This window comes from Sander lucioperca, chromosome 9 (assembly GCF_008315115.2).
Source record: "Sander lucioperca isolate FBNREF2018 chromosome 9, SLUC_FBN_1.2, whole genome shotgun sequence".
In the NCBI taxonomy this organism is placed as follows: Eukaryota; Metazoa; Chordata; class Actinopteri; order Perciformes; family Percidae; genus Sander; species Sander lucioperca.
Window position 1 is genome coordinate 16639673 of NC_050181.1, and position 288358 is coordinate 16928030.

Sequence of the window (288358 nt, forward strand, 5' to 3'; positions counted from 1 at the left end):
AAACCATACATAAATACAAGGAAAAAATATTACCTTGTTTTACACAACATTTCCATGAATCATGGATGTGTTGATGACATAAATGAAGAAATATTAGAGGACTTAAGGAGATGTGATGTTGAACTGCATGTGCCGATGCCACTTAACCCAAATGCCCCAGCAGCAGCAGTACAGGAGAGGAGAGACAGAAGAGCTGCATCGTCTATAGTGAGGTCATCTCATTGCAAAAATATCACCATGCATTAATAACCTTGTGATTCAGTGAGCCCAAAACATCGGAAAGTATGTTTTTTGTGACATTTCTTTATTTACATTTTGTCAAAAAGAAAAATCAATAGCAAACGTCGGTCTCCTCGGCTGTGAACAGCTCCTGGCGTGCGCCCATGGATGTATTAAGAGCGTGCGCCTAGCAAATCCGCCATTATAATAGCAATCCACCATGGAACAAGCACGCCTGCTTTTAAAGGGAATGTGAGATAATGCTCTGATTGGTTTATTGCACATAACGCCCAAACCACACCTATGAGTAATGTAGCTACCTCAGACCAACCCATTTTAGATTTGCGTCAGGCGCAAGAGTCATTTATCCCGCCAGTATAATAGCAACAGCGCCCGAGATCTGCCCACAAAGCTACTTGCGTTTGGCGTTTGATACTTGCATTTCAGATCGTTAAAATAGGGCCCTAAAAGTTTGTTGTTCAGTGAAAATAATAGGAACATAATCAGTGAGCAGAAAATAAGATATCAAGATAAAATGAGACTAAAACTGTTAGGTAATTACTTTTCTTCTACAGCATGCTATATATATTCTGCAGAGATGGGAATACTTTCTGAAACCCTCATTTCAACAAGGCCAAATCTGCTCGGTGGGGAAATTAAACTGTAGCTGTCAGCGCCACCTCAGCCATGCTGCTCTCTGTGTGAACACACAAATGAGCAGAGAAAACCTCAGCTTAAATGGACCCATTTGCAAATGCATTATTCATGTTTCCTCGGTAAGCACTAATATATATTTTACCTGCTGCTATGTTTAATTCATTACTTGGAGAGATTTGTCTTGCCTCCAAACTGGGTGAATAAACTGTGCGATGTGTGATATTTCTCAGAGGTTGTTGTGTCCACTTGGACTTAAAGCTTAGATCGGGCACAAAAAATGAAGCCCGACCCTACCCGAGCCAGTGCACGTTGTGTCCGAGCCCGGCCCGGCCCGACACATTAACTGTAATTATGAGCCCGAGCCCGATTTAAACCAGACAATTTTTTAATACGTTGGCCGTTATAACTGACGTTCTCAACTACAATTCTGAGTTGTTTGAACTGCAGAAATTTGTTTAGAAGGGGTATGCTTGGAGAAGTAACAAAAGAGGACATTGAAGGCTGACTATCATCTTTTCTGCCATGGCAAGCCTGCTTCATGTGTCTGTTCATCGTCCCCGTTTTTTTGCTGTCATAGGCGAGCAGCGTGCCGCACTTAATGCACTCGACAAAGCCAACACATATGTTGTCACTGCCCACGACTTGTTTAAAATGGTTCCATACCTCCGACTTTCCTCCAAACTTGCTCAAAGTTAATTCTCCTGTTTTTTTCTTTACATCTTCAAGCTACATGTTGCACTTAAGCTACACAATACAGCACAGCAGGCCCGATGTGATGCATGTGAGTGGAGGAGACGCTGCGAATGATTATGGCATAGCTTTCTCCCCACCCAATTAGGCTAATAAAGTGATGATTAAAAAAACACAAATGCTTGATCAAGGGCCCGGCCTGAGGATAGTGGCGGGAAATATCGGCCAAGTTCGGGCTCGGGCTCAGGCTCGGGCAGAGAATTTAAACTCTACTTGGACTGCATGCCCCTGATAGCACTAATGATTCCTCCAGCATCAAAATCGACCTTACTTTAGCAGTAAATATTTCTCTAGGGGTTACCAAATTGGTGCTAGTGTCAGTTTGTGGTAAACCTTCCCCTGACAGAATGGCATTAGCAGTAATGAACAACCAACATCACCCTGTCATGCCTTCTACAGCAAATTTTTGTCCAATTTTCTGAAATGTGGGCCAGAAAGTAACTTTTCTTTCTTTTACTTTTCTGTCCAAACAATGACACTTTTTTACAGGATTCACAAGGAAGAAAAGTTTCCATTCTGTTGAGATGGTTGCCAGGTTATAAGTTTATAACCTGGCAGGTAAAATGTTGTCAGTAAACAACACACACCTCATCTTCCAACCTAGTCTATATCCACGATGTTCCACTTCTGGGATTGCTCTATTGGCGCCAGAAATTCCACCGGAGGACACTCTTTTCAGCCGGATGTCCATCATCTTCCGCTTTCTTTGTGTATGAATTTTAAACTCCAGTAGATTTATAAGAGTATGGTTAACTGCTCCTCAGATCTCTGCAGGGTAAATCCAGACAGCTAGCTAGACTATCTGTCCAATCTGAGTTTTCTCAACAAACAACTTTTAAACGTACACATGTTCCACCAGAACAAGTTCATTCCCGAGGCTATTTTGCAGCGGCACCATGGCTCCGTCCGGTGCTTAGCGCCGCCCGTGACGATTGTGATTGGTTTACAGAAATGGCAATAAACCAGAGCAGGTTTTTCTCCCATCAAGGAATGCTATGTGGGCTAGCCAGATCTTCCTCCGCAGCACTGTGGAGGGAGGTCTGGCAAAGCAAGACTACTGCCAACCTGGATTTTTATAATTACACTTGTCCACGCAAACAGAGAAAAACAAATGTACTAGTCCAAACAGGAAAAGGATTAGTACAGCGGACTAAATCTATGCTCAAATTTACAGAGCAGCTTATTAAAAATGTCTTAACTGCCACCAAAATACAAACAGAACAGATATGATGTTAATTTATTGAGTTAATAATATTACACCACATGCAACTGTCAAAGCATGCGTTTGCAAAATATCAATTCAGAGCAAAGTCTCCATGTGTTTCATCTGGACTAAACAGACAACATACAGTACACTGATCAATATTCAGTCAGTGTAGGACATTATGCTGCAAACTGGAATATTAAAAAAGCAGAAACAAAATAAAAGGCAGACAATAAGACAAGGCTCAAAACAAGCTGGAAAAAGTAAGGGGGTGAAATAAATTGCAGATGGAAAGGCAGAGAGAATGGGAAGAAGGAGCCTGCTGAGCTGAAAATAGCTTTATTGTCTCCGTGTGTGAGGTGACAACAAAATAGGACTCCAGTGTTAATGACAGAATGCAGGTGTGTGTGTGTAATGGGAGAGGAGCAGTGGGGTAAATTAAAGACACTTTAGCTAATGCCTCATGGTATTGGTGACAGTGGAGTAGCTTGGGAATATAACAGTTCAAATTGTATAATTAAACAGGGAGATGAGTTTCATTTATCTAAAATCACATTGCTCTTACTAATGCAGCAGCAAGCATCTGCACAGGGAGCACAGGGTGTTGTCTTGTTAGCTTAATAAACAAATTCACTTAAAATACAAAAAAACAATTCATTTATCTAACATGTTTTGTCTTGATACAACATATACTGTACCTCTGTGCGCTCTTGCTGCAGAACTTCACAGTATTAATCAAAACTGACTTTTGGTGCATGGGGTTATAGTTGAGAAGTGAGAATTGGAGTGTCCATTGCTGATGACCCCTTTAAAACTATAGACTTTAAACGTTTAGATAATGTTATAGCTGTAGCTTTGTAGCCTAAATGGCAGAGTACATACATATGAAAATAAAAAAAGATATTATAAACAACATTGCTTATTTGGGATAATCACGTAGCGACAGTTATCGCCTCTGCGTGCGTCGGGGTTACTGGCGGACACCGCTCCTTGCGACTGTGCATTTGCGCGGCACTCAGACACTGCAAATCGTCACCAAGGGGGCGTAGGGGGCGGGTCAAACCATCACCAATGAAGAAGGAACTCTCTGCTGAGTTCAATGACACCTCACACAAGACTCTACCTTAAACGGTTCAAATGTTATGAAAGGGGGCATGGCCTGAGTAAGTGGGCGTGTTTAAAGTATAGGGTGCGGCTCAGTATCACATGTAGACCACACATTATAAGTTTCATGTAAATCGGATGATGTTTGTCATATAAGGCTGATTTCCTGTTGCCAGCGGGGGGGCGCTATGACCAAAAGTCAATAATGGTGTGTATACATCCTCAGGCCTGGACTCTTGTTGATTGTGGGAAATTTCAAGCAGATATAACAATGTACACTGTAGTTACAGCCACTTTCTCATTCATCGCTAAATGCTCAAAATGGCCGCTACGCCACGTCCACACCGTCTGACAAAAAGTTTTTCTTTTCAGAACTTTTCATCTTTACGGTGTTGAGATGGTACAGACCAATTTTGAAGTCCATCAGATGAAATTTCTAGGAGGAGTTTGTGAACGTATAGCACCTTGACCTTTAGGCCAACTTTGAGTCAGTTTTGTCTGGTAAATGTCCTCAGAGTTAGAGTCTTATGAATCATGAAAAGTTTCAAGCCAATTGGATAATGTACACTTGATTTACACCCACTTCCTGTTTCGATGGCGAAATGCACAAAATGGCCGCCCCGCCACGGCCATGCCCTATGACGAAAAGTTTTTCTTTTAATAACTTTTCATGTTTAAGGTCTTAAAATGGCACAGACCAAATTTGAAGTTGATTGGATGAAATCTCTAGGAGGAGTTTGTTAAAGTACGACATGTGGAAATGGCCAAAATCGCACTAATTTCGAACTTTCAATTTTCAATTCGAATTCGAATTCAAAATGGCGGACTTCCTGTTGGGTTTAGGGTATGGCTCCAATGGCATTTTTTGTACGTCTTGACCATAGACTGTATCCACCTTATTCCTAGCTCCCATGATACCTTGCGTGAATTATGGGCACGACTTCCGGAGCCGGCGATTGCCATGGTAACGGTCATAAACATTGCGGTCAACGGTCATTGCGGTACGCTTTCAGCGTTTGGGAAATAAAACATGTGGGAACACAGCCTGTTACACCTCAAACGGGACAATGTGATTATACCTCTGCCTTCTACTATTGAGGGATGGGAGGACGACTAACTAAATTAATATAAAACAAGTGTAGTGTATGTTTTTTGTTAAAATGTAATATACTTTTCTAATGCCTCATGTTTTTTTGATAATATACAGATGTCTTTTGATATAGCTTAATGTATGACTTATTCTTTTCAAACTGCCTTCGTATGCATTGAATGAACCTGGTGTGATTGAGGTCTCCCTCCCCATATTGGAGCAGACCTGTGTGTTACAGTAGATTGTATTTATTGATTGAGTTGTTGTATACTGCAGTGCCCTAAATAAAACTTCCACGTTCTTACTTTACTTTTTAGTTTCTACTACTGCTTTTCTACAGCGCTCTTGGTGTTTTTTGTGTGTACAAGACATAACACCTGTTATGTGCTTACTGTATTTCCAACAGATTCAGGTATTTGGGGCAGAGCTTCAGCTTTTTTGCAACAAAATCTTCTACTAATCTTGGAAGCATGTGTGAAAAATAAAACTTCTGGAGGTGTTTAATGTGTGCATCTGCATAGTCTGTCAAATGAAATGTCCAACTCCAGGTGCTCAGTTGATGTCCAGATAACGAGTTTGCAGCTCTGTAGCCCCAGGCACATCATTGTCAGCTGGATCTGGAAGAATAAATGAAAAAAAGGCTCATTAATGTTTTAATGAAGGTTCACAAATATCTGTTGCATTAGTTCACACATAAATAACACTATTTGTGTACCCACCTGGAGGTAGTATCCACTTTGATATTGTCCATCACTTAAGCATCTGATGTCACTATTTGGCCGACCAAGAAACTGCAAGTGACACAGGACTCTTTTGGGGACACTTTATCTCAAGGAGCTGTGCTGAGTCCAAAATTCCATCTGTTGGCTCCAAACCAGGGATGGTCAGGACAAACTACCAGGCCTTTCCTCTCCACAGTGTGCCCTTGAGCCTCCATGAGCTGTATGGCTATGTGCTCATTTTCTTTTCCATATTTAGTTGCAGTATTGCCAGTAAAGGTGGGATGCAAGTGTTCATTTAGGAATTTTTGTGGGTTAGTAGTGCCCCTTTTGGGGACTCTTTACTGTCCTCGCAGTCAGTCGCAGCTTCCTTGCATCATGCCACAGTTGTGATGCACTCTGTACCTGGGTCTCTTCGGTCAACTTGTCCACCTGAGCAGGACTTAGTTGTACATAGATCTCATAACAAGTAAGACATTTCTTACAGGTTAGTGTTGTGCCATGTTCTGTATGTGGTATCTGTAGATCACACAGGCTCTGAGTAGACTCATTATTCTCTATATCTAATCTGTAACAGCGCTGAAGGAGACCATCTGTCTGTGGCTGGAATAGTGGGGCCATCACAGAGGAACTGACATAACTTTTAAATTCTGAGTGATCCTTGAAAAGTTTGGGGCAGCCTCCTGTAGATGACACACTTGCTACTGATGTTGATGAGCCTGGATGAATGTGGTCTGGTTTGTGACGTTTAAAATGTATTTTTGTTTTTCTGCTCTACATTCTTCCTTGTGCCTGCATTCCACTTCCTCTGCACATCAGTGCATGATATCTCTGTCTTTCCCTGTCTGACTGCATTCTCAACCTACATTAGAAAATTGTCCATTATAAAATAGTTGTTAGTTGCAAACTAATATTACAAAATACTTTGAAAAAAATAAAACTATCAAAAGAATCAACACTTTACCTTCCAAAGTATTGCACCTGCATGGCTGCAAGCGTTTTCTGCTTTATTTCTAGAGTAAAGGAGTTTGCAGCACTGTACCTGCTATGTATAGTGTTATGTAGTATAGGTGTGATGACTGTAGCTGTACCCAATTACAGTTTTTGAAATGTTAAATTAATGAAATGTGTGTGTGTGTGTGTGTGTGTGTGTGTTTGTGTGTGTGTGTGTTGAAGTGCAATATATTAAATGTCTTCTTACTTTTCACTTGAAATAAGCTCACCTCTTAAATTCACTAGACCCGCACAGATCTTGATTATTTTATAAATTTTTGGGACCAAGTTGATTGGCACTGTTTGAGAAAGAATCCTGTACACCTTAAGACGCCTAATTGCACGTTCAACATGCGAATGTTGCGGTGGGAATGAATGCGGTCGTGAACAATGCGCCGTGTATGAGTGACCTCCTCATTGGTCAGCTGGCAACCTTTGCGTGTAAATGCTGGAAAGATTAAGTTCACTCTACGCTCCTCCAGCAAGTCCTTAACTATGAAACCACGATCACCCATCACCTCATCTCCAGCACGCAAATAGTCCAGAAACCCAGAGTTCTGTGTTATGCAGTGCTTAATTTGTAAAGTGGGAGGTCCCGGAGCGCAGAGGGGGGGTGGATCCGGCGACTCAAAACGGGGCTTGGAGGTAACGGAACCAAAACAAAAATTACACCTGCCTACGTAGCTTCTCTGACTCTGACTAAAAAAGCCTAAACAACGCTGTGTGTACATCAGGGCAATGTTTATTTTTATTTCAGAACGTGCACTGCATCGGTGCGAAATGTAAAAAAAATTAAAAATACACTGCAACGATCGTTTTCAAAAGCAGCAACTATCCATCGGACAATTAAAACATAAAACCCACCGTGGTCTCCACATTCTTGATCGGCAGAAACGATTTTTGCTTGTTTGGGATCCGACTGGCCAGCGTATTTGAAAAAGTTAAGCAAACTTTGTTATCTTTTTGACATTTTTATCCTCAACAAGCACAAGCGCTTGTGTCACTTGAAGTGCAGCGCCGCGCTGTTGAAGTGCCGATCCCCTCCCTCCGTCCCTCTCCCCCCTCTGTCTTACCCTGAAAATTCACCTCAAAACGCATTGAAAATGCAAACACAAGACTTTTGTGGAACTCCAATGGGGAATCAAGACTAACAAGACAGATAACAACATTGAACACTACACAAACAGTAGTTTATTTTTTTCATTTAGGCGACTAATTTTTCATAGTGACACAGGAACCTTTTTTCCAATAAAAAAGGTTCCGGATCCAACGTCGGAGGTGCCGGAACATGTTCCGGCGTGTTCCAGCTCAAATTAAGCCCTGGTGTTATGTACCTGTCACTGCATTTGCCACCATAAGCATCTGAAATGAACATGATTATTCCAGAGGGAGAAATTGCCACTAAATATTTTACAGTGTTGCTGGCATAGTAGTGACTGTATGATTCACTTCTACTGTTCAGGTTTTTGGCTTTCTGTAAGACAGTCTCTGTGCAATCAATTACACAGGTTATGTTTGAAAAAAGTCAAAATCAAGTTTATTTCATCCATAGAAATGGAAATTACAGTGCTCATACCCGCCTAATACAATACGATAAATACAATATAATACAATACAATACATAAATACAATACAAAATTTATAAAAATGTACGTTTAAAGTGCTTGTTGTGCTGAAAAGTGTTCTTTAAAAGCTTGGGGCAACATTGCTCTGATTGTTTCACGAGGCAACCACATAACAAGATCATTGGTGTGTTCAGACATTATGTCTATCCAAATTCCAACAGTCTTGCTGACCTGACCTTGTGATGTTTTAAATCATGCTAAATCAGCCATGACAAAATGTTGTCTTAGCTTCATTAAGGTCATTAGGATTTGGTCCACAACAGGCATGGATGAAGAAGTCGGGGCAAATGGTTGTAGGCAGGATACAAGGGTGTGAAACTCAGTAAGTGGACTCCCTGTATACAAGAGGGAGTCTGCATCACTCTCCAAAATCAAATCTGCAACAGGACAAGGTAATTTTGGGGGTGATGTAGTACTCATTCTGCACGTGATGGTAGGCCTTTTTGAATAGGTGTGGTCCTCCATCTCTGGGTCTGACCACTGTGTTTGGGCATCACAGGAGGGCTTTGATGTAGAGCATGGTTCCTCATCCCGATCCATCCCGTCAGGCTCATCTGAGGGGAACCATACAGTTCACAAGTATTTGGGTATGAGACATTAGCACTACCATTATTGGATTGTGCTACTAATACTATTTAGTTTTGATGACATGTAGCCTATTTTAGCTTTAGTTTCTGAGGATAGGCTATATATATATATATATATATATATATATATATATATATATATATATATATACACACACAGATAATCATAATAAACTATTTTTAGTTTAAGGCTGCCCTGCACTTCGTACCATGAACTAACTGAATTAACTGGTTGTCATTAACGTTACCAAACATACACTACAATACTGTGTCATCTGTACACCTCCAATCATAGCCTACCTGATGTTCTCCTGGCACTGCTGTCAATCCTTCTGCGGAGGTCTTTTGTAGTCCAACCACAAAGTAGGAAGCGGGTTTTCCTCCGTCGGCTTTTTGTCCACAAAATGAAATGAGCACACATAAAGGGTTTTGGGTGGTCTCTTCAAGGCTAGGTTTTTCAGCCACATTCTTTTGTATTCCTCATCTGTTGACAAGCGATGGAAACTGTACTGGTATGTCACAACAACAATCCCTTTTTGTTGCGGGTGTGTGGTCAACACACTGTTGTTGAAGCCACAGATTTAGCTTAGTCTGGTTGTTAGTACAGCCGTGAACAGCGCAACAGGTACCAGAGCTCCGCAATGACATTTTATAACAATAATAATAACAACATATGTTTAAACACAAACCAGTTTCAGTTACATTATAGTTGAAATTACTTTAGAAAGAAACACTGACGGCTGGCCCAGAGCCATGTCTTTCTCTATCACTCTGGCTGGGGCTAACATTAACGTTACTAGGAAACGGCTCATTCCGCTATCTCACCGGAAGTTGCAAACATAATCATTTCTACAGTAGCCCCCCCGAGAATAAGGTGGATAGAAACTGGACCAACAGATCCCGTTGCTCTGGACGGAGACCAGTGAAGGATATGAGCGTTACTGCGCAGCCTGCAACTGAGAGAGACGACATAAATGTGACGTGAGCAACCTGTCTGAAAGTTGGAAGTCTTCTGGTAGCTGTGCCAAGAGAAATCTCAATCATTCCCAATCTTGCAGAGACGGAGAGCGTATGTTTATGTAAGGAGATAACATGGACACAGGCTAATTATTGATCACTAAAATGCTAGTTAACATTAGTAATTAAACTTAAACAGTTAATGTAAGTCTGTAACTACCTGTGAGCTTCTCCTGTACTATACAGTAATTCCTCTACTTCCTCTACTAACCTAAGTCGCGTGATTATGACACAATCGTTAGACTATTTTTATAAAAATGTCTGCTACGGAGCCATAACGTGAGATACAAGGTAATGGAGCCTTTTATACATTGTCGTGTTTCTTTAGAAATAAACAATGGAAAAATAAAGTCTTTAAACGCTTCAGACGCAAAGTTATTCGCTGTCAAAGTGATGTCAAAATGAATGGCAGTCAATGGAATGCTAATGTCAGGTGATCGTTTGGTAGCATCAAAATGGCGCCATAGGAGGTTCTGAAGCGAAGCTTACCCCCTTGGTCTTGACATGCTACATATGTGCACCAAGTTTCGTGAGTCTACGTTAAACGTACTGCAGGGGCTCAATTTTTTTAATTTTGTAGGGGGCGCTAGCGAGCCAATTTTGTGTGCCTATTCCCGAAAACCTTAGAATATTTTCACCAGACTTGATGCAACCGCCAATTTTGGTGAGTTTTTGACCCTCAAAAAGGCAATTCATTTGCCGGGAAAAAGAATAATAATTAAAGCTGCAAGCAGCGATGGACGGGCCCTCGCGCCTCTGCGTCCGTCGAGGTTACTGGCGGACCCCGCTCCTTTCGACCATGCATTTGCATTTCAACGTTTCGTGAGTCTACGTTAAACGTCCTGCAGGGGCTCAATTTGTTTAACTTTTTAGGGGGCGCTAGCGAGCCATTTCTGTGCGCCTATTCCCGAAACCCTTAAAATACGTAAATTTTCACCAGACTTGATGCGACCGCCAATTTTAGTGAATTTTTTTATATGGTAAGCCCCTCAAAAAGCCAATTAATTTGCCGTAATAACAATTCCTTCAGTTTCAATAGGGCCTTCGCCGCTGTCGGCGCTCGGGCCCTAATTAGCAAGGAACCATGTTTCACTTCTCAAACATACAAGAATTTTCCTCCTCCGGCTCCATTTGTCAACAACGCACTCACTTCCGTTGTCGCTTATGTCTGTGTGTTGTAGCTTTTGTATTTGTATTGTAGCTTTTGTATTTGTGTTGTAACTTTTGCGTTTGTGTTGTGGCTTTTGTATTTGTGTTGTAGCTTTTGCGTTTGTGTTGTAGCTTTTGTATTTATGTTGTAGCTTTTGCATTTATGTTGTGGCTTTTGTATTTGTGCTGTGGCTTTTGTATTTGTGTTGTAGCTTTTGTATTTGTGTTGTAGCTTTTGTATTTGTGTTGTAGCTTTTGTATTTATGTTGTAGCTTTTGTATTTGTGTTGTAGCTTTTGTATTTGTGTTGTAGCTTTTGTGTTTGTGTTGTGGCTTTTGCATTTGTGTTGAACCGTCTCGGCCACCGTAGATAAAGACTGAAAGAAACACCTCAGAGGAACCATACACTGTTTAGACACAAGACCACAGTGACCATAACAAGAAGAGCTAAATGATGCTGATACAACGAACTGTTTTTACATTGAACATCAGTGTCATCAACATGAGGTGTGTTCACTTCATTTATGGAGCCTCCTCTACATAAAACTGAAGATTTAATCAACAGAGCATGAGCTCCAAATGATCAACGTCTTTACTCTCTATCAGATTGAAGTCTTCACCTGCTTATCTGAGGGATTTAAAGCCGGCAGAGTTTTTTAGAGACAAAAGATTGTAATTAATGTCTGAGGTCATCTGGATTCTGCCGTGTCAGAGGCCTGCAGCCACTTCCTCACAGCTCTCCCGCAGCCCAATAAGAGCGTGTAGAGGTGAAACATTTTTAGAATATCTATTTATTATTGGCTAGCGAAGCATGCGAGGTGGCTCGGCCATGATAACTGATAAGTATTAGGACAAACACTGACTCCTATGTGTGGAGGCAGACAGGGAGGAAAACCTGGAAATGTTTTGGAGTGAGAAGGAGACGAGTGCGAGGATAATCCTTTTTTACATTACATGTCATTTAGCTGACACTTTTATCCAAAGTGACTTACAATTGCTATACATCAGAGGTTGCACGCCTCTAGAGCAACTAGGAGTTAAGTGTCTTACTCAGGGACACATTGGTTGATGTATCGAAGTGGGAATCGAACCCAGATCTCCCACAACAAAGGCATGTGTCATATCCACTGCGCCATCACCACTTTTTAAAACGTACACCTTGTCTGTCGGCACCCATGTTTAAATAGTTGTCTTCCACTGCCGTTATTTCTCTGTCACAGATAAGCATTGTTTCTCCACGGACTGTTATTATTCCATTAGAGAAGACACTGTTATCTTCTATTAAAAAGGAGAGGTGGGAAGAGTCAAGGTGCTCTTTAACCACAGCTGTGCGTAGAGCAATCTAATATTCTCTGCAGGCATCAGCCTGTTCTCATGAACCATACGTTCAAAAAGCTACGAAAAGTTAAGCACTGTAATTCGTAAGCATTCCATGTTTTTTTTTTGCTGTGTGCATCACAGTGACTGCTGCTGTATAGGAACGCGGCTGGCCACGTAGGAAGGAGGTCGGGGTGGATGGGTGGGTCATAAAACAGGGATTTCAAGTCGGGGAGTGGAGTTAACTTCCGGGAGAAATATGTGTTCCTTAAGAGTGTCTTAATCCAAACCACAATCTTTTTACCAAGTTGTGTTGGTGCCTACACTTTACTTTCATCGCCAACCACCAACTAACGCTGATACGACGGAGCACCACGCGGAGCTGTCATGTCTCGGCCCTGTGTCAAGTTTCTGGTTTTAGTTCATTTCATGTTTTCTGTTAGTTTTCCCATTTCCTGTTTTATTTTGTAGATTCTCTGTTCTCCCATGTGTTGTCTTGTTTTACTTCCTGTCTTATATTTTCCTGCCTGTGTGATTACCTGTCCCCGCCCTAATGTGTTGCACCTGTGTCTCATTGTCTCCCGTCTTGTGTATTTAAGTTCAGTCTTCCCCTTACCCCAGTGCGAGATGGTCTGCTTCCATGTGTTCAGCCTTCGAGCGGTTTTCCCTGTGTCCTGAGTTCCTGTTTTCCCTTGGATTTTGACCATTGCCTGTTTCCTAGATTTTCCCTTTGCCTGCCGTTTTCTGGACACTGTTGCCTTGCTTTATTAGCTTGCTAATAAATCATTGTATTTTACGTACCTGAGTCGTGCATTTGTGGTTCCATTCTCTGTGTGCGTGATAGGAGCACCATGCGGAGCACTGTAGATAACATCGCAGAGCTCTGTAGCGGCTTAAACAGCTAGCAACTATCACTGGGCATCACAGAGCTTGTATCTGGCCACTGTAGACTTGACCTGTAGGTGGTCTCATAGTTTCGTAGGTATCATACATTTTCGTACGACATTATACGGACCCGTCAATGAGAATGCGTTGCATGTAGTGTGAATAATACTACAATATGTATTAAATTTGGACAACAATTTCAGGAATTATCATTTTTAGCCTATATGGGTGGTTAATTTATTCATATTTAATGTATCATAGAATATCTGCCCTCAGTTATCAACGATAATTTGTTTAAGATTGAGAAAGAATAAGTCCGGGGCACCACTCTCCCTGGGAGAGAAGCTGATAAACCATGCCTTAATTTAGTCTTCTAATCTTAAGGTTTGCAACTTAATGTAGGTTCATAACTTGGTGGACAGTGGCGTAATATACTTCAAACACACAAGTCACATAATAAGGTTCTTTATAAATGAAGAATATATTATTAACTAATAAGAATACACACAACCACATTAAAATAGCATAAATGAATGAAAACTGGAATGGATGAAAAGTAACAAATGATTAACACATTATAGCACATTGAATTAACACAGTGAATGAAGAAACCTATTTGGCACTATCAGACAAATCGACAGAGTAGCAGAGATCTAAGAGAGATTATACCACAAAAGGCCCTGATATCCCTAAATCTTCTCAAAAAAAAAAAAAATAAATAAATAAAACTCGACCCTAGCTCCCTCAGCCGAATAGTGTGGGGAACAGATCAAGGCAGCAACATAATCAAAGCCCTGGAACCATATAGGAGACTTTCTTGTCTCGATCACCTAATTAATACTGTCCTTCACCACGGTCTGCATGCCAACGCAGTGGCCGACAACCCGCCGGATATAGGAGAGACCATATCTGCTGCTAAAGGACTCGTGAGATATCTGAAACAATCTGGCCTGGTTGCGCAATTATCGAAGACAGTGCTACAGATGGGGGAGACACAATTTAGCACAGTTTATCTCACACTCAAGTCAGTGCAGGACATACAGTGTACCCAGAGCTACGGGAGAAGCTGGAGAGGCATAGCTTTCTCCCCACCCAATTAGGCTAATAAAGTAATGATTAAAAAAACACAAATGCTTGTTCAAGGGCCTGGCCCGGCCTGAGGATAGTGGTGGGAAATATCAGCCCGACCCGCGGTCAAGTTCGGGCTCGGGCAGAGAATCTAAACTCTAAGTTTTTGTGAACTCTAAGTTCACAAAACCTAGATAGTGGATTAAGCTTTATTCTGTGCAGCTAGCCTGCTCCCGACCAGGCTAACTGCCAGGATTTATTAATCCTGGTACCTTTTCTGTTCACTCAGCAGTCACTCTGATCAACGAAACAAATGTGTTCTTTAAAGTTATTCCATGTTTTTATAGCTGATACGGACATCAGACGCCAAGTTTTACTACTTTATTGTCACTTTTCAAATACGTTAATTTCACTGTTTACCACAAGTTTGTTTGTCTCATTATTATTTTCGATACCTTTTGAGTTAAACAGGAATTGTAGAATCATTTCTGTCAACATATTACCCCTTTTTTGGACTACAGCCTAAATTATTAGTTTCAGCAATCATCACCATGTCAGATTGACAGATCTATATTACATTTGGCGAATAAAGCGATTTCGATCCTGAGATTTATAAATCTTGCCGTTATTATTTCAGCAACCATTATTACATTTTATAGGCATTGATATTCATTACTGTTAAACTATATTGTATTTATGAAGACATCTGCACTTATTGTTTTTAGAGGTTTGGTGAATATATAAAGTTGAAATGGCGGATGAAGTTACAAGGCTGTTTTCAATAAAGTAATTAATATATGAATAATACATAAAGCTCCATGTGTTTCTTTGTTTACTATGGCGTGCCCGTTCATAGATGACGTGCTCGGGACAGGTCGGATCCTTTGGCTTTCCACAACGACCATCTGTATGAGCGATACAGATTTTCTGCAGATGGCATACGCTCTCTGTGCAGACTGCTGGGTCCCAAGATTCAGCACCGCACATCTCGGAGCCATTCCCTCACCATCCCACAGATGGTATGTATAGTGCTACGGTTCTTTGCAAGTGGCATGTTTTTATATGCAGTTGGAGATGCAGAAAATCTGAAAAAAGGCTCAATTTGCTGTTCAATTAAAAAAGTGTATTTAGCACTAAAAGGAATCATGAACATCTTCATTACCTTTCCCGGACACAAAAGAACATGCTACATTAAGGAGGAATTCTACAAAATTGCAGGTGGGCTTAACATGAATTACAGTTTACAGAATTGTGTTACTGTCACAGTAGGCCATTACTCATTATTTTGTGTTACAGGTTTCCCTAATTTATAGGTGCACTGGACTGCACTCATATTAGAATAAAACCCCCCTCAGGTGTTCATGAAGGGGATTTTGTGAATAGAAAATCCTTCCACAGTATCAATGTTCAGGTGTTCAGGACGTATGGTTGTCTGTCAACTGCATAGGCCTAAATGAATTCTGTGCGTTAAATTACCTTAACACAACTTATTGTTTCAGATGATCTGTGATGCTGACTGCATTTTCAGCAATGTAGAGGCGAAGTGGCCTGGCTCGGTCCATGACTCCAGAGTCTTTAGGGCCTCTACAATTTCCCAGCGACTTTCACAAGACAAGCCACAGGCATTTTATTGATAAGCACCTTGAACATGATAGTGTCAACAGTTTAACTATACTATTCCTGTTCTAACTATTATATTTTGTGTTCTCACTGGAATTCTCTGGTGTTTTGCTTGGAGACAAGGACTATGCACGTCAGCCGTTTCTTCTGACTCCATTTGCAGACCCCCAGACAGCAGCACAGCACTCTTATAATCTTGCCCATGCAAGATCAAGGGCCTGAATCGAGATGGCATTTGGCCTTTTCAAGTTCCGTTTTCAGTGCCTTCACCACCCAAGACTCACCCCAGACTCACAGTCTCAGAAAGGAAAGGGCTCTCAGAGTAGCCTTGGACATGGACTGGGACAATGCAGCAATATTTCCAGACAATGTCACCGGCAGGCTAGTCAAAGCCCAATACGTTGCCAGTTACTTTTGATTCATGAATTATGTACGTTTTATTTGGCTTTGGAAGCAAATGTTTGTTTTGGGTTTCTTAATTGTATGGAGTAGGCCTATATATCAAAGAAAAGACACCACAATGTTTTTTGACCTTTTATTTTGTGGGAGATGTCTCACTTGTCTGCTGCGAGCTTGGGAGAAGAAAAAAAAAATTAATGCATTGTGTTACTGTCATTCTTACAGTATGCATTTAAAGGATTATTTACTTCTCTCTCCAGTTTCTTTATTTCCAAATCCAGTTTCTGCAAGGTTTTTCGTTTGATTTGCAGATCAAGATCCATCTCCTGCCTTTTGCGTTTGTTTACTTTAATTTTGCCAAATCTATTTGGTTCTTGAGGTGTGTGGTGTATAGGGACCTGGCTGTTTGGGAACTCTGTAAAACACATATCAGTTATGACTTGTCAGACTGGTCATAGACAAATATTTTCTTAAATACACAGGAATTGTGCATGGTGTGAATTTGTTCTTCAGGGTACTATATTGGCAGGCTGGGTGTCAGGCTGCACAGCGTCTGGGTTCTATTAAAAATATATTTGCTATGAGCACCACATCACTATTATCCATTATGTACTAAATATATATTTCCACAAGACTGACATGATACTGTACATCCTGCCTTCTTGAGTCCACTGAAATGGTTTCCTCATGTGTAGCAGATGTGCCTTCACCCTATACCAGATTCAATAGAATTGTATTGACAGGTTTGACAGGGGCCAGGCCTTGGGCCATTAAGAATTAATACTCACCGGATCTAGGTCATCATAAAGGGCCTCCAGAAGACTGATTGTGTTGCCAGACAATGCAAGACAATGTCAGACAGTCCACATGGTATCATATAGGCTAAATGGTTTATTGTGTTTCATATTCAGGCTACTACAGCATAGGAATAATGTAGCCTACCTTGTATGAAGTAGGCGCTTTCTGTGGGTGAGTCAGTGGAGGTCGCACCCTGGATCCCTTCAATAACAGGCCTCCCTGTATTCAGGTCAAGGGCCAACTCCTCTGCTGGGGTTAATTCTGGGGTAGCAGGGCCCCCCCCCCCCCCCCCCCCCCATACCAGACGTATGTGCCTTTTTTTTAACTGCTAAAATCAGTAAAAAAAATATTAAAAAAAGGTGCTGTAGGTAAGACTTATAAAACTAACTTTCTGTCATATTTGCTGAAACTGACCCTATGTTCCAGTAGAACTACATGAAGCAGGTCATTAAAAAGAAATCTGGCTCCTCTGGCACCACCTACAGCCTTTAATGCGATTTTCAAAAAAAAAAAATGTGACTTTGAAGTTGTCGATGTTCATATTTTTTGGCTAAGTCCTGGATCTTCACAATCCTACCTACAGCACTTTTAAATATGAGCAGGCACCTTCTGAGTAATTTATACACCTCATTTGTAATACATTGTTTCACTAACAATTTATCTAAAACATTTACCAGTCTGCAAAATGTTCTTGTACTTGATTATGACTTGCTGCCAGGTCCTTTTTTGGCCAGTCATGTTTGCTCTATGAACATGAGTAACAGAAATTACATTAAAACCGCCAGACTATCAAATAGAGCAAATAAAGAGTAACTCATTGCATTGTGTTAGCCTAACTGTTTCAGTGCAGTAAATGTATATGTTTAGGGTAGTACTTACGCATTCAGTCGGTCCGCGATGCTTTGCCGCGCTTTTTGTCGCCGTTTTATGACAGCGGCCGTGTTTCCTTTTCCGTTTCCTTTTAGTAATTATTTCTTTAACTTCTTCATATGTCTCCATGAGAATCTGCTGCTCAGTCTGAGTGAAGTATGCACAACGTGTCTTCTCCATTTTGACATCAGTAAATCTGTGATCGACCTCGCAGTCTTTTAAGGAAAACCGTGGACGTGCATCTATCAGAATTACTTCAGCCTGGCTCGATCTAGTCGCTCCTCCTCAGCCTGGCTTGGCCTTCGTGAAACGCACCAAGCCAGGATGCACAGATTAGACTAGGTCAAGCCTCGCTTTATCGGTTATCCCGGATTTATAAATTCTGCTTTTGTGAAACAGCCCCCAGGTGAAAAAAACTGCTGTGTTCTTTAACAGAACAACAAAAAAAAAACATTCTCAAACAACGGGAACAAAACAAACCCAGACATACCATGAGGTGTAGATAAAATAGTTATTGCTGACATTTCTAGTTATATATATGTGAACCCACAACAACAAGCACCACACATGCACTGCAAAACTATTTTACCCATTATGGTACACCTTAGGAGTGCCCAGCTCCTCTCTACTGAAGGGACATAATCACGCAAACCTGCATGCACTCTTCTCACTGGTAGCAGCTGATTACCTCACAGGCAGAACCATAGCAACATTATTTTGTCCCCATAAACCAAACAGGCCTATGTCATTTTACACAGATCAAATGATAATTTATTAAAGGTCCCATGACATGGTGCTCTTTGGATGCTTTTATATAGACCTTAGTGGTCCTCTAATACTGTATCTGAAGTCTCTTTTATATAGACCTTAGTGGTCCTCTAATACTGTATCTGAAGTCTCTTTTATATAGACCTTAGTGGTCCCCTAATACTGTATCTGAAGTCTCTTTTATATAGACCTTAGTGGTCCCCTAATACTGTATCTGAAGTCTCTTTTATATAGACCAGAGTGGTCCCCTAATACTGTATCTGAAGTCTCTTTTATATAGACCTTGGTGGTCCTCTAATACTGTATCTGAAGTCTCTTTTATATAGACCTTAATTCAATTCAATTCAATTCAATTTTATTTATAGTATCAAATCATAACAAGAGTTATCTCGAGACACTTTACAGATAGAGTAGGTCTAGACCAAACTCTGTAGTTTACGAAGCCCCAACTGTTACAGTGGTTGCCTCAAGAGCAAGCATTAGCAGTAGCCATTGCGACAGTGGCAAGGAAAAACTCCCTTTTTTGTTAGGAAGAAACCTCGGACAGACCCAGACTCTTGGTAGGCGGTGTCTGACGGCACCAGTTGGGGGAGTGGTGAATGGTGGCAATAATAGTCATAATAAAGATAGTGAAACAGTGATCACAATGGTAGTCGTAGTAGTTCATGTCATAGTAGGGTACAGCAGGGCGTTACGGGGTGTAGTGTGGCACAGCAGCCTGGGTGGACGCGGCAGGACGCAGTCGGACACTGCGGGGAATCGCAGAGCGTAGCAGGGTGTAGTAAGTCCATAGCGTCAGCTGCACCCAGGACCCCGGTGTAGGTGCCACCCAATTCCAAGGCGATGTTCTGGGTGAAGAAGAAGCAAAGGGACTCCGGGGAGAAAACTCCCCAGAGCTAGGTTAGTAACAGGCATTTCTGGGACTAAGATGCACACAAAAGGAGACAAGTGAAAAGAGAGAAGAGGGAGCGGCTCATTGTGTCCTTGGAAGGAGCTTCCCACAGCAGTCTAGAGTTATAATAGCATAACTAGGGCTTGTACTTCCTGCCTCCCTCTACTCTACTATGCTGAAACGCCTCACTCCCTAACTATAAGCTTTATCAAAGATGATGGTTTTCAGTTTATTCTTAAATGTGGCGACGGTGTCAGCCCCCCGAACCCAAGTTGGGAGCTGGTTCCACAGGAGAGGAGCCTGGTAGCTGAAGGCTCTGGCTCCCATTCTACTTTTAGAGACTCTAGGAACCACAAGTAGCTCTGAGTTCTGGGAGCGCAGTGCTCTAGTGGGACAATAAGGTACTAAGAGCTCTTCTATGTATGATGGTGCTTGACCATTTAGTGCTTTGTAGGTCAGGAGAAGGATTTTAAATTCAATCCTGGATTTTACAGGAAGCCAATGCAGAGAAGCTAATACAGGAGAAATATGATCTCTTTTGTTAGTTCTTGTCAGAACACGTGCTGCAGCATTCTGGATCAGCTGGAGGGTCTTGAGGGACTTATTTGAGCAGCCTGATAGTAAAGAATTACAGTAGTCCAGCCGGGAAGTAACGAATGCATGGACTAGTTTTTCAGCATCGTTTTGCGAGAGGATGTTCCTGATTTTGGCAATGTTACGAAGATGGAAAAAGGCTGTTCTTGAGGTTTGTTTTAAGTGGGCGTTAAAGGATAGATCCTGGTCAAAAATGATTCCTAGATTTCTGACAGTAGTGCTGGAGGCCAGGGCAATACCATCTAGGGTAGCTATATCTTTAGATAATGAAGTTCGGTGGTGCTTGGGTCCCAGCACAATAACTTCCGTTTTGTTTGAGTTTAACATCAGAAAATTGTGGGTCATCCAGGATTTAATATCTTTAATGCACGCTTGAAGTTTAGCTAACTGACCGCTTTCGTCTGGCTTAATTGACAGATATAATTGGGTGTCGTCTGCGTAACAGTGAAAGTTAATTGAGTGTTTCCTAATAATATTGCCTAGAGGAAGCATATATAAAGAGAATAGAATTGGTCCAAGCACTGAGCCTTGAGGAACGCCATGGCTAACTTTAGCGTATTTGGATGGTTTATCGTTAATATTAACAAATTGGGATTGCTCAGAAAAATAGGACTTAAACCAGCTTAGTGCGATTCCTTTAATGCCAACTAAATGTTCCAGTCTCTGTAAGAGGATGGTATGGTCAATAGTGTCGAATGCAGCACTAAGATCTAATAAGACAAGTATGGAGACAAGTCCTTTGTCAGCAGCAGTTAGAAGGTCGTTCTGATTTTCACCAGTGCCGTCTCTGTGCTATGATGCATTCTAAATCCTGACTGAAAGTCTTCAAATAGACTATTTCTATGCAGAAAGTCACACAATTGATTAGCGACTACCTTCTCAAGGATTTTGGAGAGAAACGGGAGGTTAGATATAGGTCTATAGTTGGCTAAGACCTCAGGGTCGAGGGTGGGTTTTTTCAGAATAGGTTTTATCACAGCTACTTTAAAAGACTGCGGTACGTGGCCCGTTAATAAGGACATATTGATCGTATCTAGTAATGTGGTATTGACCACGGGTAGTGCTTCTTTAAGTAACCTCGTTGGAAGAGACAGGTAGTTGGCTTAGCTGAAGAGACCCTTTAACATTAATTGTTGGAGGTCTAAAGGATAAAAGCCGTCTAAATAAGTATCAGGTCTTATCGTTCTCTCTAGCCCTCCTGCGCCCAATGGTGAGTCGTTAGAAGCTGTGGGCAGAAGGTGATGAATTTTTTCTCTAATTGTTATAATTGTATCATTAAAAAAGGTCATGAAGTCATCACTGCTCAGAGCTATAGGAATAGATGGCTCAACAGAGCTATGACTCTTTGTCAGCCTGGCTACAGTGCTGAAAAGAAACCTTGGGTTGTTCTTATTTTCTTCTATTAGTATTGAGTAGTAGTCTGATCTGGCATTTCTGAGGGCCCTCCTATAATTTTTTAGACTATCTTGCCAATCCACACGAGATTCTTCCAGTTTGGTGGAACGCCATTTACTTTCAAGTTTTCGTGAGATTTGTTTTAATTTGCGAGTTTGGGAGTTATACCAAGGTGCTAGTTTCCTTTCCTTCATCATCTTCTTTTTGATAGGAGTAACCAAGTCTAAAGTAGTCCGTAGGCAGGCCGTAGCAGCGTCTACAAAGTTATCAAGTTGGGAGGGACTAAAGTTAACATAACGGTCCTCTGTTATATTAAGGCATGACATTGAGTTAAGTGCTGTTGGAATATCTTCCTTAAATTTAGCTATAGCACTGTCAGATAAGCATCTAGTGTAGAAACTTTTATTTAATTTCGTACAGTCTGGTAGTAGGAATTCGAAAGTTATTAAAAAATGGTCTGATAATAAAGGATTCTGCGGAAATACTATTAAATCGTCAATTTTGATGCCATATTCTAGCACAAGGTCGAGGGTGTGGTTAAAACAGTGCGTGGCCTTATGCACCCTCTGACTGAAACCAATAGAATCTAGCAGTGAATTGAAAGCAGTACTAAGGCTATTGCTGTCAACGTCCACATGGATATTAAAATCACCTACAATAAGTACTTTGTCTGATTGAAGGACTACACATGATAAAAACTCTGAGAATTCAGATAAAAACTCAGAATATGGACCTGGTGCTCGGTAAAAAACAACGAATATAATTGGCTGTACTGTTTTCCATGTTGGGTGTTGAAGATTAAGAACAAGGCTTTCAAACGAGTTATAAGGCCTGAGCCTCATGGAATTTGGGTACTATTATGACTGGGAGGAGTGGCTTCGTTTAAACTAACATATTCGTCATGGCCCAGCCAGGTTTCGGTGAGGCAGAATAAATCAATGTGGTTATCTGATATCAATTTGTTTACCAATAATGCTTTCGATGACAGAGATCTAATATTTAATAGTCCACATTTGATTTTCCTATTCTGTTCTATCGTTGCAGTGGTTGTTTTAATTCCAATTAGGTTGTTTAGTATAGCACCTCTTTTGTTAGTGTTTTGTTTAAACGGTCTCAGTCGGGGGACAGACACGGTGGTTATGGGATTATGAATGGGTGATTGCTCTGAAGGGAGCACAGAGGGGCGTGTAGCGCTGTATCTCTGATTATTGACTTTGGGAGAGTGTGTCTGGTCAGTGTGCTTGTGGGAGTGTTTACGGGATGTAAACAGTCAATCAGAGGTCTGGGTATGCAGGGCGTGGTGCAAATTCCCACGTAGCATCTGGCTTCCGCGTGTATTGGGATGAATCCCATCCCTGCTGAACAGGGAGCCACGTTCCCAAAACAGATTGAAGTTGTCAATAAAACCTATCTTGTGAATGCTGCATGTGAGCTGGAGCCAGGTGTTAAGGGAGAGTAGTCTACTAAAGAGGCATGATCCGCGACCTAGAGATGGAAGTGGGCCCGAAATAAAAAACGACTTCCCAGTGCTTTTTAAAGCCTCAATGAGAGTGGTAAAGTCTCGCCTTGTGCGATCACACTCCTGAATCCGAGTGGACATGTTGTTATGTCCACAATGGACCACGATGCGTTTGATAGAGGTCGGAAATGAGGGTATCAGGTCCATAACTTTAGCCAGGATGTCTGCAACTTTGGCTCCAGGAAAACAGTGTGTGACAGCATTATGAAACCGTAGGTCTCTAGTGATGGAGTCTCCAATAATTACTGTTGTTAGGGGGAAGAGCGGACGAGGAGTGGGGGGGTGTGGATAGCCGGGGACGGGAGCAAAACAGTCAGTGTCGGTTTCAGATGGGCAGGGAAAAGAAGAGGAAGATTGCTTACCGTTCGGTTGTGGGGATTGTTTTTGAGGAACGTTGTCATTTGGCCGATCCATGCAGTGTAGGCCACCGGACCGTCTGACTACCGCATCCCTGAGAAGCTTTCGCCGCGCGGTAGCAATCGTCTTCCGTGACGACGGCTGGTCAGTCTGCTTTGAAGCGGGGCGAGCCCGGTGAGCCGCATTGGCCGCCACCGGTTCCGACTCCGACAAGGCATTGAAGCGGTTGGAGAGGCTGAGGGCAGGAGGCGATGGAGCCCTACCCGAGGCTCTCTTTCGGCCGCAAACCACCTCAGTCCAGGGTGGCTTGATAACCGGTGTCGAGCAGGACGATGGGCGTGGGCAGGCAGCTGGGTCCCATGGCACGGTATCCTGGAAGGCCGCCGAGAGAGATGAGATCCGGAGCGACTGATTATGAGCCACGTCCAAGCAGGCGGTTAACAAAGCATCTTTGGTTTTTAAGTCCTCGGAAAGCCGACGAACATCTTCCCTGAGGTCAGCAATTTCTTTGTTTGTATTATTAAACGAGGAAATCCTGAGGGGGAGTGGGGACTCGCCAGGTGTAGAGGTTGCCATGAAGCTAGCGTTAGTTTAGCCGGTAGGCCTAGTCTTGATAAATTAGCGTGAGGCTAATACTTACTTACACGTAAAAATGTATCTTTGTTTTTTTTTAAAAAACACTTTATTAGTATAATAAAAACTAGGCGATAGAGCCGACTGTTAGGTAGGAGGTTGAAGGCAGCTGCCGGCTGCCTCGTCCCCGCCGACTGCTGTCGCTTGTGGATGACGTGGTCCCCTAATACTGTATCTGAAGTCTCTTTTATATAGACCTTAGTGGTCCCCTAATACTGTATCTGAAGTCTCTTTTATATAGACCTTAGTGGTCCCCTAATACTGTATCTGAAGTCTCTTTTATATAGGCCTTAGTGGTCCCCTAATACTGTATCTGAAGTCTCTTTTATATAGGCCTTAGTGGTCCCCTAATACTGTATCTGAAGTCTCTTTTATATAGGCCTTAGTGGTCCCCTAATACTGTATCTGAAGTCTCTTTACATAGGCCTTAGTGGTCCCCTAATACTGTATCTGAAGTCTCTTTACATAGGCCTTAGTGGTCCCCTAATACTGTATCTGAAGTCTCTTTTATATAGACCTTAGTTGTCCCCTAATACTGTATTCAGCCTTGGTGCAGAATTACAGCCACTAGAGCCAGTCCCACAATGAGCTTTCCTTAAGCCATGATATCTCTCTCTTTCTCATGGGTGGACCATATTCTCTGGGCGGGCAAAGGGGAGGTAACCTTTCACCTTATGACCTCATAAGGAGAAGATTCCAGATCGGCCCATCTGAGCTTTCATTTTCTCAAAGGCAGAGCAGGATACCCAGGGCTCGGTTTACATCTATCACCATTTCTAGCCACTGGGGGACCATAGGCAGGCTTGGGGAATGCATATTAATGTAAAAAAAAAACTCATAAAGTGAAATTTTCATGCCATGGGACCTTTAATAAAAATAAAGAAAAAAAAAACAGTGTTAATTTTGGGAACAGGGCCTAGTGAAAAGGGAGAAAGGCAGACTTCTCACAATGGTCTTATTGAACACGAGCAGTTTCTCAAAGTCTTTACAAGCTTCTTCAGCGCTTCGTTTGAACTCAATGGATCCGTTTTGAGTTTGTGCGCACATGCCCATACGGGCTTTTAGTGTAATTAATTGTTTACCACATATGTTAAATTTGGAAATTAATCTCAAAAATGTATCTTATCAACCTGGAAATCAGTATATTTGCTTTCATACAATGGGCACCATTCCCTTTTTAGCGGAAGAAACTCTAAACTTGTAAATGGATTATCTACAACCACACTTTATATTTCATATTTCAAACAGTCTCATTAAAATAAAACACTGCGAGATCTTGACATTAGCAAATTGATCCAGTTTCTAATTAGAAGGAAAATAAAGACAAACTTAGCAATATATGAAAGATTTAACCAAATAATCAGAATTGTGAATCAAATATGACAATATACTAATGTTGCTAATGTCCCCTGTAGCAGGGTGAGGTTGCAGTGGAAAGATACAATGAATGCGACCTGCGTGAGTTTTTTTTTTAATCTGTTTGCGCACATATATATAAGGTGCATTGCCTTGTCCTACTTGTTTTTCTCTTGTCAAGTTGACAAGTCATGGACGTGTGAAATAATTCACATTTAAAGCCTCTGAACACCCACACAGGTGTTTTTCAGTTATTCTGGATGATTAGACTGTTTTCAGGTTGAAGGTGGGCCGGAGCTTTGATGGGAAACAATTAGGTCACAAATTCTTTCTACTTATAAGGATGACAAAGGTGTCATTTGTCCCGCCCTAACAGGTGCAACAACACTAACAGTGGACTCAGGAAGATGTCAATCACTCAGTCTAACCACACCCACACAGTCCTGGGAAAGGTCCAATCAGCCACATTAACTATAAACACCTGTGTGGGTGTCCAGGGCCTTTAACAGCTACCTTCTGTAGATATGAAGGGCTTATTCAAAGCTAACGGAAACAAGATTTTTAGTTTCAGGTGATTGTATGCTAATGTAATCACCATGACGATCATATTCCATTTCTGCCAATAGATCCCCCTCAATCCTAACCTACCTTTATGAGGGATCTCTCCCTCTTCAAACAGTGTAGGAGGCCCACAATTAACACATCGTGACATGTGCATTTGCTTTAGCTGTTTTCTTATAATTTCTGTGTCAAGGGATACATTTTTGGATATCTATGGACATCTAAACATAAATGCAATAAAGGGTCATAGGAAATGCAGCCTTTTTTCCCGAACTGATTGCACTTTCTCATCCACTTCAGATCATCAAAAGATGATTGTGTGTGCTCTCTCACATTACTATTAGTACTTGACTAATATTGTCACGGTCACAGACATCACATTCAATGTTAATAGATTTTAAAGGTCCTATGACATGCTGCTTTTTGGATGCTTTTATATAGGCCGACTATAGTGTATCTGAAGTCTCTTCTCTCTCTTCAAATGCCCTGGGCGGGCAAAGCAGAAAAAGTGGAGGTAACTTTTCCCCTTATGACGTCATAAGGGTAAGATTCCAGATTGGCCCATCTAACCTTTCATTTTCACAAAGACAGAACAGGATACCCAGGGCTTGGTTTACACCCATCGCCATTTCTAGCCACTGGGGGACCATAGGCAGGCTGGGGGAACTCATATTCATTTTAAAAACCTCATAAAGTGACATTCTCATGCGATGGGACCTTTAATGAGCCGTTTGGTCAAGGCAGGTACCAAATCTAGCAGATGTTCTGAATTAACAAGCCCACACAAGTGAAATAAATTGAATGTTAGATCATTTATGAGATAAGAGAAGCTATAGTGAAGGGGAGTGCTAGTGGACTGACTCCTACATGCTGCAGGTGGGCGGAATTAGCAGGACAATCTCTGCCATCTAATTACTTATCTGATTGATGAATTCAAACTCTGCAGAGAGAAACATCTCCACAGCCACTCAGATTATAAACTGTAGGTGGGCTGGGCAATTACCAACAGCCTGATGTGAGAGAAGAGATCTTTTCACTCCAGCATGGCGTCATGACAAAACACAGAGGGCTTCAAGTCCAAGCAGAAAGTCCACTTACTCAACTGTCCCATCTCCATCAACAACCATTATAAAGCAGTCCAATTCAAATTCCTCAAGTTGTTGCTGTGGAGGTTTTTGGGATCATTTTGACAGAATATAACTTGAGGTTAATTTACTAGCTTTTCCTGGAACTGTCAACTGTTTTATGGTTTTCATCAGTCAATGTTTGCTTTGGAAAAAGCTAATAAGTGGACCATTATTCATAACCCTTGCAACAAGTCCTTCCCATTTGATCTCATTGGTCATACCACCATCTGTCTGGTTGGTTTTATGTTTGTTTGTTTGTTTAGTTTTTTTGTAACGGAATTTCCTAAAAAAAAGAATGGAGGACCTCCACACAATTTTTTTTTTAAAGAAAGGTTTCATCACTCCACTAGTCTACGCTGACTTTACAAAATATAAGTTGAACTTTCTACACATCGAGCTATTAATCATCTGAAAGCCTAAAACTCATTTTCCAAGGCTGCTTCTGTTGACATATTCTCCTTTGTGATGGGCTTGGATTTGATAGGAGAAATCAATACAAGCTCAGGCTTTTACTCAATATTGGTCTTATCTTTTTATATCATAAAAAGACGTGTCCTAGAATTGTGTACATGCAGTGTACATCTTCCTAGCTCATCTCTCAGAAGCCTGATAGGTGGTGGTACATTTTTTGATGTCTATACAAGAAGCGGTCGCTCTAAAGAAGTCTTTTGAGCTTTGGTCAATGTCACCTTAGCCTTCTTGATGACTAAAATAGATCCATAGATAAAGTTGTGTGGAGTCGGTGAGTTTATAAAAGAATTTTGACAAACATCAGTTTGTAACGATACAGCCCAATTACAGCATGCAGGACAACACACTATGACTTAATAATGCAGTTAAATCAGCTCTTCACTGGATGTTTTAATACTTAAAATGTTTGAGGAGTTGTTTATTCATGAAGCTTTACTCCTGTTTGACTCTGCAGCAGATTCAATTCATCCATCTATCCATCCATCCATCTTCTTCCGCTTATCCGGAGTCGGGTCGCGGGGGCAGCAGCTCCAGCAGGGGACCCCAAACTTCCCTTTCCCGAGCCACATTAACCAGCTCTGACTGGGGGATCCCGAGGCGTTCCCAGGCCAGGTTGGAGACATAACTCCTCCACCTAGTCCTGGGTCTTCCCCGAGGCCTCCTCCCAGCTGGACGTGCCTGGAACACCTCCCTAGGGATTTAATTCAATTAGTATTAAATGGTATTATTATGGAGTGGACTATTAGATGCACACAATGTCCCCACCTGTATATCAGAATGATACTAGACAACCGTGTACCTGCAGCAATTATCCTGAAATGGTAATGGGGAGTGCTGGTAATAGATGTAGAAAAGATTTGTGAGCCCATTACAGCCTCAACTACTTGTCAGTGTCTCTTTTTCAATCTCACTGACAGTGACATCTGTCATCTTTGTTAATAATTACATATGTACCCTGTTTATGCGACAGGTGGAAATGCTACAAGCAGTAATCCTCTCAAAGCAGGATGGCGAGTTACACAAAGACACGTTTGTGCTCTCCAAGGTAAAGAGAAGTTGCTGTGGATGGATTGTAAAAATAAAGGGTGATATTTGCATTTGAACTGAAAGAAAATGAAACCCATTTCAAACGATCATAATTGATTAAATCAAACACTGGCGCAGAGCTTTGGCTTTTGTTGGAATATCAACAAAAGCTCTCCGCCAGCGTTGGAATTAATCATTCATTCTGTTCATTTTCCTTCCAACAAATATTAGAAAGCTGATCTTAATCTTTAAATTACATTTTAAAAGGGGAATGTGTGATACAGCACATTCATCAGAATTATTTCAGCACCAGCAGTACATTGTGGCTATTTAAAATGGCTTCAGTGTCACTGTGCTGAGTTATTCTTCTATATTCACATATTTTCCTTCTAAATTAATAATGACAACTAAATCATCTTTATGGTAACTGAGCAAACTCCATCCATTATAGGCCATGCACTTGTGGCCAAAATCCCTGTAAGACATCTACGAGTGTGGACCTTGAGCTAAGAATGTTTTGTCAAAAAATACAAAACAAAAAGGCAGCAACATGACATTCCATTCACTTGTACAGTGAATGTGTTGATCCTTATGATGTTTGGCATCATCAGTGACATCGAAGAATTGAAGGCAACTCGGTTATTAGCTTCGCATCTTGTCTCTGATCAAAACCAATATGAGGAGATTTAAATGAGTTAAGCAGGGATCACTGATCTGAGGCAGTTGAATAATCTCATGTGTCATGAGTGTTTTGAACAGGCTGACTCACAGAAAATCACTTTGATATTCTCTGCTGCTGGATGCTTCACAGCTTTACATATTTATTTCATCTTTGGCCTGCTGAATGTTAAAGGAACACACCACCGTTTTTTGAAATAGGGGTTATTCACCGTCTCTCCTAGATTTAGATAGGTGGGCAAACAAATTTTTGTCTCAGTGCATACATTTTCTTAGTCCGGCTGCTAGTTTTGCTTAGAATAGTGAATGGAATCCTTTGTTGCAAGATAGCATGTCGTTAGTAAAAGTGAGCCAAAAAAAAACAACAAAAAACATATTACGAATTGTGGCTTGCGTATTCACAACGAGTACAAATAGCAATACAGATTAAGACTAGGCGATTTCCTAGGCAGATATTGATTTGGGACTCTATTGGGGCAAAGCACAGGCGAAGCACTGCTACTTGGGCGCAAGTTATCACGTCAACATACCAACGTGAATATTAGCTGGCTATTTTTCCTACAGTAGACATAGTGAATGGCGATGAACAAGCAGAGTTTTCAGAAGAGGAGCTGCATGCTTTGGAAATAGAATGACAGGAAGAGAAGGTTGCGATCGCTCAACAGCCTGAGGACGTGAGGATGAGAGCCGACACGAACTGGTGGTGTGAGTGTGGGGGAATATGCCAGCCTATGCCGACTGAAATAGAGTGTCAGTGCTGTGGCGAGTGGGACAAGACCAGACTCAACGTGTCAGATCAAGATGAGTGTGCCCGCAGTTGTGTCACAGCTACAGAGGATTTCTCTTCTTTTTTTTTTCGGTGCGATAAAGTCAACTGGAAAAAATGCCCCACGCCGAATGGACCCAATGGACAGCTGTCCACAGAGTAAGTGATTATTGTAAACATGACTCATGGTTACTTTATGGGATAGATCGACCCATATTAGACCAGGGGCCTGTTGCACAAAAGTAGAATAAAGAAATCCAGGATAACTGAAAAAGGGCTGCTTGACTTAGTGTGGTCCGCTCATCGCGGCTTAATCGGTTGCACGTTTGCCGAGACAGGATGAGAAGGTGAAGCTATGTCAAGCCAGGTGTACATAGTTGGGATAAGTGCACGGCTTTCTTAAATAGACCACGGTATCGATCACAGATTTACTGATGCTAAAATGGAGAATACGCATTGTGTATTCTTTACACAGAGTGAGCAGCAGCTTCATATGGAATTATGACAACGTGAAACACATTTGTAAAAAAGAAACACGGCCGCTGTAATAAAACAGCGAGAAAAAGCGAGGCAGACGATCACGGACCGACTGAATGCGTAAGTAGCCTACACATATACATTAACTGACCACTGCTCTGAAATGAAACTGCCATACCATTCAAGAAGTTAAACTAATTATTTGCACAAATGAGCAGTTGTACTCTTTGCCTTAAAAGTGAGCAGAAGATAATGTTACGCAGGAAATGGAAGATCAATTACAACCACTAATCTACAATGCTGTGAAGCGTACATATCCCTCTCTCTGTCTCTCACCTCTGTCTCTCGTATGGGCTAAATATAAATTACCTAAGGAATATATTTACTCCCACTGCTCGCTTTTCAGGCAAGGTGTACAACAGTCTTTTTTGTGGAAATAATTAGCCTAACACCTTAAATGGTTTCATTTAAGAGCAGTAGTTTGTAAATGTATATTTTTAGATATCATTCAGTCGGTCCGCTTCTGCCACGTCTTTTCTCACTTTTGTTTGTTTTTTACAGAGGCAGTTTCCTTCTTTATTTATTGTATGCTTTGCTTCCTAGTAGGCCTATATGGACATAGAAAAGAAAGACTCTGAAAAATGTGGACTCTAACATCTAGAAACTATAAGGATAATTAAGTGATACATTTAATGCACACTTTAAACATGACTGTAACACAGTGTATTCCTCAGTTATTTCCCCCCAGCAAAATATAAGGTCAAAAAGCATTGGGGTGCCCTCTCCCTGTTGTTTCATGAATGCCTCAACTATATAGTTACTGGTCCAGTGAACTAAGACTATAATTAGGGAGGATTGTACTAGGGAGGATTGTACAGTTATAAAAACCTATAATAATTGTTCAATCCTCCCAAATTATAGTCCCAGTTCACCGGAGAGAATACACATTGTGTGCTAAGAATGCCAAATACAGTGCACATGGAAGAGGAACATACATGGTCCTTTGTTAAAGAATACTATAAGAAATAAATCAACTAAAATAGTCAAAGGTGTATTTGTCCCTGACCAGTCTGCCATTGTTGGAACCACTAACATGTGTATAGCACTTTATATATTATCCTTCATCACTGACTTCACTTAAAACACATTTACAACTGTATCAGCCTTTTCTAATTATCTCAACAACTGCCATTCATCAAACTTCTAACAACAATATGAATAGCAGTTTTCATACAGGAATATAACAGTAACAATGACTGTCACATGAATAATTATTAAAAATAATGGTCACAACTTTATATAACAGTGCTTTACTGAACAGCAATATGCACCTGTTGTATTTTAATGCAGGCTGATAATAATAATAATAACAATAATAATAATAATAATAATAATAATAATAATAATAATAATAATAATAATAATTAAAGCTGCAAGCAGCGATGGACGGGCCCTCGCTCCTCTGTGCGTGTCGGGGTCACCGGCGGTCGCCGCTCCTTGCGACCGTGCATTTGCGCGGCACTCAGACACCGCAAATCGTCACCAATGAAAAGGGAACTCCCTGCTGCGTTCAATGATACCTCACACAAGACTCTACATTAGATGGGTCAGAATTTATGAAAGGGGGCGTAGCTTGAACATAGGGGGCGGGCCAAACCATCACCAATGAAGAAGCAACTCTCTGCTGAGTTCAATGACACCTCACACAAGACCCTACCTTAAACGGTTCAAATGTTATGAAAGGGGGCGTGGCTTAAGGATAGGGGGCGGGCCAAACCATCACCAATGAAGAAGGAACTCTGCTGAGTTCAATGACACCTCACACAAGACTCTTCCTTAAATGGGTCACCAGTTATAATAAGGGGCGTGGCTAAATTATAGGGGCTGGGTCAAGCCATCACCAATTAAAAAGGAAGTCTCTGCTGAGTTCAATGATACCTCACACAAGGGTCTACCTTAATCGGTTCAAATGTTATGAACGGGGGCGTGGCTTAAGCATAGGGGGCGGGCCTAACCATCACCAATGAAGAAGCAACTCTCTGCTGAGTTCACTGATACCTCACACAATGGTCAACTTTAAATCGTTCAAATGTTATGAAAGGGGGCGTGGCTTAAGCATAGTGGGCGGGCCAAACCATCACCAATGAAGAAGCAACTCTCTGCTGAGTTCAATGACACCTCACACAAGACCCTACCTTAAACGGTTCAAATGTTATGAAAGGGGGCGTGGCTTAAGCATAGGGGGCGGGCCAAAAGATCACCAATGAAGAAGGAACTCTCTGCTGAGTTCAATGACACCTCACACAAGACTCTACCTTAGATGGATCAGCATTCATGAAAGGGGGCGTGGCTTAAGCATAGGGGGCGGGCCAAACCATCACCAATGAAGAAGCAACTCTCTGCTGAGTTCACTGATACCTCACACAATGGTCAACTTTAAATCGTTCAAATGTTATGAAAGGGGGCGTGGCTTAAGCATAGGGGGCGGGCCAAACCATCACCAATGAAGAAGCAACTCTCTGCTGAGTTCAATGACACCTCACACAAGACCCTACCTTAAACGGTTCAAATGTTATGAAAGGGGGCGTGGCTTAAGCATAGGGGGCGGGCCAAACCATCACCAATGAAGAAGCAACTCTCTGCTGAGTTCAATGACACCTCACACAAGACTTCCTTAAATGGGTCACCAGTTATAAAAAGGGGCGTGGCTAAATGATAGGGGCTGGGTCAACCCATCACCAATTAAAAAGGAAGTCTCTGCTGAGTTCAATGATACCTCACACAAGGGTCTACCTTAAACGGTTCAAATGTTATGAAAGGGGGCGTGGCTTAAGCATAGGGGGCGGGCCAAAAGATCACCAATGAAGAAGGAACTCTCTGCTGAGTTCAATGACACCTCACACAAGACTCTACCTTAGATGGATCAGCATTCATGAAAGGGGGCGTGGCTTAAGCATAGGGGGCGGGCCAAACCATCACCAATGAAGAAGCAACTCTCTGCTGAGTTCAATGATACCTCACACAAGACTCTACCTTAAACGGTACAAATGTTATGAAAGGGGGCGTGGTCTGAGTAAGTGGGCGTGGTTATATTATAGGGGCCGGCTCATTATCACATGTAGACCACACATTCTAAGTTTCATGTAAATCGGATGATGTTTGTCATATAAGGCGCATTTCCTGTTGCCAGCGGGGGGCGCTATGACCAAAAGTCAAATATGGCCTGTAGGTGTCCTCAGGGCTGGACCCTTGTCAATCGTGAGAATTTTCGGGCAGATACGACAACGTACACTCAAGTTACAACAATTTATTTGTTCATCGCTCAACACTCAAAATGGCCGCCACGCCACGCCCACACCGTCAGACGAAAAGTTTTTCTTTTAATAACTTTTCATCTGTAAGGTGTTGGGATGATAGAGACCAAGTTTGAAGTACATCGGATGAAATCTCTAGGAGGAGTTCGTTAAAGTATAGCACCTTGACTTTTAGGCCAACTTCCTGTTGCCACTAGGGGGCGCTATGACTTTAAGTAAATATCGGCCTTTATTTGTCCTCAGGGTTGGACTCTTATGAATCCTGAAAAGTTTCGAGCCAATCGGACAATGTACACTCGAGTTACACCCACTTCCTGTTTCGGTGGCGAAACGCACAAAATGGCCGCCCCGCCACGGCCATGCCCTATGACGAAAAGTTTTTCTTTTAACAACTTTTCATCTTTAATGTCTTAAGATGGCACAGACCGAATTTGAAGTTGATCGGATGAAATCTCTAGGAGGAGTTCGTTAAAGTACGACATGTGGAAATGGCCAAAATCGCACTAATTTCGAACTTTGAAATCAAAATGGCGGACTTCCTGTTGGGCTTAGGGTATGGCTTCAATGACGTTTTTTGTACATCTTGACATGATACATGTGTGTACCAAGTTTCGTGAGTCTACGTTAAACGCACTGCAGGGGCTCAATTTTTTTAACTTTGTAGGGGGCGCTAGCGAGCCATTTTTGTGCGCCTATTCCCGAAACCCTTAAAATACGTAAATTTTCACCAGACTTGATGCGACCGCAAAATTTGGTGAGTTTTTGAATATGTTAAACCCCTCAAAAAGCCAATTCATTTGCCGGGAAAAAGAATAATAATAATTCCTTCAGTTTCAATAGGGCCTTCGCCGCTGTCGGCGCTCGGGCCCTAATTAAAGCTGCAAGCAGCGATGGACGGGCCCTCGCTCCTCTGCGCGCGTCGAGGTCACCGGCGGTCGCCGCTCCTTGCGACTGTGCATTTGCGCGGCACTCAGACACCACAAATCGTCACCAATGAAAAGGGAACTCTCTGCTGAGTTCAATGACACCTCACACAAGACCCTACCTTAAACGGTTCAAATGTTATGAAAGGGGGCGTGGCTTAAGCATAGGGGGCGGGCCAAACCATCACCAATGAAGAAGCAACTCTCTGCTGAGTTCAATGACACCTCACACAAGACTCTTCCTTAAATGGGTCACCAGTTATAAAAAGGGGCGTGGCTAAATTATAGGGGCCGGGTCAACCCATCACCAATTAAAAAGGAAGTCTCTGCTGAGTTCAATGATACCTCACACAAGGGTCTACCTTAATCGGTTCAAATGTTATGAAAGGAGGCGTGGCTTAAGCATAGGGGGCGGGCCAAAACATCACCAATGAAGAAGGAACTCTGCTTAGTTCATTGATACCTCACACAATGGTCAACCTTAAATCGTTCAAATGTTATGAAAGGGGGCGTGGATTAGCCATAGGGGGCGGGCCTAACCATCACCAATGAAGAAGCAACTCTCTGCTGAGTTCACTGATACCTCACACAATGGTCAACTTTAAATCGTTCAAATGTTATGAAAGGGGGCGTGGCTTAAGCATAGGGGGCGGGCCAAAACATCACCAATGAAGAAGGAACTCTCTGCTGAGTTCACTGATACCTCACACAATGGTCAACCTTAAATCGTTCAAATGTTATGAAAGGGGGCGTGGCTTAGCCATAGGGGGCGGGCCTAACCATCACCAATGAAGAAGCAACTCTCTGCTGAGTTCACTGATACCTCACACAATGGTCAACCTTAAATCGTTCAAATGTTATGAAAGGGGGCGTGGCTTAGCCATAGGGGGCGGGCCTAACCATCACCAATGAAGAAGCAACTCTCTGCTGAGTTCACTGATACCTCACACAATGGTCAACCTTAAATCATTCAAATGTTATGAAAGGGGGCGTGGCTTAAGCATAGGGGGCGGGCCAAACCATCACCAATGAAGAAGCAACTCTCTGCTGAGTTCAATGACACCTCACACAAGACTCTACCTTAAACGGTTCAAATGTTATGAAAGGGGGCGTGGCCTGAGTAAGTGGGCGTGGTTATATTATAGGGGCCAGCTCAGTATCACATATAGACCACACATTCTAAGTTTCATGTAAATCGGATGATGTTTGTCATATAAGGCGCATTTCCTGTTTCCTGGGGGGCGCTATGACCAAATGTCAAATATGGCCTGTAGGTGTCCTCAGGCCTGGACCCTTGTCAATCAAGAGAATTTTCGGGCAGATACGACAACGTACACTCAAGTTACAACAACTTCTTTGTTCATCGCTAAACACTCAAAATGGCCACCACGCCACGCCCACACCGTCAGACAAAAAGTTTTTCTTTTAATAACTTTTCATCTTTAAGGTGTTGGGATGATACAGACCAAGTTTGAAGTCCATCGGATGAAATCTCTAGGAGGAGTTCGTTAAAGTATAGCACCTTGACTTTAAGGCTTACTTCCTGTTGCCACTAGGGGGCGCTATGACTTTAAGTAAATATCGGCCTTTATTTGTCCTCCGGGTTGGACTCTTATGAATCCTGAAAAGTTTTGCGCCAGTCGGACAATGTACATTCGAGTTACACCCACTTCCTGTTTCGGCGGCGAAACGCACAAAATTGCCGCCCCGCCACGGCCGGCTGAGTGAACAGAAAAGGCTCCAGGATTAATAAATCCTGGCTGTTAGCCTGGTCAGGAGCAGGCTAGCTGCACAGAATAAATCTCCATGGTAACTTAGGTGCCTCTGCTTTTGTGGAACCAAGTCAAGGCTAAATTCATCCAGGATAACTGGAATATCCCGGCACTGAATTATTGAATAAAGATTTGCTTTCATGGACAAAGTCCTTGTGAAACCTTGCATCTGTTTACTTGATCTAACAAACTCTGGTAATGTATTACCAAAGTGATAAAACAGCTTTTACTATAGAAGTACCACATCTAAATCTATGTGCATGCTGATTAACCGAAACAGAAGAGAAAACTGAGAAATACTGTTATTTATTATTATGAATAAACATATGACAATAAAATGACACAATTATGATTGGGAGAAGGCATTGAAGGTCTACAACTAAGTTTTGACGTCCTCCTTGCTGGGTTTTGGAAGGAGGCCAATATTTGCTGCCAGACACGGGACTTGAATGTGAGATGATGAGTCTTTATATTTGATGGAGGGGTCCAGTCTTCTTTTAATAACTTCCTCCATAAGGTCATCTCTGAAAGTTTGGGTTGTATTTGTGTAAATAGGTCTTGGAATGTTTTGAATCCAACATCTCTATTGCTGAAATGTGAAACGTGGTTCAGGTTCTAGTTTATCAGAGTGTGAACCGCATTTACCTTCACCTTTTGAGATGTGAAAAGTAACAGACATCTTCTATTGAGAATGAGGAGATGTCAAGACACAGCGCCCCGCCCCCAGAGATCACGGCATCCTCCCCCTTCCGCCATTTTGAGAGGCTACCCGCCAGCACCGTTCATTGTTTGTGTTGGTAGCAGAGGAGTTTGTTGCCATACTATTTTTCACTATTCTAGATTCTAGATAATTCAATATTTTAGAATGCCTGGAAAAACTGCTCCAGTGCCTCACACGATGGGTAGGAACCACGTGTTACAGTTTTTTCATATCGCTACATGGAAAAAGGGTTAATTGATGATGTTGGGCTATTTTAATTCCAAAGGCCAAGGGAACTTTATCAGGATGCATCAGTTGAAATAAATTCTTGAAACAACTTTATATGACTGAACAGTATTTATTGAGAACTCACAATGAACACTGTATTAATGTAATGTTTTCACCATGTGCTCTAAAGAAATCACAATGAACAGTGCATTAAGGTTATGTGCATGGATGTACAATCATCAAACACTAATCACCACAAGAAGGGCAAGAAGAAGAAGGTGTCAGCAGAAGGGGTGTCCACAAGCCCCACACAATGGAAGTGATTCCACTGTACTGTACAGTTCTGGTTGTCACATGCCACCATTTGACCTTTCTCTGGTCCAGCACAGAGACACCTTCCAAAAAAAAAGTGTCTGGAGTTATGCGTAGAATCACACAGTCCTTCAGTGTCCACACTACAAAGTCACAGTACGCACTGTCTGTTACAAAAAGTTGGGTCTGGATCTGGCTGTAGTACTGGTGGTTCTTCTTGAGGTGCACCTGACCATCAACCACATGCAGGCAGTAGTTGTGGTCATCTGATGAACATGCCTGAAGGACTGTGCAGTTCTTGTACTTTGCAGGGCATTTAACTTCAATGCAGCCTTTCCCACAACAGGTGCAACTCACAATGGCATCTGGTGATGCTCCTACTTGTGGGAAGGCTGGGTTGACAAAAAACCCACAAGTTTGCACTTGTTGATTTCTGTGCTGTTCTTTTGTTTGGGCGGTGTATGCCTGTCTCCTCCTGTTTGATACCCCAACTGGTGTCTGCCTGGCTGCACTGCCTGTTCCTCTGACACATCAGCGATGATTCCTATGGCCTGGCAGTACTTCTGCAGCGCTAACAGCTATCAAGGCTAGTGCCACGAACATTTGCCAGAGACCGTAAGCTTCCGATGGGCAGAATAGGGTCTCTAAATTCCTCACAGTATTCTGGTAGCACACTCAAAATGGCTGATCTTGTGCCTATGTTATTGAGATCCCTGTAGAATGTTTCCAGCTCTTCCAGTGTTGGTGTGGGTGTTTTTTGTTGTTTTGTCCGCATGTGTTCTCAATGCAGGACTGGTGTGGGTCTCACCATCAATGCGTCTGTTTAGAGACCTGCATGTGGCAGCAGCAGATGTGAAGTCGATGCTGTGGCCAACCTCTGGATGGAATTTGTCGATGCTGCTTGGCAGCATCCAGTATGCCGGTTCATCAGTGACTGTGGCCTTTTCCTTCTACCGGACACAGGCATCAACCATAAAGAGCAGGGCTCCAACATGGGTGCATGACACCAACCATGCACGTGCAGTGGGCTGAACACACTTGTCCCGATGGTCTAAGGATGACCCATGGTGTGAGAGGAGGCTTGCTGAGCCGCAGTGAATGCAAGACCTGTTAAATACAAGAGGTAAATAAATTAGAGAAACAGTAAAGAGCCTATATGACAAAGGTCACATTTTATTTCAAGTTATACACTTCAAATTTCCATTTGTCTGCAGCCTTGCCTGGATCACATTTACACCATGCACTCTCGCCCTTAATGACCCTCTGCACTCACACCGTTTATGACCTTAGCCTAACCAGAACTGGTCTGTCCACTTCGAAGTCCCCAACACCCAACACACAAACCTACAACTTTACACCCCCCACATTAAAACTCATTAACCAAAAAGGTGAAGCAACTTACCTTTGCTAGTACAACGGTGTTTTCACAGATTGGGGGCTTGTAGATGACCAAGTCTTGCACCCAGCCGCAGCAGAATGTCTCGTAGTTTTCCAAGAATTTCAGTCTTTTGAATTCTTGCATAGTGTAATAACTGATGCCAAAAACCAAGTAATTAACCATTTCCATATAGGTACAAGATGGTAAAGAGTCTAGGTCTCTGTTCCATTTTGCTGCAGGCAGTTCGTATGGGTCAACGTTGTTGATATCAGCCAGCTTCTCTAAATACCTTGGCGCTGGTAGTAAGTTTTTCCCTGTAAGGGCCATTTTCTTTTGCCGCCTTCTTCTCCATTTCTTCTTAATTTTCTTGTAATTTCTCCGTTTAAACGCCGTGATGATAATTCCTCGAGCTTTCCTGCTCCGTCTCTGTGTTGCTCTTACACTGTTGCCCCTGGCAACCGATAGTGTAGTATCCCAAAATGGTGGACTCCGACACCTCCCAAATCTCCACGTGACAGCAAGCTACCATGACGCATGTCCTCATTCTCAATAGGTCATAGGAGAACTTATAATTGGCATATTTTTGGTACTTACCAGCTGCTGTTGCTTCCTGATCTGTATGTAACCCACATGACTTTGGGCTAATGGAATTTATGTATGTGTGTATGTGTATATATATATATATATATATATATATATATATATATATATATATATATATATATATATATATATGTGTGTAAGTTCCACTGAGGCCCCGCGGATGCAAAGACCCGACTAACTGTCAACTATCTCCGCAAGATCTAACACCAATATATTTAACTTCTCAAGCTCTTGACAATAAAACGGCAGGATTTCTCAGTAAACTTCTGTTATCTCTCATCACACTAGTCTCTCTCCCGCAGTTTTTTTAGCTCAGACCGGTAGGCCGTGCCATTATTCCTACTTGCGCCTGATTGGCTTAAACGGACATGTCAGTCACTCAGTTTGCTCACTGTGATTGGACAACGCCTCAAACCCACATACCTACATGCATTCTCTCAGAATCAGAATCAGAATCAGAAAGGGCTTTATTGCCAAGTACGTTGCACATACAAGGAATTTGTCATGGTGTTGTTGGAGCATGTCACACATTCAAATATAAGAAGGATAAAAAGAATATAAACAATATAAGTATAAACATATACACGCAGTATGTATTAATAACGACAAAATAAATTTAAATAAATAGTAAAATAAGTTAAACAGTAGTAAAAAGGAACGCTACAGCAGAGTAGGTACAGTGGCATGAGGAGCCAGAGGTGTAGTTTGGAGAGAGTCAGGGGGGGTTCCGGGCCTTGTTAATAAGGCTAGTGGCAGAGGGGAAAAAACTGTTTATGTGGCGTGAGGTTTTGGTCCTGATGGACCTCATCCTCCTGCCAGAGGGGAGTGACTCAAAGAGCTTGTGTCCGGGGTGGGAGGGGTCAGCCACAATCTTTCCAGCACGCTTCAGAGTCCTGGTGGCGTAAAGGTCCTGGAGCGGCGGCAGATTGCAGCCAATCACCTTCTCAGCTGACCGAATGACACGCTGCAGCCTGCCCTTGTCCTTGGCAGTGGCAGCAGCGTACCAGATGGTGATGGACGATGTGAGGATGGACTCAATGATGGCTGTGTAGAAGTGCACCATCATTGTCTTTGGCAGGTTGAATTTCTTCAGCTGCCGCAGGAAGTACATCCTCTGTTGTGCTTTCTTCACGAGGGAGCTGATGTTCAGCTCCCACTTGAGGTCCTGAGAGATGGTAGTTCCCAGGAAGCAGAAAGACTCCACAGTGTCAATTGTGGAGCCAGAGAGGGTGATGGGGGCAGGTGGGGCTGGGTTCTTTCTGAAGTCCACAACCATCTCCACTGTCTTTAGAGCGTTGAGCTCTAGGTTGTTTTGGTTGCACCACTTCACCAGGTGGTCAGCCTCCCACCTGTAGGCAGACTCGTCTCCATCAGAGATGAGACCGATGAGGGAGGTGTCGTCCGCAAACTTCAGAAGCTTGACGGACTGGTGACTGGAGGTGCAGCTGTTGGTGTACAGGGAGAAGAGCAGAGGAGAAAGAATGCAGCCCTGGGGCGATCCGGTGCTGATGGTCTGTGAGTCGGAGACGTGTTTCCCCAGCTTCACATGCTGCTTCCTGTCAGACAGGAAGTCAGTGATCCACCTGCAGGTGGAGTCAGGCACACCTAGCTGGGAGAGCTTCTCCTGAAGCAGAGCCGGGATGATGGTGTTGAAGGCAGAGCTGAAGTCCACAAACAGGATCCTGGCGTAGGTTCCTGCGGAGTCCAGGTCCCGGAGGATGTAGTGGAGGGCCAAATTGACTGCATCATCTACAGACGTATTGGCTCTGTAGGCAAACTGCAGGGGGTCCAGGAGGGGGTCGGTGATGGCTTTGAGGTGTGAAAGCACAAGGCGCTCAAAGGACTTCATAACCACAGAGGTCAGGGCGACGGGTCTGAAGTCATTAAGTCCTGTGGTCCTTGGCTTCTTGGGGACAGGGATTATGGTTGAGGTCTTGAAGCAGGCTGGCACGTGGCATGTCTCCAGTGAGGTGTTAAAAATGTCTGTGAACACTGGAGACAGATGATCTAGCAACTTGTCTACATGCATGCATCTAGTGATTTAATTCACCCATTCATTACCACAATATATATATATATATATACATACATACGTACGTACGTACGTACGTACGTACATACATACATACATACATACATACATAAATTCCATTAGCCCAAAGTCATGTGGGTTACATTCAGTCGGTCACATTCATACAGTCAAGTTTGGACTAGGGTATAATGTAGGCACTGGGAAAGTTTCAGGGCATGCCCCCTCACACCTCTCAGCCGTCATGTCTACATTGCAGAGTAGTGCCGCGTTCTATTTGTCTTGTAATCGCGACTTGCAGCTCGAGAGTGACGTCACATCCGTGTTGAAAAACAAATAACCCCGGGTTGTTGCATTCAGTTTGGCACACAACACGATGAGTCAGAGAAAAGATGGACGCCTCCAGGAAAATCGCTCTTGCGCTAGCTCTTAAAGAGTACAGAGAGCTACAATCCAAGTGTGTGGTTCATAATCTGGAAGAAGATGATAGAAAGCGGAGAATGTAAGTTCATGTTTCAGCTTATTTGATAGTAGTCTATGAAAATGTTTTAACCGCTGTTTAATCGAACATTCCGTTGCTAACGTTACAGCCTGGTAAACAAATGCATTTAACGTTAACGTCACTGTTAAATGTTATTGTTTGCCTAAAAGGCTTATGTGTAACATAGGTTTTTAGATGTACCTAAGATGTTGAAAGAGATTAGTGGAACTTTATTCTGAACGAAGGTTTTCTAAGCAGAAGGCTGTACTAGAATACGTTGTCCTGTAACAAAGAAAGGTGCCCCAGTCTGCTTTCTTTGTTAGATAGACACACTGATTGTGCAGCCTCTACTGGATGATGTATGGAATATCCCTTTTAATTCGATTCTAGCTATAACATGTATGTTTTCTCTTTCATCAGGGCACTGATCTCTATGTTGCGCTCCAAACGACGAATCATCCTCAAGACGGGAAAAGAGTGGGAAATCATGCTCAACTGGAATGATGACATGTTTGCTGGTCATTTGAGGATCTCAAAACACCAGTTTTAGTACCTCTTGACAAAGTTGGAGAACGGCCTACACAGCGAGCACACACAAGGAAGGACTCCGGTGCCTGATAACAATAAGTTGCTAATGTTGTATGTATGTAACTCTGTGGTCATAATCATTATGGCTGCTTGTTTTTTACACAACATGTGTATTGCTGCTTCAGACGTATGTGCAGAACACCCACGTGGCTGCCCAAGGCAGGAAGATGACAATGAGTAGACTCATTTTCAGGGTTGAAAGCTTCTAAATACATTTACTCTATTGTAATTGATGTATCATTTTTATATTCTGTGTGTACTAATAAAAATGGTTTCCCTAAATTGAATGCTTCCCCTTTTTGTAGCCCACAACTATAAAGTTGTAAAGAAATTGAATACAAATATATATATATATATATATATATATAGCACAGAAGACTTCTGTGCTAGTCATGGATTGTCTATAACGAACACCATGTTCGAACATAGGGATGCTCATAAGTGTACTTGGTACCAGAGCACCCTAGGCCAAAGGTCAATGATCGATTTTATAATCGTTTCATCTGATCTGAGGCCGTATGTTTTGGACACTCGGGTGAAGAGAGGGGCAGAGCTGTCAACTGATCACCATCTGGTGGTGAGTTGGGTCAGAGGGTGGGGGAAGACTCTGGACAGACCTGGTAAACCCAAACGGGTAGTGCGGGTGAACTGGGAACGTCTGGAGGAGGCCCCTGTCCGACAGACTTTCAACTCACACCTCCGGCGGAGCTTTTCGTGCACCCCTGTGGAGGCTGGGGGCATTGAACCCGAGTGGACAATGTTCAAAGTTTCCATTGCTGAAGCTGCGGCGGGGAGCTGTGGTCTTAGGGTCTTAGGTGCCTCAAGGGGCGGCAACCCACGAACACCGTGGTGGACACCGGTGGTCAGGGAAGCCGTCCGACTGAAGAAGGAGTCTTTCTGGGATATGTTATCCCAGGGGACTCCGGAGGCAGTTGCAAGGTACCGAAGGGCCCGAAGGGCTGCAGCCTCTGCCGTGAAAGAGGCAAAGCAGCGGGTGTGGGAGAAGTTCGGAGAAGACATGGAGAAGGACTTTCAGTCGGCACCAAGGTGCTTCTGGAAAACCGTTCGCCACCTCAGGAGGGGGAAGCGGGGAACCATCCAAGCTGTGTACAGTAAGGATGGGACGCTGCTGACCTCAACTGAGGAGGTAATAGGGCGGTGGAAGGAGCACTTTGAGGAACTCCTAAATCCGACTAATACGCCCTCTATGGTAGAGGCAGAGCTGGAGGATGATGGGGGATTGTCGTCAATTTCCCTGGTGGAAGTTGCTGAGGTAGTTAAACAACTCCACAGTGGCAAAGCCCCAGGGATTGATGAGATCCGTCCAGAAATGCTTAAAGCTCTGGGTGTGGAGGGGTTGTCTTGGTTGACACGCCTCTTCAACATTGCGTGGAAGTCGGGGACGGTGCCTAAGGAGTGGCAGACCGGGGTGGTGGTTCCCCTTTTCAAAAAGGGGGACCAGAGGGTGTGTGCCAATTACAGGGGTATCACACTTCTCAGCCTCCCCGGTAAAGTCTACTCCAAGGTGCTGGAAAGGAGGGTTCGGTCGATAGTCGAACCTCAGGTTGAAGAGGAACAATGCGGATTCCGTCCTGGTCGTGGAACAATGGACCAGATCTTTACTCTCGCAAGGATCCTGGAGGGAGCCTGGGAGTATGCCCAACCGGTCTACATGTGCTTTGTGGATCTGGAGAAGGCGTATGACCGGGTCCCCCGGGAGACACTGTGGGAGGTGCTGCGGGAGTACGGGGTGAGGGGGTCCCTTCTCAGGGCCATCCAATCTCTGTACGACCAAAGCGAGAGCTGTGTCCGGGTTCTCGGCAGTAAGTCGGACTCGTTTCAGGTGAGAGTTGGCCTCCGCCAGGGCTGCGCTTTGTCACCAATCCTGTTTGTAGTATTTATGGACAGGATATCGAGGCGTAGTCGGGGTGGAGAGGGGTTGCAGTTTGGTGAGCTGGGGATCTCATCGCTGCTTTTTGCAGATGATGTGGTCCTGATGGCATCGTCGGCCTGTGACCTTCAGCACTCACTGGATCGGTTCGCAGCCGAGTGTGAAGCGGCTGGGATGAGGATCAGCACCTCTAAATCTGAGGCCATGGTTCTCAGCAGGAAACCGATGGAGTGCCTTCTCCAGGTAGGGAATGAGTCTTTACCCCAAGTGAAGGAGTTCAAGTACCTTGGAGTCTTGTTCGCGAGTGAGGGAACAATGGAGCGGGAGATTGGTCGGAGAATCGGCGCAGCGGGTGCGGTATTACACTCAATTTATCGCACCGTTGTGACGAAAAGAGAGCTGAGCCAGAAGGCAAAGCTCTCAATCTACCGGTCAGTTTTTGTTCCTACCCTCACCTATGGTCATGAAGGCTGGGTCATGACCGAAAGAACGAGATCCAGGGTACAAGCGGCCGAAATGGGTTTCCTCAGGAGGGTGGCTGGCGTCTCCCTTAGAGATAGGGTGAGAAGCTCAGTCATCCGTGAGGAGCTCGGAGTAGAGCCGCTGCTCCTTCGCGTCGAAAGGAGCCAGTTGAGGTGGTTCGGGCATCTGGTAAGGATGCCCCCTGGGCGCCTCCCTAGGGAGGTTTTCCAGGCACGTCCAGCTGGGAGGAGGCCTCGGGGAAGACCCAGGACTAGGTGGAGGGATTATATCTCCAACCTGGCCTGGGAACGCCTCGGGATCCCCCAGTCGGAGCTGGTTAATGTGGCTCGGGAAAGGGAAGTTTGGGGTCCCCTGCTGGAGCTGCTACCCCCGCGACCCGTTACCGGATAAGCGGAAGAAGATGGATGGATGGATATATATATATATACACAACTTAACTTAACAAACTATAAAGAAATAGAGGGAGGATGACATCCTCTAATTTTGTCCAAATGACACTCAAAATGTCTCCAGCATTCGCGTCATTTAAAAGTAAAAGTACTTGCATAATGATTTATTCTCTTAATGTCTATATTCTAATAATAAAAAAAAACAGTATGGGCTGTAGCATTTTAATTAAGTTAGTTTTAGGTTAATGCAATTGTGCTTACCATCTGTGGCCAGTTTACATTCTGACTTACGATTCTGCTTATCTCTCAGGGTGATCTGCATGAAGCTCGACTTTGCATTATTTCCCACGGGACAGTGAATGCTGCACACATTTATTTAGCGAGAACACACGGGCTTGGACAACAAGTACGTGGCTTCACAGCTGAGGAGGACCGGGAGTGTTTTTAAGATAAATATACGGGTTGTATATTAACCTTATGTGAGCGGTGTGACCAAGCAGAGTATCGGGAGCAGCAGCAGTAACGGGAGCAGCGGTAGTACCGGTAGTATCAATGCTATTGAAGGGCGGGTCTTGGCGTGGCGGTGCAGGAGCCGCTGCTGAAGGCTTTCCTGCGGACTGCAAACGTGTGACGGTCAGGAAGACGTTTTGGGGGGAAAAACTGATCAGAAAATGTAACGAAAATGTAACGGAACGTTGTAGAAATGTAGTGGAGTAGAAAGTATAGATAATTGCTGCAAAATGTAACGAAGTAAAAGTCAAAAGTATGCACTATTGATTGTACTTAAGTAAAGTACAGATACATGAAAAATGTACTTAAGTACAGTAACAAAGTATTTGTACTTCGTTACATTCCACCACTGTCATCTACTACTCAGTCAACTGACTCACCTTCTCTAATAGGACAGGATCTATAATAGAAACTTTACAAAAAACATTTTCTGCTACCTCCTTTGGTCAAACTGCATGTAGCCTTCTCTGTAGTAGATATACTGCAACTCTTGAGTCAACAGAACCAGGCTAACTCAGTGAGACAAATATAGCTAGCCCTCAGTCATTTCATTTCACAGGTAATGATAACAGTGATTTTTTTTGTGATTGTTCATGCTAAACAGGTTGAACTCAACATGAAGTTATACTAGAGGAGGCAATTTGAACCATACTCTATACAGCTTCTCAGCTTCTATCTTTCACCTGAATAAAGACACAGATTCACATAATGAAGACTAATAAAAGACAACTTACAGGTGCACTTTGTTCTGCCTGTGCTTTGAAACTGGATGGGACGGCCGTATCCTTCAGACGTAGTACCATCATTGTGGGCGCATATTGCATTATGCATTTACATGCATTATTGCATTTTTTCAACGTAGTCCTCTGGTGCAAAATGCTCTTCGCAAACACGATACTGGTTAATTTTGTCAAGAGGTGTTGAAGTAGAGACATCCAGAGCAGCTAGCCATTGATTTCTCTGTTCCACATTCGATGGAATTCTGTGAAACATGACATTCGTATATGTCCTTTGCTTGTTCTCACAACCTTTTGCTATGCAGGTAATTACCATGTTTGATGTAACTGTAGCTGTAATTTCTCAAACTCAACACAATCCAAAAGCGAAGATACTTGGTGCAGGTATCGCCGGTATGTTGACAGAAGTTGGGGGTTTTCAGGTGTTGCGTGATATCTCTGTGCCCAAGTAGCAGTGCCTTGGCAGTGCTTCGCCCCGATATAGTCCCAAATCAATATCTGCCTAGAAAATCGCCTAGTCTTAATCTGCATTGCTATTTGTACTCGTGAATACGCAGGCCACAATAAGTAATATGTTTTTTGGGGGGGGTTTTTGGCTCACTTTTACTCACGACATGCTATCCGGAAACAAAGGATTCCATTCACTATGCTAAGCTAAACTAGCGGCGGCTCTGCCGGGCTAATGCCATGTGCCCACAAAATTGACCGGCAGCAACAATAAAAAGTAAATTATACATGCAGAAACAAAATTGTTTGGTAATTTCAATTTTTTAAGATTTTTTTTCAAATAATTATTTTATTGAGCAACAAAACTTGAATGTGTTACCATATCAGTCAAATTTCTGCAGCAAACACGCTCTACCGTAGATGGGGAACATTTAGGTTGTATATTTCGGGGTTAAAATCCAGCAAATGAAATTAAAATCAGACTCTGTCTCTGAAAAACATTTTATTTTGATCAAACAGGTTATCAAACAACCAGCATCATGTTTCAAATCTTCTTGATATATATATCTTTTTTTTTATGGCATGTCACTCAAACTCACTGACATCACGTTATTCACCAATACTAAGTACCATTATATTATTATAGTTACACTGAGAACCATTTAGCTGAATTGCAAACCTTGCCAGAAAAGAAACCAAACCACCATCAGCAAAACCTGACTGCTAAAATGTAATGTCAAACATGATTTTAGGAGTACAGGTGCACATATGCAGGTCCAAATATATGCAGCTGTTTTGATACATGTATACTGATGGTTTGACAAAAAACTGGACTGAGGCTGAAAAATCACAACTAAAGCTCTGTTTGCTGAATGTTCCTCCTACTTTTTCTATTTAGTGTCATGGTAAGATCTGGCAAATTTTTGTACTCAATTTAACTTTGTACTCAACTTTATAACAAAATTGACATGTTTTTTTCTCCACTTTTGCATCAAGCAACCACTTATCAGTAGAGCTCCTGTCATGGTTGTGTATGTTTCAGTTTCCTGTTTTATTTTGTAGTCTGTTTTTCTCCCATGTCATGTCTTGTTTTACTTCCTGCCTTTGTGTTTTCCCGCCTTTGTGATTGTCTGCCCCACCCTGATGTGTTCCACCTGTTCCTGAGCCCTCGTGTCACCTGTCCCTTGTTTCACCCTCATTACCTTGTGTATTTACCTTGTGGTCTTTGTCTGTTGTCAGGTTATTGTACTGTATTGTGGCGTCTACCCCTTTGTCTTGGTGTTCCTGCTTTTGTAATTCCTGTTATTTTGGCTTCGTCGTCGTTTTGCCTGCTGTCTTCAGGACTCCTTCTGTTATATCAATTTTGGTTTTATTAAATCATCAAGCTCACCACTGCCCTGCTGTCTCTGCATTTGGGTCCGCCAATTCTCAAAAGCCTGTTACATCTCCTTTGTAGGCAAACCCACTGCTGCACTGCTATCTGTGTCGACATGGTGACTACTTCAGTTTTACTCCTCATTGAATTACAAGTAAGCGGCGGCTGCAGCAGAAATACACAGCACTGGCAAGGACTTGTGAACACCGGTGACAGAAAAACAACCGAAAAACAATACCTGCCATCAGCTGTTCACTTGTCCCACTTTGAAGTTTTTGGCAACTTTTGTCATTAAATTCCCGTCTGTGTAATGGAGTCTGGCAGAGAGACGGTTGTGTGTGTTTGATAAACAGCTGCTGTTGATCCTCTTTCTGCTTCTCATCCAGCACTCTTTACATACGAGGGGATTTGCTTCATTTTCATGTGTTAATGCCATTGCTGTTTTTTATTAAATCCACGTCTGCTTGACAATAGTCTCGCATTGCCAGACCTTCCTCCACAGCACTGCGGATGAGGGTCTGGCTAGTGCCCACAGCATTCCAGGATGGGAGAAAGAACGTGCTCTGGTTTATTGGCATTTCTTTAAACCAATCACAATCGTCTTGGGCGCTGCAAAATAGTCTCTGGAAGGACCTTGTTTTGGTGGAACATGTGTAAGTTCAAAAGTTGTTTTAGTCGTGCAACAGAAAACTCTGATTGGACAGATAGTCTAGCTACCTGTCTGGATTTACCCTGCAGAGATCTGAGGAGCAGTTAACCATAGTCCTCAGAAAACCACCGGATTACAACGCCAACACAAAGAAAGAGAGGAAGGTAACGGACATCCGGCCAATAATGAGGGACATCCGGCGGATCTTCCGCCTGCACCGGAGAAATCACCTAAATTAATCGTTGTCGATATAGACTAGCTTGACAATGTCTCTCAGATAATCTCTCTGTCTCATTCTGATCGTCTCTCTACTTTCCATCGAGTCAATCCACCTGTCAGACCGAAGCCGATTAGCATTTCAAAAACACGTCAACTGCCTCTGTGTGAAGTACACGAGGTGACAGACAGCCATAGTGTTACAGAGTATATGCTGCTGTCAGTGTTAAAAGCTTTACTCTTCAGAGACATTTACAGAGCTGGGAGAGGAAGCTACCAGCAGGCGGCAAACAGCAGGGAGTATAAAACTTATAAGTAGGGGTAGAAAGAAAAAGAAAAAGTGAACTGGTTGTATGCTTTTGTCTAGAAATGATCAGAAGAGATGGTCACGTTTGTTGGATGGGATTGTTTCCTGCCAATGCCACCTTGTTTAGAAAGAGTGGTAGAGTTTCTGCTGGAGAAACAGCTTGACTTCTTTGTTTAAAAAAGCATCTCACAGACTACATTACATAATGATATGCTTTAGATAAACCTGTTTTAGAAAAACGTTTTGGGTGGATGTGTGTGGGGTAAAGTTAAGTGGTGAACTGATGTCACTGCTTTCTTAATGACGTTCTCTCATTTCTCTGAGCCTCTCCTCGCTAGCTTCAGATTAAATCTTACTTTACTGCGGTGTAAATCCAAAACTGCTTATGTGCTTATATTGTAGGCTATTCCTTAAGATTTGTGATATTTTATGGATGGCATTCTTTTTCTTCAGAAATAGCCTTTCAATGTATTTACATTCTGTAATTACTTTCCATATAGTAGTTTTTATTGTTAGTGGTAGAGTAGGCTAGACTGGGTAAACCCAGCCCGATCTGCCGGTGATTTGATTTCGCCCTGCAGCTCAATCTAGAAACCTGTTTATTTTTCTATCCTGCTTCCGTTACAAATCTGCAGGGACCAATCACAAACTGGCTAATCCACCTGACGCGCTATTGGTGGGTTTAACACGATGACGATAGAGAAGCGACCAAGCTGCTTCTTGTTTACATTCAACATGGCGGCCACCGAAGCGCAGCAACCCGTTGATGCCGCTGTTGCTGCTATGTCACCCAGATCGTTGGTCTGATTGGTTGAAGGACTATCCAATTGCGTCCAGAGTCATTTGAACTATGCCCGTTGATCATGCCTCTTGTGCAGTAGAAAATACAGAGCAGACTCCCCAGACTGATGTTCAATCTTAAAAGATTGAGCTTGGTCTGGTGATGGCTTAGACTAAGAGTTGGCCATGTTCACCCTATATTTAAATTTCCTCCCTACGCTTCCCTACAGCCTTCTTTCTTTTCCCTACAACAACTTTGTTTGGCTGCACTGTAAACGGATACTTCAGATGCACTGTTGTTGACAAAGTGCCTGCCCGAGGTCATATTTCCTGCCACGGATAGGGGGCGCTAATTTATGAAACGCTTCTATTGGTTGTATTTGAGGGTAGGAATAAACAATCTAAATGTTCATACAGTTTGGAGGACTTGTTGGCAGATTTGAGTGAATCATTCTCCATAGTTTTGTCACTACAATTGCCTCCTTTCACATTATCCCAATGTTTTCACTTTGTCATTTGATACATTATTAGAAACACACTGATTATATCCACTTTGAGGATTTAACTTTAAAGCTCAGTAGGTCCATGACTAAGCTCATAAATTTGGAATCATTTTTGTAATATGGTGAGAAAAGAATTCTTCCTCACTGAAGTTCATTTATTTAAATATTTACTAGTTATTTACCCACCAAAGGTCTTACACTGTGAGAGCTTAAACCTTCAAAGAGAGGGATTTAAAATTGTAAGGGGGAGGGATGGTGAAATATCAATTGCTGGCGGTTGAAGGCATCGCAAAATATTCCTGCATAATTAGTAGGTGACCTTGTAAAAAGTGGGCGAATCATCATCACAATCATAATCATAACCAAAGGCATGATGACTTAACTTCCAGGGGATAGAAAACATCCTGCCAATTTCAAGTCCTCTCAAGAACCCATCTCTCTCTAAGGAAAACCACGAGAGGGCATAACTTCACATTTTTCCTACCCACACACCATGAACACACTTATACCTCCATGATTTTCAACACTTCAATATAACAAAGTAACGTTAGCCAGAGATTGTTACAAAGACATTAATTCAACATTTACATTTTTGAATACTTACACTTGAAACAAGGATATCAAACACCTCATAAGTCCAACACTGTTGCCCGTTTGTATTAGTATATTCACAATGTACAGAAAAGCAACGGAAAGACAACACTGTGTGAATTGTTCTTTTTTTTGCCTCGACATGCTGTAGAGCCACTTCTGCCAGCAAAGTCTCTGAGTGCAGTGTATAGTCTGGAGGCGTGGCAGGACTCCCCTGCCTGTTCATCAGCTCATCAGGCCTCCAGTTAAATGAAATACTCTTTTGGGTTTTCAGTAGAGACGCTCTGGGAGTCAGTCTGGTTGTTGAAAGGAAAATCTGGACCGTCTTCCTGTTTGACTTCCTTCACTTCCTGGTTTCGATACGTCTCTTTCTTCCGGTAGAGGAATCTGGCAGTTATCGCCAGGCCGGTCACAATCACAAAGATCACAACTGCTATGACACCTGCAAGGTAGAGGACATTTCAACATGTAGAAGGCTGAGATATCAGATAATTGTCTTTTCAATTTTCAGTACACATTCTCTCTACACTTCAACTACTGCAAATTCAGAACAATATATCTGCCTATTTTTCTCCCATTGTAGTGACATTTCATTTACTAATGGTTCAATTATCTTGCTAATCTAACTTTCAAGTACGTGAACACCATTTTAAATCTTTTGAATCTGACTCTTCTGCTCTGCTGAGCACATTTGGGAATATGAGAGCAGGTTTCATTTAATTGGAATTTCAAAATATGTCTAAAATCAATTTAATACTACATTACATTATAAAGAGTCATTCCTACATAGGCTTAATTGGGTGAACTGCCCTTTGTGCACCGAGACAGACAGGTCGTTTAATGGACAGTTTGAAATGATTTTTCTCTGGGTCTCACCTGTTCTATCTACACGATTATGGATGTAACCTTTTCAGTCTTCTCTTTGAATCAATCTGTGCTGGCAGAGCTACAAAGTTTCAAATTAGTTTTCAATGGAGTCGTACCTAGCACATCACTTTACTCTTTCTTGGAGCTCAACATCTGTCCACAACTTTGTTGGCTCCAGCAAAGGTGATGTGTAACCTTTAAACTTAATCTTTGTCCCTTTGTTGAAAAATGCACCAAACAAATAAATCTAATGATTGTCAAAGGTGTACCAAAAATCAAGGATTCTGCTGTTGTACCAATAAAACAGGTTCCAGTTACAGTGAAAAAGGGTGAAAAAGGTTCAGTACCTCCAATCAGAGCCGAGTCAGTCCTGATAGCATTGACTAAAGGTTGACCTGAACCCACTGAACCCGACTGATCTACAGCAGAGAAAGAAGACAGAGGGGGAAAAGATATTAGAAACCGAAAATGAAAAACCAAAGGGCGCCAAAAAACCCGAAGAAATGTCAAAGAGCAAGAAAGAAATGAAGGGACAAGAAAATAAGTGCAATTAGAGGAAAAATATGAGGGAATAATAGGAAATGAAAGGATGAATGGCAAAAAAATAAACAAATCAGAAAGAGAGAAAGGGACAGAAGAAAAATCCAGAGACAAGATGAGAACATCATCAGTCAGAGTAGACGGGGAATACTAAATCAGCTCTCCAAATGACTAATAAAGCATCAGGAACTGGATGAGAACGAACCCAGAGGAAAGAATCTCACATTAGTCTCGAAAAAAACAAGCAGGATACTGTGTTGGATTAATGAGCCCATTTATGAGCTGTAAAAGCAGCTTTCATGCAGGAAAGACAACAGGACATGCATGTTACTCTATAGTACATATATAGAAAGAGAGAGAGAGAGAAGAAACCCCAAAACATATGCACAGAAAAAGGGTATATGCTGCTATGACTAACTTCTAATGTGATGCTATAGAGAGCCGAAGTCACGCCCTTCTACTTCAGGTCCATGGGACCTATCGTTCCAAAAATATGAACGAGAGTCAATGGAGAGCTAATAATTCCTTTTTATCCCGTTTGAATTGAGCCATGGATTACAAACATGATGTTCGTCAATTTAGAAGATAATTTTTCAACCGAAGAAAGTCTCAGTTTATTGTTAAATTGTTGAAGTATAGGACTGTGAAAATACGTAATTAGAAAGACTACACACTTCAGTGTCGTCATGGATGACGTCTCGCTGAAGCTACGATGTCTGTGTGTATCGTACCGGGGATGTAACGTTACTCTATGCTTATGTTTTTAACTGAAACCTGGTTAGACCATAACAACAGTGATGCTGTTCTCATTGAGTCAGCTCCCCCTAACTTCAGTTTTATGAGTGAGAATAGAGCAAATAAGAAAGGAGGTGGAGTCGCCATTTTGTTTAACGACTCGTTCCAATGTACTCAAATAGCTTATGGAAACTTTGCTTCTTTTGAATATGTGGCTCTTCAGCTAAGGTCCCCCTCTCGACCTTTATTTCTAATTATCTACAGGCCACCTAAATACTGTGCATCCTTCTTTGACGACTTTAGTGGACTGCTGTCTTTAATCTGTATTAACTTTGACTGTGTAGTTATTGCTGGTGATTTCAACATTCATGTTGACAACCCCCAGGATAGAGGGACAAAAGAAATGTGTTGTATTTTTGAGAACTATGGACTGACTCAGCATGTGACGGAGCCCACACACAACAAGGGGCACACTCTGGACTTGATTATCTCGAAGGGTTTGAACATTTCCAAGGTTGTGGTGACTGATGCTGCTCTATCTGATCATTCCTGTGTTTTCTTTAATGGCACTATCTCTGTGCAAAAAAGTGTCCAAACAAAGTTAATACGAAAACGGTATATCACTGACAACACCAGTGAAACATTCATTCAGCTTTTCTCGTCCACACCCACCCTCTCAGGGGTCTCAGTCACTGAGCTTGTAGACAATTTCAATTGTAAAATTACAAATGTTATTGATACCATTGCTCCAATTAAGATACAAACTGTCTCTGATAAGAAAAGATCTCCATGGAGAAATGCCATACTGGTAAGAACAGAAAAAAGAGAGTGTCGAAAAGCAGAACGCAGGTGGCGAAAAACTAATCTCCAGGTCCACTACAACACTTTTAAAGAGAGACTTCGCATTTATAATTTGGAACTGAGGAATGCAAGGCGGTCCTTCTTCTCGGACATTATTGCCAAAAACAATAATAATTCACGTGCTTTGTTTGCTACTGTCGATAGGTTAACAAACCCTCCAGTACCAGTAGCATCTGAACTTTTATCCACAAAGGCCTGCAATGATTTTGCCACCTTCTTCAATGACAAAATTCAGAAAATTAGACAAACAGTCAGTGCTTCCATATCGAGTACAGGGTATGTGTTGTCACAGTGTCCAAGCAAAACAGATTCCAACATGACCCAATTTCGTATGATTAACTATAAAAACCTGGAGGACATTATACAACATCTGAAAACCTCCTCATGTTGCCTTGATATTCTACCAACGGGCCTTTTCAAAAATGTTGCAAATTGTTTGGCTCCAGATCTTCTACAGATTGTAAACACGTCTCTTCTCTCAGGTATCTTCCCACAGGCCCTGAAAACTGCAGTCATTAAGCCACTCTTAAAGAAGAACAATCTAGACACGTCACTAATGACCAACTATAGGCCGATATCAAACCTTCCATTTTTAAGTAAAATCATTGAAAAAACGGTTTCTCAACAATTGACCCTTTTCTTGTCACTAAACAACAGTTTTGATACCTTCCAGTCGGGTTTTCGACCACACCACAGCACTGAGACAGCTCTTGTTAAAGTCTTTAATGACATCCACTTAAACACAGATAGTGGCAAAATTTCAGTCTTGGTACTACTTGATCTCAGTGCTGCATTTGATACGGTCGACCATGACATATTACTAGACCGATTGGAAAATTGGGTTGGCATTTCGGGCTCAGTACTAAAGTGGTTTGAGTCTTATTTAAAGAATAGGGACTACTTTGTGTCGATAGGGAATTATACATCTGAGCATACAAATATGACGTGCGGAGTTCCCCAAGGCTCCGTTCTGGGGCCTCTCCTGTTTAACATCTACATGCTTCCACTGGCTCAAATTATGGAAAACAACAAAATAAGCTACCACAGTTATGCGGATGACACACAACTGTATATAACCTTATCGCCAGGGGACTATAGTCCAATACAACAACTGACTAAGTGCCTTGAGAAAATTAACGACTGGATGTGCCAGAACTTTCTTAAATTAAATGAAGAAAAAACTGAGGTGGTTGTTTTTGGAGCAAAAGAGGAACGATTGAAAGTCAGCACTCAGCTTCAAACGATAATGTTAAAAACAACAGACAAAGCCAGAAATCTTGGTGTAGTCATGGACTCAGACCTGAATTTTAACAGCCACATTAAGACAATTACTAAGTCAGCCTATTACCACCTTAAAAATATATCAAGGGTTAAAGGACTTATGTCTCAGCAGGACTTGGAAAAACTTATCCATGCTTTTATCTTCAGTAGACTAGACTACTGTAACGGAGTCTTTACAGGTCTCCCTAAAAAATCAATCAGACAGCTGCAGCTGATTCAGAACGCTGCTGCTCGAGTCCTCACTAAGACCAAGAAAGTGGATCACATCTCTCCAGTACTGAAGTCTCTACACTGGCTTCCAGTGCCTCAAAGAATTGATTTCAAAATACTTTTGTTGGTTTATAAATCACTAAACGGTTTAGGGCCTAAATACATTTCTGATCTGCTAGTACAGTATGACCCACCCAGACCTCTCAGGTCGTCTGGGACAGGTCTGCTTGTTGTCCCTAGAGTCAGAACTAAACAGGGGGAAGCAGCGTTTAGTTTCTATGCTCCACATATCTGGAACAAACTCCCAGAAAACTGCAGGTCTGCCGCAACTCTCAGTTCTTTTAAAACAAGGCTGAAGACTTATCTATTTGATGTTGCCTTTCTTTCTATATAAGCTTATAAAGAGAAATTCCTATTTTATCTGCTTTTATATATTTAACTGTTTTAATTGCTCTTTAATGTTTCATTTCTTATACTGCACTGTAACTTTTATTCTTGTATTTTAACTGTTTTAAATTTTTTATTCTGTTTTCATGTAAAGCACTTTGAATTGCCCTGTTGCTGAAATGTGCTATACAAATAAAGCTGCCTTGCCTTGCCTTGCCTTGCCTAATGAACAGAGGATCTTGTTTGTTCTTTTGCTTATCTGCTGAAACAACACGTTCTCACATCCATCTCGTAAAATATGGACGCTTAGTCAGGTGCCTTTGTTCTTATTGACGCTAAAAGTCTCCTTTAGCGCTTTAAGTAAACGTGCTTGGTCGGGACTATTGCCGTCCCTTTTGACTCAGTTATGTTAAGGAAAAGGTTGTGGTTGGGCTTACGGTTCCGTGACACGCGGGAACTACGGGACGTTTGGGTTTAGGAAAGGGTCGTGGGTGGGCGTACGGTTCTGTGACATGCGGGAAGAACGGGACAGTTGGGTTTAGGAAAGGTTCGTGGGTGGGCGTACGGTTCCGTGACGCGGGAAGAACGGGTCGGAAAGGAAAAAACGACTATAGCAAGCGTGACAAGCGGGACGCGAACCCCGCTCTCCTGGGTGAAAGTCCTGTGTTTGACCCATCCATCCCCCCAACCAACCTCCTTACATACTACTCTCTAAATCCTATCTAACTGCTGCTCTCCCCAGTGCGTTACACAAACACGCTGAAAGACGTATTTTTCGTTGCATCAGACGCTGACAGCCACTGTCCAAACGTCCTTATTTTACAAGTTCGGAATGAGAACGGGTTGGCTGAAAACACTTCACTGGATAAAACAAATCAGGTAAGATAACGCTACAAGGGTTGTGGAACAGCGCTAAGTTAGCTAGCTAGCTAGCGAGCAAGTTGCGCATCAAGCTACAACACACAATTTACGTCACGTAAATTGTGTGAGACGAGAGACGGTTTCACACAAAACTAAGTTGTCATATGACAAACTTACGGCTAACTGAGACTTTCTTCGGTTGAAAAATTATCTTTTAAATTGACGAACATCATATTTATAATCCATGGCTCAATTCAAACGGGATCAAATACTTTATAATAAATAATTATTATCTCTCCACTGACTCTCGTTCATATTTTTTCCGAATTAAGGTCCCATGAGGTCCGTCGGAAGGGGCGTGACTTCGGCTCTCTATTAGTTAAAATGTCATCAACGTCCTTATTGTATTAGAAAGTGTTGTAGCAGAGCCATTAACCACAGTGGATATTGGTCTTAAGAAATACAGTATATACCTTCTTGTTTTTCTCTTTTTTACTTATTGTGGTATCCAATGACACCTATAAAAGCTGTATTGTTAGCTGCAAACCAATTGCGTGGTAAGATGCACAGATGAACAAAGTGTTAGCAGAGGCAAATGCCATAGCAGTTCTGAATGAGTCGAGCAGTGTAGCTTGTCATGCTACAGTACATAATAAGGGCGTCAGGCCTGACAAATGAGCCCAAAATACTTTTAATGAATCCCAATTTGGCAGACAACACTGCACCATTGCTGTCACTGTCGGATGCACTGACTGTCACTTCCTCTTTAGTACTTAAAGGAAACAGCAGATAATATTCTACATTTTTGGTTGTCAACAAATCCCATGAAAAGACCAAAATTGGACAATTTTTTTAGTCCGACTCTTGTGCCTGTCTGTGGCACTCAGTTCATTCATTCATACTGAAAACATAAATCTTTAAAAACTGCTATCTTAACTTAACTTCCTATAACAGCTGCCCACTGTAGTTTAAAAAAATATATATTACTCAAAATAATAATGCAATTATTGCGGGCTATTTTCAGCAGCGTATTAAACATTTAGTGCATATTTTTGGCAGCAGGACGGTGTACGTGGATTGAGTCAAAATAAACTACAGTGTATGTGTATGTTCATGGTAATGAAGGCACATTTCACCCAGTGCAACACTGTGTTTTTAACTGTTTTTAGACAAAGTTATGGAGCTGTATGGCACAGAGGAATAAGATATATCAGACTTTGGCTACATAAGCAATATTTAGTAGGATCTATTCACTATTGATTTTGGTCTTTTCATGACATGACAAAAATGTAAGAAAATTAGAAAATATCACCAGACTTTTAGCCTTTAGCTGTGTTTTATATTTATATTATTTTATGTATTTTTTTACATCAAGTTTCTGAGCTTCTACATACAGTACAGGGAATGTGATTTACCTTTATACATTTCATTTACCTTGTTTTGTGACTTCTAGGATAGACTAGATATGCAGGACCACAGCTATTAGAAGTTTATATGCTACAAACCTAAATTAGTATCCTAACCGTAACATAGTTAGTATAAAACTTCCCCTCTCCTACCTGACAGGTTGTGTGTGTTCTCTGCTGCGTAGGGATTGGCTGACGCCGAGGAGCCGCAGTTGGACTGGACTAAAGGTCCGGTGATGATGACAGGGCTGGTGTCCGGGTGGAGCAGAGCAGCTTTCAGAGGGCTGATGGAGTTAAAGTGGACCACTGAGAGACAACCGGTGAAACCGAGAGACGCCAACCTGGCCATGTCTGGCTCCAAATCATCAGCCCCTGTGGATAGAAATAGACGAACGAGAGCTGAATATCTATCATTGTTGTAAACTGCATAAAAGAGCTACTGTTACAGAATCTACATTATAAAAATACGGTGCTTAACTTTTTTCTGCTCTTCACTTTAATGAAGTTTATCTCACCATGCTACAGACATTAAACCATCGGTGATGTATAACTGTATACTTTTAATCATATTTATTTTCTCTGTCAAAAACAGTTTGGACCAAGACATACTCACTGCATTTCCACGGTAATAAGTACCTGACAAATGCTTTCCCACACACTGTACTGACATGCATTAGAAATACAGGCTCTTTTCCATTCAGATTGAGGGCACGAAGAGGCACCATTACGTCATTTTTGTCAGCTACAAGTTAACCCTCGTACTGTCTTCCCGTCGACCATGCACTTGTTCTCCGGTTTGGTTTGCCTGTTTATAAAGCATAAAGTAACCTATAAATGATCACCCAATTCTGTGTTACATCTTTTTGGCCAACTGCATACGTTATTACCACTAGTTTTACACTTCTTCATGGAATTGATGGTGAATAAATCTTATTTACATGAAATTACGCCTAATTATTGAGTAAAATAAGCAGCAATTAGGAATTATCTTGACTAATAGTTAAGGTCAGAGAAACATATGTTTATGGATGATCCCAGATTTTCTCCCGGGTAGACTATAAAAGTAGTGATCATCAATTAGCGTATAGAACCATCCATGTTATTTTTAGGAAATTTGGTTGTAAAGAAAGCCATATTTCTGACATAGAAACCTTGAAAACGGGTCAAATTTGACCCGAGGACAACAGGAGGGTTAAATACATAAGGGCCATTGATTAGAGCAAAAATACATGGTTGCTTTTAGAATAAAGCATATTTCTTCCTGGATACAGTTTTGATTTCCTTTTGGTAGGCCTGACTGTGTTGTGTGTCACATAAGCAGAGGAGAATCCCAAACATGTAATATTACATAGCTAGTATATTGGTGCCATTATTATATGCATATATGCATTGGATGTTAGCAGGTTTTTGGATATGCACAAATATCGCAACTCTGACGTTTTCAAGAAGGTGCTTGAAACAATGAAAGAGGGACGCTGTGTTTGCATGCTCCAAGTCCACCACCACTAGAAAACTTGAAAGAATCCTATTTTGCATGGCTGCATGTAATCGGGAATATTAGTGGAATATTCACTTCCATTAACCATGTAAACAGCTTAGTCAGAATATTGTCTTTTTCGGAACAAGGATCAAAAACTGGAATATTATGTGCATGTAAACGCAAGTCAGTGACTTGAACTGATAAGGCACCTGTAAACATGTCATTCTTTCAATATGCTGAGTACATTACTTTTGTTTGTTCATGCCGCTGAGTGCAGCAGCAGCAGCACACAAAATGCCATCAAGTCAGGATCCATAATGCTCATCACCATCCGATCAGAAAAACCAGGCATACTGACACTCACACCCTCAGTTCAGCAGACAATGATTCAGCTTCCAGTCTGCAGCTATCACTCCTTGAGACTGATGTGCGCTCTCCGCTCTATCTGTTCATTTGATTGACTCAAATCTTTCCATCGTTCACCTCCGCTCCTCCACAGCAGTATAAACAGCAGCTGTGAAAGGCGACATTTCCCGTCGTGAGCGGCTGCATCAGTGTCTGCTCACATGACGGAGAAGTGACTGTGTTTTTTACCAGGACACATCTGCATGTTGATGCCCCCCCCCGCCCTCTCTGTGTTCCTTCTGGGTCCATTAGCTAGGCTGATGGATGACAGGGTTGGCAGGAAACGACAGAAAACCCACTTTTCCTACTTGACAGAGGGGAGGACCGGTCACATACTGACATGACGGGGTTAAAACACACTGAGCTGAGTTACAAGATATGGTGTGTGCGTGCATCACATAAAATGACATTTTTTATGATTTTATCATGGCATTTAGTTGCTTCAAACACCATGTTGAATTAAGTTTTGACAGAACCCCAAAACAGTACATTTTGAAATTAACCAATTGATGGCAATTTTGCATGCAGTATCTTTAATCATTCAATTTCATGCAAACATACAAGTAATTACAATGTTCAAGCACTGATACAGTAAAAACAAAAAGCCTCTGAAACATCAATTACAGCCTGAGCCGGTCAAAGTGTCTTTTGAATGTTTTAAAAAGAAAAATAATGCTTGCTTGTGAGGGAGGTTCAAACTTAGAACAACGTAGTGACAATCTGCTGGAATGTTTCTGTCTGAAAATACATCATTTGTAGTACAACATAACACCAAAAACATAAAGAAAAACTGCATGTTTTCTTAAGCTACACTCTGTTACACGTTTCTAGTGAATAAGGCTCTACTAAATGCCAGAAATTAAAGAAGACACCTCATCATGACACATAATTTTCCTATTTGGTGTTACTTGATAGTTTGATAAAAGTCATAAGATAGATAAATAGATAGACTCATGTTTTACCACTACATAGTGAGTGTGTTTGCTTTTAAATTGACAGTGCAGTTGTTGTTGTCTGTCTCATAAGAGAGCTGTGTCTGCAGCCTCTCAGCACCTAATGTTATTAACAGCCTATATCTCAGTCCGTCGCTGATGGAGCCATGACGGAGACATTTACTGTCTCACCCTGACTCTGTCACAGGTCCCTGTCCAGGACTACACAGCTAAATTGATAAAGCAGGGCACTAAAACAACCTGGGTTGGCAACACTTTGCAATAAAGCATCCATTAAATGGACTTGTGTTCACTTCTGTAAGGGGAGTGAGAAGGAGGCGGTATGTAAAGACAGACAGAGATTTGAGCAAACAGTCAGACTTAAATCTAATGTCTTAAATAACAAACATTATGCATCTCTTACAACCTGAACGTACCAACGTTGTTAATATCAAAATTGTCCAAATATAATAGATACCTCTGCAGAAGTTTAAAGAGTAACTAATCAGCAGGCTGGTGAACAGTGTGTCCTTGCCTTCTCTGGTTAAACATGTCAAGCTTGTTTTCACTTCTGACCACAGTCAGCATCACTGATGGGTGTGGTCATGTGTGCTTAGCTGCAACTGTAACCACAGCCAACAGTGAAGTCACAGAGTCGATTTTAAATCAAAATCGACCGGAATTAATTCACAATCTTGAATATCGAATTAAAAAATGGAATCGTCGATACTGCCACGCCCCCATGTCACGTCCGGTCGGCTTGTCAAGCGGAAAAAACACACGTGTTGAAGTGCTGCGAGTCAACCTCCTCTAACTTAGCTACAGCCAGTCAAAAGATAGCATGGCAACTGCAGATGCTGGAGACCCATCGACAGAACTTGAGCCCCCTCCTCTTTCACTGAAGTGTGTGAAAGTGTGGAAGTATTTTGGATTTCCAGTGAGTTATGTTGACAACGTTCGTGTTGTCGACAAAAAAGCCACAGTTTGCAAGCTCTGCTATGTGTGTGTACCATATTCTGTGTGTTTATTGCACATTAGCCTAGCACCTAGCAGATATTCCTTCTGCTTATAGCTTTATCCCAACAAAACCGCACGGTTGATTTTCAGCTTGCATGCACGTTTTGTAGCCTAAACAGAGCAGCTTATATTGGTTATATTAGAGAGAGCAACAAGTTAGCGGACTACCGTCCGCCGAGTCGCCCTCTTTGCTATCAGTCTGCTCAGCTGCTGTGCTGGCTCGATGGTGTTTTAAGCCCCCAACTAAGCCCTCAAGGCAGCGCTGCGACCATGGTCTTCAACCATAACCATTGCCTAATCCTAGTGCCTTCCAGGCATCGCTGCCTGGAAGATGACATTGGGGGCTTCAAACACCAAACTCTGTGTGCTGAGCGTCTGCCCTCAGGATTGTTGGTAAACTTTTTTTTTCTTTTTACTTTATCGACAAATTGTCAAGTTTCCAATTGACTGAAGATATGTTATTGTTATATTATGTTGTTAATAAATGTTTTAAATTTGACAATGTAACGTGGTACATTGCGAACAAAGGTCAGATATTATATTACATACAAGTCTAGTCTAAAAATGGCATAGCAACCTGTGCTTAAAAAAAGCGGCGCTAAGCTCTGGACGCAACCGGTGCCTCTGCAAATTAGGCTGGATCTCACTTCCCTTAAATTGCATCCCTGTTTGCCCCACTCGCCTCCCTTCCTCGCGTCTTAGTCCATCCCACTGAAGACGAAGAAGCATTGGAGATGCGGAGGAAATCATGGGAGGAGAGAGGAAACAAGGAACTGTGTTTAAGAGGGTTAAGACATCCTTTCCTCTGAAGCATCACATGACTTCATCAGCTGTATGGGCAGAGTTAGTTCAGTGGGCTTCCAGGAAGGCTGCTCTTGTGTATCCTCGCTCATAGCTACTCAGAATTCTCGCATCGATGCTCGCTCCTCAATCCTCGGGGCAGGAATAAGAGCTTTGAGATGGCCTTCATGAAGGAGGGGCCAGAACAACTTCCGGTTCAACAGAGGAGTGAGGAGATATCAAATAAGGGAAGTGAGATTCAGCCGTAGTCTCGAGGAAGAACTTGTTTTGGTGGAACATTTGCACCCCGCAAAAGAAAACGCCACATACAATATTAAATGAAGTTAACTGTTGACACAATACAGTAATGTGAACTATTTAAATTAGCTGATACATGGTTAGACCTCATTGGCTCTTACCAGTGTAAGAGCCTTACTCCGTGTGTACTTTGTCCACAGCAATCCCACCAATCGGTCCCAAAACGTCTCAGTTAGAGAGGAAATGCCCTAAACATATTCTTTATAAATGTTTAAAATTATTTCCCGAAAGAACCAAGCAGGCCTGCCTTGTTGCACGATCCAGATTTTCTTCAAACGTCTCTCTCTAAACTTTTACTGCCTCCTCGCTTACCGTGCACTCTGCCCAACACCAGCGACTTGATGGCGTTGAATTCTCCGTCAGATGTCAGGTTGAAGTCTTCTCTGGCGTTTTGGTTGATCTGAAACAAACAACATACAGTATATCTCTTATTAACTGTGGGTTGAACTTTTTTATTGCAACACCAGACTAACTAAAAGAAAGTTACTTTTTGACTTTTGTGCCATTATTTTCTCAGTGTAGAAGTCAAAAACTGTGCATATCTGAATTTGGAAGTTCATTTGTTTATAGTTGCATTTTTAGAACAGCTTTCCCTTTCTTTCATCCATCACCAGCTCAGTGGGGGAAATGAGTGGCAGAGTCCACACTTTCAGGGGAAAACATTCAGTCATCCGCGGTGAAAATCTCCACTGGAGATTAATTTAATGAGGGCCGCTCTACAGAGTCTGGCCATGTGGTCTTAGAGAGAAAAGCTAAACAGAGCCAAACTTGTTTCAAACTCAACTTTAGCATTTAAAGGCCATTTGACACCAAAGATTATTTTTAATATTTTACTTATAGAACCATTTTCATTTGTAAGTAGGAGTTTTAAATACGGATTACTTCAATGAGGTATCACTTGAATCCCTGGTTAAAATAAGAGTTGGAGTCATACACTTAAACTTAATATTATTTTTTTTAACTAATTACAAATGTGATATTTAGTGCTTGGAAACACGTCTTAAGCATTTCTGTCCTTTAACCCCACTTAGTCTGTTGAACTGAATTAAGTGAGACAAAGACAAAAAATTAGTATTTCAATTTATTGGCAGTCCTATTTATTTTATGTCATCTTAATTCTGTAGTTTAACATTGACATGTGCAATGTGGTTTCTCATATAGATGTGCGAAAAATAAACTTAAATCGGGATGAGCTGGACTTGAGTAAATGCGGGATAGCTTCTAGTTGGTGCAGATGACTGCAGACAGTATTTATCTGTTCTCTTTTCACTCAAGTTAAAACCAGACTAAGTGCCAAACATGTTCTCCAAATCTAAACAGGACAAAGGGCCCTATTTTAACGATCTAAGCGCATGGTTCAAAAGGGTTGTACTTAGTGTCTTCATTAATTCATAGGTGTGTTTTGGGCGTAACATGCAATAAACCAATCAGAGATCATCTCCCATTCCCTTTAAAAGTCAGGCGCGTTTGGACCTTGGCGCATTGCTATTATGATGGCGGATTTGCACCTTAATATTTTTATTTGTAATCTTTTGCATGTTTGTGTGCTGCTGCACTTCCCTGTGTGTGTAACAAGCATAGTGTGGGCTGTACTTAGGCTGTACTTAGGCACAGTGATGACTTGAGCTAAAATGCTAACGTCAGCATGTTAACATGTTGATGTTAAGCAGCTATACTGTTTACCATGTTTACCATCTTAGTTTAGCATATTAGCATGCTGGCATTTGCTAAATAGCAAATATTACTAACAAAATGCAGTAAAACTACAGCTGAGGCTGATGGGAATGTCATTTTTGCAGGTATTTGGTCATAAATCAAATGGTTGGTTGCGAGTGGGTTGAGTGCACATTTGTTAGAACCAAATACAGTGTTTCCCTTTTTAAATCTACTATTTCAAAAATAAAACACATACACATATAACTGGTTGCAAGTAAAATTGTTGCAGATAGATAATATTGTGCTCATGAGTAAAAAAAAACAAACAAATGACACAAGATTAGCTCCAGGTCAAGTTTTCTTCGATTTAAATTGATCAGATTTATTTTAGTCTATTTCAGTTTCCACACAGTATGACCTGGAGTGTTGAACAGCTGTCTTAACAGAGTGGGACTAACTGGAGCATGCTTTGAGATCAACAGGAAACCCTGAAAAACCCAGAAAAAAAATGGGCACTGGCCTCTCTGATAACGGAGGACACAGTGTATTGTATTGGGAGCCCCGAGGGATTTAGGCTTCATAGAGTCATTTTTCAGCAGGACATCTGCTCAGGGGATAGGATCTGATACTGTTGTGAAGAGCAGTGTGCAGACTGTAGGCTGCTGGCCATCAGGCCACAGCACACTGAAGTTCCTGTGGAGGTTCACCTGATGTCCCTGGAGTATGTTGCTAACGATATAATGATTCAAGGGGATGGATACTGACAAGATGAGATGCAGCTCATATTTCACTGGAGCTGAGTGAATCAGGAGGGTGCACCCATGCAAGACCAGGTCACCTTGTATTTCATCTCATGTTGATAATTATACAGACATCCAGGCTGCTGGTTAGAGGAAGTTAACCTCATATATCATCTGGGGCTGTTGTTAACAAGATAAGAAGTTCAGTGGATCCAGATACGATAAAGACGCTTCATATTTCATCGGAAGCTCTTCTAATGTGTAGTTTGTCCGTGCTTCCCTGCCGTAGCTCTGTTGCCATCACTGGGGCTTTATTATCACTGATAGGAGCAACACAGCACTGTAGAGAGGGCACTCTGTTTCGTCCCTGCTTTTTACTGGTTCAAAGGATACAAAAACACAAACTATTGTGATCCAACATGTGTCTCTGGTAGATCATTAGTTACAGTATTCTAATATTTTAAAGCTATAGTGCGTAATTTCTGTCGTAATGACAACAAAACTGTCGGCGCGTGCACATGATACAAGCCTTCCGTGACCGCGCACCCCCACCCCCTTCTCCACGCAGTTGCTAGTAGCCAAGGAGGACACAGAGGATTAAAAAAACATGATGGACTCTTCAGAAGAAGTCATTATCTTCACTCGCCACAATCTTCTGAACATAGTCATACTGAGAAATCCAGAGAGAGTTGTGTGGAGCTGATATTCTTAATTAGCTTTGTAGCAACTCATTTGGTAATGGCTTGAATGTAACGGACGTTTATTAATATCAAAAAGTTACGCACTAAAGCTTTAATGTATATTATCTGGAGTGACAGCTGAGGATGTGTCATCTCAAAGTGGGAAAACAAATAATTTGTAATGCCATGTGCCTGTCACTGTTTTGGGAAATTGGTGAAATTTTGACAGAAATAGCACACTGTTTTTTATCTAATAAGAGCTACTGTCCCTGTTTCCCCAGGAGGAGAAGGCAGTAAATGGATGGAGACTATGTTCTGTACAGTAATGTACGTTTAATTGGCTGCAACAGCATTTTAGCACATGCCTTAAGGTACTGGTCATTATAAAGTATGTTAATGTGTTTGCATGGAGATATACCATTACCAGATTCTCTGTTGCTGAACAATCTGTAGGTAAACAGTTATGGCAAGTTAAAAGCATACACCCCACGCTCAGGTAGATACCAATTAACTTATTTTTCATTTTTTTTAAATAATGCAGCCAATATTGCTCCTTGTCTTTTTCTGGTGCTTAAAAAAATGTCACTCTCACATCTTTTATTTTGAAAGTAGAAGGAGGAGTCTAACAGAACAAACCTTCAAACTGAAATTAAGCTCTGCTCAGTTCGAGACTGCCAAAAGTGAGAAAAGCCTCATTAATCGCTAAAATGTAGATACGCTATTCTTTTTGCAGGTTCTAATCGTCTGCTATGCTAACGGTTTTGCGCACAACGGTTTTGTCTTGCAAAATACATTCATGCAATCATTCTACTCTCTGTACCAACAGGTACATGGTAATAAGTACATGCAGTGGTGTAGTCCAGGGTATACGCTGGTATACGGCGTATACCTACTTATTTTTCAGTCAGCATTGCGTATACCCACTTCTAAATCCCTCCTGATGCGCACCATTCAGTAATATCTGTGAGCCAGATTGCCCATTTTTTCCTCAAGGATAGTGAAGCCATGACCCACCCTCCTCTGCCTCTAATTGGCTGGTACTCGCTGCTTTCACTGATTAGATTGGTTAACTTTAGGCATGAGGACTGATGAGCCAATCAGAGGCAGAGTAGGGCGGGTCATGCCGAGGAAAATATCGCTAATACCTCAGGTGCCAGTGAAAAAAAACAAAAAAAAGCCTCAGGTGCCGGTGCCACTTGACTACGATAACGGCAGCAGACCAAACAACAGCTGAAGAAATAACACAAGCGGCGGTGTGCCACCCCAGTTGATGGAAGACATAATTCTGAGGTAAGTTTTAAGGTGGTTTCCAAATCAATCATTATTTTAAACTACTGGCAAATTGCCAGTGGCAATATGACTGCACATTTAGAGGAGAAGAGATAACACCATGTTTGCCTCATGATAAATACATTTTACATTCATCCAGGCTGCTTGTGTGACCAGTAGTAACTACAAACTGCTCCTAATCAAGTCATGATCATTTTATAATAGTGAGCAAGTAGAAATGACAGATTTTTGGGTAAAGAAAAAAAAAAAGGTGAAAACTGAGAGTATACCCACTTCTCCAGGGACCACTACACCACTGAGTACATGGTGTGTCTGTGTCTATGTGTATGTGTGTGTGTGCGTGTGTGTGTGTGTGTGTGTGTGTGTGTGCGCGCGGGCACGTGCACGCGTGTGTGTGTGGTACCTGCACAGACACAGAGTCCGTCAGTCTCCTGATGGTAACAGTGTGTAGTTGTCCGTTGGCCAGGCTCTTCACTCTGCTCCTCAACACTTCAGCGTCTCTGCTGCTGTCCAGCTTGTATCTCACCTCCAGTTTATCTTCACACACACACAAACACACACACACACTAATCTTTACGTGTCTTTTTTCTTAAGTGTGTATTTTTCACTTCGATGATTAATCTGAATGATGAGTATCTGAGTCAATAAAGCTTTCCATATTAAGAGGATTAGAAGTTACTATAATTCCCTACCAATAACACAACTCCAAATCCAATAAATTTTCCGAATATTCTGAGGATTAAAAGCAGATTTAAAGAAAGCCCTGTGATGTCTTTAGGCTTTTAAGATGAATAAGAAGTATAACAAATCATGCGTCATGCTTAAAATGCATACATATTAAAAAGTTTTACACTTTTCAAGTGTAGTAATTAATCCCATTAAGAACATATCATTGTGTTATTGTTTTTATTACAACGTTGTATTTGCCAACAAGGATGAACTGTTTGGTGTCATCCAGTTAGCTGTTGTGTCTGATTATACATGTATGTATTCTTGAAAGCAGGCCTTAAGTGATTGACTTAAGTGATTGACAAGGAATTTCTGTGTTTAAGCGGAGGAGGTTTATCTGCAGCAGAGTGGGAAAAGAAATAAGAATAAAATGAGCTGAACAAGAGAAAGCTCTCAGGGATTTAATTGGACACTTCAGTTTAAGTGCATTTAACTGAAGACTCCACTGTCAGTGTGAAAACCTTTAATGCCCTTGCTGTCCATCAGCTTTCTCTGAGTCATTAACACCAGAAAGATCCCATTTACATCTAATCTGGCAGCAAAGTGCCAATACTGTGACTCCTGGATGATGAAAATGTAAATTTAATTCAAAGTGCCTCCTACTGCTCCTAAAACTCACAGCATAATTATTTTTACACAAAAGTTAATAAAACTCAAGCAAGTTTTCTGCTATTTCCTTCAGCAGAACACTAACCTGCCACCCATTAGCAGCCCACTAAACTTTTATTCCCCCAGCATCACTCATCAGGTCTCAGTGATGAGACCAGTGAACACATTTTCTTCAGCCTGAGACAAAAAAACATAATAGCAGGCCCGGCTGGACGGATTAAAAGGCAGTAGAGGTTGACGGGGTGAATCCAGAGAGAGGAAAGATCTGACACATCCTGATCTGGTAAAGCTGTAGAGCACAGCAGAGGAGGAGGAGGAGAGGTCGATATCAGGAGAAAATGACAGGAGTGAGAGGAGGAGAGGTGAGATGAGTTTCAATCACACGGCTCTCTGAACTTTTCAGAACTCGTGGGTAACATCAGAGAAGAGAAGTACTGCAGGCCATCCAACAACTAAACGTGGGTAAAAGTCCCGGTCCGGACGGTCTGCCCACCGAGGTCAGTGATCAGTAAGGAAGCTCGGCGTAAGTTCATTCAGGAAGACTACTATGCTTCACATTTCTCTCTCTCTCTCCCAACCTAATCATCAACAATCCCTGTAAGCTATCGCGTTGTCGCATCCAAACTTTAAATCTGTTTAAAGTTAAAGTTAAAGTTAAATCTGTTCACCTCCAATTCCCATGATTCCCAGCGCCCAGGGTTCCTAAATCAGAAGCCACGCTTCAAATCACATCCATCCAGATCTTCAGACTTCCTCACCAGTGTCTAGACTCTATCGGGGGGGATATTCCTATATATCCACGGCCTCTATACCCCTTATAATTTAACATTGCGATGGAGTCTAATCGCCAAAGACTCCAACATATCAACCTATCATGCACCATGTTCATTAAAGTTATTTTCACTCTTAAATGAAGTCTCTCCTGATTGAAATATAGTGATGGCATTTTAAACCTCCTTACCTTGGCGTGTAATGAAGGTCCGAACAACGGCTGTATGGGGGAATCTTTTTTTATCAGGGTGTAATGTGTTTATTGTATAAGAAAGGTGATGACAATGCTATTGATAACTACAGACATCTGACTGTTATGAGTAGACCTGTAACAATAATTAAATAATTGTCTAATCGCAACTTTTTTTTAACGTAATCGCCGTTTGTTTGATCATTGCTAACGTTGGCTACGGTCCTAAGGGGTATGACTGTTGATGGTAATTGTTGATTTTGTTTGGATATGCCAAATTGTAATTATATAAGTGATTATTGGTGCATTGTTGTTATTGACGCGGATACATGTTCTACTGTCAATGTAATGTTAATTTAAGAAATGAATATTTTTTAAATGTGACTAAAAGAGAGAATTAATATTCTTAAATGATAATTATTTCTGAGACAATTAATTGTACGGAAAAAAATTGGAAATGTTACAGCTCTAATTATGAATACTGATTATAAGATTCCAGCAAAAGTAATTATGAATAGATTAAATTGTATATTAGATGAAATTATGAAAACATTTCAATAAAAGGGGAAAAAAAATGGAAGTAAGATGAGAGGGTGGTGGGGGGGGATGCGAACAAGAAAAAGTAATTACAAAATGTTGAGGGAGGATGATGAAGAGAGGCAGAAAGAAAATGTCTATGACAAGACTTCATTTTAGGTTTGAAAATGTGAGCGAAACAACAAAGAAGAGGGAGTAGGAATAAAAAATAAATACGGTGTTAAGAGAAGACTGCAGGGGAGAAGGAGTCAAACAGGTGGGAAAAAAAGCTTATGAGAAACTTCTCATAAATGATAGAGGGCATTCAACCTCAGGTCTGAAGGATCTGGAGGAGAGGGGAAAAAAGGATGTGAAAAAGGAATGAGAGAGGAAAGTAGATAGGAGGAGAGGTGTTTAAGAGGCTTATAAAAAGTGATACACCTGATCTCGTAGGAAAGAAAATTCAAGGTAGATAAGACGATTTAAAAAGAAAATGAGACACCTTACTTCAAGCTGCAGCCAAACTCCTTCAAAATAAAAGCCTCCTCACCGTGCTTGTTGATGAGCAGGGCCAGGTACTCTCTGTAGTAGGAGCTGACGTAGAGCAGCAGAGCCGGACTCTGGTTGGTCCTGAAGCTCAGCGTGACGTTCTCTCCTCTCAGCGTCATGTCGGAGTAGATGGAGGACGGCAGAGCGCTGCTGTTCCTGCTCAACTCGTACGGCTCCTTGAAGGTGTAGCTGACGGACGTGTCTGACTTGAAGCTGGCCGACACCTCTGCGGGAAGAGAGACCGCCACAGAGATGTTACAGTACAGGCTTTTATCTGGCAATAATAGAAATGGAAAGATAAAAAAACGAAAGTGGATTTTTGCAAGGTGTATAAAAACACAGTGTTTGCCAGTGTGGCAACGTTGTTTTCAAAGAACAAAACTCAATATAGGCTCAACTCAATGGATATCCCAGGCAACAGCATTATATTGCTTTCATTTTTGACTGCATTTTTGAAGAGAAATCCTGCACACTGCTTTTGCTTCAGCATCATCACCATTTATTAAAGAAAACTAATGTTTCGGTGCCTCTGGACCTTTGTCAAGAGTATTTGCAACCATGAACAAAACACAACAATATTTCAGGGATGGATGTGAAAAACAATTTTTGCACAAATGTCTCATGAGTTTACTGAGAGACACAATTGTCCCACACCTGGGGACACAGAATGGAAGGAGCAGAATGTATTATAGACTATTGTTGTGTTCATGGTTGGAAATACTCTTGATAAAGGTCCAGAGGGACCCAAACATTATTTTTCTTTAATAAATTGGTGATGCTGCAGCAACAGGATGTTCCTTTTTTCCCCAATTACTGTATTACCATTGACTGCAAATTTGACTTAGCGACCATGTACAATTTTTAACATAAATGTTGCCATTTGATGCATTGTACCAGAGTTAGCCTTAGTCAGTGCTTAATTTGTAAAGTGGGAGGTCCCGGAGTGCAGAGGGGGGGTGGATCAACTCAAAACGGGGGTTGGAGGTAACGGAACAAAAAAAAAAATGCCTACGTAGCTTCTCTGACTAAAAATAAACCTAAACAACGCTGTGTGTACATCAGGGCAATGTTTATTTTAATTTCAGAAACTGCACTGCATGGGTACGAAATGTAATGTCTCCACATTCTTGACCGGAGGAAACGATTTTTGCTTGTTTGGGATCCTGGCCAGCGTATTTGAACAAGTTAAGCAGATTTTGTTGTCTTTTTGACATTTTTCCCCTGAGTGAAACGAGGCTATAACAGCAATCTCAACCAGCACAAGCGCATGTGTCACTTGAAGTGCCTCCCCTCCCTCCCTCCGTCCCTCTTACCCTGAAAATTCACCTCAAAACGCATCGAAAATGCAAACACAAGATTTTTGTGGAACTTCAATGGGGAATAAAGACTAACAAGACAGATAACAACATTGAACACTACACAAACAGCAATTTATTTTTTTTCATTTAGGCGATTCATTTTTCATAGTGACACAGGAGATACCGGATCCAATAAAAAAGGTTCCGGATCCAACGTTGGAGGTGCCGGAACATGTTCCGTCGTGTTCCGGCTCAAATTAAGCCCTGGCCTTAGGCTAATTTACATCTGCAGTCCCTAGGCACGGCACAATTTAAATTCAACAGTAAAAACATCAACAACACAACAAGATAGATTACAAAACCTACATCAATATAATGCACATTGTGACACACACACACACACACACACACACACACACACACACACACACACACACCACACACATCTGTTCAGCACCATGTTGAAAAGAAAATAAAGAAAAATAAAAGTAAAAAAAGCAGGATATTAGTGGTTGCAAAGTTGATTGGTTTTTAAAGGTGCCCTGCCACACAAAACCGTTTTTACATGCATTTTATGAAATATGTTAGGTCCATATGTGTTTGTGTTATGTTGTGAATGTGAAAATGAACTGCTACCTCCTCTGTCAGCTCTAGCCACTGAAAAGAAATAAGCGGAGAAATCAGGCCAATTACAAAAGCTGGTCAGTCTGACATCATGTTGCCTGAGCTCATTACTATTCATAATAATAATAATAATAATTATAATAATAATAATAATAATAGATTTTATTTGTAATGCACTTTATATTTGAAGCAAATCTCAAAGTGCTACAGGTAAGATCATAAAAGCATGGTAAGAACATCGATATAAAATACAAATACTGCAATGACTTGCAGGGATAATTAAACCTCATAAGTTCTGCTAAAAAGAATGAGCTCGCCCAGTTGCGCTGGGTAAAGGATGCTGATAGCCCACCCCGGTCTCATGGCAGTTCATGATATGGTCACGTTATTGAATGTATTGATTCGTGGACAGGACACAATAATGTTGTTTTTTTCGTGTGGTGATTACGAATTTGAAAGCAATGTATTTCAATGGGAAGCATATTTCGTGATTACAGAACGATTATGGTAGCGAGTAGTATTGATAAGGCGAAACTCTGCGCAGGGAGGTTGGTCGGGGGGGTGGATGGGTCAAACAACCAGGACTTTCCCCCCCGGAGACCGGGGATCGCGTCCCGTGTGTTGCAGTTACTTTCCGGTGTTGCAGTTCCTTTCCGTGTTCTCCTTTTCCTAACTACAACCATCCCGTTGTTGTGGCATTTCATTTACCCGTTGTTGTGTGCCCCTGCGCCCAGGGATCGCGTCCCGCGAGTGGCAGCCCGTCCTGTTGTTGTGGCCGGCGTGTGGCGCCTCATTTCCCAATAGTTGCGTCCTCCAGAGCAGGTTCGAAAATCGTAACCTGTACACGTTCAAAGATTGTGACGTGTACACGAAATAAACATCAAAATCGTGACCTGTACACGAATCAATAAATCAAAATAACGTGACTATTCACGACCTGGCGTGAAACCGGGTTGGATAGCCAGGCTCTCATTGGCTAGCTGTTAGCCAATCAGAGTCAAGTAGCTTAGCTCGTTGAATATTAATGAGTACTGGCACAAATCGAGCTGAGTCTTCCTACAGGCTTTCTATACCACGCTAGAATGGCTTGAAACAAGGTAACCATGGCATTTTTTCCACAAAAAATGTTACAGAGTCCATGGTAGAACTTCAGACATTACCACAAAGTAATGAAATACGTGTGGCAGGGCACCTTTAAATAATGTTTTAATTGAAATTTGAAGATTCTGATGGAACTACAGGTCTTTATACTGTCTGGAATAGGATTCCATTCAGTGATGGCTTTAACTGAAAATGCTGACTGTCCAAAGGTTGTATAACGGAAGGGTACAGTGCAGTTATGTATGGAGGCTGTTCTGGCGGATCTTACAGAGCTAACAGAGCGGAGATAGACAAAATCATGTAAACAGATGGGAGCCAAGCCATGTAGAATTTTGTACACTGTGCACAGATTTGAAAAAACTCTAAAATTGTCAAAATTAAGGAAATTATGTTTCTCCAGAATCTTACAATAATGGTGCCTGAATGGCTTTTTGTCAAATACTCTTATTCACAACGACGTAGGACCGTTTCACAGCCCAAACACTATCAAAACCAGCTCCAAATGGAACTTAACCACAGCTGCGTCCCAAATTTATTATCAACATGCTCTTTAGTAGCTAAAACAGTATACAAGATTTTTTAGTATGTCCGTAACCTTAGTATAAAACCAGTAGCACGCGAATTGCATACTATTTCCGGTAAAATATTACAGTATGCAATACTGGACACTACGCCTGCATAAATATCCCAAAATGCAATGCAGCAGTAACGACAACATTCATAATAAGCAACCGAGGAGCTCTGTAACGACAACAACGCTTTAACAACGCTTTTGCATTTCAACATATTTAAATGACTGCTGGTCTAGTTATTCACCTTTTTCAGAAATTGAAGTGTTTTCTGGCGATGCCGCTAGAGTGGAGGTCGGCGGAGGTTACCATGGTTACGCGTCTACAATGGCAAAGAGGCTCTCAGGAAGGTTGACGTTGAAAATGACATTTTAGTGTGTCCGAAAAGATCCACACTACTGCTTATTTACACAAGAGTATGTTGAACGATAGTATACATGTTGAGTATGTAGTGCAGAGGATGCGATTTCGGAAGCAACCCAAGACCTTTCCAGGTGGTCATTTAAACCACACCAAAAAGGTGAAGTATGAAAGCACAGAACATCAAGATAAGCAGAAAATCTTGCTCAAGGGTAACTGGACAGGAGGCCAAGCAGTTGATAACCGCGGCTGTTGGAGGGAATGAACCTGTGAATCCCTGCTTACAGTCCAGATATTGCATACGTTGTATTAGTGCTCATAATATAGTGTTCAACTCTTGTATCTCTACATTTTAGGAATATTTTCAGAACAAGATTGGAAATCCAGCAAAATTTTTTTGTTGTTTTTTAATTATTTTTTGGGCATTTTCTGCCTTTAATGGATAGGACAGCTAGATATGAAAGGGGAGATAGAGGGGGGGAAGACATGCAGGAAATTGTCACAGGTCAGACTCGATCCATGGACCTTCTGCGTCGAGGAATAAACCTCTATATGTGTGCCTGCTCTACCAACTGAGCTAACCCGGCCATCTGAAACCCTGCAAGCTTTGAAAGATAGGCTGCTGTGATTCACAGCCCTAATGGCAGCAAAGTCTTACATCACCGTTTATTACTTTAGTTTTATTGATAGATTTCTTGGAAGTGGAATCCATTTGACTTGTCATCCTGCATGAACACCATTTATCTCACTTTGCAGCATCTCTTTTGTTTTTCCTCCAGTAGAATAGTTGATCAATATTACCAGGAAGAGAATAACTGTTTCCCTGGTGAAGCACAATTCATAAATTCACGGTAGATTTTAACGTTTCAATATTGTAATACAAAGTAAATTGGCAGTTGTCAGGGTTATTTTAGCTAATTAATTACAGAAAACAGTGTTTAGCGCCGTTTCCTGACAACTCTAAGCACAGCCATATCCATGCAGTATTTCACACCTATTTTGCCTTCTGTGCCTCAGCCTTCAGACGGAGATCGACGCATTCTCATGAAAAGGTTCATATGATATTGTACGAAAATGTATGCACACCAATTCCAACAATTGACGCCGGCTAAAGAGCTCCGTGAGCTGTCGGTCCTATCAGTGACAGTTGGTAGTTGAATTTAGTCGACAAAAGGTGACTGTGAGTCAGCTTCAGAGCTCCGTGAGCTGTTGGTCCTTTCAGGGGCCGTGACAGTTGAGTTTAGCGACAGCGTCATGTGGCGATGACAATTAAGTTTAGGCACCAAAACGACTAGTTAAAGCACCCATATTATGCTCATTTTCAGATTTTAAGGTTGTACCAGAATATGTTTACATGGTTTAATTTTCTAAAAACACCATATTGTTGTTGTACTGCAGTGCTCTCTCTCACTGCTGCAGCTCCTCTTTTCAGCTGGTCTCTGTTTTAGCTACAGAGTGAGACCTCTTTTCTTCTTCTTCTTCTGTACTATCTTTGATTGCACTCGCACATGTGCAGTAGCTCAGATGTAGATCATGTCAGCTAGCTAGCTCCATAGACAGTAAAAGAAAGGCTGTTTCTACAACTTTGAACAGTCATGACCAGTCGAACGACGAACGACGTGTAACCAGTAACACAGCTCAAGCACGGCGTTCCCCGTGCCCCTGGTCACATTTGATTAGCATGAAAACATATCCCAGAGAACGCTCGACTCGGTGCACATGTGTTATTAACCTCTAGGTTCATTTTGCGCCAGATTTGTCCTTTAAGTTTAGGGAAAAGATTGTGGTTTGGATTAAAACATTCCCGGGGAACAAACGCGTTTCCTGGTTGGAAGTCTTTTGGTTGGTGGCTTTTGGCTTGTAAGCGCTGTGTTTTATGACCCACTGTTCCACCCCGACCTCCACCCTACACGGTCCACAGCATTCGTATATAGCAGCAGTGGTGCTGACAGCAAAAAATATGTGGAACACATACAAATTACAGTGCTTTACCTTTTCACTGTAAGAAAAGATACACCATATCTACTCAATAAAAATGAGGCAACAGATTACAAGCAATACTATTAATTAAATTTCACATGGTTTGGTATTGAGTAAATATGAATTAAATGAGACCCTTAATAGTTATCCATTTAATATGAGTATATTCGAATAGAAAACAGTACAGAATTAATTATAACCTAAACAAAAATATTGAGTTGATTTAAAAAAGATAAACTCCCTAATGTGTAAATAGTACTACTACAAATTAATTTAATTCTACATATCAATGATATATAATTGAGTAATAATTATGTACATTAATCTGCACATCAATTTGAATTTAATCAATGCAATGAATTAAATCTAAATATTCTTTCTTAGGAATAACTAGTCTATGGCCCAGAAAGTACAGAACTTAACAAATACTCAAATAAGAATTTTATTAGCAATTCACTTTTGTGCATTCGACTCATTGTAGTAGTGCTGGGCAGTATACAGATATTAATTTCCCACATGATATGAATTTTTCACATACCGTAATACCGTTGCAATGCCACAGAGAACGCTACGGCCGAATTGATCTGCGAGTGACGCGGGAGCCCTGTTAACTTCGTACCCTTCTCACTCATGGTTGTAAATTCACAACGACAATTAACCCACAACTAACTCTCTTTAATAGGATAAAACACCATAGCACACAACGTTTTGTGACTTTAACAATTTCTAACACTAATAATTTTACATTTAGCCTACAAATTTACACAGCCGAACGGCATGCTGGGTAACATTATAGCTGCTAGCTAGCTAGGTTGACAGGAAGTGCTTTTCAATTAAAATGAGCCTGATTACATTGATTTGAATTAACTCAATATTCTCTCTATTTGGGATTAGATAAATATAATGCTTATGTTTTATTTAACTACAATGGTTGGATTTTATTCCAAACATTTTTATTTGAAATTTAATTAAATATTTGCCTCAAAATCAAAAACACAATCATATTGAATATATTTTACCTAATACATTAATTCAAATCTACATGACCACAGAATCATTTCTTACAGTGTACACTGTATGCACGAATGGTTCAGCCTGTGTAGATGCAGATAAGTACAGATACCAGTATTTGTAGGGAAGAAGATAAAGCAAGTCTTAAAATCGCTGAACTCACTTAAGTTCCTGAACTCAACATAAAGTTCAATATGATGATGCAATATTAGTGCAATTTATTTAACATAAAACAAATGACAGAAATAGACTCCGACACAACAAACAAACAGTTTTTGCATGCAACCTTTGATGTCACATGGTACCTTAGTACTTCGTAAAGAGCGTTCAGTGCATTAAAAGGTTCACCGGAATGAAATATACTCTTAACCTTTAAACAGCTGCAGAAAACCCCTCACACAAGTATCTTCCCTTTTATCTTGTGTTTATCTTTAATTGCATTTCCATCCTGTGTGAGACTACATTATGACAATGTATCCCATTGAAGTCCTATAGAAATAACCATATGCATTAGTTGTCATCTTTTTGTAGGCACAGCCGTTCAGGGCTCATTTTCGCAGAATGCATCTAAAGGAACGTCAAGCTGAAAAAACGACCTTCGCCTTGGATGTTGAGATAAAAGGGATCAGCTGCAGTACATGTTAAGCAAAGAGGAGGGCATGGAGGCATGCCGGGACGCTGTGCAGCATGTTGATAAGTGGTTAGATGGTCTCCTAAAGGGAGGGTAAGGCAGGGGGCGCCATTAATGTTGTGTGGGCTAAAGAGAAATATAGGATAAAATAAACCCTTTTGAGAAATTATGGATGTAAACGATGACTAAGAGCTTTACAAATGTTGGTTACACTTTACTTGAAGGTATCTACATAAGAGTGACATGATACTGTCATGAACGTGTCATAAACATTATAAACAAGTCATAAACGTTTAAACCCTTCTGTCAATAAGTGTCATTCGTTTTTTTTCATGACAAGTTAGGGTTAGGGTTAGGGTTAGAGTTCATGTGTCATGACAGTGTCATGTGTTCATGACAGTGTCATGTCACTCTTATGTAGATACCTTCAAGTAAAGTGTTACCCAAATGTTTTATAAGGAAGGAAATGCAACATTTGTAAGACCTCAAGGGCGCACTCAATGTATTTGTGTTACACAACAATGAACGCAGAAATAACTTTTGTTTCTCTACAAGAAAACCCAACAGAGCACTATATATATATATATATATATCCTTCAACATGTATGGTCTCTTTTAACAGATGTGACATGCCGCTCTGTGATAGGATCTGTGACAAAAGCCAAATAAGGTCAATCGTGTCCATAAAACATTTGATTTGACCCAAAAGAATATTTTGATAATGGCAAAAACGGCAAAGGTGCAAGATTGTGTAGAGAAACTTCAATGGTAGAAGCTCGCTCTAGCTGCTCGTGGGATCAGCGGAGCGGTAAACGTTTCCATGGTATTAGCGAGCTTCGCCAATCAGAGATGTTGCTATGGGTAGTGTAGTACTTCTCCATGACATTGTGAAAAAAAAAACATGTTTTTTTTAACCTATTGTGAAGTCTAACTAACTATAACTACCTAATTTTAATTACCCCAAAATGACATGGATGATCCCATACAACGCAAGTATGTAACAAAAGATCGGATCTCTGCTTTCATTGAATTTTTGGTGTTTTATTAAATTTTTCAGCATTTGAAAAATAAATTGAAATGTTTCGACACAGTAGCCTCACTCAACGTTGACACATAACCTCTCCTTTAATATTTAGTCTGATTAATTCATAATTTCTGATTTTTTAACTTTTTAATTATGTAGAATTTTCAATAAATTAAGTTAGTTGACGATGAATTTTTAAAATAAATGTAAAACTACTGGTAATAAATTGGTGTTCGTGGTGTCTATACTGGACATGGTAGTAAAAGAAACGTTAAACGTAAAAACAAAAGAGCCAAAAACATTCAAATAAGCGCCAAAAGTGTAGAAAAAAAAGAGACAAAAAAACGTCAGAAAAAAGTATTGATTTTCTGACCTGGGAGGACGACAAGTGCATTATCAAATGGAAGACAACACAAGGGTTAAAACAAGGTTGATTTCATACGGACTTATGGCTTGAGCAGAAACTTTCGTTTCATAACTTTGTAGCTGTGTGTGTGTACCTGTATGGCAGAAGACTCCGGTGTATGCTGACAGGCCACAGTCACAGTGGAAGCCGTTGGCTCTCTCCACACAGCGGCCCTGGTTCTGGCAGAGCGAGCCATAGCTGCTGCAGTGACCCGGGCAGCCGGCTCGAACCCCGGGTGTGATCTTGGCCCTCTCCTCCAGGTCCAGGGTGACGCCGTTCAGCTGCAGGGAGCGAATACATCCCCGAAAGCCCTTCTGCCTGGACGCTGTGCCTCCTGAAAACATATAAACAGTTCATTCGTTCACTTCCTTCGTAGCTATAAAATCACAAGCAATCAATATCAACGCATGTAGAAATCAAAGCTAGCACTCCCAGAATAAAAGATCCCAGTGTCTGTCCTCCTTGTCCCAGCCCTTCTCTCTTTTCTCTGTGTGTTGACAAGTCAGTATTTCTTCTTTCTCTCTAGTTTTATATTTCTCCTCCTCCTGTCATGTACAGCAGATTCACATGTCGCCTCTGCTCCCCCAGAGGCTCCAAACTGTCAACACTGTTCACATGAAATGACACAACGATGAAACGGCAACGAGGCAACAAGCTGTAGGTGGAAAACTGAACCGGGGACATAACTTTCATCAGCTGTCTTTTCATCTGTTTGTATAGCATTGTTCTTAGAGCGTCGATAAAAGGACAAAACACAACGACATTTCACAAAACACAAAAACATTTTCACGGTATTTGAAATGTCATTGTGTTTTCTGAAATGCTGTTGTGGTTTTGAAAATGTTGTTGTGTTTTGCCCTTCAGGGCCACTGTACATTCTAGCTCCTGACTGGCTAACTATGTTGTAGGTGGTTGGCTGCTTTGCAGAAATACTGTGCGACTTTGTGGAGCAGAAAGGCCAATTTTCTTCCCTTTCAAACTACTTTTCCTTGCACTCTTTCATCATCTCCAGCACCTCACTTACAATCTGTCAGATTCTTTTCAGAATAGCTACAATCCTGAGGAAAGTGTAACAATAAAAAAAAATGCATACCTATGTGATGGCAGCGACAAGAGTTCAAACCTGACAACATGTAATTTCTGCAAAGCTCACAGGTTGAAATTGTTATCGTCCACAGAGTTCAGACATGCCAGCACATTGCTCTCAGCGTTCAAAGCTGACAACTTCCTATTGTGCAGCAGCAGCAGCTTCTCACACCAATACATCACTGGGCTCTGTTTCACATCAGCAAATCACTGAAATAGGTAGGCATTAGTGAAAGGGTGAATATTGCAAAATCACACAATGGGAAGAGTACTTTAATTAAGTCGGCCAAGAATAATTAAGTGTGGATTTAAAAGTTACCATTACAGAAAAGCTGTGTTGACACTTCTACACTAAACATACTGACTGCTAATGTCAGCAGTGTCAGAGACTACAATCTTTGTAGTTTTGCGTCGTAATGAAACAACATTTTGACTGCATCATGCTAACTTATTTTATGAATTTCATGACAAAATCCGATGTCAGAGTTCAATAAAGGGCAGGGAGATCAGAGGCATTTTTATTGAATTGGATCGGTGATTCCAAAATCCAAATGTTTTCAGAAGTTTTGATTTACACCTATTTGTAGACAATTTTAAAAAACACTGTTAACAGGAAGTAAATATATAGGGATTTGAATAAAAGAATACAACAAGTTGTATCATCAAATATGAGTATATTGAATAAATGTGTGTGTTATGGGGTACTTCCATGCTTTATTATTACAGATGTACACAAACTTTTAACAGCATCGGGAAATGTTCATAACATGCATTGTTGTATAATGTAGGACTTTTCTTTGAATATTAAACTATTCAATTCAGTTACATTTTATTTATAGTATCATCAGAGTTATCTCAAGACACTTTACAGATAGAGTAGGTCTAGACCACACTCTATAATTTACAGAGACCCAATAATTCACATAAGAGCAAGCATTTAGTGTAACAGTGGCGAGGAAAAACTCCCTTTTAGGCAGAAACCTTGTAGCCTGGTCCTACCAGACTCTGGTACATTTCATTTGTACAGAGAGTCTGGCCTCTCTCCATTGACAAGTGTTAACTTCTGCCATAACCAATTGCTAACGTTTGGTCGTGACGTCGGCTTAGCATAGCTAGCGTTACAAGCCGACCATTCGGTCCCTACAACGGACCGAATGGCTTTGCTCGCATCTTTCTCCGCCGCCATTACGGAACTACAACTCAATCAAGCGCACGACCTCAACGTCATCGTTCTCAGCCACTCCCTCTGTTCGCTGATTGGACCGGTAAAGATTTGGCTGGAGAAAACCCGCAAATATACCACAAAGCCAGACGGCGTACTGAAGGACAATGAATATTGAGCGGAAGTACGTAGGAGGGCGGAGCCAGGCTAGAAACCTTGAGTGGTGAGGAAAACTTCCTTTTAGGGTGTAACCTCGAACAGACCCAGGCTCTTGGTGGGCGGTTGTCTGCCGGTGCCGGTTGGGGGTGTGATGAACAGTGGCAATTATAGTCACAATAAAGACGCAGGGCGTAGCAGGGCGTAGCCGGGCGTAGCCGGGCAGTGCAGGGCGTAGCTGGACGTTGCAGGGAGTAGTAGGGCACTGCAGGTCATAGCAGGGTGTAGCAGGGCGTAATTTAAATAAAAAATGTTGTCACATACAGCAAACATCTCCTCACTATCCGTGAGCTGCCTGTCCTCTGAACACACTGTAAAAAAACGCGGTCTCTGTAGACAGCCCAGGCTCCACAAACAGTAACAAAAACAAACTGCGCCAACCTGCACCACCAAACATAACAAACAGTGTTCCAGCCAACAATCGACAAGAAGGATTTGGGGGTGTGGTTTGGGGGGTTAGTGCGCGGAAGGGAGGGGGAGGGGACGGGATGAGGAGGAGGGAGGGGTAAGCTACCCTCCGTTTTGTTTGACAATACTTTGAACGTCAACAAGAAGTGCCGTCACCCAACATCGCTTAGAGCACCTTTAAGTATCTTTCATGAACTCAAGGACACTTTACATACAGAAAACAAGCAAAAAGAAATGGAAATGTTAATGGACATATACTGAGTGTAAAGACACTCTGAATCTGCAGACAGCCATTGACAGTAAGAGCTGTTACACACCAACCAGACGGCCGACCGTTGGCAGTAAAGCCAGTCAGACTGATCAGTCGGGTCCCCGAGGTCCAAAAAAATGCCTCAAAACACACTGAGGGGACGCCGACTTGAGCGTACGCTCTGCGCGTGCGCGACACGTAATATGTCTCCATAACAGCAGGTGGCGCTTCTGTATTGTTTCCCAGAAAATGAAAACCGGCAGCTGATTGGACAAACACGTCACGTGGGTCTTTCTTCGCCGGAAATTCAAAGACAGACTGTCATGGCGGCTTGTTCAGAATACGATCTCATACTGTACTAAAATAGTTCACCGAAACATGTTTCTGAAAACATTTTAAGAGAGAAATAGGCCGTGCAGTTGCTGAATCTGTCTTCATTTCAGATCAACAAAGGTCAGTTTAAAAGATTTTCGTCAGATTTTGAGCGGCTCATCCCGCTCGCCATTTCCGGGTGAGTCCCGACTGCCTTGTCTCCGACTGAGCATGTCAGGTCAGCCAAAATGAAGGCCGACAGCTATTCCAACGGACGACAGCACGGGACACACCGAACAGACTCGAGTCACTGACCTCGCCAGACTGCCCAACGGACGATAATCGGGTTGGTGTGTCAGGGCCATAAAACCTTCAAAGTCTGGAAACTGTGAACCGCTATACAAACTAAATATTTGTATAGTTTTTTTAGTACAAAAATACCATATATGTTTAATTGTACAGCTCTGCCTGCCTAGTGAAGGTTTCAAACATACATTCAGCAGCAAAAACATCAAGTGAAGGCAGCTTACAGGAACTATGTCTCGGAAGGTACGATTTATTTCAGAAGTAAGATTTGTGGAGTAAAGATTAAAGCAAAGATCAAAGAGCACGAAATGCAGATAAACTCTACATCTGACCAGATGAGACTTTCAATATCAAGTAAGAATGTCAACCTCGGCTCTAACAAGACGGCTGCAGCCTCTCTACACGAGCGCGTGCTGGGAGAGAACACTCTGTACATGCAGTATGAGAGCACATGAGAGTGAGGGGAATTAAATGGAAAATCAAAGCAAGCATCAAAGGCAAAGTGGGCGGCTCACAATACAAATAACCTCAACCCGCAGGCCTAGAAAGCAACGTGTGGAAGGAGGGAACGAACTCTGGAGAAACTGGAGAGTTAGCAGATGAACTGTGGAGCAGCTAGGTAAGTAGCACTTACCAGGAATTTGCTTTTGTTTGGTTCACACAAATAAACATATTTAAACATTAATATGAAATTAAAAAAACAATAAATACAGAAACAAACTGTAGGAATTTAATTCCAGTGGTGGAAAGTAACTAAGTACATTTACTCAAGTACTGTACTTAAGAACTATTTTAAAGTACTTGTACTTTATTTGAGTATTTCAATTTTCTGCTACTTTGTACTCCACTAAATCTCAGAGGGAAATATTGTACTCTTTACTGCACTACCTTTATTTAATAACCTTAGTTTCTTTGTAGATTAACATTAATAATAAAGAAATATAATCAACAAATAAATTATGATGTATAATTATAGGTTAAGATAAGATACATATTTATTGATCCTGGGAGGAAGTTGACAAGCTACCAAGCTGTGTATAAAGTATTTAAAATTAGCTCCCCCGTTGCCGGCTGCAACATTAAAGTGCTGTGATAATTATAATCCAATAATAGAACATATATTATTCTGACATGGGCCATTCTGTATAATGAGTACTTTTACTTTTGGTACTTTATATGCTAATCCTCCGTGTCCTCCTTGCCTACTAGCAGCTGTGTGGAGGAGGGGTGGGGGGGCTTGTATCATGTGGATGCGCCGACAATATGTGTTTTGGCTTTGTACTAGAACATGTCTATATGCTTTACTGTTCAAAACACTTAATTTGTCTCAAACTGTCTGTCTGAATATACCTGTATTCCCCCTCTGTCTGAAACGCTCCGTTTTGGTGCCTGTCTCTTTAAGCCCCCCCCCCTCCCTAAAAAGCCCAGTCTGCTCTGAATGGTCAGAGTGTTCGGGTCTTTAGCATCTGCGCTCTCAGCATCATTGCAGCCGGGGAATCAGTGTAACGGCACTATACTATATATATAGTATAGTGCCGTTACACTGATTCCCCGGATGCAATATATATATATATATATATATATATATATATATATATATATATATATATATATATATATATATATATATATATTCATTCATTCTGTGGAGTGAGCATTTTGATACTTTCACAGTATTTATATAGCACCTCGACCTGCTTTATAATAAAAAAAGACATGGTATTTCACTTTTAACAATATGGGACCTTTTAAAAGATTTGAACATGTCTACTGGTTGGAGAGTGACTGGCAGCTGGATGACAGAACAGAAACAGATGTGGTTATCAGCACAAAGTCTTCTTAAAATTGTTTACCAAAATACAAACAACTCTCTTTGTGCTGCATCGTTTGAATGAGCCTCCCAAAAATCAAGGTCAGGAAAATAACCAGACAGAGTTGAAATCAACCATTGCCTCGAAAGCAGTCAAATTACAGCAGGTTTTCTTTTAAACCAAATGGAAATACTGTGTCTTATGACACCACTCGCAGGATGCAGAAAACACACACTCTTAACACACCAGCCAACAGAGCATCAATAAACTACTGCTTATCTATCCAAAGCAGGCCATAGAACAAGCTATGTTAAATGCTGCTTGCAATGAAACTGCTGCGTGTGGATATTTTACACCTAAAAAATATCAGGCAATAAAGAAAGTGGAAAAGCAATCATATGGCTTATAAATCCATGCAAAGCAATAACTCGGATTATTAATCGGAACAATGTAATTTCCTGCTGTCTCAATCCGTACAAGGAATAATTAAGGCTCATTCATACAGTTTAATGAATTATGTAAGAGAACACTGTATCTTAATTTACAAAACTAAGCACTGCATGTAATAACACACAGTAGTTTGTTTATTCAAAATGCACAGAAGGATTAGAAATCCAAACAAAAATAGACATTCTTCCTTATGAATTTGTCGAAGGCAGGATTAGGGCTCATGAATAACATACACATAATCAGTAATGCTGTGGTTTATGATTGCATACAAGCTGAGCTGATATGAATGCTTATTTTTATATATACAGTGCTCAGCATAAGTGAATACACCCATGCTAAATTTGACTAAAAAGAGGGATAAAAAAATCATCTTTTGGAAATTGATCTTAATGCCTTAATTAAAGAAAATGAGGAAAAATCCATCTTTTAAGGACACCAATTTTCTTTGTGAATGAATAATGTATCGTAATTAAATAAATGTTCTTCCTTAAAATAGCCCCACATCATCACATACCCTTCACCATAGCTAGAGAGTGGCATGGGGTACTTTCCATAAAATCATCTCTCAATGCAAATCAAACCAGCTATTAGGCTAACTGAAATAAAACCATGCCAATCTCTAGGTATGGTGAAGGGGATGTGATGATGTGGGGCTATTTTAATTCCAAAGGCCAAGGGAACTTTATCAGGATGCATAGTATCCTGGATCCATGAAATAACTGGCCTTTAAAAATAAAAATATGCCTGCCTCTATGGGAATTTAACATAGGGGTGTACTACTTATGCCCTCTGTATTGTAAGGAACAACATTTATTTATTTACGATACATTAATCATTCACAAAGAAAATTGGTGTTCTCAAAGGTTGCATTTTTCCTCATTTTTTTAATTAAGATCATTTTCCAAAATATGATTTTGTATTCCCCTTTCTTAGTCAACTTTAGCATGGGTGTATTCACTTATGCTGAGCACTGTATATATATATTGTGTATTTTACATTGACATTTCAGGCATACAGTTGATGCTCTAAATATCTTTCTCATGGACATGTTTAACAGAAAATACATTACACTTACTACTGTTTTTACACAAAATTAGAAGGGTGGAAATTCTTTATTCCTGCCCGTAAAATCAAGACCATCAAGTCCAATGTCTTAACTTTTTTTAAATTTTTAAATTTTACATTTTTACTATGTAACTTTTCCCTCTTCGGTCCCCCTACAGGTTGTCTCATTGGAACTACAGCCGCTACAACCGTTGTGGGAAATAACACCACACACATCTGTGAGACTTACTCCAGCGTACTGTACTGATAATTCAGAGGTAAACATATGAAGGTTCAGGCTAATGGTGGTGACATCACAGCGGATTATTCAACCAATCAATATTCACCTGGATTTCCCTGCAGCTGCCTTAAAGGTCCAACGTGTAGGAATTTCTCCCATCTAGTGTTGAGATCATATATCGCAATCAACTCTCTCGCACCACGCAGTTCAAAGTAGGTATTACAGCTACGGTAGCCTTCACGCTTCAAAAAGCCGGTCTCTTGCTCTTTTCAATATCCTTTTTCATTTTCTGGGCGAAGAAGAACAAGACTCTTGTTCCTGAAATTTGGATTTTGAATACGTGTGGTCCTCCATGTTTCTTTCTTCAAACTTGCCGGGGCCCGGGAAGCTACGATACCCATTAGCAGCATTAGCAGCACCTCTGAGTTTATCATGTGACAGTGAAAACGTGAAAGGCGGAGCAGTATGTCCTGTATGTCCCTTACCGGCTAACGTATTTTAAGATGGAGCATGAATATGGAGCGTCTACCCCAGTTCATGCGAATGCAAATGTAAAATTTCAAGCCAATAGGAATACTTGGAATTGATGGTGGTGCTAAATATTCATGAAAAAGGACAAGTTTGTGAACGGGCAACACAGATTTTGATAATGAACAACTAAACACGTTACACACTGGACCTTTAATCCAATCTCATCCCTGTTTGATAGTTTGTTTTCCCTCCACGCTGTGTGTCTGCTGATGTGAAATGACAAACAACAATGTTTGCAGAATGATAACACCTGATAAGTGATGGATTTTCATTATTTCCCCCTATAGCTCTAAGGAGAGGTCACAGAGAGAACTCAAAGTGTGGTATTGAACAGATGTTGACATCAACAGGGCTGCAGTATGGATGGAGTTTGTTTCAGAGATTCTCAGCTCACTGATGGTTGGTTCCATGACTGCCTAATGAATCACTTACACAGGTTCAGCTTCATTTACAGATTATTTAAAGACCCTCACTGCAAGAAATCACATCACACACTACACTAGATATTACTGCTCCCTGATGCATGCTTGATTTATTAAAAAATGATTATTGTTCGTGGTCAGATCAGAAACCATCGACTCAGCACTTTCACATTCAATAGTGCTGAGCAGCATTTAGCCAATAGCAGATTAGCACTTTGAAACATAATATTTCTTTTCCTCTGCGAGTGAGTAGGACTCTGTAGGAGGACAGAGCTGCTACAGTCTTAAGGCTTGTTGAATCTCAGTCTATGCAGAGTTTTAGCCTGTTCTCATGAACCATTCGTTCAAAAAACTACCAAAAGTTAAGCACTGTAATTCGTTAGCATTCCACGTTTTTTCTGTATTCACCACATTGACGGCCGCTGTATAAGAACGCGGCTGGCAGCGTAGGGAGGATGGGTGGGTGTTAACTTACAGGACGTTCAAGCCAGAGAGCGAGTTCACTTCCTGGTGAAAACTATAGACTTTCAGCCAGGAAATGCGTGTTTCTTAGGAGTGTTTTAATACAAACCAAGATCTTTTTCCTCTTCTTAAAGTGCTCATATTATACTCATTTTCAGGTTCATAACTGTATTTAGAGGTTGTACCTATATAGGTTTATGTGGTTTAATTTTCAAAAAACACCATATTTTTGTTGTACTGCACATTGCTGCAGCTCCTCTTTTCACCCTGTGTGTTGAGCTCTCTGTTTTAGCTACAGAGTAAGACATCTCACTGCTGTAACATCTTTGTTAGGAGTCACACATGCTCAGTTCCTAGGTAAGGACTACTAGCCAGTCAGAAGCAGAGTATGAGGGCATGCCCTGACAGTACCTAGGTAAGGACTACTAGCCAGTCAGAAGCAGAGTATGAGGGCGTGCCCTGACAGTAGCTAGGTAAGGACTACTAGCCAGTCAGAAGCAGAGTATGAGAGCGTGCCCTGACAGTACCTAGGTAAGGACTACAAGCCAGTCAGAAGCAGAGTATGAGGGCGTGCCCTGACAGTACCTAGGTAAGGACTACTAGCCAGTCAGAAGCAGAGTATGAGGGCGTGCCCTGACAGTACCTAGGTAAGGACTACTAGCCAGTCAGAAGCAGAGTATGAGAGCGTGCCACGCTAGCAGCTAGGTGAGCATTATAACATGTGTTCCAAAGTGACCATGTTTGTCTCTGAAGTAAAGGCTGGACTACAATAGAGCTGTTTGGAGCAGTTTGTGAACAGTGTTTTCTGTTGGAGATGGTAAGTCCCTTTGGGGTGGACTTTGGGCTTTTTCACTTTGTAAACCTATAACGTGCACAAAAAGATATATAACACAATAAAGGAAAGGGAAAAAGCCAAAAAGCAGAATACGAGCACTTTAATACAAACCAGGATCTTTTTATCTAATCTGAACTAGTCGTTTTGGTGCCTAATAACTTTCTTTTCGTCGCGGGAAAATGCTCATATTTTTTTGACTAAATTGGCATCGCGTGACCACCTGGCGTCACGTGACCAGAGTCTGCAAAGCCAAATACCAGAGGCTGCACACATAATTAAATTGAAAAAGAAAATGATTATTTTAGTTAATCTTTTGTCAAGGGATTGCAGATGAAAATGAGCCTGTATGGCTAAATCTGGCACATTTAGATGGTGGACTCTGTACTCATGTTGATTAATGTGCGTTGTCCCTTTTAAATAAATAAATAAATCTAAATACTAACCAGAAATATGACTATAAATTTCAGAATTTTGATTAATGTTGTGGGTTGTATATTTTTTAGTATGTTGTTTAACTCTGTAACGTGTCTTTCAGTATTGTTAAAAGCACTGTATACTGTATGAAAATGTAATTTTTATTTTATTTTATCACTGTTATAAACCCGTTAGCAGTCTTTACAGTTTTAATTATCATCCGTGTTAAATCTTAACCCAATTTATGTCCTTTAACTGATAAAAAACACAAATGATTGACTTCGTTCTAAGATTTTCTATTTTGCTGTTATGCCTTTGGATACCGATAATTTATTGCAATTCACATCTACTGTATGTGGTGATTGGGTGTTGATTATTTAGATCTCTAGTACTGAATTTGGTGTTTGGTGTTTTAAGCCCCCAACGTCGTCTTCCAGGCAGCACTGCCTGGAAGGCACTTGGATTCATTAGGCAAAAGTTAGGATTAGGGTTAGGTGCCTTGAAGTCAACGGTCGCAGCGCTGCCTTGAAGTCGACGTTGGGGGCTTAAAACACCATTGAACGCTCAATTTCTTGTGTATTTTATTTGTTTAAGATAGCACAACAATGTTTTTAAGAGTGGGTTCCCATTTAGTCAGTATCTCTTATACTCAAGTGATGAGTTACATAGTCCTATACTTTGTTTCCAAAAAATAAAATAGACAGGGTACCTTGTATTGTTATGTCTGTCTCTGTCTGTGTAAAGTCTTCTGAGACTTCCCTGTATTATAAATACAGTTGACTAGGAAACTATATACTCCGTGGCAAAGATGACTAAATGCAATGGCTTGCTGTGCAAATGACTTGTCATGTTTCACAGAGTACTGCCGGATGTGAACATTCGACAAAAACAATTTTTCTGCCGGCAGAGATTCAAAAAGTATTTGACTAAAAGTTCTGTTATCAAGCTGCAGACTTCAGGAGGAGCTGCAGAGACAGAAAACGATGCACTACTGGCTTTGGAGAGCGACAAGAGAAACGCGATAAGAGAATCCAGTATGTGTAGAAGCTAGTGCCTGAGAGATACGGAGAGACAGAAAGAGACTCCAGTTCCAGAAGACAAGAAAAAGGGCCTTGAAGCCTCCAACAGTGAAACTAATGAGGCCAAACTTCACACGCAGACTCTCACACACACACATTTGTGCTACAAGAATCTGTTTTGTGACCGTACACAGTCCCTTAAAGAAGAGTGAAGCAACAAAATAATCAGACTATGGGGAATAAGGAGGATGTAAGTCTCCTTACCTATGAACAGCTGGCTGTTGAGCTGCAGGTGGAGGTGTCCGTCAGCAGGAGCCTCCTGTGTGGCAACGGGAAGTTCATCCAATCGGAGCGACGCCTCTTTGACGTTCCGCTCGGCTCGGACTCTATGCCACCGGTTGTCATTCAGCGGCACTTTCGACTCCATGCGAACCTCAAGCGGCCCGTTACCCACATCGAAGGAGAAAAGAACCTGAGTGGAGGCTGTCAGAGGGGAGGAGATGGGGGGAGACAGGGAAGAACGGGGGATAACAAGGAGGGGGATTGACGTAGATAATGGAGATGAGAAAGGAAGGAGACATAGGGATGTATCAAAACATGAGTCATATCTAAAGGCGTATTGGATTGTCATACCAATCAATTTCACCGCACATTGTTTGCCAAAAAAAAACCTATACACTGTCAAATCTGTTGAAGCAGATAGTCTAAAGGATATTTTTTAATTCTTCTTCCACGACATCAAATTGTCACAACAAACCGCACAACCAGACTTAATCAATGAGGTAAATTTAGGGCTGTCAATCAACCAAAATAATCTATAAAAAGTTTTTTTTTTTTTCTTGGATTAAGCAATGCCACATCTAAAAAGTGACGGTCGTATCTTTGTGGAATGTTAAACTTTACAAAAAGAAAATGGAGATCTGATATTGATGAGTCCTGCTTTTGTTTTCACCCGTCTCTTGAGACGAGAAAGAGGAGAACGCAGACACCCACACCAGCATTTCACTTGTACAAACAGGACACGTCTGCAGCCTCTGAGTTAGTGAGAATGACAGACTACTGAAACCTCACTTTGTGATTTAGGTTGAAGGAGGCAGGTGTATTTTTTTTTTTTAACATAAAAAGCTGGCATGGATCTTTACTTTTAGTTGCATATTTTCACCGTTTTTACAGTCCACAGACCTGCCAATGCTACAAATTAAAATGAAGGCAGAAGCTTTTACAAGCAGGTAGGTTGGAGACCAAACAAGAAGACTGGGGGAATGTAGGGCTCCCTGGAACATAGTTTAATTACTCCTTCACAACAAAACAACAAACACAAAAACCAATAGAGCTTCTACCTAGACACACTGCGTACAGTTCTCAGGGGATAACAACAAACAAAAGACTAGAGAGTCTGGCAAGAAGTAAGGTACTGATGAGGTGGAAGAACTAGACTGTGCCGTGCTTCTCTCCAGAATGCTAGACCGTTCTTTATTTCAGATCGCTGACCCTTGATGTGTGAAAGCAAAAATGACTCTGTTCTGGGCCTCCTGGCCTCAGCCAGTAATGTAGTACACATTGTGCAGTTTTAAGGTAGATTGTAGATAGATATTTTACATATAAAATACATTGTCTTAATAGTGATTAAAGGTATGAAAAGGTGAACAATGATGACACATTTTACGGATAATTTCACTGATAATATTTTAAAAAGTGGATGATGATCTGAACTCAACTTCTCAGTGGAAAGTGTCCGTGATGTATGTATTATAACGTAACTGTCGTGACGTATTGACCTCACATCGGCACAAAAAATGCATTATACATGATAAAACATGTATTAGGCTCATTTATAACCTAGTCGTAAAGCACACAAAGTAGATATAGTGTTCACATATAGCTTCAACTACAACACTTAAACACTACAGAGTTAAAAGGCTACTCAATTTTGAATGACCCGATACTCTGAAAGAGGCAATTGTGCACAATGAGGAATGAATTTTAAAATACCTTATTCCTCCTTTATTGAGTTTTTTCAGACTTTTAATTTTGTGAAATTTTCGCTTATAATGGACTACTTTTTAGTTGCATTTGTGCTTTATTTTGGAGTATCGCTTAACCCAAAGGTTCTGAATAATTCTTCCAGCACTGCCCTTATATTAGCCAGCCCCAGGATCAGGACCACGGGCAGCGCCTTGGCCCGGTTGGTGCTGCTCTGTTTCAGCACCACGGACAGCACCTCTGTGCTGCATGTCTGGATTTACTTCCCTTCTGCTCAGCTCGCTCTGTTCTCCCCCATCACCAGCAACAGATTTAGGAGAGTGCAGGCGAAGCAAACCATCGTCCGTCATGTTGTGCTGGCGGAAGGTGAGGATGTATTACTATGGGAGTACAGAATCAAATCAAACACTGTCCCGGCATCCTACAGTAACTTCATTTAGAAATAGTTCTCAGCCACAGTGTTATAAAGCCATCTGAGGAAGCCGGCAACCGAGCAGCAGTATTCAGAGCTGGAACAACCACACTGACAATGATTTCCCCGAGGAGAGAGGGTGCTGCTGCAGCAGTGTCCCTGTATTAGATTCTGTGTGTGTTCCTTTTAATCCCATTTCTAAAACAAATTCCTCTGAAATGCAATGCAAAAACCCCCCACAAAACGGCAAACAGAACCAAACTAAGAAGGTAAAGTAACGTGAAAAAGTCTCAAAAGGCAACTAGAAATGACTGTAATAATTGATTCAAGGCATCTACACAAGCCGTTCTGATTGGCCACACCACCGCTGCCCATAAATGTGTAGCTCATACCATCCGCAATACTGCCATAACCATATAAACACAAGGACACCTTGTTGGGTAATACAGCTATATTTCAAATGACACAATTTATGGCAGGTTATAAACAAAAACCTTACACCCCGGCCACATTTCCATAGCACCCATAAACTAAGTTACACCCTGATGGTAATTACTGTCATAATGTAAATGACACACTATGGGGCCTCGTAAATGTGCGCATTACACAAGAATCAATCAACAGAGATTAATGGAGGGTCGCGGCTGAAATGCCCCTGAGAGTTCATAAAACAACTGCCAACATAAAACACACCCTGCAATGATTATGATGAGTTCCTTTTATATGGATTTCACCTTGGTTCCATTTTATTTTCTTGTGTTGTGAATGCAATGTTGTCCCATGTGGGCCAGCATACGTTATCCACAGAGAGGTATGCAACGCATTTGACTGTGTTCTGCGGGGGTGTGGCGTTATATACTGTATGTGCCTCATTCCTGAGCGAGTAACTTGTACGCTTTGAGCACAGATAACTATATTTTGCAAGCACATTACATTACATGTTGAACAGAAATTAACACTCGCAAAAAATTATTTTGTTTGAGCAAACAAAAACCTATTCCGTTTGCGTGAGAGGGGTTATTATTGCACGTTAATATGGATAATAGCAAACATGCAAATACATGTATTGAGCAGGGTTTAGGTTTTTGTTTGTGCAAATGAAATAATTTTTTGCAAGTGTTAATTTCTGTTCAAAATGTAATGTAATGTGCTTGCAAAATATAGTTATCTGTGCTCAGTAACAGAGTTACTCACTCAGGAATGAGGCACACGTATAATGCCATACGGGGGAAGGAAACAACGGAAAACAACAAACAATGCAACCTAGAGCAGATTCAAATGTTGGAAACACGCAAGCAGTCAACAACCTGTCAATAACAAAAACTAGATTTCAACCAACCTCATATATTAAGGATAAACCGATGGGTAAATATTACCAACCTCTACTGTAACACAATTTTAATCCCAGCACTGGGAAACTAATTATAAGGATATGAGTATGTTTTATGAAGTATGAGTGTACTTCTGCGACTTGGGCGGAGTGATTTGCTAGCAGCACCTGAAGCCCTGTGGTGAGGAGCAGAGAGTTCGCCTGGAGTTCGCTCAGAGTTGGAGTAATAATCACTCCGCCCAAGTAGCAGAAGTAGCAGTGCTTCACCTTCTGAGAATATAGTTCCCAGTTTGTATACGGTTAGAAGATGGCTGTGTCTCATGTGACCTTGTTATTTGTACACGTTGTGACTATACAAATCACAACATGTAAATATGAACATGTTGCCGTTATTTTGTCACTTATTGGGAGCAGTAGGCTAGATGGAGCCGGTTACCTCCAGGATCTGTGCTAAGCTAGGCTAGCGGTGGGTGCGTCAGACAGAGTTACAACACGCACGGAGATGAGAAGGGTATGTATGGACTTATCTAACTCTGGGGGATACGGTGAATAAGACAAAGTCCCAATAAGTCGGCGTGTTCCTTTAAAGACACACACACATATCCTCTTTAACTGTGTTTTCTTTGGATTCAGTCTCCACCCTCCAGCTCCTACTCACAGCTCAGTTCGATCCGGATGAAGTCTTTGATGCCCAGGTTTTCCAAGAACACGCCAGACGAGGCCGTGGTTTTAAACAGGAAGGAGATATCTGCGCTCAGCTCTCCGTGGAAGGTGGGGAAGTGGAGGTACGATGTCTCCTTATCGAAAAACGCAGCGTTCCAGAAGTTCTCTGAGAAACAAAATGAAAACCTTCTTTAAATAGAAATCAAATCAGAAAAAAGGAAAAAAAAGTTCAGCTAATTAGTTGAAAACGACGGTGTACGGTAATCTGACTATGTTTTGACTTTTGTGTCTTGAGCTTTAAGCAGGAAATTAAAAACGATAATTACAAAACAATTGAAGAGAGAAAAAAGTTAGTTTTAATGATTGTGACTGTACTTAATCTGCTGTACTGCTCTTTTTATCTTAATTCTTACTCTTATTTTTAATATATTCTGTGTGTGTATATATATATATATATATATATATATATATATATATATATATATATATATATATATATATATATATATATATATATTTATACTTATATTGTTTGTTCTGTTTAACCTATTTGTTTAACTTATTTTAGAGAATGTGTGACATGCACCTACAACACCAAAACAAATTCCTTGTATGTGTAAAAAAAGTACTTGGCAAACAAGCTTTTCTGATTCTGATTCTGATTCTGAAAAGGTTCTGAATAAATCTTCCAGCACTGCCCTTATGTTAGCCAAGTTTCTCTCTGAGCCCCAGGATCAGGACCACGGCCAGCGCCTTGGCCCGGTTGGCGCTGCTCTGTTTCAGCACCACGGACAGCACCTTCAGTGCTGCGTGTCTGGATTTATTTATTTATTTATTTGTTTATTTAAAAGGGACAATGCACATCAATTGACATTTTTTTGTTTACACTCAAAATGTAAATGTGCCAGAGTTAGCAAAAAAGCTAATTTTCATCTGTAGTGCATTGGCAGGTCAACACATCATCATATCACATTAATAAAAAAGAATGCAAGAAAGATAGAAAGCAAATTAAGAAAGTAAAAAGAAGAGAAAAGAGAAAGGGACAAATAAAATAAATAAAAAATAAGTACAATACAAAGAAGGGCAGTACCTAGGATGAGGTAAACTGCAATTTTGATTGTTTTTCATCCATCTCTTGAGTGTGGTTATAAATGATAATAGCTGGTGCTTTCTCTGAGTTCAATAGGAAGGCAGTTCCAATATTTTGAGGCCTGTACTGAGAAGACTGTTTGGCCAAACTTACTACGTCTATATTGTACAACACAGTCTCCCTTCTGCTCTGCCCGCTCTGTTCTCTCAACACCATCGCCAGCGAAAGATTTAGGAGAGTGCAGGCGAAGCAAACCATCATCCGTCAACTTGAGAACTGGGTTGGACTTACTGTCTCCATGACAACGGAGCGGGCCCACCCTGTAGGAGGCATCTGACCCGGGCCTCTGGATGTCACCCAGCACCAGAGACCTGACAGGGAGGCTCTCCTTATGGGCGAGCAGGCCTGAGTCTTCGGCCCTGCAGGAGAAGAGACAAAGGGGAAGAAGCAGAAACAGTCGTGTGATGACGGAGAGGTTTAACAGAAAGAAGCAGGAGGAGGAGAGGGGAAGAACAAAAGGAGGAGAGGGACAATACTAATATGTATGTGTATGTAAATCTTACATACACATGTATGTGTATGTAAGATGAAAAAAGATGGATGGGGAGAATCAGCAAACACACTCTGCTCACATAGCCCAAAATATGATCATTTGCTTGCAAAGATGTGTGCTTGTTTTTAATGTTACATCACTCTTGTGACAATGTTACATGTTGTAACTAGCTGATGTAACCATTGCAGTGTGTAGGTGCAATCTCACGGGGACCTATTTATTCCAAAACTGGATTATAGCCATCCTGACAGTCAACATCCATTCCTGGCAGTTTCTGGAATAGCTACTCTCAACACAAGACACCTCCTGTCCATTTACACCCACACACAGCTTCACACACTTAAGATAATCCTGCTGTTAGCCTGGCTGCTGAGGAAAGTTTTGTATAAAACTACATCCAGGACGGGAAGCGAGCAGGGTATACAGCACTTATATAGAGTTTGATGAAATATTGAAGAGCAGCACCTCCGGTCTGTAAAAATAGAGCTGGCGTTGCACAAACAGTTTGTACTGGGAAATGATATACTGTAAGTGAAGAAAATTCAGGGAAAAGTACTGGCCCGAAGGCCAGAGGAAGATCTGACTCCAAATTATCTATACACTCTAATTCCCGTGCGTTGGTTAATGAGACTAATGACACCAGAACTCAGGGATCAAAACTGAGACGATAGATTAAAGTCAAGAAAGTTTACTGAAATCCAGCAGTTAAGCTTACAAAACACAATTGTGGGTTCACAAAAATGACACTAAGGCTATGTTTAGATGGAAACGATCTGAAGAGAAAACGCAAAAGTGGGGTTGCGTTCTCACTTTTTATTCCGCTTTTAAACAAGCGTTTTCGGGGGGAAATCTGCGTGTGTATGGTGACGCAAAAGTGTGTGAAATGCGATCCAACAAAGTCCGCGCGCCTGTGTAGAAGCTTCCTTCTAGTTCTCTCCCTCTCCTCCTCCTCTCTCCTTCTCCTCTCCCTAGTTGTGCGAAGCGAACAACAAAAGCTGACAATTTTGTCTGGACAGACAAGGAGGTGGAGTTATTGCTCCAAACAATGCACACACACACACACACACACACACACACACAGACACAGACACACACACACACACACACACACACACACACACACACACACACACACACATTGACCCCACCCCCTCCCGTTCCACTTCACCCTCTGGTACAGAAAAACATACACTCACATTCCTGGGCTATGAGGTAATCAAAGCTTAAGCTAACTATCTGTGTGTCCCGAGTCTATACATTATACAGGGAATACAACTTTAATACTGAGAATAACACATCTAGATTATAGAAATATTTCTACATAAGGCAGAAAGTGAGGCAAAGGTAAGGTACATTGTTTTCTGCTTCCCACATTAGCTAAGTCGATTTGTTGTTTGCTTCACTGCCAAGTCGGTTTCCTAAAGGTTTCTGCAGGTATACAGTCTTCACTCATGTGTGGTATTCTAGAAAAATAAATTACGAGCAAATTAAACTACTCCTCATTCATCACGTAGATTTTTTTAAATTTTATTTTTTAATATTATTTTTTGGGGCTTTTCCGCCTTCAATTAGGACAGGACAGCTAGGTGAGAAAGGGGAGAGAGAGGGGGAAGACATCCAGGAAACCGTCACAGGTCGGACCCGAACCCTGGACCTCTGCGCCGAGACATAAACCCCTCAGCACATGGGCGCCTGCTCCACCACTGAGCCAACCCGGCCACCTTCATGTACATTTTGCTCTGTATTCAGTAAAAGACGACCTCTGTTTACCATCAGGGTAAAGTCTAATCTGGAGTTATGAGATTGCGACTGCATGAGGGCAATACATTCACACTTAGGTCTAATTATCAAATGTGTCTGTCTGTGCATCTTCAGCAGGTGTTTATGTATCATATAACAAATCAAATAATTTCAATAGAAAGAAAATGTCTTTCCTCACTTTTCTTTAAGTTAGTCACTCTTAATTAAAAATACTATCCTCTTTAATAACATTACTATAAAATGTGTTTTAAAGTCTCTTATCTATCTTAGTTTTTATACAAAGACCACAACAAGAGATGAAATATCTAATGATTTATGTACATTTCACATTAAACTAAACTGATACTCTTGACAAGATTACGTTTTTTCTAATTTGTAGAATTTTTAGTGCTGGAAAGCACAGCTTTTCCAGGAAATGGTCATCATGTTGTACCAGTTATTAAATAGAAATGCAAAGAAACAATACCACCACAGCATATATACAGATTACTGATTCAATTGTCCTCCATGTTCAAAATGACATACAACATTGTTCAACAGAGTATGTTGTCCTTCTACTACTTGCTTGTGCAAGTCACCCCGAAAGAGCCTTTATCTTGTGACTATAAATGTGGAGAAAAATGAAATATACATAAAATACAAATAGGTGTTAATTGATAATTTCAGTACCAGTCCATGCGGTCGGCGTCACAGTTGCAGTAGTGTTGTGGGTCCACACAGTCACCCTGCAGGCCGCAGACACACTGCTGGCTGCCTGGATGAGCTCCGCCCCAATAAGTCTGCACACGACCGGGACCGGGACCACCGAGCCACCAGCTGAACGGAGAGCCCTCTGAAACACACACACACACACACACACACACACACACACACACACACACACTGATACATATGTCATGTATGAGAAAATATTTGGTTCACTTAGAGTCTTACTCTTCTCAGTGGTGGAATGTAACTAAGTACATTTACTGTACTCAAGTACTCAAGCACAAATGTTGAGGTACTTGTACTTTACTTGAGTCTTTTCTTTTCGTGCCACTTTCTACTTCTACTCCGCTACATTTCAGAGAGAAATATTCTACTTTTTACTCCACTACATTCATCTGTTACAGCTTTAGTTACTAGTTACTTTACACATTAAGATTTCTTCACACAAAACACAAAATCTGATGTTTTATTCTAAAGTAAACTAGCCAATAATATAACAGTCTACAAGTCCAGCTGAACTGATGAGACCATTAAACACACAACTGTTTGGATCCTTTACACTTTCTACAATGGGAGGATCTTTCTCCATTGAGTACTTTTACTTTTAATACTTTAAGTATATTTTCCTGATGATACTTACAGACTTCTATTTAACCCTCATGTTGTCCTTGGATCAAAATTTGAGCCGTTTTCAAAATGTCTATATCAGAAATATGAGTTTCTTTTTAAACCAAATTACCCAAAAATAACATGTATGGTACCCTACGACGCGTCTTCGCTAGTACAATTAATGATTGAATTGTGTTGAGTGTTTTATTCAATTTTATAGCATTTGAAAAAATAACTGACTAAACTTTGACATACACCAGTCACTGATTATACATCAACGTGCTCTTCTCTGATATTGGTCAAAATAATTCATAAATTCCGCTTTTTTAATTGAAAAATTTCAATTTCATAAACACAAGGTTTATTGACCACGTCAAATGTTGAAAAAAGTGACCCGAGAGGACATGGTCGGTGGGAAGACAACACAAGGGTTAAGTAACATTTTCAAAGCAGGACTTTTACTGTAACAGAGTATTTTTTACAGTGTGGTATTAGTACTTTTACTTAAGTAAAAGATCTGAATGCTTCTTCCACCGCTGACTATTCTGTTCAATAGTGTGTTTTTACTCTTAATGTCCACACAAATGCAGGAAACAAACAAAGATATGTATGCTGAGAGAACAACCTGGTCTCAAGCCAGTTCGTAAATAGTCACGTTATTTAGATTTATTGATTTGCGTACAGGTCGCGATTTTCTCATTTATTTCGTGTACAGGTCACGATTTTCGAACGTGACCATTTCACGAACTGCCATGACACTGGGCTGCTCTGGGGGACGCAACAACGGGGAAATTAAACGCCACAACGGGGAAATTCAACGCAACAACGGGGAAATTCAACGCCACACGCCAGCGACAACAACGGGACGGACCGCCACACGGGGACGCGATCCCTGGGCGCAGGGACACGATCCGCGGTCTCTGTGGCACGCAACAACGGGGACATGAAAACGCCACAACAACGGGACGGTTGAGGTTAGGAAAAGAAAAACTGGGAAAGGAACCGTCACACGCAGGACACGCCAACAACAACGGGACGGTTGTGGTTAGGAAGAGAATAACGCTGAAAGGAAGGACGCGATCCCTGGTCTCCGGGGTGAAAGTCCTGTATTGTTTGACCCATCCACCCCCCCGACCAACCTCCCTACGTAGATTTTCTGCTTTTCATACTACTCCCTACCGTTGTCGTGCTGTGATCACGAAATATGCTTCCCATTTAAATACATTAAATTAAAATTCGTAATCACCACACGAAAAAAACGACATAATCGTGTCCTGTTCACAAATCAATAGATTCAATAACGTAACCATTTCACGAACTGCCATGAGACTGGGCTGGAGATAAAACAGCTAACTGCTTTACTGTTTAAAAGCAAGGTGATCAAAATATTTACTTCTTCCACACATTTCACCAAAAAAGGAACATATTTAATTTAGTGAATAAGCATTGGACCAGGTCTGCCATGTCATGTATTTACAGTAGTTTTTATGGGCATCATAGGCTCTCATTCTGAAATAGTACCGATACAATCTAAGCATTTGAAGATGATACACAGTGGGACTGTTGCGTTCTCTTCACTCCCACTGAGAAAGCTGCAGAGTATCTTGGCAATAAAACTGAAAGCTTTTTGGACAAATGAAAAAGATATATCTGCTATTGTGTGTTGCTAGCATCATTGATAAGGGAAAAATGAGTTAGGGTTGTGAAAGGTCCATCCATTCATCATTCCAAAAAATCTGGGAAACCCCTTTACATTGCTTTTATTTTACTGAAACTTTTTTTCCTGCACAACACCACTAAATATGTCCATAAATACTGTCTGGACATTGTTGCCCTCAACACGTACTGCTTATTTCTTGTGATTTCCTTGTACAGACTGCAGTTTGTTAACTAATTAGCCTACACTTTATTGTAAGCCACTCTAAGGGCCCTATCTTGCACCCGGCGCAGCGCTGCACGAAGCCCGACACAAGTGTCTTTGCTAGTTTAAGACTGATGCAGTTGTCAATTTCCCGTCCAGCGTAAGTAGCATATATACCTGCGCCCATCTGTGCGCCCATGGGTGTGCTGGTCTTACAGGGAGGTGTGTTCAGGAGCATTCTTGGTGTATTGCTATCTTGAGGCAGCGGGAAGTGAACGCACCATTGACCAACAACAACCTGGTCTAAAGTCAATAACGCAGCATTTCATTTTTATTTTAACAGCGCATTAGTGAAATGCGCGAGCACACTATTCTTGTTACACACACAGGGACGTGCAGCAGCACACAAACATGCAAAAGATTAAAAATAAAAATATTAGAACGCAATTAATTGGGAGACAGTTTGGGACAACATTTTCCACTGTGCCAAGAACCCAAATCACCAGTATATCCACTTCAACATATGTCATAGGACATACTGGACTCCTCAGAAGAGATACATCTCTAAAGTCATTCCTACTCCCTATTGCACGTTCTGTCAACCTGAACAAACTGGAACTTTCCTACATATGGTCTGGGAGTGTGAACAGGTGCAGGAGTTCTGGCATAAAACAACATCAATATTATCTGATGTGATAGGATGTCTATCCCTACTGACCCGATTGTTTTGCTACTTAATGATGACTCTAAATTACACCTGCTTGAGAGACAGAGGAAGATTTAGAAAATGATAGCTCAACGCTGCCCACGGCACGTATTATGGAATTTGTTCTGTATGTCTGTATGATAAATGGTGCTAAAAAGTAAATAAAATTTGATCTAAAAAATAAAATAAAAATAGTACAATGTGAAATAGTATTACGATATGATCTGCTTGCACGCTTTCACTTTACGCACCAGCAGATCAGTTTCTTCTCCTGAAAATCTCTCCTTCCTGCTCAGCAACTCCTCCATCATAATAGCAATACGCCAAGGTCCAAACGCGCCTGGCTTTTAAAGGGAATGAGAGATGACACTCTGATTGGTTTATTACATGTTACGCCCAAAACACACCTATGAATTAATGAAGACACTAAGTACAACCCTTTTGAACCATGCGTTGAACCCTTTTTTCTTCCGTCAAACTAGCAAAAGTGGATTTGTACACGCGCATCTGCGCCATGCGCTTCATGCCATGTGTTTACATCGTTAAAATAGGGCCCTCAGAGTATCAACTAAATGCAAAGAAAGTAAAACACCTCCCTTCCGTCCATCCATCCATTGTCCCTCCTCTTTCCTCATCTACTGTTTGCCACAAACTGTTCCCGTCCTGTTTTTCTGCCAACTGTCTGTGCTGCAGCCAGAGAGAAGATTGGCAGAGGATTAGAATGCATACGATAAATGCTGAATTTAATCAAAATTATAATCATGAAAAGTTTCCTGTCTACTCTGTCAAAGGCTGTGTTTGCTACAAGTCAACATGGTTCTCCGCAGCATCATGGTCCATTAATGACTTGATGGAGTTAAAGAGACAGCATCAGAAAATGTTTGAAAAAAACTGACCAACTTAATTACACTCAATCTTAAAGAAGGAGACATTCAAACAAATTGTACACAATCTATTAGTCTGGCTCACTGGTAGAAAGCAAGAAAATCCTTGGAACCTGATTAAGTTTGTAGCAATGAGTGGTTACAGGGTGAGTGAATCAAGACGGAAAAGAAAAACACTAACATGTTTTTGAACTACCTTTTGAAGGTAATCATTAGTTTTGCGCTTTTAAGTCTGAGTTAAACCTTAGCAGAGTGGATCTGTCACCTCAAATGCAGAGCCAGCCCACGTCAACAGACTCCAAGTTAGAAAAGAAAAGCTTCTTTATTTTCTAGTTTGAATCCCTGTGAGGAAAGTCTGGGCCAGGATGGTAAAAGAGCAAAACAGGAACCTCCGGCTGCATTCTATTTTTGCTTAGAATAGGTTCCAAACTGAGTAAAATGACCCGGAAGTATCAAAGTGGCAGCCAGCATGGTCGAATTCTCTACATGCTTGCTTTCTTATCTCCTTTAGACTTCCCTTTGGACCATCCTTTAGCAAGGGGAAGGAGATAATGCTGTCCCACAAATCCTTGCGGCAGCAACATTTAAAGGGGAACTATGCAGTTTTTTTAGCTTAATTTACCTTAGCTGAACAGCTTTGGAGTCATTGGAATGGTTATATGACTTTTTTCGGATTGAATAGTGGTCGTCTAACTTCCCCCGAGCGCCTGTGAGCAGAAAAACCACCCTTGCAACTTTGGGCTGGCGGGCCGGTGGCCTCAGCGTCAGGAAGTATGGCGTGATATCAGGTCTCGCGATGTAACGAATTGCTTCACGGCACTGCACACATACGCCCATCCAGGAACCGGCTAGCTATAAGAACAAGGTAGCGATGGAGTTTTTCACACTGTCGTCATGGCTGAGCCGCCAAAAAAGAAGCAGAAAGCTAGGAAAGCATTGTCGAAGGAACAGAGAAAGAGGAAACGGCAGAGAGCGAGGAGTCAGACACGAGTAAACATCGGACCTGCGTTTTCAGAGTGGCGAGAACCGAGACAAACAGAAGCCTGCAAATCCAATGCTGCCCTGGCGTTCTTGCTGTTGCACTTGTAAGTATCTTTGGGATAAACTCTGTTTAATCTTTGTATTTCTTGTTATTGTGACCTCAGGATGTTTGCTATTGTCTGTAAAGGTTTTTATCATGATTGCTGTCTGTTACGAGCTTACTAGCTAGCTAGCTAGCGGAGATGTTAGCATAGTCGTTAGCAAACACCTCAGTGGACATGGCTCCGTGTGCTTGCCGGCTTCTTTGAAAACAAATGCACATGACCAGAGGGAGAAAATGGGAGAGGGGGGGAGTCGCCAACGAGGTTTTACGACAGTGTTGCCAAATATCTATTCTGAAGCTGTAGGGGGGGCTCTATAGAGAAACATGTGAGCAAAAAGCGAGAAAAAAGCGAAGAAATTGCCAAAATTGCACAGCGCCGCTTTAAGGCAACACACAATTGGTCCGTTCACAAAAACAAACGATATGCCTATGTTGCATACATTTTACAATTATTTTCAGATGATCCAACTACTTGGGAATTATGAGTGGACAGTACGTTGAGCGGGAGCAAATTTACTCAATGTGACGACCATTTCTTTTCACTTTTGTGACTGGTAGCCTATATTTCAATTCAATTCCAACCTCGGTAATGAAGTAATATTTTCCACCAGTTTGTCCACGTTTATAGAGCCTGCATGAAACAGCGTGGGAAGAAGACACGGGGCAAAGTATCTAAGATGTGCATGTAGTAGTCCGTCCTCAGAACATTGTTGTTTCACCACGGCAGATAATACATACATCCATAACATTGGGCGTCGCAGGATAACAGAGCCTAGTGTAAGTGCAATTGGATTCTCTGAGCACCATGGAAGTCCTGCTTCACATCTTTCCTTTTCTTCGTTTCACTTTTCCTATGTTTTTTTTGTCTGACAACAATCTTTGAAATCGGTCTAGTATTAAGCAAGACCGATGCAGTCAGCAGTCAGCAAAACAAGCTGCAATGTAACGATAATGGGCAATTGCACACCTTCCGTTTGTGTCCACTCAAAGTCCTGTTTTTGCCAATGATGTTTTCTATCGAGGTCAAGGAATAGTGTTTAGGAAAAGACATAGGATGCAATTTCTTTGACTTTTCGACTGCAGCCCTAGATAAACCAACAGGCTTTACCTGGAGTGTTGAGGAGGCGGGACTTCCTGCAGTGGTAGGACAGTTCCTGTTCGCAGTGCTCTGACTGGCTGATGGCGGCCAATAGCTGCTCCTCTTCAGTCGAGTAGTCAAACTGGACTGAATGCTGGTTTACACCTGGAGACGGTCGGACTCTAGTCAGCTCGGTGTTGTTGTGCTGGATCACCATCCATGTGTTCTCCTCTGTAGACAGACACACACAAGGAAACACAGCAGTTACTATGATGCAAATTACACTAAATAGTCAGAAGTACTTAGTAACTTAAAGGGCTTAAGATCAGTTGGGAAGTTATTCTTCCCATCTGTGTTTTAACTTCATAGAGTAACTTTTCTCCATTTTTAATTAAATTTTTTGTCTTAAAGTGAAAAACTGCTGCACAGTGTCTCGCTTACTGCTGGTATACTTATCCATTTACAACGTTTTGTCGTGCTCAACCTTCATTTGGTATCTGGTAAGCATCGCAAAAGTTCAATACTGTATATGCGTGTTGTGTGTGTGTGTGTGTGTGTGTGTGTGTGTGTGTGTGTGTGTGTGTGTGTGTGTGTGTGTGTGTGTGTGTGTCACCTGTCATGTTGCAGTAGACCAGCTGCGGTTTGATTGGTCCGCTGCCGTCCACGTCGATATAAAAATGTCCTGATGTGTTGCCGTTGTGCTTGTACGCCTCGCAGGACTGTTGGTACACAGCTGGGAGGAAAAATAATGAGATCAGCTCAACATGAATCACATCCACACCAACACAGGAGCTGTGAGGTGGGGGAGAGACTACACACTGTGGAGGATCAAGTCTGCTGTCACCACTGCAATGCCGTCTCACCAGCAGAGTCAAGACAATCATCTGTAGTTTTATTTTTCTGCAGCAGCATCCCATAGTGTGAAGATGAATCCAACTGGAGAGGACAGTAATGACTGATGGGACACACGCATGCCCACACACACACACACACACACACACACACACACACACACACACACACACACGCACACCAGTGCATCCTCTGCAATCAAAGAATCAAGCCTTTTAAGTCAAATCCATATCTCAAGGTTCCCACACTGTTGTTGCTCACTGTTTATCTCTCTTCTTCTCCACAGCCAAACACCTTTTATCCATCACATTCTCTCAGTGTGGTTCGAAAAAGATTGTCACAGAAACATCAGCAATAAACATGAGACCAGAGGTGAACCGTGTGAAAACTCTCCTCCTTTGCTTCCAGGATTTTGACTCGAGGGAATCGCTACAGAACCATTAGATCTTACCAAAGCTCACCTCACTGCTGCTTTCACTTATTCAGTCAGTATTTGGCAGTTTAGTCACGGCTAAACTCTCACTAACCTCCGTCATATCACTCACATACAAACAGGTTTTATAAAGCGGAATACTGGGGCAGGCATCACTTTAAGCTCACAAAAGGGTTGTTTAATTTGAAAAAACCCACCACTGTAATTAATGAACATGGTGGTAAATGCCGCTGTGATTGGCAGATTGAAATTCAAACTGTAAAACTGAGCTGCTTTGCCATTTGAAGCAACTTGAAAAGTCTCTTAAATACCCCTGACATGAATGACTTGTACATAAAAGCAGCAACACAGAACTACGAGCATTCTCCAAGCTGTTCCATTCATTCATTTTACTTCCCTGTAGTGTTTTGCTGTAAGTCATATTTTTTATTTTCATTCCAATTGCCTTTTTGTTGGAAATAGTACATGTAAAAGTAACTCTATGTAAAAGGAAATTATTTATCTGCCTTTCCTGCACTATTTCTCTCAGATTTGGCCTCTCACTCAATTCTAATTTCTAATCTGTCACAGCTCTCTAACTCTTTCTCCAGCCATGTCTCTTAGAAATCACATTTATATAGGACAAAGCTGCAGCAGCAAATACATTTTCAAAGCAAAATAATGCTGACTGAATTGGGTTTTACATCAATAAGTCAGGAAACATTTGACTGACAACACATGGCATTTATCCACTCTTGCATTACAGTATCCACTAGTAGCAGCTAAAGCATGATACAGAACCCCATTCTCATCTTCATCAACATGCTTTTGTCGAGAGAAAATAAAAACCTGGTGCACAGATTCAGGTGTGTAAGAAAATACTCAGCCCTTCTCCACATTTGGATCCTGTTTGGACCAATTTGTTAATCTGGCTATCACCAGACCAAGCTCAATCTTTTAAGATTGAACATTAGTCTGGGGAGTCTGCTCTGTATTTTCTACTGCACAAGAGGCGTGATCAACGGTTATAGTTCAAATGACTCTGTACGCAATTGGATAGTCCTTCAACCAATCAGACCAACGATCCGGGTGACGTAGCAGCGACAGCGGGTTGCTGCCATGGAGTGCTGCGCTTCGGTGGCCGGCTTGTTGAATGTAAACAAGAAGCTGCTTAGTTGCTTCTCTATCGTCATCGTGTTAAACCCGCCAATAGTGCGCCAGGTGGATAAGCCAGTTTGTGATTGGTTCCCGCAAATTTGTAACAGAAGCAGGATAGATAAACGTACAGGTTTCCAGCCTGAGCTGCAGGGAGGAATCAAATTGCCGCCAGATCGGGCTGGGTTTACCCAGTCTACCAATTTGTTGTAAGTGTTAACATTTTTCTAAAATGACCTAAAAGCAGGCAGGTTTCTAAACATTCACATGACCAGAGAAGTGGTAAAACATGGGTAAATATTGGAGATGCATTTGAAAGATGGAGACCGCTAAGAGCCCAAAATGACTTTAAGAAGGATGCCAAATTTCCATTTATATAGCACAAATCTGCAACAGCAAAAACATTTTGGTGGCAACATAATGCTGCTCGAACTATGTTTCATATCAATAAATCAGGAAACATTTGACTGATAATGTATTTCATGTATCCACTCCTGCATTACAGTATGCACTCGTAGCAGCTAAAGCATGATACATTCATGTTTCATGATTCATGTTTTTATGGTTGTGTTTAGCACCTGATTAAAGTTAGGAAATGATTGTGGCCTTAGTTGCATGCAAAAAGATAGTTTATAAAGACAGTACCGTTCACGTATACAGGCAGGCGCCATCTTGGGAAAACAATCACAACCAGTCAAACGACGAACGCCGTGCAATGTGAGCTGAACTGTCACTTGAAATCTCCCATGATCCGTGGTTTCCCAGTGGGTCGATAGGAATTACGTTTGTGAAATGTAACTACATGAAATATATATATATATATATATATATATATATATATATATATATATATATATATATATATATATATATATATATGTGGCACTGTGTTCGTCGTTCGACTGGTTGGACTGTTTTCCCAAGATAGCGCCCGCCTGTATACGCAAACAGTACTGTCTTTATAAACTATCTTTTTAATAAACTGTCTGTACACTTACAAAGTTCTCAATGCTTCGGTTTACATGTAGGGACCCTCATTACGCTACCGTTGAAGTGAGGTGTTATTTTGAGCCTTGTTAGTGGTATGTGCCCTGACAACTAGCGTCATAAGCTAATTAGCAGTTTGCGATAAAACTGGTCACATTCGATTAGCATGAAAACATATCCCAGAGAACAGTCGACTTGGTACCCATGTGTTATTAACCCCTAGGTTCATTTTGCGCCGTAATTGTCCTTTAAAGGCAACAGGTCACAATGCAGAGAGAGTGGGAGGAACTGGTGGCTCATTGGTTGGCTGACAGCGCTCAAATGGTTTATTCTGGCCCTACTGTCCATTAGTTACTGCATGTGCAGATGTTTGACTTACAGCTGTGACAGGTGGCTCCGCTGTAGCCGCTCTCAGAGCAGTTACAGTGGAAGCCGGTCCAGGACTGACTGCAGAGGCCGCCATGTTCACAACGACTGGGAGAACACCTGACAGAGAGACAGAGGGAGACAGAGAGACAATTTATAATTAATATAACTCATCCTAATATTGTGCTAATGTTCATATTACTGTTTATTGTGTTTTTGTTGATGAATATTCCGAATATTTGGTCAAATTCTATGTTGAAGCTTTGGCAACATTGTTATTGAGACTTTCATGCCAATAAAGCCCCTTTGACAGAGACAGAGAGACAGAGAGAGAGAGAGAGAGAGAGAGAGAGAGACAGAGAGAGAGCGAGAGAGAGAGAGAGAGAGAGAGAGAGAGAGAGAGAGAGAGAGAGAGACAGAGAGAGAGAGAGAGAGAGAGAGAGAGAGAGAGAGAGAGAGAGAGAGAGACAGAGAGAGAGAGAGAGAGACAGAGAGATAGACAGAGAGACAGAGATAGAGAGACAGAGAGACAGAGAGAGACAGAGGGAGACAGAGACAGACAGCGAGAGAGAGAGAGACAGACAGCAAGAGACAGAGAAACACAGAAAGACAGAGAGAGACAGAGAGAGAGAGAGAGAGAGAGAGAGAGAGAGAGAGAGAGAGAGAGAGAGAGACAGAGAGAGAGCGAGAGAGAGAGAGACAGAGAGAGACAGAGAGAGAGAGAGAGAGACAGAGAGATAGACAGAGAGACAGAGATAGAGAGACAGAGGGAGACAGAGACAGACAGCAAGAGAGAGAGAGACAGACAGCGAGAGACAGAGAAACACAGAAAGACAGAGAGAGACAGAGAGAGAGAGAGAGAGAGAGAGAGAGAGAGAGAGAGAGAGAGAGAGAGAGAGAGAGTGAGAGAGAGAGACAGAGAGACAGAGGGAGACAGAGAGAGAAGAAGTATATTTAATATAAATCATCCTAATATTGTGTTTATGTTCATATTACTGTTTATTGTGTTTTGTCCAAATATTTGGTCAAATTCTATGTTGAATGCTTTGGCAACATTGTTATTGAAACTTTCCTGCCAATAAAGCCCCTTTGAATTGAAGTGAATTGAGAAGAAGTCGCCAAAGTTAATCACAAACTTGTTTTCAGTCCCCAACAATATCTTGATAGGCACGTGTGGGTGGAACTTGCAGGATTTCTTTTTCTTGTCAAGACAAACAACTTATTGTCATGTATTCTCTCACTGCATATATACTGAGACGGCAGATTTAAAAATTCAATTGCCTGTTTTTAGGAGCTTCAACATTTGGAAACAGATTTTACTACCAAAAAGAGGACAAAAGCAGTCTATGCCAAAAAAAAAAACAACAACCTTTCATCCATTATTGTCAAGAACTTTTTGAACAAAACTTTTTTTGTTTGAAAGGGCAGCTGAAGCATTTTGGATGTTTTTGCTGAGTCATTTATCTTGCTTTGAGAGAGCAGGCTCTGTGTGTTTGTGGACACAAAACCATAGACAGTACATAAGAATGGACCAACAGATCCCGTTGCTCTGGACGGAGACCAGTGAAGGATATTAGAAGCACTTTTCCGGTGATGGCTGAGCGTTACTGTGCAGCCTCCAACTGAGAGAGCATTTAGTCTGACGTATATTAATGTGACGTGAGCAACCTGTCTGAAAGTTGGAAGTCTTCTGGTAGCTGTGCCAAGAGAAATCTCAATCATTCCCAATCTAGCAGAGACGGAGAGCGTAGGTATATGTAGAGATAACATAGGCACAGGCTAATTATTGCTAACTAAAATGCTAGTTAACATCAGTAATTAAACAAACACCTAATGTATGTCGAAACTCCCTGCGAGCTTCTCCTGTACGATACAGTAATTAATCTACTATGCGACAGTAAGTTATGTGGTTATGACACAATCGTTAGCCTATTTTTACAAAAACGCCTGCTACGGAGCCATAACGTGAGGTACAAGGTAATGGAGCCTTTTATACATTGTCGTGTTTCTTTAGAAATAAATAATGGACAAACAAAGTCTTTAAAAGCTTCAGATGTAGAGTTATTCGCTGTCAAAGTGACGTCAAAATGAATGGCAGTCAATGCAATGCTAATGGCGGGTGAGTGCTTGTTAGCATCAAAATGGTGCCATAGGAGCTACGGGTTGTTGACAGACGCTTACCCCCTTGCACAAAACTGGCTGTTAGGATCAAACCGTTGACCTTTTGGGCTTGTTATTCGATAGTGATGTTGCACTGAAACATGTTTTCTCAACATCCTCACAAAAACAAAGTGTAAGTCTGTTACATAAAGCTTTTTAATAAATCAATAGAAACCATTTTAAGTAATGACTACTCAAAAGTATTTTGTTTTTCATGGGTAAATGAGTGCAGGAGGGTCAGGAATAATGTAATTAGTGGAAAGAAGTGGAAACTATTTCATATGTAATATTTGGAGAAGGTCATGTTTTCCATTTAGGTTTTAAAAAAACTGTCTAAAACATTTTGTTTCTGTTTACTGGAAAGACAATTCAGCTGAGCCACAACATTAAAATTCTTTTCACTTCCTCACAGCTTTCTTTCCCTCGATGTCATTAACGGGAAAACTTTTCTTTCTGACAGATAACATCAATAAATACATTGGGGTTTGTAGGTGGAATTTGTCCAAATGAGGCCCTAAGGCCTGTCAAATCCGACTCCTATTAATTAATTCCTGTGCCTTCTTTAATTGGACTTACGTTTACCAGAAGACAAGGATCAATCTGAGACGAAGAGTTCAGTTAAGCAAATTTACTGAGTCCAGCATAAGAGTAGATAAGAGTCACAAACAGCATCTAAGTTTCCCTGTCAACAGACATTAAGTCAGAGCTGGTCCACCAAGATCTCGTCCGAAGTGAACTCTGATCTGTTCTCTCCCTGTGTCCCTGTTTTATTCTCTTCTCACAGGGGGGTGTCGTCTTGTGTCTAGGCAGAAACTGTTATCTGACAAACACACAGCCAAGGTCCAGGCCTCTGTGTGTTGCAACTTCCTCTTCTATCCTTTTAACTTTAACTGTCTTTTCCTGTTCTTCTGCTTATCTGTCTGGTAGACAATGCATTATTATGCCATAAAAGGCTTAAACTATAGTTAAAGGTTAAGCTTAACCTTGAACCAGTTCCTCAATGACTGCACACAGCTCTATTATGAGCACAAATATTCTACATGTTCTTGGAATTTCTAGTGCGCAGCCAGAACTCCATTATCAAGCTCACGTTTGGGGGAAATCTTATTAGGTTGATCAAGATAACTCTATAAGAGTGACTGTAATTCTCTCACGTTGGATACAACTTCTCCGGGGTACATCAGTCCATTGTTATCCTGCCTTTTTTAACACAATTGACGCGACAGACCTATGCATGACCACACACTTGATCTGACGCAGTTGGTTCTAGGGATGTCCTGATCGGTGATCGCCACTTTAATCACACACGCCCTGCACCACATAAGCACCACCAGACAGCCTGGATGCCGGCACTTTCAAACCAAGATGGCGTGCGGCCACTCACCAGTGTGCGTCTAGAGTGTCTCGTAGCTTGCCAGCCCTTGGCAACAAGTAAAAAAGTCTTTCTTAGTCACCTGTTTTTTTACAGAAGCGGATTACTCCAATTCTCCACCCTTCTTCCGTGATTCCACCAGGAAACCAGCTTACAGGTCGTTATTCCCTGGAGCCGACATCGGTAAACACAGAAGAAAATCAAAGATTGACAGCGCAAGATGTGTCAATAAGTTAAGTTTTCGTTGTCCAGCGGGGAACTTGAGACTTTTGGTTGGGGATTTGATGACATCCTAAAGAGAACTGTTTTAGTGTTTAGATAAAAGACTTATTTGCTGCACTAAGTTAAATGTATTAAGCTTAAGACATATTTTAGTTACTTTGTTAACTGAGTTATTTTTGTAAACAATAAAAGGATGTGCAGCTCTATTATCTGAGCAACTATAAGTATCGGATCGGGATTTGGTATCGGCAGATATTCAATATTTAAATAGCTCACGTTAGGAGGGGTCAAAAAAGCTGATCGCAACATCCGGTTCCATTGACAGCAAGTCTTTACATTGTCTGAACATGTAAAAAAACATTTCAGGATCTGTTTTTACACTTAGGCCAGACATGCTCATGACATGTTACAATTACATTGTACAGTATATACAGCTTTTTAGTTCTAATATTATTATTTGACGTGTATTATATTATTGTCTTGTTCCAAAAAAAGATGCAAAAATCAATTGATATATAAATAAATAAACAAAACATTTTGTAACAGATTCTGGCAAAAGATTGTTCTATTCATACATTTCTGCTCAACTCATTTTAAATCATTCACATCAACAATTTTGTGTCTGATAATGAATACTATTTACATCCTGTGACACCTGAGCCAGTTCCACTCACTAAAGTAAAAACACAAGATGTGTTTAAATGCTCAGAAAAGATCTTTGACATTGTTCCCAAGAACAAAATTACAGGCACAAATTAACTAATGGTGACAGTTACACATTATTTTCTACAAACACTCCCAACATCACAGCTTTATTTTGGAAAAATTTACCAAAACTCTTGAACTGGGAAAGAGAAAAGAAACATACAGACAGAATGTAAAAAAGATGAGCTGTGTGGAGCTTTCAATCTGTCTTTATATTGATCCTGTCTCTTTTGAACCCCCTTTTCCTTGATGCATCTGACTAAAATAACAGTACTTTTATCCACATGAATTGCTTTCATGGCCGACTCCTTTGGCAAAGTTTGATTCACAGACACACACACACACACAGATAGAAAAGCATAATAATAACCACTTTACTCCAATCCAATGTCATTATTTTGTACTTCTGTATTTGTGAGTGTGTACAGTGTGAGTGTTTTTTTTTTTGTACAGGGCTGGTAGTTTGCATGATTCTGTTTATATTGTTGACTTTGAATGTAAATGAATATGACAGTGTTAGAGTGTGTTTTTTCCCAAACCCTGACAGGAATATTGAGCAGAAGATAGATGACTGTACAGAATCTGCAACCTCCCCTTTATTTCAATAAAAGCTCTGACTCAGCAGTGTGTCAGCCTGCTACAATGAGATTTTTACCTCCATTTATTTCCACAACGCTGTGATCTAAAGTGTGCTTTTTAGCATTCCCATTAAATTCACATTACATTGAACCTAAACTACCACTGTCTTTGTCTTTATGTTGTGTTTTATTGTCCAAGTAGTGACAATTATCTGTTAGAAACATTAACATGATGATGAACATCACAATGATGGTGACAGAGATGTAGAAGATGCATTTTTAGGATAAAAAGAAACAGGAAAATTAAATGAGGGAGACTTGAAAAAGAAGAATAGAAGAAAAGTATAAAAGAAATGAAGATCCAACCCCATCCACTCCTTCCTCCAATGCACACACAGAGTTGAGGCAGAAGGGATGATGATTGTCACCAGGATGGCTGAGTGGTTAAGGAGTTGGACTTAAGGTCAAATGGTCAAAATCCCTCGTTGGTTCAACCCCCACTCCTGGTATTCGGATTTGCCCTGCTTTACATTCAAATACTCTTCTTTGTGTGGTAGTCTTTCATTGCCAGCTCTATCACACACCGCACGTACATTCTGGGACAGGAGAGAAAAACACTCTCGGCTGTTTGCATTTCACAATCATCAAAAAAGTCTCAGGAAGGAGCTTGTTTTGGTGGAACATTTGCACCCAGCAAAAGAAAACGCCACATACAATATTAAATGAAGTTAACTGTTGACACAATACAGTAACGTGAGCTATTTAAATTAGCTGGATACATGGTTAAACCTAATTCGTTCTTACCAGTGTATCCCCATTTGTACTTCGTCCACAGCAATCCCATCAATCGCTCCCAAACGTCCCAGTTAGAGAGGAAATGCCCTAAACATATTCTTTGTAAATCTTTACAATCATTCCCCGAAAGAACCAAGCAGGCCTGCCTTGTTGTACCATCCAAATGTTCTTCGAAATTTGCCATTTTTTGCGTGTAGCTTGCTAGCTCAAAGTTTGTTGTTGTTTGCCAAATTGAAAAGAGTTTAAACTCAACAATATACCAGGATGGCAGAGCAGTTAAGACATAGGACTTAAGATCCGATGGGCAAAATCCCTTGTGGGTTCAAACCCAACTCATGGTATTCTGATAAGAGCTGCTTTACATTCAATTACTCTTCTTTGTGTGGTAGTCTTGCATGGTCAGCTCCATCACACACTGCACATACTTCCTAGGACAGGAGAGAAAAACTCTGGGTTGTTTGCATTTCTTTTAACCAATCACAATTGTCTTGGGAAATATATCCCATGGGCCTAAAATGCAATCAGCAGGATTACAGTGAAAGAAGGGTAATTCGTTTTCTCTCTTTCCTGGAAAACAGGATTGTTGTAGGTTTGTTTCAGGGATCAGTGAGATCTGTGCAGGGACTGTATTCTACTGAATAATAATCAAATTCATGCAGAAACAGGGAGGGATTTCATTAAAACCACTCGAGCAGATTCTCCTTATCTGGCAAGGATATGTTAGTTTAATATTTGTGTTTATGTTGGTGTTTACATGTGGTATGTGTGTTTCTTTGTGTGTGTGAGTACGTGTGTGCTATGCCCTAGTTTATAAATGGTTGTAATTGTTTCATTAACTGTGCTGCTATTTGGCGTGAACCCAAAACAGGAAAAAGATTTGTTCTGCGCTCCCACATCTCTTTCATTTCATGAGGTTGAAATTATTGCTCTGATCCCACATTATCATTAATGATGTATACATGTAAATCTTCATCATCTTATCATCAATGACTCACATTGAACATATTTATCATAAGGCCCATGAGGTTCAATTCATTTCAATTTAACTTCAGATGCTTTACTGACGGGATATGGATGTTGTACAAACATCAGTGCCAACATAAGTTGCATTAGATTGTATCTAAAACCTAATCAAAAGTCTAAAATCAATGTGTTTTTATTAACAGATAGCAAGTAGTATGTTACTTCGATTGGAGCTTTTAGATCATCACCCATGACACCTATCCAAACATTAAAGATGCTGTGAATTTTCATCTTTAAAATGTCATTGATAAATCAATGTCTACATTGTTTCTACGATTGGAGGAGTGTATCAATGCTTCTGTCTCCGATGCCAGACAATAAACTCATTACCTCTCTTTTTGAGTCTTGTCTTTTTGTGCCTTCCTTTCCATAGTCAGTTAATGGGCTTTGCCATCCAACCCCCCGCCTCCCCCGAGCCCCTACACACACACACACACACACACACACACACACACACACACACACACACACACACCTTCCCATGTCTCTCTATGTGGAGATAACTCCATTAGAAATAAGATTTATATAATGTAACTTGACATTTTTACCCACACATTACTATAATTGCATGTATTACTGATGGATGGGTCTAGATGACAATCAAAAACACAAAAGAACTAAAAATGAAAAAGACAATTTCAAGCAGAGCAGCTGAGTGACAGATATCGCCACTAAAGAAATTGTGACTTGTACAAGGGAGATACTGTGTGTGTGTGTGTGTGTGTGTGTGTGTGTGTGTGTGTGTGTGTGTGTGTGTGTGTGTGTGTGTGTGTGTGTGTGTGCTGGCTTATGAATGTTTGTGTGTGTTAGTGGTTGCACAGACTAGCTGACTAGCTCTTGGTGTTAAGACACGCAGGAGCTATGTGCTAATGCGACTGTTACAGACTGTCAATCACTGGAATACAGCATGGAGGCCAACGTAGGAGGTATGAGTCGCGCTACACTTAATGGCCATTTAAAGTGTGTGCACCTATAACTAGGCATAACCCCAATGCATTGGTTGACAATGAGGACGGACAATAGAGTTTTCACTGACTGTTTGTTATTGGGAACTTTTGATTGACTGGCAGAGATGCGCGATGCGGCTTCGGACATAAATACCGGGATTGGTGTTCGTATAGTTACCGCTGGTAAACCAAATAGTGTGAGTAGCAGTGTTGAACCACAAACTGAAATACGGGTAATGTTAATTAAGTTCACTGCACAAGTGCTTGCTGATAAATTGGACAGTTTGCAAAATGCTAGTAAGGCTAGACCAAGTGTCTAAGAAAATCAATACAAGGGTTGATATTAAAGGGTGATAAAATACAGGTATATAGAATGCAAAGCATTCCATTCTCCTGTGATTTTATGTAAGTAATGACTGGAAAGAATGACGCCATCAGTGTCTTGTTAACGTCGACTTGACTTCCATCACATTAGAATCGACTTTAAATAGCTTAATTCATGCAACCCCTAGTGCAGTGGTTCTCAAACTTTTTTCAATAATGTACCCCTTTTGAATTGTTTCTTTAAGCCAAGTACCCCCTGACCAGCGCTAATCATCAAAAAAAAGTCTCTATAAAGAGGAACAGTACAGCGCTGTCAGCGATAGATTTACTAAACAACAGCCTTGTAACTGAAAAAAAACATTTAAATGCTGATGAGAAAAGGAGACAAATACTGTAAAAAAGACAAAAACTTGGAAAAAGATGATAGAAAGAAAGAAGGAAGGAAGGCAAGAATAGGTCAAAATAGTATCAAAAACTTCAAAAACAGTGACATAAGAAGAAAAAAGCGAGAAACTTGTAAAAAGTAGGACAGTAGAAGGAAGGAAGGCAAGAATAGGTCCAAAGAAGGCAACAAAAAAAAAATTCTACATAAAGAGGAACAATGTTCTGGACAACAGCCTTGTAACTATTAAACATTTTGTTAAATATCTCACGTACCCCCTGCAGTCCTCCAAAGTACCCCTAGGGGTACATGTACCCCCATTTAAGAAACACTGCCCCTAGTGTGTATGTGTGTTTCCTTGATGGTACAGTCTCTCTCTAACATGCTGCCTCACCTCACAAAACGTATTACTCTGCCAGCAAAGGAAAGAAAATTGACGTTACAAAATAACAAAAAGTTGCTTCTCAAAAAATTCTGCACAACAATACAATCAAGGAGAGAAGAAATATTTCTGCTTAAGCACCAACACACTGTTTGACAGAACAATGCTGCTGTTGCTCTCTGTCAAATCACCTCTTTGTGTTCTTTTCGTCTCGACAGCACTGTTTACATAATTCAGTAGACAGAATTTCCCCCCGGTTTTCTGTCTAAATGAGATTGTCAAACAGGTAAAGGGCAAAACAATATACATGGAAGTAATTCTACCATGTGCAATGCAAAGTGCTAATCAAAGTTTCAAGAGACGAATGTTAGTTTGTGTCATGTTACCGTAACGCATACAGTACGCTCTGTTCAGACACCTCTTACAACTGTTGGGTTTCAGTGCTCTTGAGCTCTGTTAAAAGTCGTAGAGTAGAGAGAGAGAGAGAGAGAGAGAGAGAGAGAGAGAGAGAGAGAGAGAGAGAGAGAGAAAGTAGAGTGACATTAGTGAGGTTAAATGCCCTCGCTAATGTGAGGTGGTTAAGACGTTGAGTGTGCAAAAGTCCTCGGTTCAAACCCCACGCCTGGTATGATCAATACGACACAATGAAAGATGCCTAGTGGTGTTTTTGAATTCAAATACTGCTCCTTGTAGGTAATATGACATGACTACTACTGCAATGAAAGCTAGGTAGCTCACTGCTCCTTGAAAATGAGTATTTTTTATGCAGCGCTTTACGGAGAAGTCATTAACTAGTGTCAGGTAACCAGCGTTTAGAGGTACTAAATGTCTTCACCAGGATGGCCAAGCGGTTAAGGTGTTGCACTCAAGATGCAGTGGACAGTTGTTCTCGTGGGTTCAAGTCCCCCTCTCCGTATTTTAAGTTAACTTCTATATTGGGAATAGTTATAGAAGCAGCAGCAGGTCATAAAGTTTCAAAAGACCAATATCAGTTACTGTAACAACACTGACTGAAGTTATAATAGATAGTCCTGAGTGACCAGTTTTGCTCGGTGTACATGGCCATTCACAGCACAATAGTACCACCCAATCACAGCACATTAGGGCCAGACTTGGCACAAAGCGGGTGGAAAAAATATTTCGCCTGAGTGACACAAAGCTGTAAATAGACTAGAGCTTTTTTATCATGAGTTGGTATGTTAAACCTTAAGATCCAACAGGCATTTTATGGTTCAAATCCCACTCCTGGTATTATTGTGTTGCTTTTTTGCATTAGAAGTTTCAAAGAATAATGTATGAAGTTCAAACTAAATGTGACATGTTGCGCATTTAATGTTCATATTGATCACAAGCTGAAGGCACCAGGATGGCCGAGTGGTTAAGGCGTTGCACTTAAGATGCAATGGACATTTGTCCTCGTGGGTTCAAGTCGCACTCCTGGTATTCTAAGTTTACGTCTGTATTGGGAATAGTTATAGAAGCAGCAGCAGGTCTTAAAGTTTCAAAAGACTAATATCATTGTCATATTGCTACAGGTTTCAAAGAACAATGACTGAACTTATAACAGATAGTCCTGGGCCCTATTTCAGGTAGAAGGTTTCACAAACTCTGAGTCTAACCCTGATGTCTGAGTTGATTTACCCTGAGATGTTCGGTTTCAGAACAGCTGATATGAGTTGGTCCAATCAACTCAGAGTAGGTTCATGTGCGTGCACCACCACAATAAAAAGGCAGCATGAATGGAGCCATGATACTACGATTTACCATGGTAACAACCACAAACAAACGGGTCGTCGGAAATACTCATGCGCACATACAGCGAGTTAAAAAAACAACAACAACACAGCGGCTGCTGCAAAAGAGAGAGAATTTGTGTGGGAGAAAATCGCTGCTAGAGTAAATGTGTATATTCCAATATAATGTATATCATATTTAATCATAAGTATAGCCGAATATTACTGGTGAAATGGTATTGAACCTATAATCTATTTCATTTAGGTGCAACACTGCGTACGAAAAAATTCTAGGCCTACGCCTACGCTGCTATTCTGAGGCGGCAGTACCATCATTAACAGAATTGCAATCCAAAATCTTTTATTTCAAAGGGTTTACATCATTCTCCTGCAATACTGTGGAACTCCTTTTAAAAACGTTTAAAACACGTTTCAGAGCGAGTCACACTCTTCTGACGGCGCTTTGCTGCAGTGGCTTTACTAAAATGCTCCGCATCACCAATGTTGTAAAGATAAATACCGTTTGCAAAAAAACGTAATGCGACACAAATAATCTGCTGGGATGTAAGAGTGTCACGTCTAGTCTTTGTCACTAGAGGGTGACGTTAGTGATATGAGGACGGATAAGGTTAAGTAGCCTAGGCAACATAACTGATCGACTGGGAAGAAAAACGATACCGCTCAAATAGGGAGTTAGATAAAAATTAAGATGTCGGGGTTTCAATATCATCTCCCGACATATAACACCCTGCGAAATAAAGCAGCTTCTGCATCAACGGGATCGTCGACAAAAGGAAATGCCATGTTTTGAGAAATAAAACGTTTTATAGTCTGACTAAACATTTTTTTAATTCATGCCGATAACAAACTGCGCTATAATGTGCCTGATACAGACTGAATGAATGAATGAGGAAATGAGAGAGCGCTGTGTCAGAGGGAGGAGACTGAGAGAAACTCGAGGTTTCTTGAAGAAAACCTGCTCCCGACCAGGTTAAGTTCACAGGCTCAGTTACCATAGCAACTGACTCTGAGGTTAAGTTTCCCTTATCTCAGGGTTAACAAACTCAGAGTTTTCACTAAACCTGCTTTCTGAAATAGTGCCCTAAGTGACCAGTTACCAGTTATGCGTTGTGTACATGGCCATTCAAAGCACAATAGTACCACCCAATCATTATCATGAGCTCTTCACCACGAGACTGGGAAGGAGGGGCTACAGCTATCACCAATATGGCTGAGTGGTTAAGGTGTTGGACTTAAGATCCAATGGGCAAATGCTCTCGTGAGTTCGAACCCCACTCCTGATAGTAGGACCACTACAAGATCTTGATAGGGATCTAGTTCTGTTTTACATTCCAATTCTGCTCCTTGTGTGGTAGTCTCCCATTGACACACTTTACATTCTAGGATAGGAGAAAAAAAACGTTCTGGTTTGTTTGCATTTCTTTAAAGACATAGCACCAATCATCGTTGCAGCGCTAAGCTCCATCAACAAGTGTGTAAGGTACCAGCAGGGTTGGTCTTCGGCATTCAGGGCAACTATGGCCGAGTGCCTAAGGTGTTGCACTCAAGATGCAATGGGCAGTTTATGGTTCAAATCCCACTCCTGGTATTACTGTGTTGCTTTTTTGCATTACAAGTTTCAAAGAATAATGTATGAAGTTCAAATGATAAATTTGGGACAGCAAACAGCTAAAGATCTTCAGCCTAACATCGCCAGACCAAATGTGGATTAGTCTGGAACCTCTCAATTCATTTCTGATTTCCAAGGGGCATTATCAATGGCGTAGTCCAAAATGCCTCTGCAATTGGTGACCAGTTCTGCCGGATGTAGATGGCCAATGACAGCACATTAGTGCAAGACTTGGCGCAAAGCAGCATCAGCAAAAAATAATGCCTGAGCAACACAAAGATGTGAATAAACTCCAGCGTATGGAGATGAACTTTTATATCATGAGTTGGTATATTAAACCTTTGCCAAATCCTGTCGGACGTATGGTAAACACATTTTTCTTCGCAAGAAAAAGCTTAACTTGCTGTTGATTGTTCTTCTTTTAGAGAAAATATACTGTCTAATTCATTTAATACTGACACGAAAGCCACTTCAGAAAATTCCACATCAGCTGTAGCCATCTTTTTTGCACGGCACTACTCTTTACGGTTGTTGTCTCAAACACGCCTCATATTAGATAAACAGTTGTGATTGGTCCTGCACATCCCAGGCTGCTGGAAATCTATTCAAAGTGGAGAGGGACCAGACACATCTGTCAGAGCAAATAGATTTGCAGATTTGTCTGGTTCCCAGGCAAGAAGATCTTTGTTTTCTCAGTCTTATGGCATTTAAAGAAGCTACTCATTTCAACAAGATAACAATGGACAGATCAATCTCCCACTCGAGATCACACTCCTGGTAAAAGTTCTATATTGTGAAAAATTGTGACGTAAAAAACATTAGCAGCTCTCAAAGTTTTAAAAGACAATTTTTAGTTCTTGTCATAATATTATTGTAATACATACACTCTGCTTACGTGTATTGCTTCATTACAAGTTTAATAATGTATTAAGTTCAAAAGGTTAGTTTGGGATGTTTCTGTTGAGTTTGAAGTTATTAGAGTCAAAACAAGTGCCAAATTGTCCTTGTTGGTTTAAAGCTCACTCCTCAAGCACAGTCAGCAAAGTATGTTTTTTTTATGAGACTTAGAAATATATTCTTGTAAGGACAGAAGAGATAAACACTTACAATAAATGTTCTCAGCTCAGGTTTGGATGTAGATCAAGGCACCTCTAACAACAATTGTGTTATAGTGCTCACATTGTAGCCTTCCTGCTGTTGGAAGTTAACGGCTATAGTCACCAGGATGGCCGAGTGGTTAAGGCGTTGGACTTAAGATCCAATGGGCACTAGCCCTCGTGGGTTCGAACCCCACTCCTGGTAGATCAGGATTATTGTTGAGTTGATGCATGAACTTCAACTGCATTTGATAAGGATTACATCAGAGGTAATAGTAGCAAATCCTCAGGAAATTATGGACAAAATGTAACTTTATTTAGATCATGCAAAGACAGACCTTACTGACATGTTGCACATTTAATCTTCATATTGATCTTCTATCACCTTTGACAGCACAAAGGCAAAAGCACCAGGATGGCCGAGTGGTTAAGGCGTTGCACTCAAGATGCAATGGACGTGAGTCCTCGTGGGTTCAAATCCCACTCCTGGTATTTGCTTTTTTTGACTACAGTGAATGGAAATAATGCAATAACTTCAAAAAAGGGACAAAATATCGATGCCCGCTCTGACCACCAGCAAAATTAATAAATGCATACTCACAAAATGGATCATGCTGGAAGCTTTGTGGCATCATTACTACTTCTTAGTGTACACTTCGGCAGAGTGGAGTTCTATTAAATTGGATGGTGTAACAGTCAATATTGAAAGCTATTCCTCCATGTTGGACTATGAGTCTGCATTCCCTCAAAGGTTAGCACTATCAAGAAGGCTTGCAATAAGTTAGCGTCGCGATTTGTGTGTCAAGGTAAGCCAAGGATACACTCACATATCATGGCAACTGAATTCTGTCCAAAATGCTGGTGTGACAAAGCTCTGGGGGCTGTGCAGAATATTAGGGGAAGGTTACATCAGATGAAACAGCAAAGCAATAGAAATGTGTCTTAACAAAAGCCAACGAAATTTCTTTTAGGAAACTGACCTGTCGATGATTCCACACATGTCGATCTGCAGGTTGCTGTAGACTCCCAGCTGCTTTTGCTGCACCATGATCAGGTTCACGTTTTGGTTGTCCAGAGTTAGGAGACGCATGCAGCCCTGGAAGACATTGAAGGGGTTTCTGCACTCCTGCCTGTCGTCTTCAGTGGGACAGCCTGAAAAGACGAGAGAGGAAACCAATCAAAAAACATAAACTAAAACATGTTTTCATAGACAAGCTGACACATTTTAACATTATTACTCATATATTAAGACATACATATATACATTGCTCATGACTTGTGTCTGTAATTGTTAATTTAGTTGCCAAAGATAATACTGCATTATGGGTAGAGATTCACAGTTATCCTGGTGTTTCCTCAGTGTAAACACAATATCATTCAGACCTTACATCGGTCAACTTGCACATGGCTGTTTGATGCTGGACAGGGTTTAATTGCTTAGAAAGATACAGCTGACCAGCTCGACTCTTACCACCAAAGAAGAGTTGACTTTCTATGGTGACAGGAAATGAGGGGCTGGGTTGTGCGCTGCCTCCTTCTTCTTTATCCACAGCGATGCTCAGACGACCTCGTCTGGAGTTCAGCTCCACCGCATGCCACTGACCGTCATTCAGGGCAGAACCTGGGAACCAAATACTCATTATCACACACTAATTGATAACCCCCCCCTGAGAAAAAACTCAGATATTGTCTGTGATTATACAGTCATAAATTTCTCAGATTAAAAACTCAGAGAAACATATTTTCATGGCTGCACATAGAGCCGCAGCAGATGTTGGCGGTGCAAGAGTTTTTTCCAAGGCTGAAGCCAAGCATGCATGGGCACTCATGTAGTAACGACCAAATTCGATCTCCTTTCACACCACAACCTGTCACATATGCACCAAATTGATTACTTACTTACTTATCTATTTAGAAGAATATTATCAGTCAAGACTTGAAAAGTGATTTGAAAAATGAGTAGAGATTGGTGGTAGACCTGGTACAAATGGATTGCAAAAACCATCAGAGGCAGGAGAGTGCAGACCACACTGACGCCTGACTTCCTGCGTCCTCTGTGTGATTGATCTGCAACAAGTACCAGCAATACTGTGCCTGACTTGTGAATCTGTATGTTGTTAGGAGTTGGGGGAATAAATCAATATCTCATTATCTCCTCTATTTTTTTTTACTGACAATACTTTGCTCAGTCCTCTTACAGTGCCTCCGGCTGCACAGTGTTCTGCCACAGTGATGTGGATGTGTGACCAGAGCTTCTGGTAATAAGGATAATAGATTATTCGATAAACATTGGACTTTTGAACTAAGTATAACTGTTACAGACAAGTGTTTACAGTTCTTATATGGCCTTGTTGGTTAAAGCCTAACCCCCAATCTCCACCAGCTGCAGAACGTCTGTGAAGTCATTAGGTTTCCTTTAAAGTCAATGTGTGTATTTCCACTGACTGCAGAACGGCTGCGTCCCTACTCCGTCCCAGTTCCGGCGATCCGCAGCCGTCTGTAGCAGATACCCAGAGCTTCTATTTTTGCCAGACACTGGAGAGCTCCGCAGCAATTCAGCACACAGCAGATAGTGCGGGGACAGGAAGTCGAGCACAGAAGCAAACTAAAACATCCAGTTAATTTTCTAAATAAAATCCACCGTGCTCACGGCGGATCATATTTCCCTGCACTACACCTTGAAAACACAGCACAGAGTTGTTTCCCCTCTACTCCTCTGGATGGAAACAAACTGTTGTCGGTTTTGTGGTTCTATTCTACCTGAATTTGCGAGATCTCGTGGGTCCTCGTGACTACAGATGTCAGTCATGGCCGCAGCCGTTACGCAACAAATCCGGACCTGGTGGGTATTGACAGACGGCGGAGCACGGAGCCAACACGCAGCGGAGCCGTTCCGCAGCCGTTCCGCAGTTGGTGGAATTTCGGGGTTAGCCCTAATCTATTAGAGAAATGGATAGACTTCACCATTTGCTAAACCCCTCCTCTTGCACGGGGCTGTAGTTAGAGTGATAATTGGTATTTAAAGATGTTTGAGGGTTGTATCTGTTTTTATCGCTTTTCCAAAACCACAAGAGCGAAGGCTTTGAGGAATACTATCATAGGTCAGACTTGAACCATCGACCTTCTGCATTGAGGAATAAACCTTAATATATGAGTGCCTGCTTTACCAATTGAGCTAACTGGCCAACGCTCATCTGCTTTTAACATAAGTCGCAATCATTGCCCATTCATGCCCAGCTAAGCTAAACGTACTACCTAAAGCAGTAACTGAGTGCTTCTTCCAAAGCTAAGAAGCATTATCATTAACCAACTAATATTACATTAGTTTGTGGGGTTAAAGTTCATTAAATAAAAGCCCTGTTCACGATTAGCACATTCAATGTTGGAAAAATCTGATGGCCATTTCATACTTTTTATTCCCCTGATTTATGGTTTATTTTACAAGTTAGGTATTAGGTGGTCATAAAAGTACAGGGGCTAACTACATGTAACTAACTTGTCTCAATCACATATGGGTTGACACAGTAATAGTTTCGCACTGCCAGACCTTCCTCCACAGCGGAGGTCTGGCTAGTCCACACAGCATTCTGGGATAGGAGAAAAACGTGCTCTGGTTTATTGGCATTTCTTTAAACCAATCACAATCTTCTTGGGTGTGGCTATAGACTGGTACAGACTAACACAGTAATGACTCAATATCCATGTAAGAGTAACCACTTAACTTAACTGTTATTTAGAAATGAATCCTATAGGCAGTTAGACTGACCTGCAGTGAGCTCCAGCAGCGCCCTGCCAGCCTTATGGATCTGTAGCCGCAGTCTGGCCTCACTCAGGTACAGCCAGACCACGCCCCCTTCCTGAGGCAGCTCAAAGGTGAGCAGAAGCCCCGCCTTGTTCCACGTCCTGAACTGGAACCCAACGGATACGCCCCCGGACGAGGACGCCCCCGCCTTCCTCGGCAACTGAAGGAAGCTCTGGGGGCCGGGGAACGTCACGGCGACGGAAAGCGACTCAGCACACGAAAAGGTCACATTGCCCTGAGAGAGACAGATGCAGAGTGGAGAGAGAGAGACAGAGAGGAGGCGGCACAGAAACATGATTACTGGAGAGATTAAAAACAACATCAAACATGAATATTAATCAGTTGCAGAGGGCGTGCCGATGTGTGACCTCTGTCCCAATGATCTCATCAGCAAGTCTCCTTAAGAGGACACCGGTATTACCATAATGATAACAGCAAAGCTCGGAATAAGATTAGGAAAGCAGACTGAAAATACCAAAGTCACCTAGAGTGGAGGTAAAAGAGATAAAGAATGAAAATGAAAGAGAGCATACAGTAAGCCCAGTACTGCAATATCTTGACATCTCCGTTGCGGCCCATTGTGACAGCAGGTCCGTTGCTAAGGCTGCAGCAGTAATATATTACAGTCCCAGCTCTCTGCTGGGAATATCACCCCGCTATCTTTATAATGCTCCGGAAACAAAGATGACATCTAAAAGCCCTTTGCAGAGTTGTTAAAGTGTTGTACAATAAGTAATGTTGGGAGTGGGCTGTGCTGCTGCTGCACAACACAAATTAAAAAGTTAACTTGAAAATCCTCAAAATGCCTGAGGACTACGGCACCGACACACCAACCCCCCTTCACCCACACTCTGATGCTCTTTGTGTTAATGAGCCCTCACAGAGCCATATAAAGCACCATTTACTGTCTGTGTTAAATTAGATCATACGTTTGTGGCGAGTACCTTAAGAGCCGCAGCACCAACATAAAATTTGCCTCTATTAGATCGTTAGCCATGCATGTGAAACCTCTGAACCTCTTTACCAAGAATTCATGTTTTACTTGCTGCCTGGGCCTTTCCTGTAATGAGAGGGCATGTATTACTCCCTGCAGGAACGCTTCACAGCCTCTGCCGGAGGAACTTCCAATCATCTTGAATGTAGAAACATCTGAAGGTCCTAATGGCCAAGATGAGGAGGCATTATTGAGAGTCTAATCAGCTGTTTACAGTCATACAGTCAGCAGCTCATTTAGCATCAGCAGTAGCATCCGGAATTTTATTATTTTATTTAATTTATCGCACCGTTGTGACGAAAAGAGAGCTGAGCCAGAAGGCAAAGCTCTCAATCTACCGGTCAGTTTTCGTTCCTACCCTCACCTATGGTCATGAAGGCTGGGTCATGACCGAAAGAACGAGATCCAGGGTACAAGCGGCCAAAATGGGTTTCCTCAGGAGGGGGGCTGGCGTCTCCCTTAGAGATAGGGTGAGAAGCTCAGTCATCCGTGAGGAGCTCGGAGTAGAGCCGCTGCTCCTTTGCGTCGAAAGGAGCCAGTTGAGGTGGTTCGGGCATCTGGTAAGGATGCCCCCTGGGCGCCTCCCTAGGGAGGTGTTCCAGGCACGTCCAGCTGGGAGGAGGCCTCGGGGAAGACCCAGGACTAGGTGGAGGGATTATATCTCCAACCTGGCCTGGGAACGCCTCGGGATCCCCCAGTCGGAGCTGGTTAATGTGGCTCAGGAAAGGGAAGTTTGGGGTCCCCTGCTGGAGCTGCTACCCCCGCGACCCGTTACCGGATAAGCGGAAGAAGATGGATGGATGGATACTTAAAAAAAAACAAAAAAACATAACCCTAAAGATAACACTAAAGATGTACATTCTGTACATTCAAAATGGGTTATGAGTCACATAAAACAACATTCTGACTCCCAGCACGTCATAAAGCGACGCTTGGTCAGGTGCCTTTGGCATTTGTTACTGACGCAAAAAGTCTCCTTCAGCGTCTAGCCCTTTCGCATCATTTTTAGATGCGCTTGGTCGGGACTTTTGGTGTAATTTTTAGACCCAACCCGTTCTCATTCTGAACTCGTAAAATAAAGACGTTTGGACAGTGGCTGTCAGTGGCTGTCAGTGGCTGTCAGTGGCTGTCAGCGTCTGATGCGACGAAAAAGGCGTCTTTCAGCGTGTTTGTGTAACGCACCGGGGAGAGCAGCAGTTATATAGGATTTAGAGAGTAGTATGTAAGCGAAAATTTCCGCATAAGGAGGTTGGTTGGGTGGTGGATGGGTCAAACACAGGACTTTCAACCAGGAGAGCGGGGTTCGAGTCACGCTTGCTATAGTCGCTTTTTTCTTTCCTCCCGCGTGTAGCAGAACCGTACGCCCACCCACGACCTTTTCCTAAACCCAACCATCCGGTAGTTCCCTCGTGTCACGGAACCGTAAGCCCACCCACGACCTTTTCCTTAACATAACTGCGTCTAAAGGAACGGCAATAGTCCCAACCAAGCGCGTTTACTTAAAGCGCTAAAGGGACGGCGCTAAAGGAACGGCAATAGTCCCAACCAAGCGCGTTTACTTAAAGCGCTAAAGGGACGGCGCTAAAGGGACGGCGCTAAAGGGACGGCGCTAAAGGGACGGCAATAGTCCCGACCAAGCACGTTTACTTGGTCTGAACGTACGTTTAACTGACATCACACAAGAACGGGACAGTTAGGTTCAGGAAAAGATTATGTTGTTACAAAATGTACGTTTCAGTGACATACCGGACAAAAACAGGCGACAAACCCCGGTCTCTCGGGTGTTAGTCCTGTTTTGTTTGACCCATCCGCCACCCCAATCCAACCTCGTGACGTAGATTAGTCTTTCCATCTACTCGCTACCGTTGTCACTCTCACGTGATACTACATCGTCTTACCGTGCCATGGTCGAGCTGCTGCTCTGCCCGGTGCGTTCCATACTTACACATATTTTTGCGTCGGTATCTGACGCTGAGAGCCACTGACCAAACGTCAGTATTTTACAAGTTGGGAATGAGAACAGGTTGAAAAAAAAAGTCTCAAAAATCACCAAGCAGAATATTTGAGCCACAATAGGATGCGGTCTTTTGGTTTCAGAGGCACTTGTCCAATGATTGATGCTGTCAGAAGAAACTGACCGAAGTGCAGGTGGTTGTGTTGAGCTAAATTAACTTACCACTACAGTAACGTGGGGTTCTTTGTGTTTAGCTAACTCCATCAGGTTGAGTTCGTTGTACAGCAGGTTTTCAAGGCAGCCATGGAAGTTCCTCTTGGAGACTTCTGGTTTCTGAGAGACCTGGACTGCCCCAACACTCAACTGTATGGGGAAAGAAAGACACATACAGAGGGTTGCATGCACATTAAATTATAAAAATGTAATTTCTACCCTTCCTGTGGGTCCGAGTTCCAGCTTTCTGACTGCATAACAAGTGTGGGAGTATTAGTGTGTATGTGTAATGGTTTTGCTGTGTTTGATCCCACCTGCTGGATGTCCCAGTGGCTGAACTCTGCAGGCATCTGAACCCTCTCTGTGTGTTTGTCCACAGTGAGGTTGAGGTGAGAGCTGCGCCACTCCACCGCTACATGGTGCCAATGCTGATCATCTAACAGGCTGCCGAGGGAAGCCAGGAGCCGGGGTTCAGAGGATGAAGTCCTACCTGGAAGAGAAGCGGTGGAGAGAGAAGTGAAGGAAGTATAAAAATGGGATTTCCAGATCTTAGTATGAAGATAGTTTTCCATGATCTGACCTGGTGCAAAGAGAAGTAAACATTAGGCCAACACAATAGTCTTTATTGTGATGAATATTTAAATTTTCTCAGTTTCCCACAGAGAGGAGCACGCCGATGTCAGCCTCTCTCTCATCTCATTAGGGACTGAGGACAGGGTATCTGCATACATGCATAGTGCCCAATATGGAGAACTGCAGCAGAAACATGGTGAGCCATCATTAATGATAGATGAGCACCAGCAGATCCAAATTAGTGGATCCATTTCTGCATCCCCCAAAGTACTGGAGGAGAAAAAAAATTCTGCTGAGAGACGGAACTATAGAAAGAGCTGAATATACAGTCAGCCATTAAAAATGTATTAACAGTGACAGTTTGGAAGATGATGGACAAATGTATTTGAGATATTTCAGCCTATTTTGTAAAACAAAAAACTTCATCCAGGGAGAGAGAGTTAGGATGTAGACATCCTATTGTTATATGATGTCTACATCCTAACAACCTCCCTGGGAAGTCTGTCCTGTCAACACATTTATTGCGATGAGTTATTTGATTACAGTCTGAACGAGTGGAGAGAGAGACAGAGAGATCAATATGAGAGGAACAATGGCAAGACCTCAACAGAAATCAGATGTTGGAGGTGGAGCAGAGAGGGAGAGGACCTTAGGATTGAGGGTGTCATTAAATGGAGGATTTTTATTACTTGCTACATGACTGAAAAGAGAAAGCAGGAATCCATTCGAGAGGTAAGAGAGAGAAAATGAATCGATATCAATATACAGAGCCCCCTCTTTTCATTTCTTTGTCGCTGTTGGTCTTTGTTTCCTTCTGTGGTTTATCTTTTCTTGAGCAGTATTGAGGTCATCAGGTAGAAAAGATTATTAAACATACCTTCTTTTTGACAGCAATAATTGCACATATAGGTTTATGACAGGGCAATCAGTAGTTTTATTTATTGGACCAATTGGGAAAACCCTTGGAAAACCAATATTGTCTTCTGCGTGCAGCCTACTGTCAGTGAGTCCTTGAGAAAGATTGTTACATGAATTGTAATGCGGGGTCACCAGAAATCAATAGGTTACTTCCTGATTGGGAGCATTGAACGCGCACTGAAAACATTAACAAGCAATGGGTCAGAAGATATGAAAAATTCAGTGCGATGGTAGCACGGAAGAAAGGTCACAGCGTCTCAAAAAGAAAAATAAAAGTTCACCTTTGGTGGATAAGTGTGTCATGTCATGAGGCAAATATTTTGGTCATATTAACTCTTTGCTGAAGTTGGATCTACGAAAACCCAGGAAATCAGACTCAGAGGAAATTATTATTGTACCATAGAAGAGACACAGACTGGAAGTGTTTGCCTCATTCCAGCCTCTGGGCCCTATTTTAACGATCCAACTGCACGGCGTGAAGCGCCTGGCTCAGGTGCGTTAAGGGCTTGTACGAATCCAGGGGCGCATGGTTCAAAAGGGTTGTACTTAGTGTCTTCATTAATTCATAGGTGTGTTTTGGGCGTAACATGCAATAAACCAATCACGAGTGTCATCTCCCATTCCCTTTAAAAGCCAGGCGCGTTTGTACCTTGGTGCATTGCTATTATGATGGAGGATTTGCAAGGGCAGGAAGGATCGATTTTCAGGAGAAGAAACTGATCTGCTTGTGCGTGAAGTGAAAGCGTGCGAGCAGATCATATATGGCACGAGCACTATGCCACCAAAAGTCCACGAGGTGAAGCAGGCGTGGGAGATGGAGTGAAATGCTGCGTTATTGACTTTAGACCAAGTTTTTGTTGGTCAATGGCGCGATCGCTTTCCGCTGCGTCAAGATAGCAATACGCCAAAAATGCTCCTGAACACACCTCCCTGTTAGACCAGCACACCCATGGGCACACAGATGGGCGCAGGTATATTTGCTATTTAAACGACGCGGGCGCTGGATGAGAAATTGACAACTGCGTCGGTCTTAAACTAGCAAAGACACTTGCGTCGGGCTTTTCGCTGCGCTGCACTGCGCCGGGTCCAAGATAGGGCCCTCTGTATCATATCTTGTCTGCATTTTCATTACAGCTGTTCACTGTGGCTCTACATCTGGTCTCGCAGGAAGACAGTGATGGCCATTATCGGGAGCTGTTGTCAGTGTAACCAGCTGCAAACATAATTTTCAAACTGTAAACACTCTTTGGGAAAGACAATATTTCAGCACACTGATAGGTCAGTAAGACTGTGTTGGGTCTGCTCTTTCTAAGGTCTGTATCTCATGAGGAAGGTTGGGTGAGATGACTTGCCGGTTTGTCATTATTAAGCAAAAGCAAAATGCCTGTCTGTCGGTCTTTTACATAAGGCTTTTGTCAATATGCATTTGTTGTATCCCAGCATGCACTTGGCATTGGCAGAGGACAGCAGCAAGGCTCATACAAACTTTGTTCTACATCTTTTATCATATCAGTTTTTGATATTTGTCCGTTTAGATTTTGACTGATTTTGATTTTTGAGATTTTTTGTGCTTGAATAATCAAAATGATGTCATGCACTGGAGCAGGACCCATCAACCCTCAGCATGTTTTTTTGCGTTGGTTTTGCGTAGCAGATATAAATCCTATTGTGGATGTTTATTCCAGCTGTCTGGACAACCAGCAGACTGAGTGGAGCAAAATGTCTGGTATTAGAAATGTTTGTAATATAGTTACTGAACTGCAATCCCTCAAATATTACCAAACAAAAATCACCAAGATGATTTCATTTTGATTTAATGTACAGAACATGATGATAACGCCAACAGAAAAGAGAGAAAATGACCCAGATGGTTTTAAAGCAAAGCATCTCACTCTAAAAGAGATGTTGGAAAAATAGCAAAATGACAGTGACACAAATCAAAACTCCAAAGGAGAAGCAAAGTACAAAATGATGAAAAATATAGCAGTGGTTCCCAAAATGGGTGCCTTGAAGAGCTCGATGGTGTTTTTTGCCTCCAATGTCGCCTTCCAGGCAGCTAACCCTAAACATAACCATTGCCGCGCTGCCTGGAAGGCGACGTTGGGGGCAAAAAAACACCAAACACCCCTTGAAGATGGGCCAAAGATGCAGCAAAATGTATCATTTCATTGTCATTTCTATATGCAGTTATGCCGCAGCTGAGAACTCACATGTATTTCTGTATGTTTGAACTTGTACTGTCAACCCGTTCTCATTGTGTGCTTCATTGTGTGTACATTGTGTAACGCACCGGGAAGAGCAGCAGTTAGATAGGATTTAGAGAGTAGTATGTAAGGGGCGAATTTCTGCGTAAGGAGGTTGGTTCGGGTGGTGGATGGGTCAAACAAACACAGGACTTTCACCCAGGAGAGAGGGGTTTGCGTCTCGCTTGTCATGCTTGCTATAGTCGTTTTTTTCTTTCCGACCCGTTCTTCCCGCGTGTCACAGAACCGTACGCCCACCCACAACCCTTTCCTAAACCCAACCGTCCCGTAGGTCCCGTGTGTCACCGAACCGTAAGCCCAACCACGACCTTTTCCTTAACATAACTGCGTCAAAAGGGACGGCAATAGTCCCGACCAAGCGCGTTTACTTAAAGTGCTTGGAGGAGACTTACTTAAAGGAGACTTTTAGCATCAATAAGAACGACAAAGGCACCTGACCAAGCGTTTGTATTTTACGAGATGGGTGTGAGAACCTGTTGATACTATACACCTTAAATATAAGCCAATTCTAATTTAGAAGAAACTTAAAGAAACACATTTAACATATTAGCATATTTAATTGTATTTGTGGTTTATTTCAAATTAAAAAAAATTTAAATCTGCAGCGCACCTGTTGGATTTTATTCTGAGTGCAGTGCAATGATTTGCAGGATGGAACTCAATCTGACAGAATTGAATTTAAACTCACATACCATTTTACATTACACGAAAAAAAGGAAACTAGTAAACCACCAATTTTCTAAAAATTAGTGTTGTTTCCTCGGTTATCCAGGTCAGAGTGGCTATTACTCAGTGTTGCCTTATAAAGTGAAGTGCATCTGCTCCGGGGGGGTTCAGACCTGGAGGTGTGATAGTGTTAACAGAGCAGAGCAGACCATAATGAGCCCAGGGTCAACACACACACAGCAGATGACCTAATTTACACAATCGGTAACCTAAGCCTATGTAGAGAGAGGGAGAGAGGGATATAAAAGAAATAGAGGGGAAGAAAGGCAGAGACAGAAATAATGAGAGGCAGAATGATGAAGTGCATCCAGCGAAGGAGAAAGGGCTAGAAAAGGGCTGAGAGCTGCGGTAGCAAACTGTCAAGAGAAAGCAGAAAACATGGTGAGATAGATGAAGCGTGTACAGCTGAAAAAGGCAAAGGGCCTCTTGTGATACTGAAACAATAGAAGAATGGGAGCTCTGTCTATAAACAACAGTGATTAGAACAGAAATGAGCAGTAAAAGGGACACAGAGTGAGGAAGAAGAGGAAAGAAAGAAGAAAGCCTGAATTTCTTTTCAGTGTAAGTTCCGAGCTCTCTTCTATCATTTCAACAAACGGCTTCAAATGTCCTCTCACTGAGCTGTGGCCTCTCTTTACAATGACACAGACGCTAAGGTGGAACCGTCTTCCTATAACATCTTATAAAACCTTCCTTTAAGATGGATTAGCCTTTCTGTAAAGCGACAAGTTCTATAAGAATGACCCTGACTCTGTTTAAGGTGTCCTAGCCTTTAAAGTCACGGTGAACTGGCAGTTAGAGCGTCTTTAGCTTTTGTAATGGAAAATACTGAGCGTTGTTAGATGAGGACGAGGAGAACCGGGCAATATGACAATGAATAAATTAGACGTCAACCACAATCGAAAACTGTAAACAAAAAATTTGGACAACTAAAATCCAAATGAACACCTCAGTATTCATTAGTGTCTGCTCTGTTTCCCCTGCCACCGTGCAAACTCTCCCGTTCCCACCCTTTTTTCACCTTCTTCCCCTTTCCAAATTACCCTGTCAGTCCATATACCAGTAATGTGTCTCAATTTGGATACTTCCGTGAGTGCACTTATACGTGGTGCACTGTGCACACTTGTGCAGTGCGTGCATTACGACAGGGTAGTGTTGTCCCAAATCGTGCACGGTCGTTACGCCATCCATCCATCTTCGTCCACTTATCCGGGGTCGGGTCGCGGGGGCAGCAGCTCCAGCCGGGGACCCCAAACTTCCCTTTCCCGAGCCACATTAACCAGCTCCGACTGGGGGATCCAGAGGCGTTCCCAGGCCAGGTTGGATATATAATCCCTCCACCTAGTCCTGGGTCTTCCCCGAGGCCTCCTCCCAACTAGACGTGCCTGGAACACCTCCCTAGGGAGGCGCCCAGGGGGCATCTTTACCAGATGCCCAAACCACCTCAACTGGCTCCTTCCGACGCAAAGGAGCAGCAGCTCTACTCTGAGTTCCTCTCGGATGACTGAGCTTCTCACCCTATCTCTAAGGGAGACGCCAGCCACCCTCCTGAGGAAACCCATTTTAGCCGCTTGTACCCTGGATCCCGTTCTTTTGGTCATGACCCAGCCTTCATGACCATAGGTGAGGGTAGGAACGAAAACTGACCGGTAGATGGAGAGCTTTGCCTTCTGACCGGAAATTACTCTTCTTGTTCTTTAATTCAATGGTAAATTGCTGCCCCCCGGCTTGTTTTCTCACTGACTGGCGACAGTATAGTGATACGTATCGAAAAAAATGTGTATATTACATTTGTATCGTCCGCTTTTCAGGCGTTTCAATAGTAGTAGTACCGCTACAGCTTATAAGCAAATACGTTGGTGGTCCCATAGCTTTCGCTCTGTAGCAAAGATGGCGACTGTTGAAGGAGAGTAGGGTCCAGCAATCCACACTCGACATTTTTGTCGCTTTGAGGGCAGCATCTGGGTTCTTGCAGGGCACTGCAGACACACTGACCAGACGGCCGACCCTCGGCAGAAAAGGCAGTTGGACTGATCAGTCTCCCCGAGTTGATCAAAAAATGTGCCTCGGAACACACCAAAGAGACAAGACGTAATATGTCTCCATAACAGCAGGTTGTGCTAATCTGTATTGTCGCCCAAAAATGAAAACTGCTGATTGGACTAATGCGTCACGTGGGTCTGGTTTCTCCGGAAATTCAAAGACAGACAGTCAGTCTGATCTCATATTGTACTAAAATAGTTCACCGAAACGTGTTTCTGAAAACATTTTAAGAGAGAAATAGGCCGTGCAGTTGCTGAATCTGTCTTCATTTCAGATCAACAAAGGTCAGTTTAACAGATTTTCGTCAGATATTGAGAGACTCTAGTCACGCTCATCCCGCTCCCCGTTTCCGGGTTAGCACTCCACCAATCAGATGGGTCATTTGAGTCTGACTGCTGGCAGTGCCCGCCCCGCCGATTATACATGTCAAATCGGCCAAAATGAAGGCCGACGGCACGGAACACACCGAACAGCCGCGAGTCACTGACCTTGCCAGACTTTCCAACGGCCGATTATCGGCTCGGTGTGTCCGGGCCTTTAAACCTCTGAACCAAGATGTTGGTTTTGCTATCTACTGCAAATCACATTTGCTGGCATACGTTTTTACATGTATTTGGCATATAACCAGAGATAACTATGCACAAGGATTAGAAAATGTAATTTCTTTTGCACCGGGTCTTTAATGTGACAGTGTTTCTTTGTGAGACATTTCTCCTTAATGTGTTTTGCCCTCTGCCTTTGAGACTTGGTCTTTTCACGAGAGTTAAAGAGAATTTGGTGACAAAAGGATGTATGAAAGATGGATGGAAGGAAGATAAGGGTGTAGGGATGAGAGACTTTAGCAGATGGCAGAGTGGTAGACAGAGGGAAAGATGAAGAGAAAGACGAGGGGATGGTGGAAGGAGTGTTTTTAAAGAGAGGCAAAGAGAAAGAAAGGTTGGAGGGAGTTGGAGAGAAACGTCTGGTTTAACCCCAATCACACACACACACACACACACACACACACACACACACACACACACACACACACACACACACACACACACACACACACCGTGCATCAAGTGTGGCAAAGTCCAGCCCTAACACATGCTACAGTGAACGGAGACCATCCATCATGGCTGCAACTAGACAGAGATGCAGCTGCAGAGGGTGAGCCAAGATTTAAACCAATCAGGCGCCAGCGTGTGTGCCATCCATCTCACCCAACCACAAGCAATCTCAAGTTAGCTCAGAGGGGTTTATATTGCCCTGCACCTTATGCAGATGGTCTGTGCCAATAAGTCCACAAAGTGACTCACAAGAGACAAAATTTGATTTTGCTGATCAGATTGTTTCAGCTACATTTATATTTCTACAGGAGATGTCAACAATATAACCTTCTTGTTTGTGCTATCCTTCTGCAGATGCTGTTGTGTTATACTCTAATGCAGTAGATGCCAGTATCTGTGAATAGATCTCAGATTCTGTCAGTAGAAATCAGTGTATCATGTGTTGTACCTTGTCTGAGCAGCAGCAGTAGCTTCCCTCGCTCTAACTCCAGACTGAGGCCGAGTCCTCCCTCTCCCTCTGCTTGCAGCAGTGTCCCATAATTCCTCAGGGTTTTAAACTTCAGAGAGACGGCCTCTCTGGACGCGCGCCTCGGCCCGGGACTCAACCTGTACACCAGACCGCTGCTGCCGTCCAGGCTCACCACGTCAGAGGCTGGAAGACAATAAGGAGTGAGGACTTTATGGTCATATCTGTATTTGACATTGTGCTGTAAAAAAAGCATTCAAACCAATACTAATTATGGGTCCCTTAAACAAAAATAAAGAAACAGACACACCTGGATGAATTGTTAACAGATTAAAGTACCTTTGTTCCAGTTGGGGATTTGGGCAACTGTGGTGATGCAAAGGTGTGGCTGAGAGAGTTGTCATATGCATGTACTGTACGTTATGCAGAGTTTGTTTTTCCATAGATGCAAAAAGAGCTCTCGGCAGAATGAGTACAGAACTTTAGAGAGGCCCTTTTCTAACAAATAAAACCATATGTTGTGGGATGGGATGAAGAGGAGTAAATCACTGAGGATTCAATATGTGTGAGATGTGCTCATCTGGCATTTTTGTAGGAAGACATTTTAGACCAAAGGCTGTTTTACATACAGTACAGTAGAGAGCAGTTTTTAGACCAATTTGCATGTTATTGAAAATATATATCACTGAATGTAATAATTGTTACGTTTGAAAGCAAAGTGTGTTCTTTGTACACTCTGGCCCTCAGCACTTGGACCAAGTTACCAATGAAATGAGAACACGTATTCCTGCTTACAAGACCACAGAGGTGCACATGGGCAGGCACTGGTGTGCATTACGCCTCAGTAAAATATGATTTGACAATGTATTGAAATTGTTGTCACCGGTTGGATGAAATGTGAAAAATACATACCAGTTAGACAATATGTGATAATTGATGTGTTGACAGTGTGAATACTGTGAAACGAGAAAACATAAGGTGCTATTGTATAAATTATTATAAAGTATTCAGCCTAACAGCACAACAATTACTTTACTTAGAGCACCGGCGAAAACAGTGTGAAATCCAATAAAAGTTCACACACGCACACACACGCAGACACACACACACACACACACACACACACACACACAAACACACACACACAACACACACCGTTTGTTTCACTATCTTTGTGGGGACCCGTCATTGACATAATGCATTCCCTAGCCCCTTACCCTAACGTTAACCATCACAACTAAATGCCTAACCTTAACCCTTAACCCTCACCCTAACCATAACCTAATTCTAACCCTAATCCTAAAACCAAGTCTTAACCCTCAAACAGCCCTTTAACCTTGTGGGGTCCAGCATTTTGGGCCCCACAAGGCTGTGCAGACCCCACAAGTATACTGTATTCCCCGGTTTTTGGACCCCACGAATATAGTAAAACAAGCACACACACACACACACACACACACACACACACACACATAATCATCATTGTATTTTTGGATTAGTAGCCTTTATACAAAAAAAACAACCTTGTTATTCTTGGCAAAATGAGGAGTAATGAAGCTGTCCTGAATTTTGTGAAACAACACTCAACATATTCACATGCCTGCTCCAGAGCAGGTTAGGTAAGCCTAGGTGTGATACAGTAAGTGTGCCAGCAAATGTCCATTCTTATAAAAAAAGCCTGAAGAGTCTTGTCATGCCGGTTGAAATGAAAAGGCTTACTATAAGGACATCCGTAGGTCTCCAGCCGGAGTCCGATCCTCCCGCTGGGGTTCCAGTCCAGAGGAATGAGGCGGAGGAAGCGAGCGATCGCCGGCTGCTGCAGTTTGTACTGAACCACGCTGTCTGCATTACTGTTCCCTGGAAAAGACTGAAAACACAAAAAACATAAAGTTTGTTTATTTGTGATTTGTAAATTCACATTGAGCACAGTAGTCAGGTTTCGATCCAAACATAACGTAAATTTGAAATGAGTTTCCAAAAAAAAATCAGCATAAGAAAATGTGAAATTACTGTGTGTTTCCATCTATTACTGTAATGTGAAGATTAGGAGCTTAAGGGCATAAAGATAAACAGTTGGTGCTAATTCTCAAGCCGGTGCCAAAAAACCATCACACAGAGAGGTGACGTAATTAAAAGAGCTCCATTCAAACCTCAGATGGTGGAGAAACAATGTGGAAAACTTGATGGAAATGTGACATTTAAGTTTGTTTCTTGTGTGAAAATGATCTTTTCGGCCGGATTTCCGTCACCTTCCTCTTTCTTTGTGTTGGCGTTCTAAACACCGATGGATTCATGAGGACTATGGTTAACTGCTCCTCAGATCTCTGCAGGGTAAATCCAGACAGCTAGCTAGACTATCTGTCCAATCTGAGTTTTCTGTTGCACGACTAAAACTACTTTTGAACGTACACGTTCCACCAAAACAAGTTCCTTCCCGAGGCTATTTTGCAGAGGCACAGTGGCTCCGTCCGGCGCTTAGCCCCGCTAAGACCATTGTGATTGGTTTAAAGAAATGCCAATAAACCAGAGCACGTTTTTCTCCCATCCCGGAATGCTGTGTGGACTAGCCAGACCTTCCTCTGCAGCGCTGTGGAGGAAGGTCTGGCAATGCGAGGCTAGCGGTACACCGACTTTTCCACTTTAGCCAAGTCTTTTGAGATGTCTTTTGTGACATCTTTCCATTTTTTTCCCCTCAAATTTCCAGCTCCCACTCCGTTATTTTAATTTTATTATTTTATCATTTTCATTCATCATTTTATTCTCTTCAGATACACTTACCATTTTTTCAGATACAAATTGGTAGAACGACTCACTGATTAGTCAAATATACAAAAATTAATCAGCAACTATTTTGATCATTGATTAATCGGGTCACTCATTCCAACCCAGTCTCACGGCAGTTCGTGAAATGGTCACGTAATTTATAATCTATTGATTCGTGTACACAGACACGTTTATCTCGTTTTTTTCGTGATGGTCAGTACGTTTTTTAAACTAATGTATTTCAATCGGAAGCATCTTTCGTAATCACAGCACGATTCTTTCTGTCAGCTGGCCGTGAAATAAACACGATCGCCGAAAATTCCGTGACGTGGGTGTGACGGTTGGGTTTAGTAAAAGAAGAACGGGGCGGTTGGGTTTAGGAAACGTGACACGCGGGACACGATCCCCAGTAGAAGAACGGGACGGTTGGGTTTAGGAAAAGAAGACGGGACAGTTGGGTTTAGGAAACGTGACACGAGGGACACGATCCCCGGTAGAAGAACGGGACGGTAGGGTTTAGGAAATGTGACACATGGGACACAATCCCCGGTCTCTGGGGTGAAAGTCCTGAAAGTCCTGCATTGTTTGACCTACCCACCACCCCAACCAACCTCCCTACGCAGATTTTCGGCCTTTCATACTACTCGCTACCGTAGTCGCTCTTAATACATTAGTTTAAAAAACGTGCTGACCATCACGAAAAAAACGAGATAAACATGTCCCTGTCCACGAATCAATAGATTAAATTACGTGACCATTTCACGATTTGTCGTGAGATTGGGTTGCTCATTTTTCACACAAAATATGCCTAAAATGTCTCCCAGTCATTAAAACGATGAAAGAATAACAACGCGGCTCTTCCGACCAAAATGAACCGATAAAGTTAGGTTCCCCATCTTTTCTGAATCTGTCCAAGCGTCACGTGTTATTCGGCAAACACATAATCCACCAAAGAGCACGTTTTAAAGTATTTTGAACCCACACCTCTTCTCAGCCGACACCACTGTTTCTCATGAATGTGAAATGGATAGAAAGGAAGTGCAGAGACTGACGTTCTCTTCACAAACACCATTTTGACACAACACAGTGCGTTACATTGTGGTGTCTTTACACAGCTTTTCCCTTGATCAACAGCCAACAACCATCAGTTTTGATTTGGAATTCCTCTGGGTGTCTCCCTAGCCTGGCTCCGCCCTCCTACGTACTTCCGCTCAATTTTCATTTTCCTTCAGTACACCGTCTGGGTTTGCGGTATATTTGCGGGTTTTCTCTGGCCAAATCTTTACTGGTTCTAATCAGCGAACAGAGGGAGTGCCTGAGAACGATGACGTTGAGGTTGTGCGCTAGTTTGAGTTGTAGTTCCGTAATGGCGGTGGAGAAAGATGCGAGCGAAGCTATTCGGTCCGTTGTGGCAACACTCCAAGAACAATCTTTGCTGAGTTTTGTTGGTGGCCATGATGTTGTGGCCCTCCTCCCCACCAGGTTCGGGAAAAGTTAGATTTTCCAGCTCGCTCCGTTAGTGGTGATGGAGTTGGCTAAGGCTAACGCTAGCGATGCTAGGCCGACGTCACAACCAAACGTTAGCGATCTATCAGTTATGGCAAATCCAGAGTGGCTCTAGGCAGATCAATAGTTTTAAACTTCAACAGAGTACCCGCCTTCAAGGAAGTTAACACTTGTCAATGGAGAGAGGCCAGACTCTCTGTACAAATTAAATGTACCAGAGTCTGGTAGGACCAGGCTAATGTACCAGAGTCTGGTAGGACCAGGCTAATGGACCAGAGTCTGGTAGGACCAGGCTAATGGACCAGAGTTTGGTAGGACCAGGCTAGTGTCTCCCATGCTGCAGTACCACTGTCGGCCTGAACTGTTACTGATACGCTGGCCAAGTGCGCTGTTTTACCAAAACATAGATATCATCAAACCAATGTACCGTCGCTGTCGGACAGAAACCTTCAATCTCCATATTTTGTAATTTTTTCATAAATCAATGCCATTGGTCACGCTTTACGTCTGTGTGTGGGTTTTACAAATAGTTAACCAGTGACGAGGCACTTTTGTTTGATTTCGTCTGAGGTAAATAGCTGAATAAAACATTTTCAAATGGCATTTTTTTTATTTTCTGAAAAACAACAGTTTAGGACATACAAGGTTTTCGCCCGACAGCAGCGATATACTATATATATAGAATACGAAAATCATAATTTTTGCGTTGTGGGTGGGAGCTCTCGAGCCAGCATGGCCATTTGGCACGGTCTGCGCTCTCTGAGTTCTCTTCTAGTTTTCATATATTCTTCTGCATTAAAAATGAACAATTGTTCTGCAAAATCTGGAATATAAAGTGTAAACTGATGGGCTGAATGCTTAATGCCTGATTAATCGCTCTTTCCATCGCTCACATCTGGCTATCAATCCTAATTACAGTCCTCCCGAGAAGTTGACATGCAGGTTAACTGGCTCTCCCACCGCTCAAAAAAAGCTTAGACACAAAATGAAGTTATTAACTACCCGGTAATCATGAGAGAGGGGAGTCTTTATATGATGAAGAGAGATGTTGTGTTGTGTCACTTATAATAGTCTTATAATAGTGTATATTTTGTGCCTGGACCCCAAGTTTTAGTTGTCAGGCATCTCATCCTTCACTCTAGGGGGCCAACGGCTCCTTTATTTAAAGTTTGTCCAATTTACAAGCATTATTTTATACAAAGAAACATGAAAAAGTGACATGTATCTTCCCCTCAAAGTAAAAAAAAGAAGAAGAGAGAAGTGGGGAAAAAGTTCTTCAGGCCTCTACACTGAAAGCAGAAGAAGAGTAGAAAATGTGTTGTGGTTGATCCAGCAGCTCTGCCTTCAACTTTCTCCTCTGACAGACTCGGTAAGCTCGGCCGATGAATGCACAGAAGTTGGGGAACACTTTGAAATGTGACTGGGATCGTGCTCAGTTTAATGTAGAGTGTCAGATCAACATGTTTTTAAGCTGTGAGAAGTCGTTCTCTGCTCTCCGTCGGAGACGATCCCCGGTGCTCAGATTAGCTGGATTCCCTCCATGTGGGGAAATTGCCTCGGCGCTACTTCTAATCAAAAGTTTCTCTCTGCACCGCTGTAACAAATGTGGCTTTACGCTGGATAAATGTCCATGCTCACAGTGTGTAATACCCAGGGTTGGGATTTGTGAAAAAAGCAGAGGGGGGGGGGGGGGGTGTTTGTTGATCATGCACAACAAAACAAAACATGCAAGAATGAAATCCCCCTTGCAATACCATGGATTCTAAACAAACATAAAATTTTAAGTTTTGCTAATTTTAACTCCCTGCATTTTGTTAAATTGGTCTTCAAATGCATAAATAACGCTGCTCCCCCACCCCTTTGCAAAACAATAACAAGACAGAAAGTGGTACCAGATCCACCACCCGAGCAGCGTTAAAAGGCAATTTGCCCAAACTGCCTTTTCAGTAAAAGGGGCAAAATTATGGATCTCTCTGCCAGACCACTTGAAATGTATCCCAACATCAGCCACCTTAAAAGAAAATACCAAATTGTGGCTAATTCAGGAACAATATTGCTCTCATATTTGTTTTTTTTACACTGTTTCTCTCTGTATACATGCTTTCATTTCATTTTTATTTCATCTCTATCTTATTTTTAATAATGTTAATCTGTATTTTTATTTTTTAACCAAAAGCCCTACTAGGGACAAGGGTCGTGAATTAGCTTCAGCTAAAAACACTATGATACATCAGTACATCAGATGACTGTTTAAGCTTATCAATGTTTCTTGTATCTGTCCCTATCTAAATAAACTTTAATATAGTGCCACTCGGCCAGGCATGCCAAACACTTACATGCAATTCAATATTCAATGGAAAATACATTGTTTTCAAGCCGGAGAGCAGAGTTCACTCTGCTGCAACAACAAAATACTTTCACCCAGGAAACGCTTGTTCGTTCCTCGGGAATGTCTTAATCCAAACCACAACCTTTTTCCTAAACTTTTTTTAAAGTGGCCATATTATGCTCATTTTCAGGTTCATAATTGTAATTTGAGATTGTATCAGAATAGGTTTACATGGTTTAATTTTCAAAAAAACACCATATTGTTATTGTACTGCACATTGCTGCAGCTCCTCTTTTCACCCTGTGTTCAGGTCTCTGTTTTAGCTACAGAGTGAGACCTCTCACTGCTGGAACATCTTTGTTGTCTGTCGCACATGCTCAGTAGCTAGGTAAGGATTACATGAGCTAGCTAGCTGTTTCTCCAACTTCGGCCTCTAAAAGGCAGGATTAGCTGGGAGACTTCTTCTAAACGAGGGCACACTTGCAACTTTGTGCGGAATACACAGTACATTTTGTCCCCACCGGGGATACAAATAATTCAGCACAGGCAGGGATACTTAGACCAGCAAGGGGGAAATATAATGCTCACTGGGAACGTGCAGGTGGACTGGCTCTCTGTGCTGACAGGAATCTTCACTGGGTTTGCTTTCTACACAAACACAACTACGTAGTGACAAAAAATAGCCGGTGCAACACAGATGTCTTCTTACTTGATAGTTTTATTGCTTAAGGTGCAAAACAGTGACTAACGTTTCGATGTAGAGTTACATCTTCATCAGAGTCCTAGGCTATCAAGTAAGAAGACATCTGTGTTGCACCAGCTATTTTTTGTCTGTTTGTCTGTTTTTGTCCAGCCTTGGTTGCACCGGATTGTTGTGGTCTACAGAAGCACAGAGAACTTTCTCTTTTTTATAACTACTTAGTATTCCTATGTCTGCATACTGAACCATATAGCATCACCACAGTGGGACAAATACAAGTCCAACACGACACTTGTGCGACGGGAGAACACTGAAGAAGAGTGCTGTGTACCAGGAGGTGGGAAGTGATGCCTCACTGCCTCTGCTGTCCGTCTCACTGACAGTTTAAAGTTGCAGCACATCCTTCTAACATGATGTATGCCTGCAACTCTGGACAATATTTAATTCATGACGTGTGGTTTAGGTAATTGTCACACTGCTATATTTTCTTTTTATTTAACCCAAAGACTGCAGCAGATCACATCATTATTAGCTGTTTAGCTACAGTAGCTGAATGAAAATGTCCCTGACTTGAATTTGACACTAAATTAGCGCAAAATGACAAAATAAATTAATTTTGTGTTATATATTTTGCTTTCTTGGTTAGAGTGAGATGAGAGGGTCGATACCGCTCTCGTGTCTGTACGCTGAGTGTGAAGCTACTGCCAGCAGCTGGCTAACTTAGCTTAGCATAAAGACTGGAAACAGGGGGAAACAGTCCGACTTTATCTAAAGGTAAAAAAGTCAGACTGCCAGCACCTCTGAAGCTCACAAATTATGGTATGGTGATGGCTCTGTCTCATGTGACCTTGTTATTTGTACACGCTGTGACTATACAAATCGCAACATGTAAATAGGAACATGTTGCCGTTATTTTGTCACTTATTGGGAGCAGTAGGCTAGATGGAACCGGTTACCTCCAGGATCTGTGCTAAGCTAGGCTAGCGGTGGGGGCGTCAGACAGAGTTACAACACGCACGGAGATGAGAAGGGTATGTATCGACTTATCTAACTCTGGGGGATATGGTGAATAAGCTAAAGTCCCAATAATTCGGCGTGTTCCTTTAACACTACTATGACGTCATCTGTTCACCTGCCTTTATTGTCACTCTGCACTCAATACTATATAAAAGGACAAATAATTAAAAGTGTTTGTGGAGAAGAAAACAGGTGAGATTGACCACGTGCATGGTTACAGTGGATTTTTCCCTCATTGATTTCAGTATGTGGCTGTGCTCAAGGCTGCACCGCTCGGCTGCCTCTCTCTGTCCCGCTCTGTGTCCATCAACAGCAGCGTAAGTGTTTTGACAAAAGGTCGGCACAGTCAGCAGAGCTCTTTCATTGGTTCATCCATTATTCATAAGGAGTCACAGGCTCCTGATGTCTGTGATTATCTCCTCAGGATGGGCTGATCCCTGCAGACAATTACTGCTAAACACCACACCCACACGTAGCATGGCTGTGGTAGTGCAGAACAATAAGCTCCAATGAACATTTATTGCCTGTTATCTATCATCTGTTTTACATCTATTACATGATACTTAGTCTCGCTTTGCCAGACCATCCACGCACTGCGGTGCGGAGGAAGGTCTGGCTAGTCCACACAGCATTCTGGGATGCGAGAAAAAACTTGCTCTGGTTTATTGGCATTTCTTTAAACCAATCACAATCGTCTTGGGCGGTGCTAAGCTCTGCACGGAGCCGCTGTAAAATAGCGGTGCGAGAGAAAAGATTGGACAGATAGTCTAGCTAGCTGTCTGGATTTACCCTGCAGAGATCTGAGTAGCAGTTAACCATAGTCCTCAGAAATCCACCGGAGTTTAGAACGCCAACGCAAAGAAAGCGGAAGGAAACGGACATCGGCGAAAAGACATGCATCCGGTGGAATTTCTAGCAGCACCAGAGCAATCCCGGAAGTGGAACGTCAAGGATAAAGACTACATGATACTCTACCTATAGTACAGTACTGTTTGTACACTCGCGTAACAGTACAAAAGGTGGTACTGTCTCACACTATTTAAAAATAAATATACTTTTACTGTCCTGCAGTGGTGTAGTCTACGTGATACGCATGTATACGCAGTATACCTTCTAAAGGCCCAGACAGCTGACCGTTGGCAGAAAAAGCAGTTGGACTGATCAGTCTACCCGAGTTGGTCAAAAAAGTGCCTCAGAACACACCAAAGCGACGAGACGTAATACGTCTCCATAACAGCAGGCGGCGCTAATCTCTATTGTCGCTGAAAAATGAAAACCGGCAGCTGATTGGACGAACGCGTCACGTGGGTCTGGTTTCTCCAGAAATTCAAAGCCAGACTGTCATGGCGGCTCGTTCAGAATACGATCTCATATTGTACTAAAATAGTTCACCGAAACGTGTTTCTGAAAACATTTTAAGAGAGAAATAGGCCGTGCAGTTGCTGAATCTGTCTTCATTTCAAATCGACAAAGGTCAGTTTAAAAGATTTTCGTCAGATTTTGAGAGACTCTAGTCACGCTTATCCCGCTCCCCGTTTCCGGGTTAGCACTCCACCAATCAGATGGGTCATTTGAGTCAGACTGCCGGCAGTGTCCGCCCGCCAATTATACATATCAAATCGGCCAAAATGACGGCCTTCATTTTGGCCCCTCGGACGGACGACGGCACGGAACACACCGAACAGACTCGAGTCACTGACCTCACCAGACTGTCCAACGGACGATTATCGGCTCTGTGTGTAGTAGGCTTAAGAAAGCTCCAGGATTTCCATATACCCTCTTAAAAAGGCCCAGTGACATGCAACAACATACTTTCCATTATATTTTTGATATATTTTGAATTGTCATCTGTGTTTTTCTTCTTGGCATAGGCTAAATAAAGTATTTCCACCGTAAATTGGTGCATAAAAGTGTGTCCGAATGCAGGAAATGAAGTCTTCGACACACAAAATAACCCTGGGGGAGGACACTTGACAAACAAGAAAAAGAAAAAACAAAAAAAAGAAAAGAAAAACAAGAAAAGAAATAATATACTTTAAGAACAATATATAACAGGGAATAAGTTATAAGATGTAGATGTTATGACCACAGTCCAGATTGTGTAGGAGGGCTAAATGTAGCCTATAAGACAGCCAGGTGTACAGCAGACAAAGTGATATAATGGTAGGGGCTGAGAGAGACAGGCTCAAGCTGAAAAGTCCATTCCTCCCCTCCCCCTTTGTGTGGTATTGAAGAGTTGGATGGCCCTGGGGACAAAGGACATCCTCAGCCTGTCGGTTGAGCATGACAGTGACACTGAACATGCTCCTCCAGAGGAAGTTATTTTCTATATTATTTAGTTTATTTGAAATTGTTCACATGCTCGTTAGAGACGTTCGTGATAAACATGCATGAGGAAATGACTCACCCCTATGCTATCCTCCTGTCTGTACTGCTTCCAGTTGTGTCCCGTGTCGCTGAACATCAGCAGGTACAACGACAGCCAATCAGAGCTGCCGTAGCGGCCCTGCGTAGCGACAGCGGTGATGGTGGTCTGCTGGCCCAGGTCCACCTCCAGCCACTGGTACCTGTCTGAGGTGTGAGGAGACCAGCCTCCAGCGCCTGCAGGGCCAGAGACATTCATATGTCACATTTCAGTCTGCGAGCTTTAAGTATACAGTACATGCATGACCTTTAACCCTTGTGTTGTCTTCACGTCGACAATGCAACGTTTGGGTCGCTTTTCCCGTCGCTTTTTTCTATGCTTTATTATTTTTTGCATTTTTATTGGCGTTTTTTTCCAACAGTTTTGAAGCATTTTTTTTCAACTTTCTTTTACCAATTTGTTTTCAAATGCTATAAAATTTTGCCTAGAAATCTAGACGCACCCTAGTGGCAGCAAATGTAATTTGCAGCCAGGGTCGTCTAGCAACTCTCCATTGGCTTGCAAGCTGGAAAAACCAAACTCTGGTCAGGCCAATCACATCGTGTATAGAGTCGGTGGGCGGGCTTAACATAAGGACGGCAGCGTTGCGAAGGTTCCGCGTGAATTCCCTGCTACTTGAAAACAAAGATGGCTGCTGCTGCTGGCGAACAGAATTGGCTTTGGCTGCGACTCTGGAAGACTTGGAGTTAAGCACTGAAGTCATTCTTAAAAAAGGAAGATGTGTTCAGAGTTTTACCGACCGGATACAGCAAAAGATTAATCTATCAACTAGCGTTGCTCTGGTTTGTAGCGCTATCCTATTGCGTGCAGAGCGAATTTGAAAGACAACCGTTTATCCCGCCCCCTCGGATTGAGTCCCGCCCCTCGGATTGAGCCCCGCCAACGGTGAGTTCAGTGAACTGATTTATTTGTGAAGAGCGGTGTATGGAACCATCCACGTTATTTATTTTTTACAATTTGGTTGAACGAAACCCAAATTTCTGATATATAAACTTTAAAATACAACTGGAGGGTTTAGCTTACACAGCCAATATAATTCACATTTTTTTGTGAAACACATACTACAGTTTAAAACCCATTGCAGTGCTATAATTGAACACAGTGTTGTGCGGGAAAAGATGATTGGTTTTATTCCAAGACACTGCAGGAGTTTTTTAATGTAGAAAATTTAATTTCAACAATGTAATGGACTCAGATTGCTGCTATGTATTACACTGAATGTTTTCATTTTAGACACAGTACGTGTTGAAATACCATTACTCCATATGTCTTCATACAAACTGTGCATCTAAAGAAGACATCATCATCAGAATGAAAACCTCTGCCAATTCTGAGCAATTTTTCCAATTTAAAAACCTGCAGCCCCCACAGCCTTTCATGCTGGTTAGACATTTGGTAAATTGTCTTTGTATAAGACAATGCAATGCTGTTTAGCAGGCTTTCTGGATGACAGACTCCCCTCACTTTCTCAGCACACAAATGCACCATTATCCTGTACATGACCCGTAACCTGAAAATCTTCACTGTCATTACATAATTGAGAATTTCACACGGAAATGTGTTGCTACCCATACAGAAAATCTGTATGAATAAGACAAAGATGATACATCATAATAGAACAGTTTTAAAAAAATGTAATTAAAAAAAACAATAACTACTTTTTTGCAGTTTAATAAGCTCGTATATAAGACGTCATAAAGCACACAAATGGCTTCGATAGGAACAAGACAACAGACTACACAGTCACTCTGACTCTGTGAGGCTGTACTTAGGTGCAGCAATACTTTAAGCCACTTGCTAACATCCTTATAAGCACAATGCTCATACGCTGATGTGTAGTAGGTATAAGGCTTATCATGTTCACCATCTTATGTTAGCGCAACACGTAAAATCCCATCTCGTAAAATATGGATGCATGTGCCTTTGTCGTTCTCATTGACGCTAAAACTCTCCTTTAGCGCTTTAAGTAAACGCGCTTGGTCAGGACTATTGCCGTCCCTTTTGACGCAGTTATGTTAAGGAAAAGGTTGTGGATGGGCTTACGGTTCCGTGACACGCGGGAACTACGGGACGGTTGGGTTTAGGAAAGGGTCGTGGGTGGGCGTACGGTTCCGTGACACGCGGGAGGAAAGAAAAAAACGACTATAGCAAGCGTGACAAGCGGGACGCAAACCCCGCTCTCCTGGGTGAAAGTCCTGTGTTTGACCCATCCACCCCCCCAACCAACCTCCTTACATACTACTCTCTAAATCCTATCTAACTGCTGCTCTCCCCGGTGCGTTACACAAACACGCTGAAAGACGCCTTTTTCGTCACATCAGACGCTGACAGCCACTGTCCAAACGTTAGAGTGGTTAGCATGCTAACTTGAACTAATTAGCGCTAAACGCAAAGTACAGCTGAGGCTAAAGTCATTAGTTTTGCCGCTAATTGGTCATTAACCAAAGTACAAGACAAAGAAAATGTGTGACCTGATGGTGGAGCTAGAGGAAAAGTCAAAGGGTAACAGGTCTCACAGTCTATATTGACGACGTGTCATGTCCGGTACTGTTCCTCCGGATGTCTGTTTCCTTCCTTTTTCTTTGTGTTGGCATTCTAAACTCCGGTGGATTTATGAGGACTATGGTTAAAGGTGCAGTAGGTAAGGCTTATAAAACTTTTATAAGACATAATTTTATATGTCATATTTGCTGAAACTGACCCTATGTTGTAGTAAAACTACATGAAGCAAGTAATAAAAAAAAATAATCCAGCTCCTCTGGCACCACCTACAGCCTGTAGTGGGATTTGCAAAAATCCACCGCTCCCTGTTCAGATGCACCAATCAGGGCCAGGGGGGGTGTCTAACTGCATGTCAATCACTGCTCATACACACGCATTCATTCTCACTTATGGGGGGAGGGGCTTAGGAGACAGTTTGGGGCTTTAGCGGAAAGGGGGGGAGGGACTGAGAAGTTGTTGAATTTTTTGGCTAAGTCCTGGATCTTCGCAATCCTACCTACGGCACCTTTAACTGCTCCTCAGATCTCTGCAGGGTAACTCCAGACAGCTAGCGTGAATGTCTGTACAAAATGTCATGGCAATCCATCCAATAGTTGGTTAGATACTTCATTCTGGAAAAAAAAAGTGTTAGGCCAAGAAGCATGTGGTGTTTTTTGATGTTAGGAAACATTTTGTACTCTCAAATGTCCTGACATGAGATCTTACACTTGCATCTCCTTTGACCTCATTGTTGAGATGTTCTACCGAATTTAGTTCCTGACAAACACGTTTACTCCACACATTTTCAACAACATCATCAATAAGAGTTTGCGATGCCATGCATTGATTTGTGGTAAAATAGGTCCGTGTACTTGGTGGCCAACGGATTTTCGCTTTGAAAGGAAAAAAACAAAAACGAAAAACGGCCAGTTTCCCAATTACCATTAGTAAATAGGAAAACAAAAAACGGAAAACAACCCATTATTCGTTTTTTGTTTTGATATTAAAAAACGGAAAACGAAAAACAATCTCGTTATCCGATTGTCTTTGATGTATTTGTAGATGGAACTCGGAAATTAAAATACGTGTGTATAAGTCGTATTCCTTAATTTTGCATTGGTATTTTTTTCGTGACCCGGAAGTTACTCCCGCCACGCCAAGACCCGCCCTTCAATAGCATTTATTGGCCAGTACCGCCTGTAAGATCCGTTCTGTGCATGCGCATAATTACGTAGTAGAAAACTAACAATGTCCATGTGCGATTTGTAACCATAGACTGTATATAAGTAACATGTGTCAACACTTTACGACCAAACATTACAACTTTTTTATTAAATCTTTATTATACAATAGTCATAGCTACAAACATTCGAAACTTGTCACTGATCCAAAACCATGTAGCGACATGTTTTTTACCCAATACTTCGTCTTGACTAATAACCATAGACTGTCTATTATTAATGTGATGAAGTGTAAACGTACATAAGTGTCCTTTTGAAGATGGGATGACAGCTCTCCCAGCCACCACTGCTGTATACCACTATAGTAGCTACATGCTAACGGCAGTAAACACTATAGTAGCTACATGCTAACGGTCATCTTAGCTGGCAATGTTGTTAAATTCTCCCCAATTCCGGGTCACATTCCTGCTACAACATGTCCGATTGTGTAGTGTTTGGTCTGCGATTTTTGATGTTAGAAAGTGCTGCTTCGTTCCACTACAATCTAACGTTAGCATACTCATAGCTAACTATTGTAGCTGCGTGCTAACGCGACATAGCGGAGCATATAGCTAGCTATGTACGTATGTAGCAGGACTTTGTACCGTAAAAAATCACCAATAAGGACTTCTAAACCAAATACTAAACAAATACAAATACAGTAAAGTGACCGGAATTAAGGGTGAAATGTCCAGCATTGAGCTACATAATAGTTTGCTAGGAGTCAGCTGGTCTCTCACAGAGATCTCATTTGTAGCCCTGTTTTTACCTGATACTTTCATAAAAGTACAAAAACATGAAGTGAGAGGTATACACATGCTTAAACTTTATTTAAAACATGGTTAACCTGAAGCAGGACGGAGTCATGACTTACAACACCAAAGCAAGGCTTCTAGCTCAGGCTAGCTAGCGTTAGCAAATTACCTTCAAAGTTGCAAAGAAATGACGAAACGTAAAATTTGAAGCCTTTATTTAATTTGCTACATGGTGTTCTACTGGATGGCCAGACGACCCTCCGTATATCATTAACAGATAGTTTAGGCAACTCCAGCAAACACCTTGTAAACTTCATCTTTGCCATCATAACGGTCTACTGTCACTGTCTAATGTTTTCTTCCGGTAACCGGGAATGTCCAAACATCCTTACGCCAATGCGTGCATAGAGCTATGAAGTTTGCCGGTGTTCGCGCAAGCGTAGAACTGATCAGGCAGTGCACAGAACGGATTTTACAGGCGGTACGGATCGGGTACTGACAAAGGAATAAGATTTATACACACATTTTAATTTCCGAGTTCCATCTACAAATACATCAAAGAAAATCGGATAACGAGATTGTTTTTCGTTTTCCGTTTTTTAATATCAAAACAAAAAACGAGTAATGGGTTGTTTTCCGTTTTTTGTTTTCCTATTTACTAATGGTAATTGGGAAACTGGCCGTTTTTCGTTTTTGTTTTTTTCTTTTCAAAACGAAAATCCGTTGGCCACCAAGTATCCATCCATCTTCTTCCGCTTATCCGGTAACGGGTCGCGGGGGTAGCAGCTCCAGCAGGGGACCCCAAACTTCCCTTTCCCGAGCCACATTAACCAGCTCCGACTGGGGGATCCCGAGGCGTTCCCAGGCCAGGTTGGAGATATAATCCCTCCACCTAGTCCTGGGTCTTCCCCAAGGCCTCCTCCCAGCTGGACGTGCCTGGAAAACCTCCCTAGGGAGGCGCCCAGGGGGCATCCTTACCAGATGCCCGAACCACCTCAACTGGCTCCTTTCGACCACCAAGTACACGGACCAAAATACCACACCATTAGCGTCCTTTCCCAAATATAGCATAGCTAAGAGGCTGCTGAGTGATCTATTGATTAGTTGTACAGTTTGCTTGCAAGTCTGGATCCTTGGCTGTATAGAACATCATCAATAGGAGATTGTGGTGCCAACCATTGATTAGTTTTACAGTAGCCCTGCAGGTCTGCCTCCTTTCCCATATTAGGTATCACTTATAAAGAGCAGTGTTGCAACATATTGATCGGTTGTATTCTAGGTTAATCGTTTAAAAAATGAAAAAATGCATTTTTTTTCAATAGGCTTGTAGCATTTCTAATGTAAGGTAAAGTACTGCCTAGTTGCATATCATGCTAGAAACAATGTGTCTTATCCCAATACACTTTCAATAAAGACTGTGGTCTTATTGATTGGCTGTATACGTACAAGCTCATTGTCATGCAATTTGTCTGTGTTTTCAGACACAGCGACAACTGTTTCAAGAGAAAGAAGACAGAATGTGTGTGTGCGCATTAAGGCATGGAAACCCGAACCGAGCCCGACGGGTCCCGATGGCCGGGTTCGGACAGATATTTAGAAATTATGGTCGGGTTCGGGTCGGGCTCGGTCACATGATCTACATGAGCTCCTTTAAGAGAGCTCAGTGTGTGTGTAAAGTGGGCAGAAGAGAGATAGAAAAAGAGGAAGCAGACGTGTAGATGTGCCCGGAGCAGAGTTGGTGGAATAAGGAATAATGTTTTGTACACAGTGTGTGGGGTGTCCGAGATAAACTCCAGACTGAAAGCCAAGTTCATTCATTTGCTCACCAGGAACGGGATTTTGTCGGACGCGGGCCGGGCTCGTACAGAAAAATACGGCCCGATCCAGACTCTAGTGCGCATGTATGTGCGTGTGTGTGTGCATTGAAAAAGTGCTTTGTCAGGCCAAAGCCACGCCTCAGAGCTCAAACGCCAGATGGACAATTCTGAAGGAGGCTGCTGACCAGTGTCCCACCGAGTGAAGACACACAACACACACACACACACACAAAGAAAGCACTGCATACGCAGCAATAACACAGGGAAAGAGCGAGAGGAGAGACTGCACACATTAAAGGAACAAACAGACACTAAATGTCACTTGTCCTCATGTCACAATGCTGTTGTCTGCTTTTTGTTGCAGCAGCATGAAGCTAACATTTTGAAACAAAGAAACAAACATTCATCCTAAGCCTCCAGGGGACAGTACTGAGCTGTTCCATTTTGGTAAAGGAGCTGAGGGCAATGTGATGCCCGTAGGACTAGAAAGCCTTTCTGCCCCACAAATCCATCACAAAGGAACCGGCTGTAAGACATTTCTGTGTTAGGTGTGGGTCCAGCAGTCGGCCAAACGGCTTATGTCATGTGGACCAACCAAACAGCAGGGAACCACCAAGAGGTGTTTTTAGAGTATACACTGAACATATATCAAGTGATGAATTTAGTTTTTACCTTCAAGCTTTATTACTTTATTCATTTATTACATGTAGCAGCTACTCTTCCTGGGGTCCACATACAACAATCATAACATAAAAATGCCAAAACATGCACATCTGTACATACATTTTAAACAAGACATAGTGCAAGTAAAAGAATGTCAGTGTGTATGTTCATGTTTTGTAAATTAGTGTCAACTAAGATAATGTCATAGCCCAGCAATTACAGTCCATCATAGTTATAACACTTAGATTAAATAATGGTTGGTTATTGTCGTAAGTTATAAGTGTTTAATAAATAGTCTTTTAAAACTGGCCTTATACTGGGTGCCTCCACTATGATAGTTTGCAAGCTATCCCTCATTGTGATGGCTCTAAACATTATAGACCGGCTGTATTGATACTGCACAAAACTGCCTGTTAATCTCACGCTCAATTTTACCTTACTAAAGTATGATTTATGCTTCTGCATTAAATCTACACCACGGCTACGTACGTAGGTACGTGGAGGCACGGAACCTACGCCATAGCCTGACGTGCACCTCTCGAAAAATGTAACTACACATTACGGCAACGCACGCCGTTTGGTATTTTGATAACGGTTAAATTCATCTTAGCTAGTAGTTTATGTGTTGAAGTTATACTAGTTTCTGCCCACTTTGAGGGTGGCCAGTGGGATTGTAAAACAAACAGTGTCTGTATTCCCTGGCTCTGAATAATGTGTGCTGGCAGGCGAAGGAGAAAAGCTCAGCAGTGAAAAAGAATCGGTTCTGGCCTGGGGGCTGTTGGAGCCTGATATTTAAAGAGCTAAATGGCAAAGCTAATAAGCACTTGACTAACAGACGTGTCCAGTGACAGGAGAACAGAAAAAGAGCAGACACTCTGACCTTTACTCACGCAGATTAAACTAGGAAAGAAAAGCGCAAGAGAAAGTGAAGTGATGGCTGATGGTCTGAACTCTTTCTGTCACGGCTCTCACTTTAAATCAAAGAGACGTCCCTACTTTCTTTCTGTCCCTAGTGTCTGTCAAGGCTCTCGCCAGCCACATGGTGTTACAGTTATTATTAATGACGGTCAGGAGCGTGACATCACTGCTCTGCCAGCCAATAAGAACAACAAACTCTCCTATGTGATTGGCTTTACCCTAATCAGGGAGCAGTGAGAGTTGTTAGTGGCAACGTAAAGCTAATTATCATTTCTCGCCTATGAAGTGAATCAATTCAATTCAATTCAATGTTATTTATAGTATCAAATCATAACAACAGTTATCTCAAGACACTTTACAGATAGAGTAGGTCTAGACCACCCTCTATAATTTACAGAGACCCAACAATTCCAGTAATTCCCCCAAGAGCAACCATTTAGTGCAACAGTGGCGAGGAAAAACTCCTTTTAGGGAGAAACCTGGGACAGACCCAGACTCTTGGTGGGTGGTGTCTGACGGTGCCGGTTGGGGGTGTGATGAACAGTGGCAATAATAGTCACAATAAAGATAATGGAACAATGACTAGAAATAGTTGTAGTAGTTCATGGCGTAGCAGGGCACTGCACGGCACTGCACGGCATTACAGGACGTAGCAGGATGTAGCAGGATGTAGCAGGGCGTAGCAGGGCACTGCAGAGCGTAGCAGGGTGTAGCAGGGCACAGCCGGGCGTGGAGCAGGACCACGGCGACAGCTGCCACCATGATTTAGGTGCCACCCTAATACAGGAAAACTGCTGGGTGAAAAAAAGGACTCCGGGGAATAAGCTCCAACAGAATGGGAACTTAGTCCCACAGGCTACTGTTGTGTTGGATTTTACCAACAATAATGTCATATGTGACAGAACTGGCTGTGGCTCAGGTGCTTGAGCGGTCGCCTACCTATCGGAAGGTTGGTGGTTCGATCCCTGGCCCTGCAATCCCATGTGGAAGTGTCCTTGGGCAAGACACTGAACCCCAAATTGCTCCTGAGTCGGAGTCAGAATGCGTCTAAATGTTTATCTGATGCGCAGGTGGCACCTTGTACGGCATCCTCGGCCACAGTGTATGAATGTGTGTGAATGGTGAATGGCTCCTGTGCTATGTTAACGCGCTTGAGTAGTCGTTAGGACTAGAAAAGCGCTATATAAATGCAGTCCATTTACACTACTATATGACTGATGCCATGCTAAACTAGCAAATGGAAACTCCCTCTCTATCACTGAATGAAAGAATGTAGACATGATTACTTTTGGGGTGTATAGCTAAAGCATGATGTGGCATGATAATGTACAACTAATCCAGCTAGTGTTGCAGTGGTGAAACCAGAACTCACTTCCTACGCTGAGAAGACCAACACACAAGCTGCTGAGATAAAATTGCTGCTTTTCTGTAGAAAATGATTGTGCAATTATGGACCAATAAAATAAAGTGTTATTTATGAATGTATCCTGTTTTCCCTTAAAAGTCCCATCAATGGTAGGATGACAACATATAGTATGGTATACAATAGGATGTTCCTTTTTTCAAAAATTTAAATATGTCTGAAAATATACATTTATACGAATCCATCAAAAATAATCGCAAAGTTAAATTGGCCTATGTGTGAAAACAATCCATTTCATTTAAACATTGAAGATAAGCTAACTAAGGTAGCCACTATGGTAGCCATACAGTTAAACCTGGGGATTCACTGTGCCTTCCACATGCATGTTTAACATTGAAACATCATGTGTCAATAATATATTAAAATACATTCATTTTCATCCATCCAGCCCAGTTAGATATGCAACTCAATTGTATACAATACAGTTTATGTAGTAGTAGGCTTTTAGCTTATGGGTCCCTGGCCTAAAAAAACGTTAAAGACCCCTGCAATAGGGTATACTTCAATTTTTTTCTTGGAAGAGGAAGGAAGGGGAAGGGCCAATTCTTTCTTTCCAAAAACAAAAAACTAAGTGTAACCTTGAAACTTGAAATGGATTTACTGCTCTCTCCCTGATCCACTTCACATGTAAGGGCTCTGACACCTGAAACCATCTCAATTTGTCTCCCGCTTGTTATTAGAGCAGCACAGCCAGCAGGTGAGGATAAGGCCGCACAGATCTCCCTCCGCTTCACTGTTGAAGGGAAACCAAGCTTGACGTGAGTCCGCTCTGGACAGCAGCTTCACTATAAGGAGCAGATGGATGGATAAAGTGAAGAAAGGAGTCATTAATAATGCACCGATATTCCACCTGACAGGTACAGAGGGCAGACTGGAACACACAAAGCGAGAGACATGAGTGAAATTAGGAGTCAAGCGGAATGGAAAAGGCAGAGGAAGAGGTGAGCCGTTACAGGGGGAGACAGGGAGGAAAGTGAAAAGGAAGACAGGTAGCTAAAAAAGGAATATAAGAGAGTGTTTTCTATACTGTAGGCCTGAGTGAGACATCATCATTTGCATGAGAATACAAAGCCTGGATGGTAATTTCAGCAGTCTGATAACACACAGTGTCAGACAGACAGAGAGCAGTAATGGGCCCACAGTGCAGCAGGATGCTGGGAAACATCCGAAGACATCCTGAAGACAAAGTACAACACATTTCCACTCGAGTTTCAACTGTAACAATTGGAACTTTGCAATTAAGTGCACACTGAACACACACATGTAAATCAATACTTGATTAGTTGGCAAGCACGCAACCAGAACAGGTTCCAATTAGTTTTAATTCCACTTTTAAATCTAATTCAGTTACAAAGTGATTACTGGGGCAAAATAATTGCTTTTAAATTCTATTCCAGCATAATTGTCATTGCTGCCTGACAAAAAAAATAAATAAAAATAAGACTGCTATTAACATTTGGCAGGAAGAAAGAGCTGACTAAATTAGTTCTTACGGATGAAAATGTGACTGCAGAGGAACAGAACCCAGTCTATACAGAAGAACAAAAGACAATTTGAAAGATGATAATTTAAAGCAGGGAAGAAGAAGGAGAAGAGAAAGTAAAAAGAAATAGAGAATAAAAAGAAAAATACTGGGGGAGGAATTAAAGATATGAAGTGAACAAAATGGGAAATCAAAACAGAGCAATGGGAAGCCCAAAATAGGGAGAAATTCATTCCGTAGGTTCTTGGTGAAAGAGACATTCATTCTGCAATCAGCTACCTGCCAGAGCTTTTCACACAATTCCGGGCCCAGATGTAACAATGATGTGTGTGCACAAAATATTGAGTTTCCCACCTGTCCAACGAAACTACGACGTATAAAACAACCCAATCTCACGACAGTTCGTGAAATGGTCACGTTATTTAATCTATTGATTCGTGTTCACGGGGACGTTTTTTTCGTGGTGGCCAGCACGAAAATGTAAAGTAATGTATTTGAATGGGAAGCATATTTCGTAATCACAGCACGAATATGGTAGGGAGGTTGGTTGGGGAGGTGGATGGGTCAAACAATACAGGACTTTCACCCGGGAGACCGGGGATCGTGTCCCGCCTGTGACGTTTTGTTTCCCCATTGTCTTCCTAATAACAACTGTCCCATTATTGTTGTGCGTCCCCCGCGGCCGTCTCCCGGCGTGTGAGGCATCCTTTCCCCGTTGTGTTTTTCCTAAGCCCAACCTCTGAATAGATGGTTCCCATTTTGTGCTGGCCACCACGAAAAAAACGAGATAAACGTGTTGTTGTACACGAATCAATAGATTGCCCCCCTCTCTCCTCCTCAATAGCTACAGACACAGAAATGGCACATCCTAAGGAAATCTCATTGTGGGACTGGCTCTAGTGGCTGTAATTCTGCACCAAGGCAGAATTTTGGGAAAGAGACTTCAGATACAGTATTAGGGGACCACTAAGGTCTATATAAAAGAGACTTCAGATACAGTATTAGGGGACCAGTAAGGCCTATATAAAAGAGACTTCAGATACAGTATTAGGGGACCACTAAGGTCTATATAAAAGAGACTTCAGATACAGTATTAGGGGACCACTAAGGTCTATATAAAAGAGACTTCAGATACAGTATTAGGGGACCAGTAAGGCCTATATAAAAGAGACTTCAGATACAGTATTAGGGGACCACTAAGGTCTATATAAAAGAGACTTCAGATACAGTATTTGGGACCAGTAAGGCCTATATAAAAGAGACTTCAGATAGAGTATTAGGGGACCAGTAAGGCCTATATAAAAGCATCCAAAGAGCACCATGTCATGGGACCTTTCAGCTCACAATACTGTCTCAGTAAAGACTGTATCAACTGGCTGCACTAACAAAAAGGCCGGTGGCACACAAAGGAAACAACAACACTGATCATGTTGAGCAAGATTAAGTAAAGCGAGTTAACATCTATCAGAAAGAAACAAGTCTTCATGTGCATGAATGCAGGCCGGAGGTGGTGATCTCCATATGTATATTTTTGGTGTCCTTAAAGGAGAAATCCGGCGCAAAATGAACTTAGGGGTTAATAACACATTTGTACCGAGTCGACCGTTTTCTGGGATATGTTTTCATGCTAATCGAATGTGCTCGAGCTGTGTTACTGGTTACTGGTTGCACGGCATTCGTCCTTCGTCTGGTCATGACTGTTTTCCCAAGATGGCGCATGTATACATGAACGTCTTTCTAAACTATTGTTTTAATAAACTGTCTGTACACTTACAAAGTTCTCAATGCTTCGGTTTATATGTAGGGATCCTCATTACGCTACCGTGGAAGTGTGGTGCTATTTTGAGCCTTGTTAGTGGTATAGAAATACTGATTTCTTGTTACTTTACCTCTGCCCTGATGACTAGCGTCATAAGCTAGTTAGCGGTTTGCGATAAAACTAGTCACATTCAATTAGCATGAAAACATATCCCAGAGAACGGTCGACTCGGTACAAATGTGTTATTAACCCCTAGGTTCATTTTGTGCCTGATTTCTCCTTTAAGCAGGGGCTTTAGCACTAGATTCTGGGCCCTGTAGAATGGCCTTCTCTATGGGCCCCTCCCCACATCCACAGCTATTCATTCTAGCATCTTTTTGGGCCCTCCTCACATTAGGTCCCTGGGTACTCAGTCCCCTTTTCACTCCCAGTCCGACAGCCCTGTCTTAAAGTTTGAGGGAAGTAAATTAGGACAATGAATACAAAGTGATTTTACCACTGCAAACAATCAGTTTTGTCCTTTTTTGAGTCGCTGTCTTATTTTGTGTGTAAGTGCCTGAAAGTCAAAAGGCAACTTTAGATCAACCAATCAAGATTAAGCAGATGCCTTCCTGACTTAGTGCGGTTGGGGATTTACCTCCTCTGTGTCCCCTCTTTTGGGACAATGTGTCTGACTCCAATAAAAGACCTATATATCCTCGCACATTCGTTAAATTGGTATTACACTGATCCTAAGCAAGAGCCAAATAAGACGATAACATGAAGTCAAATACATTCGTTTAATCAGTCAAGTATCGGAGTTTCAGTACACAGATCTGTGGGATCACAAAGCACGCAGAGACTAGGTTTCCCTAGCAACAGACAAAAAGCCGGAGCCGGTCCCCGTATCTCTAGACTGTCTGATCTTGTGAGCCCCGTTCTATCCTTTCCCTAAACTCTTATACTTTCTTTCTTGGGCCCCTGTTATCTTCACACAACAGACGCCAGGGTGGGGGCCACTGTATTATGTCTCGTCCTCATTTGCTCTCATGCAAAGCGGTACATTCTGTTCCTGTTTCATTTGTTATTATTACTAAATGTACTTTGCTCATGACCTTTAACTACTCTATAGTTATGGCTTGAGCTAAACCTTCTGTACAATAAGCATACACCAAAACACACGGTCTCTTATGGAAACCTTTTAAATTCTTATTATATTTATCTGCAAATAGTAAGAACATTATTCTACAGTGCAGTTAGAATAATTCAACCTGTTATCAACGCAAATCAAGTGTTCTCTACAATCAAGTCTTTTCTGACTTCTCTTTCCTGTTGTTACTGCAACCTGAATCACTGTGTTCTTGTTTCAACATCCAGACTCTTATTTTGAAAAAAGAAACTCTTAAAACTAAAGAAGTTGAACTATTGTGCAGTGGCATTTTTATTGTTTTGTTGTTTTTTGCATTGTCTTTGGTTAGGGCCAGGACTCCTACTGTAAGTGCACACTTCCATTGCTGTTGGTGTTCCCAACGTGAGCGTGTTATGTTACACTGACAGTGCACATTTGACTGCATGCATCACTGCCAGCCACCATCGCCTTCAACACACAATATGTTACTCTACTGTACATGTAATATACAATATGCAGGGCCATACAGAATCTGCGGACCCAGAATTTTTCCCAGGTATCATTTAAAAAAAAAATTAAACTCAAATTAGATAAAACACATCTCCATCACAAGCAGAACAGTCCGCTTAATTTCCGCCAATTATTGGATTTTTGTATTGTATTTGGATTACCACTGAAAACTGTAAAAAAAATCTGCAGATTCCGTTTGGGCCTGATGATGTAACAACACAGTACCATACTTTTTAGTCTATTAGCACCAGCTGCACTGTCCTGCTGATTCATATCACACCTGTAAAATACACTTTGGTGCTGCAGATAAAAAGTTTAGCCAAATAATATAATTCGAGGTCTTAGTTCAGATAGTATTATGCATTGTCTTGGTTTTATAATGTGTGTGGGAAGAAAAAACTGAAACTGTAAAAAACTAAATCAGTCACAAAGAGATCCATTCCCTGGTTGCACACAAACTCTCGATAGTGGAGTCAATGATTAAAAGTTAATTACATTGTTATGAAAGAAAATCTATGATGATCCCATATGAGCCCATGTATAAAATGCCTGTGTTTATAATGTAGGTGGCATTGCAAGGCTCTGATAAACTGTTCATTTAGTTAGCAAATGAACTGAGAGCAAAGCTGCTCCTCTGAGAGCGACTAGGGGAGGCAGAGAGTTAGCGGCAGCAGCAAGAGATGGAAATGAGATGGAGACGTTTATTTTATTCATCGATTTCCTCAGCAAACAGCTGGAACCGTGTGGGCTTTGCACCGTTAATACAGCTGGGGAGGAAATGGGGCACAAACAGCTCTCCTAATCTAGCAACAATATGTGAAAGCTGCAGTGATGGCTGAACATGTGTTATGATGCAATCAGCAGTAGTTTGGTCAGTCATTACACTCCCACTTCTAATCCCTGCATTTTCTCATATTGACATGATTATTATTAATGAGAGAAAGCCTGGTCTTTGCACTGGCAGTATAAGGCATGAAATGAGACGAAAATAAATGAAAAATGAGCTGAGAGATGCTAAAATGTTCCAAACCACAACTCATGGGCGCTATTAGACCCTTTTTATGAAATATAGGGGGGCTCAAGCCCCCCTATATTTAATCTCAGCACCCCTAAAAATTATAATAATAAAAACTGTCTAAATAAAATCCATTTTAGAGCTTAAGTGAGAGTTTTGAACGTGTCTGTTAGTGACAGAGGACAAACAATTACCATTAACAGAAACCTAGTGTTGGCCAATCGGAGGAGGTTGTGCCAGACTCCCGCCTTTGGCTGAGTCTCTTATCTAATCTGTGAGACGGAGAGCAGGAGACGGTTGTGAAGTTCAACGTTGGTAGTCCCCAGAGAAGAAGTTGGTCATTTCATGGTGCAGATTAGAACCCAAATGAAACGTAAACAACTAAAATTGCTGAATATTAGAACATTGTGTCAAATTGGTCGTTATTACTGAGACTTATAAAGTGTCAGGTTTAGTTCCATTATAGTTTTAACTGTGTCAAAAAACGTTAGCTGACGTTGTTGTTCAGTAGCTAGCTCAGAGATGATCAGATAATTAAATTATTGATTTAGCAGGGGGGGGGGAGGGATGTGAAAGTTATCACGATGATTCCCCCTGCTTCGTCCGATGACTGGGCAGTTGAAATGGGGAATCAAAGGCAAGCGTGCGGGCCAGCACACGTATTGCTGCATTTCCCGTGTCACATTCTCATTACGGGCTAAGCCCCCCTAAAGGTCTGATACTAGAATCGCTCCTGCCACAACTAGGTCACTACTTTTTACATTACATGTGAATAATAATAAAAGTACAGATTAGTGCAGCTTTAAGCATCATAACACACTGAAAATATGTCCAGTTAAAGTAAATAAACTTAGCGACACATTTGTGCTGTTTTACAGTAACTCTAGTATAACTCTGGAATCCTCACCCACATCAGTAAATCATGACGGGAAGAGCGATGCTTTTAAAGAGGATGGCAGAAGTCCAAAAGGTTGACCAACTGTTGCTAACAATGAATTCCCCCTAAACCCTGTGTGCACCATGTACCTCCAACCACATACTCTCCCAAACCAAAAATTCTCCTTAAATTGCACTTTTCCCCCTCAGCGCTTGATTCACAAAGCAGTCAAAAGGCAGTGATGACACTACGTCACCATGTTTAGATCAGCGAATAAAAACAGCAGACAAGGCTGCCCAATTTGGGGTCCATGGCTTTTGACATGCTCATGCCTTTTTTCCTCTTATTTTGAACGTGCTGTAAAATGTTAACTGTAATGATCACGAAACGTACATTTTGTGCAGCTAACAAGTACATAATCTGAGTTTTACGGCAATGTAAAGCACAGTGCTGTTAAACGTGCGTAAGTTTTATGTATGAAGAATTACAAGAATGATGGTGTTCTTCAAAATCAACATTTATTTTTGGCCCGTGGCCTTCCGTCCAGATCGATTTTGGCACTTCATATGAAAGAATTTGGGCACCTCTGGTCTCGACCATCAAACAAACCGAGGCCTGAGCAGTGTTCTGCAGGCGCAGCTTCTTTTAGTTTCCCAGGTGGTGAAAATCATTCAGATCCAGATTAAACCCATCTCACCCTCCCAGCTGATTCTGGGCTTTAATGTGAAGCCCGTTCCCTGCAGAAAGCTCCATCTTCATTTTATCAAAGCCTCACATCCGCATCCAGCACAGGACTCCCTGCTGGGTTCTATGTTGGGCGAAAAAAAAACATTCATGTGTATCCTTCTAGCATCTATGGAGAATAAAGCTGGGACAAAGCAGCTATTGCTTGTTCTTTTTTTATTCTGTATTGTCTCTTAGAAATGACTCTGATCCTCTGCCTCCCTTTACACTAGTCGCTGGTGAGCTGCTTGTTCTTTGAGTCCAGAAGAAACTTTCCTGTTTATTAGGTTTGGTGCTTTGCGTCCTGAGTTTAAACAAAATCTCTCCTGCACTGAGCTCCACTGCTGCAGAGTAGCTCCTCAGTAACACAGAAGTGCTGTTCTCCACTTTTAAAGCTTCACATACAGACAGAATCATCCAAGATGTAGTTTAAAAAACACTTATTTTCATGCAAAAGTCTCTGAAGCAGTAGCAAGAAGTCCTGGCCATTTCCAAGACGGGCTGGCCGTTTTCAGCCTGTTCTCATGAACCATACGTTCGAAAAGCTACGAAAGGTTAAACACTGTAATTCATATGGTTTACACGTTTTTTTTTTTTGCTGTGTGCACCACATTGATACCCTGGAAATCCAGAGTTCTCGCGAGAGCACAATTTGAATTTGCTCAGCGAGTTACTTTGGCATTCAGTAATGATGCTCATTAACTATGCCCTTGTAGCCGAGCTGCACCAATCACATTGGTGTATGTGATATAGGCGGGCCAGAGGCCAGCTAAACAGATGACGACAGCACTGCGACGTCATTAGTAAACATTGCAAGATGGCTACAGATGAACACCAGTTGTTTGAAAGTGACCACAATGTTGCCAAGTAACGTTAAATCAAAATCTGGTCTTCAAAAAAGGAAAGAGAGAAAAGAGAGAGAGGAAAGACAAAGGAAAGGGTGTCAAACTGTAACCCAGTTTTTCACCAAGAAAGGTGGGTAGCCTATAGTCTGTAAGTGGTATTAACCTGTTGGCTTAAGGTCCATAGTGAAATAAGCTAGCTAGCTACAGACTACTGTTAGCCTACATTTAATCACCATTTAATCAGTGCAGGGAAACGTTTAGCAAGATATTCATATTAAATCATTGTCCCTGCCCCTTTTAACAGACTTAACAACAGATGAGTCAGCAGCACCCCAGTCTCCCCCTAACTGTGCCCCTCCCTGTCCCAGTGAAGAAGGTGAGCAGCATTGTGGTCAATGACATGCCAGTTAGCATCATTGCAGGGAGTCTGTAGGGATTTCTCTGTCTTTCATTAATAATTATAATAATAATAATAATTTTGCTAAGAGAAGTTTCCATTTTGTCAAATTTTACAATAAAAATACATTGAGACTGTAAAAGATGGCCTTCAGCACATTGTTTATGGTTGCTTTAAACTTGCATCAAATAGTGAACTGCATACTAGACTTGCATGCATGTACAAATCACCAGCAGTAAATTTTGTGCTAGTAATAGTATTGAACTACAAGAAGCAAGACAGTTGCAAGCCTTTAATTAGAGTTATGTAAAGCTTTTGATGGGACAGTTAGGTCCTAGAGCTGTGGTGACAACAGCTGCGATTTTTTGTCATGGGGCCCAAAATTCCTGGCGGCGCCCCTGGGCGTGATTAGTGGGCGTTAACAAACAGGACTTTGAAGCCGGGGAGCGGAGTTCGCTTCCTGGGGAAAACAAAAGACTTTCACCCAGGAAATGAGTGTTCCTTGGTAGTGTTTCATTAAAAACCACGATCTATTCCTAAACTTAACTGGTCGTTTTGGTGCCAGAACTCAACTATAACGCTCACTTTTTCTTGCCTAAACTTAATCATAATTTCCACCAAAATGCTCTGTACCCGGTCTCCTAGTTTTCGTATAATGTCATGCGTTTTACTGTAGTGCACATACCTTTTCGTACAATATCATACGAACCCGTTCATGAGAATACATTGCTGTTTTACACACACTCACACGCACGCACACACACACACACACACACACACACACACACACACACACACACACACACGTGTCCTGTCTGTCTCTTCACTGTCAGCTATTTAATAAAGCAATATGCATTGAAAAATGGATTGGAAGTGATAAAACAAATACCATACTTTTGGTGACACTGATAATGGCCACTTCAGGCCCCTTTGACTGGTAATATATCACCAGATATAACAAATATATGTCACCTTATATTGACATATTTTCAACAGAATTCAGTCTTGTAATGCAAGGTACACTATGTCAGCCGTATCATATTCAGCCAAATCATGCAGTAAATTCCAGTCAAATCCAGTGTTTAGTTCCCACTCATCGCACCCCGTCCTGTCTATAAGTCATTCAGTCACTCTCAGCTGCAGAAACTCTTCCTCACCGTCTCTCCTGTTGAGTTTGGCGAAGCCCGGTGCGTGACTGCTGGACAGCTGGGACGAGCTCCTGAAGGACGATGGCGGCAGGTTGGACACCAGCGCGCTGTCACACACCTCTGTCAACCAATCACAAAGCAGAAAAAAAGCATACACGGTTAGGGCTTCACACTTATACTCTATAATGCATACAATGTTTTGAAAATCCGAAACTCTGTGGCTCAAAGTTGATCCAAGCAAGCAAGATGGAAATGAAGAAACCGTGGTTTGGCTGTTCATGATAATCAATACATTTCCTATAATATATGCTGCGTTTTAGGGCTAAGGATCCCTTGTTACATGGCACTGTAACGAAACTGTGGCTCTGACCTTTGCCCTCTTCATCATTGGCTCCTTAGGCAAGGCAAGGCAGCTTTATTTGTATAGCACATTTCAGCAACAGGGCAATTCAAAGTGCTTAACATGACAACAGATTAAAACATTTAAAACAGATAAAATACTAGAATAAAAGTTACAGTGCAGTATAAGAAAGTAAACATTGAAGAGCAGTTAAAACAGTTAAATACATAAAAGCAGATAAAATAGGAATTTCTCTTTATATGCTTATATAGATTGTCATACAGTGTCAACAATGCAACTTCAGTATAAGAAATTAACAGTTATTTAAAGAAAGGCAACATCAAATAGAAAGGTCTTCAGCCTTGATTTAAAAGAACTGAGAGTTGCAGCAGACCTGCAGTTTTCTGGGAGTTTGTTCCAGATATGTGGAGCATAAAAACTGAACGCTGCTTCCCCCTGTTTAGTTCTGACTCTGGGGACAACAAGCAGACCTGTCCCAGACGACCTGAGAGGTCTGGGTGGGTCATAGTGTAGTAGCAGATCAGAAATGTATTTTGGTCCTAAACCGTTTAGTGATTTATAAACCAGCAAAAGTATTTTGAAATCAATTCTTTGAGGCACTGGAAGCCAGTGTAAAGACTTCAGAACTGGAGTGATGTGATCCACTTTCTTGGTCTTAGTTAGGACTCAAGCAGCAGCGTTCTGAATCAGCTGCAGCTGTCTGATTGATTTTTTAGGGAGACCTGTAAAGACACCGTTACAGTAGTCAAGTCTACTGAAGATAAAAGCATGGACAAGTTTTTCCAAGTCCTGCTGAGACATAAGTCCTTTAACCCTTGATATATTTTTAAGGTGGTAATAGGCTGACTTTGTAATTGTCTTAATGTGGCTGTTAAAATTCAGGTCTGAGTCTATGACTACACCAAGATTTCTGGCTTTGTCTGTTGCTTTTAACATTATCGTTTGAAGCTGAGTGCTGACTTTTAATCGTTCCTCTTTTGCTCCAAAAACAACCACCTCAGTTTTTTCTTCATTTAATTTAAGAAAGTTCTGGCACATCCAGTCGTTAATTTGTTCAATGCACTTAGTCAGTTGTTGTGGAAGCATGTAGATGTTAAACAGGAGAGGCTCCAGAACGGAGCCTTGGGGAACTCCGCACGTCATATTTGTATGCTCAGATGTATAATTCCCTATAGACACAAAGTAGTCCCTATTCTTTAAATAAGACTCAAACCACTTTAGTACTGAGCCAGAAATGCCAACCCAGTTTTCCAATCGGTCTAGTAATATGTCGTGGTCGACCATATCAAATGCAGCACTGAGATCAAGTAATACTAAGACTGAAATTTTGCCACTATCTGTGTTTAAGTGGATGTCATTAAAGACTTTAACAAGAGCTGTCTCAGTGCTGTGGTGTGGTCGAAAACCCGACTGGAAGGCATCAAAACTGTTGTTTAGTGACAAGAAAAGGTTGAGTTGGTGAGAAACTGTTTTTTCAATGATTTTACTTAAAAATGGAAGGTTTGATATCGGCCTATAGTTGCTCATTAGTGACGTGTCTAGATTGTTTTTTTTTAAGAGTGGCTTAATGACTGCAGTTTTCAGGGCCTGTGGGAAGATACCTGAGAGAAGAGACGTGTTTATAATCTGTAGAAGATCTGTAGCCAAACAATTCAAAACATTTTTGAAAAGGCCCGTTGGTAGAATATCAAGGCAGCAGGAGGAGGTTTTCAGATGTTGTATAATGTCCTCCAGGTTTTTACGGTTAATCATATGAAATTGGGTCATATTGGAATCTGTTTTGCCTGGACACTGTGACAACACATACCCTGTACTCGATATGGAAGCACTGACTGTTTGTCTAATTTTCAGAATTTTGTCTTTAAGGAAGGTGGCAAAATCATTGCATGCCTTGGTGGATAAAAGTTCCGATGCTACTGGTACTGGAGGGTTTGTTAACCTATCGACAGTAGCAAACAAAGCACGTGAATTATTATTGTTTTTGGCAATAATGTCCGAGAAGAAGGACCGCCTTGCATTCCTCAGTTCCAAATTATAAGTGCGAAGTCTCTCTTTATAGGTGTTGTAGTGGACCTGGAGATTAGTTTTTCGCCACCTGCGTTCTGCTTTTCGACACTCTCTTTTTTCTGTTCTTACCAGTATGGCATTTCTCCATGGAGATCTTTTCTTATCAGAGACAGTTTTTACCTTAATGGGAGCAATGGCATCAATAACATTTGTAATTTTACAATTGAAATTGTCTACAAGCTCAGTGACTGAGACCCCTGAGAGGGCGGGTGTGGACGAGAAAAGCTGAATGAATGTTTCACTGGTGTTGTCAGTGATATACCGTTTTCTTATTAACTTTGTTTGGACACTTTTGTGCACAGAGATAGTGCCATTAAAGAAAACACAGGAATGATCAGAGAGAGCAGCATCAGTCACCACAACCTTGGAAATGTTCAGACCCTTCGAGATAATCAAGTCCAGAGTGTGCCCCTTGTTGTGTGTGGGCTCCGTCACATGCTGAGTCAGTCCATAGTTCTCAAAAATACAACACAGTTCTTTTGTCCCTCTATCCTGGGGGTTGTCAACATGAATGTTGAAGTCACCAGCAATAACTACACAGTCAAAGTTAATACAGATTAAAGACAGCAGTCCACTAAAGTCGTCAAAGAAGAATGCACAGTATTTAGGTGGCCTGTAGATAATTAGAAATATAGGTCGAGAGGAGGACCTTAGCTGAAGAGCCACATATTCAAAAGAAGCAAAGTTTCCATAAGCTATTTGAGTACATTGGAACGAGTCGTTAAACAAAATGGTGACTCCACCTCCTTTCTTATTCGCTCTATTCTCACTCATAAAACTGAAGTTAGGGGGAGCTGACTCAATGAGAACAGCATCACTGTTATTATGGTCTAACCAGGTTTCAGTTAAAAACATGAGGTCAAGATTGTGCTTAATAATAAAATCATTGATTAAAAATGATTTACCCGCCAAAGACCTGACGTTTAGTAAGGCTAATGTTAGTGTGTTAAAATAATTATCTAGGCTGTGGCTGATGAGGAATGGATGCTAAATTTGCTAAGTTGGCAGTTAAGTGCTTCTTTTTCTTACTTAGCGGATTCACCATTCTTTTTCTATTACCTATCACAACATAGATTGAAGAAGAATTGAATACACAGGGCCCAGGCTTGTCCTGGAAAGAGTCCTGAGTGCCACTAGGCATGCAGCCTGGACCCAGCACATATCAGTTAAAGCTTGTTTCATTCTGTACACAAGCATACTTATCAGTCTGGGGAGAAGGAGTTAGCTGCCGTCCTTGAGGGGGCCACCTTCAGTGGTCCAGTCAAAACAGGGTCAGTTTGATTCTGGGGGCGAATGATGGGAGAAGGTAGTGGGGCAAACTTGGTTCCAGCATCTACCAGCTGCTCCATCCGGTCAGTGAACCCCAACATGTGGCAAGGGGAAACAGGGGAAAGGGTGAATGGGGAGAACGATGGATCCTCAAAGGCGTCGGTGTTGGTAAGGGGGTTTGAGGAGTGTTGGACGGGTGAAAAGGGGGGTTGAGATTTCTCGTCTCCGTTCTGTGGTCCTCGATGGTCAAATCTTTGCTCAGGTGGGGGCTGTGGTGGATCACTGCTGCACTTTGTTGTGTCTTCCTCTTGTTTGTTTGTGTTGATTTATCTTGTCTCATGTCCTTGGCCGAGGGAGCAGATGTGTGGTGCAGAAAGTAGGCTAGAGGTGAACAGCTTTACTCCTGGCTTGTTAAGGAAAAGTCCATCTGCTTTAAAAAGATGTCTGCGGTCCCAGAAAATGTTAAAATTGTCAATGAACCGCAGAGAGTGGACGGTACATGCAGTTGAAAGCCATTTCTTCAGTGCCAACAGTCTGCTGAATCTCTCAGCTCCTATTCTGACTGGTGGTATAGGGCCACTGATAAACACCTTCAAGTTTAGAGAGCTAACTGTGTTCAGCAGATTCATAAAGTCACGATTCAGCACTTCAGACTCTTGCTTTACAACATCATGTGACCCTATATGCAGTATAATGTTTTTCACAGTTGGGTGTGCTGCCATGATATCCGGGATTCTTTGGGCTAAGTCAGACACCATGTCTTTGGGAAAACAGAGAATTTTGGTGTTTTTACTGCTTTTTATGTCTTTTACAGCAGAGTCACCCACAATCAGAGTTTGGTGCCCAGTCGTTAGCTTTCCCTGTAGCTTTTTACTTTTTGAATTGCTCTCAGTCCTTACCCTGCTGTGTGACGATGAGACGCAATCCAGGTCATGTCAAGGGTCCTGCAGCAGAGGAGCAAATCTGTTATCCAGTTGCACACTCAGTTGTTGGGGAGGCATTTTGTTGCTAATTCTCCTTTTTGCAGCTGTCCACGGCTGTGTCCTACTGAGTACAGGGGTAGAAGAGGCGCTCTGCCTGGATGGTAAATGCAGGCCAGCCGTTCATATCACAAATCTCAGGGTGCTGTGTCCTGCCCGTTAGTCGTCCTTCCCAGGAAAAGGATTTACTCTTAGGCTTTGCACCAAAAGAGTTCCAGGGAGGACTACCACTTGTTGATTTATTACCTATTCCACAGCCCTCCTGTTTGTCTTGCTGGTGCTAGTTAGCCGTGTGTTGGCATGCTTCTGTCCATTGTTTTGGGTCAATGGTAAAGTGGTGTCATTTCCACATGATCCGTTCACTTCCAGGTTTACTTCTAACCGGCAAATTTTGGTTTCCAGAACTACAATCTTCTGAAGGAGTTTGTAGTAGTCCTCCATGGAGAAGGGAGGCATCTTGCTGCTAATTCGTTTTAGCTACAGTCACTTTAGGACAGGCTTGAGCTATTGGTAGGCCACGCTCACGTACAAAAAATGTATATCCCAGTGATTTATAAGTATCCAAGAGCCGCTGCTCATAGTTTCTCTCACAGGAAAAGTCCTTACAGTGTTGCTGCATAATGAATCGAATATTGTATTGCAGCTGATGTGGAGGTGGATGTAAATCACATACAAATTTCCATAACATGATTATTAAATTGCCTGGTGATATGTTTTTGCCAAAGAAATCAACAGCATACACATGATGGGATGAAAAAATATGTCTATTAAATATCATCTATTCAGTTTTCCAGATGCTCAGAACATTGCAGATGGTTGAACAGAAGTACCAAAATACATATGAGTTACAGAACACTTACAGGATCAGAGAAGCAAAACACCAGAAGTAACGGGGGCGGGAGCATCACATTGTTTAGCCTCTATTAAGACCATTTACCAGCTGAAGAGGAGTGGGGTTTTAAGTGTCCGGTATACCCCCCGCAGCCGACCTGTCATGCGCCAATGTGACGTCATGCGAGCGCCGTAACTATTTATACTCGCGCGTGGTGGACACTAGTTGCAGTCTTCTCCTGATCAGAGGTGGTGCTAATGAGGAAAGGCTACCGACTTTGCTATTTATACGGACTAGAAGAAGAAGAAAAAGGTAAACAACGGCAGAACTGGCAGCAGTGTTGACGTCAATGTTTCGATTTGATTCGATGACCTTCTTCGTCGGATCAAGCCTTTCATTCACCATAAAAGAACTCATCTCAAAGGAACACGCCGACTTATTGGGACTTTAGCTTATTCACCGTAACCCCCAGAGTTAGACAAGTCGATACATACCCTTCTCATCTCTGTGCGTGTTGTAACTCTGTCTGACGCCCCCACCACTAGCCTAGCTTAGCACAGATCCTGGAGGTAACCGGTTCCAACAAGCCTACTGCTCCCAATAAGTGACAAAATAACGCCAACATTTACATGTTGTGATTTGTATAGTCACAGGGTGTACAAATAACAAGGTCACATGAGACACAGCCATTTTCTAACCGTATATAAACTGGGAACTATATTCTCAGAAAGCCAAAGCACTGCTACTTCTGCTACTTGGGCGGAGTGATTTGCTAGCAGCACCTGAAACCCTGTGATGAGGAGCAGAGAGTTCGCCTGGAGTTCACTCAGAGTTGGAGCAATAGAGTCAACAATTACTAGATAGTAAAAGCATAGTGACCTTGTTTTTTGTACACGCTGTGACTATACAAATCACAATATGTAAATAGGAAAATGTTGGCGTTATTTTGTCACTTATTGGGAGCAGTAGGCTAGTTGGAACTGGTTACTTCCAGGATCTGTGCTAGGCTAAGCTAGCGGTGGGGGCGTCAGACAGAGTTACGACTCGCACAGAGATGAGAAGAGTATGTATGGACTTATCTAACTCTGGAGGATACGGTGAAAGTCTCAATAAGTCGGCGTGTTCCTTTAACCCAGTAAGTTAACAAGAGAGACTTGCAGTCACTCTGAGAGTCCTGGCATCCGGTTACCCTCGAACTCGTCCATGCTTCCTGTTTCCGCTTTGTTGCGCGCCGCTGAAAAAAATACAGTGGTGCATGACCTCTGGTCTCGCACTCAGAATCCTGGCGCGCCAGCGAGATCTACGTCAATTTGACATCACATTGACGTAAGGTCGGCGGCGACTGTAAAAATGCTATTAGATTAGCATTGAGCTGCAGGTTTAAAGTGAAAACAGGTCTTTGACATTACGCTGCAGTCTCTCAGTAGTTCACAACAGCAGGATGATACAGCAATGTCTCCTGTCTTAGCATGAGGATAAACATTTGTATGGGTCAAATTCATAAAAGTAGATGAAAAGATCTTCTCCAGAGTGAAATCCACAGCTGAGTGGTTCAGATCAACAGTAGAAACAGGCTGAGGACATTCCATTATCAGACTGTAGATGATTACTCTCCATCTCTTAGCCTGAGAGAATTGTTAAAAACAGTGAAAATGATCTGTGCTAAATAACCACAGCGCAGCTTTCAACTTGACCATCATGCTTTTCAGCTTTTACCCACTGTCATTTTAAAAGATAATGTAATACGCAAAGATAAAGATGCCTTTAGATCAAAATCTTTTCTACCTTTTCATAGTCGTTCCTATTGAATCTGTGGATACGAGACCGTGAGTGTCAGAGCGGAGTCTAACCATTGAGAAGCAGGTTCCATGTTCCCCAGGTGGAAACAGGGCTGTCAGCTGTTAATAGCACCATATCAGATGAATGAACAGGGTAATAAAGTGGATGAATGACTGATGTAATCACTTGTTGTGGAGATGAATGGCGTCCTGACTGGCTCATTACAGGCTGGATCCTGACAGCGACCGATCACTGTTGTCAGGAGAAACCCCCACATTACACACTTTAATGCTTTACGGATGTTCGGCTGCAATAAAAACATCAAATGTTTTAACCAATGTGCAATAATTATCCTTTTAATTGGCTTCTCTCTTGCATACAAACCCATAAACATAGTGTACAAGTACTAAATTGTACCAATTCAAAAGTGTTATGATATTGTGGGGGGGCCTACTGTATCTCCACAGCTCTGGCTACACCATAAATACATTGCAAGATAGAAGAAAAAAACGCTCTGGGTTGTTTGCATTTCTTTAAACCAATCACAATCGTCTTGGGCGGCGCTAAGCTGCGGACGCAGCGATGGTGGCTCTGCTAAATAGTCTCAGGAAGGAACTTGTTTTGGTGGAACATTTGCAGCCCACAAAGAAAACGCCACATACAATATTAAGATTAACTGTTGACACAATACAGTAACATGAGCTACTTAAATTAGCTGATACATGGTTAATCCTCATTGGCTCTTACCAGTGTATCTCCGTGTGTACTTCGTCCACAACAAATCCCACCAATCGGTCCCAAAATGTCCCAGTTAGAGAGGAAATGACCTAAACATATTCTTTGTAGATCTTTACAATCATTCCCTGAAATAACCAAGCAGGCCTGCCTTGTTGCACCATCCAAATTTTCTTCAAAACTTGACATTTTCAGCATGTAGTTTGCTAGCTCGGAGTTTGTTGTTTCCCGAAGAGAACAGAATTTGAGAACGGCAACACACAGAGAGCAGAAGTGACACGCGCTGGATTGCAGGCAATTATCCTGGAAATATACTTCCGTCGAGCCAGACTATGGGGAGGGTGATGCAATTTTAACTTAGCTATGTTCAGCCCCCTTCCCCACCCCCAATGGTGTTCGTACAGTCTCTTATTCTCTTTACATAAAAATAAATTTAAATAAAACGAATTAAGGCAAGAATGTGTAGTATATGACCATTCTATAACTTTCTATAAACTTTGCTTAAATGTTTGTTATAAGGGAGTCCTATGAACTTTGCTTTACACTTACTGAGAACATCTGGAAACTGTTAACATGAGCAGAGTTTCCCCCAAGACAGAAGATACCTTTTTTGGAGTTGTGCCAGATAACAGGCTACGATTGGCCAGTTGATATACTAACACATACACCCTCCCACGTTAGGTCATACAATGCATAAGATATATACGTTGCTCACACAAAGGAAAGGCAGAACGACTTTTGGAAGAATTTGAGTTGGTTGTTCTCCAAGCTTCCTGCAGGAGCTTGTAAAATTGATGCTGAATCTTTGCTTGTAATAAACCTTTTTATAATCAAGATCAGTGTCGGCGGATTCCTCTTCATAGAGCATCACAGCACTACTATTTAAGACACCACAATTTTGGCGACGAGGATGGGATCGGTTGCATCTCCCAGGTCATCGTTTCATCATGGGCACTCAGGGACTGACTCCCGCTTCACTAGTCGACTATGAGGTGAGCTTTCTCACTATTTGGGCGCTGGTCAGTTCATGTGTGGCTCTGTGTGTGCGATGAGGGATTGCACCGTGTCGAATCTGTGTGTGTTTGGTGTAGTGATTGCTGTGTGATGGGGTTCCGTTTTAAATTATTTGTGTTAAAATCAACGCAGACAGAGGGAAGTGTGAGTTAACATATGAGAAATAAGAAGAAAACAAAGCAAATGCTTTAAGGAAGCTAGAGAAACAGAGGAAAAGGAATATGAGACAAATGAAGCAAAGGCTTAAGGAAGTTAGAGAAACAGAGGAAAGGAAATTCAAATGAAGAAATAGAGAAAAGGGAGAAAAAGTAAGGGATTAAGGAATATTCACATAGACGATGTGAAAAGATTTTAAGGAATAGGCAAATTGGATTAAAGAAAACAGTTTAACCCTGGCCAGGGCAATTTGGCTTAAACAAAAGAAAGAAAAAGGAAACAAGAGAAAATAAAAACAAGAAGTAATAAGGAGAAGAAAAAGGAAATAAGAGAAAATAAAAGAATACAGAAAAGAACAGGAACGATAAAGAGAAACCAACAGAAACAAGAAAAATAAAGGAAAACGCCGTTAATCTGACATAAAAAGCCCTTTGAAAAAAGGCGATCACAGGATGGGCCGTAGTCTTAAATTTTTATTAGATGAAAAGTTTGAGCCAGTTCGGAGAACTGAGGTGTAGACTAACAGTTCAATGGTAGATTTGCCAATCGGTTCATTGTTGACGAATAATGTTCGAGGTAGACTTGCTATTGGATGTCTATATCTAAGGTAGCAAAATAACAAAAAAAAAAAAAAAGACAAAAAAAAAAATAAAACGGCGGAAAGCAAACTCTTTTTAGGAATTACATGCATGAATGATGTCGACTTTTGTGTGTATGAGAGAGAGTGTGTGTGAACAGCGGTGTGTGTGTGTGAACAGTGGTGTTTCTGCTGTATGTGATAGGCTGTGTATGCGTGATAAGGATATCCTATATTATATATATATGTTTAGTTTAATAAGGAAAGATATTCTGTTTATTATGGTTAAAATATGAGTCTCTTTTTCAAGAGAACGTTTTCAAATGTGTTAAAATGTATGAGTCTTTTTTGGGTGGACTTTGTTAAATAGGTAAAAGACATAAATTGATATGAGCCCCTAGGAGGACTTTTGTGTAAACGATCTAGCCTATGAGTCTTCTTCGAAGGAGAACGTTTTCAAAAATTGCTAAAACTTATGAGCCCCTTTGGAGGACGTGAAAATAGATTAGGCTAACCTATAGTAAAAATAAGAAGCTTCAAAATTAGTATTTGTGTTTTATGTTTTGTGTTGGTTTGTTTTGTCCTGTGTCATTGTTGTTTTAATGTGGTCTGTTGAAGGGAAAAATGGAGAGACAATAGGTCTGTCTGTTGAGAGAATTTGTAGGAATCATTAAGTTTTCTCTGATTTCTTTGAGATTGTTTAAACTGCTTTATGATAGCATATTGCTATTTGCATTATCTGCTGCTTTGAAACTACTAAGATTAAGAAATTCTGTGTTAAAGTACGCTGAGTGATTTTTAGTTATTCTTTTGGTTGAGTGTGAGCCTAGGTTCCTTAACTCCAGTGGAGTTCCACTCACTGTGGAATCACACTGCTGACTGAACTGCGCATGTCTAGGAATTTTAGGAATTCAAGTTTTCACAGAAAGTTTAGGCCACTCCTTACTGCACTAAAGGCAGAGACAGAGTGGCTAAAGGAGAAGGGGGGTTAAATGTAGCTTGGTAAAACATTAAAGTGGCTGTTGCTTGACTATGAAACTATGCGATTAAGATCCATTAAATTTATGAATGAGAGTTATGTTGATAAAAAAGAGAGAGAAAATGTCATAAACACCTAGAGAAATGGCATTAGAATTTGAAATGTCCTAATTAGGAAGCCTTAATTATGCTTGCTTCTGTAGCATGAAAAGAAAATTTGGGAGAAAGATTTGAGGATAAAAGTGGGATAAATAAGGCTCAGGCCTGAAAGAAAAAGGAAAAAAGAGAGATTAATAGCTGGCATAGGTGATTTGCTGGAACTCATATCAGTGATTGATCACCCTGGATTAAGAAAAGTCCAGCCTCTATACCTCTATTGAAAGTAAGAGATGAGAGGACTGATTGATGGGCTTCAGGATTGTCACCTCTGCCATTTTAAAATGTTGGACCACTTGTTTTGAGTGGCGAGGCATCTAAAATGATTTTACTTTGAATAAAACAATTCAAAATTTGATAATTCTATAAGGTTTTTGACTTTGCTAAAGTTCTCCACTGTTACCTGTGGTTATGTCATTGCACCAAGGAAATGAGTGACATTTGTGAAGGTGGAAAACAGAATGAATGAATCTGATTCCTGTGAAGAAACAGCGAGTAATTCAATCCTAATAAAACAGACTGAGTTAATAATGGGTAACTATTGTTACAAAAGATGGTCAGGAAAGCTGAGAGAAGAAGTGTATGCTGTAGAAAGGGAAAAGAAAGTTTATGGGATAATGGAAAAAGGCATGACTTTAAGAGAAAGTTAAGTGTACAATAAGGTACTAAGGTGGTTAAAGACAGAAAGAGAGTGTTGTGAAAGTGACAGAAAGACAAAGAAAGAGATAAATGTACTTTTGAATTAGGATACTGGAGTTCATACTAATATTGTTGTTACAGAGACAACTGTAGCATTGGGGTTACAATCTACAGGAGGGTAAATGTTTTGATGAAAATAGTAAAAACTGCTATACCACAAGCACAAAACTTAGGGAAAAAGAGATAAATTATGTAATTTTCAGGAATGACTAATGGCAATTTCCAAGACAAATTGCTTTTGGATTTTATTGTAATCTGACATATCATAAGAAATGAATAGAACAAACATATGTTTATGGAATATGATGTTTTATTGTTGTTAGACTGTTCAACAAATATATAGGCCTATAAGTCCAGTTGAACTGATTAGCTGTTTAAATGCTTAGTTAGTTGACAGGACGGTTGGGATCATTTCTAGCTTCAGAAATGTGAGGATTTTCTACATTGTTACTTTTAGTATTTTAAGTACATATTTTATGATACTTTTCTTACTTAGGTAATATTTTTGTAGCAACATTTTGAATCAATGATGTCATAGGTTAGAAGCAAGAAAACTAAAATTAGTATGATTAAAAGTACAAGTAATGCTTCTCGGAGGTGTTGTGTTTTGTGTTTATTCAGTGTGCCTCGATGGATGTCAGAGCAGACCTGTCTCACTCCTCTACAAGCTGATTTGGTAGTCAACTTTGGTCCCATCCCCCACCACTTGCACCAGAAACTGCATCTGGAGCTGGAGCAGCAGAGAAGGAGGGGCGACAGATTTACAACTGTCCATGGTTAAGTGACTGAATTGGACACCCAGATGGCTCTCAGGGCATGACCAGAGACTGACATTAAAGAAGTAACGTCACACATGCCTACAAAGTACTTTGGTGAAACATTCACAGATAACTAATAATTGAGAAGCTGAAACAACCATAAAGATGAATCCAAGCTCCAAAAGTAAGAAGAAAATGAAACATCTGGAAACTAAGGGCAGACTGAGGTTTAGCAAGACAAAGGATGATGATGATGATCAGAGTGATTCAGAAGAGTGTGATGAAAGTGAAGATGGAGACAGTAATGAAGATTTGGAGAGCAGAGGAGCTACAGGACTTCATCCTGCAGCGATTAGCATAGAAGAGATTGAAAGAGACATGGAGCAATTGGAAGAGCACTTGGAGAAGCTGAAGATACAGAGGGAGAAATTGCTGAAAAAAGGGTCCCAAAAAGTGAAAGAACAAGACCGAGAAACTCTTAGAAAATTCAATCAAATGCAGCTGGTGGAGAATAAGAAGGACAAGAAGCAGGTTTTGGTTGTGCAGAATCAATGCCCACCAAATCAACATTCGCCGCCACAACTTCAGCCGAGCAACGTCCAACCGCAGTTGCCCCAACCACCATTCGTGGTTCCAGTTGTTTTATATCCACAGCCAGTTTTTGGACAGATACAGAACTGGAGAGGAAGAGGACGAGGAAGCTTAGGCAGAGGAAGAGGAAGAAGATTTGATTCATACTCTATGCAATCACCACAAGCGTGTTTTAATTGTGGACAGGATGGACACTTTGCCCGTGAGTGTAATAGACCAGGAAGAAACTCCAGAGGAAATTACAGAGGAGGACCGGTGAACCCTTATAGGAGTCTGGAACCAAGATTCTAGAGATGCCCAGAAGATCTGAAAGGGGGGTGTCAGCTGGTGTCATCAGGACCAGAAAGAGATCCAACAATTGAGGACAAGGACAGTCACAAGTTGGTACAGATCTGCACAGATGAGCGTTGACATCAGCAGACTGACCAGAGAAAGAGGGAGGAGTGAGAGAGATCGGATTTGCTCTGACGCATCGATGCATCGACGCATTGACGCACCAACACATAAAAAGGAGGTAATGCACCGACAAACACACAATTTGAAAATACAATTACTCTAAAGAAGTAATTAATAGTAGTAAAGTATTTTTGCTTTTAAAACAGAGTTACTCCTATGTGAACACACCTATGTGAAGGGTTAAGACATCTAAATTAAGCAACTTGGTATGAAAACCTTCCATTTTGTCAGTATCTGGTGAAATCTATTTTGTTAAAGTTGTAATGATTTTCCTGTGACAGCTTCTAACAAGACTAGTGACAAATATGCTACTTTGGTTGGTGTGTCAGGAAATGTTAAAAGAACATTTCACTGTTTTATTTTTGTGCTCTAATGACATTTAGTTTACAACTTTTGAAGATGTTTCTATTATTTGAGTGTTGCCCAGATAATTTATTGGGAAGTAATCTCATGTATGAATTTGGATTGGATTGATGTAAAGTTGTTACAAACAGCAGATTGAGAGTGCTGTTCTCAGAATTTGGTTAAAAGTAAGCTTAGAACAATTGTGTAACTATAAGTAAAATAGGGATGCATAGAGAATGCATAAAAACATTAGCAGTGATAATGTGAGAAAAGATAAGACAACTCCCAATCATAGATATAGTCTACTCAAATTAAAAGTTGTTTGCATTGGTTAATTTGTTGTTTATAGTGTACCAGTCGTTTGTTCATGATTTCTCTCTAAGTATAGATTCGCGAACGGAAATCAGTTATTATAGCCCAATGATGGATCAGCATCTTTTGTTATTGATACAGAGGTTTAGAAATCTGATTTGAATTTCACTATTCTGCATGAGTTGCAGTGGTGTTACTTAGGCTGTAGAGTTAAAGGGTAAAAACCAAATAATAATAACTCACAAAAACTCCAGAGTGAAGCTCTGTAGTTTATTGAATTTTGATAGTGATTACAATTAATGGAGAGGAACGATTGTTCTGCATATTACATTAGCAACTAGACTTGGTTTGTCTTGTGTCTAATTTAAACAGGAATGTCACATAGATGAGGTTGACAGAGTTGGACATGAGGAGATTTATTACACCCACCATCTGGTAACCAAACAGTGAAGTCTGGTACTTTGTAAAAAGCGAGTAATTACATGCTATAAAATGATTGGCTCTTAAAATAAATTTGGTCTTCTCTAATCCCCAATTGACTACACCAAGACGTGTTAAAAAGGGATGTTTATGATTTGTTTGATTTAATTTGTTGAAGGTGTGATTGATGCATCAGGATAAGAGTTATTTTTTAGAAATGATAACTTTTGTTGCTGACTATCAATGGTCGGCGAAGAGGGAATTAGACATTTTGTTTAAAATGAGGGTTTGGTTTAATTTTTTAGTTTTTTACTGTATGTTTTTTTTTCACATTTCTTTGGATTTTGTTATTAATCAAAGGGGGGAAATGGAAATGGAATGTGATTCATATTATCATATATTATTCATATTATCATATATTATTTTTGATATTATTATTTTTTATTCTTATTTGATGTTTTTAATTTTCATGTGTTGTTTTGCAAAAAGATACTGGTTGGTGTTTTCTTTTCTTCCAGAGCATATGGGGTAATGTGCAGAGGGAGATTCAGATACAAATATGGACAATATGAAGGAACTAGGAGAACTCTGAACCAGGATGGTGTGGATCTGTTTAGATTTCACCACATCAACATTGCTGAGAAGCTGCAATGTAGTGGACTGCATTCCTGTGTTTGTCTGATATATATACATGTTTGCAGAGTAATACATACTTTATATAATATTCTTGCATTAATTGTTTGAAGAATGATGTTTTCTGTCATGAAGTGAATATATGGAGACCTCAGATGTCTTTCTTTTTTTTCCTTGACGCTTAGGGAAATGGGGTCCAGGCAGGGAAAGGTCCTTTTTTCAGATCCGAAGGGTCGACTTGCCTGAATTTGGACATTGTTTTGATTTTATTTCATTTTCTGAGGTTTTCACATGTATTTGCTTAAACCATAATTCTACATAAATTGATAAAGATTTATTTTCTATATGATCTGGAGTACTAAGGTGGTCGCCTAGGCAGAGGGACCGTGAGAGAATTTTCCTATCTTGATTGATTGATGGTTACTTGAAAAGACAGCTGCCAGATGGGTTTTTCGCTCTCACACTCCAATGATTTCATTTTGTTACATTCTATAAATTTGTTTACACTCCGAAAGTTATATTATAAGGAACATGTTATAATGAGAAATGTTATTCCTACTCTTCTTGTTTTTCGAGACTTTATTAAGTCTCGAAGGGGGGAAATATGTAGTATATGACCATTCTATAACTTTCTATAAACTTTGCTTAAATGTTTGTTATAAGGGAGTCCTATGAACTTTGCTTTACACTTACTGAGAACATCTGGAAACTGTTAACATGAGCAGGGTTTCCCCCAAGACAGAAGATACCTTTTTTGGAGTTGTGCCAGATAGCAGGCTACGATTGGCCAGTTGATATACTAACACATACACCCTCCCACGTTAGGTCATACAATGCATAAGATATATACGTTGCTCACACAAAGGAAAGGCAGAACGACTTTTGGAAGAATTTGAGTTGGTCGTTCTCCAAGCTTCCTGCAGGAGTTTGTAAAATTGATGCTGAATCTTTGCTTGTAATAAACCTTTTTATAATCAAGATCAGTGTCGGCGGATTCCTCTTCATACAGCATCACAGCACTACTATTTAAGACACCACAAATGTATTGTAAAAGGATGCAATGCAGCTGTACACAACTATAGCATGTCATTTGGAGAAACAGTAAATAGACAGTAGAAAATCTACCATGCAGTTGAATTGTACACACACACACACACACACACACACACACACACACACACACACACACACACACACACGGGTTTGTGGCACTATCTTTGTGGGGACCCGTCACTGACATAATGCATTCCCTAGCCCCTTACCCTAACATTAACCATCACAACTAAATGCCTAACCTTAACCCTTACCCTCACCCTCACCCTAACCTAAGTCTTAACCCTCAAACAGCCCTTTAAACTTGTGGGGTCCAGCATTTTGGCCCCACAAAGCTGTCGGGACCCCACAAGTATACTGAACTCCCGGTTTTTGGACCCCACGAATAAAGTTTAACAAGCCCACACACACACACACACACACACACACACACACACACACACAAACACACACATACACAAACACACACACACACACACACACACACACACACATTTTCATGAACATCATCATCTCAATAAATATTCACAGCTCTCCTCTCGAGCTCCAAACTGTAAGCTAAAGCCAAACTAACGCTGCCTCCATCTGAAGCCTCTCTGTTACTGGCTGTTGTTCTCCAGCGCTGAGATAAGAGCCAATTACTCTGAGTCACACCGCGGTCCGATCACGGCCCACAACTCCGACAACAAGGCTTTAGCTTCGATTACCCTGTCAACATTAGGGTACTTCATCTCAACAGCACACGGTCTTCATCTGCCTCTCCATATCCACCACGGCCTGATGATTTCACTTTTTAAAAGAGCAATAACACTCCATTTGGAGAGATTCAGCGTCACAGCACTGCTGGATTATATATCCTGAGTATCCTCAAGATGAACTGTAACATGAAAGTTAATGACTGAGCTCCCTCAGTGGCATAGCTACTGCAAGTATTTCTGATTCTGACAAAAAAAGTTGGTACACCCCCAAAAAACACCTTACAGGTCAAAGATGTAATTGTGTGGAACCAGCTGCCTTTAGATATCAGATGTGCTCCCTCCATTTCTGTATTTAAATCTAGGCTCAAGACCCATTTGAACTCTCTGGCCTTTTTAACACATTAAGCGCTTGTCTATAATTCTTTAGTTCTAAATTGCTGCCGGTCATTGTTGTTGTTGGGATGCTTTTTTATATGTGTGTTTTGTTTCTACTTCCTATATCTACTTAATTACTACTGCTGCTAGAGGGCTTTGTCACTTTTTTGGGGGGACACAACATTTGCTTTCCTCCAACGAAGTGCCTTTGATTATTCGGGACGAGACAACTCTTTTTTTTGAGGAAAAAAGAATGCAAACAAGCCCGATTAGAAATCATGAAGGATCCGCCTGCATATTGGAAGAGAGAACCCAACAGCACCTGAAGCCATTTGAGCACACATCATGCTTGGACTTTTTAACAATGACATCAGTACCAAGGTCGGTTGGTTTTTGTTGTAATTTTCCACCCCCTCATTTGAATCCCTTTGCGTGTGTGTTTTTTTAAAGACTAGTTGGTCAAGTCAAGTCAAGTCATCTTTATTTGTCAATTTCTTCACATATACTAGATATGCAGAGGAATCGAAACTTTGTTTCTCACCATCCCACGGTGAAGGACAAAAAATGTACAACAGATAAGACAAGACATTCCTACCCAGCCCGGTCTCAGGGCAGTTCGTGAAATGGTTACGTTATTTTGATCTATTGATTCGTGTACAGGGAAACAATTTTCTACTTTATTTCGTGGTGGTCACCACGAAATTGGAACGTTAGCATTTCACGAACTGCCATGCAACTGCTCTGGGTGAGATGGTGACAACATGATCCGCGGTCTCTGGGGGACACAACAACGTGGAAATTAAACGCCACATGACGCCGACAACTGCCATGACTCTGGCCTGCTCTGGGGGATGCAAAAACGGGGACGCCACACGCAGTAGACGGTGACAACAACGGCCGCCGGGACACGATCCGCGGTCTCTGGGGGATGCAACAGCGGGGAAATTAAACGGCGCACGCCGGTGACAACAATGGCGACAACAACGGGGGATGCGCTAGAACAACGGGACGGTTGTGGTTAGGAAAAGAGAGACGGGGTAAGGTTGTGGTTAGGAGAACAAGAATGGAACGGAAGAACGGAAGCAGTCACGCTGCCTTCACTCCGATTGGCAGTCGCTTTGTCGCATCGCTTAGCATTTGCATAAAATAGACTTCTTGTTTATTTTGGCCCCGCCTTGCTCGTGGCAGCGGCAAGCTCGTCGCTTATCGCTAGCAAACGGCCACTCCCATTGAACATGAATGGTAGCCTGTCACTTTGTCTCTGTCTCTTGTAGCTAATGTGACTGTAGGGTGAGAAGACTGTATGCGGGGTGGCTGTCGTCGCTCACAATCATGGTCGCTTTTCGGGTGAGGTGGGTGTTGTATATATCTTGCAGGGAGGGGAGTGGGAGTGGTAGTCATTACACAACTATAATTTAAACATAAATCATATTAAATGAAATTCCCAACCCCTATTAATTATATTACGTCCCAGGGGACACAAGTGATGGTAATGCTTTATTGATGTTAATGCGCCCTTTCACGTTTCATACATGCATATGGAGAGTTTTTAAATCTATGAATATTCAGTCCGGCTTCTCCAAAGCATCAGAACAGAGTAGTTTCTCGTTGAGGATGAAATGATCTGGTATTGACTGATTCTGAAGTCTTAACACATTCTCACTCCCATTGTGTAAAATACGGATGCTTGGTCAGGTGCCTTTGGCGTTGTTATTGACGCTAAAAGTCTCCTTTAGTGTCAGATCTGAACGCGTTTTATCTAAACGTGCTGGGTCGGGACTATTGGAGTCACTTTTGAGGCAGTTAGGTTAAGGAAAAGGTCGTGGGTGGTAGGACTGCACGATGTGAGGAAAATATCTAATTGCGATTATTTTGACTGATATTACAATTGCGATATGATCCACGATATTGGAAGGAATTTTATTTTTGTATCATTATTCTTATTTTCCTAGAAAAATATTATATGTGATTTTTTTCAAGGATCTGTACAAAACAAAGATTTTTTTCTTCAGTGAAGAAAACCCTGAAAAATTCCCTTTGGTCTTACAGCCCACCAGTCCGAAGTCCCTTTGTTTCGAAAAAAATAAGCCCTCTGCTCCGACATCCCATTGTTCCGACTATATAGGAACAATGGTTAAGCTTTATTATGGAACAAACTCAACTTCGAGGCAAGGCCCGCCCTTCAATAGCATTCACACACTACTATGGCCAGGCGTCCTTGCTTACGCAAGGTAACGTAACCTGATCAGTTCAGATCCTATCCCCTGATCAATTGGTTATCTTAATCTTAACCACTCAAGGTCAATGCCTAACCCCAACCAATCGAGCTGCTTCGTAGGGTGCGTCTTGCCTAGAAGTAACGTGGGATCCACAATAGCCTATATGGTCGGAACAATGGAATGTCGGAGCAGAGGGTTAATTTTTTCGAAACAAAGGGACGTCGGACTAGTGGGCCATAGTACTAAAGGGAATTTTTTGGGTTATTGAGAGGTCGGTACAATGGAGCATCGGAGAAATGCGCAGTCCCTGATGGAGCAGGTGAATTACAGTAGTCTGATGAGGTGAAATTAGAGGGCGAGTGCTGTAATCCCTGAGGAGAATATGTGTGGTGAGATCGCTGAGCTTTGGCATTTCACATCCCTGAACACAATGGACCAGTGGAGCACAAACACTGGCGGCTTAGAGGAAAATGGAGCTAAATGTTTAATACCTGCTGGACTATGCAGCCGCTGAACCTCCACACTGACCCTGGCTGTGTTGGACAGAGAGCCTTTCTGCATGTTAAACCACTGCAGCTTCATCCTCCGCACAAACTCCAAAACAATGTTGTGTTTTTTTTTTTTTAAGAGGAAAAAAGGTCTGGAGGGCTCAGATATTCAAATGCATTATGAAGCTGCTCCTTGAAAGGAAAACACAAAAGTTCAAAAAGACAGGTATAAGACGCTCTTCTTGCAAAAAGGCAAACAAGCCTGTTTTTGGATGGCTATTTCATATTGAAAAGGTTAGTACCTTAAAAAGCTGGGTTACAACCCACGTGTAGTGGCACAAACAGCCTTCCTCAGGGTGTGAGTTTTGTTTTCTTCGTGTCAGCCTCAACGTCTAATCGAAGGTGTTTTCTCCTGGCATTTACATTCTAGGCATCCAGGTTATTAGAAGAAAAGGGTTGGCCTTTCGGAATAAGCCGCATTCCTTGAAACCAACAGTACGGGGTTCAAGATGTCAGAGCTATAATACACTTACAGCAGAAAATGCAAGACATTTTTTCATGACACGAGAAAGCCTATTATGGAGAATAAAGCTAGTCAAATGAGAGCTGTTTTGCTTCAAGATGAGAGCACTTCAGACGCAGTTACAGGAGGAAAACGGAGGAGAAGAGGTGATGGAGGACACGGAGGAAAGTGAGGTATTTGTTGATAAGATGACTTCTCAGCTTATAACAGAAAACAGGACGTGATTCTGGTGTCTTAAATCTGCTGTGGTAGAAAACAACAGTGTTAACTGATCTAATACTCAGCCGAAATGCGATGCTGTACACAAATAAAAGAAGTGTAATGCAGAACGTCACAGACAAGAGCAGCACGCCATTCAGCGATGGAAGAAGTATTCAGATCCTTTATTTAAGTAAAAGTACAAATACCACACTGTAAAAATACTCTGCGACGAGTAAAAGTCCTGCATTGAAAATGTTACTTAAAGGGATACTTCACCGATTTAGCAGTAGTAGGAGCTACTTCCGCATGTTTTCAACCCGCTGTTGAAAACTGTCATCTTTACCCGAAGATATCTGAAGCAAAACGAGTGTCAGCCATCTTGAAGTGTCGCTAACAGGCTCCATCTTTTCAACAGAAAACCTTTACAACAATTATGTGCATTCAAACTACCGCACATGTACCACCGGGATACATTGGTACAGATCGGAGAATATGCAGGACACTTTATTACAGACGGAAAACTCGACACACTATGCGAGGTTCGCCTGCTATGGACCAGCACCTCAGCCTGCGGTGTCGCCTGATGCCGCTAGCCGGGAAAAGGGACCTCAACAGCGGTGTGCAGGAGTGGAAAGCAGCTAGGTGGAAAGCTAACGCTAGCCGGCCACCTGTTCCATCAATCCTGCTTGCAAGTGTCCGCTCATTAGACAACAAACTGGACTACATCCAACTTCAACGAAACTCCCAACGCGAGTTCAGAGACTGCTGTGTTTTTGTTGTTGTGGAAACATGGCTGAACAACAGTGTACCGGACTATCCAGCTACCAGGCCGGCTGCTCTGTCGCCAGGTAAGACTAGTGGAGATGGGCTGTGTTAACACGGACAGGTGCAGAAATGGGGTGATTGTATCCAACTAACTGCTGGTGGAGTTTGTGACTGTTAAATGCCGACCAGTCTACATTCCACGCAAATTTATGGCTGTGTCTATACTCTGTGTTTACAGCCCACCAAGCGATTATGCTACGAATGCGTTAGCTGAACATTACGGAGCCTATAATGTGTGTGCACAATGCATAAGTGCATAATGTCGTTTTTATATATTTTAAATGTGTAACACCATTTGAGCCACGGTGAAACGTTGTTTCGGGTATATGGTTGAAATGACAATAAAACACACTTGAGTTGAGTTGACTGCCTCACTGTCTGTCTGTCTGTAGTAACGTAACGTATCTGTAACGGTAGGCGTGGCTTGGGAGTGGACTCTAAAGCAGCGAAGCAAGTGCATTCTGGGATTTGGTGTCTTTCATCCACATGAGCCAAAAGCCACCAATTTCAAAAAGAAATTCACATTCCTACTACATAAGTGACCCAATTTAAAGATATATTCATCTTTCCAACGGTGAAATATCCCTTTAAGTAAAAGTATGTAATTATCATCAGGAAAATGAACTTAAAGTACTGAAAGTAAAAGTAGTCAATGCAGAACAATCCTCCCATTTTAGAAAGTGTAAAGGATCAAACAGTTGTGTGTTTAATGTGTGTTAAATAATTTCAGCTGGACTTGTAGGCCATTATATTGTTGACTATTTTCATTCATAATAAAACATCAGATTTTATAAACTACTTGTGTTTCGTGTGCAGGAATCTTAATTTGTAAAGTAACTAGTAACTAAAGCTGTCAGAGTCATGTAGTGGAGTCAAAAGTACAATATTTCTTTCTTTTTTTTATGGCTACTGTCATTTTCTTTTTTTTTTTCAAAGATATATTTATTGAAGCCTTTTTTATATGTATAATTTCACAAACAAGGCAAACAAAGGAACAGACATACAGAACCAGAACCCCTTACCCACCCCTCACCCTCAACCTGGTACGGTAAAAAAAAAAAAAGAAAATAGATAAACAATTGCATGAGTTCACCTTTGGTTACATCTGAAAAGCAAAATAACACACAATTAAGTACTGTATGAGGTCCCAAATAATCATAAAATCATAGAAGTATGGTAGACAAAATATTAAAGGGGAGCAAGTTACATACAGATGTACTAGTTAAACTTATGTAAAGATGGTAGTAAGGCCAAGAAAGAACACCATATATTTTCGTATTTCTCTGGGTTCCTCCTCACGCCGAATAAGATTTTTTCAGGTGTGCTGTAGGATGTTAATTCACTTAACCAATGTCTCTGCGATGGAGGAGATTCTGCTTCCATATCCTTGGGTCAGAGGGAATCTTGACATTTGTAGTTTTTGAAGCTATATTAATGATGTATTTCCAATATGTTTCCAAGCTAGGACATTTCCAGAGCATGTGAAGCAAGTCCCCCTCACAGGTTCTACATCTCTGACAATTTGGAGAGGAGTTGTGGTGCATTTTATGCAGTCTATGTGGAGCATAATAGGTTCTATTAAATATATTAAAGTCTGAACAGTTATTGCGAATCCAGTGTCTAATTTGAAAATATTTAAATAAATTGTGTTTGGGGAGTTTGAATTTCTCCGTCAGTTGTTGAAAGTTTGAAAATGTATCTAGGATATATAGATCTTCAACTGTTTTTACGCCCTTACTAGCCCAATTGCTCATTATTCCATCTGTAATCTGATGTGAAATGTTGGGATTATCACACAGAGGAGTTTTACGAAACAGGGAGATGTTTAAACCGATGACAGCATGAGCTTCACGCCATGCAGAGAAAGAGTTCAAAATGATAGGGTTCTTAGTAATGTTTAAGAGTGTTTTCTTAGAGGTTAGGAAAGGAAGAGACTTCAGCGGAACATGTTTTAATTGGTGTTGTTCAATAGGAAGCCATCTTGCCACACATTTGTCCCCGTGTAGCCAGCACCATACTGAGCGAAACTGAGCTGCAAGGTAATAGCCTCTAAAGTTGGGAAGATTTAACCCTCCTTTAGAATATGTTTGACTCTGGGGGGTTTACCTTTCCAAAGAAAGCTACGTAAAGATTTATTTAGGTCATCAAAGAAAGGTTTGGGTATTTTAAATGGGATGCATTGGAAAAGATATAAGAATTTGGGGAGGATACACATCTTAATTAAATTAACTCTGCCAATTAATGATAGTGGAAGGTCCCTCCAGTTTTGTAAATCTATTTTAACTTGGTTTTCTTTAAAGGTTTTATCTACAGAAGTTCGAATTTCTATGCCCAAGTATTTAAATCCATTAGGGCGCCAATGCAAAGGTCTGGTTAAGTTTTTAATATAGTTGTCCTGTATATTTAAGGGCAGGACCTCACTTTTTGTAAGGTTTAGTTTATAGCCAGAAGCTGCACTATACTGTTGGAGACATTGTAAGGGGGGGGGGGGGTTAGCAGGGTCAGTCACAAAGGCTAATAGGTCATCTGCATACAAAGCCAATTTATGTTCATTCGTTCCATATCTGATACCAGTAATTGTGTTGTTAGAGCGAATAGTAATAGCCAGGGGCTCTATGGCTATCAAAATCAACAACGGAGAGCAGGGGCAGCCCTGACGGACCCCCCTGGATAGTTAGAAGATATCTGATACGACCCCATTTGTCAAAATTTGTGCTTTGGGGCCGTTAAACAATGTTTTAATGAAGCGAATAAATTTAGTTCCAAAATTCATCACTTCAAGAGTTTGAAAGAGAAAGCTGGGTTCGATCCTGTCGAATGCCTTTTCCGCGTCCATTGACAGTATTAGCATGGGGTCCTTATGTGAGCGGGCTGTTTCAATTATATGAAAAAGTCTACGCACATTGTCCGATCCATATCGATTTTTAACAAAGCCTGTCTGATCAGCATTAACGATTTTTGGGATTATAGATTCCATTCTTGATGCAATTAACTTTGATATAATTTTGTAGTCTGAGTTCAGAAGGCTGAGAGGACGATAAGAAGTATATTTTTGACGATCCTTTCCCGATTTTGGTAGCAAAATTATCGTAGCCAATTCCAAAGAGCTAGGGAGAGTCTTATTAGTCAGTTCTTCGTTGAGCATGTTTGTTAAAGGGGTTATAAGCTTATCGGAAAAGGTTTTAAAAAATTCAATTGGAAAGCCATCTGGCCCAGGGGCTTTATTATTCTGTAGGGATTTCATAGCTTCAAGAACCTCTCTTTCGGATATATTAGCATCCAGGCAGTTTTTATCATCAGGGTCTAACTTAGGCAAGGATAATGAGCTTAAAAATGTTTTTGCTTTAGTGTTCTCAATCCCATGCTCTGTCTTATATAGTGTCTCATAGAACAATTGAAATTCATGATTGATATCATGCGGATTAAAAAGGGATCTTCTACCGTCTATGATAATGGAATGTATAGTTTTTTCACTTTCTTCCCTTTTAATTTGCCAAGCTAGTAGCTTGCTGGTTTTATCGCCAAATTCATAGTAATGATAGTTGGTCCTGGCTAGATCAGCCTCAGCTTTATTAGTACATAAGTTATCATATTGAATCCGTTTTAGAGACAAGGTATTGAGCACCATTTCACTTTTAGTGTGGGTGTGTTCACGTTCCAGGTCTCTAATTTCATTTTCCAAATTCGCAAGAGTTTTCTTTTTTTCTCTGATCTTGTGAGAACTATACGATAGAATCTGGCCTCTCATATATGCTTTTAAGGCCTCCCATATAAAAACATGAGATGAGGAATTAGTATTCGTTTCCATAAATACATCAATATGACCTCTCATAAATCTAATGAATTCAGGGTCTTTCAGCATATAGGATTTAAACCTCCAAGTAATAAAGGGTTTCGATTGTGCAGCATCAATCTCCCAGGTCATTTTCATAGGATTATGATCGGACAATGTAGCTGATAGATAAGAGCAATCAATGATCTTGGCAGCCATATTGTGAGGTATTAAAAACATGTCAATTCTGGAATACGACTTTAAATGTCTTTAGCTTTTGGATTAAGCTTACGTCAAATATCGCACAGTCCCAAATCCCTCATCCCCCTGAGCAGAACTGAGGCAGCCTTAGAGCGATTAAGAGATCTTGGCATGGATCGATCTAAATTAGGGTCCAATACCAAATTGAAGTCACCCCCAACCAAACAGTGCCCCTCAGCAGTTGCAAGTTTTAATACAAGGTCATTAAAAAAAGTAGGGTCGTCGTGGTTGGAGCCATATATGTTAGCAAGTGTCTTCCTGTAACCTAATGGAATTCAATTCGCCCTTAACTAAGATAAATCTTCCATTACCATCTTTTTCTATTGATATTAATTTGAAGTTCAGTTTTTTATTGATAAGGATAGCAACCCCCCTAGCTTTTGTGTTGAATTATGAGCGGTAGACGTGTCCCACCCAGTCTCTCCTTAGTTTGACATGTTCTGCATCGGAAAGGTGAGTGAATAAATGAAACATCGGTGGACTGTCTCTTTAAGTACGTCAAGATTTTTCTCCTCTAAATTGGAGAGTTGATTCCCCTAACATTCCAAGAAATTAAGTTTAGTTGGCTAGTCATACCTTAATAACAGATGCAACTTAAGTATGTTGGGAGCCTCAATGCTTACATATAAAATAAAAGTTAGGTGAGGTAAAAACTGTACCAAACTCCCGTATGAAACCCGCCCATTGGAACCCTTAACACTGAACACCCCCATTGGGTAGTTAACTCTCTACTCTCACAACACGACCTCTAAACAGTTAGAAAAAATATATAGTAAGCATCAAACCATAGAGCAAATTCCAAGAACCAGTTACTTATCGGAAAAGAAAAATAAATAAAATTAAATAAAATTAAATAAAATTAAATAAAATTAAATAAAATTAAATTAAATTAAATTAAATTAAATTAAAATCATTAGAATTTAAGGCATGAACACGAGATTTGTATCCAAGGTGATGTAAACCATCTGATGTTGTCCTCATGCGTAATCCGTAGTTTAGCTGGATGGTGCAGGGAATAGGAGATTCCTCTTTCCCGAAGGCTCTTTTTGACATCCTTAAAGGCATCTTTAAGGCGTTGCAGACTGGGGCTGCAGTCTGGGAAGATGTAAACCCTGCTGTTTTCGTAGTGAATCTCTCCCTTTTGTCTGGCAAGGCGCATTATTTTCTCCTTGTTCGCAGGTAATGGAGGTAAGAAAGTTTTCGATACCGAGGATTTCCGGTATGACTCGCTCCAAAAATCCTGCAGCATCACGGCCTTCAGCCTCCTCAGGGAGGCTGATTATGCGGATGTTGTTACGCCGGCTCCTATTCTCTAAATCGTCCACTTTATCTTTGAGGGACTCTACCTCCTTCTCCAGTGACCCAATGTGCGTGGTGGCATCTTTGATGTTATCTTCATTTGCTGATATGCGTCCCTCCATTTCTTCAACTGGGTCAGCTAGAGTCGATATCGCCGTTTCAATTTTAGAAAGTGAGGACTGGATGGAAGTTGTTTTAGCATCTAACTGTCTTGATATATCCTCCTTGCTTTCTTGAATAGCTGCCATAACTGCATCAAGAGTAGGGCTTCCACCTTTAGGAGATCCGGTCGCCATTTTGGATGTGTGTGCGGGCCTGGCTGTTCGTTTAGACAGCGGTGTAATATCCTTAAGACCCCTTAGATTATACTGTGCCATGCGCCACTACAAATAGTCAATTCTTTTCTAGTATTTTAGTACCATGGTTATCACGGAAAATAGAAGTAACGAGTGTCGAGGTACGCCTGTGGACATCACGCTTGCATGTCCTCCCTCGCTGGCTGCAAACTGGAAGTCCCAAAAGTATAATATTTCTCTCTGAAATGTAGCGGAGTAGAAGTAGAAAGTGGCATGAAAAGAAAAGACTCAAGTAAAGTACAAGTACCTCAACATTTGGATTTAAGTACGGTACTGGAGTGAATGTACTCATTTACATTCCACCACTGAAACCATTATATTTTCATGTGAGGGATGGGAAATGTCTTTTCATCTCAATTAAATATCATCCCATCAAATGAATTGTTAATGGTTTCTGCTGCTTGAGGAGGATTTGGAGGGAGTCCCGTCCATCCATCCACAGTGTCACTTTTATCACTGAACTGAATAAACTGTGGAATCGAAAGGCAGTAAAAAGTCTCAAAAGATAAAAAAAAAAAAAAAAACTCCAGAGTGCCGAGGCCTTGGCACTGTCGAGCACAATTAATCACCACTGACATGATAGGCAGACCGATACTTGGCTCGTTCACCTGCGTTCTCCCCTTCTTTACTGTTTCGCTGAATAACAAAGCTTCTGCCCACAGAGTCCAGGACGGAGCCGGAGACCCTGAATACCGATGAGCTCCATCCATCAGCTCGACAAACAGTAGTGAACAGAAGGTGCTGCACTTCAGAGCTCTATAAGCCCCACACACCCAGAGTTCGGTGCTCTCAGTGTGAGCCCCGTCTGTTAAGGAAAAACTCAGGAGCAGCACAACTCATTCCATACGTGAAGAAGGTTCGGGAGACTTTGATTAATTACACAAGAGCATTTAATGGAATCTCAATTGTGGAGGAAACTAAGCAGGCAGTACCGTTTAACCACGATGTGTTATCGTGCCGTGCCATCCCAACTCTCTGAAGTTCCTGTATTGACCTCATGCTGGAGGCATTACGTTTGGCTGAACCTTCAATGTAAACAAAGATATTGCAGGCGCCGTAAACACAGATGCTGAAGCCTAGTTCAGCTAGCCTGGTTGACACCAGACCCTTCTCAGTTGTAACTGAGAGTGAGTCTGGGAAAGGTTCATTAACAGCTCATTTCCAAAGGGGTGTCACCAACGGACGTCGCTCAAATGCCTCTGGGCGCAATTGACCTATGGCTAAGCCACGCCCCCAAACGCGATGAGCCAATCACAGTGCACATAGCTAACCCAATACACTCGGACATTCTTTGCTTCCACGTCCATTGAAATGCATTGCAGTTAGTCCGTTTTCATTCGTTTTTATATGTATTTTCGTGACATTTTAAGTTTAAAATGGTCAAACGGTGTGCATGGGGTACATGCAACTCCGATACTAGGTATCCCGAGAGGCTGGGCGACGGTGTCTATTTTTTACCCTTTCCAAAGCCACATCTCAACCCAGATAAGTGTCTGCTCTGGATTAAGTTATGCGGTAGACCACAACACCAACTAAACGTGAATAAAATCAACAAGGACGTCTACATCTGTTCTAAGGTAAGTCAACAACGTATTTGAACGTTATCTTTAACATCTCTAGCTAACGTAACGTTAGGCTAACGTTAGCATAACATTAGAAAACATTAGCCTAACGTTAGCTTCTAGCTGCGTTGTACATCATGTCACTTTGTTTCCTGGGAGATCATTGGCCTGTTATGTAGTTTTTGTACTTTGGCAATCGTACATGATTGTTAGCTGTTGTCCAAAGGGCTCTAGTTATACTAACGTTAACTTTTGGAGCTTAACTTCATTAACGTATCTGTAAATAACCGAGATAACAAATGTTAGCAATGTTGTGCTGAATGATTCATGTAAATACTGCAGCACCAAACTAACGGAGAGGTACTCTTGGTAAAGATGGTAAAAAGGCTTGTCCTGGAAACGTATGCAACTTAGACCTGTACATGTTTAATTTGATCATGAACCATTGATTTGTGCTGATTTAGTGTGAGTAATAACTCCTAATAAAATGCTATACGTTTTGTTTAAGCATTTTGTCAATGGAGGGCCCAGCACTGAGTTTCCCCATCCGCACCAAGCTACAAGGACTGGATCTACTGTAGGACAGAGGTGTCGTCCATCTCCAAAAAAGAGGTACCTCAAACGTGTGTTGGGTGCACATATACATGAACACACAGGTTCAAGTCACACTTGATCATTGATGACATAATATGAAGCTGAAGGCAAAAATCAGAAAAAGGATCTGCACACTGTTAAAAAAAAATCCCAGCAGCTTTAATAGCAGAAAACATTGGGTTTTGAGAAACAGGAAGAAACATTTTATGACATATTATGAATCCACTTAATATCGATTAATCCATAAAATAATCAAAACACATTGATAATGAAAATAATTGTTTTTTGCAGCCCTAATGATGTTATTTTTCTTTCATTTACAGGTGTGAATCAGCTCCCAGAAGGACCAAGAAGGACAGAAAAATCAGGAGAGGAGGTGAGATCTATTTCTTGGGACAAAAGTTATTTACATGAAATCCATGAAGCTTTGCAATCATTGAATTGATGAACAGGACATCTTTGTGAACTCTCTCAATGTACAGATCTGCTCTTGTGTAAAGGACAAAATCACAGAAATCAAGTCCACTTAAAAGCAGCTGCCCTTGGATTTGATAGTAGCAGTTGTGGCTTTTTGATACTTTGATGTCTTGTCCATTGTTGATGACATAGAAGTCTTTGATAGTTGAGGCAGCTTCTTCTATGGTCATGTCTCTTGATCCAAAGGGGCACTTAATTTCGAGCAGTCCAGTTTCCCCATCATCACATACAATAGCATCTGGGGTTGCACCAAGAAACAGCAGCTCTGGCTGTAGCATTAGGCCAGCATTGTGTACATGTCTAGATGGCTATTTCTCTTGGTAGAGCTCCTTTGTCTTTGGCTCACTGGCAGTGCCATAGCTCGTTGCCTTTGAGGTGAAGGGTTTGGGGTAGTACATCGACTGGATGAATTCCTCTGTAACTTTTTTTCTTTTCAATATTTTTCCAAAGTTAGAGGCTGTCAGCCTTCCCTCACGATCTTTGTGCCATTTCTCACAGGCAGCCTGTGCCTTTGTCGCCACTTGAATTTTCCTTCCTTCTTCAAGTTTGAAACTCTGATTGACTTGTTCAGTAGGTGTTGGTAGAGAGATGTTTGGGGAGAGGGGCCTGGGGATGTTGTCGGCACAGGAACAGGATACGGGCAGGGATGATGCCGGCTTGTTTAACACTGGAAGCTACAGGAAAAGGAAATTGAAGTTATGACAAATACAGAAACAGCAGAAATTACAATATAACTAATAATAACAACATATGAGAGGGAGTGCTCTGTTGTGGTTATTGGCACTGGTGTGCTGCGGTCTTAAGGTATGCTATTTAGTCAATTCATAGTAAATCATTAATTTTTCCTTTTTTTCTTCCATATTTTAAAGGCATTTATGTTCCATGGCTACACAGTTGTCATTGTTTTATTTGTTTCAAATATTATGTGCTCTATCAAGTGTACACTTTAGTTTGAATAATTTTACTGATATGTTGGTTGGTTTGTGACATTTGGCTTGTACCAGAACATCTTTATGTTTTCCTTCATTCATTTTAAACCATAAATTTATATTTGCAGTGCCGCTAGAGGATGAGCAACCACCCGTGCAACAGCAGCCAGAGGAAGTGCCAGAACATCTGGACCAGCATCCGCCACTGGAGCTGCCCTCAAGGGAAGTGGAGCAAGAGCTGCTGACATTAAGGACTATGCTGGCCCAGAAGGATGCTGAAATTGAAGATTTAAAAAAAAATCAGACTCTAACAACACTGACACCAGAACTCCTGCACCGCAGCAATATTTCAGACTATTTCTGGTACTGCACTGGCTTCAGTTACGATCAGTTTAACAACTTGTGCACTGTGTTTGCTGTGCCAAATACTTATACAGCTCCACAAACCTTTGTCCCATTAACATATAAGAGGGTTGATCGAGAAATAAATGAAATGCCACTACGTCACCAACTTTAGCTGGTTCTCATGAAGTTGCGCCAAAATTTAGACTTAAAGGATCTGGCTTACAGATTTCAGATACAAGAACGAAGCGCAGGCACTCTTTTCAACTCATGGGTCGATTACATGTTTGATGTACTTGGTGAATTACCTGTATGGCCACATAGAGACACCATCATCTCCCAAATGCCAGATAAATATAAGATCAACTTTGGAACAACTCTAGCAATACTTGACTGCACAGAAGTAAAGATTGAGAGGCCAAGTTCGTTAGTACTGCAAAGTCAAAGTTTCTCAAACTACAAGTCAACCAACACTCTGAAATCACTGATTGCACGTGATCCACGTGGCGCTATCATGTTTACATCGACTCTTTTTACTGGATCATTGTCTGACAAGGAAATTGTTCAGAAAAGCAACTTCCTAGAGTTGCTGAAAACACTCATGTCTCATAGCTACCTGAACAAAGGTGACGGTGTAATGGTTGACAAAGGATTTCTCATTGAGAAAGACTTGGAAGAAATTGGACTGAGAGTAAATATCCCCCCTTTTGCTCAGTCAAACAAACAGATGTCTGCCGTTGACGTACACAAAACAAAAAAGATAGCTGCTCACAGAGTTCATGTGGAGAGAGCTATTGCCAAAATAAAGAAATTCAAAATTGTATCGGGGAGAATACCCAACATCAGGTTGGGCAACATAAATCAAATTTGGTATGTTGTAAGCATGCTCTCATTTTCAGCCTCACATATTATAGGCTAGTTATCCTGTATTTCTCTGTGTTGAGCAAGGGATTTAAAATGTCAAAAAGATGGCTCATCTGAAATAATTTTATTGTATGTGTATATATGTGTAAAGATTTTTTTTGTGACTGGAATAGTTGTATTTGTTGATAATCTACTGTGATTAGCTGTAAGTGTTGCACATTTTGACCTCTGGGGGTCCCGCATACATCATTATGAGAAATAATGTAGAGGAATGCACATTGCTTGAATGTTTTCAAATGTAAATAAAAATAAATTGATCAACTGTTAGCTGTCATAGTCTACTTATGTAGATAGATGAATATGAATATTTGAACCATCTTTCCTCCAGATACTGTGCAGTGTGCAGACTGTTAGTGTATTATTTACCTGGTAACTCAAACCACATCCGATCGGAAGTTCCTTTCCCTGTACTGTCACCCTAGCAGCTGTCTGATTGACCAGGTAACTTATTGGGGCCCCGGTCATGTTTTTTATGACATCATATACGTCTGCTCTCATACCTGACTCTTTCCTAAAAAAGGCAGCAAGGTTGTTTTAGGTAATGTATTGCAAGACATGAGCTTCATAGTCACCTCACAATGTTACAGTCATACTTGGATATTGTACAGTACATGCAGCATCACAAAGATGAAAACATGCTGTTTCTCTGAGTTCATGAAGAGAATATGAATGAATGGAAATAAAACACATAGTAAATAAATATATATTATATATAAGTATATATTATATATATAATATATATATATATATATATATATATATATATATATATATATATATATATATATATAATAAGTACTTTGCCCACCACTGTGTAGGCTACTGTACATGACATCAACCTATGATTACCTGTTTGGGTTGTAGGAGCAGATGACCGGCTTCTTTTTCCGTTTAGCCTTTGCTTTGGCAACCACCACAGACGTGATAGGTTGGCCGCTTGTGATCCGCTTGCCTCTCGGCCGATGCCACTGCTGGGCCTGACTTGTACAGGACAGCTGATCTCTCCCCCGCAGCCGGTCAACATAGTGGAATAGACCAATAATATGGGAGCAGTAACCCGGTTCCCTATGGATTCAATCCCAATGATGTGTCAGATCAATGACATGGAACTTGTTACTGTTAACAGATGTTTAGCAAAGCCTAGTATATTACAAAACGCTGCTTTAGCAGAAGAAAAATCTAGCTATGCTAATACGGAGCTTTAAGCTAGGTTTAGATGAAAAATAAGCTAGTAGCAATTACCATAGCATATTTTACAAGTCACGTCAAGTTAGATTAATAAATTGAAAGTAATAATAAATTAATAAATTGAAAGTAAATCACACTTCTTACCCTGCAGTGCATGAACAATGCTGATCCTCTATCTTGTTGTCTGAGATGGTGATGGCAACGAGATGCGGTTTATCACGTTTACACTGTGACCTGTACATTTTTGCCTGGAGCTGAAGCTTTTTATCGACCTTCTCAACAATAAAATCATTAATATAACCCTCCAATGCATAGTTAAGGCCCTTTTGGTGACTTCGAGATGATATATAATCTTTCTGTCTCCAAAAATCATCAATTGCTTCCTGAGAAATGTCTCCTACTGTGACAGTTGCCATAGCGCCTGTCACCGAATGTTGATTGTTTGTCCGAGTGAGTAGAGGGGGCGTGGCTTAGCCATAGGTCAATTGGATAGTCCTTCAACCAATCAGACCAACGATCCGGGTGACGTAGCAGCGACAGCAGCATCAACGGGTTGCTGCGCTTCGGTGGCCATCATGTTGAATGTAAACAAAAAGTTGCTTGCCGTCGCTGTGCTATCGTCATCGTATTAAAGCCCGCCTCAACGGTTGTGATTGGTGCCTCAATTTGGAAAAATTGGCTTGAATGGGCTCTTGGCCAGACTGACTTGCAGGAAGTTCGTCAGGGTTTTCCCCAGGCTAGTTCCGCCTAACTCTCTCTCTCTGGGAAGTATGCAAAAGTATGGCAGGCCCACCAACCTCCAAAAAGTAGACAGTCCTGGAACTAAACATTCCCTAAGGCACAAAGTTGAAGTACTCCTCTCTCTGGAAAGGTTATGAGGTTATGTGGGACACTGACCTGAATGAGATCAGGTGTACCACTGTCTCTACTTACATTCAAATTCCACCACACAGCCCACTTGTTCAGCCATTCAGAGCATGTAGCAGTCAGTGGGATAATGAGGCTCCAGCGGTGGCTGTTTGTGCTCCAGAGCACTAACAATCATCCTCGAGCACAAAACGTCAATGTTCATCTTTCTAATCCGCACAACTTCTACCTCCAGTTCGACCCGAAGAGATCCGGCAAGGAAGTGGTGAAGAGGTTTAAAAAATAGTGCTGTGTGTTTATAACTGTCAAGGCGGCATGTCAAAGCTGTCGCAGGGATTTACTTCGCCCAATGCGATTCCCTTGAAATTAATTGATTTCACCGCAAAATTTTGCTTTTTTAATTGCTGGCGAGCCCTAAAAAAGTGTTCTGTTTGGTTCCCACTTGCCCGCAAACGCAAAGTTCAAATGTCCCCAATCCAAGTTCAATCATGTCAAACAGGAGCGTTCATAAAATGTTTCCATATATGCAAATTTGAAAAACAGTGATTGACACACAGCGCATAACTTAATGAGAGCCTGTGCCCTCACTGTGGCGGTTACTAGACTGAAACGAAATGAGAAAAACCAAAATAATTACCTCATTAAAGAAGCTGTGACAACATGCATCAGCTGTAAAGATGAACAGCAAGCCAAAAAATAACAGCTAATGTTTTTATTTATTGAATTCGCACATAATGTTCGATTAATATTCTGGCCGTGATAAAAAGAACAAGCTGATTAAAACTGCTGAATTATTCAACAGGAGCCAGTATCTGTTCTCAAGCTGCCTGTGGTCCGACTTGTTAATTGATTAATTGAAATGCAGAGCAGCGCACTGTGCTAACTAATACCCTGAAGGTAAAGACACGGCAGGAGCTCTCCTCTCCTAGTTTAATTAGCGTTGCTTTGACACATAATTAATAGCACAGGATGAGAGAATCTGATCAGACTTCACAGCAGCATATGGCACACCTACCACCTACAGCCACAAAGGGACTGCAAAGGGAGCATGCCTATGTTCCTACAGCCCTATGTTGCCACATTTCTAAGAATTTATTTTTTACTAAAAATTAGGCCCTATGTTCCTACATTTCTAAGATTTTTTTGTTGTGGGAGTATAGGGCTTAAATTGAAGGGAAATGTAGGAACACAAGACCTAATTCTGAAAATGTCCTAGAAATGTGGGACCATAGGGCTGTGGGAACATAGGGCCTAATTTTAAGAAAACTCGTAGAAATGTGGGAACATAGGGCTGTGGGACCATTGGGCTGTGGGAACATTGGGCTGTGGGAACATAGGGTTGACCCTACTGCAAAAACCTGACCAAAGTGTTTCATGCAGGTTTTTTAGATTGTGCACGTATGCTGAAAAACCTTGAGCACATATAGACTTTGATTGTAGTTGCTATCCAAACCCCAGAAGTGGAACCCCACTAGGAAGCCTTTTCCTCACCAGAAACAGACATCTATCAATTTGAGCAAAGAAATTAAATTGAGAAATAACACAAAATGTGTTCAAAATGAGCGCAGGAACTTAAACATAAAAAAGTTTCATTCAGGCCCTGTTCACACGACAACGCTCACGGGTGAAAACGACAAAATATTTTATCAGATGTGCCTTTCGTTTAGACGCCGATGGTGTTTTTGGGGCTTAAAAACGCAAAAAAGTGAAACCACCCTCCAGAGTGGAAATCTTAAAAACGCTCCACCGTCGCGTTCCTGTCTAAAGGGTAAAAATGCACATCTGCTCTCCGATCTTCTCACGGTGGCACCCCATATTTCGTTAAATAAATCAAAATAAAGAGTGATTACTTGCCCATGGCCACTCCACCGTTGGGTATCAACAGCCTGCCTATAATTGGTCCGGATGGCTTTCAGCTTTGATGATATCTGATTTTTACAGATCGCGTGATCTGTAAAAATTCGTAAATAACCACATTATTTTTATTTTTTGATTTGTGTACAGGTCACGATTTTCTCGTTTATTTCGTGTACAGGTCACGATTTTCGAACGTTACCATTTCACAAACTGCCATGACACTGGGCTGCTCTGGGGGACGCATCAACGGGGGAAATTAAACGCCACACGCCGGCGACAACAACAGGACGGACCGCCACACGGGGACGCGATCCCCGGGCGCAGGGACACGATCCGCGGTCTCTGTGGCACGCAACAACCGGGACATGAAACTCCACAACAACCGGACAGTTGAGGTTAGGAAAAGAAAAATTGGGAGAGGAACCGTCACACGCAGGACACGCCGACAACGGGACAGTTGTGGTTAGGAAGACAATAATGCGGAAAGGAAGGACGCGATCCCTGGTCTCCGGGGTGAAAGTCTTGTATTGTTTGACCCATCCTCCACCCCGACCAACCTCCCTACATGGATTTTCTGCTTTTCATACTACTCCCTACCGTTGTCGTGCTGTGATCACGAAATATGCTTCCCATTTAAATACATTAAATTAAAATTCGTAATCACCACACGAAAAAACAACATAATCGTGTCCTGTTCACGAATCAATAGATTCAATAACCTAACCATTTCACGAACTGCCATGAGACTGGGCTGGTGGATATGACGTCCCTCCAGGTACAGGATACTGCTGAAGAAATTCGGTCCATACGTCTATATATTTTGACTGGCAGGACTCCCAGTCCATGCCCTGTTGTGCCTTTGTGGCTGTCAGCTTTTGTTGTTCGCTTCGCCATGTTTTGGTTTCGCGCTACTAGGGAGAGGAGAGGGAGAGAGGAGGAGGAGAGGGAGAGAAGTAGAAGGAAGCTTCTACGCAGGCGCGCGGACTTGGTGGTGTTGTGTGGCAGTGCTTCACACTACCACCTAGCCGCCTGGTGTGCATAGTACATCGAATTTCACACACTTTTGCGTTACCATATGATCCCCCCCCCAAAACGCTTGTCTAAACGCGGAATAAAAAGTGAGAACGCAAGGCAACTTTTGCGTTTTCTCTTCAGATCGTTTCCGTCTAAACATAGCCTCAGTTTCACACAAAGCACTCCTTCTCCTTTTGTTTCCCAGTTGTTGTGTTGTCCGTCTGTTTTGCACATATATCAGAATCAGAAGATTTATTGTCATTGTGCAAAATGAACAACAAAATCTTTATTAGCACAACTGTTAGCTCTCTGGGCAAGAAAAATGGGCAGTATTTAACAGAAATGGACTCAAGGTCCGGTGAACAGTGTTCATGTATGGGTAAGTCATCTCTAGACCATTTGTCCTGCACATAAATACACAGACCACCACCTCTGTTCTTACCGGAGTCTTTGTTTTGGTTATAGCGGTACACAGTGCGCCCAGCTAGCTGCACGGCTGCGTCAGGAATCCGCAGGTGAAGCCAGGTCTCTGATATTAGGCTCGTTTGAGATGAGCCAGGTCTGCGCAGGATCGATCACCGGCGATCGCCGCCCAATGCATGCTGGTTAGATATGTGTCCGACTTGATCCCGGCTTGCTCTGACGTCATGCACATGTGGGCAACGATAACCTCACGAGATCAAGGCGGGCGCAGTTCTGAGACGCAGGCAGCGCAGTTGCTTTTCACCGACTGCAAGACCCAGGCGGACCCGAGCATGCTGGGAAACGCCGGCCTCTCAGCTGATCTAACAGCTGATTGGTTCAGAATCGACTCAACATGATGACGTTTTATATAAACTTTGAATTGAATTGGAGGGATTTTAACTGCTATTTGTCTGATGTAAAGGCTTATTGTGTACAAACCACATGTTGTGTGGCTGATAGTTATGTTTAAAAGTCAGAGAGACTAAATCTGTTCAGATTACAGATCATCTACAGTGTGTTGTTAATTAAAATCAGCAACAGATCGCATGTAGAGCATTTTGACAGCTACTCTGTCATAATAAAAACAACTGGAGACCGTGTACAAGCTGATATATGGGTCTGATAACATTTTAAATCAGAATCGGACCACAGTGTTTCTGTCACTTCCTGTTCAGCCTGAAGGCTGCTGGAATCGGCTGGAAACTGTCCAACTTGACAGCGGATTTTTGTCACCGCCCCCTGCTGCTGCCGCCTGCTCTTGTCCACTTTACAGGCAAGACACAGTTCATCTCGAACGAGCCTATTATTGAAACGCTGCAGTCACGGACGTAGCGATTTCCTTCGATGAGTAGATTCAACTCGTCCATTTTGTTGGCCAGGGATCTTGCGTTGGTGAGGAACATACTCGGAAGAGGAGGCTTGTGGGGATCTTTCCTCAGCCTCCCTAGGAGGCCGGACCGGCATCCCCGCTTTTGCTTCCTCTCCTTTCGCCGTCTTCGCCGCCTGCCGGCACCGACAACAAACCACGGAGCACCCACTGGTCTCGCTATCTCAGTTGGGATGTTGTAGGAGCGGCGAGTAATCTTGCATGTTTGTGTGCTGCTGTGCTTCCCTGTGTGTGTAACAAGCATACTGTGCGCGCTGTGCACGAGCCTAGGAGCATTTTACTAATTTGCTGTTAAAATAACAATGAAATGCTGCGCTATTGACTTTAGACCAAGTTTTTGTTGGTCAATGGCGCCATCACTTCCCGCTGCCTCAAGATAGCAATACGCTCAGAATTCACCTGAACACACCTCCCTGTAAGACCAGCACACCTGTGGGCGCAAAGATGGGCGCAGGTGCATTTACTATTTAAACGACGTGGGCGCTGGATGGGAAATTGACAACTGCGTCTGTCTTAAACTAGCAAAGACACTTGTGTCGGGCATTGCGCTGTGCCGGGTGGAAGATAATTGCAAGCTTTTCTCCTTGGTGTCAAAAGATCTGTCAGCTTCAGATGGTTCATAAATGCACATTATTTGTACAGTGAGCAGCCCACACAAACAGCTTCCTAATGCATACACCACTCGGCATCAATCTAGCGCTGCCTTTGAAAGGATGAAACAATCCTCCTCCTCCTCCTCAGTGAGGCTCATCACGCTGAACAGCCATGTAGGAGGCTGTGTGGGAGACAGACATCAACCAAATGAAGTCATCAAAAGCAGCATTTAAAATCTCTTCTCTCAGGTTTAACTCGCATAAACACAGACGAGAGACTTGAAGCAAGCTGCTGACAAACAGGACTTCCACCGGGGTTGAGCTCAAGTGAAGCTCATGCTGAAGTCCAAAACATTCACTGTCAATTATGCAGATTTAGAGGGAAGCCTGGAGACTACATCACTCATAGTAATGGCTCCAGAGGGAGATATGTATCATAAAATATCTACTAATCCACCAGCTGCAGTAAGCAAGTGATTTGAATACATTTGCCTCTTAATTAAAAAGATCAACACATCTCCATGGAAATATTTGGTAATTTTCTTCCATCATTCATGCAAAAAGCACACAAATATTCACATCATGCAGGCAGCTTAGCAAAATTAATTTATTTCAGGAGTGAGACATTAAATCAAATAGGACACTTGGGACTCATAAAATGGAAAAGAAAAAAACCTAGCACTGCTTCAGTTGAAGGAGTTATAACGTAGAAAATACTGATGCCAGAACAGAACATTGCAAACATTGTTTTCCCCGTGCAATCCACTGATCTAAGGGCAAGCTTTTCTTTATTGAGATAGAAGAATAAAATTGCAACAAGTAAAGCCTCGCTTCCACACACCCATCCTTCCACCTCGACCTCCTCCTTGATGTTTTGGTATCCCAATGTTGCGCTATCTCATATTTTCATTTTGAAATGAGAAAAAAAAACAAACTAGAGAACACATCTAGTAGTAGCAACTTCTGCTAGCTGTGCCTAGAGAAATCTGTTTGTTCATGGATAAATGTTACTTCATATGAATTCACTTGCCACATAACGAAGTATTTCCAATCCATCAAAACGTAGAAATATACACGCTGAAATATTTTGTTCCGATGCTTTCATGGACTCTCTATGGGCTTCTCCCTTGACTGTATGCCTCCACGTCCACCCGATTGCCTGCGTGCTTCTCCTGACCATACGGTAATTTCTCTACTATGCGACAAAAAGTCGTGTGGTTATGACACAATCGTTAGCCTATTTTTATAAAAACGTCTGCTACGGAGCCATAACGTGAGATACAAGGTAATGGAGCCTTTTATACATTGTCGTGTTTCTTTAGAAATAAACAATGGACAAATATAGTCTTTAAACACTTCAGATGTAAAGTTATTCGCTGTCAAAGTGACGCCAAAATGAATGGCAGTCAATGGAATGCTAGCCGAAGGTGATGGCTTGTTAGCCTCAGAATCTCCCCATAGGAGGTATGCTTTCCGGATGCTCGCTTACCCCCTTGGTGCCAATCCAGCACAGGGGGCCACGTTCAGCCCCGACAAAACCTAGCAACATGTTTATTTAAACTGAAACGGGGGTGCGTCGAACACCCTGTTGTGTGTTTATTACCACAAGTTTACAGACACGTCTTTGCTGATTGGGAATCACCTGTGACACGCCCACCAAACGAGAGAAACCCCCCCAAAGCCTGTTGCACAGCATTGCACACTGTTCTGAGGAAACAGGTCATTCAATCCGGAAACTGTAGCACACCGTTTTGAGATTGAACGTGCCCCAGGTGCTGGACCCCAGATGGGAAGACTCTTCAGTTCAAGTTTGACCCACTCCCCTTTCCCCTGAATTATTTATTAAAAGACACTTTATGTTTACAGTTAACAGTCTCTGGGTCTCCTCTTTTATTGTGAATCTTGCCTCTTAGTCCCCTGGGTTGCCACTGTGTAGCCTCTTTACACCTTCACTAAACCACAACAGGATCCGCAGTCACAGCATCTACTTAGTGCTACTTTACAGCCGTCCTCCCTCAGGAGGCATTAGAAGATAAGTGCTCTTTAAAAAACTTCTCTGCAGATAATTCGGTGTTCTCCATCTTCTCTTGCCTGTCAAACAGCCAGAGCTCAGCTTCTCCTGAGGCTGGAAACACAAAGGCTATACTGAACTAAGAGAAGAGTTTCTGTCCTTTCCAGAAGTTGAGGCAGCACTTTCACACTTCACGGGACAGTGTAATTGTGGGGTAGTTGGGATAAAGGTCCTGACAGACCCCAATTAGGGCAAAAATATAGGATATGGTGGTGAACATCTCCTGTCATAGCTTGTTAGTCACATCCTTCTTAATGCATTGTTCTTAAAACAGCTGATGGAATAGAAGCTTTAGTACAAAGAGATTCCAGATGCATGGATAGTAAAACTCTTGCGATTTGAAAATCCTAAATCGCCCAGACTGAACACATAAGAGGCCCTTCAGAACACAGCCTTTACACCACATAACACATTAAAGTGACAAACCATGTACTTCACACCAAAGAGACTTCCTACTTCCTGTCAGAACGATGCTGGTGCTGGTTGTGGAGCAGAGGAGTGTAGGTGGCATAGCTCCAGAGTAGACCAGTATGACGCACATTTGTCGTCTGCCTTGAATGTAATCTTTTGGAAGAGCTTCAAGCGTCTTATCTCTGTGTTGATAACGCACTTTACAGAAATTCAATTTGTTTTGTTGCTTGGTACGCTGGGGACAAAATTTACTTACTTAAAGCTTACTTTACTATTGACCCATGTCATAATGTGATATACTGGATGGGACTAAATGTCCTCTAAAACTCTAAAATAGACCACATGGACAAAACACACTCACACCAGAAGTGATAAACCATATGCAATAAAAAATGTGACTGTGCAATACTGTAAATACATTTTACTATTTATTCTCTTTACTTATATTTATACATTGTTTGTTTATCTGTGTCTTGTACTTTCCCCCCTATCACTTGCTGCTGCAAAAGTGTGAATTTCCCCATTGTGGGATTAATAAAGGATTTTGAATCTTGAATAAACATCAGTAGCAGATGATAGAACTCACTCCTGAGTCGAATGCTGATTATTTTTTTCATTAAGCTGCAGGCGTTATTCCAGAGTATATCTTGTCTCATCCTTTATATTCTTTTGGAAATACTGTTGTCAGGTTCGGTGGTATTTTCAATTACTCTAATTCAGGGATCTTCAACGTGGGGTCTGCTACCCCTGGGGGGGTCCTCAGAGTTACTGCAGGGGGTTTCCCACCCCCTAAATTAAAATACGTCCAACATATTTGCAAAAAAAAACAAAACACAACACAACAACATTGATGATATGCTTACTGGCCTATAGGTAAGGAAGCCACTATGGGAGCCATCCACAGATACAGTTAAGCTAATGGATTCACTGTGCCTTCCACGTCTGTTTGACATTAAAACATGATGATATATGATTATGTAAATAGTAGCTTAGTATTGTAGGGCACCATAAAAAAGTATGTATAAAGGCTTTAGGCCACCCTACATGTTATTGTAGGCCCAGTTTATTAAGCAACTCAATTCTATACATTAATGGCGTTTTTCCATTACATGGTACCTGCTTGACTCGCCTCGACTCTACTCGCCTTTTTAGTTTTTCCATTATGAAAAAAAGTCCCTGGTACCTGCTAACAGGTACTTTTTTTAGTCTCTCCTCTGTCGAGGTTCCAAGCGAGCTGAGGCGATACCAAAAGGTGACGTGAAAACCTGCAGACTACTGATTGGTCGGAGAGAATCGTCACTAATCACTGCGTCACCATTGCTAGCGACAGACGGGGGTGTCCTGAACAAATCCGATATTTTTAAATAGTTTTGCTGCCTCCAGCTTCTTTTGAAACTAAATGTGTCTTCTGGCAACAGCCACATGCCGAGAATCAAAAACAACACACCTTCGACGTTCTGTGTGTGTGTCGCGTTAGGTCACGGCAGTTTCCTGTGGCGTCGCTATGACGTCCAGCCACGCTCGCCTCACGCATGAGGCGGTACTAAATCTGCAATGGAAAATGGAGGATGGGACACCGCGGCCGAGCCGTGTCCCTGCACCCAGGGATCGAGTCCCCATGTGGCGGTCCGTCCCATTGTTTTCGCCGGCGTGTGGCGTTTAATTTCCCTGTTGTTGCGTTTAATTTCCCCGTTGTTGCGTCCCCCAGAGCAGCCCAGTGTCATGGCGGTTCGTGAAATGCTAACGTTTGAAAATCGTGACCTGTACACAAAATAAACGAGAAAATCATGACCTGTACACGAATCAATAAATCAAAATAACGTGACTATTTACGAACTGGCGTGAGACCAGGTTGGAACATGTTGGATGGTCTTCTTTGTCAACACGTAGACTTAACCCTTGCGCTGTCTTCCCGTCGACCATACAACTTTTTGTTTTCTGGGTCAAATTTTAAATTAAAACTTTTTTTTTCAACGTTTTGGTCATCTTTTCCCGATGTTTTTGTACATTTTTTCAACGTTTTTTTGTCACTTCTTAAGATGTTTTTATAGATTTTTCCTGCAAATTTTTGACATTTTTCGTTGTACTTTCCACAAATTTTTTAAGCTTTTTTCCGACATTTTTCAAATGCTATAAAATTGAATAAAACACCCAAATTCAATGAAAGTAGTGAACTGATCATTTATTTTACTTGTGAAGACTGTTGTATGGAACCATCCACGTTATTTTTTTTTGACAATTTGGTTGAAAGAAACCCACATTTCTGATATAGAAACTTTTTGAATGGGGGTCAAATTTGACCCGGGGACAACAGGAGGGTTTAACACTGGCATATCTCAATTTACTAGGGTGCTTTAGGTCTACTTCCCTCTTACATTCTGACCTACATCAGACTAAATAGTACGGGGACTTCGTCGGACAATCTTCGGTCTCAGGATCTTTTCTTGCTGTCTGTTTCAAAGGTCAGAACTGAACTGGGAAAAAAACAGTGTTTAAGTTTGCTGCTCCCACTACCTGGACCAAGTTACAGGAAACCTTGATACTTAATGAGCTGCTCTCATTGGTCAATTTGAAGAGGATGCTAAATGACTCGGAGGCAGACAGGTCTGGCTGTAGATGATTTGCCCGATGTATTTAGGATTGTGGTTGACTTTGGGAACTATTTGCTGCTTTAGTTGTGTTTTTAATGTCTTCTGGACTTTGTGTTTGTGTGTATGTGCGACTGTTCCGCTGCATGTCTTTGACAGGACACTTTTGAAAAAGAGATTTATAATCTCAATGAGTTTTTTTTCGTGGTGAAATGAAGATAAAAAAAATAAATAACTTGCCAACACTTATGTCGTCAATAAAGGTCCTATTTTCATTCACAAGGCTGACATTTCTCACCAGAGATGTTTCCGGCCCAATTTAATTTATTGAATAGGGGAGAGCTGGGACACTTTTTAATTAAACGTAATTTACAAAGCGATCGTATCACACTGAAAGCTAATATTTTGTCACTAGCAACCTACACCTGTCATCTGTCAAATACAGTTGCATTTTCAGCTTTGAACAAAACCGTTCAGGAATTATTACAGCAAAAGTGGGACGTGTGTAATGTTTCATTCGTCCCTCCTAGTCAGGACGATTGAAACAGCATGGGGGGACGAATGCAACATACAGTTTAAGCCATATAAACTTCCCACAACTTCAATCTTTTACTACATATCATGAATGGTACTCCCAAAAGGTGTTATTTTAGATAGATTGTTGCTGGGCTATACGTCTTCGTGAATGTCTGTTAACAACTCATTGCCGTCATCGTGAAGCGTGTGAGAAGGAGTTAGTGAAATATCATGCACTGTGGATGATTCTGCCATTTTTATATCCAAATAAGTGCCCTTAACGACCCACAGCCCGTCAGTCTCCACAGGATAACATAGGAAAACTCGACCCCCTACCTGGTTGGCCCAAATATATTTTCATCTTTCTAAAACTGCTTTTCCATGTCTCACCTCCATAATTTATTGCATAAACACAGATATTTGTGCATTTACTTCAAATACATGGAGTTACAGCCTTGTCGGGATGATTTAAACAGCTGTTTTCAATCGTCCCGACGTAGACATAGCCATTATAGCCTGTTTTGCTTTCCATGTAAACAAGCATGTTTACTTTCGACCATCAAAACTCGTTTATCGCCTGTAACTCCGTGATAAAAGGAAATAACAGGAAGATATTTGGCTGATAGAAGGAGGTTAACATGCTCTATGTTTTGACCTAAGGAAGTCTGTCTGTCATCATTGCACTCGGAGAAAACTGGAATGTTTCATTCGTCCCGTGTTTCAATCATCCCAGCTCTCCCCTAATAAAAAAACCCACAGAAGTAGTGGCTCAAAGTATGATTTGACACATGAGAAATGGAAGCTACTGACGTGCACGTAACCGTGACTAAATAGAGACACTGATTGATTGACTCTTTTATTTTAATCTAATTAAGGAATTAAATATTTATATGATTAATAAATGGGGTAAATAATGGCATGCACAGAACATTTCTTATGCTACTTACATACCATGGGAGGTACATGGCCTCGTCGTCAGTGCCGATAAAGTTATATCCTTCATTATTCCACTGTGGCCTTTACTTTAATAATCTGATTCAGTGTTTTATTGACTGAGAGTGTGAGGACCGCAGAGGAAATACCAGTTTGAAAGAGGCTGTTTCTTCACATTTCAAATATCAGTAGAATCACTTTTTTATGTGCCAGGCATTAATATTAATACCAGTGCAATCTTGCAAAAACCCACAACTTGCAGGGCTCTGCAAAACTGAGAGCTGAACACGAAACACATACAGACACACACACACACCCACCCAAAAGCCAGCAGAGGGTGAAATTGTAGAGGCAGTTAAGAATGTCACTGTAGGGAAACAGACTAAATTCTCTGAGCAAATCTATCTCTTCATCCCTCCGGTATCTTCTTTTTTCACACACTTTGTTCATTCCTTCACCCCTTCTTCTCACCCTTCTAACCTCAGGTTTATACTTTTCCAGCCTTCCCCATCCTCCCCATCTCCTTTTACTGTCCTAATTCCTCTTTCCTTCTCTCCCTTTCCTCCCTTTCCTTCATACCGGCTATCCTCCTCTGCCTCCTGCTTCGTCTTATGAGGTCAAATCATCCCAAAGATGAGAGGCGGTGCATCAAGAAAGCAGATGGTGGCACACACACACACACACACACACACACACACACAAGCACACACACAAACGCACGCACACGTACACGCACACACATACACACACGCACACACACACACACACACACACACACACAGAGACACACACACACACAAACACACACACATACACACACACACACACACACAAACACACACACATACACACACACACACACACACACACACACACAGAAACACACACACAGACACACACACACACACACAGACACACACACACACATACACATACACACACGCGCACACAAACACACGCACACATACACACACACGCGCACACACACACGCACACAACACACAGAAACAAACACACAGACACACACACAAGCACACGCACACACACACACACACGCACACACATACACAAACACACACACATACGCAGACACACACACAGAAACAAACACACACACACACACACACAGCAAAGTCATTGAGGGATAACATGGAAAAGGCAGTAGAAAATGTCACTGCAGTTGTGAGAAACACAGAGGGAATACTACTACCAGACAGCCTGCAGACTCTGACCCCTAAACTCTAACCTCTCATTCTTTATTTTGCTCTTCCTCCTCCTCTTCTTTCCTTCCCTTATCCACCTTCAATTCTCCTCACCCTCATTTTTCTCCTGCAGCCCACCCTTTTCCTCTCCTCAACGTGCTTAGCTCTGAATTAACTCTGTCTTGTTGTATTGAAATTCAGCCTTACCTTTCCTTCTTTAATGGCCACTGACTCAGCTCTGTCCTCCTCTCTAATACAAACTGACTGGCCCTGCTTCTTCTCATCAGCAGTCGCTGTAGAGCAGCAGTCTGCAGAGCTGTGGCCACGCAATACTGACTTCATGAAAACTACACAGCAGTGGCAGCATGCAGCTGTGATCAGCGTCTATTTCGGTGTGTAACGAGGACACATTAGAGCCTGGACTGTGAGGTATGGAGTCATGTAGATGCACTGATGCTGAAGACAGATATTAGCCAACAAGCCTTGCAAAGTTTTAGAATAATGTTAATAATAATAATGTTTAATAATTCGAAGTAACATTGCAGGGCCACTTTTTAGACGTTCAAGGTGAAACTTATTATTCTAATGTGTGGAGGAGATATGAAAATGTGACATTAAAATTCCTACAGCAGTGTGTGTCTCCAGAGCTCTGCGCCACCTGTCTCTCTCTGGAGCCTGTCGCTCATCAGTTTTAGTAGGTTCATAACTTTTTTATATTAATGAATATCCATTACATTCAAGCCACTGCCAAATTAGTTGATGCAAATCTAAATATGTAAGACTTTCAGCTCCACAAAACTCTCTGTATTTCTCAGTATGGCTATTTTTAGAAAATTGTGTTGTCTAGTGACTTTCGCACACATCGAGTGAAGCTAATTACCTCTTCTGAAGAGTCCATCATATTTTTTAAATCCTCCGTGTCCTCCTTGGTTACTATCAACTGTGTGGAGGAGGGGTGGGGGCTGCACGCGATCACGGAAGGCTTGTATCATGTGGACGCGCCGTAAGTTTGGTTGTCATTACATAGAATTCCTCATGGGGAAGACAGAAACTATGCACTATAGCTTTAAGGCAATGATAAAATCTTTACAGTAGCTTGGTAGTTGTGGAAGCTTTACAAAACTGATGAAAACAGGAACACTGTAGGATATCAACAAACTTTTGTTATACGAGCTTGTTTGCAGCCTTAGATCCCCGGCCGGGGTCCTTTTAACCGTTCCAAAGTCGAGGTTTAAAACCAGAGGTGATTGTGCCTTCTCTCAGGGCACCTCGGCTGAAGCCAGGCTGTTCTCATGAACCTTTCGTACAGCTACGAAAAGTAAAGCACTTTAATTCCAAGTATTTTTTGCTGTCAGCACCACAGCACGGAACACACTGAACAGACTCAAGTCACCGAACTCTCCAGACTGTCCGACGGCCGATAATCGGGTTGGGGTGTCAGCGTCTTTACACAGGGAGCAGAGTTTTCCTCCAGGGAAGCACGTGTTTGTTCCTCAGGAGTGTTTTGATCTACACCACGTTCTTTTTCCCTAAACATAACTAGTCGTGTTGGTGCCTTAACTCAACTGCCATCGCCACATGACGCTCAGTTTTTGTCACCTAAACTCAACTGCCATGGCCCCTGAAAGGACCGTCATCTCACGGTGCACTGTAGCCGGCTCACTGTTACCTTTTCTCGGCTAAACTCAACTAGCAACTGTCGCTGATATGACTAACGGAGCTCTGTAGCCAGCTGGCTACAGAATATGTTGCTCATACACCAGCCGAAGGTCGCCTGATTTCGTAGGATATCATATGAATTAGTGTGCAGAAATTTTGGTACGGTAACGTACGGAGCCGTTCATGATGTTTTAAAACACATTTTTATGGACTTGCTTTCATGTGATGTCATCTTTTTATGGTCTTCTTACCCTATCACCTTTAAATTCCATTTTATTCATTCAATTTTTTTCTGTCTTTTAAAGATGCCCCATCTTCTATTTATTTATCTTTCTATCTTTATGCTGCTAAGTGAGTGATTGATGTCATCTTAATTTCGTTGTGTAGTGATATGCAATGACAATAAACAATCTATCTATCTATTTTCACTGTTACAATGTTGTGTATGTGTAGTGACTTGTATGTGCTTTTGTTTCTCCTGTCAAATCACTTTGTAAGCTATTGTTTTCAAAGTTGCTATACAAATAAAGTTATTGATTTTATGTATTTATTTTGATATAATGTGGGATAAGATATATAGAGCAGAAGTTTCCCGTTGTTCCAGTAGCCTCTGTTGCCAAATGTGTTCTGCACAGGAGTTCTTTCACTGGACCCACAGCAGGTGTAGGTGCAGCTGTTATGAGGCGCAATTGTTAAATGCTAGCCAAATAATCTGTTGTTACATGTGTACATGTAACAGTAAGACCCACAAAATGCTAAGTAGTTACCACTGAATGAGTACAACACAATTGATGAATGCAATGCTAATGAAGAGCTAAATAGTAGCTTATTAATAACTATGAATCAAGGGCAAGAAAACTGATAATCAGGACTTTAAATTGACACCTGCCAACCTGCGAAATGCAGGTGAAAATGAGCTTTGGACAGGTAACATTGAAAAGATACTAGCCAATTTGGCCGGTGATGAAAGAAGCAAATAACACCATGACTGTTTGAACCGGCCGGCTGCAGAAACGATGTGACAGATTACCGTACCTGATTAGTCTATTTTCCGCCAAAGAAATTTGAGCGGTTTTGTGTGTGTTTGGCTTGGAAATGTAATCTTTATCTGGCAACACTGCTCATAGTACTTATCCTACATTTCCCATGAACAATTATGTTGTGACGTGTCGTACAACCATCAGCACGCGCCTAGCGTGCGGTATCGATTACGACCTATGCTGAAAAGGAGAAGACGAACCATAAAGTTAGTTAGGAAAAAACAAACGTGGCTAGTGGAAATTCTAATTGGCTGGTAACTTCTAAAATCTACTAGTCGTGTTGGCTGGTGATCAAAGAAGTTAATTTAAAGCCCTGCTGATAATGATGCATTACTGAAGGGAAGACTGTGTGTTGAGCCCCTGTTTAAGGGGGTTAGGAGCGCAACATCAAAGTTAACTTATTTCTAACAGCTGCATACATTATTCGAGCTTTTCAGCGATGTGAGGATGGCTATTGTAAAAAAGTCTCCACTCAGCACTGAGCTAAATTGACTTAGATGCATGGGTAACACTTTATAATAATGCTACATGAATTATCATGACTTCATGCATACATTTAATGTATTAGGAATTAAAGGAGGGGTTGGCAAAATGATACTGAGGTCACTACATTGGCACAAAATACAGTATACTGCAGATGCATTTTTGTAGTTGGTTTATTCAACAACATAAGGCACTTAAACTGCAGTGCCTGAGAACAATGCACTAGTGTTAATTTTGTCATCTATTTTTAATTTAGTCTTAGTCTTGTGCCAAATGTCCTTGTTAGTTTTAGTCATATTTAGTCATTCACATATCTTTTTTTGTTAGTTTTCATTGACTAAAAGTCTCGTCATTTTAGTCAAGTTTTAGTCAAAAGAGAACTCAAGGTATCTTAGTCAAGTTTTAATCGACTAAAAGTCTCGTCATTTTAGTCTAGTTTTAGTCAAAAGAGAACTCAATATATCTTAGTCAAGTTTTAGTCAAAACATTTTAGTCTTTTTTTAAATAACAAATTATTTCTGAGATTATTTCTGATAACCATTTCAGTCAAATAGTTATTTAAAAATAAATTATATAAAGTTATATAAATATCGAGCCTCTGCCTTATTTCAGCAGTAAATTCCTGTTAAATGACAAAAACAACCACTGAATAGGAAAATGGTATTTTACAATAACATTGAACGCAGCACGAGGCTGGCGAGGCAAATTTGAAGTGAACGCAACATATGTGTTGTTTTTCAGACGGTCGTACGTCCCCCTGTTGGAATCCTCTTCAGTGAAATACAGACAAACTTTACACCGTTTAGCTGTCAGCATTTTAACCGTGTTTAATCCAGCTGCTAGCTAACGGTAGGCTAACGTTACCTGCTGTCAGGTGTAGTGTTAACTAACTAACGGTAGGCTAACGTTACCTGCTGTCAGGTGTAGTGTTAACTAGCTAACGGTAGGCTAACGTTACCTGCTGTCTAGTATAGTGTTAACTAGCTAACGGTAGGCTAACGTTACCTGCTGCCAAGTATAGTGTTAACTAGCGTCCCATGCAGCGATGTTTCGGTTGCCTCTAACGTCCGTTTAGGAGCATCAGAGAGAAGCGCAGGCATTTAAGTGGCACCGAAATCCGCGTTGCTATTCGGTCTGGTAGATAGCGGTCGTTAAGGCACTGGTCGGTGCCGTATTAGCACCGGGTCTCGGTACCCAACCCTAATAATAGCTGAATATTCTATCTCATGATGGAAAAATAGAGATGATTGTAGACGAAAATGAAGAGAGATTTTATCTTAGTTTTTATTTTATGCCAAACATTTTAGTCTCGTCTTTTTTCGTCAACATTAATGCATGTTAATTTAGTCTTAGTCAGCGTTTTTGGACATTGGCGCAGTCTCGTCATCGTCTCGTCTTAGTCATGGAAAAAAAGGTCGTTGACGGACATATTTAGTCTCGTCTCGTCTGACGAAATTAACACTACAATGCACACCCAAGTAGGATATTTATGAATTTTACTTTTTACTAACTTCTAAGTATCTGAACACTAGGAATGTCTTGACACTTTTTTAAATTTATTTTAGGGGTCAAAAAGATGATTGCTGCATATGCCACCATTAATCATATCCTATGTATCAAAGTTAAAGATGGAGCAGGTCAGCACTATATTTAACGGGCCAACAGATTCTCACTCCCATCTCGTAAAATACGGACGCTTGGTCAGGTGACTTTGTCGTTGTTATTGACGCTAAAAGTCTCCTTTAGCATCTTATAATGCGCTTTAACTAAACGCGCTTGGTCGGGACTATTAGCGTCCCTTTTGACGCTGTTATGTTAAGGAAAAGGTCTGTGATGCGGGAACGGGACGGTTGAGTTTAGGAAAAGGTCGTGGGTGGGCTTACGCTTCCATGACACGCGGGAATAACGGGACGGTTAAAGAAGAAAGCGACTTTAGGAAACACACGGGACACGAACCCTGGTCTCCTGGGTGAAAGTCCTGTGCTTGACCCATCCACCACCCCAACCAACCTCCCTATGCGGAATTTCGGCCTTACAGACTACTCGCTAAACCCCGTGTAGCTGCTGCTCTCCCCGGTATGTTCTACAAACTCGCTGAAGGGCGCTTTTTCCGTCGCTTCAGACGCTGACAGTCACTGTCCAAACGTCAACAAGTTCGGAGTGAGAACGGGCTGGAAGGGCCACAAACATGACGAAGTAATGAAGAAGTCATGTTTAGTTCATCATGATTTCAACACTACAATTCAGTTTCTTTAGCCTGTCACAACAGATTTACCAATGAGGAAGACATGAACATCATTAATAAATCAGAAATCATGATGATTCAAATATCTTGATTGATGCATTCATTAATTTATTGTTCCTGCATTAAGTCATGCACGAGATACTATTAATCCTTATACTTTACTGATAGTTCATGAAGTACTACGTGAATGAATTAATGCTTTTTCATGCATGAAGTCATTAGAACTCATGTACCATTATTATGAAGTGTAACCGATGCACGTATAGTTTCCTGTAAACAAACACATTTCAACTCACACCTGAAACTGGGAGAACAGCGGCAGAGAAGGTGTGTCCCTCAACATCTGAGTGACCAAGTATCACGACCTCAGCATGTGGAAGCAGATCCAGAATTTGAAGCGACAAGTCATCTGAGTTGATGACAATCACATGATGAATGGCTTGTTTTTTTGGGGGGAGACCTTCTGGGGACAGCCTTGAACAAATACAGTCCAGCAGCGCCCAATATCAAACGGATGGACTGCAGTCCTCTGTCAGCTCCTTGTTTAACTACCTGTTGCCGGGGTTCATTAATCCAGATTCATGACTGGTGGCTCCACATCCGTTCTGTAACCTTGACTTCATCAGATCCCATTCATGGCTCCACTTTGCCCGCACACATTTTCATAAATGACACTAAAGAAGAAATATGAAAGGGGATTTATCCTCAGCCACTTTCCCTGTTCCTCACCCTGGCTCTGGCTGATGCTGCCCTCTCATGAATCACAAAGGACTGGTAAAGTCTTACTGGGATCATAGTTTATATTCACAGGTTTATGTTCTTTTCTGTGCAAACAACCAGCTCACTGGAAAGCAATAAATTCATGTGACACACACAGGGCAATGCCACACCTGAGACTGAGCTGCTGAGTTTTGCACCCTCTTCAGCATTTTCCTTGCCAGATTAATGGTGGAACAGATGAGGGATAATTCACGAGCTCAGAGATTTAATCAAGCAGCCCTAATATTCCCCTGGAGCCGCCTCAGTTTAAATAACCAACTCTTGTAGATGAGCCCGAATAGCCTTCTTGAGTGAGTGTTAACACCCCTGAATCTGCCACTCAGCTTCCAGCATCTCAATTACTCCCTTCATCTTGAAATATGTTAATAACCCAGCCATGCTGTCTTCGATGTGATGTCATTGGTGGGCACACTATTGACGAGATCAAGGCTAAATATTCATGATCACCCGCCTGTCATGTCTGTCTGTTTGTGGCGGGATCAAGGGACAATTGAAAGACAGGTACAGCAACAACAAAACAAAAATTAGAACCTGTCTGAATAGATTATTTTCATGGTCATATTATTTATTTGAACAGTACTTTTTTGGGATTGTTTTTATTCATTTTTATTTATTATTTTTATTTGTGTTGTAATCAGGGCGTCATTGTAAAAGAGAGCTTGCTCTCAATGGCCCTCCCTGACTAAAATAAAGTTTTGATAAATTTAGAGGAACTAGTGAGCTGCCATCATCTCAACAGCCAGGACTGAGGGTTAAATGCATTAGTAATGGGTGAAAATAAACAAACAAATCTTTTTGAACAATTTTTTTTTAGTGTCCGGTATGTACTGGGTCAGTCCGAACCGTTTGAACCTACCAGTGCTCATGAATCCCCGAATTTTCCCACGAGATGGACAGCAGCACGGGCCACGGCAGGTTCATGGTGCATTCATGTGCTCCTCGGATGGTCGATCTTCCGACTTTGGTGTGTTCATGAGCTTATGATGACTGGTTAATGCATTAGAGAGAAGTTTTGTTGAAGAAGCTGATGTGCATGTATCTAACGGACTGTATCACTGAGAAACTGACGCCATATTTTGCAAAAAGTATCACAACTTGAAAGGTTTGATACATTTATACTAGGGCCGGCAAAAATAACGCAGATTAATCCATTCCATATTGAACTTTGACCCAGAGCTATTCTAGCCACCATTCGACTATAAAATGAAGGAGGGAGACGAGAATGCGCTGCCTGGATCTCCACTCGACTAGCTAGTGTAGTGTCACACACACACAGTAGCCGCAGCCGCTCGCCAGCTAGCCCTCTTTCATCAAAAGGACTGACCACTTCCTCACAAAAAATTATTAAATGCAGTCAAACCAACATGGCATTCGCCAAGATACGCAAGGTAGACCAGGAGAACCGTCAGTTCAAAACTGACTGGACTGAGAGGTATTGTTTTTTTTTACCGGACCACAACAGTGCTCAGCCCACATGCTTAATATGCATGCAGACTGTAGCTGTAATCAAAGCGGACAATCTGAAGTGGCATTTTAACTCTATTCATGCTGCCAGTTTTAATGCAAACTACCCAGAAAAATCTGACCAGCGCAAACAAAAAATTGCAAACATGTTAACATCATACAAGCACTCGGTTTTAACTATGTGTAAAACAACATCGGCACAAGAGAGCGCAACAGCTGCCTCATTACACGTTTCTTGGAAGCTTGCAAGAGCTAAGAAGCCATTCGCCGATGCCGAGTTAACAATGTGCAATCGACATGGCTGCCGAAGTTTTAAACCAAGAGGAACAAATAAAAAAAAAGTTGTTGAGCTGTTGAAGCAATTGCCGCTGTCAGCTAACACGGCAACCAGAAGAGTCGAAGTTTTAGTGGAGGAGTGTTTTTCCAGTCTACTCACAGATTTGAGGAAAACCGAAGCATTCTCAGTGGCAATAGACTCGTCTTGTGACTGAACTGACATGGAACAGCTGTTTTTGTTCGCAAGATTTTTTGATGGGAAGACATTCTGGGAGGAGCTGCTGTGTTTGATTTCTCTACCCGGGCGCACAACCGGGGAAATAATATTCAACGAGCTGACACAGTTCTTCGAAAGGAATGGCTTAGATGTGAGTAAAATTGTCTCTGTTACCGACGGGGCTCCGTCGATGGTGGGACACCGCCAAGGCTTGGTAAGCAGGCTTTCTGCCGATAACCCAGCACTCCTGGCATTTCACTGCATTATTCACAAGTCAGTTTTGTGTGCAAAACTGTGTGGAAAAATGAAAAGAGACCATGGATACTGTGACTCGACTAGTTAACTTTGAGAGCTTTTGAGGACTCTAGTCTGCAGCATTGCCTTTTTAGAGCATGGAAAGGAAATGTCAGCTGAACACAAGGATCTTTTGCTCCACAATGACGTTCGCTGGCTGAGCAAAGGCCGTGTGTTGGAGAGGGTGTGTGACCTGCGTCCAGCCTGCAGAGCCAAAAAGCCAGCGACGTTTTGAGCTTTTTAACTGACAACAAGGTGATATCAGATGTTACTTTTTTGTGTGACGTCATGGCTTATCTAAATCACCTTAACTTGCGACTACAAGGCAAGAACCACATTGTTGCTGACATGTATGAGGCGATTGAAGCTTTCCGGTCAAAGCTGCACCTCCTGGAGAGAGACATCCATGGGAGAAAGTTGCACTTTCCACGTCTGCGTGAGCATTGTGAGAAGAATAAAATGCAGGAAGATCCAGCAATGTAGGATTTTGTGTCCAGGCTGGTAGAAAACTTCAAGGAAAGATTTGAAAGCTCCCCTAAACTCTCAGCTGACATCCTTCTCTTCGTAAGACAGCCGTTTTCTGTGTCAGCTGACGGCCAGTGGACTGCAGAGGCCAAAAAGCTGGTGCCTTCCATAGATGAGGCGGCTCTTCAGATGGAGATCCTGGAGATGGGAACATCTGATTTGCTCAAAGCTCAACACAAGGATGCACTGGTGAGTGACTTTTGGATCAACGTGGTTCCCCAAGCTCGTTTTAAAAACACCAGAGATATTGCAATGCTCCTACTCACGAAGTTCCCCTCAACATACATCTGTGAATCAGCATTTTCTTCAATGAATGCTATCAAGGGCCAGGACAGAAACAGACTCTCAGATTCACATCTTGGACAGTGCCTCAGGATTGCCACAACAGAATACAAGCCTTACATCAGAAAGGTTGCCTCAGTATGAGCCGGCAGCTGCCTTCAACCTCCTACCTAACAGTCGGCTCTATCGCCTAGTTTTTATTATACTAATAAAGTGTTTTTAAAAAACCAAAGATACATTTTTACGTGTAAGTAAGTATTAGCCTCACGCTAATTTATCAAGACTAGGCATACCGGCTAAACTAGCACTAGCTTCATGGCAACCTCTACACCTGGCGAGTCCCCACTCCACCTCAGGATTTCCTCGTTGTTTAATAATACAAACAAAGAAATTGCTGACCTCAGGGAAGATGTTCGTCGGCTTTCCGAGGACTTAAAGACCAAAAATGCTTTGTTAACCGCCTGCTTGGACGTGGCTCATAATCAGTCGCTCCGGATCTCATCTCTCTCGGCGGCCTTCCAGGATACCGCGCCATGGGACCCAGCTGCCTGCCCACGCCCATCGTCCTGCTCGACACCGGTTATCAAGCCACCCTGGACTGAGGTGGTTTGCAGCCAAAAGAGAGCCTCGGGTAGGGCTCCATCGCCTCCTGCCCTCAGCCTCTCCAACCGCTTCAATGCCTTGTCGGAGTCTGAACCGGTAGCGGCCAATGCGGCTCACCGGGCTCGCCCCGCTTCAAAGCAGACTGACCAGCCGTCGTCACGGAAGACGATTGCTACCGCGCGGCGAAAGCTTCTGAGGGATGCGGTAGTCAGACGGTCCGGTGGCCTACACTGTCTGGATCGGCCAAATGACAACGTTCCTCAAAAACAATCTCCACAACCGAACGGTAAGCAATCTTCCTCTTCTTTTCCCTGCCCATCTGAAACCGACACTGACTGTTTTGCTCCCGTCACCGGCCATCCACACCCCCCCACTCCTCGTCCGTGACTCCATCACTAGAGACCTATGGTTTCATAATGCTGTCACACACTGTTTTCCTGGAGCCAAAGTTGCAGACATCCTGGCTAAAGTTATGGACCTGATACCCTCATTTCCGACCTCTATCAAACGCATCGTGGCCCATTGTGGACATAACGACATGTCCACTCGGATTCAGGAGTGTGATCGCACAAGGCGAGACTTTACCACTCTCATTGAGGCTTTAAAAAGCACTGGGAAGTCGTTTTTTATTTCGGGCCCACTTCCATCTCTAGGTCGCGGATCATGCCTCTTTAGTAGACTACTCTCCCTTAACACCTGGCTTCAGCTCACATGCAGCATTCACAAGATAGGTTTTATTGACAACTTCAATCTGTTTTGGGAACGTGGCTCCCTGTTCAGCAGGGATGGGATTCATCCCAATACACGCGGAAGCCAGATGCTACGTGGGAATTTGCACCACGCCCTGCATACCCAGACCTCTGATTGACTGTTTACATCCCGTAAACACTCCCACAAGCACACTGACCAGACACACTCTCCCAAAATCAACAATCCGAGATACAGCGCTACACGCCCCTCTGTGCTCCCTTCAGAGCAATCACCCATTCATAATCCCATAACCACCGTGTCTGTCCCCCGACTGAGACCGTTTAAACAAAACACTATACACTATACTATACTAAACAACCTAATTGGAATTAAAACAACCACTGCAACGATAGAACAGAATAGGAAAATCAAATGTGGATTATTAAATATTAGATCTCTGTCATCGAAAGCATTATTGGTAAACAAATTGATATCAGATAACCACATTGATTTATTCTGCCTCACCGAAACCTGGCTGGGCCATGACGAATATGTTAGTTTAAACGAAGCCACTGTTGTATCTGATGATTTATAACTTTGACTTATGTTTAATTATGCCTACATATATTCAATTTAAATGTATTCCATATTGTACTATGTTATTGAGGTTATGGTGAGAGAGTTGGGGCCCTGTGTATAAGAGAGGATGCAGATGCTGGGTCTGGAACAATGACAGGAAAGGGGTCCTGATAAGTATACGTCCTGGTAAATGTGTATTCTGTCATTCTATGGCGAATAACCAGTTTAGGCACAGTCAACTAATGACCTTGGAGAGGCCTACAGGAAACCTATGTTCAACAGTGTATGAGAACATGTTTGTTACAAGATTATGCTATGAGGTTGATTACATTAGCAGAGGGGCCCCAGGAACACACATACACCCTCCCACTTTAGGTCATACAATGCATAGAATATATACCCTGTGTTAACAGCAGAACGACTTTTTGGAAGAATTCGGGTTGGTCGTTCTCTAAGCTCTCTGCAGGAGTTTGTAAAATTGATGCTGAATCTTTGTTTGTAATAAACCTTTTTATAATCAAGAACAGTGTCGGCGGATTCCTCTTCATACAGCATCACAGCATTACTATTTAAGACACCACACCACTCCTCCCAAAACCTAAACTAAATTATAACTCGTTTGAAAGCCTTGTTCTTAATCTTCAACACCCAACATGGAAAACAGTACAGCCAATTATATTCGTTGTTGTTTACCGAGCACCAGGTCCATATTCTGAGTTTTTATCTGAATTCTCAGAGTTTTTATCATGCGTAGTCCTTCAATCAGACAAAGTACTTATTGTAGGTGATTTTAATATCCATGTGGACGTTGACAGCAATAGCCTTAGTACTGCTTTCAATTCACTGCTAGATTCTATTGGTTTCAGTCAGAGGGTGCATAAGGCCACGCACTGTTTTAACCACACCCTCGACCTTGTGCTAGAATATGGCATCAAAATTGACGATTTAATAGTATTTCCGCAGAATCCTTTATTATCAGACCATTTTTTAATAACTTTCGAATTCCTACTACTAGACTATACGAAATTAAATAAAAGTTTCTACACTAGATGCTTATCTGACAGCGCTATAGCTAAATTTAAGGAAGATATTCCAACAGCATTAACTCAATGTCATGCCTTAATATAACAGAGGACCGTTATGTTAACTTTAGTCCCTCCCAACTTGATAACTATGTAGACGCTGCTACGGCCTGCCTACGGACTACTTTAGACTTGGTTGCTCCTATCAAAAAGAAGATGATGAAGGAAAGGAAACTAGCACCTTGGTATAACTCCCAAACTCGCAAATTAAAACAAATCTCACGAAAACTTGAAAGCAAATGGCGTTCCACCAAACTGGAAGAATCTCGTGTAGATTGGCAAGATAGTCTAAAAAATTATAGGAGGGCCCTCAGAAATGCCAGATCGGACTACTACTCAATACTAATAGAAGAAAATAAGAACAACCCAAGGTTTCTTTTCAGCACTGTAGCCAGGCTGACAAAGAGTCATAGCTCTGTTGAGCCATCTATTCCTATAGCTCTGAGCAGTGATGACTTCATGACCTTCTTTAATGATAAAATTATAACAATTAGAGAAAAAATTCATCACCTTCTGCCCACAGCTTCTAACGGCTCACCATTGGGCGCAGGAGGGCTAGAGAGAACGATAAGACCTGATACATACTTAGACGGCTTTTATCCTATAGACCTCCAACAATTAATGTTAAGGGTCTCTTCAGCTAAGCCAACTACCAGTCTCTTAGACCCCATTCCAACGAGGCTACTTAAAGAAGCACTACCCGTGGTCAACACCACATTACTAGATACGATCAATATGTCCTTATTAACGGGTCACGTACCGCAGTCTTTTAAAGTAGCTGTGATAAAACCTATACTATAGCAACCTGTTCTCATTCCGAACTCGTAAAATAAGGACGTTTGGACAGTGGCTGTCAGTGTCTGATGTGACGAAAAAGGCGTCTTTCAGCGTGTTTGTGTAACGCACTAGGGAGAGCAGCAGTTAGATAGGATTTAGCGAGTAGTATGTAAGGGCGAATTTCCGCGTATGGAGGTTGGTTGGGTGGTGGATGGGTCAAACAAACACAGGACTTTCACCCAGGAGAGCGGGGTTCGCATCCCGCTTGTCATGCTTGCTATAGTCGCTTTTTATTTTCCTCCCGCGTGTCACAGAACCGTACGCCCACCCACGACCCTTTCCTAAACCCAACCATCCCGTTCTTCCCGCGTGTCACGGAAACGTAAGCCCACCCACGACCTTTTCCTTAACATAACTGCGTCAAAAGGGACGGCAATAGTCCCGACCAAGCGCGTTTACTTAGCGCTAAAGGGACGGCAATAGTCCCGACCAAGCGCGTTTACTTATAGCGCTAAAGGGACGGCAATAGTCCCGACCAAGCGCGTTTACTTAACGCTAAAGGGACGGCAATAGTCCCGACCAAGCGCGTTTACTTAGCGCTAAAGGGACGGCAATAGTCCCGACCAAGCACGTTTACTTATAGCGTTAAAGGAGACTTTTAGCGTCAATAAGAACGACAAAGGCACCTGACTAAGCGTCCGTATTTTACGAGATGAGTGTGAGAACCTGTTGACTATAGACCTATATCTAACCTCCCCTTTCTCTCCAAAATCCTTGAGAAGGTAGTCGCTAATCAATTGTGTGACTTTCTGCATAGAAATAGTCTATTTGAAGACTTTCAGTCAGGATTTAGAATGCATCATAGCACAGAGACGGCACTGGTGAAAATCACTAACGACCTTCTAACTGCTGCTGACAAAGGACTTGTCTCCATACTTGTCTTATTGGACCATAGTGCTGCCATCGACACTATTGACCATACCATCCTGTTACAGAGACTGGAACATTTAGTTGGCATTAAAGGAATCGCACTAAGCTGGTTTAAGTCCTATTTTTCTGAGCGATCCCAATTTGTTAATATTAACAATAAACCATCCAAATACGCTAAAGTTAGCCATGGCGTTCCTCAAGGCTCAGTGCTTGGACCAATCCTATTCTCTTTATATATGCTTCCTCTAGGCAATATTATTAGGAAACACTCAATTAACTTTCACTGTTACGCAGACGAAAGCGGTCAGTTAGCTAAACTTCAAGCGTGCATTAAAGATATAAAATCCTGGATGACCTACAATTTTCTGATGTTAAACTCAAACAAAACGGAAGTTATTGTGCTGGGACCCAAGCACCACCGAACTTCATTATCTAAAGATATAGCTATCCTAGATGGTATTGCCCTGGCCTCCAGCACTACTGTCAGAAATCTAGGAGTTATTTTTGACCAGGATCTATCCTTTAACGCCCACTTAAAACAAACCTCAAGAACAGCCTTTTTCCATCTTCGTAACATTGCCAAAATCAGGAACATCCTCTCGCAAAACAATGCTGAAAAACTAGGGAGAGTACGAGCCCGGTCCAGGGCCCCTCTCTTTAGCCTGCCTCTCTTAGTTATGCTATTATAACTCTAGACTGCTGTGGGAAGCTCTTTCCAAGGACACAATGAGCCACTCCCTCTTCTCTCTTTTCACTTGTCTCCTTTTGTGTGCATCTTAGTCCCAGAAATGCTTGTTACTAACCTAGCTCTGGGGAGTTTTCTCCCCGGAGTCCCTATGCTTCTTCTTCACCCAGAACATCGCCTTGGAATTGGGTGGCACCTACACCGGGGTCCTGGGTGTAGCTGACGCTATGGACTAACTACACCCTGCTACGCTCTGCGATTCCCCGCAGTGTCCGACTGCGTCCTGCCGCGTCCAACCGCGTCCACCCAGGCTGCTGTGCCACACTACACCCCGTAACGCCCTGCTGTGCCCTACTATGACATGAACTACTACGACTACCATTGTACTGTTTCACTATCTTTATTATGACTATTATTGCCACCATTCACCACACCCCCAACTGGTGCCATCAGACACCGCCTACCAAGAGTCTGGGTCTGTCCGAGGTTTCTTCCTAACAAAAAAGGGAGTTTCTCCTTGCCACTGTCGCAATAGCTACTGCTAATGCTTGCTCTTGAGGCAACCACTGTAATAGTTGGGGCTTCTTAAACTACAGAGTTTGGTCTAGACCTACTCTATCTGTAAAGTGTCTCGAGATAACTCTTGTTATGATTTGATACTATAAATAGAATTGAATTGAATTGAATTGAATCCCGTCGCTCTCACTTCTCACTGATTGGTGAGTGAACTAGATCCGATTATATTTTGCTATTTGTCAATCTTCTTGTGGTATAATAATTATTACAATTAAATAACCATTTAATATTTAATAGCATGTTTCCTACTAAATATGCTACACAGCTTAATTAAAAGTAAATGGCATCCAACTAGTTAGTCAAATTTAAAACTTAATACACAGCGATAAAAAAATAATACATAAATAAAAGCTAATTAAATATTGTCACATTAAAATCAAACACTTTTGGTCATTAACAGCTTGATATTATTTGGTTCACATATTTTAAACGTATAAAAACTAATGTGGCATATTCTGATAACACAATTGAAAAGTAACTAACTAAAAATCTCTGTCTGTCTGTGTTTGTCCTTCTGTCTCTTCTCTTAGAAAGCCAGTCTGAATGCAGATATCCAATGCCTGGGTGTTCCAGACAGAAGTGGGCGCTATGTGTGTGTGTGTGTGTGTGTGTGTGTGTGAATGTGTTTGCTGGACTTTTTGTTTGCTGACTGCTTGCACAGAATATTCTCCAGGGGAATTTCATAATTAAATAGTTGGTTTTGGACTAATTTAGTATTTTTCATTTTTCTCTTATGTGACTCCTAACACCACTACTAATAATTATAAAATCACAATAGAAGTTACATCCGCGCATAAATCTGTCGCCAAAAAAACAAACATGTTGGCCCTCGGCTTGGCATGCCTGACCAAATTTGGCCCTTTTGGAAATCTAATTGGGGAACCCTGCTGTAGAGGATTCCAACACTGGGATGTAACAATGTGCAGCTGCCGTTGTCGGAAAAACACAGACGGTGCGTTCAATGAAACTGGTAACCTACAGCTTCGTGGTGCATTCAAAGTTGTTGTTAAAGGCCCTTTTCCCATCTGGTGGTTGTTTTTCTCATTCAACAGCAATTTACTAGTGAAATAAGTTATTGTTATAGTTATTACATTATTATTAAATCATTTAATTTTGACCATATGGCCTTAGCAATAAACAAGCCGTTCTTTAATGTTGTCAACTGTTGTTTAGTACCCTTCTTTTTTTTTCTTTTTTTTTAACTTTCTTAAAAAGTATTGGTTAAGGCACTGGACAAAAATGATGTATGCAATTCATTTAGATTAATTAATCACAGAATATGTAATTAATTAGATTAATTTTTTTAACATTTGTTTTGACAGCCCTAATTCATATGCATCAACTCGAAGGAACCGATTCTGTGAAAAGAGTCACACACACACACACACACACACACACACACAGAATAGTAGTGGTATCAGTAATTTCGATCAGGAGAGACTTCTGAATCAATGAATATTTTTATTGACGTGTGCATAAAATGATGAGAAATGTGAATAGTCTTTGGCGATTAGACCCAATCATGACAACATATATGTTATAGGGATGATAAAGCCATAAGTAGAATATGACCCCCTCCCCCCAATGGAGTCTAGACACTGGTGGTGATGTGATGAGGATGGACTTTATATGAGTTGAACCCGGGCACTGGATATAATGAACTGGAGGTGAACGGGGGGGGGGCAGAATCTGTTCGGTTTAACGAAAAGAGTGAATGTCCATAATCAGCTGATTACAGTAAGAAGGAACAATAGTGTGTGAGAGAGAGCGAGAAAGAGAGAGAGAGAGAGAGAATTGTGAATGAATGAAGCCTAAAGATAGTCTTCCTGATTTAACTTACGCTGAGCTTCATTAGGCCAGGATTAAAAGTCATTAATGTTCTTGATAGAATCTGCCATTAGGCTATGATTATAACCCACACTCCAGTGGTTCTAGATCAGACAAACACCTCCAGGAAGACTGATGAGACTGAGATAGGAAGAGAAGGAAGGACAGAGAGCATACCTGAAGATGACGGCTGGGAAAGTGAGTGCAGCCATCTACAGTATGTCTATATTTCACGTGGGGATGATGAGTAACATGATTAATGACTTTCTAGACAACAAAAAAAGCCTTTTTGTTTCTGCCGCGGCAGAGCCTGCTAGAGAAGATAGCATTATATGAATAAATGTTGAGTGCTTCACAGCTGGTCCATGTATTGATCATAATGTAGCCAGACCTTCCTCCACAGCGCTGGAGAGGAAGGTCTGGCTAGTCCACACAGCTCTGGTTTATTGGCATTTCTTTAAACCAATCACAATCGTTTTGGGTGGGGCTAAGTGTAATGTAGCCTCGCATTGCCAGACCCCTCCTCCACAGCGCTGGAGAGGAGGAACTTGTTTTGGTGGAACATGTGTACGTTCCAGATCCAGGGTACAAGCGGCCGAAATGGGTTTCCTCAGGAGGGTGGCTGGCGTCTCCCTTAGAGATAGGGTGAGAAGCTCAGTCATCCGTGAGGAGCTCGGAATAGAGCCGCTGCTCCTTTGCGTCGAAAGGAGCCAGTTGATGTGGTTCGGGCATCTGGTAAGGATACCCCCTGGGCGCCTCCCTAGGGAGGTGTTCCAGGCACGTCCAGCTGGGAGGAGGCCTCGGGGAAGACCCAGGACTAGGTGGAGGGATTATATCTCCAACCTGGCCTGGGAACGCCTCGGGATCCCCCAGTCGGAGCTGGTTAATGTGGCTCGGGAAAGGGAAGTTTGGGGTCCCCTGTTGGAGCTGCTGCCCCCGAGACCGGATAAGCGGACGAAGATGGATGGATGGATGGATGGATGGATGTGTACGTTCAAAAGTAGTTTTAGTCGTGCAACAGAAAACTCAGATTGGACAGATAGTCTAGCTAGCTGTCTGGATTTACCCTGCAGAGATCTGAGGAGCAGTTAACCATAGTCCTCAGAAATCCACCAGAGGTTAGAACACCAATACAAAGAAAGAGGAAGGAGATGGACATCCGGTGTAAAATGAGGGACATCCAGCGAAATTTGCGGCGGCACCGGAACAATCCCAGAAATGAAACGTCGTCGATATAGACTAATCGTAATAGACCTTTTTCACGGCAGACATGTTGACATGTCATAGTAGGAAAAGCACAGGTGTATTCCAAACCATTAATGATGATTCCACTTAGGAGAGGTCCTGGTATTGTGCATGTTGACTCACTGAAATAGCTTACTGGGACACTTGATGGAATTGAGCCATCGTTAAGGTTATCAATTTCAGCTGTGCTTTTCCTACTATGACAAGACAAAATGTCTGTTGTGAAAAAGGTCCATTTGCCCAGAACATGAGCTGAAGATGAAGTCAACTTTAAGCAGACGAGGAGTCATCTGAAGTACCAACTGAAAAACATTGTTGTTGATTATATGCCTTCTGAAGGATCCTTCTTTTGTGGCTTGTAAAAATGCACATCTTAAATTAATATTACTGCAAAACTGATGATGCAAGCTTTCGGAATAAATCAGTCCGATTGCTTCCCTCATGAATGTAAACTGCCCGATTGTTTCCGCACAGCTGCTGAATTATTGTGAAGGAACACAAACACAAAGAAGTTAACCTCTCAGGATGTATTTCAGCTCCTTCATTTCACTGTGATAAACAGTGTGAGTCAGACCTTGCCCCGGGCACTGGCAGAGCACTGAAACAAATGACGTGTGGAGAGAAGTCAAGGACAATTATTAAGGGTATGATGAACAGTGGGTGGGCTCTCTGAGGAATAAACAGCTGAAGGACAACATATTGGTTTTCAGAGAGCCGTCGGTTCTATTTTTCTTTTGGCCATGGCTTTCAAATGCCTCTCTTTCATTAATCCAGCTGTTGTCTGTCAATACTAATGTAATATGGTGGACTATATCATGTTTTCTGTCCATCACTCATTCTCTCCATCTGTCCATCCCTCTCTTTTGGTCGGATCCCTCAATAGTAATTTGCTTTGGAAATATTACAGCATGTATCAGTCTTGATGTCTGTTTATTTGTCATCCATCCCTCACCTTTATACTATTGATCCATTCTTAATTCCTTAAGTAATAATATAGACACATGTATTTGTGTCAGCCATCTTTATTTCTAAATGGCACATCATTTTCTTTTGTTATAATTCTGTTGAATTGCACATCTTTTTATTACTGTAATCCATATTTTTCATCATAACATCCATCCACTGAATCTGTTATTGGTAAAGTTTCAGTACTTCTTTATTTTATTCCCTTAATTGTTTTCCCTTTCCAAAGAGCCAGGCTCATCTTCTTTGCTATTTCAATCTTGCAGTACATAAACACTGGGGAGCCGTCATGTGCATTAAATCTTCTGCTTTTTGACCACTACTGCACTTCAGCGAGCATTTTAGACTGGGAATGCTTGAATTTGCAGCTCCCACCCGAGGAAATACTGTGGAGAGAGGAATAGTCATCTCCTTGACAGAGCAACATGACTGTCTAACAGCAGGTCAGATGTGTCTCTGTGCTCCAGGCAGCTACATCTTCATATTAATGTGCTGACATCAACATTAACCTCATGTTTGCTTAAAACACCCAGGGCCAATCCAATTAATTAAACCAACAGTGGGAAGAGTATAGCACACACAGAGACCAGTTTGGCTTGTAGCAGGTTCAACAGAGCGGAAATGACTGCCTTCTACTGCTTGATATTTACACACTTAAGGCCCTATCTTGCACCTGGCGCAGCGTGGCGCAGCGTGGCGCAGCACGGCGCAAGTGTCTTCGCTAGTTTAAGACCGACGCAGTTGTCAATTTCCCGTCCAGCGCCCGCGTCGTTTAAACCCATCTGTGCGCCCATCTGTGCGCCCATGGACGTGCTGGTCTTACAGGGAGGTGTGTTCAGGTGCATTCTGGGCGTATTTCTATCTTGAGGGAGCGGGAAGTGATCGCGTCATTGACCAAGAAAAACCTGGTCTAAAGTCAATACCGCAGCATTTCATTGTTATTTTAACAGCGCATTTGTAAAATGCGCCTAGGCTTATGCACAGCGCGCGCACACTATGCTTGTTACACACACACAGGGAAGCGCAGCAGCACACAAACATGCAAAAGATTACAAATAAAAATATTACGGTGCAAATCCTCCATCATAATAGCAATGCACCAAGGTACAAATGCGCCTGGCTTTTAAAGGGAATGGGAGATGATCTCTGATTGGTTTATTGCATGTTACGCCCAAAACACACCTATGAATTAATGAAGACACTAAGCACAACCCTTTAGAACCATGCGCCTGGCGCACAGACCTTTTTTTCTCCCGTCAAACTAGCAAAAGTGGATTTGGACACGCCCTAAACGCACCTGCGCCAGGCGCTTCACGCTGTACGCTTAGATCGTTAAAATAGGGCCCTTACAGTTTTTGGCTTGAGACTTCAAAATTATTTTTGAACCTAACAAACTTTAGGTGTGGAGCTTGAAAGGTTTAAAGGGCATGAAAGGCCAAACTAAACCCAGTTTGAGTGGCATAATGGGAAATGTAGGATCCAGTGGCTTTGAAGCAAGACACATATTAGGGACTAAAAGTTTGGATATCTTTGCCTCTTCTGCTTTGATTTTTTATTCTTTTTTTAAATCTGTCTCTTAAGCCTCCCTTAGCTTTATTGAAGTACAATACTAACTTGTTGGAGCACCTTCTTAAAAAGGCAACAAGCATCTTTTTGCCAACAAAATCTTTTTTCTCCTCATTTGTAGGACACGCCATTCGTGCGCCTGTGTGTCCTGTCTAACTGTCCCTGTTTGCCAAAAGTATGCTTTTATAATAATGGGGTGTTTTATTAGCCTGACAAGCCAGACCCACATCAAGATGTTGGATCTGGGAACTCACCATTGGCAAGGCTCAATCCGAGGGGCGAGATAAACGGTTGTCTTTCAAATTCCCTCTGCACTCATAGCCAACCAGAGCAACGCTAGTTGATAGATTAAACTTTTGCCCTATCCGGTCGGCAAAACTCCAAACACATCTTCCTTTTTTAAGAATGACTTCAGTGCTTAACTCCAAGTCTTCCAGAGTCGCGGCTAAAGCCGATTCCAAAGACCGCTGTTCGCCAGCAGCAGCAGCCATCTTCTTTGTTTTCAAGTAGAAGGGAATTCACGCGGAACCGTCGCAACTCTGCCGTTATTATGTTAAGCCCGCCCACCGACTCTATACACGATGTGATTGGCCTGACCAGAATTTGGTTTTTCATATACGTGCCCTCATGTATAGTTACACGGTACAGTTAACAATTAACAACACAAGTGTAGAATTACATAACCAACTTTAATTGAAGTCTTGAATGCACTGAATTTATACTTTGAGTAAAAGTTACATATACCAAAAGCAGAACTTTCTGAGGGCACAATTAGAGACACAGCAGGATACCAATAAAGACTCCGGTCTTTCTTCTCTGTACCAATAATGCAGCAGGCTTTATTGTTATTGATGTCAATGTTATTCCTGGAAGGTCAGCAAAAAAAGTGCTGTTTTTCAGCTTTAAGTTTTCATCAGTGGCACACATTCACATTTTCTAGCCATGCTGGCTGTATTGATGTCGATTAGTGGTGGGCGGATCGATCCAAATGTCGATAATATCGATACCAACGTTGGTGTTGATATTGATCAATTTCAGCATAACAAGATCGATACTTAAGTTTTAGTTTCTCTCCAGTGTCTCTCTATGGTTTCATGAAAGAGGCGACCTGGCTGTCTGTGTCTGTGTAAGTGCCGCTGCTTTCAAGTGCCGCTCCTGTCACAGCGCGGAGCAGGCACACTCCTTGCTCCTCCTCCCCCCTCCTGTGATTTGATGTTGTACCGTCACGTGACTCAGCGGCGCCGGGCAAACAAGCAAGCAAGCAGCCAGGCCCGGCGGCGGTCATGAAAATTCATTCAGATTGAGCATTTTGATGATGAATCCACCTTAATTATTAAAATGTAGCGGTATCGTATTGGTATTGGCGATACTGGCCCTGTATTTACTTGGTATTGGATCGATACCAAATTTTGCACTAGAGCTGAAGATCTTTGCCTGAACCCAACGGGACCCGACGGGTTTCTATCATTTCACACGGGCTCGGGCCGGGCTTGGGCTTGCGTTCCGGGTTGTGCAGTAAATGAGTGGTCAGGTGATGCGTTTCGATTAACGCAAAAATGGATGCTGAGGAGGTGAAACGGAGGCTGGCCTCTGGAGGACTTATTTTATTTCTTTGTTCCAACTTCCAAGTGGCCTATAGCTTCCGTTAGTCATGAATAAATTATGTTAAAAAATTTATAAATGACTCATTCTCGACAAAAGGCAAAAGAGCTGTGTGCATGCGCACATTTGAATAATGTCGGGCTATAAACGGGTTCGGGCTTTTAAAAAGCTGTCAATCAAAATGTACTTGTCGGGCCTAACTTTTAAGGCCTAAATACAGCTCTATCGCACAGCACTAATGTCGATGTCTGCCTTTTTGACAGCTGGTCCACCAATTTGTCTGCCAGATGGGTTTGCCATGAGAACAAGATGACGCCTACTAACTCCTGACTTTTCCTCTAACGCCACCATGAGGTTTACAATCGTACATTCAACTATTGAATGGATTTCCATGAAATTGACTACGTATTCATGTCTCCCTCAGGATGAATTGTAATCCCAGTGGTGATCCCAGACTTATCTCCACAGCGATGTGGAGTAAGATCTGGCTCCACCACACATAAAATCTTGGGATAGGAGAAAAAAACGCTCTGGGTTGTTTGCATTTCTTTAAACCAATCACAATCATCTTGGGCGGCGCTAAGCTCCGGACGCAACGACAGACGTCAGATACAATATTCAATATTAAATTAAGTTAACTGGTCCCAAAACGTCCCAGTTAGAGAATTGATGCCATAAACATATTCTTTGTAAATCTTTACAATCATTCCCCGAAAGAACCAAGCAGGCCTGCCTAGTTGCACCATCCAAATTTTCTTCAAAATATTTTCAGCGTGTAGCTTGCTAGCTCAAATTTTGATTTTGTTTCCCGAAGAGAACGGAGTTAGGCAACACAAGTCCTGGATATGAACTGTGGTTGATCCAGACTAGTGATCCCCTGATTTTTCATCTATCACCACTGTCAGGATAATATTTTAATTTGTCCTGTACATTGGTATTATGACGAGGGCTGTCAGCATTAACGCGTTAATCGCGATGCCGATGCAGCTGCCGTTGTCGGAAAAACACAGACAGTGCATTCAATGAAACTGGTAATTTACAGCCTCGTGGTGCATTCAAAGTTGTTGTTAAATGCCCTTTTCCCATCTGGTGGTTGTTTTTGTCATAGCACCGGTATCCAAACCAAACGATACCCAACCCTAATATTGACTCTAGATTCAAATGTGTGACTAGATTAAATATATAATAAACAAATACAAATCTTAAAATCAAGTTCATAAAGTCACTTTCTTTGCATTCATTTGATTCCCAATCAAGATCCACTGGTAAGAATTGCTTTCCATTGTTAATATGTACTTAAAAACTGTTCTGAAATGCAAAATAATAGAATTTTAATCATGTGATAAAACATGCGATTAATTGCGATTAACTAGAAATTCAACGATTAATCGCGATTAAGAAAACGTAATCGTTTGACAGCCCTAATTATGACCAAATGAAACAGCAAAGACCGAAAGTACAGAACCACTAGCATGGCTTTAGACTCTAAGTTTTGCTCCAACAGAAGGACAATTTTCCATTGCCGACATCTTAGAAACTTCAGTATTCCTTTTCACAGCGGTCAGACTCTGAGTGGTAATTCATTTTCAGTAAAAGCTCGAGTGTGTGAGCATACAAACACGTTTAGGCTGACTGTCTTGTTTGTGCACCAGACCTATGATGACAGCCGCATGTTTTTTTCAGAGCACAACATGCCCCCGAGGCTGCAATGGATTTCGCTCTTTCTTTACAATGAATTTCTCACTGTATGATTTTTGAACATGAGTGCAAAATTGTTACAGAAGCCCTTTTTCTGACACACAATTTAGATTTTTAGTATTGATGCTTAAAAATGCCAAGGAGTTGTCTACTCTCATTTGACTTTCTGCACTCGTTCTTTGCAAGTTTTCCCACTTATCTGTAAAGTACAACAACAAACAAACAAAAATGGAACTAAAAATGCAAGGTCCATTGCCAAGTTTGCTTTAAAGCTGCACTGATCAATATGTCTTTATCTTAATAATCAGGCTGTTCTCATGAACCATTTGTGCATATAGCTACGAAAAGGAATGCACTGGAATTAACGTATTCCACGTATTTATGACAGATAGATAAGAGATACTTTATTAATCCCGAAGGAAATTAAGGTGTCCAATAGCTTATACACATCATACATACACATAAGCACACATACATATGACATCCACGCACACATACATACTACAAAAATACAAAGGAAGATATCAATAGTGTGCCCTTACAGTAAAGTTAGGTTGTAGCATGTTTTAAGGAGCAGTGTGGAAAAAAATGCAGAAAGGTGCAATGGTAACATAGTGCAAGAGAGTGTCAGTGCAAGTACATTGCCAGTGCAAATTCTATATCTATTCAAGTACAACAGGCTACAAGTATGAGTACTATTCAAGTACAATAGGCTACGCAATACATAAAAAATAGAATAATCATTACTTAACTATACATAGACACTAGTAAAAGACTTGAAGAAAAGTTGAAAACTGTCCATACAGACAAAAAGACAGCGTGGTGTATTGACTATACAGACAAGCTAGCAAAATGGGCAGGTGGCTAATGTAGCCAGTAAGGGAGTCAAACAGTGCCAATCAGTCCAGTCCAGGGTAGTCCAGGGTAGTTTATGTGTATGCATAAAGGCACCCTGATGAAGGCATGGCACAAAGGGCAGTGTGCAGAGCAGACTTAAACACTTAAGTTAATCACACTCCTCCCCTTTTGTGTAGCATTGAAGAGCTTAATGGCCCGATGGACAAAGGACCTACGCAGCCTGTCTGTTTTGCAAGACAGAGACAGGAGCCTACTACTGAACATGCTCTTCTGCTTGGAGAAAGTGGTGTACAGGGGGTAGCAGTCATTGTCCATTATAGAGAGCAGTCTGCTCAGGGTCTTCTTATCGGCAACTGATGTCAGTGACTCCAGCTCCATGCCCACCACAGAGCCAGCTTTTCTCACCAGCCTGTCCAGTCGTCCAGCATCCCTCTTCCTAGTGCTGCACCCCCCCCAACATACCACAGCATAGAAAAGGACTGTATGCAGCACAATGACTACTGATGTATTGGAGTGCAAAGTGTCGTGTAGGGAGGAGTTTGGATGGGTAATAAAACACAGGGCTTTCAAGTGGGCGAGCCAAGTTCATGTCCCAAAGGAAGTTAAGGAAGTAAGAAAACACCAGACTTTCACCCAAGAAACGGTACTACTTAAGGGGACCGTAGTCTTAAAGTCAGGGTTGGTAACTATTTCCTATATGCACTTTAAAATGGTCTTCACACCTTAGCAGCATTAATCAAACTTAAGAATACTTAAAATATCTGTCATCTGTAGCTTCTGGAATCCTGTAAAAACACCCACCAATCACTGCCTCTCGGTTCTCTTGTGGAAAATAAACAATGAAATGCCTCCTTTCCCCGCTACTACTCTACCCCTCCTGTGTATATTTTTTTATTTTCAACCGGATTTCAAACAGGACACAAACACCGGTCTCCTAGGTTAAACTATGTTTAACTGACATGTGGCACAATAACGGGACAGTTAGGTTTAGGAAAAGATGGTGGGTGGGGTTGTAAAATGTACATTTCAGTGACACGCGAGACAAGAACCCCTGGTCTCCTGGGTAAGAGTCCTGTGCTGTTTGACCCATCCGCCACCCCAACCAACCGCCCTACGCGGCATGTTGGTTTTTCATACTACTCACGGGAGTGTGCCTATGGTCCCACAGCCCTATGTTCCCACATTTCTAAGATTTTTTTCAAAATTAGGCCCTATGTTCCCAGATTTCCTTTTTTATAAATTTGTACCCAAGGGGGATTTTATCCCCCTAACCGTAACCTTAAAAAATGTTGTGGGAACATAGGGCCTAATTTTAAGAAAAATCTTAGAAATGTGGGAACATAGGGCTGTGGGAACAGAGGGCCTAATTTTAAGAAAAATCTTAGAAATGTGTGAACATAGGGCTGTGGGAACATAGGGTTGTGGGAACAGAGGGCCTAATTTTAAGAAAAATCTTAGAAATGTGGGAACATAGGGCCTAATTTTCAGTGAAAATGGGAACATAGGGCTGTGGGAACATAGGAACATAGGGCTGTGGGAACATAGGGCTGTGGGAACAAAGGGTTGTGGGAACATAGGAACATAGGGCTGTGGGAACATAGGAACATAGGGCTGTGGGAACATAGGGCTGTGGGAACAAAGGGTTGTGGGAACATAGGGCTGTGGGAACAAAGGGCTGTGGGAACATAGGGCTGTGGGAACAAAGGGTTGTGGGAACAGAGGGCCTAATTTTAAGAAAAATCTTAGAAATGTGGGAACATAGGGCCTAATTTTCAGTGAAAAAAAAAATCTTAGAAATTTGGGAACATAGGGCTGTGGGAACATAGGAACATAGGGCTGTGGGAACATAGGGCTGTGGGAACAAAGGGTTGTGGGAACATAGGAACATAGGGCTGTGGGAACATAGGAACATAGGGCTGTGGGAACATAGGGCTGTGGGAACAAAGGGTTGTGGGAACATAGGAACATAGGGCTGTGGGAACAAAGGGTTGTGGGAACATAGGAACATAGGGCTGTGGGAACATAGGGCTGTGGGAACAAAGGGTTGTGGGAACATAGGGCCTAATTTTAAGAAAAATCTTTGAAATGTGGGAACATAAGGCTGTGGGACCATTGGGCTGTGGGAACTTAGGGCTGACCCCCTACTCACTACTGCTGTCACTCTTAATACTATGTCATCCTACGGCACTGCGTTCCATACAGACACTAAAGGCTGATTTTTGCATCGCTATCCGACACTGACAGCCACTGGCCAAGTGTCAGTATTTGACGAGTTGGGAGTGAGAACGGGTTGGGAGAGACAATGGCTCCTGTCGATCATGCAGATCACTCCTTTTAGTTACATATGGTCTGAGCAAACACTGGGCTGGCCTGGCTTCATTCCACCTCCTTCATGCAAGAAGCTATTTCAAAACACACAGTGACTCTATCATGCTGTGAATATCAGAAGGCGATTAAACGCACAGTGACTTTAATGTCCTGCAGGGCAGCTTGTTTCACACACTGACTTCGTTGAATCTCATCACACAAAACCCCAGCGCTTCACTCCTCCGGCTAACAAGTCATCGCAGCGCCATCTGTGGCTGTTAAAATATGTATTGCTATTTTGTTGTCGTCTAGTACCACCTCCATAATGAACAGTGAGCTGTCTGCAGGGGTGGGGAAAGAGATGGGAAAGCTCGGTCTGAAACCTCCGGCTGGGATCCTTCCACATCTGCAGTCTTAACTTATTATGCTGCTGTGGTTTATGGTCTATGCACGATGAGTGTGCTGCTGGGTCAGGCCGGGCGACATAAACACATAGACAGAGACAATATATAAGTGTTTATTGTGTTTTGTCAAATTCTACATTAAAGCTTTGGCAACATTGTTATTGAAACTTCCACATCAATAAAGCCCCTTTGAATAGGAAAATTTTAGAGAGAGAGACAGAGAGAAGTACAATGGAAAAACAGAAACCAAAGATGAAAAATTTGAGAAAAAGTTGCAACTAAAGCTGGACAGAAAACTGAACTAATCAGCCTTTTTATTAAATATCCAATACTGATCAGTCAGTGTTATCCACCTCAGATATGATGAATGCAGTTCCTCTATGACTACAACAGCATGAGAACAAACTGTAAAGCATGCAGATAAAACACTGAATAGATATGGTGGGTAAACCTGCTTTAAAGAGCGGCCAAACCCTGAATAAATGTCATCAGTCTGAGCCTCAGTGGAGCGTTTTAGTGTTCCGTTGTAGTCTAAATACTGTTTCAGAGGCTTTTACACCCTGACAGGAATACGACTAAAGGCTTCTCCCCGACCATAATGGCGGCTCGTTCGGAATAGGATCTCGAAAATAGTTCATAGTGTTTCGGAAAACATTTTAACGAGAAATAGGCCATGCTGTTGCTGAATCTGTCTTCATTTCAGATCGACAAAGGTCAGTTTAAAAGATTTTCGTCAGATTTTGAGAGGCTACTTCGTCAGGCTCATCCCGCTCGTTATTTCCGGTAATTGGTCATTGAGTCTGACTGCCCACTGGCCGATTCAACGAGTCAAATCGGCCCAAATGAAGGCCGACGGCTTCTCCGACTGATGACGGCACGGAAAACACCGAACAGACTCGAGTCACCGACCTCGCCAGACTGGCCGATAATCGGGTTGGTGTGTCAGGGCCTTAAGGGGAAACTTTAGCATGGGTTTGGGTATTTAAATCCACTTATGAGTGAAGTCCAACTCGTAACAGTTGCACATCAGGAGGGGATGACAGAAACATCAAATCACCTGAAGCAGAGAGAACAGAGCAGGAGGAGAGAAAGTACATGTACCGGGACAGAGGAATGAGGATGTGTAGCCAAGAAACAGGAGGAAGGGAGGGGGGGGAAGGTAAAGAGGACGAATTAGGGAGGAAAAAGCCAGCAACACAGCAGCAGCTCTCTGATTCAGCAGGAGGGCAGAAAGGCAGGTGGAGGTGAGACAGAAAGAGACAGCAAGTACGGAGAGACGGATAGAAAGAGAAGAAGAGAAAGGCAGGAGGCAACGAGGAGAGTGATATGTGTTGACAGGAGCAAGGATGAGGACAGAAGCTGACAGGAAAATGCAGGAGGAGAACACAGAAAGAGTAGAGAACAGGGGGGAGGGGGGAGCATTATCTGAGTCAGAAACAGCGGCGAAGATGGGATGCAACCGAAGGAGAGAAACAGCAGGAGGAAAGAAAAGAGGCGTGAAGCTGTAGATGTTTCTTTCAGGAAGGAAGAACAGAGAAAGGAAGGACGAAAAACTACAAATCTGTTCTAAACTGCATGGTCCTCCTTACATCACCTCTTTCCTCATCTGTCCAACGGCGGAAGACACAATCCGCCTTGTGTCTTACAGCCGACTGCCTTCCCATTAAACTGCAGCAGACCTCAATGATCGCTGCTCACGGGGCTTCACATGGCACTTTCACAATGACGTGTGAGTGTAAGAGGCAGTCTGTCACAGAGAGGTCTAGATGGAGGGGTGCCAAGAAGATTAACACTCGGAGGAAGCCAGAAAGGATTGGTGGACGTTGGTCTCATGGCAGAGGGTCTCTGGCTGAGAAAAAGGCCGGGAAGCGAATACAAACACAAAAGAGACTAAATACAGAAAAAAAGAAGATTGGGTGGCATGTCAATAACTCGTGAAAGAGGGGAACAGAGGCGTGAAGGGATGGGGAACTTGTACAGCCAACTGCTTCAATTGCATACGAGCATGTCTCATTACACATCTCCATCTCTATTCCCCCTTCAACTGGATTCTCTCCATCTCTTGATTGGATTTCTTCTCTCTCTCTCTCTCTCTCTCTCTCTCTCTCTCTCTCTCTCTCTCTTGGTTTATCTTAGTCTTAGTTTAGTTTATTCACACATCAATGTCGTATCATCAAAACACAATTCCAGAAGGTGCAATGTTCATATGTAGGACGTGGGAAATGGGGAACCCCAAATAAGCTACTAAAAGCTTTTCGGAGCGGGCCCGCTAACATTAAACATACAACAGAGAACTAGGGCTGCTGTCATTCTTTTTTTAGCGTTGCCTCTTATATCAGTGTTCAATTTGTTCAGTGAAGGAATGTTAGAAATGATTTCCTTTTATTTGTTGTATTTGAGCAGAATACTGAAGCAGCAAGACTGAGTACACTTTAATATGTATAGCAAGTAATAGTGTTATCGTGTTAATTAACAACGTTTTGGCATATTGCTTATTTTCCTCCTATCATGCAGCCCTACGGTGAATGTACACATACTAATAAACTCAATGAACACAACTCAGACAAATACCACAAAATACAGACACTAAAAAAACTCTCTTCTCTCCTCCTTGGGCAGGGGAACAGACATGCCTGCACATTCATTGCATATTTACAAGGTAGTACACAGGTATGGAATAGCTTAACACAGGCAAGAGAAAAGACATCACAGAGGTCAGAGAGTCCCCACCAGCAACCTCTCGGTCCCACACTAACCTCTCTAACAGTAACCTGCATAGGCTACAGCCTCTTTCTCTCTCTCACACACACGCCTATCGCACTCTGGCTGCTCTCTGAAGTGTGTGAGCACTACCATGGCTCAGTCCCAGGATGCTCATCATGCTGCACTGAGCGCCAAATCAACCGGAAAACAAAGCGATGGTGTTGTTTTACGCACGCGGTGGATGAACATGGCTTCTGACACGTTTGGGTGACAATTAGCCTAAATGTTTATTTCTGGCTGTGAGATAGAAAGCGGCTTTGAGCTTTGTGCCCAAAGCCACAGCATCCCTCGATTACGCAAAGCTCCCCACCAGGGAATGGGATCATTTAACCCTGAAAACACATAAACAGCTGATTTGCAACAGAGTGAGAGAGGGGGCCATCTGGATACCAACATTTTTTGAGGAGCCCAGGGAGCTATAACTGTCAAAACTGATTTACTTCTCATAAATAATAATTTAAAAAATTAAATCATCAGCATTCACGTCTAACCGCCTAAACTTTCTCCTTTACAACCGAGCGCTGATGCGTAATCCCGCAGCCTTAACAAAAACACATCCCCGTACTTTATCCAAACTAACATAACAATTACACGAGACAAACAGCTCAATATCATCGCATCCAGAAATCAGAAGCCTTGTATTTTTGTTCCAAGCGGTTTGACAGAAGAATAAAGCCCCATTTAAAGGCGCCCCTCCGGGTCTGCGCTGCCCGGACTCGCTCCGTCTCCTCCGGGGAAAGTAAAAAAGCGCACAGCCTGCTCACCTTCTCCGGTTGTCCGGTACGAGCTGGAGAGAAGCAGGGCGACCTGAGCGATAATCCCAGCCAGTCTTTTAGTCCCGAGATCCATGATGAGGAGGCGGCGAGAGGCTGCAGAGAAGCCCGGCGGCTGCTGGAGGAGAGAGGCGACCGAGCTCTCCTCTCCAGCTCCAAGAGAGATCTCCTCAAGCCCGACGGAATGAAGACAGGAGAGCAGAGAGAGACGGGGGGGGAGAGAGACAGAGAGAGAGAGAGAGAGAGGTCAGTGAAGTCTGCTGTCTGTCTGGTGTTTTCTCAGCTATTCTGCAGCTCTGTGGTTGGAGCCAAACCAGAATGCGCGTAGGCTCTCTCTCACTCACACACACACACACACACACACACACACACACACACACACACACACACCCACACACACACACACACACACACACACACACACACACACACACTTACGAAAAAAGTTGCCATTAAATCTTTCTTTACTCTACACAGGAGCCATTCTGCATAATGAAGAGTACCTTTGATACTTTCTCATTCAAGTGAATGGGAAAGTGTGTCCAAACTTTTGACTGGTACTGTACATTTTTACTTATGTGACATTTTGAATTCAGGACTTTTACTTATGGTATTTCTATTTTTGCTTCTTTTTTGCCGGATCAGCCATGACGATATTGTGAAAAACTCCATCACTACCTTGTTAGCCGGTTCCTAAATGGGCGAATGTGTGCAGTGCCGTGAAGCAATTCGTTACATTGCGAGACCTGATATCACGCCATACTTCCTGACGCTGAGGCCAGCGACCAAAGTTGCAAGGGTGGTTTTTCCGTCACAGGCGCTAGGGGGGAGCGAGACGACCACCATTCAACCCGAAAAAGTCATATAACCATTCCAATGACTCCCAAGCTGTTCAGTTAAGGACAATTAAGCTAAAAAAAAACTGCATAGTTCTCCTTTAAAGAACAGCTTGTTTATTGCTCAGGCCATATGGTCAAACTTAAATGATTGATTAATAATGTAATAACAATAACTTATAACAATGACTTATTTCACCAGTAAATTGCTGGTGACGGTGTTGGACAGTTTAGCACTTTACACTGCTTAATGTAAGCTGTCAGCATTTTAACCATTGTGTTTAATCCAGCTACTAGCTAACGGTAACGTAGCGTCCCGTGCAGCAATGCTTCTGGAAAAAAAAAAAAAGTCAGGCACCGAAATGAGGAACCGAAATTTTCGTTCTTATTCGGTCTCGTTACTACCGTTTACGTCTGAACCAGTGCCCTATTGGCACCGCGTTTCGGTACCCAACCCTAGCACCGACCGACATTGTCATCCTTATTGACCCACTAGTGTGGCGTAAATTATTTCATACAAATGATGAGGTGCAAAAAATTGTCACTAAAGTAGATAACTGTACAGTATAAGGAAGCAATGCATTCAGTAACAACTTGCTACAATTTTTTTTACTTGTCTTTAACGCCACCCTGAAGAAGAGCTACATGTGTTATGCTATGTACATGTGCAGGTAAATTAGATATAGATATTTTTTTTTAAGATTTTGTGGGCATTTTGGCCTTCATTAGATAGGACAGCTGAAAACAGGAAAGGAGGGAGAGAGAGCGAGGGGGGATGATGTGGTATATTGACAGTCTATAACATTCTATACACTTTGACTTAAGAGTTGGTATAAGGAGGCTGCATGAACTTTACTCTACATTTACTGAGAACATCTGGAAATTGTTAACATGAGCAGAGGTCCCCCCAAGACAGAAGAGACCTTTTTTGGAGTTGTGCCAGATAACAGGCATTGATTGGTCAGTTATCTGGTCCAATCATATACTCACACATATCACGTCCTATGTTGATACAATGCATAGGATATATACGTTGTTCACACAAAGAAAAGGCGGAATGACTTTTTGGAAGAATTTGGGTTGGTCGTTCTCCAAGCTCTCTGCAGGAGTTTGTAAAATTGATGCTGAATCTTTGCTTGTAATAAACCTTTTTATAATCAAGAACATTGTCGGCGGATTCCTCTTCATGCAGCATCACAGCATTACTATTTAAGGCACCACAATTTTGGCGACGAGGATGGGATCGGTTGCATCTCCCAGGTCATTGTTTCATCATGGGCACCCAGGGACTGACTCCCGCTTCATTGGTCGACTATGAGGTGAGCTTTCTCACAAATTGGGCGCTGGTCAGTTCGTGTGTGGCTCTGTGTGTGCGTTGAGGGATTGCACCGTGTCAAACCTCTGTGTGCCGTGCAGTGATTTCTGTGTGATGGGGATTCCGTTCTAAATTTATTTGCGTTAAAATCAACGCAGACAGGGGGAAGTGTGAGTTAACATATGAGAAATAAGAGGAAAACAAAGCAAATGCTTTAAGGAAGCTAGAGAAATAGAGAAAAAGGAATCTGAGAAAAATAAAGCAAAGGCTTAAGGAAGTTAGAGAAACAGAGGAAAAGGAAATGTAAGTGAAGAAATAGAGAAAAGGAAAAAAGAAAAGTAAGGGATTATGGAATATTCACATAGACAATGTGAAAAGGCTTTAAGGAATAGGCAAATTGGATTAAAGAAAACAGTTGATAACCCTGGCCAGGGAAATTTGGCTTGAACAACATAAAGAAAATAAAAGGAAATAAGAGAAAATAAAAGGAATAAAGAGAAAATAACAGGAACAAAGAATAAAGGATAACGCTGTTAATCTGAGAAAGCACTTTGAAAAAAGGCAATCTCGGGCCGTAGTCTTGAACTTTTACTAGATAAAAGTCAAGTTCTTTTACTAGATAAAAGTTGAAGCCAGTTCAAGGAACTGAAGGAGGCTATAGAATGTTTGCCAAATCGATTCATTGTTGACGAATAGTGTCCGAAGCAGACATCTCATTGGAATTCTATAGCCTACTTAGGTAACAAAATAATAAGGAAAAAGAAATAAGAAAAGAAAAGAGAATGGCGGAAAAACATGTTTAAATTTAGGAAAGAAATGATAAAGAAAGGAAAAAGGAAAAAGAATACGGCGGAAAGTATTCTTCTTCTTTTTTTTAGGAATTACATGGATGAATGAATGTCGACTTTTGTGTGTATGAGAGGGTGTGTGTGAACAGTGGTGTTTCTGCTGTGTGTGAAAAGGCTGTAGGCCTACATGCGTGATTTATGATCCTATATTAGATAGATAGATATATATATATATAGGCTATATATATGTTTTGGTTGAGAACAGGAGTCTTAGTTATCTGTAAGGAAAGATATTCTGTTCATTATGGCTAACATATGAGTCTCTTTTTGAAGAGAACGTTTTCAAAGTGTTAAAATGTATGAGCCTTCTTTGGGAGGACTTTTGTTCAATAATCGAAGTCGATCGATAATTCGAAGGAGAACATTTTCAAAAACATATAAAAACTTATGAGTCTCCTTTGGAGGATGTGAAAATAGACTATAGTAAAATTAAGAAGCTTCAAATTAGTATTTGTGTTTTATGTGTTGTGTTGGTTTGTTTTGTCCTGTGTCATTGTTGTTTTAATGTGGTCTGTTGAGGAAAAAACGGAGGGACAGCTGGTCTGTTTGCTGAGGATCATTAAGTTTTCTCTGATTTCTTTGAGATCGTTTAAACTGCTTTGTGATAGCATATTGCTATTTGCATTATCTGCCGCTTTGAAACTAGTGAGATTAAGAAATTCTATGTTGAAGTAAGCTGAGTGATTCTTTAGTTATTCTTCTTGGTTGAGTGTGAGCTTGGGTGCTGTGGAGTTCCTCTCACTGTGAAATCACACTGCTGACTGATCTGCGCATGCCCAAGAATGCTAGGAATTCAAGTTTTCACAGAAAGTTTAGGCCACTCCTTGCCTGCACTTGAGGGCAGAGACGGAGTGGCTAAAGGAGAAGGGGGGTTGAGTGCAGCTCAGTAAAACATTAAAGTAGCTATTGCTTGACAATGTAACTATTTGATTGGGATCCATCAAATTATAAATGAGAGTTATGTTAGGAAGCCTTAACTATGCTTGCTTCTGAAGCATGAAAAGAAAAATTGGGAGAAAGATTTGAGGATAAAAGTAGGATAATAAAGCTCAGGCCTGAAAGAAAAAGGAAAAAAAAAGAGATTAATAGCTGCCATAGGTGATTTGCTGGAAGTAGTTATATACTGCAGCAAACATGGCGGACGGAAGTGGGCGTATCTATGAAACCGGAAGTCAGAAAATCGTCATATCCGGAAAATGTAAATTATTGACCGGAAGAGGTGTGTCTATGAAGCCAGAAACAGGGGTAGGGTTAAAAACTAGTTAAACGTGTTCTGACAGTCTTTGTGACTGCTTTGTTTCAAGGGGGCCAACTTTTTTATTTCTTTCCTTCATTTATTTTTTGTTTTAACTTTTTTAAAGTACATAAGTACTACATGTAGAATATGTAGCAATGAGGTAGAAATGATTATAAAGAATACCAGATAATAAAAAAAAAAAACTACATAAGGATGGAATCAAAATCTTGGAGAGAATGTGGACACTTAACTAAATTATGTTATATCCTAATAATGGTGTTTCAGGTAGCTTTAGACTTTACCAAATACTTAAAAGGGCAGTCCTCAGACATTTATTTTGTTTTTCTGACTCTGGGGAAAATGGGTTGTTGTTATAAGTAGTGTAATACTGGGTGTAAAAAAGTTGTTGAGAGGCCTAACATTAGTGAGATCAAACTGTTTTTTAATTTTTAATTTAACCATCTAGTCATCCTGTTCATTTTATAAAAAATAGTTTACCAAAATACTATAGCCTCTGTGCTATCTCTTCATACATTTAGGCAAATCAATAAGATATAATACACCTAACTATATGTTAGGCTCCAAATAAGTTTTTGGAAGTCCTAGCATTAGTTTTCAACCATCTGAGCTATTATAGCCTAATATTAATATTGTTTGATGTAACTTTAGACCAAAGACATAAAAAGGTCTATCCTCAGACATTTTTTAGTTTCTGACTCTGGGAAAAATGGGGAGAAACAGTACTGTAGGAGTCAAAAAGTAGTTTTTGTTTATATTTTAAGAACAATAGTTATTATTTTAAGACTTACCTTATTTTGATTATAGTTCTGATCCACTGATTTTGATTGACAGCTAGGGAAATGATTAACAAATAGGCTGCACCATAGTAATTGTAAATGTGATATAATTAATGTAATAAAGGGAAGTTGGAAACATTAGTGCAAAGTTTTGGGGGTCCTAACATTAGTTGAGACCAAACAGTTTACTTACCTTATTTTGATTATAGTTCTGATCCACTGATATTTTACCTATACAGCTAGGCCACTGATTGAAAAAATAGGCTGCACCATAGTAATTATGAATGTGATATAATTCATGTAATAAAGGGTAGTTGGAAACATGAGTGCATAGTTTTGGGGGTCCTAGCTTTAGTTGAGACCAGACAATTTTGAACCATCTAGTCATCCTGTTCATCTTATTTGATTTTTACCAAAAGTACTGTAATCTCTGATCTATCTCTTCATACATTATAGGCTATTCAATAAGATCTTTTAATGATAACTTATGTAATGTAACTAATGTCACTACCATTCACTGTGGGGTGCCTAATAATAATGTTGTTTGATGTAACTTTAGACCAAATACATAAAAAAAGGGTCTGTCCTCAGACATTTTTTAGTTTCTGACTCTGGGAAAAATGGGAAGAAACAGTACTGTAGGAGCCAAAAAGTAGCTTTTGTTTATATTTTAAGAACAATAGTTCTTATTTTAAGACTTACTTTAAGACTTTGTTTATAGTTCTGATCCACTGATATTGATTGACAGCTAGGGCACTGATTGACAAATAGGCTGCACCATAGTAATTGTGATTGTAATATAATTAAATGTGCTAAAGGGGGAAGTTGGAAACATTAGTGCAAAGTTTTGGGTGTCCTTGCTTTAGTTGAGACCAAACAGTTTTTAACCATCTAGTCATCCTGTTCATCTTATTTGATTTTTACCAAAAATACTGTAATCTCTGTTCTATCTATACATTTTAGGCTATTCAATAAGATCTTTTTCACTTCCATTCACTGGGCCTCCCCTGAAACAGTTTCAGTTTCCCTGGGGAGCCCCGCCTGTGTCTTGATTTGAAGGGTGTAAAAAAGTAGTTAAACGTGTTAAACCATCCTACAGGGGGTGTCTTGATTTGAAGGGTATAAGGGTCCGTGTTCTAACGACAGTCTTTGTGTCTGCTTTGTTTCAAGGGGCCAACTTTTATTTCATTTCTTCATTTCTTTTTTGTTTTAACTTTTTAAAGTACATAAGTACTACATGTATACAATATGTAGCATGAGGTATAAATGATTATAAAGAATACCAGATATAAAACTACATAAGGATGGAATCAAAATCTTAAGCAGTTCTCAACTAAATGTAATTACAGAAATAGTGACAGTCTTTGAATAACAGTGATTCAAGTGGCTAAGTTGGCATCCCTGTGAGACTCCATGTGCTTATCATAGGTTCAGCTCATGGGATGGTTGTGACTGTAACCTTTCATTACGTCTCTCAATAACGAATAACCTTTTTCATTATAACATCTAAAGCATGTGAAATATACACCCTATCTGAATATCTGTCATTTATTTTCCTTATATCAGGTCTGTCTGTATGGCGTTTTACTCTCTAGCTGTAATGCAAATAAAAATAAACACAAATATAACTTCTTATCCATATGCATTGTGTTACACTGTACTCTATTGCACCTTTAGGGAGACCAAAGAAAGAAGCAAATACGTGACAAGATCTGTTGTTGTCGGAATTATTACAAGTACTACTTAATTTGAGTGGAACATTTCCCCTTTTTAACATACATTACTCATGAACAATTGCCCTCTTAAACTTGTGAAATCTGTGCTTGTTAATGGCACTTAGGGCTTCTTATCGCCTTCTTGTAAAAAACCTTGCAATAACTATAACTACTTCTTAAAATTAGCAATCATGGAGAAACAATTATATTACAGTGTGACATTTTCTGCTAATAGCTAACTACGTTGTATAAAGATAAACAAATTAGCCATGTTTCTATTTTTACTGGTGAATAAACTCAAACAGGATAAAACTGAAAAAAACTTCAAATGTGTTACAAAACTCACATATCTCTTGAAAATATTTGACATACTGTGATACAGCAACTTAACAATGCCCAGTGAGAGTACTATCGTCAATTTCAAATATTCACAGCTCACACTGGTCACTGATATTCACAACTTCTTCAAACAAATCATTATATTCAAAAGAAAGCAGTTTTACTTTGGCTTCAAGGAAGTTTTGAGCCAATAAACACCACAAAGTGCAGTAACAAATAACAGAAATGTAAATTCAATTCAATTTCAATTCAATTTTATTTATAGTATCAAATCATAACAAGAGTTATCTCGAGACACTTTACAGATAGAGTAGGTCTAGACCAAACTCTGTAGTTTACGAAGCCCCAACTATTACAGTGGTTGCCTCAAGAGCAAGAATTAGCAGTAGCTATTGCGACAGTGGCAAGGAGAAACTCCCTTTTTTGTTAGGAAGAAACCTGGGACAGACCCAGACTCTTGGTAGGCGGTGTTTGACGGCACCAGTTGGGGGAGTGGTGAATGGTGGCAATAATAGTCATAATAAAGATAGTGAAACAGTGATCACAATGGTAGTCGTAGTAGTTCATGTCATAGTAGGGTACAGCAGGGCGTTACGGGGTGTAGTGTGGCACAGCAGCCTGGGTGGACGCGGCAGGACGCAGTTGGACACTGCGGGGAATCGCAGAGCGTAGCAGGGTGTAGTAAGTCCATAGCGTCAGCTGCACCCAGGACCCCGGTGTAGGTGCCACCCAATTCCAAGGCGATGTTCTGGGTGAAGAAGAAGCATAGGGACTCCGGGGAGAAAACACCCCAGAGCTAGGTTAGTAACAGGCATTTCTGGGACTAAGATGCACACAAAAGGAGACAAGTGAAAAGAGAGAAGAGGGAGCGGCTCATTGTGTCCTTGGAAGGAGCTTCCCACAGCAGTCTAGAGTTATAATAGCATAACTAAGAGAGGCAGGCTAAAGAGAGGGGCCCTGGACCGGGCTCGTACTCTCCCCTGCCGGAACGGGCTTGTACTTCCTGCCTCCCTCTACTCTACTCTACTATGCTGCAACTCCTCACTCCCTAACTATAAGCTTTATCAAAGATGATGGTTTTCAGTTTATTCTTAAATGTGGCGACGGTGTCTGCCCCCCGAACCCAAGTTGGGAGCTGGTTCCACAGGAGAGGAGCCTGATAGCTGAATACTCTGGCTCCCATTCTACTTTTAGAGACTCTAGGAACCACAAGTAGCTCTGAGTTCTGGGAGCGCAGTGCTCTAGTGGGACAATAAGGTACTAAGAGCTCTTCTATGTATGATGGTGCTTGTCCATTTAGTGCTTTGTAGGTCAGGAGAAGGATTTTAAATTCAATCCTGGATTTTACAGGAAGCCAATGCAGAGAAGCTAATACAGGAGAAATGTGATCTCTTTTGTTAGTTCTTGTCAGAACACGTGCTGCAGCATTCTGGATCAGCTGGAGGGTCTTGAGGGACTTATTTGAGCAGCCTGATAGTAAAGAATTACAGTAGTCCAGCCGGGAAGTAACGAATGCATGGACTAGTTTTTCAGCATCGTTTTGCGAGAGGATGTTCCTGATTTTGGCAATGTTACGAAGATGGAAAAAGGCTGTTCTTGAGGTTTGTTTTAAGTGGGCGTTAAAGGATAGATCCTGGTCAAAAATGATTCCTAGATTTCTGACAGTAGTGCTGGAGGCCAGGGCAATACCATCTAGGGTAGCTATATCTTTAGATAATGAAGTTCGGTGGTGCTTGGGTCCCAGCACAATAACTTCCGTTTTCTTTGAGTTTAACATCAGAAAATTGTGGGTCATCCAGGATTTAATATCTTTAATGCACGCTTGAAGTTTAGCTAACTGACCGCTTTCGTCTGGCTTAATTGACAGATATAATTGGGTGTCGTCTGCGTAACAGTGAAAGTTAATTGAGTGTTTCCTAATAATATTGCCTAGAGGAAGCATATATAAAGAGAATAGAATTGGTCCAAGCACTGAGCCTTGAGGAACGCCATGGCTAACTTTAGCGTATTTGGATGGTTTATCGTTAATATTAACAAATTGGGATCGCTCAGAAAAATAGGACTTAAACCAGCTTAGTGCGATTCCTTTAATGCCAACTAAATGTTCCAGTCTCTGTAAGAGGATGGTATGGTCAATAGTGTCGAATGCAGCACTAAGATCTAATAAGACAAGTATGGAGACAAGTCCTTTGTCAGCAGCAGTTAGAAGGTCGTTAGTGATTTTCACCAGTGCCGTCTCTGTGCTATGATGCATTCTAAATCCTGACTGAAAGTCTTCAAATAGACTATTTCTATGCAGAAAGTCACACAATTGATTAGCGACTACCTTCTCACGGATTTTGGAGAGAAACGGGAGGTTAGATATAGGTCTATAGTTGGCTAAGACCTCAGGGTTTTTTCAGAATAGGTTTTATCACAGCTACTTTAAAAGACTGCGGTACGTGACCTGTTAATAAGGACATATTGATCGTATCTAGTAATGTGGTATTGACCACGGGTAGTGCTTCTTTAAGTAGCCTCGTTGGAATGGGGTCTAAGAGACTGGTAGTTGGCTTAGCTGAAGAGACCCTTAACATTAATTGTTGGAGGTCTAAAGGATAAAAGCCGTCTAAATAAGTATCAGGTCTTATCGTTCTCTCTAGCCCTCCTGCGCCCAATGGTGAGTCGTTATAAGCTGTGGGCAGAAGGTGATGAATTGTTTCTCTAATTGTTATAATTTTATCATTAAAAAAGGTCATGAAGTCATCACTGCTCAGAGCTATAGGAATAGATGGCTCAACAGAGCTATGACTCTTTGTCAGCCTGGCTACAGTGCTGAAAAGAAACCTTGAGTTGTTCTTATTTTCTTCTATTAGTATTGAGTAGTAGTCTGATCTGGCATTTCTGAGGGCCCTCCTATAATTTTTTAGACTATCTTGCCAATCCACACGAGATTCTTCCAGTTTGGTGGAACGTCATTTACTTTCAAGTTTTCGTGAGATTTGTTTTAATTTGCGAGTTTGGGAGTTATACCAAGGTGCTAGTTTCCTTTCCTTCATCATCTTCTTTTTGAAATAAATGTTTTTTTAATATTGGTCTAATTTTCTTGTGTAACTACATACTTTTCACGTTTAAAGCTTCCAAAAGAACATTGGAAGAGTGACTTGACTTTTATTTTTTTGCTGGACACTTTCATGTGTAAACAAGTTTGGGTATTGACCCCCTGGATGGGGTGTGTGAGCGTCCGGTTGTACTAAAAGGCAGACAGCTAGAGACAGCTACTCATTTATCCTTGTAAGTACATTTTGTTTTAAGCCTGTTTCTCGCTAGCCAAAATTAATAAGCAATTAATATTACAGTTAACCTGAATTACATATGCACCTTGCTAACCATGCTAGCTAACCATCAGGTCCTTATTGCAAAACTGTCTTATTTTAATGTCTCCCCTTTAGCAACAAAATGGATTGAGTCATATCTAACTGGTAGAGAACAATATGTTTTTGTGAGCGGTTATCGTTAATCAGCTCTTGGCTTATGCACAGGGTTACCACAAGGATCGATACTTGACCGCTTTTGTTTAGTTTATATATTAATGCCCTGAAGGCCAAACACTAATGTATGCGGACGACACCGTAGTATATGTGCATGCCAAGACAAAACATCTGGCGGCTGCTGCTAAACTTACCACAGCCATGGATCAGATCACCTATTGGCTAAATCGTTCCTACCTTCATCTTAATGTAAATAAAACTGTAGGAATGTTTTTTCACAAAAAGACAATGTAACATTGTGTCAAATATAACCATCTCAGGGCAAAACATTATGATTGTGTCACAATTTAAGTATCTGGGCATTATTATCGACTCTAATCTTGCTTTTAAAGCACATATTAAGAAAGTGTGCAATAGGGTCAAGTTTAGCCTAGCAAATTTTAATATATATTAGTAATGCCTTAACTTTTAATACTGCCAAATTATTTATGGGTGCTATGATTATGTCACATCTAACATATTGTCTGACAAGGTGGGGACAAACTAACAGCTCATCATTAAAGCCACTAGCTACTCTTTGCAAGAAAACACTCAAAGTTTTGGACCAGAAGCCGAACAGCTCGCATCACTGTATTATCCTAAATAACCGTAAACTGCTGAGCTGGGAAGATGTAATTAAATACAAAAACATCTGTCTGGTGTACAAAATTCTGCATAACACTGCTCCTACTCCTTTGAACTCTTTCATAACACAACGTAACAACAGCAGTCAGATCACTAGAAGCACCGCACGAGGTAACCTTCTAATTCCATTCAGGAAAAGTACATTTGGCCAATTATCATTTTCTGTTACGCCATTACAAAACTGGAATTCACTGCCCACTACAATCAAAGATATAAGTACATTTTCCACCTTTACAACACACCTTAACCCTTGCGTTGTCTTCCCGTTGACCAAGAACAATCAGAGGATGTTTAGTGGATCAATTATCTGTGCTTGTTTGTTTGTGTGCCACTTCTTTGTATGTTTAACCTTTTTGCTTAGGACTGCTGTTACTATAGATGTAATGTAACTCATTTTAATATGTTAACCATTGTATTTTATGATGCCTATTGTCAGCTGGAAATTAGCCGTTGAGGCTAAAGCTGCTCCTTTTACTGTATAGTTAATTAAGGGGGACTGTCCACGACATTATAAACTAATAAACTAAACTAAACTAGCTGGCGCTAGCTGATTACTTAGCTCCAACTCTCTCGTACAAATATGGTCACTTCTAGCTCCAAAAAACAAAACAAGATAGTGACTCCCTAAATGCCAAATTATAGCCTTCAAACGTCCACTTCTTTTATACAGCCTGTGATTATATGTTGAATGTTTCAAATGTAACAAGTGAAATGACCCCATTTCTAAGTAATCAAATTGTGTGGGGTTGCGTTAACATTTTCACCAATGACTGAACCTTGTGTGCATTCAAAGAAAACTGTCACCCATCTTATGACTGGAGTACATATTTATAAATATATAACACAGATAATGTGAAACTACAAGAAGATATTATTGTTGACAAGCTTGCCAGCTTTCTCAGCTGCTACATAGTTTCTCTGCTATTGTCTGGATGCTCAAAAGAACAGGTAAAACACGTGCAATAGAAAACAAACATGAAGAGACCTCCTTTGAAAAACAAATACATACAAGGTCCTTTAGTACCCCTGCAGTATTATACACCTACACATACAGTGATTTCTACTTCAGTGGCCTTTTTCAATGTGCGACTACTTTGCTTTCCATACTGCTCAGAGGAGGTAATACATTCAATAACATTTTAACTTGCCAATTCAGCTGTCAGTCCTGCTCTTTCATTGCCAAAAACACTATGGAAATGTACTGGTTAATGGCTGCAAGTAGTGATTAATAAACACAAAAGTTTAAATGTAAAAATTACAACACAAAGTAAAAATAACAGTTTTGTGCACAGTGAGACTAGCCTTCAAGACATGTTCTTGAAAAGGAATGCCAATCAATTCATGAATGTTACAGTTATGACCTAAGACAGACAAACTATTTCTTCTGTATACTTTATATTAAAATAATGTCATTTGTTTCAAGCCAAAGAATGCGTACCAAACATCACTATGAATGCTGTCACATTTAGATTTTATATTTGACATCACAGATTCAGGGGCCAAACAAGCAATGGCAACAACATCCGCAGTTAGCTAATACACACCAATTTGTCCTAGGGCAAAGGCATAATGAATCCCAAACCTGATGTTCAGTGGTATTCCCCGTGTTCTGACAGTCTTTGTGAGGTAGACTGCTTTGTTTCAAGGGGCCAACTTTTATTTCTTTTCTTCATTTCTTTTTTGTTTTAACTTTTTAAAGTACATAAGTACTACATGTATACAATATGTAGCAATGAGGTAGAAATTATTATAAAGAATACCAGATATAAAACTACATAAGGATGGAATCAAAATCTTAAGCAGTTCTCAACTAAATGTAATTACAGAAATAGTGACAGTCTTTGAATAACAGTGATTCAAGTGGCTAAGTTGGCATCCCTGTGAGACTCCATGTGCTTATCATAGGTTCAGCTCATGGGATGGTTGTGACTGTGACCTTTCATCACATCTCTCAATAACGAATAACTTTTTTCATTATAACATCTAAAGCATGTGAAATATACACCCTATCTGAATATCTGTCATTTATTTTCTTTATATCAGGTCTGTCTGTATGGCGTTTTACTCTCTAGCTGTAATGCAAATTAATAAAGACACAAATATAACTTCTTATCCAAATATAACTTCTTATCCATATGTCCATAATTTCACCAAGTATCCCCAAATTGTAATAATATCAATAATGTAACTTCAACATAAGTTATGTCTTTTTAATTCGAAAGGACTAAAAGTGTATAACTAAAAATGACAATGAATAGCAAATTGTATTAATAATATACATGCTTTTGTTCTTGGTTATCCTCTTGGGTGCCCTGTCATTTTTTTATTATTTTATTTATTTATTCATTCATTTATTATTTTTTTTGTGCTGTGAATCTAAATGTTGTCCTACTTTATCAATTGGTACAGCTTAGCGCAATTCTAGGTACAGCATTTTTGACAATAATCTAACGTGGTGTTTCACTTCACTTCACTCTCAAAAGTTATGGTGACCATGACCAATTATTTAAAATATGCACCAGAGAGGGTGGGTGGTGGTGGCCGTAAGAAGTGAACACTTATTTCTGTATTTATTTTATTTGGGGCAGAGCAGCGAAGTAATTCATGTTACCATGCATGATAACTCACCTTGTACACACTCACAATCTTCATTGGTGACGTGCTAATATGAAAAACAAAAGCTTTAAATGAGACAAAAAACTTGCTTTCTCTTTTCCTTTAGTGTTCTACAGCTGTGTCTGTTTTGTGTTCTCTCAAAAGGTTTCCTCAACAAACAAGCAGAATAGGTGCTGACATTTTGCTGCTTTCATGTATTTGTCTATCAGTGATAACTAACAAACTGAGGTAGAAAGGAACGTAAGCTATACATAATACTTAGGTTTCATTAATGATAAAACAGCAGCAGATACTCTACATATCAACACCTTCCTGAGTTTTCAAATGGAGAACACCAAAAGAATGGTAGATTTTTTATGTGAAACACTGGGAATTACTACTGAAACAATATTTTACCAGCAATTAACATAGTAATTTATTGTTTAGATTGAAGTCACATTGTAAAATATTTGTTTTTGTAATGTCAAACTATAATGGTGAATCTAGTACAGCAAACAAATTAACCTGGGGTTTGTTAGAAAGCAAATTGTATTGTTCCAACCAAAACAGTATGCTTTCTAACAAACCCCAGGTTAATTTGTTTGCTGTAAGAAGATTGTGAGTGTGTACAAGGTGAGTTATCATGCATGGTAACATGAATTACTTCGCTGCTCTGCCCCTAATAAAATAAATACAGAAATAAGTGTTCACTTCTTACGGCCACCCTCTCTGGTGCATATTTTAAATAATTGGTCATGGTCACCATAACTTTTGAGAGTGAAGTTGTGAAAGGGCTGATGACTGCATCTAAAGTGGAAAAACAAACACCACGTTAGATTATTGTCAAAAATGCTGTACCTAGAATTGCGCTAAGCTGTACCAATTGATAAAGTAGGACAACATTTAGATTCACAGCACAAAAAAAATAATAAATGAATGAATAAATAAATAAAATAATAAAAAAATGACAGGGCACCCAAGAGGATAACCAAGAACAAAAGCATGTATATTATTAATACAATTTGCTATTCATTGTCATTTTTAGTTATACACTTTTAGTCCTTTCGAATTAAAAAGACATAACTTATGTTGAAGTTACATTATTGATATTATTACAATTTGGGGATACTTGGTGAAATTATGGACATATGGATAAGAAGTTATATTTGGATAAGAAGTTATATTTGTGTCTTTATTAATTTGCATTACAGCTAGAGAGTAAAACGCCATACAGACAGACCTGATATAAAGAAAATAAATGACAGATATTCAGATAGGGTGTATATTTCACATGCTTTAGATGTTATAATGAAAAAAGTTATTCGTTATTGAGAGATGTGATGAAAGGTCACAGTCACAACCATCCCATGAGCTGAACCTATGATAAGCACATGGAGTCTCACAGGGATGCCAACTTAGCCACTTGAATCACTGTTATTCAAAGACTGTCACTATTTCTGTAATTACATTTAGTTGAGAACTGCTTAAGATTTTGATTCCATCCTTATGTAGTTTTATATCTGGTATTCTTTATAATAATTTCTACCTCATTGCTACATATTGTATACATGTAGTACTTATGTACTTTAAAAAGTTAAAACAAAAAAGAAATGAAGAAAAGAAATAAAAGTTGGCCCCTTGAAACAAAGCAGTCTACCTCACAAAGACTGTCAGAACACGGGGAATACCACTGAACATCAGGTTTGGGATTCATTATGCCTTTGCCCTAGGACAAATTGGTGTGTATTAGCTAACTGCGGATGTTGTTGCCATTGCTTGTTTGGCCCCTGAATCTGTGATGTCAAATATAAAATCTAAATGTGACAGCATTCATAGTGATGTTTGGTACGCATTCTTTGGCTTGAAACAAATGACATTATTTTAATATAAAGTATACAGAAGAAATAGTTTGTCTGTCTTAGGTCATAACTGTAACATTCATGAATTGATTGGCATTCCTTTTCAAGAACATGTCTTGAAGGCTAGTCTCACTGTGCACAAAACTGTTATTTTTACTTTGTGTTGTAATTTTTACATTTAAACTTTTGTGTTTATTAATCACTACTTGCAGCCATTAACCAGTACATTTCCATAGTGTTTTTGGCAATGAAAGAGCAGGACTGACAGCTGAATTGGCAAGTTAAAATGTTATTGAATGTATTACCTCCTCTGAGCAGTATGGAAAGCAAAGTAGTCGCACATTGAAAAAGGCCACTGAAGTAGAAATCACTGTATGTGTAGGTGTATAATACTGCAGGGGTACTAAAGGACCTTGTATGTATTTGTTTTTCAAAGGAGGTCTCTTCATGTTTGTTTTCTATTGCACGTGTTTTACCTGTTCTTTTGAGCATCCAGACAATAGCAGAGAAACTATGTAGCAGCTGAGAAAGCTGGCAAGCTTGTCAACAATAATATCTTCTTGTAGTTTCACATTATCTGTGTTATATATTTATAAATATGTACTCCAGTCATAAGATGGGTGACAGTTTTCTTTGAATGCACACAAGGTTCAGTCATTGGTGAAAATGTTAACGCAACCCCACACAATTTGATTACTTAGAAATGGGGTCATTTCACTTGTTACATTTGAAACATTCAACATATAATCACAGGCTGTATAAAAGAAGTGGACGTTTGAAGGCTATAATTTGGCATTTAGGGAGTCACTATCTTGTTTTGTTTTTTGGAGCTAGAAGTGACCATATTTGTACGAGAGAGTTGGAGCTAAGTAATCAGCTAGCGCCAGCTAGTTTAGTTTAGTTTATTAGTTTATAATGTCGTGGACAGTCCCCCTTAATTAACTATACAGTAAAAGGAGCAGCTTTAGCCTCAACGGCTAATTTCCAGCTGACAATAGGCATCATAAAATACAATGGTTAACATATTAAAATGAGTTACATTACATCTATAGTAACAGCAGTCCTAAGCAAAAAGGTTAAACATACAAAGAAGTGGCACACAAACAAACAAGCACAGATAATTGATCCACTAAACATCCTCTGATTGTTCTTGGTCAACGGGAAGACAACGCAAGGGTTAAGGTGTGTTGTAAAGGTGGAAAATGTACTTATATCTTTGATTGTAGTGGGCAGTGAATTCCAGTTTTGTAATGGCGTAACAGAAAATGATAATTGGCCAAATGTACTTTTCCTGAATGGAATTAGAAGGTTACCTCGTGCGGTGCTTCTAGTGATCTGACTGCTGTTGTTACGTTGTGTTATGAAAGAGTTCAAAGGAGTAGGAGCAGTGTTATGCAGAATTTTGTACACCAGACAGATGTTTTTGTATTTAATTACATCTTCCCAGCTCAGCAGTTTACGGTTATTTAGGATAATACAGTGATGCGAGCTGTTCGGCTTCTGGTCCAAAACTTTGAGTGTTTTCTTGCAAAGAGTAGCTAGTGGCTTTAATGATGAGCTGTTAGTTTGTCCCCACCTTGTCAGACAATATGTTAGATGTGACATAATCATAGCACCCATAAATAATTTGGCAGTATTAAAAGTTAAGGCATTACTAATATATATTAAAATTTGCTAGGCTAAACTTGACCCTATTGCACACTTTCTTAATATGTGCTTTAAAAGCAAGATTAGAGTCGATAATAATGCCCAGATACTTAAATTGTGACACAATCATAATGTTTTGCCCTGAGATGGTTATATTTGACACAATGTTACATTGTCTTTTTGTGAAAAAACATTCCTACAGTTTTATTTACATTAAGATGAAGGTAGGAACGATTTAGCCAATAGGTGATCTGATCCATGGCTGTGGTAAGTTTAGCAGCAGCCGCCAGATGTTTTGTCTTGGCATGCACATATACTACGGTGTCGTCCGCATACATTAGTGTTTGGCCTTCAGGGCATTAATATATAAACTAAACAAAAGCGGTCAAGTATCGATCCTTGTGGTAACCCTGTGCATAAGCCAAGAGCTGATTAACGATAACCGCTCACAAAAACATATTGTTCTCTACCAGTTAGATATGACTCAATCCATTTTGTTGCTAAAGGGGAGACATTAAAATAAGACAGTTTTGCAATAAGGACCTGATGGTTAGCTAGCATGGTTAGCAAGGTGCATATGTAATTCAGGTTAACTGTAATATTAATTGCTTATTAATTTTGGCTAGCGAGAAACAGGCTTAAAACAAAATGTACTTACAAGGATAAATGAGTAGCTGTCTCTAGCTGTCTGCCTTTTAGTACAACCGGACGCTCACACACCCCATCCAGGGGGTCAATACCCAAACTTGTTTACACATGAAAGTGTCCAGCAAAAAAATAAAAGTCAAGTCACTCTTCCAATGTTCTTTTGGAAGCTTTAAACGTGAAAAGTATGTAGTTACACAAGAAAATTAGACCAATATTAAAAAAACATTTATTTCAAAAAGAAGATGATGAAGGAAAGGAAACTAGCACCTTGGTATAACTCCCAAACTCGCAAATTAAAACAAATCTCACGAAAACTTGAAAGTAAATGACGTTCCACCAAACTGGAAGAATCTCGTGTGGATTGGCAAGATAGTCTAAAAAATTATAGGAGGGCCCTCAGAAATGCCAGATCAGACTACTACTCAATACTAATAGAAGAAAATAAGAACAACTCAAGGTTTCTTTTCAGCACTGTAGCCAGGCTGACAAAGAGTCATAGCTCTGTTGAGCCATCTATTCCTATAGCTCTGAGCAGTGATGACTTCATGACCTTTTTTAATGATAAAATTATAACAATTAGAGAAACAATTCATCACCTTCTGCCCACAGCTTATAACGACTCACCATTGGGCGCAGGAGGGCTAGAGAGAACGATAAGACCTGATACTTATTTAGACGGCTTTTATCCTTTAGACCTCCAACAATTAATGTTAAGGGTCTCTTCAGCTAAGCCAACTACCAGTCTCTTAGACCCCATTCCAACGAGGCTACTTAAAGAAGCACTACCCGTGGTCAATACCACATTACTAGATACGATCAATATGTCCTTATTAACAGGTCACGTACCGCAGTCTTTTAAAGTAGCTGTGATAAAACCTATTCTGAAAAAACCCTGAGGTCTTAGCCAACTATAGACCTATATCTAACCTCCCGTTTCTCTCCAAAATCCGTGAGAAGGTAGTCGCTAATCAATTGTGTGACTTTCTGCATAGAAATAGTCTATTTGAAGACTTTCAGTCAGGATTTAGAATGCATCATAGCACAGAGACGGCACTGGTGAAAATCACTAACGACCTTCTAACTGCTGCTGACAAAGGACTTGTCTCCATACTTGTCTTATTAGATCTTAGTGCTGCATTCGACACTATTGACCATACCATCCTCTTACAGAGACTGGAACATTTAGTTGGCATTAAAGGAATCGCACTAAGCTGGTTTAAGTCCTATTTTTCTGAGCGATCCCAATTTGTTAATATTAACGATAAACCATCCAAATACGCTAAAGTTAGCCATGGCGTTCCTCAAGGCTCAGTGCTTGGACCAATTCTATTCTCTTTATATATGCTTCCTCTAGGCAATATTATTAGGAAACACTCAATTAACTTTCACTGTTACGCAGACGACACCCAATTATATCTGTCAATTAAGCCAGACGAAAGCGGTCAGTTAGCTAAACTTCAAGCGTGCATTAAAGATATTAAATCCTGGATGACCCACAATTTTCTGATGTTAAACTCAAAGAAAACGGAAGTTATTGTGCTGGGACCCAAGCACCACCGAACTTCATTATCTAAAGATATAGCTACCCTAGATGGTATTGCCCTGGCCTCCAGCACTACTGTCAGAAATCTAGGAATCATTTTTGACCAGGATCTATCCTTTAACGCCCACTTAAAACAAACCTCAAGAACAGCCTTTTTCCATCTTCGTAACATTGCCAAAATCAGGAACATCCTCTCGCAAAACGATGCTGAAAAACTAGTCCATGCATTCGTTACTTCCCGGCTGGACTACTGTAATTCTTTACTATCAGGCTGCTCAAATAAGTCCCTCAAGACCCTCCAGCTGATCCAGAATGCTGCAGCACGTGTTCTGACAAGAACTAACAAAAGAGATCACATTTCTCCTGTATTAGCTTCTCTGCATTGGCTTCCTGTAAAATCCAGGATTGAATTTAAAATCCTTCTCCTGACCTACAAAGCACTAAATGGACAAGCACCATCATACATAGAAGAGCTCTTAGTACCTTATTGTCCCACTAGAGCACTGCGCTCCCAGAACTCAGAGCTACTTGTGGTTCCTAGAGTCTCTAAAAGTAGAATGGGAGCCAGAGTATTCAGCTATCAGGCTCCTCTCCTGTGGAACCAGCTCCCAACTTGGGTTCGGGGGGCAGACACCGTCGCCACATTTAAGAATAAACTGAAAACCATCATCTTTGATAAAGCTTATAGTTAGGGAGTGAGGAGTTGCAGCATAGTAGAGTAGAGTAGAGGGAGGCAGGAAGTACAAGCCCGTTCCGGCAGGGGAGAGTACGAGCCCGGTCCAGGGCCCCTCTCTTTAGCCTGCCTCTCTTAGTTATGCTATTATAACTCTAGACTGCTGTGGGAAGCTCCTTCCAAGGACACAATGAGCCGCTCCCTCTTCTCTCTTTTCACTTGTCTCCTTTTGTGTGCATCTTAGTCCCAGAAATGCCTGTTACTAACCTAGCTCTGGGGTGTTTTCTCCCCGGAGTCCCTATGCTTCTTCTTCACCCAGAACATCGCCTTGGAATTGGGTGGCACCTACACCGGGGTCCTGGGTGCAGCTGACGCTATGGACTTACTACACCCTGCTACGCTCTGCGATTCCCCGCAGTGTCCAACTGCGTCCTGCCGCGTCCACCCAGGCTGCTGTGCCACACTACACCCCGTAACGCCCTGCTGTACCCTACTATGACATGAACTACTACGACTACCATTGTGATCACTGTTTCACTATCTTTATTATGACTATTATTGCCACCATTCACCACTCCCCCAACTGGTGCCGTCAAACACCGCCTACCAAGAGTCTGGGTCTGTCCCAGGTTTCTTCCTAACAAAAAAGGGAGTTTCTCCTTGCCACTGTCGCAATAGCTACTGCTAATTCTTGCTCTTGAGGCAACCACTGTAATAGTTGGGGCTTCGTAAACTACAGAGTTTGGTCTAGACCTACTCTATCTGTAAAGTGTCTCGAGATAACTCTTGTTATGATTTGATACTATAAATAAAATTGAATTGAAATTGAATTGAATTTACATTTCTGTTATTTGTTACTGCACTTTGTGGTGTTTATTGGCTCAAAACTTCCTTGAAGCCAAAGTAAAACTGCTTTCTTTTGAATATAATGATTTGTTTGAAGAAGTTGTGAATATCAGTGACCAGTGTGAGCTGTGAATATTTGAAATTGACGATAGTACTCTCACTGGGCATTGTTAAGTTGCTGTATCACAGTATGTCAAATATTTTCAAGAGATATGTGAGTTTTGTAACACATTTGAAGTTTTTTTCAGTTTTATCCTGTTTGAGTTTATTCACCAGTAAAAATAGAAACATGGCTAATTTGTTTATCTTTATACAACGTAGTTAGCTATTAGCAGAAAATGTCACACTGTAATATAATTGTTTCTCCATGATTGCTAATTTTAAGAAGTAGTTATAGTTATTGCAAGGTTTTTTACAAGAAGGCGATAAGAAGCCCTAAGTGCCATTAACAAGCACAGATTTCACAAGTTTAAGAGGGCAATTGTTCATGAGTAATGTATGTTAAAAAGGGGAAATGTTCCACTCAAATTAAGTAGTACTTGTAATAATTCCGACAACAACAGATCTTGTCACGTATTTGCTTCTTTCTTTGGTCTCCCTAAAGGTGCAATAGAGTACAGTGTAACACAATGCATATGGATAAGAAGTTATATTTGTGTTTATTTTTATTTGCATTACAGCTAGAGAGTAAAACGCCATACAGACAGACCTGATATAAGGAAAATAAATGACAGATATTCAGATAGGGTGTATATTTCACATGCTTTAGATGTTATAATGAAAAAGGTTATTCGTTATTGAGAGACGTAATGAAAGGTTACAGTCACAACCATCCCATGAGCTGAACCTATGATAAGCACATGGAGTCTCACAGGGATGCCAACTTAGCCACTTGAATCACTGTTATTCAAAGACTGTCACTATTTCTGTAATTACATTTAGTTGAGAACTGCTTAAGATTTTGATTCCATCCTTATGTAGTTTTATATCTGGTATTCTTTATAATCATTTATACCTCATGCTACATATTGTATACATGTAGTACTTATGTACTTTAAAAAGTTAAAACAAAAAAGAAATGAAGAAATGAAATAAAAGTTGGCCCCTTGAAACAAAGCAGACACAAAGACTGTCGTTAGAACACGGACCCTTATACCCTTCAAATCAAGACACCCCCTGTAGGATGGTTTAACACGTTTAACTACTTTTTTACACCCTTCAAATCAAGACACAGGCGGGGCTCCCCAGGGAAACTGAAACTGTTTCAGGGGAGGCCCAGTGAATGGAAGTGAAAAAGATCTTATTGAATAGCCTAAAATGTATAGATAGAACAGAGATTACAGTATTTTTGGTAAAAATCAAATAAGATGAACAGGATGACTAGATGGTTAAAAACTGTTTGGTCTCAACTAAAGCAAGGACACCCAAAACTTTGCACTAATGTTTCCAACTTCCCCCTTTAGCACATTTAATTATATTACAATCACAATTACTATGGTGCAGCCTATTTGTCAATCAGTGCCCTAGCTGTCAATCAATATCAGTGGATCAGAACTATAAACAAAGTCTTAAAGTAAGTCTTAAAATAAGAACTATTGTTCTTAAAATATAAACAAAAGCTACTTTTTGGCTCCTACAGTACTGTTTCTTCCCATTTTTCCCAGAGTCAGAAACTAAAAAATGTCTGAGGACAGACCCTTTTTTATGTATTTGGTCTAAAGTTACATCAAACAACATTATTATTAGGCACCCCACAGTGAATGGTAGTGACATTAGTTACATTACATAAGTTATCATTAAAAGATCTTATTGAATAGCCTATAATGTATGAAGAGATAGATCAGAGATTACAGTACTTTTGGTAAAAATCAAATAAGATGAACAGGATGACTAGATGGTTCAAAATTGTCTGGTCTCAACTAAAGCTAGGACCCCCAAAACTATGCACTCATGTTTCCAACTACCCTTTATTACATGAATTATATCACATTCATAATTACTATGGTGCAGCCTATTTTTTCAATCAGTGGCCTAGCTGTATAGGTAAAATATCAGTGGATCAGAACTATAATCAAAATAAGGTAAGTAAACTGTTTGGTCTCAACTAATGTTAGGACCCCCAAAACTTTGCACTAATGTTTCCAACTTCCCTTTATTACATTAATTATATCACATTTACAATTACTATGGTGCAGCCTATTTGTTAATCATTTCCCTAGCTGTCAATCAAAATCAGTGGATCAGAACTATAATCAAAATAAGGTAAGTCTTAAAATAATAACTATTGTTCTTAAAATATAAACAAAAACTACTTTTTGACTCCTACAGTACTGTTTCTCCCCATTTTTCCCAGAGTCAGAAACTAAAAAATGTCTGAGGATAGACCTTTTTATGTCTTTGGTCTAAAGTTACATCAAACAATATTAATATTAGGCTATAATAGCTCAGATGGTTGAAAACTAATGCTAGGACTTCCAAAAACTTATTTGGAGCCTAACATATAGTTAGGTGTATTATATCTTATTGATTTGCCTAAATGTATGAAGAGATAGCACAGAGGCTATAGTATTTTGGTAAACTATTTTTATAAAATGAACAGGATGACTAGATGGTTAAATTAAAAATTAAAAAACAGTTTGATCTCACTAATGTTAGGCCTCTCAACAACTTTTTTACACCCAGTATTACACTACTTATAACAACAACCCATTTTCCCCAGAGTCAGAAAAACAAAATAAATGTCTGAGGACTGCCCTTTTAAGTATTTGGTAAAGTCTAAAGCTACCTGAAACACCATTATTAGGATATAACATAATTTAGTTAAGTGTCCACATTCTCTCCAAGATTTTGATTCCATCCTTATGTAGTTTTTTTTTTTATTATCTGGTATTCTTTATAATCATTTCTACCTCATTGCTACATATTCTACATGTAGTACTTATGTACTTTAAAAAAGTTAAAACAAAAAATAAATGTAAAAAAGTTGGCCCCCTTGAAACAAAGCAGTCACAAAGACTGTCAGAACACGTTTAACTAGTTTTTAACCCTACCCCTGTTTCCGGCTTCATAGACACACCTCTTCCGGTCAATAATTTACATTTTCCGGATATGATGATTTTCTGACTTCCGGTTTCATAGATACGCCCACTTCCGGTTTTACTATTTCCGCTTCCACTTCCGTCCGCCATGTTTGCTGCAGTATATAACTACTGCTGGAACTCATATCAGTGATTGATCACCCTGGATTAAGAAAATTCCAGCCTCTACCTCTATTGAAAGTAAGAGATGAGAGGACTGATTGATGGGCTTCAGGATTGTCACCTCTGCCATATTAAAATGTTGGACCACTTGTTTTGAGTGGCGAGGCATCTAAAATGATTTTACTTTGAATAAAACAATTCAAAATTCGATAATTCTATAAGGTTTTTGACTTTGCTAAGGTTCTCCACTGTCACATGTGGTTATGTCATTGCACCAAGGAAATGAGTGACATTTGTGAAGGTGGGAAACAGAATGAATGAATCTGATTCCTGTGAAGAAACAGCAAGTCAATTCAATCCTAATGAAACAACAGACTGAGTTAATAATGGGTAACTATTGTTACAAAAGATGGTCAGGAAAGCTGAGAGAAGTGTATGCTGTAGAAAGGGAAAAGAAAGTTTTATGGGATAATGGAAAAAAGGCATGACTTTAAGGGTAAATTAAGGGTACAATAAGGTACTAAGGTGGTTAAAGACAGAAAGAGAGTGTTGTGAAAGTGACAGAAAGACAAAGAAAGAGATAAATGTACTTTTGAATTAGGATACTGGAGTTCATACTAATATTGTTGTTACAGAGACAACTGTAGCATTGGGGTTACAATCTACAGGAGGGAAGACGTTTAGATGAAAATAGTAACAAACTGCTATACCACAAGCACAAAACTTAGGGAAAAGAGATAAATTATGTAATTTTCAGGAATGACTAGTGGTAATTTCCAAGACAAATTGCTTTTGGATATTACTGTAATCTGACGTAAAAAAAAAATGAATTAGGATTTGTGTAGATAAAACATATGTTTATAAAATATGATGTTTTATTGTTGTTAAACTGTCCAACAAATATATAGGTCTATAAGTCCAGTTGAAATGATTAGCTGTTTATTTGCTTAGTTAGTTGACAGGACTTTTATGATACTTTTCTTACTTAGGTAATATTTTTGTAGCAACATTTTGAATCAATGATGTCATAAGTTAGGATTAAAAGTATAAGTAATGCTTCTCGGAGGTGTTGTGTTTTGTGTTTATTCAGTGTGCCTCGATGGATGTCAGAGCAGACCTGTCTCACTCCTCTACAAGCTGATTCAGCGGTACATTTGGTAGTCAACTTTGGCCCCATTCCCCACATACTTGCACCAGAAACTGCATCTGGAGCTGGAGCAGCAGAGAAGGAGGGGCGACAGATTTACAACTGTCCATGATTAAGTGACTGAAGTGGACACCCAGATGGCTCTCAGGGCATGACCAGAGACTGACATTAAAGAAGTAACGTCACACATGCCTACAAAGTACTTTGGTGAAACATTCACAGATAACTAATAATTGAGAAGCTGAAACAACCATAAAGATGAATACAAGCTCCAAAAGTAAGAAGAAAATGAAACATCTGGAAACTAAGGGCAGACTGAGGTTTACAAGACAAAGGATGATGATGATGATCAGAGTGATTCAGAAGAGTGTGATGAAAGTGAAGATGGAGACAGTAATGAAGATTTGGAGAGCAGAGGAGCTACAGGATTTCATCCTGCAGCGTCTAGCATAGAAGAGATTGAAAGAGACATGGAGCGATGTGTGTCATACTTGGAGAAGCTGAAGATACAGAGGGACAAATTGCTGAAAAAAGGGTCCCAAAAAGTGAAAGAACAGGACCGAGAAACTCTCAGAAAACTCAATCGAATGCAGCTGGTGGAGAATAAGAAGGACAAGAAGCAGGGTTTGGTTGTGCAGAATCAGTGCCCACCAAATCAACACTCACCGCCACAATTCCAGTCAAGCCAGTTGCCCCAACCACCACTAGTGGTTCCAGTTGTTTTATATCCACAGCCAGTTTTTGGACAGATACAGAACTGGAGAGGAAGAGGACGAGGAAGCTTAGGCAGAGGAAGAGGAAGAAGATTTGATTCATACTCTATGCAATCACCACAAGCGTGTTTTAATTGTGGACAGGATGGACACTTTGCCCGTGAGTGTAATAGACCAGGAAGAAACTCCAGAGGAAATTACAGAGGAGGATACAGGAGCCTGGAACCAGGATTCGAGAGATACCTAGAAGATCTGAAAGGGGGGTGTCAGCTGGTGTCATCAGGGCCGGAAAGAGTTCCAACAATTGAGGATCAGGACAGTCACAAGTTGGTACAGATCTGCACAGATGAGCGTTGACATCAGCAGACTGACCAGAGAAAGAGGGAGGAGTGAGAGAGATCGGATTTGCTCTGACGCATCGACGCATCGACGCATTGACGCACCAACACATAAAAAGGAGGTAATGCACCGACAAACACACAATTTGAAAATACAATGACTCTAAAGAAGTAATTATTTTTACTTTTAAAATAGAGTTACTCCTATGTGAACACACCTATGTGAAGGGTTGAGATATGCATCTAAATTAAGCAACTTGGTATGAAAACCTTACATTTTGTCAGTATCTGGTGAAATCTATTCTGTTAAATTTGTAATGATTTTCCTGTGACAGCTTCTAACAAGACTAGTGACAAATATGCTACTTTGGTTGGTGTGTCAGGAAATGTTAAAAGAACATTTCACTGTTTTATTTTTGTGGTCCAATGACATAGGCAACTTTTGAAGATGTTTCTATTATTTGAGTGTTGCCCAGATAATTTATTGGGAAGTGATCTCATGTATGAATTTGAATTGGATTGATGTAAAGTTGTTACAAACAGCAGATTGAGAGTGCTGTTCTCAGAATTTGGTTAAAAGTAAGCTTAGAACAATTGTGTAACTATAAGTAAAATAGGGATGCATAGAGAATGCATACAAACATTAGCAGTGATAATGTGAGAAAAGATAAGACAACTCCCAATCACAGATATATTTTAGTCAAATGAAAAGTTGTTTGCATTGGTTAATTTGTTGTTTATAGTGTACCAGTTATCTGTTCATGATTTCTCTCTAAGTATAGATTCGCGAACGGAAATCAGTTATGATGGATCAGAATCTTTTGTCATTTATATAGCAGTTTAGAAATCTGATTTGATTTCACTATTCTGCATACATTGCAGTGGTGTTATTGAAGTATGTAGGGTTAGAAGAAAATAAATAATAATAATGATAACTTATAAAAAATTCAGAGTGAAGCTGTGCAAGTTATTGAATTTTGATAGTGATTACAATTTTGGCTTATTAATTACAGGACAATTTAATGGAGAGGAACGATTGTTCTGCATATTACATTAGCAAGCAGACTTGGTTTGTCTTGTGTCGAATTTAAACAGGAATGTCACATAGATGAGGTTGACAGAGTTGGACATGAGGAGATTTATTACACCCACTATCTGGTAACCAAACAGTGAAGTCTGGTACTTTGTAAAAAGCGAGTAATTACATGCTACAAAATGATTGGCTCTTAAAATAAATTTGGTCTTCTCTAATCCCCAATTGGTTACACCAAGACGTGTTAAAAAGGGATGTTTATGATTTGTTTGATTTAATTTGTTGAAGGTGTGATTGATGCATCAGGATAAGAGTTTTTTTTTTTTTTCGGAAATGACATAACTTTTGTTGCTGACTATCAATGGTCGGCGAGGAGGGAATTAGAAATTTTGTTTAAAATGAGGGTTTGGTTTACTGTATGCTTTTTTCACATTTCTTTGGATTTTGTAGGGGTATTTAGTGTTTTCTTATTAGTCGAAGGGGGGAAATGGAATGTGATTCATATTATCATATATTATTTTTGATATTATTAATTTGTATTCTTGTTTGATGTTTTTAATTTTCATGTGTTGTTTTGCAAAACGATACTGGTCAGTGTTTTCTTTTCTTCCAGAGAATATGGGGTAATGTGCAGAGGGAGATACAGATACGAATATGGACAATATGAAGGAACCAGGAGAACTCTGAACCAGGATGGTGTGGATCTGTTCAGATTTCACCACATCAACATTGCTGAGAAGCTGCAATGTAGTGGACTACATTCCTGTGTTTGTCTGATATATATACATGTTTGCATGTGTAACATATACTTTGTATAATATTCTTGCATTGATTGTTTGAAGAATGATGTTTTCTGTCATGAAGTGAATATATGGAGACCTCAGATGTTTTTCTTTTTTCTCAACGCTTAGGGAAATGGGGTCTAGGCAGGAAATAGAAGTCCTTTTTCAGATCCGAAGGGTCGACCTGCCTGAATTTGGACATTGTTTTGATTTTATTTCATTTTCTGAGGTTTTCACATATATTTGCTTAAACCATAATTCTACATAAATTGATAAAGATTTATTTTCTAATTGATCTGGAGTACAGTGCGTGGCCGCCTGGGCAGAGGGGCCGTGAGAGATTTTCCTGTCTCAATTGTTTGAAGGATATTTTGGAAAGATAGCTGCCAGACAGGTTTTCACTCTCACACTCCATAAAGTTATTGTATTGTTAAAATCATACTACAAGGAACATGTGTTGGAGAAATTGTTCTTTTGTTGTGATCTTACTCTTTTTGTTTTTCGAGACTTTATTAAGTCTCGAAGGGAGGAAATGTGGTATATTGACAGTCTATAACATTCTATACACTTTGACTTAAGAGTTGGTATAAGGAGGATGCATGAACTTTACCCTACATTCACTAAGAACATCTAGAAATTGTTAACATGAGCAGAGGTCCCCCCAAGACAGAAGATACCTTTTTTGGAGTTGTGCCAGATAACAGGCATTGATTGGTCAGTTATCTGGTCGAATCATATACTCACACATATCACGTCCTATGTTGATACAATGCATAGGATATATACGTTGTTCACACAAAGAAAAGGCGGAATGACTTTTTGGAAGAATTTGGGTTGGTCGTTCTCCAAGCTCTCTGCAGGAGTTTGTAAAATTGATGCTGAATCTTTGCTTGTAATAAACCTTTTTATAATCAAGAACAGTGTCAGCGGATTCCTCTTCATGCAGCATCACAGCAATACTATTTAAGGCACCACAATGACAAGCAGCAAAGGGCCGCTGCGGTAAGGACTGAGCCTTAGTATAGACTTTTTCAATGGAATTCCATTGCTAGGCAACAGCCTGGCCCCGTGTTAACTTCCTATCATTCAATGGAATTGACATACACCGCAACAGGAAATCAACTTAAGTCCATTTAGAATGTTAATGTATACATCTGTGAAAAGGTGGGGCGCACGCTCAACCAGGTGAGCTACCAGGGCGCCCCAAGGATGTTGACTTTTGATTAAAACGTTTTCTAATTTTAAGAATAAACAGACCATATGAGTATACAAGTCCATCAAAATCATATACCACCCTCGTAGGGGCAAAATAGCCGAAAACAATTGGGGTATTAGTGAAGAGTTGTGCGACAATTGTGATGGACAAAGGTAAAATGTAAAAGGAATCATATTCAGCACAGATTTTTCCTCAGAACAGGAGAGATTAAAGGTAGATGAGGGCAGAGCAGATATGAGTGACAGCAAGATCGTTATGAAGTAGTCCTCGTTATGTTTCAGAACAGATAGCAGAGGGAGTACATGTCTATACTGCCCCCAGGGGTTTCAAAAACCGTGCACTGTAGAGATTGTTAGCTGTGAGCAGAAATAACTGCCTGTCTGGCTGACAAAGGCATGTACAGTAGAGTGAAAGACGACAAACAGGAATAGAAATAAGTAGGAGGCTGATCGCACAGACTCCACGGTAAATAACAAGAACCCAGAATAGATATGAGACGACGTACGCGATCCTATCCAGGTCACGAGAGAGTCGGGCTGTCTTATCATATATGATGGGAAATAAAATGACAGGAAATCCAAATAAAATAGACGAGATGGGTAAGAATGAATTTCCACTGGCAACCATCTTTGCAGTTAGACTGTATTTATGAGGATAGGCAGTGAATCATTGCGGAGGACTGTGGGAATTCAAGCATCAAGTCATTTCAGGTTTAGCAGCGAGGAGGAGGTGTCAAGTCAACTTTATGAACATGTTATTCTCTTCCTCCATCTCTCCTTGGTTGACGTCTGAGCTAAAGGAATAATCTACCTGTTTCTTCACAGGTTAAGAACATGCAGGATGAATTGCCTGTCCGTCTTCAGTTTTTTTGTGATTGATGCGGGCAAAAATCCTTGATTATGCGGCACGTTTTCTTAAAAAATGCAATGGAATACGCGGGATATTTATGCAATTTTATGCAATGAAATTGCGGGAACTTGCAAAAATTGCAGGAACTTGCAAAAACTGCAGTTTCATCATGGCTTCATCGCGGGGTTTGCAGCTTTTTGATGATGTTCACGTCACTTCATAACGTCAATTCATAACGTCAATTCATAACATTACTTCATAACGTCACTTCATAACGTCACTTCATAACGTCACTTCATAACGTTCCAATGACAACAGGGGAAAATGGCTGCTCTTGTGTGAAGTAAACGCAACATTTTTTTGCAACGAAAATGCGGGGATTATGAAATCATGCAAGCCCCGCATATTTTGCGCGGAAATCGGCAATTTATGCGGCGAAAGTGCGGCGTATTTGAAAAAATGCGGCCCCCGCATAAATATGCAGACTTTGGTTGATTATGCATTGAATTATGCGATCGCATAATCGTGTTTTTCTGGAGGGACTGATTAGTAATCATTTCCTATGTATCAATGTTAAAGATGGACCAGGTCAGCACTTTATTTGAAGGGCCACAAACATGATGAAGTAATGACAGTAATAAACAATACACTAAACTGTATTTCTGAAAACACTTGAGGCAAGATCAGAACCCCCTAGTTTGACAGTTTGATCTGATACGTAAGCCTGGTGTGAAGACGTAATGTTTTGTTCATCATGATTACAACACTACAATTCAGTTTTTTACCAATGAAGAAGACATGAACATCAATACATCATGAAATCAGAAATCATGATGATTGAAATACCTTAATTGGTGCATCGATTAACACATTGTTCCTGCATTAAAGGTGCACTATGAGTTCCTGTATGAGTTCCTGCATGGTTTCAGCGCAATTTCATTTTTGTCTCAAATCGTAGGCATCTCTCCTTGATCCGCTAGCTGCCAGCCCCCTGAATACACCGTGAAAAAGCCCGGTCTCGGGAGACAACACAAGGGTCGTAAACGTCAGACAAATACTTGGGGCACAGGCTGTGCACCAAAATACAACAAACACGTTCCAGCCAATCACTGACAAGATGGTTGGGGGACGGGGTGGGGGTTAATGCGTCTTTTTCACTGAAATTAAGGCTGCTGCTCTAAAAGCACCCCCTCCCCCAACCATCTCATAGTGCACCTTTAAGTCATGCTGATACAGAACACACACAGTGTATGCTAACTTGTACTAGCAATGACTTCTATAGACCTTTTTATACGGAGGACATTTTGACTTATCACAGTATGAAAAAGCATAGGTAGTAAATTAATGATGGCTGAGTTCCATTAAGTTGCTTCAATTTCATTGTGCATTTTGGATTGCTGTCATAGTTGCATGAGATACTATTAATCCTTACATTACTGATAGTTCATCAAGTACTACATGAATGAATTCATGCTTTTTTGTGCATGAAGTCATGCGTGAATTCATAATAATTCATGTACCATTATCATAAGGTGTTACCGATTGGTTTTGCCTCATTTCATCTTACGACTGAGCCTTGGGTCAGATGTCGGGCCCTGATTCAACTCATCTCTGTCCTCAGTGAAGATGGACAGGCAATTCATCCTGCATGTTCTTAATCTGTGAAGAAACAGGTAGATTATTCCTTTAGATCAGACATGAATTCATAACTTATGTCCCATTATTATAAAGTGTTACCAACCAATCTCACTGGCTTGGGGAAATATAAACGTGACATACTTAACATTTTTCATGTTGATACCATGACCATAGGTAATACTAACTTTGATGGGCTGACAGGTGTTTATCAAAACCGTATAACCTCAAATACAGTGATTGATTGATTGAAAGTGTTTACTTCAAATATGTAAAGAACAGAAACAGCAGACAAGAAATAGTAATTGAAAAAACAAATCAAAATGAATAGATAACAAGATAATGAAGAAATGAATAATAATAATAATAATAATAATAATAATAATAATAGTTTAATAATAATAATTACAGCAAAGGAAATTGTTAAACACTCAGTTTTTTTACATATTTGAAAATGGACTATGTTCTAAATTACAGTAAGTTTATTTAAAAGAAACTTTGCCTGAAATCCAAGTGGCTGTTTAAAATGTATCTATAGTTTCCATATAAACAGAGAAAAGTGGCTGTGGTTAGCTCGAATTGGTTTGAGTCAAATAGTGAGAAGTTTTCACAGTGGAAAAAGAAGTATCAAAACATCCAAAGAAACTTCTCAAACCACTCCTGCAGCACAATACACGTCTCTGCAATCAATCTGTATGTTCAATAAACAGTCCCGCTTTCACCAAAATGTGGCTGCAAATGCTTCCAGCAGAGCAACACAGCTTAAAAAAGAACAGTAGCATTTCAGCCTGCAGGAAGTGAGTTGATCTTGCACTTTGAATTGCAGGTAACTATAGCAGCAATTCCTATGCCCCATACTTAAATTAACTACAAACAAACTTTGGCAAAGACTGGCAAAAACTGGCAACAATTCAAACATACGCTTTCTTTTCTTTGGTAAGTGGCCATGGAATAAGCATGAGAATGCACTCGCAGCGTTCGCACAATAGAAACACCACGGTGCCTTGCATCAAGGCTTCCATCCAATCTGGTATTTTCTTAAATGGGGACACCATGTATTTAATTTTTGCTGACATAACTCATAAAGAGATTTATATGCAATTCAGAATAAATGTGAGGTGCAGTTACTTGCATTAACAGGAATACCAGTGGCAGGAAAACTAACGGCATGCAACCCTAACCCTAACCATACCACAGCAACCCATTTATCATGCAGCTCACACAGCAGGGCCATGAAAACCTGAACACAACGGCTCTCTGTCACCTCAGATGCACACCCCTGTCTGTGGACAAGGGGGTAACTGTGAACCCACATGGGAGAGGAGCTCTTGGTATCATTCAGCAGGGTTTGTTCGTTGAAAGAAAAAGCCCTGAAAACGGAGAGGAGAGGGGGAGACGTGCAGCGAGAGTCAGCAGGGGAATCTGATAATGAAAACCAACTGAGAGTATAGACAGCAGGGGAATCACATGATAAAAACACCTGTTGAGAGCAAACACAACGGGGGAATCAGATAACACTGGAGCCAGAGTCTGCGAGAAACAAGGGATCACACACACACACACACACACACACACACACACACACACAGATTTGTGGCACTATCTTTGTGGGGACCCGTTATTAACATAATGCATTCCCTAGCCCCTTACCCTAACCTTAACCATCACAACTAAATGCCTAACCTTAACCCTTACCCTCACCCTCACCCTAACCATAACCTAAGTCTTAACCCTCAAACAGCCCTTTAAACTTGTGGGGTCCAGCATTTTGGCCCCACAAAGCTGTCAGGACCCCACAAGTATACTGGACTCCCGGTTTTTGGATCCCACGAATATAGTTAAACAAGCCCACACACACACACACACACACACACACACACACACTCCACATGAGCGTCACACACCTCGGTGGCCTGCAGACACACCGCATACTGAGAAAGCAGCTGGCTGTTTAATGTTCTAATCAGACGGGTGAGAGACTTTAAAACCATGTGAACCTGAGATGCGTAACAGGCTTTTTTAACGATCTCAATGAAGATTTCTCTGTCAGCTGTGTTGCGGGAAGCTCAAAGCATTCCCCCGTTTCTCCCAAATACCCTCCTGTAAGTAAAATTCTTCATGGTGGAGTAACAAAAGTGACTTTTTGTTATGTGGCTTTTGTAAACACTTTCATTGTTGGAAACGTCATCACACAATCTTCAGCTTTACCTCCTATGAAAAAGTAGAATGAATGCTATTTAGGGGTCCAAGCCCGAGGGGGCTGGGAACCACAGATTCAGCGGAGCTGTGGAACCCTATTGTTTTCCTAAGGATTATTATTTTTCCGTTGATAAAACTGATGCTACAGCCTAAACTGTACATGGTGGGGGGGTACCATTTTCAGATCCAGATCCCTCAACACGTTCTCACACCCATCTCGTAAAATATGGACGCTTGGTCAGGTGCATTTGTCGTTCTTATTGACGCGGTTTAGCGGTTTAAGTAAACACGCTTGGTCGGGACTATTGCCGTCCCTTTAGCGCTTTAAGTAAATGCGCTTGGTCGGGACTATTGCCGTCCCTTTAGTTCTATAAGTAAACGTGTTTGGTCGGGACTATTGCTGTCCCTTTTGATGCAGTTATGTTAAGGAAAAGGTTGTGGGTGGGCTTACGGTTCCGTGACACGAGGGAACTATGGTACAGTTGGGTTTAGGAAAGGGTCGTGGGTGGGCGTACGGTTCTGTGACACATGGGAGGAAAGAAAAAAACGACTATAGCAAGCGTGACGCGAACCCCGCTCTCCTGGGTGAAAGTCCTGTGTTTGACCCATCCACCACCCCAACCAACCTCCTTACATGGAAATTCACCCTTACAGACTACTCGCTAAATCCTAACTGCTTTTTCGTCGCATCAGACGCTGACAGCCACTGTCCAAACGTCCTTATTTTACGAGTTCGGAATGAGAACAGGTTGGATCCCTGCAAGGACTTTGGACAAAAAAAAATGCACCACTAGGTGGCGCTATAGCAGAGATACGCGTTTGGCCCTGTAACTCCCAAAGCGTACATCTCACATTAAAAATACACATATTCACACGTTCCCTGAATTCAGCTGAATCTCGGGATGTAGGCCACGGCCATTTCCGCCTAGATTTTTATGCTAACTACCTCCTAGACCGTGCGACCGATCTGCACAAAACTTGGTACATCGCATCTCCAGACCGATCTGACAAAAAGGTATCAAAAGAATTTTTATCGGATAAAAATTGCGCAAATTACGCACAACCAAATTTGTGTAGCTAGCTATTTTGACATTGAATTTCATTGTAAGCCTAGCCAGGCAGCTAGGCTACTTGTGCATTTGTTTGATTACATGTTTTGTTGGCGAACATTGATGCTTGTATTAACACGAATTTCACAAGCTACAATAGCAACGATAGCTTGCTAGCAAACTACCTGCTAGCTACCTATGCTACCTAGCTTCAACCCTCTCTGCTAGCTGCCTAGCAGCCGGTGTTCTGTTGCGGTCTGGGGTGTTGTTTTCGCGACCACGCCCCCGAGGCAATATTTCGCTGGCCGAAATTTGCTTGGTGTTTCGCTGTATAGTAACGAAGTAGAACTACTTCACTACTCTACTTAAGTACTAAAAGGCTGTATCTGTACTCTACTGGAGTATTATTTTTTTCTCCTACTTCCACTTTTACTTGAGTACATATTTTCGATGAGTTTAATACTTTTACTATAGATTTTTTATGTGCTGCATCGTTACTCGTTACTGTTGTGAATTCCTCATGCTACAGAGACTGTGTAGGTTAGTGTGTGTAGTGTGTACGTTAGTTACGTACGCTAATTACATAATTTACGTAAGAAATCCCAGAGATCGCGTCGTGTTTCTTTTCATTACGGTTGCCCCGTTCAGAAGTCAGAGACGATGTAAGTTTGTACTCTTTCTATTTAGCTATTGGTGCAGCAGATTAAGCTATTCCTGAGTTGTTTCAGTCTGCAATAAGTACTGAATGTTAACCGTTTGACCCTGTGACGTGAAGCTGCTAGTTTTATCTGTACTTTGCTAGCTTGCTAACTTTCCTGTTCATCACACATGTTACTAGCTAATGTGTGATAACTTTTTGGGGGGCTTTAATTGTTACTGTGCTGGAGAGGATGTTTATTTTACTTGCACAGTGTGATAATTGTACATTTTATTTCAGTATTTGTTAATATTTGTTATTTTTAATATAATTAATATTTGTTAATTCCATTGGCTACAGCCTTGGCTAAACATTTGACATAATATAAACAATATGATATTCAAACTTTTGACTGCTTTCTTGAATAACTAAATAACACAATACTTGTACTTTTACTTTCAGTACTTGAGTAGTACATTTTAAAATAAACTACTTGCAATACTTAAGTACAAAACCTTTTGAATACTTTAGTACTTCTACTTAAGTGTTGTGCTTAAAGAGCACTTCTACTTCTCCTCGAGTCACTTTTTTGATAGAGCACTTGTACTTTTACTCAAGTGTGGGTCTCTAGTACTTTATACACCTGTGGTGGAAACCTACTGTTACACTAATGTGCGCAACTTCAAATTTACAGTGTAGATGTAGAAGGGTTAATGCACCTCACATACCAAATATTACACACATGGACCGCTAGGTGGTGCTATATTGACGTCAAACGTATTTTTGCCTATAACTTCCACAATAAACATCACACATTACAAAACCTTACATCCACGTGTTCCTTGAATCAAGCTGAATCACAGGATATAGGCCACGGCCATTTCCACTAAGAAGGTTTTTTTTTTGCAAAACCAAAAACCAACTTTTTCAAACTCCTCCTAGGCGACTGATCTCCACGAAACCTGGTACATTACATTTCAAGATGGACCTGACAAAAAGTTATCATAAGAATTTTGCTACGTTAAAGTATGCACAATTTACAACCAAACTAATTTTCGTAGCTGGCCACAAAACACGAACTTTAGCATATCTTGGCCAAATTAATAGGTATCAGATGAAAACTTGGTATTGTTGTTCGACATCCCACTCCGAGCCTCTGTATCAAATTTTGTGAAGATTTGCCATTAGGGGGCGCTATAATGAACATAGACGCGTTTTGGCAAATAAGTCAATGCATTTAAATGGGAAATTTGCAATAGCAATATCTCTGCCGCAGTAAATGATATCATCACAAATCTTGGGATTATTGTTCGACATGCCACTCTGTGGCTCTCTACCAGATTTGGTGATGATCTGCCTTTAGGAGGCGCTATAATTGAGGTAGAAGCGTTTTGGCCTTTTACTCAATGAATGGGAAATTTGCTATTGCATTTCACTACAGACTTTGGAGCGCGTCTCAACGATTTGATCAAATCTCTTGCCGTGAGCGAAAACTGGGCCACAGTAGGAATGTGGGGAAAGCAATTTCTTTCAATTCAAAGAGAAATGTAGTTTACCTCGTAGCTGACTGAACTGTGCCTTCGCAGATATGTGTGTTGTTAACAGAAGGGGTTTTGTCACCTTGGGATATGACTTTATTACATAAATCATTTTTTGGAATTTGTCATTGCAATATTTCTCTCAACAGCACAACTTTGCCTTGCTCATCAAAGAGTGAGGCCACGGTTGTCTGTAAGAAAAAGGTGCATTAGTGACTTGTGACGATTCACAAGGCATGAGTTTGACTGTTGATTAACGACGCCAGACATCAGACGTCTGATTCAGAAGTTACCGGTTAAGGTCATGAGCTTCGAGTGGTGACAGAAAAGATAAGATCTCAGATACAAGCAGTGGAAATACATTTGGTTCACAGAGTGTCTGGGCTCATCCCTTGGGACAGGGAGAGGAGCTTGGATATCCAGAAGGAGTAAAAGGTTGTTGTTGCTGTCGAGGTAGTTCAAGCGTCTGATCAGCATGTCTCCCTGCAATCCTGTATTCTATGAAATGTGGTCATAAACTGTCAATACACTCTATTATATATATGTATGTATCAGGCGCGTAGTCAGTAATGGGCCACTGGCCCGCCCACTTTACTCACTGGCTCGTCCAGCCAACTTTGATGAAAATACGTTTTGTTACATTTTATTAAAATGTATGTAAAAAAAGAAATAGTAACATAACTAGTTGTGTGTGTTGAATGTATACTTTCTTCTAATTAAAACAAAACTGTTTAAACCATATAAGGATCAAACAATTAGGACGCCTTTTAAACAATGCACCATAAATGTGTTAAGCAATGTACTGTTAAAAGTTACCGCGACAACAATGGCTTCTCTTTAAAGTGGTATGGACAGCTTTCTTGGATGGAGTAGAGTGTAAATAAGGATGAGCTTTTCTGCAGCATGTGCAGACATTTCCCCAGCGGAGCTGACAGCCCATCAGCGAGAGAGTGTGTTTGAGTGCTGGCCCTCACAGAGGTAACATTAAAGGGATACTTCACCAATTAGCATTAAGCTTTGTATCAGTAGAAACCTGGTAGTATTTTCGAATGACCGTGCAACCGTCCCTTATGTCCCCCAAGGACTAGATTTCTCTGTATTGTGGGTCTGGAAAAAAGCCTCTGATGACGCAAAAATCGTCATTTAGCGTCATCGGAGGCATTTTTGCTCAGTCTGTGGACTACAGCTAGCTAGTTCTGCACGTTTTCAACCCGCCCATAGGGGGTTGGACTGTCGTCTTTACCCGAAGCGAGCCGAAGCGAGCCGAAGCGAGTCGAGTGTCAGCCATCTTGGAGCTAAGCTACAGCTCTCCCTTTTCAGCAGCAAACTTTTACAACAATTATGTGCATTCAAACTACCGGACATGTGTACCGCCGGGATACATTGGTACAGATCGGAAAATATGTAGTAAACTTTATTACAGAAGGAATACTCAGCCCAGACTCATGGCAGTTCGTGAAATGTTTACGTAAGACGGAGACCAGGGATCACGTCTGGCGTGTTGCAGTTCCTTTCAGCGTTATTCTCTTCCTAACCACAACCGTCCCGTTGTTGTTGGCGTGTCCTGCGTGTTATGGTTCCTTTTACAGTTTTTCTTTTCCTAACCTCAACCGTCCCGTTGTTGTGGCGTTTCATGTCCCCGTTGTTGCGTGCCACAGAGACCGCGGATTGTGTCCCTGCGCCCTGTCTAAGCTTACTGTAGTGTTAATTTCGTCAGACGAGACTAAATATGTCCGTCAACAACCTTTTTATCTACGAATAAGACGAGACGATGACGAGACTGCGCCATTGTCCAAAAACGCTGACTAAAACTAAATTAACATGCATTATCATTGATGAAAAAAACGAGACTGAAATCAGGCACGGCTCGGCTGCGGCTCATCTAGAGATTCGGCGTGTCCCCTTTTTTTCGTCTAGCCGTCACACATCCAGGTAGCGATGTGGCCCGGGTGGGGGAGGGAGGGAGGAAGCCCGGTTCAGCCTGCTGGAGAAGCCGCTACAGCACGTAGCGATGTGCCCCAGCCCCGGGCAAGGGAAGGAGACAGGCTTAGCCTGCTGGTGAAGCCGCTCTTAAACAGCTTGCAGAACGGCCGGAGAAATGTATGCAACTGCTGGCAACAAAACAACGTGCTGTAGAGCCCGGGAGCCCTGGCGCTTATCTAACATGTGTCTGTGTACGATTGTATAAGCATGAAGAAAGAGGCTCGATATAAAACCAGACACGTTTAACAAAGTTGCATTCAACAAAAATCATTCAACAAGTGTATTTTGTCAGGTAATTTTGACATTTAACCAATATTTGAAAGGTGTGAAACACTATTTGACTTAAATGGTTATCAGAAATAATCTGAGAAATAATTTATTTAAAAAAAGACAAAAATGTTTTGACTAAAACTTGACTAAGATACCTTGAGTTCTCTTTTGACTAAAACTAGACTAAAATGACGAGACTTTCAGTCAACTAAAACTTGACTAACAAAAAAGATATGTGAATGACTATATGATAATATGACCAAAACTAACAAGGACATTTGGCACAAGACTAAGACTAAAATTAAAAATAGGTGATAAAATTAACACTAGCTTACTGGCTTGCTGATATCGTCCCCTATCTCTGGATTTAGTTCACACGCCTGACAAACCACGCTGCAGTTCTCCTAGAAGAGGAAACTCATTTGACTTTTCAGGTGTTTCTGTTAATTAGTCCCCCCACAGTCTAAACGACTTCACTCTCACTTCGTCAAATGAACCACACTAAATGAGAAAAGGACTGAGCATTTATTCAGCAGTTGACTCCTAATGGCTATATAAACATGTCGAATGGACTCTTTGACAAGAATTAGGGACAGCAGAAGGGTGCAGGCTGGAGAGGCGGGGGTTTTGCATGACTCCCACTCTAAGTGAGAGACAGAATTATGAATTCATCCTGGTAGTTAGAGCATCTGCTTTCAGTCTGCTCACTGAGTTTTCACACACTGAACAGCTGGATATATTCATGAACAAACAGTGTAAATATTAGAGAAAACATTGACCCAGGATTTGTTAGTAATTCTGTTTGATTCAGTGATAAGAAGCAGGAGCTTTTCGTTAGTCAGTTTACTGTGGCGTGCTCTACGATCTGATTTATGTCATTAATCATAATTGCCGTCATGTTCATGTATGATAATGAACATAGGAGGTTTCTTTAAAGGAAGCACAGCATGGAGGAGGAAAGCAGGCTTACTTTTCCCAGCAAAAACAGTTTCTTATTTTCCCGATTGAGCTAATACTCATTTCAAAAGCAGAATACGTTTAAATCCTTTGACTGGAAGCATTAAAACCATCCATCAGTGTGTATTGTGGGGGGGGGGTCAAAGCCACAGTGAGCTCTCAGTAAACAGTCAGATAATAGAGTAAACTGAAGCATTAAAGGCACAAAGTGTCTATTTTCTTACCCACGCTCGTATTTCTGTTGAATACCAGATGGAGCGGGCTGGTGATGGATGCACTCTGACTCTGCTTTATATTCACAGCAGCAGCTGCAGGCTGTTGGAGGCCTGCTGCCTGGCCGGCCGACCAGCCAGTTGGCTCAAACAGAAAAGACACTCAGAGTTTCTTTGAAAGCGGAGCAGAGATCAAGCTGCTGGGAGCCAGAAAAGCTGCAGAGAAATCAACGACTTTCAGAGAGAAGTCAACTCTTCTGTGCACTGATGCATTGCATTTAGGAAGTGGGGGTTGCCCCCCGCTCCACTCTGCATTAAGGTAAATGTGGAGGAAATGGAGGTCCTGTTGTAAAGTAGTCGCTCTGTAGGTGAGGAGGTGTGAAGAAAGATTTTCTGTTATGTTTGAGGGTGTCACCAGGGTGCCAATACAGAGGGCTGACATCCGGAACTGCTTTTTACGTAAGTAACTCTGTTTAGTCTCGCATTACAAGAACTTCATCCACAGCGCTGCAGAGGAAGATCTGGCTAGTCCACACAGCATTCCTGGATGGGGAAAATACTCTGCTCTGGTTTATTGGCATTTCTTTAAACCAATCCCAATTGTCCTGGGCAGCGGTAGCAACAGTACCTATGCAAAAAAGCCTCGGGAAGTAACACGTGTACTTTCAAAAGCTAGCTGTCTGGATTTACCCTGCAGAGATCTGAGGAGCAGTTAACCATAGTCCTCGTTACTCCACCGGAGTTTAAAATTCAAAACAAAGAAAGCGGAAGGTGACGGACATCTGGCCGAAAATGAGCGGCATCCGGCGGAATTTCCGGCGGCACCGGAACAATCCCGGAAGTGGAACGTCGTGAATATAGACTACGCTCTGTTTCACTGGCCTCTTTACTGGCCTCCTAACTGACTGGATGGATGGATGGATGGATGGATGGATGGATGGATGGATGTATTTATTCACAAACCTCTAATTGTCATGCCAGAAAGAAACAAAACTCATAGATAGAGTCTACATACATCTACAAGTATAATTTACAATCTTTGTGTGCTGGTTTGCTTGGTAAGCTGGTAGCTAATGCTCTGAACATGATTATTGGACACATTTTAATCTGTTGTATCACACACTTTTATGTTCTTGCTGACATTTTAACAGTCAGGGAAGACCTTTAAATGTGCATTGGCCTGCCAAAAGAGATTACACAACTCCTTAAATGCAGCAGGTACAAAGTATATCTAACTACAGGCTGCCAAACATACAAGCAGCAATGTGTTACAGCTCCCAGGAAGACAATGAACAGTAAGTGGCTGACAGACAGCAGAGGGACAGATAATGACACACA

General features: G+C 41.3%; 1 protein-coding gene, 2 long non-coding RNA genes and 3 other non-coding genes across 6 annotated transcripts; 5 read left to right on the forward strand and 1 right to left on the reverse strand.

Annotated features, from left to right (window-relative positions):
* Positions 1-51819: 51819 nt before the first annotated feature.
* Positions 51820-195538, reverse strand: LOC116044905 (contactin-associated protein-like 4). The gene is made up of 24 exons (XM_036004830.1): positions 195151-195538; positions 168420-168530; positions 149251-149444; positions 140248-140395; positions 138511-138714; positions 130801-130976; positions 130496-130636; positions 127290-127560; positions 124995-125144; positions 124504-124675; positions 110187-110293; positions 107015-107134; positions 106432-106632; positions 100141-100303; positions 97449-97576; positions 96063-96233; positions 91944-92162; positions 80805-81044; positions 71708-71932; positions 68746-68879; positions 64289-64376; positions 59198-59416; positions 53111-53182; positions 51820-52338 (listed from the first exon to the last, which is right to left on the reverse strand). Exons 1-24 carry the CDS (start codon positions 195536-195538, stop codon positions 52142-52144), a joined length of 4239 nt encoding a protein of 1412 aa, XP_035860723.1. The 3' UTR covers positions 51820-52141.
* Positions 120424-120506, forward strand: trnal-uaa. Its single transcript has one exon. It is a non-coding gene; the product is annotated as a tRNA-Leu (tRNA).
* Positions 123646-123728, forward strand: trnal-uaa. Its single transcript has one exon. It is a non-coding gene; the product is annotated as a tRNA-Leu (tRNA).
* Positions 123933-124015, forward strand: trnal-caa. The gene has a single exon. It is a non-coding gene; the product is annotated as a tRNA-Leu (tRNA).
* A 16939-nt stretch (positions 195539-212477) lies between the features above and the next one.
* LOC116044907 lies at positions 212478-218513 on the forward strand. The gene is made up of 3 exons (XR_004103775.2): positions 212478-212490; positions 217338-217343; positions 218426-218513. It is a non-coding gene; the product is annotated as an uncharacterized LOC116044907 (long non-coding RNA).
* Positions 218514-274742: 56229 nt separating this feature from the next.
* LOC118495757 lies at positions 274743-278621 on the forward strand. The gene is made up of 3 exons (XR_004898187.1): positions 274743-274893; positions 277658-277660; positions 278611-278621. It is a non-coding gene; the product is annotated as an uncharacterized LOC118495757 (long non-coding RNA).
* Positions 278622-288358: the final 9737 nt, after the last annotated feature.

What these genes read in the sequence shown, in the direction of transcription:
- LOC116044905 (XM_036004830.1), bottom strand. Translation starts at nt 195,538, where the DNA reads ATGGCGACCGGATCTCCTAAAGGTGGAAGCCCTACTCTTGATGCAGTT. An exon ending in AAGTCAACTCTTCTTTGGTG is followed by an intron (nt 124,676 to 124,994) that starts GTAAGAGTCGAG and finishes TCGTCTTTTCAG; the next exon opens with GCTGTCCCACTGAAGACGAC. An exon ending in CGGACTCTGTGTCTGTGCAG is followed by an intron (nt 64,377 to 68,745) that starts GTACCACACACA and finishes TGTTTGTTTCAG; the next exon opens with ATCAACCAAAACGCCAGAGA.